Below are 288,358 nucleotides of genomic sequence, written 5' to 3' on the forward strand. Positions count from 1 at the left end.
TCAGTGTGTGTGTGTGTAGGGGGCAAGGGGGATGCAGGAGGTAGCCTATCAATGGTTCTCTCTCATCACTGATATTTCTATCTCTCTCTCCCTCTCCCTTCCTCTCTGAAATCAATAAAAATATATTTTAAAAAATGGAGATGATAAGTGTCTTACTCTAGGTTTGTTGTGAAACTAAATCGTTCAACTTATGTAAGATGCTTAGAATAGTAAGCAGTCAATAAATAATAGTTTTTATTAGTAGATATAGTATATTCCTTCTAGTTTAACAAAAAAGCATCATCATTTCCCCTTCCTCCCCTTCCCACCTCTGAACCCAATATAATTTTTGAGACTTGAGCTGTTTGGTTAATTGTATTTAATTCCTTCAATTTTTTTTTTTCTCCTAAAGGCTCTACACTTCATTGATCTCTGCAAAATCTTCATTGATTTTTAGTCTTTCCACAGAATTGATCTTGCCAGTATTACGTTGTCCATGTCAGCATTTAAATAATGAAACCTTAGGGCAGATCTCTAAGAGCCATCTCTAGACTTGTAGTACCTCCAAAATACATGATTCTTCCTCTCCGACCTGCAGCTCTGCTTGAGAATAGTTTTGCAGAGAAGGCAGAGCTGAGAGTGAGAAGAAGAGTGAGAGGGAGGAGCGGTGATGCTGTTTCCTAGCAGCGCCCACAGAAGGGATGTTGTCAAATGGTAACTAACCTGGGGGCATCTGTTGAGCTCAGTTAAGAGTCTGAGCTAATGAAGATCTGCATGTGCCTGTGTCTGTGAGGCCAGAAACTGCACTCACTGAGGCTTCTGTGCTGTTCTTGCTGTTGTAGGAACATTTCTTCCTTGAATATCTGTGCTTATTTGCTTATTACTTTAAAGATCAGCAGAACTAGAGAATAATGGTTAGAATCAATTCTAGAAGATACAAATGCTGGATTTTTCTTTGAAAGCAACCATTGCATCTTAATAAGAAATTTGCCAAGTTTTTGGTTAAATCTGACAGAACAAAGTCATGTGATATTTACAGATATTTTTGTAGTGTTTTGGGAGAGATCATAGGAATAATGGGGAGGGAGGTCCATTTAAATGAAAAAGGGTCTAAAGCAGAGGTTGCCCATGGGTAGAGGAGCGGATGGCAGAGGGGGACATTTGAAGGGGAACTTCCAATTGTTTACTCTATGTACCTCTGTATAGCTTGAATTTTACTTTACAATGCATTTATGTATTACTTGTATCATTTTAAGAAGTAAATTTAAAAATGTCAATTATTTATGGAAAGCAGTCTGGGGATTCCTCAAAAAAAATTAAGAATAGAGCTACCATATCACCCAGCAATCCCTCTCCTGAGTATATACCTGAAAAACGCGGAACCATGTAGTCACAAAGATACAGGCACCCCTATGTTCATTGCAGCACTATTCACAGTGCAAACATTGGAAACAACCAAAGTGCCCTGAGATAGAAGGCTGGGTAAAGAAGATGTGGTACATATACTAGTATACAATGGGATACTACTCAGCCATAGAAAGGATGAAATAGCACCATTTGCAACAACATGGATGGACCTTGAGAACACTATGCTACGTGAAATAAGTCAGTCAGAAAAAGCTAAGAACTATATGATTTCACTCATAGGTAGGATATAAAACTAAAACTTGGAGAAACACAAACAGCAGTGTGGTGATTGCCAGAGGGAAGGGGGTGGAGGGAGAAGGGGGTCTTAATATAAGGTGACAGGAGAAGATTTGACTTTGGGTGGTGGGCACACAGTGTAATATACAGACCTTGTAACATAGAAATACACACCTGAAACCTATGTGTTCATGTTGACCAATGTCACCCCAATCTTACTAATAAAAGCCTAGGTGGTCTTCACACCATCATGCTGTCACAAGATGGCTGCACCCACAGTGGAGGCAAGGTTCCCATAACGAGCCCTAATGAGTGATAAGCAGGGACCTGAGGCTGCGCCCCCTGCCTGGCGGGGCTTGATGGGGGACCTCAGGCCACACTCCCCACCAGGTGGGACTTGACAGGAGACCTGAGGTTGCGCACCCCACCCGGCGGGGCTTGACAGGGGACCTGAAGCTGCACCCCCTGCCCAGCGGGGCTTGTCAGGGGTGAGGCCGCCTGGGTCTCTATCTCGCCCAGTGGGGGTGGGGCTGGCCAGGTCTGGGTCTCGTGTGATTTCGAGGCACATGCAGGTGGGCGGGGACTTAACTCTGGGTCCCAGACTCTGGTAGAAGGAAGATTTTCATATACATTTTACTAATTTTCTTTCATCTCTGACACTTCTATTATAGAGAAAGGTCAAATAGCAATATTAAAATATTTCCTCTAACTAATTCCCTTTTAATGTGCACGCATTATGTGCACTGGGCCACTAAATTTAATAAATGTAAAAGAATAAAAATTTTAAAAATATCAATAATTTCATCTAAGTTAAGGATGATATTTTCTACAGCTAATTGTTCAGATTAGATTATTGTAATCATTTCAGGTGTTTATACTTGAGTTATCTGATAATTCAGGTGAATTTAGACTTTATTAAATTTAATTTTTAGGTATACAGCTAACTCTTCTTTAATGTTTGACATATTATATAATTTAGTATTTCCGAAAGGCCATCTTGCCTGTGGCTTTTTGAGTCCCCCCTTCCCCCCCTTCAACACTGTGGGTATTGGCTGTGTTTACATCTTTAGTGAATATTTTTTTCCTTTCCTTTTCTTTTTTCTTTTATTATTGTCTAAAGTGTTACATATGTCTTCTTTTTCCCCAATTGAACCCCCCGCCCCCCCCACAGCCATTCCCACCCTGGGCAAGCCCCCACTGCCCCAGTGCCTGTGTCCATTGGATATGCTAATATGCATGCATACAAGTCCTTTGGTTGCTCTCTAACCCCACACCCCTCCTCTACCATTTGTCTCTGGATCTATTCTTGTTCATCAAATTATGTTGTTTACATCTTTAGTGAATAATTTTCCTGAGAGATTTGTTCTGAGATAAAACAGCCTGTTGGATCTCCTGGATATTTATGACTCTTGGCCTTCACCACTTCCCGATGAACGAGAATCGTTTGCCTTGTGAATGGAGTTTTGCAGTCACCTCACACTCACGGTGATTAGAACTTTCTGCTGTAGTTGGATCCCACAGCTCATGAAAAGTAGAAATTTCAATCAAGATGGGCCTTTGGGGTCATCCAGCCCAAACTTTTCAGTTCATATATGGGGAGAAGTTGGCCCAGGATGCTCACAGGGATTTCCCAAGGTCCCTGTATCGCTGCCAGGGGCAGGATGGAGGCTAGAAGCCAGTTCTTCTGGCTCATTCCTCTTCTTGATACATGGAAAGCTGAGGAGTCACCCAGAAGTCAGCCTGCTCACTTTATTTGCATTCTGGACACTGGACAAATTTGAACCATGTGGGACTTGGGGAATCCAGAGGATAGGAAATGGAGTTAGCGGAATAGAATGTCATCTAAATAAACAATAAAACTCGGGTTTAAACTGAGGAATATTTTAAATCTGTGTAGCAGTTTGAAAAGACTATTATTTTTTGTTAACAAAAATGATAAATGTTCAATATCATATGTTTTTGAGTGCATAAAGAAGAAAATTAAAATTATTAATTGTATTGTCAAGAAATGATCAAGATTAATATTTTGAAATTACACACATACATAGCAATATAAATTCAATTCAGATCATATTGCATACATAATTTTTTACCCTTTTTTCACTTAATATTATGTGATGAGCACTTTCCCATGTCATTCTGAAAACATACAATTTCTAAAAGTTTAACTAATATTCTCAGGTTGTTCTTTTTGATTTTTATTGTTTTAAGTGACGAACCATTAGAACTGCATGATGTGGAATAAATGCAGAATGAAAAGAAAGGGGGTGCTAAGGTTTGATGCTGTGGTCTGAGATGTGAGCCTGGAATGAAGAGGGACAGCAGCAGCTGAGAGCTGACAGACCTCTGCAAGCAGCCACACGAGGGCCTTTAGAGGCAGGTGACAGAAAGTCAATGCAAAGACACACACTTAAGACAATGCAATCATTTCTGACTTTGTTCTCTCATCAGCATCAACTTATACTACAAAGCATTTTCCCCCACCACAGACTGGTCACTGTAGGCTGCCATGCTATAAAGGCCTCATCTTGAGTGTAGGAGAAACCAAGATGGCAGCATAGGTAAACACCTAAACTGCTACCTCGCACAACAATTTCAAAACTACAACTAAAAGACAAAACGGACATCATCCAGAACCACAGGAAGGCTGGCTGAGTGGAAATTCTACAACTAGAAGGAAAGAAAAAAGCACACTGAGACTCAGAGGAGCTGCAGTAGGCAGAGGTACTGAGATGCACGCATGGAGAGGACTGGCAACTGAGTGCGCAGCTGGCTTTCTCAAGTGGGAGGGAGACAAAAGATCCTGACTGCACTGAACTCCAGTTCCGGGTGGGACTCTGGGGACCCAGATTCATACGGGGTGAAACTGGGCTGTCAGGAAAGAGAAAAGCACACTGAGACTCAGAGGAACTGCAGAAGGCAGAGGTACTAAGGCATGTGTGTGTGTGTGTGTGTGTGTGTGTGTGTGTGTGTGTGTGTGGAGAGGGCGGGCAACTGAGTACATGGCTGGCTTTCTCAACTGGGAGGGAGACAAAAGCTCCCGACTGCACTGAACTCCAGTTCTGGGCGAGACTCTGGGGACCCAGACTCATTCGGGGAGAAACTGGACTGTCTGGCAGCGGGTGGAACTCTAGGGCGGCTTTCTCTCAGAGGTGCTTGCAGCGATTACCACGGGACACTGAGACACAGGGGCCTATTAGGGCAGGGCTGACAGGAAACCAATGCTGTCTGTTCCTCCCCGAGACTCGGCCCCATCCAAGCTGAGCACAGAGGCTTTTGCAAGTCTTGTCTCATAAGGGTGTCTCCAGCACAGAAGTTCTCCCAGCATAGACACAGGTGATCCTCACAGCCAATTGGCCTGGAGGTCAATTCCTCCCAGTGATATCAACAACAATCAAGGCTTAACTACAACAAGACTGTGCACACAGTCCACAAAAGGATGCACCAAGAGTGTCCACCTCAGGTAACTGGGTAGGCTGAGCCACTGGGCCCTATAGGACACCTAGCACACAAAGCCACTCTATCAATTCAGGGAAGCAGCCAAAATGCGGAGACAAAGAAACAGGTCACAAATGAAAGAAATGGAGGAAAGCAAACGACTGGATATAGAGTTCAAAACCACAGTTATAAGGTTTTTCAAGAATTTTCTAGAAAAGGCTGATAAATTTAGCGAGACTCTTGAGGATATGAAAAAGGACCAACTAGAAATTAAGCATACTCTGACTGAAATAAAAAATATTATACAGAGATCTAACAGCAGACTAGAGGAATGCAAGAATCAAGTCAAAGAGTTGAAATACAAAGAAGCAAAAAACACTCAACCAGAAAAGCAAAAAGCAAAAAGAATCCAAAATTATGAAGATAGTGTAAGGAGCCTCTGGGACAACTTCAAGTGTACCAATATCCGAATTATGGGGGTGCCAGAAGTAGAGAGAGCAAGATACTGAAAACCTATTTGAAGAAATAATGACAGAAAACTTCCCCCACCTGGTGAAAGAAATAGACTTACAAGTTGAGAAAGTGCACAGACCCCAAACAAAAGGAATCCAAAGAGGACCACACCAAGACACATCATAATTAAAATGCCAAGAGCAAAAGACAAAGAGAGAATATTAAAAGCAGCAAGAGAAAAACAGTTAGTTACCTACAAGGGAGCACCCATACGATTGTCAGCTGATTTCTCAACAGAAACTATGCAGGCCAGACGGGAGTGGCAAGAAATATTCAAAGTGATGAATAGCAAGAACCTACAACCAAGATTACTCTACCCAGCAAAGCTATCATTCAGAATTGAAGGTCAGATAAAAAGCTTCACAGATAAGAAAAAGCTAAAGGAGTTCATCACCGCCAAACCAGTATTATACGAAATGGTGAAAAGTATTCTTTAAGAAGAGGAGGAAGAAGAAAAAGGTAAAGATAAAAATTATGAACAACAAATACTTATCTATCAACAAGTGAATCTAAAAATCAAGTGAACAAAAAAACCTGAGGAACAGAATAAACTGGTGAATATAATAGAATCAGGGGCATAGAAAGGGAGTGGACTGACAATTCTTGGGGGGAAAGGGGCGTGGGGGGTGTGGGAAGAGACTGGACAAAAATCGTACACCTATGGATGAGGACAGTGGAGAGGGGGTAAGGGCAGAGGGTGGGGTGGGAACCGAGTGGAGGGGGGTTATGAGGGAAAAAAATAGGAACAATTGTAATAATCCGAACAATAAAGATTTATTAAATTAAATAAAAAAGGCCTCTTCTTCCAGGGGAAGTGACTCAGGTGCATAACTGACTCCAGAATTCAGGCATTGATTACCCAGCCTCCTTTGTCTCCCTTCAGCACATGGCCTTTAGACCATGTCACTGCTTATTACCTTTCCACTAGAAGCAGGGCAGTTAAAGCAGGAAGGGGTAAAATTCAAAACAGCCCACTTTGCTCCATGTTAATCAATTTTACCAAAAGGTGCAATGTGGAGAGCGGCTACAGTATTTGGACAGGTTCAAGCCTCGGACTAATGAGAGGGCACAGTCCTCTCATTGCCACGTGCAAGTCCCAGCTTGGAGGGCAGAGCCCTCCCAGCACAATTATAGCCAACAGCTATAGTTGTAAGCTTGAACCTATGGTCCGAACACGTGGTTCCACGTGTCTGAGTGATGTGGGCTTGATAGAGTTCAGGTGCATGTAATTGAGTAGGATCAAAACCCATGAGAATGTTGTAAACATCTTGACCATGCCCTTACTTTGCCTTGTGGCATCTGGTTATAAAATAAAGACACGGCTTGTAGTCTGTGGCGCTATCGCTAGCTCTCCATCAGAGAGGCTCTCCATCAGAGAGGACAGCGTCCCACCCAGACCCAGCTTTCATTCTCTTGTCTGTCTTTTCTCAATCCTTCACTGCCCCCACTCAGTTTCACCCTTGGTCGTGCTGGCGCGGCACAGTGCAATGAAGAATGAGGTAAAGTATCGGAAGTGCTTGCCTTTATTTACTTCTTGGGTCGCCTGTTGACGATGATCGGGAACTTGCAGAGTAGCAAGCACCAACATAACCTCAAAGGTGAAAGTCAAACCCAGCATCAGGGCTGGTTTATCACTTGGGGCTGGAAAGCAGCATAAACAATTAGAGAGGCCCCACTTCTGAAAAGTGCTCACTGGGAGAATGGGGCTGGGACAGATGAAATCAGCTTCTCTCTAGGGCTCTGGGCACAATGATGCCCTTCCTTTCCACTCTTCCCATTCCCGCACATTTCTAGTATATTGATCATTAAAGAAGCTAATTATACCTCTGTTCTAATGAAGTAAGCAGAATTTAGGTAGGGAGCAAAGTACTTTGGGTGAAAAGAGAGTGTATGTAATGATTCCAGAAAATGTTCCTAAGTCTGATAAATACAAGGTACGAAGAGCAATAACCACGCAGGGGTATTTTGCTTTCTTTGTGCTTTCACTGTGGGTTGGGCTGATGATGAGTCTGTTGCCAGCAGGGTATGGTTTCCTCCTGTGCAGAAATGCCAAATTTGTAGCTCTTGGTGGGGGATGAGCTAGGAATGTGATTTTTTCCTTTCTCCAATAATTTTCTGTCTGCCTGCGTGAAATGCTAATGAACATCTCACATGACAGCAATCAGATGTATCCTTATTTTACTATTTTGGGCAGATTCTGACTTTACAAAAGTCTAGGTTTTTCTGGAACAGTGTCAAGACACTTTTAGCAGGCCCTTCCCGCTCCTTCTTCAAATTTGTACCCAGGCTGTCCCTCTCTTTGTGCTGAGCTGATGTGTTGTGGCTCTGATTTGAAATAAGCTCTGTATGTATTGCTATGGCATCCCTGCACACCCTGTTTTTCCATCATGCTTCTGTGTCCAAGTCTCTGGGAAAGTCTGTCTTCAGTAAAATAAGCCTTGACTTCAATCTTAGATTAATCCTGACTTTTATTATTAGTCTTAAATGAGTAGCATTAAAGCCAGCTTTTATTTATTTATTATTTTAACAAATTAGGGGTGGGATATGTCATGAATTGGCAGTTGAACATGCTAATGGGCTACAGGTTAAATGCCTAAAGGATTTTATAATTGCATCATCAAATAAGATTACTTTATAGGAGAGACTTGAAATGAAAACAGAGTTTCTGATAATCAAATTTTGATCTAAGGACTTGGCTTATTGATGGTGCCAGTGGGGAAGGTTAAATTGGGGGCATGGCAACCTTCATTTGTGGAATTGATTGGTGGCTGTCTGATACCCTCACCTCATCTACAGGAAGGTCACCCATAGATTCTGTGAATGACAGAAGAGTTCATGAGGCTCAAGGATGGAATCTTGCTAACTGCAGAGACAAATAGAGATGGCACTTTGGGGAGAATCTTCTATCGGCCATTGACTGATGAGGAGCCCAAATATGTGAAGTTAGGGTTCATCTTGCTTTCTATTTGCAACATACGGCTATCTGTGGCAGTTGGACACTCTTTATTTTGATCATAGAAGAGCGAGAGGGATAAGAGATGGATTTTGTAATGCAGTGAAACTTAGATCCAGGGCAGAAGGAAAGATGGGCCTGGGGATGCATTCCCCAGCATGAATCCAGCTTGTTCAGGACCTCCTGGTTCTGAGGTCTCCTTTCTGTTCCAGCTCCTCCTTCGACTCTCCTCATTCATCTTCCCAGTGACCTCAGAAACCCTAGGGTTTGATATTAAGTTACTACCCAAAAGTCCCTGGCTGCAAAATATGCCAGCTAAAAGGACTTTCGATCACTAATATACCCAGGCAAAGTTGTGTTTCCTCTTTGTCCCTCTTAGTTTCTGTCATATAGGAAAGAAATAGAAAGATGCCACAATTGAATAACTTGAAAATATGCTTGGTCTGCAATAGACCGGATTTCAGAAGAGCTTAAAGTAGCAAACTTGGAATAATTATAAGTACTAAGAAAGACAGCTTGGAAAGGTTCTTAATTTTTCTGAAAGAGCTTCAATATTTCAAGAAAAAATTAATAAGTTAGCATTTGTGGTTGGAATGGCAAAGGCCAAGAAAGTTTTATTGAATGTTATGAAAGTGTGAGGAATATAGATTGGGTTAACATTCATTGGCTCAATCCAGGAATACCAGGTAGGAGGTATAAGAAGTAGACTATACTTCTCATAGAAGAATAAGGGTATGAAATATAAAAAGATTTAAAAAAGGCTTAGATAAATAACAATAATGGGTTTTAAAGAAAGTTATGGTTGCCTAGAGCAGTGGTTCTCAACCTTTCTAATGCTACAACCCTTTAATACAGTTCCTCATGTTGTGGTGACCCCTAACCATAAAATTATTTTCATTGCTACTTCATAACTGTAATTTTGCTACTGTTAATGAATCATAATGTAAATATCTGTGTTTTCTGATGGTCTTAGGCTCTATAGCAGTGGTTCTCAACCTGTGGGACACGACCCCATAGGTTGAGAACCGCTAGCAGGGTCACCTAAGACCATCGGAAAACACAGATATTTACATTATGATTCATAACAGTAGCAAGGAGACTGCACCATCTTGAAGGGGAAAGTGGATGTTATTGGAAGCCTGAGGATCTACAACTGCGGCACCCACCGAACAGCTGCGAACCCCAGAACACCGGTCCCCAATTGGCGCAAACACGCAGATTCAGAGGAGCTCTACACTCTACCAGGGAAAAGTCAGATTTCACCTGGGATAAGGAGAGAGAGAACTACTTAACCAGACATCCGGAGAAGAGAGACCATGGGGAGACAAAGAAACAGCCCGCATATGAAAGAAAAGCAGGAATCACCAGAAAAGGAAGTAAACGAAATGGAGGCAAGCAACCTGTCAGAGAAAGAATTCAGAGAAATGGTCATAAGATGGCTGAAAAGAATGGAAGTCAAATTCGACAACATAACAGTAGCAAAATTACAGTTATGAAGTAGCAACGAAAATAATTTTATGGTTGGGGGTCACCACAACATGAGGAACTGTATTAAAGGGTCACGGCATTAGAAAGGTTGAGAACCACTGGCCTAGAGGGTGCATTTTCATCTCTGGTTTTAATGTTCTAAATATTATTTTTAATTAATTAAAAACAAAATTCTTTTAATAATTTGGAAAACTTAAAATGGAAGAAGAAAATTAACTATAATCATATTTTACAGACTTTTAACATTTTGATGTGTTTCTTTTCAATTTTTCCACACTATTTTAAAATTATCTTACATAGTCGTGACTGTTTGCCATTTTGTATTCTGCTTTTATATTTTTATTTAAGTCCAAAGTGTTTCCTAAGTTACCAGGAAGTTTTTATTCTAAATGTGTTAAGATACCATTGACTTTAGGACACATTATAATTTTATTTTAGTATTTATTTATTTTTAAATATATTTTTATTGATTTCAGAGAGGAAGGAAGAGGGAGACAGAGATAGAAACATCATTGATGAGAAAGAATTCATTGATCAGCAGCCTTTTGCATGCCTCCTACTGGGGATCGAGCCCACAACCCAGGCATATGCCCTTAACTGGAATCGAACCCAGGACCCTTCAGTCCACAGGCCAACGCTCTATCCACTGAGCCAAACAGGCTAGGACACATTATAATTTTACATACTGTTATGAAAGACAAAAATGTTTCCAATTAAGCTGTGACACAAAGCCTTAATGATCACCTTACATGTCACATTTGTTGGTGACACCAGTCTTTCAATGCTTTGACATTTCTTTCATCTATCCACGGATTTGGCAATTCTTTTGCCTTTAGTTGCATTACTTGGCCACTAGAAGATGTTTCTTTTGCATATGCCCCAGAGAGCAAAATGTAACATAGCTTCATCTGCTTAGGTTACATAAAGCGCTTCCATGATTTGTTGCTTTGAAGTAGTAGTGATCATTCTCCCTATAATGAATATTTGTTGCATCAATATAGCATTTCCCAGCTGCTGCTCTGTTTACACGCCTTTTTGTATACACAATGACTTTTCATCTCTATGCCAAATCACAGTGTTACTTTTGAAGACATTTTAAATAGCAGTGAAATGAACACCAGTAATACCAACAATGTACATTAATTCAGTTGAGATAATGACAGGATGAATATCTGTGACCAAGTTCATGGGTGCCTTGCAATGACAGGTACTTTGTGCCTACTGTGTGGCTGAGGGGATAATAAGATGCCAGCTACTATGACACATTCCAATTTCAGAGATGTTAAAATGTGGGAAAATGTGAATGTTAGCATCAATGAATACACGTAAAAGTTTTTAAAAATTTTAAATTGATTTTAGAGAGAAGAAGGGAGAGAGAGAGAAACACTGATGTGAGAGAGAAACATCGATCGGTTGCCAGCTGAAAATGGGAGTGCAAATCCAATCCGCCCTTTGATTGTGGTAATACAGGCCCTCAGACCTCAAGAGGGGAGGGAGCTGCTTGCTTTCTAGCTCAGCCACGCTCTGTCAGAGACTCCGAGGGGAGACTCCAAGGGGGCCACACCAGATGACCGAGCTCTGAGTTGTGTCCCTTTCCCCTGGGAGGCTGTATCAGCACAGATGTGCCAGCAAGGTTTGGAGGAACAAAATAAGGTAGCCCCCTCCAGTCAGGGTGACACTTACCCTTGGGAGGGGAGAGAGAGCTGCTCGCCTCCTTCTATGTCTGTGGTGCTCTGCCAGAGGCCCTGTTGGGGTGCTCCGAGTAAGCCAGGTCCAATGTGCAAGCTCTGATTTGTGCTCCCTTCCCCCAGTAGATATGAGATTAGCGGGGTGGGGCCAGCACTGGGGGTGCAAATCTCATTTGCCCTTTGATTGAGGTGGTGTGGGTCTTCAGCCCTGGAGAGGAGAGGTGGCCCTCCATGTCAGAGCTCTGGAAGGGAGACTCCGAAGGGGTCGCACCAGTTTGACAGTTCTGATTTGTGACCCCTTTACCCTGTGTGACTGCACCTGCAGGACGGTGCAGGTGGGGCTTGGAGCAATAGCTCGAGGCTTCCCCCTCTGCTTGGGGTAGTGCTGGCTCTTGGGAGGAGAGAGTGCTTGTGGTGGGCCCCTTCTGTCTCTGCAGCTCACTTCTAGAGACCCTGATGTAGACCTCCAAGAGGGTGGCTCCAGATGACCCAGTTCTGACTTGCAATTCCTCCCCCATTTGGTTCTGTGCTTGGCTGGTGGCGCTGGCAGGTTTTGGTAATGCAAATCCAGGCGGCCCCTTGTTAGGGGTGGCCCAGGTCCTGGGCCTTCAAGAAGGGGGCTAGGCACTTGCCCTACAGCTCAGCGGTGCCCCACCAGAGCTATTGGAAAGAGGCTCCTAGGGGGTGGCACCAGATTTCACAGTTCTAATTTGTCACCCCTTTACCCATGAGGCTGTGCCTGCTGGACGGTGTAGGTGGGGCTTGGAATAATAGATCAAGGCTGCCCCCTCCGCTGAGGGTGGCTCCAGCTCTTGTGGGTGGGGAGAGCTTGTGCCTCTATCCCTGCAGCTCACTCACTGCCAGAGGCCCTGGTGAAGGCCTCCGAGCGGACAGCTCCAAACGTCCCAGTTCTGGCTTGCACTTCCTTCCTTCTGTGGGCCTGTGCTTGGCTGTGGTGCACAGGTTTGGGGAATGCAAATCCAGGTGGCTCCTTGTTGGGGTGGCTTTATTTTTTAACTTCTATAGTTTGTCCAGCCCTATAGTTGGTTGGAAACTCCTTATGAGCTGCCATGATATCCAGCAGAACAATATGTCACTGCTATAATTTCCCGAGACTCTGAGAGTCAAACAGGAGCTGTCTGCTTTAGGTAACCGCAGGAACCCCAAAGGTCTGTGTCTCCTCTCAGGAATAGAAATACTGTTTGTGTTAGTGTCTTCATCCTCTTTGGTACCTCTATCTGCATGTCATCCTGGTCATCTTCAGAGGTGGTGTGATATAGTGGAAAGTTAGGGGAATTCAGAAATTTGGAATGACAAGGACTGGGTTTGAATCAGGCCCTTCTGCTTCCTAGTGTGTGTGATCTTAGAAAAAATGCTTAATTTTTCTTGTTCATCACTTTTTGCATTGTTTTCACAACAAGCTTATGACATAGATAATATGAAGCCCATTTCACACATGAGCAAACAGAAGTTTATTAAGTTTATGAAAGAGACAGAGTTCAAGTATATGAAGCCTGACTTTAGCATTTGTACTTCAGGATGCCTTTATGCCAATCATCAAGAGCTGAACATTGTATTTGGTACATAGAAAACTTGCAATAAATTATAGCTATTATTATGGCTGCTATGCCTCAGAACCAAGATAAGGGAAGTATTTACGAAAGGTGGAAACAAAACCTCAATGGTGGACCTGTGCTAGAATTATTCTGAAGTAGAGAATCATTCTCTTTCTACCTCTGACCCCAACCACATGGACGGCTAACCTTGATTAGAGTGGTAAATGTCATGTATAATTGAAAGATCTAATTTTTATAATTCTATTTCTGCTGTAATGAAGAATTACACTTTTGACATTTTAAGTTAATGCTCTAAATAGCCCTGGATTGACGTATGTGATACTAGAGGCCCTCAATCTAGAGCTGAAATATAAAGATGAGTCCTTAATGAATTATGGGTCCTGTTAAAAAGTTAAAGGAAAAAAATCATAATTAGTGCTATTTTGAGGTGTTTAAAACTGTTTGTATTCTTTATGCTTAAAAATTGGTATATATATATTTTCATATATGGCAACATTATAAAAATTCTTGGTTGGCTAATAATGCACTTTAATCTCTTTGGATCTCTTTGGGTCAGCATGGAGAAATGCAGTTTAATTTTCTTACCATGTCCCTTCCTATTTTATTTGCATTTCAGGGGTTAATCCTCTGTTAACACATCTTCTCAGAGTGCTCTTATTTTTCACAAACAAGTTTAATTTTTTTAATCCACCATAGAGAGATATTGTCCTCATTTCTTATTGCATTTAGGTAGGGGATTGGTACTGTTCAAATATCAAGTCATGTTTAAGAATGTCTTCTTTCTTTCCCATTCCAACCTCCCTCCCCCACCCCCACCAAGTTTTTTTCTGTTGCATCTGAAATTGTCTCCAAGTTTCCAAGTTCCTGGAGAGGATTTAAAAAATTATTTTATGGCAAAAGTTAGAATTGTAATGATTTTTTAAATCATTATTTTTCTTCTTAGGAACAGATAATCAAACCTCTATATAATTTTGATCCAAACCATATTTTTTTGGGTAGACAAGCAGAGCAGTAACTGGTCTATGAACATATCCACCCTCAAAAGTCCCTGAGAAGCGTGAAGAATTTGTGATATGACCACAAAAATGTGTGTTCTGTCGATTTTCCACAGAACTGTGAAAATTCAATTAAAATAATATCTGATAATGGGTCCATTTAAAAATCAATTTTTAAAATCAACAACAAGTAAAGATAAATGTATTCTGGGTCTGTTGGCAACATTTAACTGTGGTTTTACAGATTTGCACCAGCATCTCGACACAATTTCAAAGCATGGAAGGACAATGAAAATATAAACCAAAGTATTTATTTTTTGAAATGTTTTTTAAAAAATTGATTTTAGAGAGAAGGAGAGGGAGGGAGGGAGAGAGAGAGAGAGAGAGAAACATTGATGTGAAAGAGCATCATCCATCAGCTGCCTCCTGCATGACCCCTGTTGGGGAATGAGCCCACAACCCTGGCATGTGCCCAAACAGGGAATCGAACCAGTGACTTTTGGGACATGAACAACACTCAACAAACTGAGCCACACCAGCCAGGGCAAAATGTTGTGTTTTTTTTTTTTTTTTTTAGGAAGAGAAGAATAAGACTCATGGCTTCATACTTACATAAACACTTATAAACATGCAAGAAAACCAATTTTGTTTGTAGAGTATATGTCACTTCTTTTGAGATGAGAAAAGTCAGACTTAAGGCTTGGGATGTAATTGGAATCATTTATTATTCATGATTTGGTTTTTTTCCCCCAGAGTTCATTACTCTTCAAGCTTAATCAACAACTATAACAAAGAACTTTTCCTTTAGTTTTATATCACTATAAATGAGAACATACTATGGATTTTGTCAAAAAGAAGTAAGTGAATTTAGAAATTTGTTGAAGACAAATCCTGCTCCTCTGGAATATGGCTGAGTTCAGCCCATCATCATCCTTGAATTTTTTTTTTCTAAATAAATTTAGACAAATGAACAAATAGGAAAAAAAAAATTTTTTTTTTGGGGGGGGGGTTCAAGAAACTTCAGAGTTGTGACTCTTACTATGTATTTGTTGACAACTGTAAGAGCCAAGAAATGGAGAGTCAATTGGGACCAAAGGATATATAATTAAATCACTCTGCTTTGTTCCGTAAAAGTGACTGAAGACTAACAGAATACAGTTTCATCTCCATTGTGACGATGCTTGTGATAGAGACAATTCATGTGATATAGAAGTTAACCTGCCTCATAGGGAAAAAGTAGTAAAGGTTTCTTTTTCTGTTTCTCAGTCACAATCCTTTCAATCTCTTTTCCCAGTTCATTTATCCCTACTAGAGAACTCTATCAGAAATTCCCTGTTATCTGTGTGGGTAGACAGGTGTCAAAATACCATGGAGTTATTAATGATGAGGGAAATGAAAGACTAACTTTTTCTTCAAAACTGAAAGGCGTCTCAGAACATGTTCTTTGATTTTATCCAGGTCTGAGGGTCTGGAAAATGTCTTATTTAAATATACAGGTGTTTTTATGGGACTCTTAAATCTTTGTCTTATACTGTAGTTTCCTCCATATGTATATTGTCAACGAACAGCTTAGAACTGATGAAGTGTGTAGAAATGTTTTGTAAAGCTGCAGTTCTTCCTTTTTGACAACTGCTTCTTTTGTTTAACTCAAAACTTCTTCTAAAAGAGAATGTAATTCATTGCACATTTTTTGTCTACCAAATATGGCCAGTAAGGGTACCTTTTATATGACATAAAAGGGGATATAAATAGATAAAATCTTTTATTGTGATGAAAATGGATGTGACACAAACATTCTTGTGCTTTGGGAAGATCACTCTGCCACAGTGAGGGAAGTGAGATAAGACTGGAGCCAGGGAGACCAGATTAAGAGTATCACAACAGTCCCTGGAGGAAATAGTAATGACCTAAATTAAGGAGCATGGAGAAGAGGAAGCAGAATTCAAGGATGTTTTATTGGGAGGGTATATTGAAGGGGAATGAGGATTATTATGACTGAAGAGTGTCTTCCTTAGATGATGGTAAATAAAATTAACTGAGAGGAAAATCAGAGAAAAGATGCTGCCGTGACATTTTGACATTAAGATGCCTTTGGTACATGCGTGTGGTTCAGTCAGGAGCTGAGTAGGAAAGAGAAATCTATACTGAGGATCATCTATATGACTGTGTTTTGAGAGGGTGTGGTTTGAGAAGAGAAGGAAGGGGATGTAAGAAAAGGAGAAAACCCAAACCCGGTATGGGCTTGAGTTTCCACACCCATCCCCCAAAAAATGGTTGGGTGAATGGGCTATGGTTGGCTCTAGGGAGAACAGATCCTTTTGAGGATGGGATAGTGTGTCTTTCAGCTTTTTTTTTAAATATTTTTTATTTAAAATTTATTTTTATTGATTTCAGAGAGGAAGGGAGAGGGAGAGTGAGATAGCAACATCAATTATGAGAGAGAATCATTGATCGGTTGCCTCCTGCACACCCCACACTGGGGATGGAGCCAATAACCCAGGTATGAAATCAAACCATGACCTCCTGGTTGATAGGTCGATGCTCATCCACTGAGCAATGCTGGCAGGGATCTTTCAGCTTTTTAAAAGAGAGACTAGAGTTAGTCTGTATTGCTCCTGAGAGCACTGAGGAACTTTGTGGAAGTCAATTCTGCTTTTGTTTATGGAATCCTTTTCAAAGGACAAAGACATACAAATAAGAAGTAGCTACCTCAATGTGTTTTGAGCTGCCTCCCCATTAAAAACAGCCTTACTGACTGTCAGTTAAGAAGTAAGTCCTGATTGGAGGGGGGCTGGGTGAACACACTAGATGATTTCTAAGTCTGAAAAGTCAGACTTTTAAGGAAAGTGTTTTGTAAAAGTTTAGTTCAGCTTCAAGGGGACCACAGCACCATGCTATAGTGACAGATCACACCTGCACAGTAAAGGAAATAGTATTTCCCCTTTATGTTCTCCCTAGATTGTGACCTTAGTCTTCCTTCCCCCATGTTGTAATATCCAGGCTTAGAAATTACATGAATGAATCATCTGAGGAAAGATCAGACAACTTTTCTTGCACTGTTATCCTATTTGCATTTGAAAATAAGGAGGTATGTTCATAGTTATATGTAGTCTGATAGTCAAATGATCAATTTTTTTTCCTAGCAAAGATATAATCTTTCACAATACAATTTGTTATTATGTTAACTCCACATCAGAACCCGAACAGATCTTAGAGAGGTTCACTCTTACTGTGGATCCATAATACTGTATCTGCTGTACCAAAGAATGAGCCAGAAGCGTCCATTGTTCTTAGGGAATTCTTGAGAATATAGTCCATGGAAGCAACCAAATGTGTTGGGCACATTTGATCCTATTATAGTCAGGCAGGTTGACAGAGTTAGGAAGGATATGACTTATTTTATAGAAAAGCACCTCTGATAGGACATACAGATTAGAACCAGGAACAGACTTGACTAGAATTTGGGTTGTTCATATAACTTCTCCTTCTCAGTTACATAGACTTTATTATACTAAATTACAATTTGCATCATTCAAATGCAAATGAATTTTCAGAAGCCCTGTGTGGGCTTCATGTAATTCATTTTGGGCAAGAGCTGCTCAGTGCTTTACATATTTGAAAGCATTCAGTGCTGCAACTCATGCCAACTAAAAAGAGTGGATTTGAAAGTGCTCTTCCTATCGGAAGGGATGTTGTAATCATGTCAAATTCACATCTGGTTTTATTTTGCTAACTGCCTCTTCTCTTGGCTTCCCTAGCACTTACGTGACCTATGAAATACGAGGTGCGTTACCTGACTTTCCCTTGTTTCTCAGTCTGAATATTTCCAGACTTATGACCCCAATTAAATATTGACTATAAACTAAGGAACGTTTGAAAAGCGAAAGAAGCTAACAATGTTATCATGGGGAATGTGGAAATTCATTCAATAGTAACACTTAATTTCTGGCTTGAATGAACCAATCTTGCAGCCAACCAAACTGCTCGTAACACAGGACACATCATAAGTCACCAAACTTCCCTTGGCAGTTTACTTTAACATCTTTGTTCCAGAAGGTAAGAAAATATTCACCCAGCCTTTAATACTCTCCAGCTGTCCATTGGTAAACAACTGGACATGAGGCTCATGGGGAGAAAATTGTACTTGGTTTAAATTCTATGGGAGACTCTGGAAAAGGCCTGACTCTCTTTAGCTCTGCTCTCAGGAAGTGTCTTCTCTCCTCAGCCCCTTGGCACTTCTACTGCTTCACCGCGTTTCAGTGGTGATTCTGTGGCCATCGGTCAGGTTCCTTAGTGACCAGTAACTGTGTGAGCTTCTCTCCTGATCTTTCCCTGACCCCGTTTTTCCAACTGGAGAATATGGTGTACAGAACATGTAAACAGGTCCCATGGAACATTGAACATGCAGCATGCTTCATGGTCAAAAGGGTGCAAGTCAGTTTGGGAAACAAATTTAGAGCTTATAATTAGAGAGAGCATGTTAAAGTGTCTGAGAAAGTCTGCAGGAAAGAATTCCTACTGCCCTGGCTGGGTGGCTCAGTTGGTTAGAGCATCCTCCTGATACGCCAAGGTTGTGTTGCGGTTTGATCAGGGCACATAGAAGAATCAACTAATGAATGCATGAATAAGTAAAACAACAAATTGATGCCTCTCTCTCTCTCTCTCTCTCTCTCTCTCTCTCTCTCTCTCTCTCCAATACAAAAAAAAAAAAATATTAAAAAAAAATCCTACTAAAGTCTGTTTAACCCAGCAGTAGAGCACAGTAACTAAGGGCATCAACTTTGAAAACAGGTAAACTTGGACTCAAAACTCAGGTTCACTATTATCTACAACAGTTAGACAAGTTACTTCCTTGTACAGTGGGAATCTCCTGTTTGCCATGTGTATGATGGGATTAATGAGTCCCACCCCCTAGGCTTTTGGTGGAGAGCAAATAATATAATGCATGAAAAACATTTGGCAGAATGTCAGGATCACAGTCAGCACTCAATTACTCACTTTTAGCAAAATATTCTAATCGCATTTGACTGCATGACTCTGGGGGCAACATAAAAGAAACTCCTCTTCTAAGGAAACCTGATGGGAAACGTGGGATCTGGTAGATTGAGACATGTATCAAAACTTTTAAAGACCTGGGCCAATACTGCGTGTGTCATTTGAATTCTCTATTGCGTTAGCTCATACTTCTCTCCCAGTGTTGTTTCATAGACAAAATGTGCAGAACTTTTGGTGAATAATGAAGTTGACTTTGAAATCTAATACACAAAAGTTGTTATAAGCAAGGCCAATTTTCTGTTTTGAATACCAAAAGCGAAGTTCCGGGATGCACATGTCCAGAAAGAAGCTCCAAGAGGGTGAGTGAGAGAGAAGGAAAATCTGTTTTCTCATGTGAAGAAGTTAATGAAGAATTTGAGCACCGATGGGAGCAGGATTGGAGCCAAGCTGTCCTTTAGAACTGAGACGAGGTGACAAGGCTGATTATCAATCAATAAGGCTCTGTAATTGGTTTTTCAGCCCAAGTGAAATGTAGGAAGGGGTTGTGTTCACTCCAATAACTAATTGCCCCTCTTAGATTTCTTTACTTCCTCTGAGGTACCTCCTATCCATTTATTTATTTACTTACTTTTTTGGGGGCGGAGGGGGGGGGAAGGGGAAGGGAAAGGCACTAGATGTGCTACGGGGAGAAAGAATCCCTCCTGTCCTTTCCATAATTCCTTCTCTCCCTAGGCACCCTGCTCAGATAAAACCTTATGGAACCCTGTGCTTAGCTAAACTTTTGAAAGGGTCTGATCATTAATTCATGGGAAAGTATAAAGCAGGGTTTCTCAGCCTCTGCACTGACAGCTTGGACTGGGTGATTTGTTACTGTGGGGGGGCTATCCTGTGCATTATAGGATGTTTAACCAAGTCTTTGGCCTCCGCCCGCTAGATGCCAATGGCACGCTTCACCCTCGGTGACAAAAAACAATGTCTCAGACATTGCCACGTGATCTCTGGAGGGTAAAATCTCTCCCTCCCTGCACTGAAAACCACAGAGGGTAGATGTTTCACAGCAGTTAAAACCTACCACTCTGTGAATTAGTGTCCCTTTTTATCACATGTAATTTCTTATTTACCCAAGACTGAACTTTGGACAGAAAATTCATTTATAAGACACACGACAGGGAAGGATGGCTTTGTACAATCACATCGAGGAGGTGAATGCCTCCTTTATTTAAACCGAAGAGGCCAAACCTGTTAGTGAGAGCAAACTCCCCCCCCCCCCGCCCCCCCCCTCTGGGAATGGCTTGCCTGTAGGTTTGAAACTTTGCATATGCATGAAGTGCCCAAGCCCATTTCCCATCCTTCCCTCCAAATATTTTTAATGGCTGAGGATTAAACAATGAAAAGGGTCTCAGAAAGTCTGACTTTTTCATAAATAAAGCAAAATAGATCGACTGCTAGCTTTTTGTCCTTGGGTAACTGAATTAGGTTTATTGTTCAACAAATCTGATGGCAGAACAGCACTTCCAACAGAGGCAAGAAATAAATTCTAAATTGATGATATTTCTGTGTCTTTAAATACACATTTGGCATTGAATACGGAAGAATAAGGGCTGAAATCCAAAGACTGCTATTTTTTCTTGAATTTGCATGTGGCTTTTGCTTTCCATCTTTTGCATGCATGCTCCCCCTTCCCTTCTTACTGCCATTCTTCTCTGTGAACTTTTGTTTAACAAAGAGGCACACGTACTGTGCAGTGAAAACATTGGCTGTAAATCATTTCAGCTATAAAATGTAGTTTTTTGGAGCCCAGTAATTAGCCCTGTGGTTCTAAAAATGAGAAGTACTGCCAACATCTGAATGTGTTGTTTAATTAGTCCACAGGGAGAGACCTGGGAGTGTCCAAGAGACCAGTTTCTGACTTTTTATTGTTCTAGTTTGTCTCCGGACGTGCAATATTCCTTTGCTAACTATTTACCACAATTAACTGTTTATTTTGTGCAGTAAAATACCATCGGGACCACAGAATTCATGGCTCTGACACTCTGACACTGGGGGAGCCTTTCCAAGGCTTGAAGGCTTGGCAGGCAAAATGTGTGCTTTGTAGATTCAGTGCAAAGTAAGTGGGAATATTTCTTTATGGCTACAGTGTGGCTTGGGACAACAGCTACAATGTTATCTGGGAAACCCAGGTTGGTAGCTATGCAAAATTCTTGCATTGGTCACAGAGCAAATAATGAACTCATTTATATCAGATATTTAAAATGTGTTCAGAATTCTCATTGCTTCATGAAATTTATAGTTTAAGAATAAGGACGCATGCTCTCTGAATGTGCAGATTAGAGGTAAAAATAGGCCAAGCACCGAGTGACCTGATATGTGTTTCAGTAATTTATTCTCTGAAAGTCCGATATTAAGGAGATAGTCTATATTCTAATGCTTGAGAAAATGAATTTCCTACAATGAGATAAGAAGAGGGTTCAGTCCTCTTTCCATTTTGCCTACTTGAGAGAATGCATTCAAATACATAGAACCCTGCACTTTTCTCTTTTAATGAATAAATGTTAATCCTGAGATCAGAAAGTGTGGCTCCAGGGATGTTGGGAGTGTCCATACCAGAAACAAAGGGGGATTCTGAGGAAGGTCAGAGTTGTGGTGAGTTGAGCCAGTGGTTGAATACCAACTCTTTCTCCTTGACAGGGTGAGAGCAGTAGTTTCTTCCTCTCTGGGTGTTAGGGCCTAACAATCCTAGCATCCAGGGCACTCGATACATGCAGGGAGAACTAGTTAACAGAAGCCATCACCGCCATAGCATTCCTTCTTGGCTGGATTTCCTCCCAGTTCCCCCTTTACAATTAAACGCCTCTGGACATAATACAACAAACAAGCATAGGAAGCCTCTGAAAGGCGAGAGAAGAATGGGCTGGGACCTTGGAAATAGGGCAGTGACATGGTGGCGAGTTCCTGGGTTAACTACGGACACCTATATATTTTCACAGTCATTGCACACGCCTCCAAACTTGAACCACCAACAGGCATAGACATAAAAACCTTCAAGAAAAAAAGTCTGTTCCCCTAGGGAAAGGACCAGAAAGCATTTGAAAACACCTACTCTAGCCAAGTGCTAACCACCAATGGAAAAATGCCTCCTTTATCCTCTACCTGGGTGGAAGCAGGCAGCATGCTCCCAGAACCCCACAGGGTGGTATCAGCAGGGCTGAGTGGGAAGCTAATCTGTCCTGTGCATGGCAGAAGCTGGCAGTGCTTCCACTCCCTCACCCCATGATGTTGGCAGGACCACATGGGCAACTGATCTGTGCCCTGCCCAGGGGAAACAGACAGTGCAATTCTTCTGCCAAGGTGGTGTCAGTAGGGCCCAGTGCTGGCCCGAGTCTCCATCTTCACCCAGCAGCAATGAGACTTAAAGAGGTGACACATTCTGGGGTAGCCAGTACCGCAACTTACCCTTGGGATCAATTTATCAAGTAGCAACAAGATAGACTTAGGTGATTGGAAGATGGCTTGTTAGCTCTCCTCCTCTCCCCCTCCTGCCCTCCCCTCTTGGCAGCACAGCCCAGTGGGGTGGGAGCTGATACCCCACGTTTACCCACAAGGCATCAATAGGGCAAACGGGGGAGCTGATTAAAACCCCTCTTTCTGTGATACGGCAATGTGAGTCAGTGCCCTGCTCCTGCCAAGGTGGTTGTGTCAGGGCCCAGAGCAGCCTTGGGCAAATTACGGCCCGCGGGCCGGATCCCCTCCGCTCCTTTATTTTGAATTTATATTAGTTCACACAAACACTCCATCCATGCTTTTGTTCTGGCCCTCCGGTACAGTTTAAGAACCCATTGTGGCCCTCGAGTCAAAAAGTTTGCCCACCCCTGGCCCAGAGGGAAGTTGGACATACACACCCACCCCACCCTTCAATATACCTCACCAGAGGGACAATCTGCTAAAATCAGAAAATTAAATAGGATCCAGAATCTCATAGTAGAATCTCCAAAATGCCCAGCCTACAATAGAAAGCCACTTGTCCTACCAAACACTGGAACCATCAGAACATGAATGAGAAAAGACAATTAACAGATGCCAACACCAAGATGAATCAGATTTTGAAATGATCTGACAACAATTTTAAAGTAGCCTCATAAAAATGTTTTACAAGTAATTATGGATTTTCTTGAAACAAATGAAAAATTAGGATATCTCAGCTAAGAAACAGAAGTTATAAAAAAGGCTCTTCGTGTAGACAGCCATGTGTTTTCATTTCTTTGTACAGTTAATTCAGTTAAATTCAATGAGCATTTATTAATCAACAACTGAGTACCAGTAAGAAATACCATTTAGGTTTCATGGTCTAGGGGAAAGGGCCTATGTTTTCAAACTCAAAAGCACTAGATTCATATCCAGAACTTTCCACCTTCTGGGTGGGTGGTTTGGACATGATTTTGAGACTCAGATTTCTCAAAATGGAGTCTATAAGATGGAGATCAAAGCAACCATCTAAAAGGGATACACAGACTGATGAATCTCAGAGGGAAGAGTGTGTGTGTGTGTGCAGTGTGGGGGGGGGGGGGGGCGGGGGCAGAAGAGATTAACCAAAGAATTTACATGCTTATATGCACAACCACTGGACACAGGCAGTAGTGCGGTTAAGGCTGGGGAGGGGAGAGGGGAGAGGGGTGGAGGGGATCTCAATGGGGGAAAAAGGGGACATCTGTAATACTTTCAACAAGAAAGAGAAGTTTAAAAAAGAAGTAGTATCTTACAATAGACGAAATAAACAGAAAGTGAATTGTAACAACAGGGTTATATTTTTTGGAAGGATTAAGTGGACATCTGGTACGCAGCAGAGGGTAAAAACGTTAGTTCCATTAATTTTAGTTTTCATCTAAGACTTTTGCCAAACTTCGTTGTTGTTGTTATTCCTCATATGAGGATATTTTTTTCATTGCTTTTTCAGAGAGAGTGGAAGGGGGGAGGGAAGGGGGAGAAACAGAGGGAGAGAGAGAAACACTGACTGGTTGCCTCCCACATGTGCTCCGAAACCCATGATGCTCTAACCACTGAGCAACACTGACCAGGGCTTGCCCAACTTTTTATTGTACATTTTAAATATACAGAAAAGTTGCAAGAATAGTGCAGAAACACTCATAAAACTTCCATTTAATGGAAGACCATTTGAGCAACTATTTTGAGCATGGCAAACTAGTAGTTTATAAGTTTAAAAGAAAGAGAAGCTAGGCTTCCTTCTTTTGACAAATTTGTACTCTAAGTGAAAAGGTTGCAGCATTGGATCACAGACTTTTAGAGCTGGTAGGGACTTTGTAGATGTACAGTTAGCAAGGAGCTAGACTATATAATTCAAAATGGTAAATGCTATTTTTAAGAGCTGAGGAGGAGACCGGTGTGAGGGGAGGCGGGGTGAAGGTTTCTTGAAGAAAATATTTAATCGGGGAAGGGAAGACCTTATGGGCAGAGCACCTAGAAATGAGGGAGACCTACTCAGGAGCTAAGAAGTGATATACTAGGATTCTCTTTGCCTTCTTTGACTAACGAGGATAAAAATAGCAGAGAGCTGATATACAGGAAAGCAGGCCTCAGCCTCCAGGGGACCATTTAGGAAATGACTTTGGCACAGAATGTGGTTCTGGCCCAAGAGGTCTCATAAGAAGAACTTGCTATGCTAATTACCCCTTCAACATTTCCACTCCTTGTCTTCTTCTAGGTTTACTGGAAGTGTTGTGCTGTCAGCAACAGTTCCTGCATATGTTCACATGTGCCCACATGCACACATGCCCTCACGCCTACACTCATACACACTTCCACACATTTCACATGTACACTTACATACACACTCACACATGTGCTTGCATAGACTTGCACACATTCACAATCCCATACATCACAGACATGTAGTCACATACTCTCACACATTCATGCACACATGACACACATACACTCATACGCACAACCACACAGGTCATGCACAGCCATAGACATAAACACTCTCATGTCATGAAGACAAATAAACACATTATACACATACAAGCAGTGACACACATACTCCTAACCATCACAATACATAGATGCAAAAACACAACATGCACCTTTTGAAATATTCCAACATTTTTATTATTATGTGACATAATAGTAATATGTAGACAATTTTTATAAATTAAGCTAAAATGGTTAGATAATCTAGTATTGGTTAAGAATGAATTTCTACCAATAATAATAAAAAGGTCATAGCCTGGCCAGTGTGGCTCAGTGGTTGAGTGTCAACCTATGAACTAGGAGGTCACGGTTCAATTCCCAGACAAGGCACATGCCTGGGTTGTGGGCTCGATCCCCGTGTGAGGCATGCAAGAGGCAGCTGATGAATGACTCTTTCTCATCATTGATGTTTCTATCTCTCCCTCTCCCTTCTTCTCTGAAATCAATAAAAATATATTTAAAAAAATAATATAAAGGCCATAGAGTGACCTTTGTAATTTCTCAAGCTTTATTTTTGTAGGAAATTGTCCAAGATTCTATAACTTCTCCTAATAAACAACAAAAAGAATAGTGTTTCTGTGTTGTTGTTTTTATTTCCTTTGGGTCACTGTCATCTCTTTTAATAATGACATACATTCTGGCAATGAACCTTCTGAAAATAAACAAGTAAAGTTTTGGAAACCATATCCTTTCTGTCTTCTCAGTATTTTAAATGTTTTTCTAGTTTCTGAAACAGTCTTTATTTTTCAGTTAGTGTTATTGGTTATTGTTTCCCCCCCCCCGCCCCTCTCAGAATCATCTTTTGGCAGTGGTGAAATTAATCTCCTAAGCCTTTGGATTTTCTGTCTTTGATCTTTGGAATCTCTGAGACTTTTTTCTTACAATCAATTACTTTCACTTGATTGTGTTCTAACTTCTACTTGCTTTTATAGAAACATCCTTTTCCTTATTTTGTATTGTCTTTAATATCATTGCACCCTGCTTCTTTGCTATGCTTCTTTGCACAGGCAGCCAGAACATTAAGACCTATGATAAGAGCCTGAGATCATTTGCACAAGGTCCCAAATATACATTTGTCATGCTGTGTACCTAATGGTTGTATCTATCACCAACGCAATAAAGGGGCATATTAAGCAGATATATTGGTGCTGAGGATGGTAGCTTAAGAGGGTATAAATAAATATAATATTTCTCAAATAGATAAACACTACCAGAGTTTCCAACTTCACAATGACAGTTGGGAGCCATAATGTTAACCAGAGATTCTGCATCTTTATGGGTTTCATGGTTTTTAGTTAGATAAAGAAGGCTCTGTAATTTAGATCAAGGTCATTGGCTCCATAATGGTCAAACAGAGACTAATAATACCAGTTAAACAAGTAATATATCTTGTCTCTGACCCAGAATAATATTATTTGGAATGAGAAAGTACTTGGGTAACTAGGTATATTTAGCTTTAAAACACACACACACACACACACACACACACACAACTGGGTCTGTTAACCTAATTAGACAATTTTACACTAGCCCAGTAGGAAAATGAGGTAAATGTGCAGTGACCCAGAAGTCAAACTGTGCTTTTCAGGAGGTTAGGAGAGGGCCAGGATCTGGTTTGCTTCAGTGCTGTTTCCAGTCACCTTACTCTGCCTCCAAGTGACATGATGCAGGATGCTGCCAATTCGAGGTGCCCGGCCTGACCAGCTGGCCTGTTCCATTGAGAGAAACAGTCCAGACTTATGTTTCAGCTCAAGTTTATTCTTCCCCTTAGGCTGGTGCCATTGAGGGTTGTGGTAGAAATTGCAGTAATACCCTTTCCTAGGGCTCCTTGCAGCATATAAGGTCTTCACATTAATCCTCTTAAGCTTGTGAGATAGCTTATATCACCCTTCCCACTTGAATAATGAGAAAATGGTCTCAGAAAATTAGATGACTTATTCAAGAACCATGCTCTTCCCACCTGTGGCAGAATATCTATGGTCTCTCCCATGTTGACTAGGGCCTTTGCGATAAGATGGATCATTTAAGCGCCAGTGTGTGACTCTGTGGTCCCTCACTCTATGGGTCTTTGTTGCCACCTTAATCTAACAGCCACAAATCAGGATGTTGGAGCCTCAAGGTGCAAGTGCACTGGGTTCCTGATTAACTGCTTGGAGGGAGCCGCCCCACAGAGCTGCCAGACTTACTGGTGATTTTGCCTGAAGTGAGAAATAAACCTGATGATTTCAGTTACTCAGCTTTTATTTATTACTTATTCTGTATCATAGCTTAGCCTATCCACTCTTGTAAAATGATCCTTATTTTTATCTAAGTATGTAGAGTTTAAAAATATGTTTATATATATCTAATTTAATCTACACAAGAACTCTGAAAGGTAAATATTATATTTATTTCTACTTGATCCATATAAATAACAATACTTATGTGTTCAAATTATTTTCTGCTCTTCTAGGACTAGCTGCCTTTCATTCATAACATTTATCCTAACTGGGATTTTATGTATATTTATGTAATTCTTTGATCAATGTCTGTCTAGAATTCAAGCTCCAAAAGGATACTTTATTTCTAAGCCTGAAATAGGCAGTTAATGCGTATCTGTTGAATTCAGTTAATAAATGAGTACTGGTATCAGCAGGTAAGTGCATCTTATTCCTGTAGAAAAGCCACAGACATTCTTAGAACCCAGAGAGATAGTGGCATGACCTGAATAATCCAGGTCATTTGCATTTGGCAAAGGGAGCTTGATTAATTCATCTTCATCGTGGGGATATATCTACCCCTGAGACAGATGGGCCAGGCCCTTGGGCCTGGATATCCACTCTTCTGGCTGTTTTGATATGTGAAATACCGACTTCAGACTTTAAGTTTTCATGTTAAAAATGATCAACATTGCTGAAAAGCTTTAATGCCTGTTTATTAAGAGAACAGATTCTGATGGCATGCTAAACTTTGTCACAACTACTCTGGGGGCAGAGCCAATGTCATTGCACTTTATGCTTCAAGACCACAGAGAAAACCATGAAAGCTTGGCTTATGGTGTTGTCATTACTTGTGTGAACATTAGACTCTGAACTTTTAACGCTGTAGATATTAATTGCAAACCTCAGGCGTTAGTACAGGTGCTGGTTTGGAGTTGTACATAAACACTGGGGGAATAGCACTCTTAAAGGAACTCTTTTATATTCAGTACAGCTGTTTACACAAGAAAAATAACCCTCTTTTTATTTGTTGTAGGATGGGTGCCTTTGCATTGTTTTATCTCTTGATGGTAGACTTATGCTGACCCAGCCACATTTTCTTAAGTTGGTGCTCTTAGTAATGTATAGTCATTTTTGAGACATTTGACTAGGGTAGTGTAGTTTGTGATCATGGAAGTGAGTGACATTAACTAGCAAATGAATAGATTAATGACTCTGGCCTTATTAAAATAATGTGCTAATCATCTGAAATGAAGAGTACTGACTTGGGAATTCTGGGAACCAAGGAAAGCTACAGGGAACAAATGAAAAAACTCAAATTTCTCTGAATTCCACCAGCAACACAAATCCTGCTCAACTATATAAGTCTGGCCACCATGGGCCTAAGGACACCCTGAATTGGGTAATCACTCAATCTAATGAAGAAAATGCAACAGCCCTCTGCTTTTTTGGACACAGTTCTTTTTATCCGTGCCTGTGAACAAGACGTGTGATAAAACATGTCAGAACAATTGCTGCACTGTTTGCAGAAGGGCAGTCTACCCCTACAATCAAGGGCATGGTGAGAGCCAGTGACAGCATAGTGGCTGCGGCTCCAGACAGAGCCATCGACTTGTCTCTGAGATGGGCCATCAACTAAACATGTCTTATTTGTGGAGCAGAAATAAGACATGTCAAAGACAGGCCAGACGTCTGGAAAGGAAAGGCGTGTAGGCACAAAAGCTGAACTCTTACTCAGACTGATGGGTTGAGGAGAGTCATAATTGGCCAGATAGAGATCCCTCAGCTCAGAGGGTGGCAGCTCCTGTCCTCAGCTTGAGGAAGCAGTGTCTGATGCTACCCTGCTTAAAAAAGCTCTTTCACCTCTGACCATGCAGGTAGTTAACCACTTAGTGGGTTTCTCTCATAATTGCCTGAACACATCCTTTCATTTGAAGCTGCAACATGTGTCTCAGTGTTTCCAGTTACTGCAGTGACTTATTGTGGACGCATGTTTAGGTATTGCTGAAGTGGCAGGGAGCAGAATTCCCTTCCTGCCTGGAAGTTCCAGAACTTTCCTCAGTGCGCACAGAGAGGCAAGAGTTAAATGTGAGCAATTTAAGACTCATGGCTTGGTCAGTAGATTCTGAATGAGGAAGAGAAACTGTCACCTGAAAAAGCAGGAGGAAACATAGAAGTTTCCATCAAGTGAGTTGAGAATTGTGAGTGGGTTGTGCAATGAGATGAGATGGCGTGCCTTAGCAGTCTCTGCTAACTCTCCACAGCAAGAGTTACGTAAGCAAAGGATGCATTTTTTAAAGCACACTGTTCTTTTTTCTTTTTTTTTCTCTTACATTTATTTTTTTAAAAGCCTAAGAATCAGCATGTAAGGGATCCAGGATAATGCAAATTTACTCTAAAATCCTCATACATGTAAAACAGCTCCCCCTTCTCCCCGTATTTGAATGAAGTGCATTTTCTTGTACTGTGGAAGCTCTTGTTCTGTGGTACTTTGTGTCCCTTTTCTAACATTAAACACGCTTCAATCAGCTAGGCCATTCCTGAAAATGAGCCCCATGACATTTCTTTAAAAAATTTCCCTCTTATACAATCTTTCTTTGTTTTGTCTCCTGGATAGAAATGTTGGTTGCACAGAAGTCTTTTGAGGAAGAAAAAAACACTACTGGAAATATCGGAGGGAACGCTTTGTAAAGTACATGATTGTCTAATCACTATGCTGCACATCTGACGCTAATACAAAATACCATTGAATGTAAACTGTAATTGAAAAAAAATGCAAAAAAACGGGGAAGAAAAACACTATATAAATAGCAATATTATTAACTCAACCCAATTCTCCATTCCAGGAGACAGAAAGCAAGCTCTCCTGAAAACCGGGGGTGGTGTTTCTAGATTGAGAGGATTTGGGGAGTGCAGATGGGAGAGAGCCCGCCTCCTCACGCCATGCCAGGGCAGTGAGCAGAGCATTTAGTAATCTTAATGATAATAATAACAGACGTTTACATAGCATGTACCTTGTGCAAGGAATCTTTCTAAGTCTCTCTTTCTGTACATAGCTTAACCAATCCTCTCCCATCCCACGAGGTAGCTATGTTTCTACCCCTTTTTGCACATGGGCAACTGGGGTACTGAGAGATGGTATGACTTGTCAGAGATCAGACAGGCAGTATGTGACAGACTGTGGCTTTAGCCAGCTCTGTTTGTAGACAAAGACAACTGCTCAGGGGGTGTGATCTGTGATCTACCAGAAAGAGATGAGATACTACCCCTACCCATTCAATACATTCCATAATGCTCTCTGAGATCCGTGTCTCAGTGTCTAGAGCCTGAAAAAGAAAAACTTAATTTGAGTTGAGTAGTAGATTTTATTAAATGTCCCAGAAAAAGAGGAATAACATTTCCTTTCCAGCATAATTGAGGGAAAGGTGTTTTGAAGGAGAGAGGAGGAGAGGTTAATTCGTGTGTGTAGCCATGCAGGCTGGGGCGAGGGTGGTGAGGGTGGGCAGCCAATGGACAGCAGCCTCCCCTCCTGCCAGGGGACTGGTACAGGAAAAGGGAGCAGAAGCCAGAAGAGGCCACGCAGATGGGCTGCCAGAGTTAGGCCAGCCTGTGTGTGAGACCCTCTCCACCATTTCCTAGGCTACTTACTTCACCTCTCTAAGCTTCAGTTTCCTCTCCTGTTATCTCTTCAGGGTGGTTTTAAACATTTAATGAGATAATGGGGGTGTCATATTTTAGCAGATGCTAGCACAAGTGAAGAGGCAAAGCGAAGAGCACAATCCGCAGAGCAACGTGGCCTGAGTTCAAACCCTCGGGCCTCATTCATTGCTGTGTGTCTTAGACATATGACTAAAACTCATAATCTGGGGCCCAGTATAGTATCTACCTCCCGGTGTTGTGTGTTTTTATAGCAAGCACTCAACGAACAGCAGTTGTTACCACGCACTGGTACCTGTCAGCCTGTAAACAAGCTCTCCTCATTGGCTTTGAGCTTTCTTATACCTGCTGTGAACTATTTGCCTATTGTCTTGGGTTAATTTCTATTTCTTACCAAGCCTAAGGTTGGTTCCAGAGCGTAACGCAGTGGGTAATTACGTGAGATGTTTTCGTTTAGGCTTTGAGAGACAGTCGTTGCAGGGTGAGGGATTCTGTCTTTGTGTTTGGGTTGACAACCAAAGGGTACATGTACTAATACACTGTACGTGGCCTTGTTCTCCAGGGCACCAGGGAATGAGTTTGCAGCTTCCTGTTTAGCTTCCCGAGCTGTGTGTTCCAATGTGACACTTTAGAACTGGGGCAGCACCAGTGGTTTGTTCTGGTGACGCAGAAATGCAAGGGCTCTGCCCTCTGAGTTCTTGACGTGCCCATTTACAAATACGTATTTGTCATGGTTTTCCAGGAACCTTTTGCTTTTGGTGCTTTGTTTGGGCCTCCACTTAAATTTGCTCTGAATGGCATTCTTCACAGGGAGTTTGCCAACAAATACAAAATGCTGGCAATTGAATTTTTCTAGTGATTGTTTCCACATCTATCCATTCATTCACTTAGAACATATTTATTGAGCATCTATTATGTGCCAGAAATTATTCCAGACACTGGGGATTCAGCAGTGAACAAAACAGACACAAGTCCCTGTCTTCAAGGTGCTTGCATACTAGCGAAGGGTGAGAGTTAAGTAGAGTATGTGGCTTGTTAGGTGGTGATAATATATTAAGGAGGAAAACAAAGCAGGGAAGGTTGGTAAGGAGGTGGGTGGCTAGCAAGCCTCACTGAGAGAGATGTTTGGATAAAGACCTAACGGAGTGTGGGACTGATCTGTGTGGGAAGGGCATCGCAAGCAGAGGCAACAGCAAATGCAACGGAGACATGAGGGTTCTTGGCACATGTAGGGCAGAGCATTGAGGCCATTGTCATAACTGGAGAGGAGTGAGTGAGGGGACAATAACTGGAAAATTAGTCAGAGAGTAGGGAAGAGCCACATTATACAGTAGGTCCTTGGGTTACGTCAGAGATCCGTTTCTACAGTGTGTATAATGTGATTTTCACCCTAAGTCGGAACCCACCTACATAAGCACCTACGTCACTCACATGGGGCACATACACAGCAGTAATGAAGTGAAACAGTAAAAAAAATGTAAAAGAAAGATAACAATTCCTGACCTTTACTTGTGGGAAATAAATAATAAAAAACATAAAGCACATATGTACATACGTCAAAATGACAGAACTTTTTTTTAATAAATAAATGGGAGATGGCGACGTAACCACGAAACGACGTACGTCAAGTCGGATGTAACCGAGGACTGCCTGTATTGGCCATAGTAAGAAGTTTGGCTTTACTCTGGGTGGCATGGGAAGCTACTGTGTGGTCTCAGACAGAGGAGTTGATTGTTATTTTACCAGGATCACTAGGAATGAAAATAGGCTGAAGGGGTAGGGAGAGGACATAGGTTGAAGTAGAGACAATAAAGGACAGCGAGTTGGATCAGCGTGCTGACCTGGTGGTGAGAAGTGGCTGGGTTCTAGAAACATTCTGGAATGTAAAATGCCATAGCCGCTTTGGAAAGTAGTTTGGAAGTTCCTAGAACAAATCTAAAACAAAAACAAACAAAAAACCTTAAACATACACTTAACCATGTGACCTAGCACTTGCACTTTTGAGCAGTTACCTCAGAGAAATGAAGAGTTATCTCCACACAGAAACCTGTGCAGGATTATTCATAAAGCAATAGTCAAAAACGAAACAGCCAAAATGTCCTCCAGTCGGTGAATGGTTAAACAGCTGAGGAATATGCATACCAGGGAATACTTACTACACAACAATAAACAAGAAACTAGTTATTGATATACAATAACTTCGATGGGCCTCAAGGGTATCATGCTGAGTGAAAGACAGCCCATCTCAGATTTCCTATGACAGCAGCCCCCCTCCTCCATCTGTGGCTTTTCTGCAATTCCCGTTACCTAAAGTCAACAGCTGTCTGAAAATATTAAATGAAAAATTCCAGAAATAAACAATTCCTAAGTTTTAAATTGCATGCCATTCTGAGTAGGGTGATGAAATCTTGGGCCATCCTGATTCATCTGGTCGGGGATGTGAATCATCTCTTTGTCCAATGTATCCACCATGTACACACTACCCCACCGTTGGTCACTTAGTAGCCATTTGGTTATCAGATTGGTTATCAGAAAGAGAAGGGGGAGAAAGACTACATTCCCATAACTTTGATTACAGTATTATTGGAATTGTTTTATTATTAGTTGCTGTTAATCTCTTACTGTGCTAATTTATATGTTAAAATTTATCGTAGATACGTGCTTATCGGAAGAAAGAGTATATAATGGGTTAGGTACTTTTCACAGTTCAAGAACATGTTGGGATTCTTGGAGTGTATTCCCCGTGGATAAGGGGGACTACTGAATATGATTAAATGGCGTGGAGCTATACACACACACAACGATAACTTCTTGGTTTTGCTATTGTGCTATAGTTATGTAAGATGTAACATCCATGGAACCTGGTGAAGGGTGCATGAGATCTCTGTACCATCTTTGTCACTTCCTGTGACTATGCTGTTATTTCCAAACGACAAGTTAAATACTATCTGTAGCTGGCTTGGGGTAGGGCGAAGCATCGGGGAGGCCGGGGATGAGCAGGCTCTGAGGGTCAGGCAGCACTGTGGCTCTTTCGTGGGGTGTTCTGGTTTCTTCGACATTCTTCATAGCATTTGCGGCTCCTTTTGAATTTCTGGAGTTGTGGGAGGCCTCGAGCCCTTTAATAATAATAGAAGATGCTGATGAAGGCAAAAATAGTCAATAGAATTTGCATGTAGAGCTGATGTGGGGTGTAAGAGGAAAAGGAGCTAAAGATGATTCCAAGAGTTTTGGCCTGAGCAACGGAATATATCGAGTTGCAATTAACTAGCAAAGGAGCTAATCTTGCGGTACGTATACCGAGAGTTCAGTTTTAGGCGTGACAAGTTGAAGATGCTTGTTGGACATCTTTGGAAGTCATCAGTATGAAAAAATGGTATTTTAAACTATAAATCTGGATGAGACTACTAAGGGAGTGAGTATAGAGAAAGAAGATAATTCAGGCTGAGCTTGGCCTGCTCCAACTTTAGAGACTTAAGAGATGAAAAGGAAGCAGAAAATATCAGGATGGAGTGTCAGATAGGAGAAAATCCAGGAGAGTGAGATATCCTCAAAGCCACTGAGGGAGGTGTTAGAAGATAGATAGCACCTGTCTCAAATGCTGCTGAAATGGCAAGGTGACAAAGACAGAGATTGGACCATGGCTTTAGCCATGTGGAGGGCATGGGGGCCTCAATGGAGTGTTAAGGGTAAAAGTATGACTGGAGTGAATTCAAGACACAACAGAAATAATCAAGTTGGAAACACTGCTCATGGGATAGCAATATTTACACCAGACAAAACAGACTTTAAAGCAAAGGCTATAACAAGAGACAGAGAAGGACACAGCAATTTCACTTCTGGGTATTTATCTGAAGAAATCCAAAACACTAAATAAAAAAGACATATATATCCATAGGTCCACTGAAGCATTATTTACTATAGCCAAGATATGGAATCAACCTAAGTGATCATTAATAGATGAATGGATAATGGAGAAGTGGTGCAATATACAATGGAATAGGACTCATTCATAAGAAAAGAATGAAATCTTGCCATCTGCAAAAACATGGATGGACCTAGAGGGTACTGTGAAATGTCAGACAGAGAAAAACAAATGACATATGATTTCACTTATATGTGGAATCAGAAAAACAAAATGAATGAACAAGCAGAACAGAAACAGACTCATAAATACAGAGAACAAACAGAGGGGGTTGGGGGGACTGGGTAAAAGGTGAAGTCACAAAATAGTCATGGGATGTAAAGTATGGCATAGGGAAAATAGTCAACAATATTGTAATAACTCTGTATAGTGTCAGATGGGTATGAAATTAATCAGGATAATCACTTAGTAAGTTATATAAATGTCTAATCACTGGGTTGTATATCTAAAATTAATATAGTATTGTAAGTCAATTGTAATTGAGAAATAAAAAAATTATATAAAAAAAGAAAATACAGCTCATGATAACTTCTGGGGACTCCTATCTAATAAAAGAGTAACATGCAGATTGACCATCACTCCAACACACAAGATGGCTGCCCCCATGTGGTCAAAGATCCTGCCCCCATGTGGACACAAGATGGCCACCACAAGATGGCCAGCAAGGGAGGGTAGTTGGGAGGGACCAGGCCTGCAAGGGAGGGCAGTTGGGGGCAATCAAGCCTGCAGGGGAGGGCAGTTAGGGGTGACCAAGCAGGCAGAGGAGGGAAGTTGGGGGTGACCAGGCCTGCAGGGAAAGGCAGTTGGGAGGGACCCAGGCCTGCAGGGGAGAGCAGTTAGGGGTGACCAGGCCTGCAGGAGAGAGCAGTTGGGGGGACCAGGCCTGCAGGGGAGGGCAGTTAGGGGTGACCAGGCCTGCAGGGGAGGGCAGTTAGGGGAAAACAGGCTGGCAGGGGAGCAGTTAGGCATCAATCAGGCTGGCAGGGGAGTGGTTAGGGGGTGATCAGGCTGGCAGGCAGAAGCGGTTAGGGGCAATCAGGAAGGCAGGCAGGAGAGCAGTTGGAAGCCAGCAGTCCTGGATTGTGAGAGGGATGTCCGACTGCCCATTTAAGCCCGATCACATCCCTCGAGGGGTCCCAGATTGGAGAGGGTGCAGGCTGGGCTGATGGACACCCCCCTCCCCCATGCATGAATTTCGTGCACTGGGCCTCTAGTCTTCCTATAAAAGAAAAGACAAAATATGGAAGTAATAGGGGAGAAGATTACTTTTTCTTTTTTAAGACAGGAGGAAAAGAGCATATTGATTCTGATGGACTATCCTATATAATAAAAGGGTAATATGCAAATTGACCCTAACCAGGAAACAACCGGTCGCTATGACACGCACTGACCACCAGGGGGGCAGACGCTCAATGCAGGAGCTGCCCCCTGGTGGTCAGTGCGCTTCCACAGGGGGAGTGCCGCTTATCCAGAAGCAGCCTCATGGCTAGCCAGTGCAGTGGCGGGAGCCTCTCCCACCTCCCTGGCAGCGCTAAAAATGTCCGACTAACGGACATTGCACCTGCCCATGCACAAATTTTCGTGCACCAGGCCTCTAGTCCAGTATAAGAAGGAAAAGTTGATGATTCAGGAGAGAGAAGAGAATAGCTGAAGAAATGTTCTAGAGGAGGCCAAAAGGGCTGGGACCTGGTGCACAGGTGGGGGAGGTAGCCTTTCACAGGAGAGAAGCACAGCCTAAGGGTGCAGATGTGGATGTGTGGGGCATGTGTGTGGAGGTGCAAACTCATGGGAATTCTCTTTGGGAGGATTCTGTCTTTCCAATGAAACAGCAGGTAACCTCACAGCAGCTGAGGGTGGGAATGAGTAGGCGGGGCTGGAGTTTAGAGGGGAAAGGCAGTAAGAGAGCTGGAAGAAGGAGTGCACCACCAGGAAACCTCGTTTGTTTCTTGGGCAGCAAAGCATCCAGCTGAGTGAGTGGTCCTGAGTGTGCAGGTGTGCTTTTCAAGTGCACCTCCACTCAGCTGTGGCAGGTGTGCCATATGTAGTGAGGCTTGGTGTATTTACCATCAGGTCGGTGTATTTATCGCAGCCAGAATTGTACTTTCTATTTAGGCAATGATTCTGCATTGTGACCTCAAGTCTCATAACTCTTTGAGTTGAGAGTTTCATTTTGAAATTATAGATTTTGGAAGAGAGAGAAAGAAGAGAGAGGATGCCTCATGAGAAGAGGTATGGAAATCAGAATCAGGAGAACAGAAAAGAAGAGCTGCTTGTTTCATCAGTTAAGAAACTTCTGAAAGGGTTTTAAGTCACTGACATGAAAACAATGACAGGTTTGCCTAAATGGAAGTTGGGACATTTTTCACTTGAGTTACATCCTATATAATAAAAGCCTAATGTGCAAATTGTCCCCTCAACAATTTGCACATTAGGAAAGGACCAGGACAGAGAGAACCCATGGGTGTGTAATGGAGAGAGGAGACAGGAAGGAAAAGGGCTTTGACCTCAGCACCTGCGTTTTATTGCTAAAGCCATGTTAGTACTGCATGTTCTTGCAAGCCTGCTGGGACTTAGGAGGGGAAGAGGAACTGACCAAGAAGGAAATGAGGAGGGGAAGGGAAAAATGTCAGCTTACTGATAGATGCAGCTGGGGTAATCCCCAGTGAGGCCCCGTGCTGAGCCCACCTTTCTCTGCCTTCTCACCCTGAATTAGACTTGTCAGTCATCCAGGGACCTGTGGGAGAGCTCTGGACTAGACATTAGGAGACTTGGGTTCTCATCTCTGATGTGAGCTCACTGTATAAGTATTTACCACTGGGCCTTACTTTCTTCATCTGTGAAACTAGGCGGTTGGGCCTGAAACTCAGATGAGTCAATCCTAAAGAATGTTCTCTTGTACTAAATATTAGATGTTAGTGACGTCAAGGATATCATCTTTCATGCCTCACTCAACGTGAGTGCTAGACTCTTTCACGCACGTGAGTTTTCTAATCAGCCTCTGGTGTAGTGCCTTTGTGACCCATCTGTCTGTCCTCTAATTCTCCTGTCACTTAGTGTCACTGGTTGCCATAGGAGACGCTTTGACAGTTTCACAGAGAGGATGATGACCTGTCACACTTATGGGTGGATGCTCTTCGGGGAAAGAGGAATGTGTGTAACAATAATGGAGATCATAACGAAGATAGTGATGATGATGATGGTGATTCTAATAGCTAATCATTATTGATCACCTGTATGTTTTAGATACATGGTCATAATTAATCTTCACGGCAAACCTTTGATGTAAGCATTACTATTTTTTGCATTTAACAGATGAGAACATTGAAGTACAGAGAGGTAAGGCAACTTTCTCTGAGTCACACAGCATTTGAATCCATGCTGTCTAATCACGGGCCTACACTTCAGCCTCACAGTAGGCCACTACTGTGTCTAGTTCTGTGTGGAGACATAGAACGCCACGTGGGGGCGTGGGTCAAGAAAGGAAAGGGGAAAGAAAGGTGACAGTGGGGAGTACATAATGCTTGCAGTTCCCTGGTAGGCTCCCAAATATCTAATATTGCCCGAGCTATCCTTTCTGTCAGATTTTGTAAAGGTTAATATGCAATGCAAGATGAAAATGGTGGCTGTATTAGCAAGAGAATAACTATCTAAAGCATAAGACTCTTCAGCTCAGTTAAATGGTAGAGGGAGGTTGGATCCTGCACCTCTTCCCTCCCCTTCATCTCCAGCTCTGGAGGGCACTTCCCTGTTACCTCAGCCTCCTCTAGTCAGACAGGGAACTCCTGGTGACAGGACATCTTTTGTCATGTGGGTCTGTTTGCAGAGAGGAAACGTGTTATTTGGAAGCAATTATAAGCTGATTCTGTAACCATTCATGTCATACAAGGTAACCTGCATTTGTGTATTACTTGCAAAGTGCTCTCACGTTATAATTGATATTTACTGAGCACCTACTATGTGCCAAGTACACTGCTGGGCAGCTTTACATGTGTTATTTCACTTAATCCTCACAACAACCCCTTTGGGTTGGTTTCATTGTTATCTCCATTTTACAAATGAGGAGATTGAGACAAAAAAGTTAAATGAGTTGTTTAAAGTCACATGGCTAGTACACCAGGGATTTGATTCGGGCCTTAAATACCCACGGTAAAGCAGGATGCAGATTTCCTATTTGTTATAAGGAAATTTCCTTTGTATGCCAAATTCAAGGTGTGGCAACAGGGCTGTTGTTAGTTTTCCATTTTACCAGGGACTAACTACAGCTTTTTCATCCCCAGAAATGAAAATCTGCTCTATTCAGCAAGAAATCTTTAATAACTTTTGGATCTTTTCTCTAGCATACTGTGAATAATTTCTGTAAATAATTATCCCTTCATTGCAAAAGTCCTTCAAAAGAGGTCAATGGGTGAAGAAAGAAAATGACACATTTCCAAAAATCTGTTTTCCTCTTTCAAGTTCTTTTCTGGCCACTTCTTTTTCCTGTTGTGTAATCAGGCAATTTTCAGTCTGATGAGGCAAGTCTGTACCCTCTTGCTATAGATTTTTGGTGGTTGATATTTGTTGACATATTGGGGCTGAAATTAGGCCAAGGGTCCCCTGGGCAGCTTTGGCCTCTGCTAAATCCTTTGTGTATCCTTGATGTTCAGTAAATGCTAATTACCAACAATGATAACAGGGCAGATAACATCAGTTGTTCATTCTGCCCAGCTTCCTTCTTAGGGGAGGGAACAGAGCAGCATAAAGCCAAAATGGTGGTCACTTCCTTATTTAACTCAAGGTTCCTTGGGTGCTGTCTGCAGCTGTCCATCACCATTTGAATAATCTGTTGTACTTAGAATAGAGGAACTAATTTAATTTCTACAGCACTACGAGGAGCTGCATAACCCATTTTATGATGCTACAGTTGCTGGCAATTGTCTTGCTACAGAATAAATCAGTATTTGGAAAATTAAATCCCTTATGGATGCTGTTGTTCCTAGTTTGTTTTTAACTCTGCTGAATGACATTCCTCTCCTTCAGCCTCCAAGCTCTTTATGAACCCTCTGTGTATAAAAGTGATGCCAACGGTAGGGAGGTGCGTGTTCTACGTGCTTTTTCTCTTGTTTTGTTCTTGGTGCCTTCTCCTTCCTGACTTGCCCTGTGGCTCTAGGGGCCCATTTCATGGGGCTCCTGAGCCTGGAATGTATCTCCTTATATCCCTGTTTTCTCAATGTTATAATTTCTGCTATCAAAAGCAGGAAAAGGGAAAGGCTTTATTTCTGAAATTAAGAGTAAGCTTAGAGAGAAAGTACACATATTTCCTGATGCCGATATGATATACTAAAAATGTTTAATTTTTCAGTAAAATGATACAAATCTAGGAATCTCTGAGTAATTCATAAATATTTAAGAATGTTTTGTTTGGATGTTCAAAAGACACAGCCTAAAAAGTCTTTGAGAGGTGACTTTTGTGACTGTTTCAATCATTCAGCTCAACCCTTCAGCTGGGGGCAGCGGTGAGGTGAGGAGTTCTGTTATGATCTATGCAAAGGCACAGAAAACAAGAACCCTGCTTTCCATCCCCAGACAGGGGGTTGTGCTCTGGAGAGGAGAGACCTGCCTCTGGGATCTGGGCTGGTTAACATGTCTCTGGGGCTTTGGGGTCCTTTGGTCCTTCAACAATGTTTGGGGTGACCATCAGAGTTGACTTTGAACTTGTGGAGGATGGAACAGCTCTCAGTCTATGTGACCTGGAGGATGGGGGATAGAGCCTGGAGTATCCTGCAGGGAGTTCAGGCTTCTTGGAACATGTGGTGGTTAAATTTATGTGGCTAGGCTGTGGCTCCCAGTTGTTTGGTCAAACATGAGTCTGTTGGAGGTGGCAGAAATGGCACCAAGGGTCTGACCAGTGGGGTCAGACCAAACCTGGGTTCAGCAACCTCAGTACTTGGGTTCTGGCTAGGAAAGAGTTCAGAGCCAAGAACCAAACTGTAAGAGAACATTTATTTGGTAAATCACAGAGGTAGGAGACGGAACTCCTAGAAGTAATTCTTAGAAGAAATGGGCTTAGGAGACAAGTTATGGAGGCAAAGGAAGGGCCCGTGGAGCTTGGGAGTGAGGAAACCTGAGGCAGGGAGGGTAAAGGGAAAGGCAGGGGCTGCTCCCAGGAGGAAGAGTGCACTGGGTCCTCCATCCTAGGGGTTTTAAGGGTGGAGATTTTAGGGGAGCTCCAGGGAAGATCAGTAGGTTATTCAGCAGCTTTCCAGGTTTGCCCTTTCAGGGTTGTGGTCTCCACTGATTGATTGGCCAGTACCAGGGCTGGGGGTCATTATTCAATGCAGCTGGTCCTGAGGTCAACCTTGGCTGGTTTTGTTGCTTATCGAGGCCTGGAGCTGAAAACAACTGAGGCCTAGAGGTTATCTCTAGGGAGGAAAGGCCATGGGATCCAAACCACATGACTAGGGATATGCTAGGGAAGGAAAGGTCATCCTGGGGGTCTCACCCTACAATTGATTGCCCATTGCTTGGCACCTGGGGCTTTCCACCCTGGTGACCTTCTATACCTGGCCATTGTCCTTGCTCTGCTCATGTCTGTCTAACTGCCTTCCACAAGTCTAAATAATGCTGTGAAAGTATTTTTTCCCCCAGATGTGATTAACATCTAAATCATTACACTTTGAGTAAAGCAGACTACCCTCTATAATGTGGGTGGGCCTCATCCAATCAGTTGAAGGTCTTCAGAGAAGAGACCAAGGTCCCCAGAAGAGGAAGGGGTTCTGTTTCTAGCCCGCCTTTGGACGCCCCACTGCAACATCAAGTTCCGCTGGAATTGCTGGCCTGCCAGTCTGACCTTTGGACTTTAGCCTTGCATCTCCTACAATCACTTGAGCCAATTACTTACATCTTTTTCTAAGTATGTACTAGAGCAGGGGTGGGCAAACTTTTTGACTTGAGGGCCACAATGGGTTCTTAAACTGGACCGGAGGGCTGGAACAAAAGCATGGATGGAGTGTTTGTGTGAACTAATATAAATTCAAAGTAAACATCATTACATAAAAGGGTACGATCTTTTTTTTAATTTCAATAGTTTTATTCATTTCAAACATTTTAACAAGAAGAATGTAAACACTAATTATTATAATTTGAAACTTCAAAAAATGGAGGAATCATAGCACAATAACGTACCTTATATTGAAGATGGCAAAGGCAAAATAAAATTGCCTAACAAAGGAAAGGTACAAAAGCCTTTCAAATTAAACTTAAATATAATAAAATAATTTAAAACTAAAACAAATAGAAAAGAACAAAATGTGTAAACATTAAATTAAACATTTTCTTTAGTGCAACTTCCAAATTATGCCCGGGACGTAGATGTAGATGGCAACGTAGACTGGGTTCAAAGGTTTTTGGTCTTTAAAACATCAACTTCAGTGGGAACAGTGTTGTTGGTCTCCTTTTTAGCTAATGCTCTGATACTGTGCTCTCCAGGGGCGTGTCTCCCTACATCACCACGATAACGTGTCTACGCATTCCTAGGGTGATGTCGGGGGACGCATGCGCAGGCATTACAAGAAGCCTCTGGAAGATTGAGAGGTTGTTCCTTCTACTGAATGGGCGGATATAAATCTGCCCACTCAGAAGAAGGAGCTGCGGCCGTGTTTCCAGACGTTGCCATGTTAACACTGCTGCTGGTGAAGGAGTGGAGGGGAGAGCAAGAGAACCCTCCGCTCTTTCGGCTCCGCGGGCCGGATAGAACAGCCGAACGGGCTGGATCCGGCCCGCGGGCCGTAGTTTGCCCACGGCTGGGCTAGAGGCTCCAATGCACGAAATTCATGCAAGAGTAGGCCTTCCTTCCCCTGGCTGCCAAAATCGACTTCCCTCTGGCACCTGGAACCCAGGCTTCCCTCTGGCCACTGGCAGTCACCTGGGATCCCAGCTTCCCTTGCAGCCCTGGCTTTGTCCGGAAGGACGTCCAGTCTAATTAGCATATTACTCTTTTATTATTCTGGATATCCTATTGGTCCTATTTCTCTGGAGAGCTCTGACTCACGCAGAACCCTACTGAATGCTCAATTGAGGCATCAGCATGTGTTGTTGGGAATGTTGTAGGAAACCCCACCTGGAGCTGAGGGCAGCCATGGGGATTCCAAGTGTAGCTGCCCTTTCAAGGGGACCTCAAGTTCCTAATTTACTCATACTGTCTTATGATTGTGAGTTGGACTTCATTGTCAGTGGATATGGTGGCTCATTCCCCTTTGGCTTCCAAGTCTCATGGGTGGCGGATGGCTGGTTTACGTTTGCAGACTGGGATTTATTAGCTTACTCTGAGTGTATGGCAATTTCTCTGCACTTCTGCTCTGTCTCTGAAGGATCACTGGCTGTTGTGACAAAGGTGGAGAGTCCATTTGGTAGGTAGTAGGTAAGATGTGGCAGGAAACATAGCAGATTTCAAGATCTAAAGCATAATTTACTTTTTGAGGGACAGAAAGGGATGGGGGGCTACTGGTGAACATAGAAAATGTGAGCTGTAATAAGTTAACTAATGAAATTAGGGCAAAGAAGGGCCAGTAAGGACAGGTGAAGACTGCAAGTCTGAAGAACTAAGCCAGGAAGAATTTGGGGAGAGCTCCAAATAATGGGCAGGAGGTGAAATAAGGCACAGAGGTCAAATAAAGGCCGGGTCTGGCACATTTTATCTGCCATAGGCACTGAGGTTTGCCCACTGGGCCTGTAGGGGCACAGCAGGTGATGGAAGTTTATCTAAATGGGATTGAATCCTTTTCATTTATATTCCCCTCAGGAGCTGTTTTCTCCTTGCCTTTTACAGTTTTTTATTTAGTCAACTTGTTTGCTGGTCTTTACGTTTACCTGACAACAACCTCCATAAATGCCAAGTTAGCCAGGTAATTTGGAGGTGCTAGGGCATGTGTGCATTGCATACTTATAACATCTCATAAACCCGGAGCTGGAAAGTGAACTTCCCACAGACATGGCAGGTGTACTTTGTGGCACCACGGGAAATTTATGTCTTGGCTTCAAGTCAGTTGACTGCAATTGCTGCCTTTAAATAGATATTGCAGTATAATTTTAAAGATTAGTTAGAATTCTTGTGCGTTTATAATATGTAAATGAGGGGCATTCCAGGTCATTTTCATTCTATTTACACTTGAATTTTTAGTCTAGCTTTCTTCACGAGAGCAAAGTTACATGGATTGTATCAAAGCTCTCATCAGTGGCATATAACAGAAGGATGGTGGGGCATCTGGGAAGTTTCTGTGGGTCCAGTAAAGATGCTGGAATAGATAAATCCATCTGCTCAAGTCTTTTTGAAAGGATGGTGTTAAGGAGCTGCCAGTGTTGATTGGTGTGGGATCTTTGCCCACTTGGGAGATGCATGGGGGCGCTGAGTAACTGGGGATGAAAAGGACTGTGCATGATGTGGTTGGTCTCTGTTGCTTCGTGAGAAGAGCAGATGCAAACGTGACAAGTCCATTTGATCTATCATGCACCACGTTTCCCAGTTATTTTGTCTTTCTTGTCTGAGCTGCATAGTGTATACTAGATGTTCTGGGATCTGAATTATACACATGACTATACACTACTGACTCTTTGGCCAGATAACAAGGTAGTGTAATCAACTACTAAGGATTTCCCAGTTTTTGCACCCAAATCACAGGGCAACTTGGTCAGTGGAAACAGAGACCTGCTGTCACCCTGAAAGGGCAGGCCATAGAGAAGCCCTGCTGTGACCATGAATTCAGCCTCAGGCTTGGACTCATTGGTTCACACAGTTAACATTGGCCCCAGGATTCAGAAGGGGCTCCGGAAGCCACATTCTCCTAGGTTACCTGGAGCCAATTGCAAATTTCATGGGAAGGCTCAGAAACACCTACTCTTTAGGTACCACGTTCTGTATCAGGAAGGATTACCTCTATCTGTATATGACAGAACACCTACACTAAAAGTTTAAATGCACGTGGTATTTTCTCTCATGTAAAAAGGTAAAAGGGCCCTGGCTGGTGTGGCTCAGTTGTTTGAATTTTATTTATAAAATAAATATATTTATAAATAAATATTTGCAGACTGGGATTTATTAGCTTACTCTGAGTGTATGGCAATTTCTCTGTACCTCTGCTCTGTCTCTGAAGGATCAGTGGCTGTTGTGACAAAGGTGGAGAGTCCATTTGGTAGGTAGTAGGTAAGATGTGGCAGGAAACATAGCAGATTTCAAGATCTAAAGCATAATTTACTTTTTGAGGGACAGAAAGGGATGGGGGGCTATTGGTGAACATAGAAAATGTGAGCTGTAATAAGTTAACTAATGAAATTAGGGCAAAGAAGGGCCAGTAAGGACAGGTGAGTTAGGAGTGCAGGAGTGTCATCCCCGGCACTGAGAGGTCCCAGTTACATTCTTGATCAGGGCACATGTGGGTGGTGGGGAGTGAGGGAAGAGGGAGTAGCGGGCTTCATCCCCAGTAGGGGGCATGCAGGAGGTAGCTGATAGCTGTCTCTTTCTCTCATGGATATTTCTCTCTCTCTCCCTCTCCTTCTCCCTTTCCCTCTAAAATAAATAAAAACATATGTTTTTTTAAAAAGTTAAAAGGGAAGAATTCCATGGCTGGTACCCTATATCCTCAAGTCATCAGGGGTCTGAATCACTCCCTGCTCTCTGCTCCAAAATTCCTTTATCCACATGGTCCCAGAGAGCTGACACTACTTCTAGTTTTAGGCAGTGGGATGAAGGAAGGTAAAGAAAGATATGCTTCCTCCTTCAGAGGACATTTCTCAAGAGACACAGCACCTCTACTTATTCCCCATTCGCCAGGACTTAATCACCTGAACACATGGAGTTGCAAGGAAGCTGGAAAATACACTCTTTCTTCCTCATGGCCAGGGGCCCAGCTAAACATCAGTGCTTAGTCACTAAGGAAGCAAGGGAGAGGAGATATTTTAGATAGCTAGCAGTCCCTTCCTCCCTTACACCACATGTCACTTGGTAATATTTAAATTTACACATTTTAAGTGTAAGAATTATTGAATATAGAGGAAAAGGAATCCTTTGCACTGTTGGTGGGAATGTAAATGGATGAAGCCACTATGGAAAACAGTATGAAGTTTCCTCAAAAAATTTAAAAATAGAACTACTATGTGACCCAGCAATTTCACTTCTGGGTATGTAGCTAAAGGAAAGGAAGTCACTATCTCCAAAAGATTCCTGCATCCCCATGTTCATTGCAGCATTATTTACAACTAGAGGCCTGGTGCACGAAATTCGTGCGGGGGGGGGGGGGTGTCCCTCAGCCCAGCCTGCACCCTCTCCAATCTGGGACCCCTCGAGGGATGTCCGACTGCGCGTTTAGGCCCGATCCCAGTGGCAGTCGGACATCCCTCTCACAATCCAGGACTGCTGGCTCCCAACTGCTCGCCTGCCTGCCTTCCTGATTGCCCCTAACCACTTCTGCCTGCCAGCCTGATCACCCCCTAACCACTCCGGTGCCAGCCTGATTGATGCCTAACTGCTCCCCTGCCAGTCTGTTTTCCCCTAACTGCCCTCCCCTGCAGGCCTGGTCACCCCTAACTGCCCTCCCCTGCAGGCCTGGTCACCCCTAACTGCCCTCCCCTACAGGCCTGGGTCCCTCCCAACTGCCTTTCCCTGCATGCCTGGTTGCCCCCAACTTCCCTCCTCTGCCAGCTTGGTCACCCCCAACTGCCTTCCCTTGCAGGCCTAGTCCCTTCCAACTGCCCTCCCCTGCTGGCCATCTTGTGTCCACATAGGGGCAGGATCTTTGACCACATGGGGGCAGCCATCTTGTGTGTTGGAGTGATGGTCAATCTGCATATTACTCTTTTATTAGATAGGATAGAGGCCTGGTGCACGGGTGGGGGCCAGCTGGTTTGCCCTGAAGGGTGTCCCGGATCATGGTGGGGGTTCCCTTGGGGTGTGGGGCGGCCTGGGCGAGGGGCCTATGGTGGTTTGCAGGCCGGCCATGCCCCCTGGCCACCCAAGCGGAGGCCCTGGTATCTGGGCTTTATTTATCTTCTACAATTGAAACTTTGTAGCCTGGAGCAGAGCCAAGCCTTCTGCTTGCTTTGTGGTGGCAGCCATTTCTATTGTGATTTATGTATCTTCTATAATTGAAACTTTGTAGCCTTAAGTGGAGGCCTGGGCCGGCCAGGGTGTGTGGAAAGCTTGGCTTCCTCCATCGCCAGGGGCAACCCTAGCCTCCTGCTCTTTCCAGCTCTGTGGCTGCCACCATTTCTGTTTGGGTTTATGTATCTTCTATCATTGAAACTTTGTAGCCTTGAGTGGAGGCCTAGGTCAGCAAGGGCAGGCAGAAAGCTTGGCTTCCTCCATTGCCAGGGAAACCCAAGCCTCCCTCCTGCTCTCTGCGGCTGTAGCCATCTTGGTTGGGTTTATTTGCATATTCACTCCTGATTGGCTTGTGGGCATGGCTTGTGGGTTTAGCGGAGTGATGGTTAATTTGCATATTACTCTTTTATTAGATAGGATAGCCAACCTATTGTAAGTAGGCTTCTAACCAATGGGAACCATCTAGATGTTCACTGACAGATGAATGGGTAATAAACATGTAAATATATATGTTCCTCTTGATAAGAAACTTGCACTGAGTGGCCAGATTATTATGATCTCTGAACGCATAATAATCTGGCCACTCAGTGTATATCCTATATGATATCCTATATAATAAAAGGCTAATATGCAAATTGTCCCCTCAACCAGGAGTTTGACCAGCAGGCAGGCCCACCAACCACCCATGTCCCCTCCCCCTGGCCTGGATGGCCGGACCCCACCCATGCAATCAGTATATATACTGAGTGGCCAGATTATTATGCACTCAGAGATCATAATGATCTGGCCACTCAGTGTATAGAACATGAGCCTGTGCGTGACCCCCCGCCTCCACAAACACACTGGACTATTATTCCACCATAAAAAAGAAGAAAACTTGACCATTTGCAACAACATGCATGGACATTGAGGGCATTATGCTAAGTCCAATAAGTCAGAAACTTAAATACTATATCATCTCATCTATATGTGGAATCTTTAAAAAACTGAACTCATGGAAACAGAGAACAGATTGGCAGTTGCCAGAGGTGAGGGGTAGGAGGTGGGTAAATGGGTGAAGGTGGTCCTAAGGTTCAAACTTATAAAAGTCCTATAGAGCATGTAATGCTCAGCATGGTGACTATAGTTAACAGTACTCTATTGTATATCTGAAAGTTACTAAGAGAGTAAATCTTAACAGTCTTAGCACAAGAAAAAAATGGTAACTATGTGAAGTGATAGATGTTCATTAAGTTTATTCTGATGATCATTTCTCAATATAAACACATATGAAATCATTATGCTGTATACCTTAAGTTAATACAATGCTATATGTTAATTATATCTCAGTAAAAACTGGGGCAGGAAAAGAATAAATGAGTGCGGAAAAGGAATTATTGCATGTCGAGTCTGTACTGGGATGTGGTCATTTCACACGAGGGAATTAAATATGACTCAGACAGGAGGCTGCACAGGGTCATAAAAAGGAAGGTGCCATAGGTTGTGAGACACGGTGTTATTTTATGTACCATTAGGTAGAAAACCACTGCCAGTTTTAACTGTAATAAACTTTTCATCATTAGATACACTAACAATTTCAGAGATGTTAAATGTGAAAAAATGCCTCTTAGAATTAATGCAATTAATGATTTCAGAGTGCATACAGTTTCTGGTGTCAGATTTTTGGAGTGGTCTAATCTCTCTAAGCCTCAGCACCCTCATCTGTAAAATGAGCATAATAATAGTTTCTAACTCATAGCATTATGAAAGGATTTAATGAGGTAATTCATAGGAAGCACATAGTTCAATTTCAAACATATAGTAAATGCTCATTAAATGCTGACTTTTAGTGATTTTAAGTAACCTTTCTGCCCTCAAAGTAGTGTAATGGGAGACCCAGCTAACATAAGAGCCAACAAAATGGGGAGATGAGTGGGAAAATTCCCCAGACCATGTGAAACTGGTGTTTGGATGTGGGTTGCTTCTCCAACTACATGGAGAGGAATGATTTGTTTAAAAAGGAAAGCTGAAAGAATCCTTTAAAATAGTTCCAGGATAACAAACGTGTGATAAATACTATGCCTATTTAAATGGTCTGAGAAAAATCTCCCTAGTAGCAGAGGAGCAATATTAACCATGAGACAACTCTATTATGTCTCTGTTTCCCTTAACTGACTAGAATGGACTCATTGGGGAAAGCTGCCTCCTGCATGGAATTTCAATCATTGGAAATACCTGGGTGTGTCTGAGGGTGTTAGAGGTTCTTCTTGATCAGAGGCTTACAGAACATATTCTTCTAGGAAGTTCTCACATGTTCACCCAAGCCCGGGCAGACAAGTTCCCAAGTAAAATTGTTTCTTGGAGTCAACCATCTCCTGCAAAGAGAGAAACTCCCATTTGTTTTCAAGGGGATGTTGACTGTTGCAAAGGAATGGAATCATTTCTCCAGAGAAAAAGCTAATCATAATAAGTTTTATGGTTCTTTGAGAAAGAATCCTTTCCTAACACTTTTTCTTTGCTCTGTTTGACTAAAGCAGAGAGTGTTTATCTCAAGTGTTTATTCCTTTTGGTTAAGTGGCGCCTCTGACATTTATGGCCTAGAACAGTGAAACCTATCTATTATGTCTTAAACAAACCAACCAAAAGTTCACCAAATTATCTCCGGAGACTCTTTGGTTTCTTAAAGTATCTCATAAGTTTAAGTATGAGACAAAAAAGTTGAAAATCCCAGATTTTAAAATATATATCTCAATATAGTGTTTTCTTATAGTCAGGGAAAATTCAGGGAAAAATAGTCTTGCTTAATAATGTCTTTATTTCTAAGTTTTATAGTGCTCAAAGACTGGCTTTGGGATATTATTACTTATAAATCACATCATATACAATATATTCATTTGTATTGAGAGAACCTGACTGTTTCTTAGATTCCACAAGCTCATGCAAATCACTGGGGTAAGGTGTCTTTCACTGTAGTCGTCCCATCATCCCATGGAGCAACAGCCACTTTTTGTGAGAGGCGGGCCCTGATTTGTCTTGGTTATTGTGTTACTCAGGGGATCCTCCAGAAGATAGCGGTGGAGAGGGGCCCTTATCATGCAGTCACTGCCTGGAGGACCTGTATCCCTGTGCTCTGGTTGCTGCTGGTGCCCTCACGGAAGCTGGTGTCAGGGCCTCTGTCCTGCCGAGTGGCTGCTGTTTCTCTGCTTGGCATACGTGACTCACACTTGACCTCTAAAGACCTGGAGTGTTTGTTCTTTGAGTTGCCATGGCCTGGAATTCTGCCCTCTGACCCACAGTGTTCATCTAACCCTTGGGTCAATAGGAAAATGCTCTCTCTTTCTAGAACCCAACTCTCTCTTGGGCATGTGCGGGTGGGAAGTGTCTCATTAACAGACTTCAAGAGATACAGCTGTTTCAGTTACATTACCAAGCTCTCCAGCACTGAAGTGGCAAAATTCACACAGCAGAGTGGCTTAGGGTCTTAGAGATACATCTTTGCACATTCAAAGTTTTTTTCCTACATATTTCTGTCCTTTTTTAGGGTGTATTGGTGGTCCTGATTCCCACATTTTTGAGGCCCAGGGGAAGAGTGAAAATGGAAGTCCATGTATAAAAGTCTAAATACTTAAGAGCATATATGAAGTGAACATACTCTTATGTAAAATATATCTTCCTATCTTGACAAATATCCCTTCATTACAACAAAATTTCTATTTTAAAAAATTAGCCTTTTTAATTTTTGACCTCTATTTTGCATTTTCTCTTTTTAAAAAAATTTCAATTTTTCAAGTACAGTTGATTAATTAGTTACAGTTAAAACTTATACAAACACAATATTATATTAGCTTCAGGTGTACAAACATAGTGATTAGATATAAAGTGATCACCCCGCTAAGTCTGGTACCCACCCGACACCATACATAGTTATTACAATATTATTGACTATACTAGAAGCCCGGTGCATGAAATTTGTGCATGGGGGGTGTGTCCCTCAGCCCAGCCTTCACCCTCTCCAATGTGCGACCCTAGAGCAGGGGTGGGCAAACTTTTTGACTCGAGGGCCACGATGGGTTCTTAAACTGGACCGGAGGGCTGGAACAAAAGCATGGATGGAGTGTTTGTGTGAACTAATATAAATTCAAAGTAAAGGAGTGGAGGGGAGAGCAAGAGAACCCTCCGCTCTTTCGGCTCAGTGGGCAGGATAGAACAGCCGAACGGGCCGGATCCAGCCCGCGGGCAGTAGTTTGCCCACGGCTGCGCTAGAGGGATGTCCGACATCCCTCTCACAATCCAGGACTGCTGGCTCCCAACTGCTCGCCTGCCTGCCTGTCTGATTGTCCCTAACCACTTCTGTCTGCCAGCCTGATCACCCCCTAACCACTCCCCTGCCAGCCTGATCGACACCTAACTGTTCCCCTGCTGGCCCGATTGCCCCTAACTGCCCTCCCCTGCTGTCCTGGTCACCTCTAACTGCCCTCCCCTGCCGGCTGGTTGCCCCTAACTGCCCTCCCCTGCTGGCCTGGTTCCCCCCCAATTTCCCTTCCCTGCAGGCCTGGTCCCCCCCAGCTTCCCTCCTCTGCAGGCCTGGGTCCCCCCCAACTGTCCTCCCCTGCAGGCCTGGTCACCCCCAACTTCCCTCCTCTGCCAGCCCGGTCCCCCCCAACTTGCCTTCCCTGCAGGCCTGGGTCCCCCCCAACTGTCCTCCCCTGCAGGTCTGATCCCTCCCAACTCTCCTCCCCTGCTGGCCTGATCCCCCACAACTGCCCTCCCCTGCTGGCCATCTTGTGGCGGCCATCTTGTGTCCACATGGGGCCGGCCATCTTTGACCACATGGGGGCAGTCATCTTCTGTGTTGGAGTGATGGTCAATTTGCATATTACTCTTTTATTAGATAAGATTCACTATGCTATACTTTATATCCTCTTGACTATTTATATTTGTTATCATGATTTTAACTTGTTTTCAACCACAATGATCTCAAGTATGAAAAAATAAAACGTAATTTTATTTACAGTATACAAAATTTGAATACATTTAAAAAATATAAATTAAAATAAACATAAACATTGAAAAATAAACCATTTTCATTTTTCTGCAATATTAAAAAAGATCTAGTGAAATTAAGAGATAAAATTCAAATTGGAATTAATGAATATTATAAATTTCAATTAGTGTTTATAACTGAACTGCCATTTATATTTTCTAAATAAGCCATTAAACTATATCTATAAAAAAATACTATCACTACTTCTAGTGTTCAGTATCCATCTAGTAGCCAATATAAAGAAATGATATTTTGCTTTATCTAATTAGGTTTAGATCTTTACATAGAGTTAAAAGTATAACCTCATATATGTATAATTTAAGGGTAACATGAATTATTAAATATTGAAGAAAGTTCTTCATCTTTCCCATGCACCTGTTGTGAATGGTGAACTAATTTGTGAGCACCTCCAGAACACCAATTTGGAACATGAAGAAAGGAAAGACAATGAGCCCTGGCCAGGTGGCTCAGTTGGTTGGAACATCATTGTGTACACTGAAAGGTTGTGGGTTCGATTCTGGTCAGGACACATACCTAGATTTCAGGTTCGACCCCTGGTCAGGGCATATATGGGAGGCAACCAATGGATGTTTCTCACATCGATGTTTCTATCTTTTTCTAAAAAAAGATAAAAAAACATCCTCAGGTGAGGATTAAAAAGAAAGACAATGGATGCTCAGTAATCACGGGAAATGATACTTCATGAAAAAATCAATTAATTCATAGCATTGGAGATTTTGGCACATGAGTTAATTTTTCCTCTCTCTCTCTTTTTTTTTTCTTATAAGAGGAATTTATCCAAATAATTCATCAGAGGGTGCCAACATTGCAGCTTCTCTTAGTGTATTTAAAATGTATAAACATTGATTCATGAGCAATTTTTTGAAACACCTATTTGTCTAGTCAATTGCATATTTTTATTGCCTTACATTTTTTTTCCTTTTTTTATTGTCTAAAATTTTACATATGTCTCCTTTTTCCCCACTGGACACCACCCCCCCCCAGCCATTCCCACCCCAATTTTTCCTCTCTTACCTAATCACTTTTAGCTGCTGGAATTCTCTCTGTACTCTGTCAGTCTCTGAGGTGGGCACTGTCATAGCCCACAAACCTTCATGATATTTAGGTACAGTTGTCATTTCTTTCAAAGACAGGGCAAGAGACATGAAGAGTTTCCCTGGGACTTGAACATTAGTAATGAGAGCAGCTATTTAGGATTACAGATTGTGCTAAAATTCTGAGTCTTGTATTCGAAAAGATAGAGATTCCCAAGTCTTTTTTTTTTTTTTTTTTAAGATTGTTTACAATAAAAGTGTACTGCGATAGAGTACTGGATAAAGAAGATGTGGTACTGGATAAAGAAGATGTAGTACATATACACAATGGAATACTACTCAGCCATAAAAAAGGATGAAATAGTGCCATTTGCAACAACATGGTTGGACCTTGAGAATATTATGCTAAGTGAAATAAGTCAGACAGAAAAAGCTAAGAACTATATGATTTCACTCATAGGTGGGATATAAAACTGAAACTTGTGATTGTCAAGGGGCAGGGGGTGGGGGAGAATGGGGTCCTAATATAAGGTGACAGGAGAAGATTTGACTTTGGGTGATGGGCACACAGTGTAATATACAGACCTTATAACATAGAAACCCACACCTGAAACCTATATGTTCATGTTGACTAATGTCACCCCAATAAATATAATAAATAAAAAAATAAAAAATAAAATATTTTTAATTGATTTTTTAGAGAGAGAAGAAGGGGCAGGGAGAGAAACATCAATGTGAGAGTGAAACATTGATCAGTTGTCTCCTATACGCCCCCTACAGGGGATCATCGGGAATCAAACTGGAACCTTTTCAGCGCACAGGACGATACCCAACCAACTGAGCCACACTGGCCAGGGCCCAAGTATTCTTTAGTAAATTCCTTTTGCTTAGGTGTAAGGGCTGAGGCACCACTGAGACTGAGTTTAAAGGGTGGGTGTCAGTGCATGCCTCCCACTGTATCTGTCAGCGAGAGCTCTCCTTTAGGATATTCAGACTACTTCTCACCACCATGCCATATTCTCCTCTATTAACAAGACTCTTCTCTGAGGGACTTGGCTATCCCTCTTTGACATCTGGCTTCTGCTCAGATTATCTCGAAGACATATTTCTAATGTACCTGTTGTCACAGTTCAAGTCCTTTCCAATGGACATGTGGCTAGAACCTTTATGTGTGTCCCTGAATATCCTTGACAGTGAAGGACACTTTTTCTTAGGGCCTTAGGGAAGATCCTAATTCTTTCAGGACTGCTGCTTAAATCCACATGCTGTTCCAACACAATCTCTATTCTAGCCTATAAATAATCTCTTCTAAATACTGGTGGTCTGAACAATGACAACATCTTCCAGGTATTTAGTTTAAGTCCTTTGAAGACAAGCACAGTATTGTTGAGAGAACTTAATTGCTCTAGTTTTTGGTTCTGCTATTGCTATCACTTCCTCATACAAGGTTGTCACCACCCAGGTGTAAAAATAGAGACCAATTCTCCTTGGTCAACACCAAGGTCACTTCCCAGCTTGTTTATAGTCATGCCTAGCAGAGCCCAAACAGATAATTTATGATAAAAGTAGAGAATTTAGGGACTCAGATTATTTATAGCTGAGACCAAGCATTTGACTTTCTAGGCACTGCCCATCCATTCTACATCTCTCCTTAGTTCTAAATTCTTTAATCCTAGTTCTTTAACCCATTTGGTTCAGAATGATAGATCAGTTGTTTTGACACCAGTCCCATCTTTTCAGTTCCTCCTTACATGCTAATTTCACACCCTCCTACAGGCCACCCTCCCTTTCATTTTCTCCACCTTCCTCATTGAGAGTTGCATGGTGGTTAAGGGCAGGTCTTAAATCCTAGCTCCACCATGGCTACATTACCCAACCTCTCTGTCAGTTTCCTCATTTGTAAAGTGGGGATTATAATACGTAACCTCACAGGATGGTAGGAAGGATTAGATAATGCAGGTAAAGTACTTGGCAGAGATCTGACATGAAAAATAACAGCAAATGGTGTCTATTATTATTAACTAGAGGCCTGGTGCACGAAATTTGTGCATGGGGGTGTGTGTCCCTCAGCCCAGCCTACAACTTCTCCAATCAGGGACCCCTCAAGGGATGTCCAGCTGCCCGTTTAAGATTACTCTTTCATGCAGTCGGACATCCCTCTCACAATCCAGGACTGCTGGCTCCCAACTGCTCACCTGCCTGCCTTCCTGATTGCCCTTAACCGCTTCTGCCTGCCAGCCTGATCACCCCCTAACACTCCCTGCCAGCCTTATTGATGCCTAACTGCTCCCCTGCCAGCCTGTTTGCCCCTAACTGCCCTCCCCTGCAGGCCTGGTCACCCCCAGCTGCTCTCCCCTGCAGGCCTGGTCACCCCTAACTGCCCTCCCCTGCAGACCTGAGTCCCTCCCAACTGCCTTTCCCTGCAGGCCTGGTCGCCCCCAACTTTCCTCCTCTGCCAGCTTGGTCACACCTAACTGCCCTCCCCTGCAGGCTTGATTGCCCCCAACTGCCCTCCCTTGCAGGCCTGGTTCCTCCTAACTGCCCTCCCCTGCTGGCCATCTTGTGGCGGCCATCTTGTGTCCCCATGGGGGCAGGATCTTTGACCACAGGGGGGCAGCCATCTTGTGTGTTGGAGTGATGGTCAATCTGCATATTACTCTTTTATTAGATATGATAGAGGCCTGGTGCATGGGTGGGGGCCAGCTGGTTTGCCATGAAGGGTGTCCCAGATCAGGGTGGGGGTTCCCTTGGGGCGTGGGGTGGCCTGGGCAAGGGGCCTATGGTGGTTTGCAGGCTGGCCACGCCCCCTGGTGACCCAAGTGGAGGCCCTGGTATCTGGAGTTTATTTATCTTCTACAATTGAAACTTTGTAGCCTAGAGCAGAGCCAAGCCTTCTGCTTGCTCAGTGGCGGCAGCCATTTCTATTGTGATTTATGTATCTCCTATAATTGAAACTTTGTAGCCTTAAGCGGAGGCCTGGTCAGGCCAGGGTGTGCAAAAAGCTTGGCTTCCTCCATCACCAGGGGCAACCCTAGCCTCCTGCTCTTTCCAGCTCCATTGCTGCCGCCATTTCTGTTTGGGTTTATGTATCTTCTATCATTGAAACTTTGTAGCCTTGAGTGAAGGCCTAGGCCGGCAAGGGCAGGCGGAAAGCTTGGCTTCCTCCATTGCCAGGGAAACCCAAGCCTCCCTCCTGCTCTCTGTGGCCATAGCCATCTTGGTTGGGTTTATTTGCATATTTGCTCCTGATTGGCTGGTGGGCGTGGCTGGTGGGCGTGGCTGGTGGGCGTGGCTTGTGGGTGTAGTGGAGTGATGGTTAATTTGCATATTACTCTTTTATTAGATAGGATCTTCCCTTTGTCCATGTAAGAAATGTCTAAACCTCAGAGAATTTTTATGAGTTTATTTGAGCCAAACTGACCACAATTGCTGGGAAGAAAAATCTCAATGGATTGAGAAAAATGTTCTGGAGAATGGCAGTTTTGCAACTTATTTTATACATTAAAATGAAAGGAGACTTGTCAGTTACATGAAATCCACTGGTGATAGGTTAGGGAGGTGGGAAAAAACAAAGCAGGAAATCCCTGTGATTGGATAGAAACCAAAATAAAGACACATGTACTTCTTTTACATTGGTGGGTGCAGGATAGTTAATAACTAACATTTACAGCACATAGGGGTGGTATTTGGGGAACAAGATAACAATGAGGGGTTATGTGGATTCTTGCTCTGGTGTGGAGGGTGTGCCCTGGGAGGTCTGGGAAAGAAAATTACTGTACATTTCAAAAGCATGTTAGTTTAGACGCAAAAAGACAATAGACAGGCTCACTTAAGGTACAGACTGACCTTTGTCAAGGGAGCTACAGGCTTAGGACCTGCTTTTAGTTAGGAATTTTACATTCAGACCATTCTGTGTGGTAGCTTACGGTTTCTGAGTTTGTAGGGCCTGCCACATAGACCACCCCTGAGCTTGCTGGGTTGAGTATGTGGCCCTCTTTCATCCGCACCTTTTATTTGTCTGCAGGTTATTTAACAGCTTTACTTGAACATAGGCTCAATTGAAGGAGGACAACTGAAGGGGAATTTCAAAGCTTAAACAGCAGAACCAACGGTTTTACAATAAGTTGCAGGATGTTATTTGAACATAGAAAAAGACTGTGCCTCCTTAGAGATATTCAGCCTTAAGAAAGAAGGGAATTCTTTCGTGGATGTTACCGAACCTTACTGAAATATTGTCCTCTCCAGGTATGAGTTTTTGTTTTGACGCTATTCCCATTTCCACCGGAGTTGAAGTTAAACAATAAACTAGAACGTTATCTGTATATAAAATATTAACAAGCAAATCCCTATCAAACCCCTAAAACAAACATACAAGAAAATCAAACCCAGTCCATCTAGCTACTCTGCTATCTTAGTTCCCGGCCCTCCAACAATTAGTTGGCTGGGCAGTGAGGGTGGGCAGGTGGTGTGAGGGCCACGTGCTGCTGACATACGTTTTCTGCAGTGAAAGAGGTCCTACTTTGGTTATGAGGAAGCACTACTTCAGGTCCTGCAATGTAGTTTACTAAGAAAAGAAAAAAAAAAAAAGGAAATTGTGCATTAAAGGAAGCAGATCTTGAGATAAATGAGGAAAAAAAAATACATTTATTCAAAGCATTTGTTGCTCTAGTGAGCAGAAAAAAATCCCCCTTCCAAGAATTAAAATAAACGGATGCTCTTTTAAACATGTTAATTGCCATCCTCTGCTTACTTCTTCTTGGGTTTCTTCGGTGTTCCTGAAAATCCTCTGTCCCCTACCGCACGCCCAGCTCCCAGGCTGGAGTCCCCTCTCTACTTCTTCAAGAATCCTAATAGTTGAAGGTCTTGCTGGCATTTCTGTTCCTCCTGAGGCCTCCCTTCCTCTGCCTGCCTCTCCATTGCTCTCTAAATCGTTTCAGTTACATTTTAAACTGTGTAGGAGCAAGGACCATGTCTTGTACTTTAAAAATGTCATGTACCTGCTTATAGTTCTGAGCACATAGTAGATGTAAATTGAATATATTTTATCTGATGGGTTGAAGACCTTCCTTTTACTTGCCCAGAAAATAAGAAAAAATTGCCAAGTCTTTTATCGCTTTCAAAACATAACTGATAAGATTTTGAGAAAAAACCTGCTTCTGTTTTAAAATTTCCCTGTTCAGAGTATTCTCATGTCAATCAAGGCAGGACAGCCTCAGATAGTGAACAGGGGAGGTAGAAAGATGTAATTGAAATTCACCTGGAAGAGTAAAATTGTCAGGAACATCAAATCAGAAAATAATTCATAAGCATCGTAGAAATGTTGTGGTTACCCTGAAGAATTATCCCAAATGTACTAGATAATGGCCTCCAGTTCCCATGGCACTAAACAGACAGAAGTTCTGGAAAATAATCACTTTTGGCTTGCCTGTTTTTCTTGATGCAACAAAGAAAATAACATGTAAATGGGTTGCAGTGTCCTGGCCAAAGGGAAAAGGAAAACCCAAACGCAGAGGGCCAGGAGTGTGTGATGACCTTTCAGTCACTTTCTCCTTTTTTATTGGCTGCTGTTTGTGATTCAGGAAGGACAGCTCTTCATGCTATCTCTGCTAAACCAGCTTTCCTCTCCATTTTTAAAAGGCTCTCAGCAGATGCGATCATCTGGAAAACAAAGCAAAACAAAACAAGACAAAAAGCACAAACCTACGGATAGTTCTCCCTCCACATACCACAGCAGGCATACTCTGAAGTCAGGAAAGAGCAATTCTTCTTTCTTTTTATTTCTCCAGGTCCAGTGAAAGCTTCGGGTGTGTGCTTATGTCTCGTAGAGTTTTCTTATTTCAGGATATTTATATTCTGTTGTTCTTTTTGTTGTTGTTGTTAATCCATATTGGATAATAGATCATTACAGTGGCTACACAAATGAAGTTGTTTATAGCTGGATTATTACAAATAAAACACTCTACTGTATTTTCTATTCTTTTGGCAGAAATAGCATTTGTATAAGAAAAGTAGGCTTGGTTTCTTCTGTTACTGATTTAATCCTTCCTCTTTCTCCTTCTTTCTCTCCTCGCCTTCCATTTCTCTTTTCCTATTCTCAGCCTGGTATGCAGTGATTCTAAAGAATAATGACGTAGTATTTGTCTACTTATATAGGCAGCAGGGCATTGGCCCGGTTTTTCTGCTTTCTTTAGTATCTACTTACAAATCTGCATTTTAGCTCATGGACACATAATAAAAAAAATTTTAAGTTTGGCTTCCATGCTTAGCTCCACTCATTATGATCCTCTTTAATGTCTGGCTCATTGTGTCACATAGATTTTCCACACATTTTCATATGCATTTCCCTACAGTCCTTTTGAGTTAAATTTCATTGCTATTTAGTTCTTGCTAATAATTCTTTCCACGAATGGTGTCACATTAAGTTTTAAAAAATACCTGGGAAGTAATTTGACATTTATAAGATATATTTTGATTTTGTAAGAAACTAGATGTAAATTATTTTTATCATTCCCTTCTCAACTACTTGAGAAAAATCAGAAAGTGGAAGTTAAATAGTGGCCAATACATGTTCCAGTGTATAATCAGGAACACAAAATAATCTTTCCTAAAGCCTTTGAAATTTGCCTACTATGATGGAGACCAGTGACAAATAATAATGTATCTGTAATATGGTATCAATAATATTATCAATAATATTAGCTGGAGTTGTAAATACCCTTGGTTTTGATACTAGCTTTGAAACCCAAGTGTAATAAGAATAGAACAGCTAAGAGAGTGAATGACCCACTGAATGTGTCCAACTGGGAATAAGGGAAGGACCCAGGACGGTTTAGCTTGCAGAAGAGATCAAAATTAAATGTGAGAGAGGGAGCAGACTCTGTCCACATTGTCCCCCAAGGCTTTCTAGAGACAGTCTCCCAGAGGTTGGGTTTGCTGACTCCTAGAAATAGTCTGGCAGAGGCTGGGTGACTAAACTTCAAACAGAATTCTATATTACAAACAGAATTCTTTCACTGGGTAAGAGTGGGCAGCACATGGTATCTATTAGAAATGGGGATAATTCCAATTTGCTTAGTTGACGAAGTTACAGGATTTTATTGGGGCAAATGTTAGAAGTCTGGCACTGAGCTTTTTCGGTGTCTTGGTGCTCTGACCCCATTTCATGTAGTGGGTGCCCCTTCTTCCTGTTTGCTGTGAATTGTGAGGTTGTGGTCCCCGTTGGTTGTCAGGGAAGTCTGCATGCCCACACCGGAAGGAAGAGTGGGCTGCAGGGAGTCTAGGAGGAGCACCCAGGCTGGGGCTCAGTAAGCCAGGGTTGCATATTTTGTTTGGTCAACTGACGAGGGGATTTGTTTATTGTTACCATGGCTACATTATTTTCCCACCAGGGTCATGAGTTTTGCTGTTTGTTAATTTTAGAGAAGTTATGAGGGTAAAAGTAAAAGTATTTGAGGAGGTTGTCAAAAAACACTCTTAGAAAGGCTACTGACCCTCTCAGTTGAGGTCCTGAGCACAGTGTGAACTAAATAGAAAACATCAGTTGAGACCTATGTGTCATCCAGGGACTTGGCTGTCATGGCGGTTTTTACTGTATTGTCACTAAGGCATCAAAGAAACAGTTTGTTTCTGTAGTGGCTTTGATATAGCAAGCTAATAGGGGGAAAAAAAAAGAAAAGACAAAGGTATGCTTGAGGCAAGGAGAGAAATGGTATGAGAAATACATGGATGTATTGAGAAGAGATGAGAAAAATAATTTTAGAATGAAAACTTGAAATAGAAAAGAAAAAATAGACATTCTTCGGGTGCTAACAGATCAAACAACTAGGAAATGAGTTTGACTTACAGAAACACAAATCCATACTGTCCAAGAAAGAGGAGAAGCAATGGAAACATTTCTATCTCATCTAAAATAGGAATCCAGCTTTCTTCTTGCTGAGCCTCATCTTTCCTGTGAAATAGGATTCTCCTTTGGTGAAAAATGTATTATCTGGCCTACCCCTGACCTCCAAGCTCTAGAAGTAGGCACTTGTAATATTTCTTGTTTCAATCTAGGACCTAGATGGATCAATCATAGTGATACATACTTAAAGTAGACTTGATTTTTTTAAAAATCAGTTAAAGATAGCTTTGCACTCAAAATTTCATGTTGGTAGAGAGCAGAAAACTTAATCAGACAAAATTTGATTTGAAACACACAAACCTAGAGAGAGTTCTAAGAACTGCTAGTGACAATAATAAAATGCCTGTGAATGTTACATTCAGGCTAAGCCAAAGACCAGTATAAGACCCAGATTCCTGTGGAAGGGGAGAGAGGAGTCATGCTTGTTGAATGCCAACTTTGATCTGGCACTGGGCTAAGCACTTTAAATCTATGACCTCATTTATTCTTCACAACCCTGAAATTAAGTATTATCATTGTTATACAAAAGAGGAAACTATGGTCCCATCACTTAGGAAAGAAAATATGGACCATAATTTCTGAACTATATCCTTCATGCATTGGGTCTCTGGGGCTGGGATTCAAACGTAAGGTTTCTATAGCTTGACTTTCAAGTCCGTGAGATTTATTTTGAGAAATTGACACCTCTTCTCTTCTGTGAGGGTATACTGAAACCTTAAATATCTTACCATTCCCACTACCTGAATACAACTCATCTCACTAAGATGGTAAGAGGTTCTGGAGACCTTCAAGCTATAATGTCCCACCATCCTGAACCTTCACCTGTAGTTCCTAATGGTGATACCTATTGAAACTTTGTTAAGCCTGAAGCTAGCCAATGGGACTGCTCACCTGACCTTCTATTGACTCATGTTAAGCAGCTCCACACTTATGATGAAGAGTCCCTGGAGAGTCCTATCTTAGGATTTTTTTTGTTTTGTTTGTTTTGGGATGTTATTATGGACTGTACTGTGTCCTCCCCCTACCCCAATTCACATGATAAATCTCCAGTGTGGCTTTATTGGAAGACAGAGCTTGTGAAGATGTAATAAGGTTAAATGAGTTCATAAAGATGGAGCTTTATTCCAATAGAACTGGGTCCTTACAACAAGAGGAAGAATATTAGAGATCATTCTCTCTGGGTGTGCACAGATAAGAGACCATGTGAGAAAATATCAAGAAGGTGGCTGTCTACAAGCCAAGAAGAGAGGCTTCATCAGAACCAACCTTCACAGCACCATGACTTTGGACATTTAGCTTCCAGAATGGTAAGAAATACATTTCTGTTGTTTAAGCTGCCTAGTTTGTGATATTTTGTTATGGCAGCCCAAGAAGATGAATACAGGTGGCTTCTCCCGAAATCTAAACCCAGGAGAAGGATTTGAGTGCAAAGAGTTTCTTTGGGATATGATCCCAGAAAACACTGTGAGATGGTGGGAAAGTGATATAAGAAAAGGAAGAACATTTTTTTAAAAATATATTTTTACTAGAGGCCTGGCACATGAAATTTGTGCATGGGGGGGAAGAGAATGGGGGGGGGGGAGTCCTTTCAGCCCAGCCTGCACCCTCTCCAATCTGGGACATCCCTTTCACAATCCAGGACTGATGGCTCCTAACTGCTCAGCTGCCTGCCTGCCTGATCGCTCCTAATTGCCCCCCTGCCAGCCTGATCACCACAACCTTCTCTGCCTGGTGGCCTGATCACCCCTAACTGACCCCCCCGCTGGCCTGGTTGCCCCTCACTGCCCCCCCTCTGCCAGCCCGGTCGCCCCTCATGGCACCCCTGCTGGCCTGGTCACTCCCACTTGCCCGCCCTGCTGGCCTAGTTGCCCCACACAGCCTGCTTGTTCAGCTGTTTGGTTGTCCCTCACTAACCCCCCTGCCGACCTGGTCGCCCCATGCAGCCTGCTGTTCAGTCGTTTGGTCATCCCTCACTAACCCCTCTGCTGGCCTGGTTGCCCCATGCAGCCTGCTGTCCAGTCGTTACTGTGAGAGCGTCCTGACCAATTTGCATATTACCCTTTTTTTTAGTATAAATTGATTTCACAGGGGAAGAGGGAGAGAGAGATAGAAACATCAATGATGAGAGAGAATCATCAATTGGCCACCTCTTGCACAGCCCCCACTGGGGATCAATCCTGCTACCTGGTCATGTGGCCTTGAACCGGGGACCTTTCAGTCCACAGGCTGATGCTCTACCCACTGAACCAAACTGGCTAGGGCAGGAAAGGAAGAAAATTGTGGTATCGAGTGGACTGCTGTTATGAGGAATTGGGACTCAGTTCTTCTGGGAAATTTCTGAGACAGTGGAAAACATCTCAGAATCCTTCTACTGCAGAGCATTTATCCACCTACTCCTACCCCTCATTCATTGAGGGTTCCTCCTGGGCAATTTCCAGCCTGCCATGTTTCTCCCACTGTCAGACTGCTGGCACAGGCAGAGAGATACAAAGAGCCATCTGAGCATGAATGGCCTATTAGTTACCTCCTGAATGGGCAGAGGGGATATGTTGGGGGCATCAATAAGGTCTTCTCAGCCCCCAATTCAGTGGTCTCTAAAAATTGCCCACTTGGCACGCTTCTTCCCACTGTTGAAGATACTTCTGTTCCCTTGCCCATGCTCCTGGCTCAGCCCACAGAGAAAAAAACAGACATGTACCTACATTTCTGCCTTCTAACACTTATTCCCACTTGGGGAAGGCTTGGGAAGGAAACTTGTTCTTTCTACTCCTTACCTAAGCTACCCCAACAGATGAAAAGGAGCTGTCATGATCGGTGGAAAGCCTGCTATCACTTGAATAGGCTGGTCCATGTGGTAAGGTCCCTGTGTTTTTGTTGTGTAGCCCTTTTCTCTGACTGCTGCACTCATTGGTAAGACAGATGGGGCATTCCTCACTTCTCTTTTCCTGTGAGGTCAGCACAGAACTGAGGACAGGTCTACAACAAATTTCTAGAAGCATACGGAGCCATTTTTCTCTTGCTCTCTCCTTCCCACCAGCATGTGATTGTGTGAGGCTAGTCTCTGTAACTGTGAGAAAATAAATTTCTGTTGTCTAAGCCATCCTTTGTTATGGCAGCCCTAGTAAATGAATATACTAAACAAAGTCATTTCTGGGAACTGTCTGGAGTGAAGCATGGTTCTTTTGCTGGGATCACTAGCTGAAAGGGTTATGTACTCCTAGAGCTGCAGGTGGCCATCCTTGCCACACTGGTGGGTAGTAGCCCCCTGGGAATGAGACCAACACAGATAGGAGAGACAGGATCTTAATAATGTCTTTACCTGCTGGGCTGCAACCATGCCTGAGGCTAGTTGTACCCTTTGAACTTCCTAGTTGTATAGCCCATCCTTTTTTTTTTTTTTTGGTCTAGCAAGTTTGAGTTGGGCTGCTTTCAATTATAGTCAAAGATTCCTGACTATTATCTTACTACTTTTGACATGCTAGCTTTCCCACAATGCATTAGAATGGGTACCTGTTATCTTGATATTATAGTTTGCTGCTGTGGACAATTTGACATTCATTCTAATTTCATGACCTTAAAAACCAGTGTTAAACTTTTATCATAAAAAGAAATCACTGTATAATGTATGTAATAGATACACTCCATCTCTATGTTATACCTTATCCTGGATCCTTATCCGAGCATGGCTTTATGCCATCCTTGCAACTCATCTTCTCCTGATTGCTCTGTATTCTGTGATTCTCCCTCCTCATGTGTAGGGTAATACATAAGGTTGGAGGAAAAATCACAATTGTCTGCATGTCAGAACCATGTAGTCAAAAATCCTCACATTGAAATAAAGAGCTTTGTTTTGTAGCAGGATGGTCTTGACAAACAAGTTGACAAGTACTGAAAAGTCTAAATTTCCCCTTTTAAAAACATTCCCACCACTGCCTGGCATTTGTACTAGAAATTCTCACTTCTAGAATCTGTCCTTTATATTAATACATTATGTCTGGGAAAAGGCTGACCAAATAAAAATTTCAAAGGGAAGAATGAACAGCAAATGTGCATATTGTTTCCCATTAGTACCTATTATCACCCATTACCAGGACAAGGGAAGTAGAGGTAGAATTGGTTGTATTCTATTGGGGGGCAGAGAGATCTAGAGCATAAGCTATAGCAGGACCCTGGGCAAATTTCACTTCCTTCCTATTTATGATTGCTGTTCTGCTGAGGATTCATCCTGAAATGAAGTTTTCCTTTAGTGAATTTCCATGGCAGTTCTTACTGGTGAAAGCATGTTGCACACTTTCTCACTCCTGCAGGCTCCCTAATGGGGATCAAGCCTACAACTCTGACATGTGCCCTGATTGGGAATCGAACCGGTGACCTTTTGGTGTATAGAATGATGCTCAATCACCTGAGCCACATTGGCCAGGGCATGTGTTCTTACTCATGTCTCCCTCCAGGACTGTAAGTATGCACTGAATCTTTCTTTCTCTTCCCACACATCCCTCTCTCCTTTTTTCCCTCCTTCTCCTGTTTTTCTTTCTCTCAGAATCTAAATCATATGAAGTATACTGACAATAACTTTTAAAATTATTCTTGCTCATCATAAAACAGCAAGCAATATTGAAAAATACAAACTTGAAATTAAGTATCTTCTTAAATTTTGCCACCCAAAATAACCAGTGTTTTTTTCCTCTACCTCCCTATGTATATTGGAAAGATCCTTATGTGGAAATATAAACACTTTTAGAAATATGGGATTCTATGTATGCTATTTGAAAATAATATGTATTGTTTTATTTTATTTTAATTTAACAAAAAAAACAGAATTAAAATGAAGTATTGCTGAACTTCAGATAAATTTCTACTCTAAGACATATAGGCTCTCAAGGAACCTTGCTAAGGAAATAGAATGTAGTCGTTTTTCAAAACTACAGATTTAAATTTTGGACAGTATTGATTGGCTCCTGGCTCTATAGATTAGAAAATTTGCACATGTCCTCCCTGCAGCTTTCACCTCTCCTTCAGTTTTTATTATTCACATTATAATTTTTCTATTGTCAAGATTTTTGAAATATATATTTTAAGCTTAGATGTGTTATATTGGCTATTTATAAAATGAGGTATAATTGACATATAACATTGTATTTGTTTTAGGTGTACAACATAATTATTTGATATATGTAGATATTGTGAAATGATTACCACAATAAGTTTAATTTATATCCATCACTGCACATTGAGGTATTGATTTAAAATAAAGAAAATTTTTCTTTGTTTTTCTTCTTCTTTGTTGCAAACCAGCTGGGCTGTGGAGGGCCTTTTCCAAGCCTAGGGCTGAACATTGCAACTACAGATAATGCACAGGAGTGTTAAGCACTCCTGCATTGCCATTTCCAGACGGAGATTAGCTTTGTTGATTCATCAGGCAAGTTAGTCTCTTCATAATTTGCTTACAGGAGACATTGGGTCTCCTTGGAGCCAGACTGGTGCTTGTCTGGGTCTTTCCCAGGCTCTTTACTTTATCTAAATAATTTTTTGTTTTAGCAAAAGAGGCTACAAATACCTTAATTTGTGTTTTGTAATCAGAAGAAGATGGCAACAAATGAATCCAATTTCATAAGACAATAGTATTTAGGAAAAAATGTCTTTCCTGAGGTTATTGTGTTTTTATTGGTCCTGTGTTAGAGTTAAAAATGATCTTTCAAGGTTGTTGGGAATAATGGATAGGCATTTTCAAGACTTATTGTAGCATCTCCTTTTCTGAGCCTTGAAAGAAAAGGTTAAATAAGGATAAATCTTGCCTGGTTCAAAATCACTACTGTCGGGAAGAATGTGAATTTTTAGACAGGTTTTTTCCTAGTCTATTATTCTATGGTAAGTTATACTAAGTTTTCCAATCTGAAACTACTACTTATAGAAAATCAAGAAAAGAAGAGGTATCTATACTAATAAAAGGGTAATATGCTAATTAGACCGGTCGACCGGACATCTTTGGTCATCTGGTCCTCCTTCCAGACAAAGCCATGGTGGCAGGGGCCAAGGCAGAGGTGGTTAGGGGTGATCAGGCCAGCAGGGGAGGGCAGCTAGGGGCAATTAGGTCAGCAGGCAGAGGGGTTAGGGGCGATCAGGCAGGAAGGCAGATGAGTGCTTAGGAGCCAGCAGTCCTGGATTGCAAGAGGGATGTCCAACTGCCAGGGGTCCTGGATTGGAGAGGGTGCAGGCCGGGCTGAGGGACCCCCCCTCTGATGCACGAAATTCGTGCACTGGGCCTCTAGTTGTAAATAACTTATTGTAATATCTTTGGTGATTCTAGACTGAATCCTTCTTTATTTTATTTAACACTTCATTTGACACACTGAGTGTTCTTTAAAAATTATTTTTCTATTAAAGACCTTTGTCTTACGTATAAGACATATGATGAACAAGCTCATAGCATCTCAGATAATTCTATCATGTCAATAAATAATTTTTCTTTTAGGTTTGGGTATTCTGGAATAAGCTGCTCTTAAGGCATCAACTTGACATAATATTTTAAGGATTGGCATATAATTGAGATGATCATGTTGCTTTATTTGATATTTTTTATTTTCTTTCCTTGGAGTGCCTTTAATTTCACTAAGTATTGTATTAATTTAACTTATAGTTTTAAGTAGCTATAGTGATGACACCTTTGAGATTTACTACTCATTTCTTCTTTCTTAAACTACTTCAATTGTCTTGTGTGTTTAGCAACTTAAACATAAAATTTTACCATGAACCTTGTTGCATAAGCCTGTAACTTGTTCCCTTGCCCTGTTCCTTGTCCTTTTTCTTTCATTCTATTCTTTTATTCCTCCTCCAAATCAACACATTTTCATTTTAGAATAGTCATATATAATTAACTAGAGGCCTGATGCATGAAATTTGTGCAAGGGAAGGCCCTTGCAGCTCTGGATTCATCCAGAAGGTCGTCCAGATGGTCGTTCTGCCGTTCGGCCGTTCGGTTGATTTGCATATTACGCTTGTATTATTATAGACTAGAGGCCTGGTGCACAAAATTTGTGCACAGGGGGGAGGTACCCTCAGCCCAGCCTGCACCCTCTCCAATCCAGGACCCCTTGGGAGATGTCTGACTGTCTTAAATGGGCAGTTGGACATCCCTCTCACAATCTTGGACTGCTGGCTCCTAATCACTCACCTGCCTGTCTGCCTGGTCACCCCTTACTGACCCCCCTGCCGGCCTGGTGGCCCCCAACTGCCCCCCTCTGCCGGCCTGGTTGCCCCTAACTGCCCCTCCCCCCACTGGCCTGGTTACCCCCAACTGCCCCCCCACCGGTCTAGTCACCCCCAACTGCTGCACCCCCACTGCTGGCCTGGTTGCCCCTAACTGTCTCCCCCCACCAGCCTGGTTGCCTCTTACTGCTCCCCCGGCAGCCTGGTTGCCTCTTACTGCCCCCTCTGCCAGCCTGGTCGCCTCCAAATGCGCCTCCCCCCACCCCCTGCCAGCCTGGTCGGCCCTCATGGCTCCCCCACCGGCCTGGTCTCCCCATGTAGCCTGCTGTTCAATCGTTTGGTCTTCCCTCACTAATTCTCCTGCTGGCCTGGTCGTCCACGCAGCCTGCTGTTCAGTTTAGTTGTCCCTCACTAACCCCCTTGCCAGCCTGGTTGTAGGCAGCCATCTTGTGAGGGTGTGAGAGTCAATTTGCATATTACCTCTTTATTATATAGGATTGCTTTTCAACTGATGAGATTGACCATATGACTCCCTAATTTTATAGTATAATGGGCTAATAATTTGATATACTCCAGACAGTGCTAGGAAACCAAGAACATTAGGTCAATACTATTGGCAAAAATTAAAGAATCACACTAGTAAAAAAAAATTGTTTGCTCTAATCATGGTATTGCTTTGAACACAGTATTTTTTTCATGGTTCTTCTTTCCCATAATTCCTTGTTAACTGACATGAATGCTTAGCCCCTCATAGGAGTTACTCTCCTTTGAGCCTTACCTCTCATTAAGCTCAATTTTCCTTCTTCTCAAGGGATGGATTATAAAAGGAGCGGATTTAAACTTCACTGCCTGGTCAAAATAAACATGTTAAAGGGAGATGTTGAGACAAAGTCACATCACATAACTGTGTTTAAAAAAGTCATCATATTGCTTCTATGGGAATTTCTCTATTAAATTTACTTTAGCAAATAATGGCATTCATAAGACAATCTACTCAAGGGCCTTAATAAAAAGGAAGAGCCAACACATAATATTTTATACCATGAAAATAGTAGCTCTGAGAAGTTAACGAGGAAGCCCAATGCTTCATGTTGACATTGAGTGTTTAGTTTTCCAGTGCTTCCCCTCAAATTCTGTGTGAGTATATATATGCACACAAGCACGCATGTACATAAAACACACAGGCTGGTTAAAATGTGGTTTATTTGAATTTGCTGATTGTTTTGTTCATCAAAGTGCTTATCCTATATAATAAAAGGGTAATATGCAAATTGACCCTAATGGCAGAACGACCAGAATGACCACTCGACCAGTCACTATGAGGCACACTGACCATCTCGGTCCCTTTCCCTGGCCGGCAGGCTCCCATCACCTGATGGCGAATGGAGAACTGGGGGTGGGTGGTGGGGAATGCTGGCGGCACCACACCAAGGCTCTCGCCTGCCAGTTGCCCCACACACAGAGAGCGACCTGCGGTGAGGGCGGGGCTGGTGAGCAGGTGGGAACGGCCGACCTCTAGGTCCCTCCCCCTGGCTGGCAGGCTCTGATCACCCGATGGCTAACAGGGCTCTGGGGGTGGGTGGCACCAGGGGCGGGGCCTGCTGTGGGCAGCTGGGGAAGATGGCTCTGAGTGCAGTCCAGGCCTCTAGTTTAAAATAAGTGAGGTTAATGGCAGTTCACTCCCCTCTCATTCTGTCCTTTCCAATCTTTACTTCCAGTGTAATAGGAACTTGTAGTTCTTCCCAAGCAGTAGGTTGCAACTGGGAATATGATTTGAGTTGCTAGGTTTTCACTGTGACTCTGAGTGAAAGACAACTGTTTGCTATAAAGTCCTTTAGAGCCATGAGAAATTACTGTTCATAGCCTTCACACTAAATAAACCCTGCTGCTCATTCCAGCTTCTTTTGAACTTTCTCTAGCAAGCTATTCTGAAGGCGGAATAGCAGACTGTTTAAGAACTGAGTTTCTGGAGTTAGATCTGTGCTTAAATTCTGATGCCACCATGTGCCAGTGAGTCAACTAACCTTCCTAAGTTTCAGTTTCCTTATCTATCAAATAGTTATTTGTGAAGACAATGTAATTGCTGTCACAGAATATAACTTCAGTAAATGCATCTCTTATTATAAACTCGTGTTTCCAAGCCATTTTATCATTTTTAAAGTATTCCACGTCCTTTGAAGAAGGCTTAAAGAGCACTGGCATGATCTACATTTAGCAATTAGGGTATTTTTTGAGCATTTATGATTAGAACAACACTGGGCTGGGCTCTTTGGTTATTACTAAACAAATAGTAAAGTAGCCATCCATTCTCTTAATGTGCTAAATATCCGGCTCAAGCTAAATGCGAAGGCTGGGGACTCAGAAGACTTCTTGGAAAGAGGAGTGCGTATTTAGAATTCTGAGAAGCAGCAAGGTTCCTCCTCCTTGCATGGACTGGACCATGACTCCAAAGACTTGCATTTAGTTCCAGCTCTGACACTAACGAGATGTCTTGCCACTTAACCTTTTGTAATCTTTGTTTCTTTGTCAGGTTTCTGCCTCAATCCTGTTGTTTCTCTGCTTACAGGCCTCTCCATGGCTGTCTCTGCCATAGTCTCCTAAGATGAGTGCTCCTGCTCCCCACCCCACTGCCAAAAACAGAGACCTCGATGCTCCGTTTCATATTCCCTCAGTGTCCCTCACCAATCAATCATTTGCCACCAGTCCTGTGAATTTTCCCTGACCTTTTATGCATTCTCTACATCCACCCTGTATTCAGTGCTTTAGGTTGGGCCTCCTTCTTATGTTGCCTAGATTACTGCACTAGCCTCCTAATGCTTTTTGCTGTGTTCGCTCCCTTTTTATTGATCTAGTCTACATTCCGCCAGCAGTGGATCTTTCTAAAATGCAGTTACAATCATGTCACTCTCCTGCATGTAACTCTTCAATGTGTTTCCATTAGTTGATGGGAAGCAACCCAAAAGCTTTTCATAGCCCACTTGGTACTGTAGTCATAGGTGCTTTTGCTTTGTCTTTCTTCTTTATTAAAATCTGCTAGAGTAGGGACTGTGTTACTCAGCTTCATATTTCCCAAAGCACCTCCCAAAGCAGCTTTCATTCTAATAGGTGTTCACCACATACCTGTTACATGATTCTATCAAAATGTACAAATATTATTGACCTCACCTTTCTCAAGATAGATGTGATGACTCATGGACGTGTTATATAGAAGAGCATTGACAAGATTAAATTGGCCCATCCTCAGCAACGTATATATACACTAGAGGCCCAGTGCGTGAAATTCGTGCGAAGCGGGGGGTGTCCTTCAGCCCAGCCTGCACCCTCTCCAATGTGGGACCCCTCAAGGGATGTCCAACTGCCCGTTTAGGCAGTCGGACATCCCTCTCACAATCCAGGACTGCTGGCTCCCAACTGCTCACCTGCCTGCCTTCCTGATCACCCCTTAACCACTTCTGCCTGCCAGCCTGATCACCCCCTAACCACTCCTCTGCCAGCTTGATTGATGTCTAACTGCTCTCCTGTCAGCCTGTTTGCCCCCAACTTCCCTCCTCTGCCAGCCTGGTAACCCCTAACTGCCCTCCCCTGCAGGCTTGATTGCCCCAACTGCCCTCCCTTGCAGGCCTGGTCTCTCCCGTCTGCCCTACCCTGCTGGCCTGATTGCCCACAACTTACCTCCCTTGCAGGCCTGGTCCCTCCCAACTGCTGCCCTCCCTTGCTGGCCATCTTGTGGTGGCCATCTTGTGTCCACATGGGGGCAGCTATCTTTGACCACATGGGGACAGCCATCTTGTGTGTTGGAGTGATGGTCAATCTGAATATTACTCTTTTATTAGATAGGATAGAGGCCTGGTGCATGGGTGGGGGCCAGCTGGTTTGCCCTGAAGCGTGTCCCAGATCAGGGTGAGGGTTCCCTTGAGGCGTGGGGCGGCCTGGGCGAGGGGCCTGTGGTGGTTTGCAGGCCGGCCACACCCCCTGGTGACTCAAGTGGAGGCCCTGGTATCTGGGATTTATTTATCTTCTACAATTGAAATTTTGTAGCCTGGAGTGGAGCCAAGCCTTCTGCTCACGCTGTGGCAGCAGCCATTTCTGTTGGGATTTATTTATCTTCTATAATTGAAACTTTGTAGCCTTAAGTGGAGGCCAAAGCAGGCCAGAGCTGCAGAAGCTTGGCTTCCTCCATCGCCAGGGGCAACCCTAGCCTCCTGCTCTCTCCAGCTCTGTGGCTGCCACCATTTTTGTTGGGATTTATTTATCTTCTATAATTGAAACTTTGTAGCCTTAAGCAGAGGCCTGGGCTGGCCAGGGTGTGTGGAAAGCTTGGCTTCCTCCATCGCCGGGGAAATCCAAGCCTCCCTCCTGCTCTCTCCGTGGCCGCAGCCATCTTGGTTGGGTTAATTTGCATACTTGCTCCTGATTGGTGGTGGGTGGGCGTAGCTTGTCAGTGTAGCAGGGTGATGGTTAATTTGCATATTACTCTTTTATTAGATAGGATATATATACATATATATATATATATATATATACGTATCCTATATAATAAAAGAGAAACATGTAAATTGACTGTACCTCCGCTATGCTCACTAGCCAATCATGAGTGAGTATGCAAATTAACCAAAGATGGAGGCTTAATTTGCATATGCAGGTGCCAAGCGGCCTGGGTCCCAGGAATATCCTCGGGACCCAGGCCGTTCCTAGCCTGTAGGCCCAAGCTTAGGCCCTGAGTGGCTGGGGTCTCAGAATGCCCCCAGCCACTCCGGGCCATGGCGATGTGGCAGATGTTCCTGCCCCATGGCTGCTTGCGCATGCACAGGCACCAAGCAGTGGTCCGGGTCCACGCCCCCAGTCGTGGGGCTGGCTGCCGGCCTCGGGGGCATGGGGAGACCCCAGCGGCTGCTGCCGCATGGCCTGGGGTCTCTGGATGCCCCCAGCCTGGCTCCCATGACACGGGGCTGGCTGCCGGCCTTGGGGGTGTGCGGAGACTCAGGCGGCTGCCGTTGTGCGTGGCCTGGGAGTCCCCGCATGCCCCCCAGCCTGGCGCCCATGATGCAGGGATGGCTGCTGGCCTCAGGGGCATGCCCCCCTGGGTGGCGGGGACATGCCCCTAGCCCAGTGGACACAGCACAGGGGGTCCTCTGCCACATGAGCTGCAGAGGAAACACCTTCTACTTTTTTAAAATATATTTTATTGATTTTTTTACAGAGAAGAGGGGAGAGGGATAGACAATTGGAAACATCAATGAGAGAGAAACATTGATCAGCTGGCTCCTGCACACTCCCCACTGGGGATGTGCCCCCAACCAAGGTACATGCCCTTAACAGGAATCAAACCTGGGACCCTTCAGTCTGCAGGCCGACGCTCTATCCACTGAGTCAAACCAGTTTGAGTGTAAACACCTTTTCTGACCGCTCATTGGCTAAGCTCCCTGTACACTGCCACTTGCAGTGTTCTTGGTAACTTGGGTAATAAGAATCCAAGAAGGTGATCTAGGGTTTTTCCAGCACGCTCCTGGAGGAAAAAACTAAGGTCCACTGCTGAAGGGGCTAAGAAATGTCATATCCTGCCCTAGCCGGTTTGGTTCAGTAGATAGAGCCTCGGCCTGCTGACCGCAGGGTCTGGGTTAGATTCTGATCAAGGGCATGTACCTAGGTTACAGGATCCTTCCTGGCCAGGGCCCAGGTCAGGGCTCATGCAGGAGGCAACCAATCGAAGTGTCCCTCTCACATTGATGTTTCTTTCTGTCTCTCCTCTCTCTTCCACAATCTCTAAAAATCAATGGAAACATATCCTCAGGTGAGGATTAAAAAAAAAAAGAAAGAAATGTCATATCCTATGAAAGACACATCTTGAAAATGCCTAAAGAAAGTTGTCATTTTTTCATGGTGAAGGGACTGGAGTCCATGTTGATGAAAACACCTTGGCAGCTGTGGTGGCTGGCAGTGGCTGCAGCAGTGGGATGATGGGGCTGGCGCCTTCCCCTGATCAGCCCGGTCGCCTCCCTCAGAGGGAGGCCAGACTGCAGCTTAGGCCTGCTCCCCTAAGCTGTCAGTAGGACATCCCCTGAGGGCTCCCAGTCTGTGAGAGGGGGCAGGCTGGGCTGAGGGAACCACCCTCTGTGCACGAATTTCGTGCACCGGTCACTAGTCCTAGCTAATAAAAGAATAATATGCAAATTAACCATCACTCCGCTACACCCACAAGCCACGCCCACAAGCCATATGCCCATCAGCCAATCAGGAGTGAATATGCAAATAAACCCAATCAAGATGACTACGGCCACAGAGAGCAGGAGGGAGGCTTGGGTTTTCCCGGCAATGGAGGAAGCCAAGCTTTCCGCCTGCCCTTGCTGGCCCAGGCCTCCACTCAAGGCTACAAAGTTTCAATGATAGAAGATACATAAACCCAAACAGAAATGGTGGCAGCCACGGAGCTAGAAATAACAGGAGGCTAGTGTTGCCCATGGCGATGGAGGAAGCCAAGCTTTCTGCACACCCTGGCTGGCCCAGGCCTCCGCTTAAGGCTACACAGTTTCAATTATAGAAGATACATAAGTCCCAATAGAAATGGCTGCCACCATGGAGCAAGCAGAAGGCTTGGCTCCACTCCAGGCTACAAAGTTTCAATTGTAGAAGATAAATAAACCACATATACCAGGGCCTCCATTTGGGTTGCCAGGGGGTGTGGCCGGCCTGCGAACCACCACAGGCCCCTTCCCCAGGCCACCCCAAGCCCCAAGGGAACCCCCACCCTGATCCGGGACACCCTTCAGAGAAAACCAGCTGGCCCCCACCCATGCACCAGGCCTCTATCCTATCTAATAAAAGAGTAATATGCAGATTGACCATCACTCCAACACACAAGATGGCTGCCCCCATGTGGTCAAAGATCCTGCCCCCATGTGGACACAAGATGGCCACCACAAGATGGCCATCAGGGGAGGGCAATTGGGAGGGACCAGGCCTGCAAGGAAGGGCAGTTGGGGGGTACCAGGCCTGCAGGGGAGGGAAGTTATGGGTGACCAGGCCTGCAGGGGAGGGTAGTTAGGGGAAAACAGGCTGGCAGGGAGCAGTTAGGGATCAATCAGGCTGGCAGGGGAGTGGTTAGGGGGTGATCAGGCTGGCAGGCAGAAGTGGTTAGGGGCAATCAGGAAGGCAGGCAGGTGAGCAGTTGGGAGCCAGCAGTCCTGGATTGTGAGAGGGGTCCCAGATTGGAGAGGGTGCAGGCTGGGCTGAGGGACACAAATCCCCGTGCACAAATTTCGTGCACCGGGCCTCTAGTATATATATATTTAAAAAAGCCTAGATTTTCACATATTCATAAGTCCATCTGAAAAATTCATTATTTCAACAGAGTACTCAACAAAAACTCATCTTCACATGATTTATGTTGGAGAGATGATGAACTGTTGCAAATCTTAAAAATAATGACATAGCTTTATGGATAGAGTTTAAAGATGGTAGAGACGGGATGCAGTTTCCAGAGCTCAGCAACAAGCAGGGCAGGAGGACTTGATGAGTCCTACAGACAGCCAAGCATTTAATGAGCACTATAGAGGGGCTTAATGTTCCATACCAATACTCAAGGACCTTTTTTTTTTTTTTGGCCCAGTTTACTTGGTAAATCCACAAAGCCAAATGGCCAGTTGCCTGAGTTAAAATATTCTTTCTCTTTTGCCAATTCTTCCCTTCCTCTCCGCGGCAAGGCGTGGAAATGATGTGAGATGGAATGGCTCTCGTCCTGCTCCACTTTAGGCACTCTTTCACCACAGAAATGAAGTCTCCACTCTTCCTCTTAAATTGATGAAAACTTTTCTGCTTAGAATTCAGTGACTCATTCCACTTGGACAAACCACATTCTTTCTAGGGTGGAAACCCTGAATTCAAGTGTAGCTGGCCAGGTTGGGGAGAAAACTTTAAGCTTTTTCTGGGAAAGAACTTTAAGTCTTCCTACTGATGATGAGAAACACATTTTGCTCTTTGCAAGGGTTGGAAGCATAAGCATGCTAGTGAATGACAATCTTGGACCTAGCCAAAGAATGCTTGGGTGGTTTGGATTACCATTAAGTTTTTTAATGAAGCATCTAAGTTCCTGAATCCTTATGATAAATTCTGGAGAAGCATCAAAGAAAGAAGTACATGCTGGAGTGAAAATCGGTGTCGGTTACCAGATATCTGTAATAGCAAATTGTCTTTTTGCTATATGTACTCTTTTGTAGCCAAAGCCAGAATGTTCAATAGTGTATGTAATTGGGGATAGCCACTATATGTGATTGCTCATTTTATGGCAGGATCTAAGCTTACTCTGCAAAATTTCATTTAACCCTCGCATAGGCCCTACACGATAGCAAACTGTAACTGCCAACTGAATTTGCATTTGCCTCAGGGACCAGTGGGTATATATTCATCACCCTGGTAGAACTATTTAGGGACTAAAATGAATCGGTGAGAGAGTGGAGGAAAGGTATGGCACTAAGAGGAATGAGGTGTTTAACAGAATCCCAGTGAGGCAAGGGGTATTGAAGGAACAGACTGATGCTCAACTCCCTTGGGTAGGTAATCGGCTCTTCTAGCTTTTATAAATCATGAAAATGTGTTACAAGTGTTTCTGGTCCGCATGCTTCCATAGTTTGCTGGGTCCTTTAGGACCACTTAGCACCATGCTCTCATCCAGGTGAAAGGGAATCCAGCAAGAATGTAATTAGCCTCATTAGCTAACCTGAAACCTTGTGCAGTGGACCTCGAAGCTCCCAGCGCCTGCTGTGGTTTAAGGTCCCACGGATGGTACTTCAGTAGCTAACCATGCATTATTTTGGGAATATCTTGCCCAAATCCCTTTAGAGCATCTATACAGCTTGGCAATTTTCAGGACAAATCCTTTTTGAGAGTTAAATAAACAGGGATTTAAAAATATTTCCTTCTGTTTCAGACAGAATTCCAGCTGTCTGCTTCTTCCTTCCCTCCAACAAAAACAAAACAAGTGGTGCGTATCCATATACAATTCACAAAGTCTAGTCCTGCTCTCCTACGGAGGGTGCTCCTTTTGCCGTATTGTCTGTGTTGGTAAGCTCTTCATTTTCTTCATGATCTCAGTGTCTCTCTGCACCTCTCTTATTCATCGACTCTGTTTGTTTAAGCCTGTATTAGTTTTGCTATTGCTATCACGTACTCAATTTTTTGTTCATTGTTCCAGCCTTACCCTTTTCCTACTGATCCACCGTGTTGCTACATTAGCTTTACAAAATATACCACAGATTTTATTGGCCTTAAACCTGGTGGTAGATCCCTACTGTTCCCTAAAGTCTACAAGAGAAAGTACCAACTCCCTGGAATTGGTAGAACTTAATTACTTACCCTTCTTCCTTTCCAGATTCTGAATTTATTGTGGGCTAGACACACAAGCCAGGTGAGATGAAATGAGGTATTCAATTTATTGCCGATCATGCCACACTGGGGCTGGGGCCAGAGGCAGGACAAAATACAGCTTCCTGCAATCCTTTCCTTGAATTTGCCATACAGTTCAGGAGGACCTGCTGGAGAACTATAGCCATCTTCTTCTGGTGCAGGTGTGGGGGCCATGGACTGCCTTAGATGTTGAGCAATGAATCATGATCCTGCTTGGAGGGCTTGTGGAGTCTCTGGGATGACACTCTCTGAAGATCTTAGAGGGAGACCAGCCTATTCAGTTTCTGGAAATCCAATGGGCTGGCAACTAAGACCAGCAATCATGCCATGGTCCTTGAAGCCCAACTGGTTTTGGAGTTTCGGTCTGTCAACAATAAGTCTTTACCTGTTGCCTCTTTGTCCCTGCCCTTGGAATAGTGGGATGGGATAATGAAGTGGGTTATCCTCATGCACATCTCTTAAAATGGGGAAATTTCTGCTTTTTTGAAGTATGCACCATATAGCCAGAAGTGTTTGATGAAGATCTGGGATATTAAGTTTCCCCAGTGCTTTAGCTCTTCCTGCATCCCAGTATTATCTCCCTGAGAATCAGGAAAACCAGTCTTTGTGCCTTCACAAGGATTTCTGGAGGAAGAAATGATCTTTCTGGTGAGGCTATGTGGACCCTTCCCTTTCTGCTCTTGGAGGGCCAGCTTGGGCTGAAGCTTTTAGGAACGTACTGAAGACCGTCAAACACGGTCAACCCATTTTAACTTTGTCACAATTGGTTCCGCAGACACAAGGAAGTGAATCAGATTGAGTTCCAGGACACAAATAGGAAAATCTGTCCAGCTGCTCTGTTACCACTTACCAGGTACCGACCTCCTCCTAGGTAAGGAGAGGCATGTCCACTTCCCAGCATCCCACCTGTTCTCAACCAACCCCACATTGTAATGTGTGCCGATTCCAACACCCCACTCTCAGGTACTGATGTCTGCATTAGGCAGGATTCTTGTGATGCATGTGAGAGAAATGCAAGTCAAACTAGATTATGGCCAGAAGTATGAGAGTTCAAGACAGTGTATTTTATAACTGCTTCTGGTACCAGAGACAGAAAGACCCTTCTTTTCCCAGAGACCTTCTCTCAAATATGATTACCCCACCGTGGGGCACATGCCTCTCATTTGACCAACTGCAGTGCCCAGAGGGATGTGTTGCTCTGAGCGACCAAGTCAGGGATATGTCATATGTCTACCTCTGGGGCACAGAGGTGTGGGGCTGGGAGAGATACCCTTATCTTAACCACCCTGGGAGGAAGGCTGGATTTCCTGAAGGACAAGAACAGAACAGACAAGAAACACATGCCCTCTCCATGGACCTCATTGCGTTGTACCATGATTGTGTCTCATGTGTCTCATTTAGCCCTTATATTAGACTCAGAACTACTGCACAGCTAAGAAGGTCACATTTGTTACTCTCACAATGTCAGCAGGAGATGGCTAAGCCTGGATTTCACTCACTTAAAAAGGGAAGAAAAGAGAATCCCCAAGCACCTCGGCCTTGTGGCCATGTGGCATTTGCTCTAAGCACCATAGCCAGCTAGGTCAACACCCTTCAGTCCCACTGAGAAAGGGTGCTGGCACAACCACTTGCCCTGCTGAGCGGGCACCTCCCTTCTGAAGCTGAGGCTCAGGGTAGCTGTGACCTGGGAGGTCTGCAGAGACCGGCCTTGGCCAAGCCACCTGCTCTGGCTCTGCAGAGCCCCACATGCTGCCAAATTTTCCCAGGCCACAGGGGTTTCTGAATATAGGACGGAGCATTCGCGTGATTCAGTTAAGGGTGCTGCACGCCAAAATGGCCTGTATTCCACATTCTTTTTTATCATGTTCCTTTAGAAATACACTTCTTATTTTTGAATTAATTTTAGTTTTACAGAGCAGTTGCAAAGACGGTATAGTTTGCATATGTGCTTTACCTAGCTTCTCATCTTGTTAACATCTTATAACCGTGATGAATTTGTCAGGACTAGGAAATTGGTATTGCTATTAACTAAAATATAGACTTTATTCAAATTTCAGCAGTTTTCTCACCTCATTTTTTTTTTTCCTTTCAGGATATTACATTGCCTTTAACCAAATTCTTTTGATTTACTCCCAGAACTAATTCTCTTATGTCAAGAGGCTGGTGGGGTAGATTAATTGCCCTAATGGCATCCATTTATCACCCTTCCCTATAAGCATGCTTCTTGCAAATGAAATTTATCACCTCCTATAAAAAGGTGGAGTTTGCAGCCGTGACTGGGTGGCTCAGTTGGTTGGAGTGTCATCCCCTACACCAAAAGGTTGAGGGTTCAATTCCCAGTAAGGGCACATACCTAAGTTGAGGGTTTGATCCCTGGTTCGGATGCGTACAGGAGGCAACCAATGGTGTATTTCTCTCTCATGTCGACGTTTCTCTCTCTCTCCCTCCCTCTCTAAAACCATTCAAAACATACTCTCAGGTGAGACTTGAAAAAAAAATGGAGTTTACAACCCCACTGTTGAATCTGAGCTGGCCATGATTTGCTTTGGCCAGCAAAATGCAGCAGATATTAAGATGTGCCCATTCTGAGTCTGGGCCCCAAGGGACCTTGGGTGCTGCGCTCTCTCTCTCTCTCTCTCTCTCTCTCTCTCTCACCCCAGCCTCCTTTATAGGAGCAATGCTGGGCTGGCTTTCTGGATTGAGGGGCTACCTGAATCAGACAGGAAATATCCCAGCTGAATACCAAGGCCACATTAGACAGCCAGGCCCAGCTGACTGCAGATCCGTGAGTGAGTCCAGCCAAGAGCAGCTAAGCCTGTCCCAGAGCAGCAGGACTACCCAGATGGCCTGTAAACTCATGAGCAAAATACATTTATGATTGTGAGCCGCGGAGGGTTGGTGTTTGTGTTTATGTAACTGCATTGTGACAATAGATGCCCTATACGGTGAGGTCAGGAGAGATTCTGAGGTCGGCCATCTGGCAGTTCAGGTTTCACTGTCACCACCTAGCTGGGTAAGAGTTGTTGAGATTTTCAAATTGTAGGTCTTCTCGGGACTGGTCTTAGACTTTTGTCACCAGTTTTAGTCGGCACTTTTTATGGGATCCACGTCTTTTGATCTGAGTGGATTTGAATAGAAAATTCATATGTGGAAAAGTATTTCTCCTGTAATCCTGGGTACTTCTGGGTACTTTTGTAACTTGTGGTGTCATTGGCTTATGCATCCTGACATTGGGGTCACCACAATATATCCCTAGATTTTTTTCCATTTAATTCCAAAGACAAAACATCTATGCATATTTATGCTAGGATTTTGCTGCTTTGGGTATTTCCCAAGTAAGTTGTCTGTGTTTGGCAGGGTTTTCTGCTGACTGCAGTGGGTACAAGTCTAGAATTTAAATTTGATGTTTTTAGCCATTGTAGATTAAAAAAAATTTTTTTCCTCTCCCAGGGTGTCCAGTGTCATTTTTCCCGTGGGGCAAAACCAGTTACAAAAGGACATTATATCATCTAGAATAATGCCCATTAAACAGCTTTACTTCTCAGTACTGGAGCTCAATCCTGGTTGCCTGAGAGAAGGCTCGGGTCCTCTCCTTTCATAGGGCTCAAGCCTTTTCTCTGCCCTTTCCACTCTCTTAGTGGTGGTTTTCCCAGGATTATAAAGATGCAGGTTGCAGTCCCAAGCTTCTTGCCATTCTCCCTCCACAGAATAGCCTATCCCTAACTCCCTTGCAGAGGGAGTTTCAGTATCTTGTGACTAGGAAAGCAATAGAGGGAGCTGCAGCCTGTTTCTGATCTCTGATCAGCAGCATCTGCCTGGGTGTGTCAGGTGAGGAAGGGGACCTAGAGGTCTAACTCCCTGTTGCAGGCTTTCATACCTTCTGTTTGCAGTGGCCTGCCCCACTTCCTGAGGCAACTGTGCTCCAGTCCTGAGACTTTACGGGTTTTGTGAGATAAAGTGACATGTTTCATGTTAGCCTCCTCCCCCGCCCCCCTACCAATCTGTTGTTCAAATTTCTTGTTGTTTTTTAAAAATTATATTTCCATCTTTCAATAATCTGTTGACACCTCTTTTTCACTGCTGTGTCTTCTTACATTCTCTTGGTCCTTGTGGGTTCATATCTTGATTTTATTCCTCCAGTTTTATTTTAGTGAGGTTTTGCAAGAAAGCAACATCTATCTTCCATCTGCCATGTTTCGCCAGAATCTTCAGACTTTTTAGTTTTTTATAAGCATACTAGAGGCCCAGTGCATGGAATTTGTACACGGGAGAAGAAGGGGCCCTCAGCCCAGCCTGCACCCTCTCCAATTTGGGACCCCTCGGGGGATGTCTGACTGCTGGTTTAAGCCCAATCCCGGGGATCAGGCTTAAACCAGCAGTCAGACATCCCTCTCACAATCCTGGACTGCTGGCTCCTAATCACTCACCTGCCTGCCTGCCTGGTCACCCCCAACTGCCCCCTCCCTGCTGGCCTGGTCGCTCCTAACTCAACCCCCCCCTGCCGGCCTAGTCAACCCCTTACTGCCACCCCCTGCTGGCCTGGTCACCCCCAACTGCTCCCCTTGCCAGCCTAGTTGCCCCTCACTGCACCCCCTGCCAGCCTAATTGCCCCCAACTGCCTTTCCTGCTGGCCTGGTCGCCCCCATCTGCCCGCCTCTGTTGGCCTGGTCACCCCCAACTGCCCCCCCTGTTGGCCTAGTTGCCCCCAACTGCCCCTCCTGCCAGCCTGGTCACCCCTCATGAACCCCCTGCTAGCCTGGTCACCCCATGCAGCCTGATATTCAGTCATTTGGTAGTCCTTCACTAACCCCACTGCTGGCCTGGTTGCCCCATCCAACCTGCTGCTCAGTCATTTGGTCGTCTCTCACTAACCCCCCTGCCGGCCTGGTTGCCCCATGCAGCCTGCTTGTTTAATTGTTTGGTTGTCCCTCACTAACCCCCTGCTGGCCTGGTCATAGGCAGCCATCTTGTGAGGGTGTGAGGGTCAATTTGCATATTACCTCTTTATTATATAGGATACACATTTGTCCTGCTATAGCTTAATAATTGTTTTCAAGAATCTTTTTTTCCCCTTTATTGATTAAGATATTACATATGTGTCCTTATTCCCCCCCCCCACCTCCCATTCATGCCCCCACGCCCCTGTTGTCTGTGTCCATTGATTAGGCTTACATGCATGCATATAAGTCCTTTGGTTGATCTCTCCCCCTTACCCCCACCCTCCCCTACCTTCCCTGAGGTTTGATGTTCTGATTGATGTTTCTCTGTCTCTGGATCTATTTTTGTTCATCAGTTTATGCTGTTCATTATATTCCACAAATGAGTGAGATCATGTGATATTTATCTTTCTCTGCCTGGCTTATTTCACTTAGCATAATGCTCTCCAGGTCCATCCATGTTGTTGCAAATGGTAGGAACTCCTTCTTTTTTACAGCAGCATAGTATTCCATTGTGTAGATGTACCACAGTTTTTTAATCCACTCATCTGCTGATGGGCACTTAGGCTGTTTCCAAATCTTAGCTATGGTGAATTGTGCTGCTATGAACATAGGGGTGCATATATCCTTTCTGATTCATGTTTCTAGTTTCTTGGGATATATTCCTAGAAGTGGGACCACTGGGTCAAATGGGAGTTCTATTTTTAGTTTTTTTGAGGAAACTCCATACTGTTCTCCACAGTGGCTGTACCAGTCTGCATTCCCACCAGCAGTGCACGAGGGTTCCTTTTTCTCGGCATCCTCGCCAGCACTTGTCATTTGTTGATTTGTTGATAATAGCCATTCTGACAGGTGTGAGATGGTACCGCATTGTTGTTTTGATTTGCATCTCTCTGATGATTAGTGACTTTGAGCAGGTTTTCATATGTCTCTTGGCCTTCCTTCTGTCTTCTTTCAAAAAGTGTCTATTTAGATCAGTTGCCCATTTTTTGATTGGGTTGTTTATCTTCTTTTTGTTAAGCTGCATGAGTTCCCTGTAAATGTTGGAGATTAAATGCTTATCGTTGACATCATTGGCAAATATGTTCTCCCATGCAGTGGGCTTTCTTGTTGTTTTATTGATGATCTCCTTTGCTGTGCAAAAGCTTTTTATTTTGATGTAGTCCCATTTGTTTATTTTCTCTTTAGTTTCCATTGCCCTAGGAGCAGTATCAGTGAAGAAATTGCTTCTGCATAAGTCTGAGATTCTTCTGCCTGTGGATTCCTCTAGTATTTTTATGGTTTCTTGTCATATGTTTAAGTCTTTGCTCCATTTTGAGTTTATTTTTGTGTATGGTGTAAGTTGGTGGTCTAGTTTCATTTTTTTGCATGTATCTGTCCAATTTTCCCAGCACCATTTATTGAAGAGACTGTCTTGACACCATTTTATGTTCATGCCTCCTTTGTCAAATATTACTTGAGCGTAGTGATTTGGGTCGATTTCTGGGTTCTCTATTCTATTCCATTGATCTATATGTCTGTTCTTGTGCCAGTACCAGGCAGTTTTGAGAGCAGTGGCTTTGTAATACAGCTTCATATCTGGTATTGAGATCCCACCTACTTTGTTCTTCTTTCTCAGGATTGCTGTGGATATTTGGGGTCTTTTTTCATTCCAGATGAATTTTTAGAGAGTTCTTTCTAGGTCTGTGAAATATGCCGTTGGTATTTTAATGGGGAGTGCATTGAATCTATAGATGGCTTTGGGTAGTATGGACATTTTAATTATGTTGATTCTCCCAATCCATGAACATGGTATGTTCTTCCATCTGTTTATGTCTTCCTCTATCTCTTTTTTCAGTGTCCTGTAGTTTTCTGCGTATAGGTCTTTTACCTCCTTAGTTATGTTTATTCCTAGGCATCTTAATTTTTTTGGTGTGATGGTAAATGGGATTGCTTTTTTAGTCTCTCTTTCTGTAAGTTCACTATTGGTGTATAGAAATGCCATAGATTTCTTGGCGTTAATTTTGTATTCACCTACATTGGCGAATTCATTTATTAAGTCTAATAATTTTTTGATGGAGTCTTTAGGGATTTCTATGTACAGTATCATGTCATCTGTGAATAAGGAAAGTTTTACTTCTTTTTTTTCCAATTTGGATGCCTTTTATTTCTTCTTCTTGTCTAATTCCAATGCCTAATACTTCCAGTACTATGTCGAACAGGAGTGGTGACAGTGGGCATCCCTGCCTTGCTCCTGTTCTTAGGGGAAATGGTTTTAGTTTTTGCCCATTGAGTATGATGTTAGCTGTGGGTTTTTCATATATAGCTTTTATTATGTTGAGGTATGATCCTTCTATTCCCACCTTGCTGAGATTTTTTATCAAGAAAGGGTGTTGGATTTTGTCAAATGGTTTGTCTGCATCAATTGATATGACTATGTGATTTTTATCTCTCAGTTTGTTTATGTGATGTATCATGTTTATTGATTTGTGGATATTGTAGCATCCTTGCATTCTTGGGATGAATTCTACTTGGTCATGGTGTATGATCTTTCTGATGTAGTGCTGGATCCGATTTGCTAGAATTTTGTTGAGGATTTTGGCATCTATGTTCATGAGGGATATTGGCCTGTAATTCTCTTTCATTGTGTTGTCTTTATCTGGTTTTGGTATTAGGGTGATGCTGGCTTCATAGAAGGAGCTTGGAAGTGTTCCTTCCTCTTGAATTTTTTGGAATAGTCTGAGGAGGATAGGTTTTAGTTCTTCCTTGAATGTTTGGTAAAACTCCCCTGTGAAGCCATCTGGCCCTGGGCTTTTGTTTGCTGGAAGCTTTTTGATGACTGCTTCAATTTCTTCCATAGTTATTGGCCTATTGAGATGTTTAGATTCTTCCTGATTGAGTTTTGGAAGGTTATATTTTTCTAGGAATATGTCCATTTCCTCCAGGTTGTCCAGTTTGTTAGAATAGAGTTGTTCATAGTATTTTTTAATAATCCTTTTTATTTCGGTGGGGTCTGTTGTTAATTTACCTCTTTAATTTCTGATTTTGTTTATTTGGGTCCTCTCTCTTTGCTTCTTGGTGAGTCTGGCTAGAGGTTCATCAATCTTGTTTATCCTTTCAAAGAACCAGCTCTTGGTTTTGTTGATCTTTTGTATTTTTTTTTTTTTTTGGTCTCATTGTCATTTATCTCCGCCCTGATCTTTATTATTTCCTTCCTTCTGCTTACACTGGGCTCTTCTTGTTGCTCTCTTTCTAACTCTTTGAGTTGTAGGGTTAGGTAATTTATTATGGTTGTTTCTTGTTTTTTGCAGCAGGCTTATAGAGCTATGAACTTCCCTCTCAAGACTGCTTTCACTGTGTCCCATAGATTTTGGATTGTTGTGTTTTCCTTGTCATTTGTTGCCATGATGTTTTTTTATTTCTTCCTTGATCTCTCTGGTAACCCAGTCATTGTTTAATGGCATGCTGTTTAGTCTCCATGTGTTTGATTTTTTTGGATTGTTTTATTGTAGTTGATTTCCAGTTTTATGCCACTGTGATCTGAGAAGATGCTTGATATGATTTCTATCTTCTTGAATTTGAGGAGACTTTGCCTATGACCCAACATATGGTCTATCTTTGAAAATGACCCATGTGCACTTGAGAAGAATGAATATTCTGTGGCTTTGGGGTCAAATGTTCTGAAGATGTCAATTAATTCCATCTGGTCTAGTGAGTCATTTAGGATTGATGTTTCTTTGCTGATTTTTTGTTTAGAGGATTTGTCCAATGGTGATAGTGGGGTATTAAAGTCTCCTACTATGATTGTATTGCTGTCAATCTCTCCTTTGATATCCTCCAGGAGTTTTTTTTATGTATTTGGGTGTTCCTGTATTGGGTGTGTATATGTTTACCAGAGTTATTTCTTCTTGTTGGATTGCTCCCTTTAGTATTATGAAGTGGCCTTCCTTATCTCTTGTTATGTCCTTCAGTTTGAGATCTAATTTATCAGATATAAGTATTGCTACCCCAGCTTTTTTTTTCATTTCCATTTGCCTGAAAAACCTTTTTCCATCCCTTCACTCAGTCTGTGTGTGTCTTTTTTTCTGAGGTGGTTTTCTTGTAGACAGCAGATATATGGGTTGTGTTTTCTTATCCAATCCATTACCCTATGTCTTTTGATTGGGGCATTTAATCCATTTACATTTAAAGTTATTATTGATAGGTACTTATTTGTCACCATTTTTATTCTTTACCCTTGTGTTCCTTCTTCATTTCTTATTTCTTTTTTCTTACAGCAGACCTTTTAGCATTTATTTCATTGCTGGTTTGATGGTAATAAATTCCCTTAGTCCTTTTTTGTCTGTGAAGCTCCTGATTTCACCTTCAATTTTGATTGATAGCCTTGCTGGGTACAGTATTCTTGGATTCAGACCCTTCCTTTGCATGACTTTGTATATTTCATTCCATCCCCTTCTGGCCTGATGAGTTTCTGTTGAGAAATCAGTTGCTAGTCTGATGGGGGTTCCTTTGTAGGTAACTTTCTGTCTCTCTCTGGCTGCTTTTAAGATTCTTACGTTGTCGATGGTGTTTGCCAATTTAATTATAATGTGTCTTGGCGTCGGTCTTTTGGGGTTCATTTTGCTTGGGACTCTGTGAGCTTCTTGGATTTGTGTGGGCTTTTTCTTCCCTATATCAGGGAAGTTTTCTGTCATTATTTCTTCAAACAAGTTTTCTATTCCTTGCTCCATTGTCTCGCCTTCTGGAACCCCTATTATGTGAATGTTGTTTTGTTTCGTGTTGTCCCAAAGTTCCCTTAGGCTCTCCTCCTGCTTTTTAATTTTTTTTTTCTAGAAGCTGCTCTACTTGGGTATTTTTTCCTACCTTGTCTTCTAGCTCACTGATGCGGCCCTCTGCTTCTTCTAGTCTACTCTTGATGCTTTCTATTGAGTTCTTTACAGCAGCAATATCATTTTTCATTTCTTCTTGGTTCTTCTTAATTTCCTCTTGGTTCTTACTGATATTGTCGAATTTGTCTTCCATTCTTTTCAGCCATCTTATGACCATTTCTCTGAATTCTTTCTCTGGCAGGTTGCTTGCCTCCATTTCGTTTACTTCCTTTTCTGGTGATGCTTGCTTTTTTTTCATATGCGGGCTGTTTCTTTGTCTCCCCATGGTCTCTCTTCTCTGTGTGTCTGGTTATGTAGTTCTCTCTCTCCTGCGTTGATTTAAACACAAAATACAACATAACCAGGTACCACACACAAGGCACTGAACAGAAATGTATTCACGATATTAATAACCCCAAATAAAGGTGACCACCAGAGAAAGGCAAATTAGGGGATAGGAGAGAAAGGAGAAAAAGAAAAAGAAAGAAAGGAGTGCCAAAATGAAATTGGGAAAAGGGAAAAAAAAAGTAAGAGAGAAAAGAAAGAGAATAAGAAAGAAAAGGGGAACAAACTATATATATGGGGGAAAAACTCCAATAGAACAGCCACTAATCCCAGAAAATGCCAGCAACAAGTACCTGGAGATGAATACAAACTACAAACAACAAGTAATATCAAGCGAGGTGAGGAAAAACAGATGCAAAAAAACAAACAAAAACAAAGCAAACAAAAAAACAAAACATAAAAAGAATAAGCAAAACAATCTCACAAACAAGCATAAAAAATCAATATAATCAACATTCAAGCAAACAACAACAAAAGGACAGAGAGAAAAACAATTTTTTAGATAGTAAAGACAGAGAAGAGAGAGGTGTGTATGAACTCGGAGTAGGGTATTGGAAATTAGATATATAAGTAGGGTGAAATTTTAACAGGGGGTAAAAAGAAAGAATGGGAAAAATCTAAAGCAGGAAAAGGGTAAGAGAAACAGGACAACAAAAGGGCAAAAGTTAGGAAGAGAGTGATGGCATAAAGATAGAGTTGAGATAGAGTAGAATGATGCTAAAGGAAAGATAAAAATAGAATGTAGAACACTAATTGCAAAGTCAAATAAAGAGAAAATAAAATGCCACTTTTTTTAAAAAAAGGTAAAAGAGTAGTAGTAATAATACTGATTGAAAATAAAAATGTAGTAATTAAAAAGGTAAAATCAAGTGAGGAAAAAAGAAAAAAAATTAGTTTCTTAAGTAAAAGATGGAAAAGAAAAAAAAAATAAAAAAAATAAAAATAAAATGTGCAGTAGTGAAGGTCATTCACTTCCTCTAGTGTTCTGTTTGGCACACCTGTTTCCCATTCAGGACACTATTGCAGTTCCCTGCATTCCACTGCTCCTCAGTGTTGTAAGCCAGTCCTGATTTTTAAGCAGGCGGTGTGTCTTACTTTCTTGTATTCCTTAATTTGTGATTACACTAGAGTCAATTTGTGATTCAGCTCCTGGGTGGCAGTATTTCTGGGTTGACTTCCGGGTCTATAGGACCTCTCTATCCTGTGCTTAGATCCTGCTTTCCCTGTGGCACTCAATACCAGTTTGTGGGAGTGGGCTGCCCCAGAGCTGGTTCTCTGATGGTCGCTCCCCGCTCTGATCCCCAGGTTCCAGAAAAACAACTTTCCCCTGCAGTCTCCTAAGGTGTCCCCAGTTGGTTGATCCGATGTATTGGGCTCAGTAATCAGAAGCAAGGATTCAAAGAGGAGAAAGTGTGAGTGTGCAAACTCCGGGTCTGCGTGTAAGCCTGCACAATCTCCCTTTCCCCCTTGTGTCCAAGCAGCCGGCACACTCCCAAAATTTTTAGGCTGTCCTTCTGCATCAAATCAAAATGGGTTGCTTTTTAGAGATCCCCTCTGTTAGCAGCTCTTAGGACCCCCTTCCACATTCACGGATCACGCCAGCTCCAACAGCCACGGATTTTTCTAGGTGCAGACTTTCTCTGGTCCTCCAGCTCCCACAGTGTGCGCATTTCTCTGTCCTGCTGGGACCAGAGACCTCACCTTATCCCAGGTGAAATCTGACCTTTCCTTGGTGGAGTGTAGAACTCCTCTGCATCTGTGTGTTTGCGCCAACTGGGGACCGGTGCTCTGGGGTTCGCAGCTGTTCGGTGGGTGCCGCATTTGTAGATTTTCAGGTTTCCAATAACATCCACTTTCCCCTTCAGGATGGCGCGGTCTCTGAGTCTGAGCCAGTGGCTCTGGGAGCGAACCCGGCAGCAGTGGGGGCTGCCCGGTCAGGGGACCCCCATCCAGCAGTCCCCCACCTTCTCCTGGAGTATAGCTGTCCCTTAACTCTCCAACAGACACTCCCTGTGCGACCCTCAGCTGTTCTTTCTATCTCTCCGGGACAAGGCTCGGGACACGTCTGCCTATTCTGCTGCCATTTTTTCCACCTCGTTTTCAAGAATCTTGTTTTGTTTTAAAAAATCAGATAATAAATTATATTAATAGAAAAAGGACTTGGAACTAGAGAGTTTAGAATTTTAAAGCAAAATTTTGGGAGCTGGAGTGAAAAAAAATGGACATTCTGAAAATTGCTTGGAAAGTATATATTGATAGTTTTTTTATCTATAGGAATTTTAAGAACTCTGTAGTTAAAAAATGGCCACAAAACCTAAGCATCACTAGGCATATCTACCACTTTATTATATACAGCTTTTGTTCAACACAATAGATTTTCCATTCTTATCACGATTAGCACTCTCATTAATACCAAGCTCTTATTCATCCCTATCATCTAATCACCCTTTTCGCCAGGAGGTGGTCACACAATGGGAGTAGTTCTAGTGTCACAGCTTCTCTCTTTGAAGCTGATGATGTGATGGCTGTAACAGCGACAGCATTATATCAAGTCTGTTCCATATCCTACCAAGGATATGACATTATATATAGTCACATCATACATAAGCTTTCACACATACAAATATTATCTTTTAAAATATAAATTGGGCCTGGCTGGAATGGTTCAGTGGTTGAGTGTCAACCTATGAACTAGGAGGTCATGGTTAGATTCCCTGTCAAGCCATATGCCCTTGATCCCCAGTGTGGGGCATGCAGGAGGCAGCCAATCAATGATTCTCTCTCATCATTGATGTTTCTATGTCTTTCTCCCTCTCCCTTTTTCTCTGAAACCAATAAAAATATATTTAAAAAATATATAGACTGTATCATAACACACCCATGTTTTGTAACTTGCTCATTTCTTTTTCTATATTGTGAGTCCTTTCTGTGTCAAAACGTAAAGAATCAATTAATTTCTTTTCCCTAAGAAATACTTCTCAGGTGGTTTTTAATTTGAAGCAATGCTGTAATAAACATGCTTTAATGTACTTTCTTGCTCATTTGTTTATGTATTTCTATAAGATATATTTCTTTGGAAGTAGAATTCTGGGTCAAAAGGCCTGTATCCTTTACATTTTCATAGATCAGGCCAACTCAGAAAACTATCAATTTATACTTTCCAAGCAATTTTCAGAATGTCCATTTTTTTCATTCCAGCTCCCAAACTGTACTTCTTTTCTCCTTGTAATCTTTGCATATCTGATAAGTGAAACGGTGCTGTCTTAGCATACAGTCTTGATTATCAGCACGACTTGCTGCCCTTTGCTCTACTTTCAGTCCTCATTAACAAGCAGACGCTTCTCTGCTATTTCTCATAAGTGGTAGAAGACTGAAGTCGCTCTAAGGTTTTCAACAAATCCAGATGCTTGTTCGTTAAAGGGTAGTTATTCTTGAGGACATGAGTGACCTGAGCAGCTTATCTTATCTACCCCTTGATTCTGTCACTTAGGTAGCATCTTAGAAATATGCCAGGCCAGGTGGTTACTGGAGGGAAGAGGGTGGGGGCAGTAAAGAGTAAAGGGGGCCAAATATATGGTAACAGAAGATGATTTGAATATGGGTGGTGGGCACACATGCAATATACAGATCATGTATCATAAATATAAATGTAAACTGCTATAATTTTATTAACCAATGTCACCCCAAGAATATTAATTTTTAAAAAAAGAAATATGCAAGGTCAGGGCTCAACTGCTCTTTCCCTGGTGCCTCTCTCCTTAGAGATCTCTGAGAAGAGTTTGGACTCTCAGTAATACTTATCTCTAGCTAGACAGAGACTACTTTCTTGAACTGGCTTTCTTGTTGTTTTAGTCCAATCTCCACTGGAGATATATTCTGATTCTTCTTTTTTAGGCTTTTGAAAGGTTTGCATTTTCTTCCCCTTTCTTCCCCCATGAGTTGTGGCCATGGGGCTCTTCCTTTTCAATTGAAGCCCAGTGGGAAGGGTTCTAAGGAAGAGAACATGCAGTAATACCTGCCTCATGCCTGAGAAAAAGAAACCAACAGCTAAATAATGACATCACAAGGATGGCCACGTTCTTATCTCTGGATCTGTAAATATGTTTTCTTACATAGTGAAAGGGAATTTTAAGATGTGATAAAGTTAAGGATTTTGAAATGGGTAGGTTATCCTCGGTTATTTGGATGGGCCAAATATAATCACAAGGGTCTTTATAAGGAGGGGGTAGTAGTGTTAGAGAGAGTAGAAGGTGTGAGGATAGAAGCAAGAGGCTGGAGTGATGTGAGAAAGGGGTCATGAGCCAAGGAATACTGGCAGCCTCTAGAATTTAACAAACAAACAAACCCTCAGAAAACAAGGGGGTGGATTGTACTTTCAGAGGCCCTCCCCAAAAGAGCTCTATAAACATTAGATTTTAGCCCATATGACTGATTACAGACTTCTGACCTCAGGACTATAAGATAATAATTTGTGTTGTTTTAAGACATAGCAATAGTAGGAAACTGATGTTTCATTCCCTCATCACTCGCCTACATACCTTGGGATCACATTCCTACATTAAGTGCTCCAACAGAAGCCGTTGTCTCAGAGCTTGCATTGGGGAGGGGTGGCATGCCAGGCTTAGGCAGGAATTAACTAGACTTATACTGACAGTTTCTATGGTGTCTTTTTCCTGAGGACCAGATCTAGAACATGTGCATGCAATTGATCCTAGATTCCATCCAAGATGCATTTTCAGGGGAAAAAAAAAGCTTCAAATGAAAGATGCTCAGGTGTCCTCAGTGACCAGGGATGGCGAGAGGCACTTCAAGTGATTAGCCAGAGTACACTCCCATGTCAGGAAAGTGAAGGTGAGGTCCCCAGTAGTGGGGGATGCATTGTGTACATGTTTGGGGTGAATCATCAGAGTCTAACTAGGAAAACAAAAACACTTGAAAGTCTTTACAGTGAGGGAAATTTATTGTAGGGAATTTTTTAAATTTTCACCTGAGGATGTGTGTGTGTGTGTGTGTGTGTGTGTGTGTGTGTGTGTTTTAATTGATTTTGAGAGAGAGAGAGAGAGAAAGAGAGAGGTGAGAGAAACATCTATCCATTGCCTCCTGCACAACCCAGACCAGGGGATCAAACCTGTTACCTAGATATGTGCCCTGACCTGGAATCAAACCCACAACCTTTTGGTGTAGGGGACCATGCTCCAACCAACTGAGCCACCTGGCCAGGGATATTAGAGGGGATTTTTTATAGAGATGACAGAAGAGCTGAGAACCAGATAGGGGATAGAGAGATAATGCAGAGAAGGGTGAAACAGGAAGTCACTGCACCTTGAGGTTAGAGGATAAAGTGAGAAGTGGTGTTGCTGGAGCCCATGGCCTGGGACCACTAGAAAAAAGGTGGAATCAGGGTGGCTCTTCAGTAGGAGCTGGGCTGCCGAGGAAGCACAGCCACTGCCGGAGAGGCCACCGGAGGTGAAGTGACACGAGGAGTACGCTGGCTTCTCCTTTTCTTCCATCTTTAATTCCCATTCAGTGCCTCCAATGGGGCAAACCCAAAGAACCAGCTCTGCTGAAATACACAGCAGGGCAAGTGTAAGGGATGGATCTGAGAGCAAACAGACGTAGGACGGGCATACAGTATGCTGCCAAGGGGCCTATGAAGAAACACCCACAGGAGAAAGGATCCATTTTAGACACCTGCCTATCTCTGTGGAAACCAGTTCCAGACTGAGTAACACTTTTTCCTGTCTTTAGCTCCTCTCCCTCTCGATGCTGTAAGTGCTAAGGGGTAAAAAGCTAAAGCCAGCATGTAGGGTGTGTTCCTGAAGGTGATGACAGATATAAAGAAGAAAGAATCAGCTATCTCCCTCTTTTTTCATTGCTGGTCTCCCACCCTCCATGGGCTAGAGGGAGGGGAGACAGAAACTTTCACTCTCAGTGAAATTTGGAGTTTTAGTTATTATAGTGGACCACACATGAATGGCTAGAACAAGTTTGTTTTTAGGTAGCTCTGACATGACTGGAGGACATTAGCTGAGAAATGTCAGATAACCTGTGGGGCTTGCCTTAGAGTCCATGTAAGGTAGTGAGAATTAATAAGTGTTCTCTCTCTATGCTGGACAGTAGTGCAAATAAAGTTATGAGAGAACGCAATTTAGTTGAACCTTTCTAATTCCAACTGTGCAGGGGAAGCTTGTGACTGCTCCACTGACGCTCTTCTCACTTGATTAGAGATGACAAGAAAGAATCCACACTCCTCCCTAGGGGCCAATATTCTCATAACCAATTTTTGTTTGTTTGCTTGTTTGTTTGTTTTCGCACTACCTCCATTACTGTGGGAAGGGAAATGTGGGAATGATTGACATCTATTATTTTGGGGCTTCAGCCACAACTCAGACTGAAACATTCCTTCTAACATTCTTTTCTGCATGAGCAGAAGATACAGAGTATATAAGATGGATTAGTTAAGCTCTACCTCTGCACATACACCTTCTGTGATTGTTGAAATTCATATCCCTTCCACATGGACACTTGTCTAGAATTCTGAAGAATCGTTGTATAAGGCACATCTGCTCTGCAAACTAATGTAATCCCAGATGAGAATTGGAACAAGTGTGCTCGAAATCAGAGCTGTGACCCTATGAGAAAAATGATGTGCAGCAAGGAAGAAAATTCTCAGAACTCCCTGCTGATTTTGGAACAAAGACTATCATAAGACCATGATTGAAAGTATATCACAGGAAGAGATGGACATGGAAAGACCCCAAATGCAGACACAGAGGGGTTGGATGTATTGAATCCCTTCTTGAAGAGGGAATGCTATATGATCTCACATGAGAAGAATGGAGGCTTATTAGGAAGATCTCTGCTTTGAAGGAAGAGATTGTATTTTATAATTAGGCAAGGAAGAGATCTTAAAGACAGGAATTAAGATGTTAAAGCAGGGAGATCTGTGGGAGGGGCTGGGGGTATGGACAAGAGAGGGTCCAGAATATGGAGCCAAAGACTACTTCTCAAACTAGTTGTCCACATCTCAGAGACTCAGTGACTTTGGGGAAGTAGATGGAAAGCCAGGAGATTGAGTTTGTGATTCACCAATACTTCTCTCTGTCTTTAGGCAAGGACAGCTTCTCACACGTATTGAACAAAAACTACCCAAAGCGTCTCCACTGTCAAGAAAAGCCATGCTTACACTGGGACCAAGCCATCTAGGTTAGATAGAGTGGGTGAGGTCAGTGATGCTGGGAGAATGGAGAGTATCCTGAAAGAACAAGTACAGATTCTCTGGTGAGCACATCACTAGGATTTGGCCCAACCTACATGCTCCTGAGTCACCTAGAACTCTGAAGACACAGATTCCAGATGTTAACTTTGTTCCCACTTGCTGGTAATGGCAGATTGTTTGGGGTGCACTATGATCCCAGCACATGTCATTTATAGGAAGGCAAAGCTTTATTAGGGGAGAAATGAAGCAGGTTCACACACACACACACACACACACACGCACATGCACACACACATACACACCAGGGAAGAAAAGGAATAAAGGGCCTCGGCAGACTAGATTAGTGTGGTCAGCATTGGTGGGTGGTGCAAGAGGAGTATGCATGAATTTTAGTACTTATGGAGGTTGGTGAGAATAGTCCTGGAGAGATGCATGAAGAAGAGCAGAGGAGCCTGGAGAATTTTTCAACTTCTGCCATGTGAGCACCATGGAAAGCATGGTGGCCAGTCATGCCTGCCATCCACATCTGTGTGAACTGTTCCTACACCCTGTGCACAAGAGCCAGAGCAGCTGTCCTAGTGAATATCTGGTGAGGACCACCATCAAGAGCTGATGTGATGGGCAAAAAGTGATTCCTGTTTAGCTCTGTCTGGACCCCTCAATATGGATCTCCCTTTGTAATGAACCAAAACACTTACAAGTTCCAATGACACTCCCAACGCCATCTACAGAATTCTGTACAAACAAAAGCAGGAATTTAGGCCCTTGACCCCTATGGGTACGCGGGACATGGGAGAACAAACCCAAACGCCTGACTGAAGAGAAACAATTTGAGATTCTTTCCCAGAGCTGAGCCTTGTGGAAACATGGCCAGGTGAACCATCTTTGTGATGTGAACAACAAATGGCATTTTCTGAGGTCATCTCCCTAGCTCATAACTCACATTGCTATCTTAATAAAACCCAATTAATTTTCCTCTTCACCTTTGATTTTAAAAGTGGGTGTCACCAAGGCTTTTATCATGTGCAATTCTCTTTGACACCGCAGTACTCATTATCTCCATAATCTTAGTATCAGCAAATGTTATCTGGACATTTATCGATCTTGCTAAAGCCATATGCTTTCCGCTCCTTCACCCTGGCTTGAAATATGGTTGGTAAATAATCTCTAAAAGATCAGATAAACTGCTTTTTGACAGATCTTGTTCCTAATTTGAAATACAAGCAGGAAAAGTCAAAGGTTATTTTGTAATTACTAGAGGCCTGTCGCAGGAAGATTCCTGCAATAGGGCTTCCTGCAGCCGTCTGCTTCCCTCCCTTCTCCCCCACCCCACCTGCTTTCCTCCCTTCTCCCCTGCCCTGCCTGCTTCCCTACCTTCTCCACCGCCCCACTTGCTTGCTTCTCCACAGCTTCACTCCCTTCTGCAGCACTTGGCTTCCTTCTACACTGTCTTCAGTCTTGGCTCTGCCCCTGGATATGCAAATTAACCGCCATATTGGTTGGGTTAATTTGCATACTTGCTCCTGATTGGCTGGTGGGCATGACTGGTGGGTGTGGCTTGTGGGCATAGCGGAGGTACGATCAATTTGCATGTTTCTCTTTTATTAGGTAGGATTATCAATGTAATTATTATCAATTTAGGAATATCTAAAAGCGTAATATGCTAATTAGACCAGACAACTGAACAACCTTCCAGATATCATTCCGGACGTCCTTCTGGATGAAGCTGCAGTGGAGGGGGCCGAGGCAGAGGCAGTTAGGGGCAATCAGGCAGGCAGGTGAGTGGTTAGGGGCGATGAGAGAGGCAGGCAGAGTGGTTAGGGGTGATCAGGCAGGCAGGCGAGAGGTTAGGGGCAATGAGAGACAGGTAGAGTGGCTAGGGGCAATCAGGCAGGCAGAGTGGTTAGGGGCAATCAGGCAGGCAGGCAGGCAGAGTGGTTAGCAGCAATTAGGCAAACAGGCAGGTGAGCAGTTAGGATCCAGTGGTTCCAGATTGTGAGAGGGTGCAGGCTGGCCTGAGGGACCCCTCTCTGCCCCTCCGTGCACGAGTTTTGTGCACTGGGCCTCTAGTTTCATATAATTCTACATTGCACATAGATTTACATTGCTGTTTTAAGAGTGTTTTCATAAGCAAGTCTAGAAATACATTTGGCCCAACTCTGGAAATTTTACACTGAAGACAGTAGAGCAGATGCCCTGCAGTTGTTGAATTAAAGTCCTGTCTTGGTCAGGGGAGAGAAAGGCCTTCCTCCATCATGAGCTAATATAGGAGGGATCTCTTCAGAGTGATTCCACGGAGGGCTCCCCCACTCTGTGCCTATGTGAGTATCTTACTGTAACCTCTTAGGCTGGAGAGAAAACATTAGGAAAATGTTGCACTTGGACAATTCTCTGTATCTAGTATCCTCTTGTTTTGTTGTGTAAGTAGAGAAAACACCTAGGCTACTATCAGAGGTAACTGGTTTTCTAATTTCAATGTGTCAAAATTAATCTCTTTGGAGTTATACAAACACACAGATGCAAACATGCCCAAAAGATTTTTAACTAATTTAAGTAATTAATTATTTTTAATGAATGTTTTAAAACTTTAAGTCCCCCAGGAGTGAATGCAAACTTGCAAATTAGTTCCTTTAAAAGAAGATTGAAAGAAAAATCTCAGTGATATCTCAAACCATAAGAGATCTTTTTTCAACCCCAATATTCACCTAGCCTTATAACATTTGAAATAACAATATCCTTTTGGGAATTTCTATATAAGATTCTATTATTTTCATGTTGCATCTTTCTTATATTTTTAGAGCTATTATGGTAGATTTGAGTGTATGAAAGGAACTAAATGTTTTTAAATTTTGCATGAAAGGTTCTCTTTTTTTTTTTTTTTTGGCGGGGTGGATTTTACTTTAAGACTGTTTACAGATTTTATTCCAATGTAGCCCTGAGATTTATAGAGAGATTCACAACTAGAAAATCAGAGAGTGAAACTCCATGAACTTTGGCTAGACTGCCTTCTACATGAAGGTCAACACCTCTCTCCACATGTTAGGGCATATTGGTTGCCAGCAACAGAGACCAGCTTTCTGATTTAAGCATATAAGGACTTTGTAGGAAGGATTCTGGATAGCTCACAGATTCCAAGGAATTACTGAATCCTCAAGTCTCTGGAAGGACAGGAGCTGGAACTGCTCCAGGGAACTGTCAGAAACTCACTGACAGTGTGTTCTCTGGACAGTGACCTTAAAAAATCTCAGCCTCAATGGTTTCCATCTGTTTTCCAGTGTTATAGATAGATGCAGCCTCCCAGGAAAGAAAGTCCAGTTGGTTTGACCTGGGTCACATGCCCCCCTTTCAATACCCTTGAGACAGCCCCTCCTGGGACTAGAAGAGCAGGAAAGGGTATGGTCCTTCAGAGAACGAGGTTGTTGCCAAGAGAAGGGGGTGGGAGACTGGGCCAGCATCCCCTGTACCATCAAATGGAGTTTTATTTCCTGCTACCCTTTGAGCCTTATCATCTGACACAAAGTCAACATGAATGCAGGTAGAAAGAACATATGTAGATTTAAAATCTACTTCTTCTGATTTGCTATTATGTTCTTTTTCTGATGCTTTTGTATGGATTCTCAGTGAAAGTTTTGACAGGAAAAGCAGTGAGCTGAAGGGAAGACATAGATTAGGAAAACTTGGATGGTCAAAGCAAGCTGACAATAATGACATCTTGTTTCTCAGAGACTGTCTCTCATTATTCAGAGAATTTAAGAAAAACCACCCAATTTACATTCTTATTTTACAGCCATATTATAATAATAGCATGCACTATAATTAATGCAGATTACCTGCAAATCTTAACAAGAATAACTAGAAACCAGTGCAATCAACATTCTATATATACTTACCTTGACACTAGGAATTACCATGCATTTAAATGTAATGACATAAACTGCTCCTATCTAATTATAGTAACATAATCAGGCATGCATTTAATTAAAAGTTAAATGTGTCAATGATGGGTATATAAGCAATGATTAAGATAACTAATGATAAATATTAACTTTACAAACAACTTTATTTTCATATATTCCAATCTTTTCTCCACTACATCCAGAGTTCTGAGGTTCCTGTCTTTTGTGAAGAGAAGTCTTAAACAATATTTGTAGTTATTTTAGGAAAAGTCCCCACAATTTGATTAACTTGCAGGCAGAGGTGGACTTACTTTGAGGAAAATGAAGCTTTAGGTTTGGTACCCATCACTTACACGAGCTCCTTCCAAGACCCTGGAGCTAACTTTGTATTTTTGTGGATTATTTCTTAATTGCATTACTTTAGGCTCCTGTAAACCTGGATCTGCTTTCTTATAGGTTTTGAGTTTGTAACTAACCCAATGTCAGTTGTCCCCTCAGCCACACCCTGATCTGTTTCAGGCTGCCTCAACCCAGATTTGGAACATTGTACATTCTGGTTTTGCCAACAGATCCAATACACACCAAGGATTTGTGTGTGTGTATATATTTTATAGCGTTTACTGAAGATATGAAAGAGGATGTGTGGGGTTGGGGGTGGGGGATTGAGTAGGAAAGGAATAGAGTACTAAGGAGCATAAGCATATATTAGACTAGGTACATATACATGTTCACTGGACTTCTTCCTTGGTCTAGCGGCTTCAGCTGCTCTTTCTTTGGTTCCCCTTCTCTGAATCCTTTTTCTTCTTCATTCTGTTTTTTAAAATTTATCTTTATTGTTGAAAATATTACTGATGTTCCCCCCCTTTTTCCCCAATTGACCCCCTCCACCCCACACCTGCCCCTCCCAGGTCTTCACCACACTATTGTGTGGGTGTCTATGGGCTATGCATATATGCATATAAGTTTCCTGGTTGATCACTCCCCCCCAATCTCCCACCCCCACCTTCCCTCTGAAATTCATCAGTCTGTTCCATGCTTCTATGTATCTGGATCTATTTTGTTCATGGTTTTATTTTGTGCATTAGATTCCACATATGAGTGAGATCATGTGCTACTTATCTTTCTCCAACTGGCTTATTTCATTCAGCATAATACTCTCCAGGTCCATCCATGCTGTTGCAAATGGTAAGAGTTCTTTCTTTTTTACAGCTGTGTAGTATTCCATTGTATAGATGTACCAAAGCTTTTTCACCCACTCATGTGCTGATGGGCACTTGGGCTGTTCCCAGATCTTAGCTGTTGTAAATTGTGCTGCTATGAACATAGAGGTGCATACATTCTCTCTGATTGGTGTTTGGGGTTTCTTAAGATATATTCCTAAAAGTGGGATCACTGGGTCAATAGGAGTTCCATTTTTAATTTTTTGAGGAAACTCCATATTGTTTTCTATGGCCTCTTTCTTATTTTGAATTTTTCCAGAGGTCTTCAAGCTCCCTTGTCCTCTACTGGGCAGTGTCACGGGCTCTCTCACTGCTACTCCTGGTGGGCTTGCTCATCTGTCCCAGGACCTAGCAAACAAAGGGCCACATTGAACTGACCTCTGATCCTTAGCAACGCTTTAATGAAAATATTTTACTTGAGTTTGTCTTCTGGTGTCTGAAATCTCACTAAAATGACTCTTCCAAGTATTTTGTTTTCCAAAATGAACCATGCTTGTACCAAGAGGAATTTTGGTAATGGATACATTCTCTATCACCAGCTTTTTACATGCATATTTTCACTTTCCAACTGTATTTAATTGAAAGAAAAAAAGGGAGGGAGGAATCACATGACCTACTGCCAGATTATAGTTTTGTCTCTTCATTTCTGTGCCCAGTAGTAACAGCACATAATAGAGGCTCAATAAACAACGGTTGAATGTTTATGAATGAAATTACCATCATTATAAGAGGTGGCATATTGGTGTCCACATTTTTAATTTGTCTTGATACAGAAGCTACAGGAAACACACAGTGACTGGGCATCCTCCCCGTCCCCGCCCGCACCCCCCCTCCCCAGCCCTGCACAGGGTTCACAGAATCTGTATGGATTGGAAGAACAAAGAAAGAAAAAGAAAAGAAAACCAAACTAAACTGAGGTATCTATTTACAAATGAAGTGGTTAATAATAGGACCATTTTGAACTAACCAACTCCTACTATTGATATATGCATGCTTTCAAAACATTTTATAAACATTGCTTTATAGGCTTAGGAATTTTCACAAAAAATACAGTCTATAGACAATTAATCCAAGTTTTATGTGGCTTTTAAATATTAGCCATAGGAAGATACAGAGAGAAAATGTGCAAAATGGTGAAGAATAGATTTTGTAATAAAGAGAAGAGCTAACAAGGGTTTTGTTCATCTCATATGTTCTGAATCCAACTGAGGATTATCATACAGGGAAAAATGATTTTCAAAATAGCAACTGAAGAAACACGTATTTTTAGTTTCCTGAATTGCCTTTCCACTTTGTAGGGTGCCTGGCCTGTAATAAATTGTAACTGGTATTTCTCTTTAATTAGTGCCAATTCTGTTTTCAAAAATGAGACATATTTTTTGTTCCACTAACCTGTCCCCTTGGTATCCTCTGTCATTGTCATCTCATTGTCTCATTGTTTTCTCATCCTTTGAGTTGACTGGGGCCAACTTTTTGATTCAGGTTAGTAAGAAAGCACTGATCAAAGATAAAGCTTCCAGCTGGCAAGCCTGGGATTCTGGCAGCCATGTCTTAGAGCAGGTTTAGTCATAGCGCCACTTGTTTGGGATGAAGAGAATGAAGGCCAAGAAGGTGTTTATCATATGCTGGAAGATGTCACCGGGTCCGCTGAATGGATGTGTAAATGGAACAACTCAGTATACAAGGTGGGGCAAAAGTAGGTTTACATACAGTTGCTTGTATGAAAAATAATACAATAGTTAATAAATAATAATACAAGAACAACTTCTATGTTTCATGTCTTCACAACTCTAAACCTACTTTTGCCCCTCCTGGTCTTAGTGGTGATCTTCCTACCAACCATTTCCTTAAATAAGCTTATGAGACTGTAGTTAAATCTACTCTGAGAGCCTGGTATCACTGTTTCTGAGAGACAACATTGACACCAGAATTTTCCATAAGAAGTCATGACTTGGGAACTTTTTTGGTTTAGCATATTTTATAAGGTGTGATATTTAATATAATAAAATAGAGACCAAAAGAAAAACTTTTCCTTTCTTTTACAGGTTCTCCTGACTATTGATTGCAGCTCCATCTCCCCTTCCTTCGCAAGAAGTTTAGTTATTGCACTTTTTCTTAGTACAGATACAAACTGAAAATCTGAACCTAAAACATTTTTAAGGACATATTGACAAGAACTGGATTTAATATTAAGAGACATTATTAGTTTGGGACAATATTTTCTTTTAAAAAGTACACATGTTTCGTGGGACTTCTGTAAGAATTTATTTTATATATTTGAAAGTAAATAAAGCAAACATAAAAAGTAAATAAAGCAAACATAGTTTTTTTCTTGTTATAATAAAAGCTTTAAAAAAATGACAGCAATCTCCATTTATCGCTTAACCTAGTGTTGTAACCACAGTGGTATCATTGATTTCCAATCTCCTTGCTGGTGGGAGCCCCAAGTCTATTCATTTATTATTGTGTGTACCCAAGGGAGGGAGATGAATCCATTGATCCAGCGGTGCACCACCTGGTTAAATATTTAATGTTTATTCCCATCACTGAAATTATTTCAAATTTGGATATTGACAGCCACGGGCACACACAGATTGGTGTGGCCTGCAGTACACAGTCTCCAGCAGGTTACAGTTCAGTTCATTTTTGTAGCTTGACTCACTTGCCAGGTCTACTTTTGCAGCATTATTCTTCAGGTGGCTGTCCTACCGTCCAGATTTGAATTTCAGTTCATCTTGATGTCCTTTGGTGGAAGGTTTTTGTAAATGACACTCAATCTCGACTCCTTGTCAATTGTACATTATTAAAACGTTAACATCCTCCAGTGTACCTGAGAATTAGTGACCTTTATAATTACCATAACAGTTGTGTCTTCTCGTGCTATTCTTACTAGGGATCCTTTGCTGCACCAAGAGAAAGATTCTGCTTTCAGATTTTTTTTCCACGATGACAAATACTTTGCTTCGTACCATACCATTATAGTTACTTACTTTTTTTTTTTTTTACATTTAAGTGTTTAAACCTTGGATTTTATTTTGAGATCCAGCCTTAGACTTTGAAGCTGTTTTCATCTTCCCAGCCATCATACACCTGCTAGCTCCTTCACGAGACCATAGATAACCAGGAGTAGCAGAGATAGTTCTCCTAGAAACCCTTTGTCTTTTGTGGCTGACTCTGATCAGCCTGCATTTTGACCTAAGGATCATTTGGCTTTTTTCCCCTTCATTGATTCCTGCCTTTTACCCTGTTTCTTGGGCTTTGAACCTCATTTTTACCGTCGTGGTTTTTGGTGACTCTCCTCCTGGCTCTGAGTATTCGTGGCCTCTACTGTTTCCATTCAGGCCTAGGCAATCCAATCCTGATCCCAACCAAATACTTGACCATTAATTAGTTGAGTTAGATCAGCAGCCCCTTCAGGAGGAAAAACATCATATGTTGTTTGACCATGTTTATGTCCTTCAGATGTTCTGTGCTATTATAGCAGTGTTTCTACTTTCATTTTTAAAATTGTGAATTAGTATTAATTATAGCTTACTCATTAAAAATCACACGTTCCACTGGCTTCTCTACAAAATGAGTTCTGTTATTTCTCTCATCTTTCAGGGAAGTTCATGAGTGTCTGACAGAAATAGGGCATCTAAACAAATTTTTGGCTGGTAACACTTGTGAAATAGACAGAAAGTTGGAGAACAGTGTAATACTCTATTATATACTTAATTCATCAGTGGATTTTTAAAGAAAGTGTATTTTTGCTTGGTTCCAGTAAGGGATTGTTAAAATACTCTGCAAAATAATGTTTTGTTAAAAAATATATGGGCCATGGAGGCAGATTGCCTGGGTTCTAATTGCAACTCTGTGTGACATGAGAAAAGCCACTAAATTTTGGGCCTTCATGTCCTCATCTCTAAATGATAACATCTATACTAGTAAAAGCCTAGGTGGCCCTCGCACATGACGTCATCACAAGATGGCCACCACAAGATGGCCGCCACAAGTTGGCCACACGCACAGTGGAGGTGGGGCTCAGCAGCCGCTTGAGGCCTGGGGGTTCTGCGGCTCCATGTGGCAGGGAGGAGGCGGGTCCTGGTGGAGGAGGCAGGTTGCAGCAGGGGAGGGCAGTTGTGGGTTATCGGGCTGGCAGGGGAGGGCAGTTGGGGGTAATCAGGCTGGCAGGGGATTAGTTAGGCATCAATCAGGCCAGCAGGGGAGCCATTAGGGGGCAATCAGGCTGGCAGGCAGGCGAGCAGTTAGGAGCCATTGTGAGAGTGATGTCCGACTGCCGGTTTAGGTCCAATCTCTGTGGGATTGGGCCTAACCCAGCAGTTGGAGATCCCTTGAGGGGCCCCAGATTGGAGAGGGTGCAGGCCAAGGCACCTCCCCCCCCCCCCCGCCCCCCGTGCATGAAGTTCGTGCACCGGACCACTAGTTTTGAGTATAAAATAAGATGTCCCGTATAAAGTGTTCAGCATGGGGTCTTATCCCTAATAAGAACTAAATAAATGTTATTTTGATATGTATATCAGTTAGAGTGCTTTTATCTAAAAGTAACAAACATCATGACTCAAACTGGCTAAGAAAATTTACTTTCTCATGTAACAGGAAGACCAGTGGTAGGACTCTGGTTACTGCCCTAAAGGGTGGTTGAGTCTGTGGCTCAGTGTGGTGTTATAGAGATTTATAGTTTTTCCATCTGTGATATGCAATTCTTAGTGTTGACTTCATGTAACATGGCCATAGGAGTTTCTTGGACATAAAAATTCCAGAATAAAGGAAACTCTTTTATTTTGCACCTCTCTTAAGCAGGATGCGTTTCCCAGAAGCTCCCAAGATGACATCTTCATACTTTTCTTTGGTCTGAGTTGAGTCACAAGCTTGTTACTGAACCAATCACTAACAAAGGAAGTGAGATCCCTCCTAGACTAAATACACCTTCTACATCTCAAAATGGGGTCAGCTTTCTCTGAGGGAAGAGGTGCAAATAATCACAATGACATAAGAACTTCAGAGTATGCTGTTAAGAGTAACAAACAGTTGTCTGTAACTTTGAAAATGTGTCCTATTGACATCACTGATGGAAAAGCACCAAGGAATAGGTCTTCCTTGCTAGCCATTAGGATGATGTTCAAAATCCTAATTTCTTCAGAATAAAGAAGTTTAATATAGAATTTTGGCACTTGTAAATTATTGATGCTTTATTATTAATTTTTAAATTAAATAATTTTATTTGCTTGAGCATTTCACATTTTTAAAAACCTGATACTTAATATACCTGTATAGTATACAAATGTCTTTATTTTCACAGTTGTAATGAGGAATAGAAAGGTAAAGTGATTATACTTAGCATTGTGCTTTTGACCCTTACTGCAAGCCTTTTCCTTATCTCTTACTATATATCTGTTCTTTTCCCAGATGTTCTGTCTCCTCAATTAGAGCACATACTCTTTAAGATAAGGGTTATATCTTCTATTTATTCTAGTGTCCAGTATTTTAGGATTTAGGATTTTTTTGTTGATTTTAAATGACCTCCTGAACTAAGGCAAAATTAAAACAAAATCTTGAGTTTGACTGTTTCCTTGAGAGTGATACACCTCTAGATAAAGTAATTAATCTCCTCCTGGGTCACTCATAGAGGGCATTTATGAAAGTAAATCCATTTGCCCCCCACAAAAAGGCAGTTTGATACTTAATTTCTTCTTCTTGAGGTTTTTGTGGCTACTTCATAGAATTTCTCACAAATTACACTGTATTTTAAAGGCATGAAGCCATTAACATACCAGAAAAACCCAAATATTATAAAGATTATAAACAGGACAGCCCAAGTCCAATCCAAACAAAACAAACAGAAAAGAAAAACAAAAACCATTCCACAGAAGCAAATAATATCACCAGCTTCAAGATTGAGCTTTCCCAGAGGAGAAGCGCACCAACAACTGGAAATGGATCAACCTCATATATGTAGTTCATGATAACCTAACAGCATCAGCATCAACAAAATCTACCATAATCTATATGTATCTCGTATATAATAAAGAGGTAATATGCAAATTGACCATCACTCCAACACACAAGATGGCCGCCCCCATGTGGTCAAAGAAGGCCACCCCCATGTGGACACAAGATGGCCACCACAAGATGGCCAGTATGGGAGGGCAGTTGTGGGCGACCAGGCCAGCAGGGGAGGGCAATTAGGGGTGACCGGGCCATCAGGGGAGGGCAGTTGGGGGGGACCCAGGTTGCCTACCGCTTCATGCACTACTTTGTGCTGTGCAGGGGAGGGCAGTTGGGGGGTACCAGGCCTGCAGAGGAGGGCAGTTTGGGGCAATCGGGCTGGCAGGGGGGGCAGTTGGGTGTCAATCAGGCTGACAGGGGCATGGTTAGGGGGTGATCAGACTGGCAGGCAGAAGCGGTTAAGGGAAATTAGGCAGGTGAGCAGTTGGGAGCCAGTAGTCCTGGACTGTGAGAGGGATGTCCCAGATTAGAGAGGGTGCAGGCTGGGCTGAGGGACACCACCCCCCCGTGCACGGATTTCATGCACCGGGCCTCTAGTATATATATAAAAGCCTAAGCAACCGTTATGTCCCATCGACCAAACGACCGGTCGACTGGTTGCTATGATATGCACTGACCACCAGGGGGCAGACGTTCAACACAGGAGCTGTCCCCTGGTGGTCAGTGTGCTCCCACAGCCAACCTCCCATGGCCAGCCAACCTCACGCGGTCCCTCCCCCTAGACTGGGCAAGACAGCCCCAATCACCGTCCAGGCTGAGGGACCCCATCCGTGCATGAATTCGCGCACCAGGCCTCTGGTTAAGTATAAGATATCTGAGACCAAACCCTTTCTGTCATAAATCAATCAAATTACATTGCTTTAATCTAAGAATAACTTTCTAAATGAATTAAGTCATACAGTGCTAAGTGTTCCTGGAGCTCCCATCTGTGACTGGTGTGCTATTGATTTCATTGGAAACACCTGTGTGAGTGCTTCTCCATCCACAGGCTTCGTTGGGAGGATTCCTCCTTGAGTATCCCAGGTTGATGAGGCAAAGGCTAGAATCTAAACCCGGATGGATAAAAATGTGGCATTGTACCAACATTTACCTGCTTAGATAACTTGAAAAGTAAGGTTTTTTTTTTTTCTATGTGCACCTTGAACTCTCATTACAAAATTGTTTTGGTTTTATCAATGTTTTGATTACACCCAAAGCCAACAAGGCCATCTGCATAGATAGTTACTGCAAAAGTGTTTATCAATATATATAAAAGCCTAAGTGACCAAATGACTGGTTGACCGGTCATTATGATGTGCACTGACCACCAGGGACAGACGCTCAATGCACAGGATCAGGCTCCCTCCTGTCTGGATCGGGCCTGCAGGGATTGGACTCCCTCCTATCTGGATTGGGCCTGCGGGGATCAGGCTGAAACCGGCTATCTGACATCCCCTGAGGAGTTCCAGATTGCAAGAGGGTGCAGGCCAGGCCAAGGGACCCCACTGGTGCACGAATCCGTGTACCAGGCCTCTACTCTATATATATATAAGCCTAAGTGACTGGGTGACCAGATGACCGGCTGACTGGTCAGTTGCTATGATGCACAGTGACCACCAGGGGGCAGATGCTTAATGCAGGAGCTGCCCCCTGGTGGTCAGTACGCTCCCACAGTGGGTGTGCTGCTCAGCTGACTGACAGGTGCCGGATGCCCGGCTCACAGCTGATGAGTGCAGCTGTGGCGGCGCGAGCCTCTCCTGTGGACACCTGTGTGCCCAAGTGATGGCAGTAGGCACAGCGGGGCCGGGATGAGCGGGAGTGGTGCCAAGCCTGGGCTCAGGGTCCTCCCTGGCTGCCTACCACTTCATGCACTACTTTGTGCTGTGCAGAATTGATGCGGACAGCGAGCTGGAGCCCAATGAGCTGGCAAGTAAGGCCAGGCTGTGGTGGTGTGGAGGTCCTCTGATCCCCGCAGGCCAGCTGAAGGATACCACTGATGCACGAATCCATGCACCAGGCCTCTACCGTAGTAATTAAATGTCTTTATTCTATGATGTGTGGTCTGCAGACATTCACAGGAAAAAAAATACTGACATAAAAATATATATTAGCATTTCAATTAGAATATGACACTTTCCATTAGTATATGAATAAAAATATAAGAATAAAAAGGTTTCTTTTAAACTACTAATTAAAATAGATTATTATTTAAGGACTTGTATGCATGCATATAAGCACAACCAACAGACACTGGGGGCAGGGGGATGAGGGCAAGTGCCGGGGGATAGGGGAGGCTGGGGGTAGGTCAGTAGGGAAAAAAAAAGACATATGTACTACTATTTGTAATACCTTAAACAATAAAATTAAAAAAATAACAATATACTCATAAAAACCCCCAAAATAAAAAAATAAATGTAGTATGATGTATATTTTTATGAATGCTATTTGTATGCAAAAAACAAAGTTTACTAGTAGTATAATTTTTTTTGTGTGAAATTTGGTGCTAGAAAGTGTATTGATTCTGTTGTAGGACATATACCACTAGTTCTAATTTATTGTAAAAAAAGCATTTTAAAATAGAAAACTGGACTATTTCTATTATGGTAAATGTTGCATTATTCATAGGTACATATTGAGTTCACAGTTTATCTATTTCCTTTATTTTTTCTCCTTTTTCTGCCTTCATTTTAGTCACTTATCTAGAGAAAATACAAATTAAAGATTTAAGAAATTGAACTAAGTGAAATTACATGGTCTGAAACACATTTTAGTCATCCAGTCTGGCCTTGTCTCCTCATTTGTTAAGGCCACTTCCAACCCTGATTTCTCCTAGAGAAATCAAATTTTAAATCATACTTAAGGTAAATGTTGGAGAGTGGGAATTTTTGAGCATGCTTACTACTACCATTCCAGAGAGGCCGTGGACTATGCCCCAGATAGAGTTGTCAGTGCTGACACCAGGCCAGGCCTTGAGATACGGTCTCATGGCCCCTTCCCAGCACGTAGGCCTTCTTTCATAGAACACTGTCAGCTTTCTGAAGAACAGGATGACCCTGTAAATAACATGGTCGTCAATGGCATGATCCTGACGTTGCTTAGGAAAAACTGTTTTGTCTTGGGTTACTTGCTCTGCAAAAACAGGATGTAGTCAATGTGCTTAAAACTGGTCCCGCACAAAGGGTCGGGGCTGCTCTCTGGACTCCCTGCGTGGGTAAAGGCAGAGCAGTTGCTGGCCAACTGGCTGGCCAGCTGGCCGGCTAATAAAGGCTCCCTAAATTTTAATTTGGTCTGGACTCCAGTGGTCGTTCACGCGCACTCGCTCCACAACATTTGGAGATGCCCCAGCGAGATGACCAGCCTTTGACTGGTCCTGTGACCGGAGCCCACCAGGGTCCCCGGACTCTCCGACGTAGGGGGAGATCTCTGAGAGACGTTCCTCAGCCCCAGGACTGGTAGAGGTCAGAGACCCCGCCTGCTAAATTTCCTGACTGACTCTGATCAGAGCCACCTCGACCTGGTTCTTACCAGTAAGAAACTTATTTCTGGTTCTGGTTCTGTTCTGTGGGTGCCCATCTGGGGTCTCTGGAAGGCTGGACGCAGCGCTACTTCCGAGACCAGATCCCAGCGCACGACGGTGCCCGGTGATCCTCAGTCGGTTGTCTTTGTCTTTTGTTATTCTGTGTTATTGTGGTCTAATTGTCTCTATCATTAGAATGGGTCAGTCTGCTTCATGTTCTTCTGTCTGTACTCCCCTGCAATGGTTTTTGAAAAATTTTCAGGAATTCAAGCGGCGAGCGGATGATTATGGAGCCTCCGTTAACGCTTTTGATTTACAGAAATTTTGTGAGCAGAACAGGAACGGGGACGTGCTGGTGCAGGAGCGCCGCCACGTAAGTAAAAAACTCAGACTGTCTGATGTATAAATGTAAGTGTGAGGGTCTGTGTGAAGTGAAAGCTACTTTGTGCCATCTGGCTGTACACATGAGAGTATTTGTTATCTCTTTCTGTTGTTTAATTTGTTTAAAGACAGTGCACCTCCCTGCTTTAGAGGGAAGACAGTAGAGAACTTTTAATTGCTTTTCCTTGATTTGTAATTTGCTGTGTTAGTTTAAAATTTTGGAATTCTTGGGTTAATTTGTGAAGGTTGCCAATCCAGAGAAGTTTAAACAAAGGTTTGTGGGGTTAAGATTAGTCATAATTAACTGCTTTGTAGGCTGCCTTTTTCAGCCCTCCTAGCAAACAGAATCATGTGGTCCCGAGAACTGGGACCTGCCTGCCTTTCCTGATAGATTTACAGTAGGTCTCTGGGGGAGGAAGAGAGCCGAAAACTGCTCCAGAGCAGGTGTGAGAAAGGGTAGAGGCGGTGGAATTCACTCGCAGCCTGCTGAGATAGAGAAGCCCTAGGCTGGGGGACAGGGGATGGTTGGAGATATCAGAAGTGGTGAAGGTTGAGATCCTCTGGGGCCTTGGAGTAAAGAAGGAAAATCTGGGAGGGAGAGCAGCTGTTCCTTAAGTGTAAAAAGCCTGGTTATACAGGATCTCAGACCGCTTGCCTTATGTCCCCTGCTAAGGACAGAGTAAATGGTTAATGCAGAAAAGGGGGGGCGTCGGCAGGGAGAGCAGGGAGAGATAGGTTTTTGTTGATTTTACTGGCTACAACCCGCTCTGCTAGCATCCTTGGTTTATTACTTATCTTAACTATTTTGGCTTTAAGGCTTTCTGCAAAACACAGTGAATCTTCCTCTGCCCCATTTTCTTCTCTTTAACCCTTCCAAAAGAAGAAAATCTCATTGTCCATAAAGAAAATCTCATTATCCATAAAGAAAATCTCATTGTCTGAGCCTGGCAGGGTGGGGTTACTGGGTACTTCTTGGGTGGTGGTAGAATATTCAGCAAAGGAATTTTAAGATATAATATCTTTAAGGCTGACAACTAGTTTAAGTTTTAAAAATCTCTGTCTCTCAAAAAGAAATATTTTTATCTGCTCTTAGTTTTATCACAGAAGATCTAAGTCATAAATGTTAATCTAAAAAATTCTGGCTGTTTCTTTTTAGGATTCATTAAAAGAATAAGGAATACTGAGTAGAAGGTCTCAGGCATGGTTATGCATTTTTAAAGGACATAGAAAGAAGGTTTAAAGGCTAATTTGGAAGTGTAAAATTTACTAAAGGTTGTGTATGTAATAAGAAGGAGAAGAGAAATATTGAAAAGGAAATCAAATAATACAGGCCAGTAAGCCAGGAAGAGTAAATAATTTGCATTTTGCCTCCATAAACAGAGGGTAAATAGCTTATGCCAAAGTATTTAGGGAGGGACTGATAAAAGAAATCTAACAGTTACTGTTTGTTCAGAAAATATTACTTTGGAAAGTCCATAAAAAGGACTGGCAAGGAAAATCCTATCTTAAAGCAGGTCAGTATATTTTTCTCCTTATACAATTCCTCCAAAATTTGGCAATACTTAATAGATAAATCATGGCAATATATTTCTTTGCATAAATTCAATAAGACCGGTTTCCAATAGTGGTTTTATTAACCAGAAACTTTGACTGGAGTATCATGTTTTAAAGAGCCCTGCCTGAACTCTGAAGACTTGAAGCCAAAAAGAGTGCCATGGAGAAAGCCTGGTATTTTGCTTGGTAGCCCTGAAAAGAGCTGGTGCTGGAGCATCAGGCCCATGCCCTACCATCACTGGCGGTTGGTCAGAGTAGAAGGGGAGCAATAAGGGCGCCTCTGCGTCCCTGCGGGACCCCCACGCACTCTGAGCTGTGACAAGTAGGAGGACTGAGATGGGCTTTGAAGCCCAGGGCATGGGCCCGGGTAGAGCCACTACAGGTGAGAACTTCACCTAACTCAGCAGATACTACAGGCAAGCCTGACGGCAGCTGGATGGCTTGGCTTCCTGGCCCTACGGGGCACATTAAGATTCAATCGTGAAATTCTGGCAAAGGTAGTCAGTTACCATTCTTGTTATGTTTATGCAAACAATCAGGCCAAATTAAATACAATAGATAAAGTAGTCTTGATTTGGCTCTTTTGATAAACATGGGGGTAATTTTGAGGAGAAAAATTCTATTTCAATAGAAGTTATTAAAACTGAAAGGTTTTCTTTCCAGACCATTTGTTACAGTTTGTCTCTGCCAGGTCACAAGCCCACCTCCTTCTGTGCCCAGGCCTCATTGTCCCTCTGACAGACAGCAAGGATCTCTTGGCTCTGAGAGAAACTTCTGACCCGCCTCAGCAGGAAGTAGCTAGAAGAGCCCACCGACGTCCATTTTCCCTAAAAGAATTCAGAGCCAGGATCCTTGAGGTAATATATTAGGCAGTTAGACAGATATGAGCTGAGCAAGGATGATGGGCCAACTAGCATTACCAGATGTAATTAAGGCTTTCCATCTCTACCTATGTGAGACAAGGGGACTCCCCGGAAGCAAGAGGGAACGAGGCTGCAGATAAAGCAGCCCGGGAGGCTGCCGTAAAATCAGTGGGGCCTCTACAGATTCTAGTGACTCTTCCAAACCCTGACCTACCCACCTCACCAGCTTACATGGAAACCCAATCTAGAAAAGCTGAAATCCATAACCAATCTTTACTCAAGTTCTTACAGGCTTTACAGTCTACCCAGAAAGCAGTCCAGAAGCCTGTCTGATCCGGTCCCTCCTTCCACCCTGGTGACTCTGTTTGGGTAAAGAAATTTGCCACACAAGGACTGACTCCTACCTGGAAAGGACCACCTCCACAACAGTCAAGGTCAACGGAATCCCAACGTGGCTTCATCACATCTGGCTTAAGACAGCCCAGGCAAAATAGAGAGTCCAGGACTCTTCGGACTCTCTAAAGATTAGTCCTGGCCATCATTCTGGGCCCTTATCTTATAAACAGGCCCACTGACTTTATTCAGCAGAGAATTAATTCAATCAAGCTTATAGTCCTCATGGGTCAATATAACTCCCTTGCCAACAATGACCCAAAAGAGTCAATGATTTGACTCATGTACATAAAACCAGTGGGGAATGTTGGAGAGTGGGAATTTTTGAGCATGCTTACTACTACCATTCCAGAGAGGCCGTGGACTATGCCCCAGATAGAGTTGTCAGTGCTGACACCAGGCCAGGCCTTGAGATACGGTCTCATGGCCCCTTCCCAGCACGTAGGCCTTCTTTCATAGAACACTCAGCTTTCTGAAGAACAGGGTGACCCTGTGAATAACATGGTCATCAATGGCATGATCCTGACATTGCTTAGGAAAAACTGTTTTGTCTTGGGTTACTTGCTCTGCAAAAACAGGATGTGGTTAATGTGCTTAAAAGTGGTCCCGCACAAAGGGTCGGGGCTGCTCTCTGGACTCCCTGCGTGGGTAAAGGCAGAGCAGTTGCCGGCCAGCTGGCCGGCTAATAAAGGCTCCCTAAATTTTAATTTGGTCTGGACTCCAGTGGTCGTTCACTCGTGCTCGCTCCACAACAGTAAAGAGAAAAGGCTTTTGAAGGTCTTGATATAATTGCTGTTTCCTTCTGGAAACCATATTAGCTGTAGTTTCAGCAATACTTTTGAATATTAACCTTATTGCTAAATTATTAAAATATTTCTTAGGAAAATGGATTAGTTCATTCAATCTGACAAATTCTATTGATTTTAAGTGGTAAGTAGATCCCTGAGCACTAGGGAGTCATTTGGTTAATGTGGTTCCTCGGTAAATATTGCCCTAAATTGTAAAGCCTGGGAGATGTTGCTGGGGGAGGCGCTGGATTCTTCTTACACCAGGGAAGGTGTGAAAGAATGCTACTTACTTGTGATGGTTTGAATGTGTCCAGGCTGCAATCAGGGAAATGAGCTAAATGATTTCAGAGATTTCTTCTAGCCCAAAGACTCAATAACCTTTTCCCATAATTACCTCTAATTGACCTGATTGTTCAGTAAGTACGGTAGTATCAGCAGTTTCAATCTCTATATTCAGACCCCTATATGCTCCATTGCTTATGTATGTTATGCAACCTAGATATGAAATAAAGCCTCTCATACTCTGCATATCTAAATATTGTTTTCTAAGACCCTTGCTAAAATCCTGGTTTTGAGTCTAAAGCTTGGCTCATGATTTTCGTTAATTTCCCGGAAGCATTTACTCATAAGGTCTTCTAGGTTTCTCTTTTAGCTCACATCAATCCCAGAGTTCAAAATTATTCTCCTGCTTTTTCAAAAGTAATTCTCACCTCCTGCCCCCTCCCCCCATGAACTTGCATAGTTACACTCATAAAGGTAGTCAGCTGAACAAAGGAGGCTTTTAAAATATTCATTTCCTTGCATAACAGTTGGGGATCACAGCATGAAAGATAAATATACACAGGAATAGAGAGAATAGAAAAGAATTGAAGGTCACTGGGCTATCAACGTTTCTCTCTTCATATTCTTTTTGTCAAAATTGATTTAAGTGATAAAAGCTGGTCAAATGTTTTTCTTGTCTAATTCAGAGAGGATTACCTCCTAAGGCAGTGGTCGGCAAACTGCGGCTCGCAAGCCACATGCGGCTCGTTTGTTGCTCTGTTGACTAATGAGTTTGCAGACCACTGCCCTGGGGTAACCAGTCACTAGACCAGGGGTGGGCAAACTTTTTGACTTGAGGGCCACAATGGGTTCTTAAACTGGACCGGAGGGCCGGAACAAAAGCATGGGTGGAGTGTTTGTGTGAACTAATATAAATTCAAAGTAAAGGAGCGGAGGGGAGAGCAAGAGAACCCTCCGCTCTTTCGGCTCTGCGGGCCAGATAGAACAGCCGAACGGGCCGAATCCGGCCCACGGGCTGTAGTTTGCCCACGGCTGCACTAGACAGTGAAAGGGAGCGGCTATAGGGTTAAGCCTCAGACTGACCTGTTGGCAAAGCCACAAACAAGTCCCAGTTTAGAGGGCACAGCCCGCTTAGCATAATTAAGCTTGACCTTATGACCTGCCCTAGATCCTTTCTGGGTAGCTAATGGGCTGTGGGAGGTGCAGCAAGTGCTGCCAAAACAAGTGAAACTCACAGGAACATTGTAACTATGTTGACCACTATCTTGTTTGCCTCTGACTATAAAATAAAGCCTCAGCTTGCAGTCTGGATCTTTCTCTGTGGCCTTAGCCAGGCACAGGAGATCGACCTAGACCCAGCTTATTCTCTTTGTCCGTCTTTTCTTCAATCCTTCGCCACCCCAATTCAGGGTCCCCGAACCCTTGGCTGTGCTGGCCCCACACAAGTGACTATGTTAGCTCGCCTGCAAACATCAGCTGCAAAATAATCCCTTCCTCTTTCCTTTTATAGCCTCTCTCCCTTTAAGATTTTCTTGAAAACCTTACTCCACCGCGCAGCGATCCATCTGGAACTGTTTAAATAGTCCCCTGCTTATTAGCAGCGTCATCTCTGGGCATAATCTCTGTAACTTCTCCACTTATGTCAGGTATGGTCTGGAAGGTGGGGCCAAAGTAAAATCCCAACATCGGGCTGCCTATTTGATGTTAATAAGTCAGCTATTTCACCTCATCTCTGTTAGGGATAAAGATTTAACTTGAGCTAAAAGGTAGCCTTTCAAGTTAAGTTAGAAATATAGATGTCAGGAATAAAAATGTTTTCCATGGCACTTTTTTTTTTTTAACACTTATAATCAAAACCTCATTGAGCCTATGAGTCAACCTGGTACTGCTGCACTGAATGATAAATTCAGAAAAGATACTGAGCGTGGACGAAAGGGATCACATGCTAACCTGACAAGCTCAGGGAAGGCCTGCATGGCAGTCTTGCAAACTCAAAGACCTAAAGGAACCACAAAGGATGGCCTGAAATTAAACTTTATAAAAGCAGTTATGATGGGTAGTTAACTTCTAGGCCTGTATCTTCCCTGACAAGGTCAACCTTTACTTTAAATGAGCTTATTGTCTTTTTGCATCTATAATAACATATCATTAAAATGTCCAGGTAACAGTAACTTCCCTTTTTTTCTGGACCTCTCAGGGCATAACCAAATGCCCTGGGAACCAGGACAGATACCAAAAATTCCTTCATTGTTATTGTTATCATGTTAATTGTTGACTGTTAACTATCCTGTACCTGCCTAAGAAAAAGAAGTATATTTCTATCATTTTACTCTTTATTCAATCCCAGAGGTTTCCCTGCTTTGCTTTCTCCTGCCTCTCTAATCTATCACCAATGGATTTTGTGTAACCCACCTACATCTCCTCCTTAGATTACAATGTATAAAAATAGATGAAAACCACAATTCTCTAGAGCAGTGGTTGGCACACTCATTAGACAACAGAGCGGCAAACCGCGGCTCGTGAGCCGCATGTGGCTCGCGAGCCGCAGTTTGCCGCTCTGTTGGCTAATGAGTTTGCCGACCACTGCTCTAGAGCATTATCCCAATTCGTTGAGATTCTGTTTCCCCAGCAATTGTCGACAGTTTGGCTCAAATAAACTCACAAAAATACTTCACAGGTTTGAATGTTTTTACATTAACATGAGAAAATTCGAATGAATGCTTTTTGAAGTTTTTAATAAAAATAAGTTTTAATACTCAAATGAAGACGTGTGTAAGATTTAAGTTTAATTGGATGCTGATCTAAATTAGAGTAAATCATAGTTGAATATTTTCTTATAACTTGAGAAATACTATTGAATGTCTTCTGATTGTTTTTCTCACCCCAGCTGAATGTAGCAATATTTTTTCCCAAAGTATTTGAGTTTGCAAAAACTTTGCTTACAATATGACTTTAGCAATTATAGATTTAAATTTAGTTAGGACTGTGAAACAATTATGTATTCAGATCCATAGAGTGAACTGCTGGTGTTTCTTTAGTTGTATGCTTCAGCAATATGGCAAGTAAACTATACATTTGTATTTCTGTTCATTAAGCTTGCATTTACCTGCATGATACACTGCCTTTTTCCCTTGGAAGGTCTCTGTTTTCATTGTATTCTGAGATTTGTTTCATCTTACTTTATTTTTTTTTCATTTAATCCAAGGATTAACTTTATTATCTTTCTTTTTTTTCTTCCCTCAGAGCTGCAACATTTTCATGAAGTTTTATATCTTATAGGATTGAATAGAATTTAAATGACATTCCAAGCAAGCAAATGCATAATCTATTATCTGGGGATGCCAGATATCAAAGAAAGCTAATCCTTTGCTTTCAGGGTTTTTACATATACGTATTATTTTCACTTAAGCATTTGAAATACCTTGTTAAGTTTTAGTGTTTTTTGAGAATCTTCTATTTTTGAATAAACCAAGATGTTGAGTTAGTAATTTCTCTCTTCCTATATTTCTGCAATTGAACTATTCCAAAGAAATGTGTCCCTTTCAGAGGAAGAACAATGTAAGTGCCTGATTTGGAGTTGCAGGATCAGCAGCAAGTTACTAGACATGAGGACTTCCAAATAATAGGACCAATCCCCTCATTTTACAGCAGAAGAGCTGAGACTCATAGAAGAAAAGTGATTTATCTAAATTAATGGTAGAGCTGTGTGATTTTTAGGGTACAACCTTCTGCCTCTCATCCAGAAATCTTTCCACATTTATTGAGCACCTACTTCAAGCCAAGATTGTATAGGGGATTTTTTTAAACTAAAATGTTTTTAGCATTATTGAGATATAATTGACATGTAACATTGAGTACAATTTTAGGTACACAATGTAATTATATGACATATATATGTCATATAATAATTATATATAATAATTATCCTATCTAATAAAGACAGAATATGCAAATTGATCACTCTGTGACAAAGATGGTGGCATCCACAGCCAATAAGGGGGAATATACAAATTGACGTGACAAAGATGGTGGTGGCCCGGCTGGGACATCACCATGGTGATGACGCAGGCATTCCACCCTTCCCTGGCCACTCTGGGCCTGTGAGCAGCGCGTGAGCACAGGCGTGGAGCGGCCGGGTGGGGCAGGATGCCTGCTATGACGGGAGAGCCGGGGGTGGAGAGAGCTACTACAGGAGTGTGACAGGGCAGGAGCAAAGGCGGAAGGCGGCTCTGGCCAGAGCGAAGGTGGAAGGTGGTGGCCAGAGTGAAGGCCCGAATCCTGGGTGCTGGAGAGAAGCCAGTGCCGGCAGCCAGGGGAAGGAAGGCCTATTCCTGCATGAGTCTTCGTGCATCGGGCCTCTAGGTAATTATTATATATACCTAGAGTCCCGATGCACGAAATTCGTACACTGGGGGGGGTGTCCCTCAGCCCAGCCTGCACCCTCTCCAATCTGGGACCCCTTGGGGGATGTCCAACTGCCTGTTTAGGCCCGATCCCATGGACATCCCTCTCACAATCTGGGACTGCTGGCTCCTAAGTGCTTGCCTACCTGCCTGACTGATTGCCCCTAACCGCTTCTGCCTGCCAGCCTGATCACCCCCTAACCACTCCCCTACCAGCCTGATTAACACCTAACTGTTCCCCTGCCAGCCTGGTTGCCCCTAACTGCCCTCCCCTGCTGGCTTGATCTCACCCCCAACTGCACTTCCCTGCTGGCCTGATCTCCCCTAACTGCCTCTGCCTGCCTGATCACCCCTAACTGCCCTCACCTGCTGGCCTGATCTCACCCCCAACTGCCCTTTTCTGCCAACCAATTTGGTTCTGATTGGTCGGTTTCTATGCCAGTCAGTGTCAAAAGCTCCGCCTCCTAGGCAGACATTGGCTCCTCACAGTTGACCCAGATTTGGTTCTGATTGGTTAGTTTCTATGCCAGTCAGTGTCTCTGGTCCTATCAATGGGGCCTGATCAGAAAGGCGGGGCTGATCAGCACCCCTGGTGGAGGCCTGGAAAAAAATGGAGGTGAGGCTGCTGGTCAGGCCGGGAGAGAAAGAGAGAGGCAAGTGCTGATCAACAGCTGCCACAGAGACTATGGATCAGACCCTGCTTCTCTCTTCAGGCCTCTCTCTGGGCCTAATTTGCAGCCCCCTCAGCAGTCTAGGGCACTGCGCCTGCAGCTGTAGCAGTCAGTACTGGGATGCCCCGCCAACCCAGCACTGACTGCAGGACTGACTTCTAGTTGGTTGAGCCTCTGGTTGGTCGTTGTGGATGTGACAGACTCAGGATTTTTATATATTAGGATAATTATATATATAATAATTATATATAATAATTATATGTATATAATTATTATATATAATTTTCTTTACCCACTCATTTGTTGATGGGCACTTAGGTGGTTTCCATGTCTTTATCATTGTGAACAGTGCTACAATGAACATAAGGGTACAGATATCTCTTTGAGATCCTGATTTCATTTCCTTTAAATATAGGGTGTCCCCCAAAATGTATACACACTTTTCAGAGTGTTAACTTGAAACACAGGCAGATAGGGCCTGGGTCCAGTGGAAAACAAAGGCAGGTGGGACATAGGCAGGGGCAGACATGGCAGTTTGAGCAGCCTAACCATAGGAACCAACCAAGAAGAAATAATAAAATGCTTCTAGACTCAAAGAAGGAGGCATGGGAAAACAAGGGAGGGCCTGCAGTAAACAAAATGTATGAACACATAGAAACAGAAAAAGTTCAGCATAGGAACAGAGGAAGAGCACATAGAAACAGGGAAAGTTCCAATCCGTTGCTGGGCAAAAACAATTGAGGGAATTAGGTGATGACACAGGTAGACATAGAGCAGGCTTGCAGCAAATATATAGCCCTGGACTACAAGGCTTCAATGGACAACCCATTCTTGGGTCCCCCTCCCCTTGCGGGGAGTCTGAATCTGCTTGTAATAAATTTTCCACACCTTTTATTAAATCTTCTGGACCGCAGAGCTCATTCTTCGGCATTGCAAGACACGACCCTGGGAAAAACACCTGGGATCACCATTCCAGTTGTCAGTTTGAATGATTATAAAGTCAGTGTTTATTAAAATACAGTTCATTTTCAAAATTTAAAAGAATCTACAGAAATGAATATTTTTTTTGTCAATGCCTGTTTCCAAACTGATGACTGTTCTGGTCCAGGCACTGCTGATAACACGAAGCGATGGAATTGCAAACAAGAATCATTTTATTCAGTATTTGTGTGACCTCAATTCATCAACTGTTGCTGGTTTTGTACATAAACTTTATCTTTTATGTATCCCCATCAAAAAGCCTAGTGGATAAATTTTCTTTGTTCAAAGCTTAGTCTGGCTTCACCCATTATTTCAAATCAGTTAAACCTGAAAAGGAGTGAAAATTAAGTGAGTTAAATTAAGCTGTTAAAGTGTGTGTGTATTTTTTGGGAGGACACCCTCTGTATACCCAAAAGTGAGACTGCTGAATTTTTAAGCATCTCCATACTATTTTCCATAAGAGCTGTACCAATGTATATTCCCCCCAACTGTGCAATAGGGTTCCCTTTTCTTCACATCCTCACCAACACTTTTCTTTTTTTATTAAAAGATTTTTAAAAATTAAATTCATTAGGGTTAATAGGATCATATAGGTTTTAAGTGTACATTTCTATGATACATGATCAGTATATTGCATTGTGTGTCCACCATCCAAAGTCAAATAACCTTCCATCACCAAATATTGACTCCCTTTACCCCCTCAACTCCCACCCCCTTCCCTGTGTAACATACTGTTCTCTGTGTCTATGAGTTTCAGTTTTATATATACAATGGGGTACTACTTAGCCACAAGAAAAGTTGAAATACTGCCATTTTTGACAACATGAATGGACCTTGAGAACATTATACTAAGTGAAATGTCTGTCAGAAAGAAAGCTAAGAACCATATGTCTCCTCTTTCTTTTAAACAAATAAACCATATATAATGTATGCACACACACACACACACACACACACACACACACACTCACACACATATACTAGAGGCCTGTTGCATGATATTCATGCAAGAATAGGCTTTCCTTCCCCTGGCTTCGCTCCCGGCCGCCCGGGAGTCTGCAAGTCCTCGCTCCCGGCCAGAGCACCACTCCTGTAGCTCCCTCCGCCGCCCCCCCCCCCCAATAGCAGGCATCCCGCCCCTCCTGGCTGCTCCGTACTTGCTTATGCAAATTAACCTGCCATCTTTGGCTGGTTAATTTGCATACTCACTCCTGATTGGCTGTGGGCGTAGCAGAGGTACGGTCAATACATATTTGTCTATTATTAGGTAAGATATATATATATATATATATATATATATATATATATATATATACACACACACACACACACACACACACACACACACTGAGTGGCCAGATTATTATGATCTCTGAATGCATAATAATCTGGCCACTCAGTGTATATCCTATACAATAAAAGGCTAATATGCAAATTGTCCCCTTGACCAGGAGTTCAACCAGCAGGCAGGCTGGCCAACCATCCATGTCCCCTCCCCCTGGCCAGGCTGGCCAGACTCCACCCATGCACGAATTCATGCACCGGGCCTCTAATATATATATATATATATATATATTGAATAGCCAGATTATTATGCATTCAGAGGTCATAATAATCTGGCCACTCAGTGTGTGTGTATGTGTGTGTGTGTGTGTGTGTATATATATTTTTTAATTTATCTTTATTGTTGGAAGTATTACAGATGCCCCCCCCCTTTACTAGTACTCCTCATTATGAATCATATGTCTTTTCTTTTTGATAATTGCTTTAGAAGGTCATTGAGAGGATCTGACTCGAGCTAAACCTGGGCACTCAGGGACTCCCCAACCCAGACCCCTGTCCTGGAATGTACATTTTGCCCATCATTCCCATACCAGGAACTGTTTCAAAGACATAGCCTTGAGAGGGCAATGTGTTGTAGAAACCTTTGGACTGAATACATGACTGGACCTCTATAAGGCTTCCGTATAAACTTTTAAGTTTCTGGCAGGCAGGTACAGAAATTCCAAGATTCAATCATCCTTTCACTGCCCAAGGCAAGCCTCCTGAGTTCCCTTGCATGTTAAACCTGCCACTTACCATTCTGGAGTGGACTGCCTTTTTTTTTTTTTTTTTGTCTCTTTCTGCCTTCTGAGTATGGGGACCATTGTGTGAACCAACAATAATGACCAAGAGGGGTTGGTGCCAGTTCATGGGCCACTTCAGGGTCCATAGTCCAGATGGAGGGAAGTCTGCATGTCCATTACCCAATGCATGGATAGGCCTGGCTCCTCTTGGCCTGTGGAGTTGGTGACAGACCCAAACCCAAATAGGGCTATAGCCAAGTCTTCAGGGATGTGGAGCTATTGCCATTTCCGTAGCTGGGACCACAGTTGGTGAGTTAGCTGCCTGGTTGGGAGCCTGTCTTCTCAAAAGGGTCTCTGTCTTGGAAAGCACCAGGGTTTTACAATTTCCTATCTGGATCTCAAAGCTCTCACAAGGCACTTTGTTTTTGGAGGGATGCCAAGTGATTGCTGTTGCAGGGGTAATATGTATGTGGAACATCTTATTTGGCCATTTTGCTTAGGACTAATATTTTTATGTGTTATATATTTCTCTTTAATCTGTGACTTTGCAAACTTCAGGGTACTTATATATGGTGAGAATCACATTGATAGTTTTGTTTAAATAATTTTTGTTCAATAAACATTGGGCCTAAGCAAACTAAACAAACAACAGTAATAATTTACCTAAAAGAAGGACACTAAAATACAAATAATAGGGTTTGTTATTTCAAGGGTAATTATTTTAGATAGACGGTGTGACACATTTTTTGTATATATCCTATATAATAAAAGCCTAATATGCAAATCGACTGAACGGCAGAATGAGCGGTGGAATGACCATCAGGGGGCAGACGCTCAATGCAGGAGTTGCCCCAGCCCGCAGGCCCCAGGCCAGCCAAGGTGGATGCCAGCAGGGGCCCCCAATTGCCTTGCCGGTTGTCCCACAGATCAGTGCTGATGGCCGGTCAGGCCTAGGGATCCTACCCATGCATGAATTTTGTGCACCGGGCCTCTAGTTTTCAGATAAGAAGCCACAACATAAAAATCAAAAGATCACAGGTTCTGATATAGGGGCCCAGGTTCAAATCCCATCTCCATCATCTACTGGTTAACTCTTGGCCAAGTTACTTTGACCTGGGAAGAGCAGCATACAAATAGAAATATGTAACATATGTAGCACGTGCTCCAATTGAGACATGTGCAGGATGCGCCAGGACAGCAAGTCTGGGGATGTTGGAAAAGTCACACCTGATCTTGAGCAACTGAGAAGCTAATATTGGGAACTGGGGTGTAATTTGTGAGGTGCAGGAAAGCTCTCTTGTTAAAAAAATGTCTCTTTCCACCATCAACCATTACTCTCAACAACATCCTGTTCAGATGCCTATGATAAGGACTTCTTTGGGATAAATCTTTCTCTACAATACCTCAATGAAATACAAAGAAATCTAAAAGGTGGGATAACATATTCAGCCTGCTCACTCCACTCTCCTGTGTTACCTGGAGGCAAGTCAGGGGTTTGGGAAAATAAACAAGGATAGAAGAATTGTAGGGATGAGGCTGGGAGAGGTCTGGTGAAAGCGTTGAGCCCCAGATGTGTGGAATGTCACTTCTGAGGAGCGAGGGGTGTGCAGTGGGTAAGGATATACTTGGCTGATTTGATTATTTTTCTGAATCCCAGCTGAGATTTTAAAGGTGGATACAAATTTTTGGGACTGTTACCATTTGTGTAGCTGGGACCACAGCTGGAGTGATTATCCTTGACACTGACAGTTGGAAATCTGAGACCGTTAAGGAAGGGTTTTCCTGTATGTACAGCTTTAGTATGCACATTTTATATTAAAAAACATGAGAGGAGAGTCAGCATATCTACAAATGTGGAAGATGCAGAATAGCAACTACTATGAAGAAATTACCTTTCACATGAATAATATTTTATATATTTGCCAAAGCAGGGTTGAATGAGAACTGGAACGTGGAGAGAAATCTTTGGGAGAAAGTATCTAACCAACCCCAAAGCTGCAGTTTCAACCACATATGTCTCGTTACACTGGCTGCTGACTGGGTGCTAGGGAATTCCGGGATTTCCATCAGAACTCCCAAGTGCAGTGAAGGGCATTTGGGCCAGCTTATTTGGCTCAAATACTAAATTAGGCTTCCATCTTAGTTCTTAAAAGGCCAAATAACTGAAGGTTTACTTTTTTCCTGGCATCTGGCATTGGTGCTTTTAACATGGTAGATTCTCACCATGTCTTATCAACATAACAAATCAGTGATATGAGCAAGATATGTCTTTCAGAATCAGTTAACAACTTCACTTTCAAATAGAGGTATGCATGGTAGTTATATCTTGGAGCAAAATAACATCCAAATGTGTTTTACATGTTGAAATTCTATCAGCTGCCTGATGTCAAATGTGCAGTAATAACAGATGATTAAGCTGTTAGTTTTATATAAAAACAGTGATAAAATTTAAAATAATTGAGAGGGGTAACAGATTGGCTATTACTAAACTATTAAGAGTGGTTTAACTGGGCATCATTAAAAAGAATAGTGCATACATTTAGATTTAGGTTTATAGAAATTTAAAGAATGCAAGACAGAATAGGAGGTAGATAATATAACTTTAAACTGTGAAATTATTTGGGATATTAGCATTCATAAATATAAATAAAATAACTTGTAAGAACTACATTTAAATTCTATTTATTTAGTTTCACTTAAGGTTCAAGTCTTTCAATAAAAAAAAAAATCCTTTTTTTCACATTTGTAAAGAAAAAAAAAAAGCAGAAAGAGTGTCATCTGTGCTTGAAGCAGAAAAATCTTCAAAATTATTGTAACATCCATGAAAATCATCTCTGACCCAGACTGAGAATACAAACAAGAAACTTTTAGATTTTGTTTGTCTGAGTAGTTATGATGATAACCAAACATTCTCTAGAAAATCGATTAGCTGCAAGGGTAGGGATTCGGTGATGATTTTTGGAATGTGCATTTGGCTGTTCAGCCTTCTCAAGGCCACAGCCAAGGCTTAAACTGATGGGGAGTTTGGGGGAAGTTTGTGGCTTAAATGAACAACTTTGCATCTCCAAATTTGCAGAAAAGAAGGGCTGCCTCATACCCCCAGAGTTAATAAAGGCAAGCCATATGATGAGTATGTGTGCCTGCCATTTAGAATGGCCTGGGACCATTCCGAAGCCAGGGGACCATCAGTGGATCTTTCATCCAGCTTAAGCATGTTAATTAAGGTCACTTGTGGGAGAGAGCACAACCAGGTCCAGGCATACAGAGGCAAAAACTCAACACACGTTGGAGAAGAGGTTACACCTGCTGCCAGAAAGGAATTACCCTGGAAAAAAAATCAGCGTCTTAGCTTCCACAATGTGATTTACCATATTCCTAATGTAAATCATTATATTATCATGTTTTCTAACGTAAATAAACATTTTCTCAAGTTTTCTTCCTTTGCCAGGTGTAATAGCCAGAATTCAGGTCATCAAAATCTAATCAGTCACTAAGCTGGAGATTCTTGCTGCCATGATCCCATTGAATCACTTGTGTAAGCTGCCCAAGTAAACTCTGCAGTTTGATATTCCCTGCTGTTATAGAATGCTCTAATTCCAGACAGTGTGATGAATATGATAGGAAAAGAGAGCTGGGTGTGGGGATTGGGATATCCACAGGACATCATGGGGTATCCATAGGCAGCAAGCAAGGTGGAAACTGACTGACAGCAGACTGTCCAGTCGTGTGTTCATTTGCAAATAGTGAGGGGTGGAGGTGGGAGGATCCAAGTATGAAGCCATTGGACAAAGATAAAGTAAAAACAATTATTCACTCAATTATATTTATTCCATCCTTATGTGAAATAGGATGTAATAGACCTAGGTTTATTTAACCTACATTACTAAACCTGCATACCTAACACATATACTTATGTGCTATCTAAGGGTACAGTGGAGGATGCAGAGCCTGAAAGAGTGTTTGTTCAGGAGAGCGTGGCCCCAGCTGTTTTGCAAAGGACATCTGAAGCCCTGGCAGAGCAGTTTGGAATTAAAAGGTTTGACTGATGGGGTAAATTCAATCTCCTTAGCATGATTTATAACACTTGACTTAGCTTTTACTTAACAATTTAGCCTCAACTATTTCCATGCCTGTTTTCAAAATGAACATTCTGGCTATAATGAACTATTTGCTCTTTTATAACCTTGCCAAATTCTTTCTTACTTCTGGAACTGTGAACATGATGTTGGCTATTTTGAATACATCTGTCCTGTCCCTTCCCTCCATTATGGTTACTTAATTTCTAGCTCACTCCTACTTATTCATGCTTTCTAGGTCAGACGTCACTTCTCTTTAGAAGTTGTTCTCAATTCCCAGGCCTCTTTAATGAGTCCACCCCATGTACTTCCGTAGAACTGTGTACTTACCACATAAAACACACTGCATTATAATTTCTGGTTTACTTTCTGTATTGCCCACAACACTGTAGCTCATTAAGAACAGGAATTCTGTAATGTTAGCAGTATTTCTCCAGACCTCAGTGCTGTGACTGAGACACAGCAGATACTCTAAAATGTTTGGGGAATGAGTTGGTGGTTGACAATATCTGAGAGAAACAATTTTCAGTGAATCAAGTGGTGGGCAGAGAAATGTATTGTCCTGAGTGATTCTCAGCTAACCAGGTAAAGTTATTTATTTATTTATTTAGCCAAACCTGGAAGCCATGAAGGATTGTTTCAGATCCATTGGCACTCTAGTCAATTGCATTTATAAAATATGGTTGCACTAGCATACATGCCATCCCATATACTCTTCAGAGAATATGACATTGACAGTATTTTTCCCCCATTAAAGCTAGATGCATGTTTTCAACTGCCTTGACCAACAGATGTACCAGAAGTGATGCTGTGTTTTTCAATTCAAAGTTATAATTAGGCAGTGTGATTCCACCTCTCTCTCTTTGTCTCTCACTCTCAGCCTGTCCACTTTTATAACACTGCTGCCATATTGTGTGGAAGCCCAGCCATGTCTATGTATCCCCAGCCAAGGGCCCTAGCTCTCAGCTAACAGCCAAATGAAATGCCAGACTTGTAAGCGAACACGTCTTTAAATGATTCCAGGTGCCGGCCTTTAAATCTTTCAGCTGAGGCCCCAGACATAATGGATTAGAGACAAGCTGCCCCATGGTGTTCTGTATGAATTCCTGATGCACAGAAATTGTGACTACTGTTATTTAAACCACTACATTTTGGGGGTGATTATTATTATTCAGCAGATAGCAATACAGCAGCAGCGTAATTGTCCCAACTCTCAAGTTTGCTGACTTTTCTCACTGTAGTCAGAATATGCCATATACATATACATACATATATATACACACACACACACACACATATATATAATATAACATATTTTTATTGATTTCAGAGAGGAAGGGAGAGGGAGAGATAGAATCATTAATGATGAGAGAGAATCATTGATTCACTGCCTCCTGCATGCCCCCTACTGGGGATTAAGCCAGCAACCTGGCCATATGCCCATGATGGGAATAGAACCTGGGACCCTTCAGTCCACAGGCCAATGCTCTATCCACTGAGCAAAACCAGCTAGGGCCAGAATATGCTTCTTTATAAACAAAGTCAATATATTAAGTTTGTATAAAAGAGAGGAAATTGAAATGGAGTTCTAAGGGTAGGGTAAAAAGTTAAGAATGGTAATTTTAAAAATGAAGTTATTGAAAATTTATAATTAATACATTAATATAAAGTCAAACTGTAAAGATTAAAAAAGTAAATGAAAATAAAATTTTTAAAAATTAAGCTAAAATAAAATTTAAAATTAGTTAAGAATAATATAAATAAAATGAATTAAAAATGTTAAAATGAGAAATCTACTCTTTGTTCAAGTGTTCCTTATCCCTATATCTTTCTTCCTCCTTCCTTTCTTTCTTCCTTCCTCCCTTTCTTGCCCCCTTTCACCAAGAACCAATTTTCAAAGAAAACCTATCCTTATAAAAAAGAATGAAACGTATGAAAAGGTAATCCATTTCTCTCACAATTAAAGACATTTAAACTAAAATTTCAATTAGATATACACTAGAGGCCCAATGCATGAAATTCATTCAAAAGTAGGCCTTCCTTCCCCCAGCTGCCGGCACCGACTTCCCTCTGAAACCCAGGACCTGGGCTTCCCTTGCATGACTCGGGATATTATTCAAAACACATCAGAGTGTGTTATATACATAAAGCATAGGGGAGTTTTGCAATGGTGAATCTACTTTTTATGATACTACTAGAGGCCCGATGCACGAAATTCATGCAAAGGGCTCAGCCCTCATAGCTCCGGCTTTGTCCAGAAGGTCATCCAGAAGGTTGCCGGGAAGGATGTCTGATCTAATTAGCATATTATGCTTTTATTATTATAGATATCTGGATGACATAGTGTTTATCAAGTGAAGTTTTATATATTTGTAATATAGTTAGATTCTTTTGTCACATACTACATTTCATTATGGGACTCCATGACCTTGTAAATTTTTTTAAATTTGCATATCATAATGCTTACTCTTTGTGCTGAAAAGCTCTATGAATTTTGACAAATGTAAAGTGTCATGTATCCACCATTATCTATAATAATAAAGTGTAATATGCTAATTAGACTGGACAGCCGAACAACCTTCTGGATGTCCTTCTGGATGACCTTCTGGATGAAGCCGGGGCTGTAAGGGCTGAGCTCTTTGCATGAATTTTGTGCATCAGGCCTCTAGTAGTATCATAAAAAGTAGATTCACCACTGCAAAACTCCCCTATGCTTTATGTATATAACACACTCTGATATGGCTTGACTAATATCTACATTTGTAACTATTTTCTATTCATTATGTTTGCTCTCTTTTCTTTCCATTCCTCGTTAGCTAAAGTATTTGATATAATTCCATTTTATCTTCTCAATGTATTAATTGTAGTTCCTTATAAAAAGCTTAGTGTTGTCCTAGAGTTGAAAATACACATATTTAACCAATTTAAATATATTTTTGAATAACTACCACATAACAAATAATGCAGGTAACTTATGACACAGTATTTCCAATCTTCCCTCCCATCCCTCTGACATTGCTCTAATTTCTTTGATTTACCCATATGCTATAATCACCCCATACATTCTTTCTATATTGTTTAACAAACAGTTAATTTTTAGATTAGTTAAGAATTAGAAAAATTAAAAAATATCTGTCAGGATTCAAACAGAAAAACAGAACCAGTAAGAGATGTATATTGAGATTTACTGCCAGAAATTGGCTTATACAATTTTGAAGCCTGAATGGGCAAGTCCAAAATCCATAGGACAGGCCGTCAGATGGGCAGGCTGAAACTTTTGGGCTGCTGGAGCTGAAGCTACTGTCCACAGATTTCTTCTTTAGGACAACTTAAGCTCTGCCCTTAAGAACTTTGAACTGTTTGAATCAAGCTAATTTATAATATCTAGGATAATCTCCCTGACTTAAAGTCAACTGATTATGGACTTTAATCACATCTACAAGATAGCATCATAGCAATAACTAGATTAGTGTTTGATTGAACAACTGAAGATTATAATTCAGCCGAACTGACAGACAAAACTGACCATCATGACCACTCATTTATTCCTTCTCTGACACTCTTCCTTTCTTTTTTTCTTTTTTTTTTAAAATATATTTTATTGATATTTCACAGAGAGGAAGGGAGAGGGACAGAGAGCTAGAAACATCGATGAGAGAGAAACATCGATCAGCTGCCTCCTGCACACCTCCCACTGGGGTTGTGCCCACAACCAAGGTACATGCCCTTGACCGGAATCGAACCCGGGACCCTTCAGTCCACAGGCCAACGCTCTATCCACTGAGCCAAACCGGTTTCGGCACTCTTCCTTTCTTAATGAACAGCCAAGTTTCTGACTTCTGGTCTCCAGAATTGTGAGAATAAATCTGTTGGTTTAGGCCACCAAATTTGTGGTACTTTGTGACAACAGTCATAGAAAACTAATACACATGCTGAAGTCCTTAAAAGAGGTCTGCATTTTCTTTGGCTTCCTAAAGAATTGAAGACCCCCACCTAAACTGAAACCCTCTCTGGGGTGGAACCCCAGGTGAATGAAGAGCCTGAAGCAGGATACTCTAGATATCTATGCTTCTCTGTTTTTTTTTTGTTTTGTTTGTTTTTGTGTTTTGTTTTTTGCCTCACGTCTAACAGCTTGCTCTCTCCTTGCCAAAGCATATATTTCAAGTGGAATCTACTTGCCAATTAACTGAAGATTATCAAGCAAAAAGAAGTGATTCATGTCTCTTTGGCTATGTACCCTTCAAAGTCTCTAAGGCTGAGCCTATTGGTACAGCCACAAAACTAAATACTCAGAAAAATTTAAATAAAATAAAACTTGTCTTAGATAAATTGGACAAAAAAAAAATCCTGAATATAAAACAAAATAAAAAAAATTTGAAAGGATGACAAAAATGTTAAAGAGGCTGAGAACCTGCTAACATATCTGAAATGCTGTTACTTTGTTGACCTCTTTTTTAGAAATAAGAAACTAAAACAGAAGTATCTTCAAGTTGGCTAAAGACATTTTTTAAGCTTTTAGTTTGTCGAAATAGAAAACTAAAGGGATAAAAAATAAAATTTCAGAAAGAATTACACTGATCTAGCATAAACCAAATAAATTTTGATAGAAATGGATTTTAGGTAACTAAGGAAATGAGTCCACATATTCCCAAATGTGTCATGAAGTAATTCCAGTGTTTAAAAGACTGTAACACATATCATCCTACTAAGGGTAGCCCACCAAAGACCTCTATTTTATTCTAATAAGTGACTAAAAGGCTTCATTAAGAATGTATTCTTGTGTATCACTTAAATTTTTGTTCTGAAACATCTATCCTTACAATCTCATATGGGCCCCAGTCACATGTAATACTGAGATTATTGTATACCATCCTCTTAATTCAACAAAGATTCACTGAATGTTTTCTACACATTAGACACTCCTGGAGTTGCTGTCCCCAAGGAACTACATGAATTTGAGGTTTTGTGGCTAGTAACTTTAATCATCACATCTAAGCAAATGGGTCAGATTGAAAAGATAAGACTGTTTTGAAAGACTGTATCTGAATTAAGCTGCTGAAAATATCTTGCCAATATATTAGGTTTCTTATCTATTCACATATTTCCTAGTGGGCAGCATTAGGAGTTTTCAATTATTTTAAAAATATATATTTTTATTAATTTTAGAGAAAGAGGAAGAAAGAGGGAGAGAGAGATAGAGAGAAACATTGATGTGAGAGAGAAACATTGATTGGGTGCCTCCCACAAACACCCTGACCAGGAATTGAATCTGCAACCTGGGCATGTGTCCTGACTGGGAATCGAACCAGCAACCTTTTAGTACATGGATGATGCTCAATCAACTGAGCTACACTGGCCAGGGCAGTAATTTTTATTCTTAAAAGTTTCCTCTGTTGTATTGAATGAAAATTTAAGGATAACATGTAAGTATAAGAACATAATGGGTCCATGTCCTCTGCTCTATATTCTGGCTTTTATATGGTACTAGAGGCCCGGTACACAAAATTCGTGCACGGGGGGGGGGGGTGTCCCTCAGCCCAGCCTGCACCCTCTCCAATCTGGGACTCCTCGAGGGATGTCCGACTGCCTGTTTAAGCCCGATACTGGTGGGATCAGGCCTAAACAGGCAGTAAGACATCCCTCTCACAATCCAGGACTGCTGGCTCCCAACTGCTCACCTGCCTGCCTTCCTGATTGCCCCTAACCGCTTCTGCCTGCCAGCCTGATCACCCCCTAACCACTCCCCTGCCAGCCTGATTGATACCTAACTGCTCCCCTGCCAGCCTGTTTTCCCCTAACTGCCCTCCCCTGCAGGCCTGGTCACCCCTAACAGCCCTCCCCTGCAGGCCTGGTCTCCCTCAACTGCTCTCCCCTGCAGGCCTGGGTCCCCCCCAACTGCCCTCCTCTGCAGGCCTGGTCACCCATAACTGCCCTCCCCTGCAGGCCTGGTCACCCATAACTGCCCTTCCCTGCAGGCCTGGTCTCCCCCAATTGCTCTCCCCTGCAGGCCTGGGTCCCTCCCAACTGCCTTTCCATGCAGGCCTGGTCCCTCCCAACTGCCTTTCCCTGCAGGCCTGGTCACCCATAACTTCCCTCCCCTGCAGGCTTGATCGCCCCCAACTGCGCTCCCTTGCAGGCCTGGTTCCTCCCAACTGCCATCCCTTGCTGGCCATCTTGTGGTGGCCATCTTGTGTCCACATGGAGGCAGGATCTTTGACCACATGGGGGCAGCCATCTTGTGTGTTGGAATGATGGTCAATCTGCATATTACTCTTTTATTTGATAAGATGTAGGCCTGGTGCATGAGTGGGGGCCAGCTGGTTTGCCCTGAAGGGTGTCCTGGATCAGGGTGGGAGTTCCCTTGGGGCATGGGGCAGCCTGGGTGAGGGGCCTGTGGTGGTTTGCAGGCTGGCCACGCTCCCTGGTGACCCAAGCGGAGGCCCTGGTATCTGGGGTTTATGTATCTTCTATAATTGAAACTTTGTAGCCTTAAGCGGAGGCCTGGGCCGGCCAGGGTGTGCAGAAAGCTTGGCTTCCTCCATCACTGGGGGCAACCCTAGCCTCCTGCTCTTTCCAGCTCCCTGGCTGCTGCCATTTCTGTTGGGCTATATTTATCTTCTATCATTGAAACTTTGTAGGCTTGAGTGGAGGCCTAGGCCAGCAAGGGCAAGCAGAAAGCTTGGCTTCCTCCATTGCCCGGGAAACCCAAGCCTCCCTCCTGTTCTCTGTGGCTGCAGCCATCTTGGTTGGGTTTATTTGCATACTCGCTCCTGATTGGCTGGTGGGCGTGGCTTGTGGGTGTAGCAGAGTGATGGTTAATTTGCATATTACTCTTTTATTAGATAGGATAAAGGATGTGTATACTTCACATCTGTGCTATTCTGTCAACACCTATTCTTTCTACTTATTAGCTTATTCATTTTTACTACATGGTTGGTTTCTGCTAAAAGTCATGAAGCTACATCAAAAATTTGTGTTACATAAGACATTTTATAATGGGGATGGTGTAGCCTCATTATGTTAATCAATTGTAATGGCATCTGATTTTATTTATTTTTTTGTCTATATAACTGAAGTTGCATGAGAAGGAAAACTATAATTCGCAGAGTGTCACAGAGTGTCAAGCTTTGTTGCCCACTGCCCCTACCAGAATTTCAGTTCCAGGAGTCAGATCATCTTTGTTCCTGTGAACATGTTAGAGACATGGCCAAGGTCCAGGCATTTCGCAAGCTCAGGTAGAACCTCAGAGTCAGACCAGCATTGCTGCTGTCCTCTCAGGACCCTGACCTAGTTCACTGGTCTTTCAGGAACCGGGCCTCAATGTTATTTTTCCATAATCCTTGTACATTCGACCATCCTGCCTAAGACCCTAATTCTCCCATGACCAAAGTGTTTTCCCTGGTTCTTGCCAATCTTCTCAGTTCTAAACTTTTATGTCTAACCCCAGGCATCAGGACTGAACTCCAGTCCTTTGGTGTTAGACCTCTGTGCCTAATTTTCTCAATCTTCACTTCCTACTTGGTACCAGAGCCACCCAAAGTCTCCTTCCTGGAACTGTGCTCCATCTTCTAAGAATTTACTCTTGGCTGGTTACAGCACTGTCTCTTTGCTGCTCTTGATTTGTCCTTATAGTGATAAGAACCTCTCCTCATTACCTACTCTCTCCACCTCATTGCTATGCCTAGAGTATGCCATCCACTGTTATTGCTATAAGTGTAAGCCAGAGTCAACCTCAAAAAAGATATTTCTTTAAATTTGGCATATTATTTTATGAAATGCATGTTTATACCAAACACATCATATAGTAAAATGCGAATAGTCCCCCCTTTTCACTCCTTGAAAAAGTGTAGAGTTAACTGTCTACCAGGAGTAGTTTTCAACCCCATTTGCATGTTATAACTATCAGAGGAGTTTTAAAAAATACTGATACCTGGTTTCCATGCAGTGGTGTGCTGCTATGTTTAAGCACCTGCTCTGTGACTGGTTCATGATCTAGCATGAAGAGGCTCCAGCATTCACTGCCTCCTCCCTCACCCCATCCCACCTCACCATAAATGAATCAGAATCTCTGAGGATCAATCCAAGGACATCTGTCTCACACAGCCCTTGTGAGGCAGTGCTTGGCTCCCCGGATTTGTAAGCTGTCTCTATCACTTAATATCTATGTAGCTTTGGGAAACTCAAATTTTCTCCAGCTATAATATGGTGACATTAATTATCACTATATCATTGGGTAATTATGAAGATTTAATGAGTGTTTATAAGGCTCTTAAATGAATGCTGGGCATGTTAGCTCTTCTTGTGAGACCTTCTTAGCCCATTTTCTCCCTCTTAATGGGGACTCTTGGACAACACTGTCCAGACTTGAATGGTTTATGTGTATTGGGCTGTCCTAAGCAGCTCTGGGGGTCTGTATAGGTATAAATTTAAGATGAGCCTAGATTAAAAATTTAGATTGAGGACAAATAGAATTTTAATGAAAATGACAACTAAAATTTATAGAACACTGCATTTTATTTTTTGCCGTAGGCTGAGGCAAAGAGGTTAGAGAATGTTTGATCAGCTTGAAACATTTCCTGTTGTCTCAGCCTCAATACTATGAACCTGGATTAAAAATGAGTGCTGCTTTGGCAGTGCACACCACAGAAAGGCACACTCCTCAAAAGAAGTTCATCTCCAAGGAGTAAGTACAGGCTTGGTCTTTGATGAATACTGAAAGCCAAAATCAGTCCCTTGAAATGAATTTCTGAAGAAGAGCTTTAGGGTTCAGATCCACTGCTCATATCATTAAAAGAGCTTGCTTTTTAAAGGAAACTCCATTCATTTTAAATCAGTGATTTTCAACTGGTCTGCCACAAGAATTTTTAAAACATGCAATATCTGACTATTTAATCAGGGGCACTGACCTCTTTTCCCTCATATTGTGAAATAAAAAATGACTACCAACCGACAATAGCCGACAATAGCCATCTGGTATGAATCAATCAAGATGATATCTACTCTCTCTCTTTTTTTTTTGTCAGATTGGCAATATATGTATATATATGCTGCAAATTTTAGTAATTAGTTTATGTATGCCATGGGATGAAAATGGTTGAAAATGACTGCTTTAAGTCATAAAAATTTAGAGCCAGAAAGCATTTTAGAGATCATTCCTTATTCACCTAACTAAGAAGAACTTGTTAACTGGGGCCGAGGTTTAATAAGCAAATTCTGAACAAGCCCCTGGCATTTTCTCATGTGTTCTTAGGTGTTTAGTTCCTCCCTCCCTCAACTGAGCCTTCTGAATGGACTTCTGCAAATGTGCTGCAAATTCCCATTAACTACACATTGCCAGGTCTCTCTCAATAAAAGGAGACTTACTAAACAAAACAATAACGGAAGATAAGAGAAGGCCATTTCTAAATAATGCTATTGGGTCATCTTGGACATATGTTCCTTTGCAGCAAATGCAGACTTTGCAATTACATGTAGGATTTCACTCCAAAGCAAGCTGTGGTCAGTGTTAAGTGATAATGAAAGATCCATTCTGTACCGATGACCCACATTCCCGCTGCTCTTTGGATAAAGAAAACTGTTTACTGTGGACGAAAGATGATACCAGTAAGACACAATTACTGTGTAGGCTGTCTAACAGAGTAGCAATTATGTTCCCAGCTTTGGACATTTTCCTCTGTGGTCTAGAAATCTGGAATTCCATCTTTTAAAAAAGTATTTTAAAATTCCACATATGATGTGAAATGTCAGGGAGGGAAAGAGAGCAAGCCTTTTTTAAAGTTCTTATTTCATACAGGGCACTGCAAGTTGTGATTTTCATGTGTTCTCATGAGACCTCATGACAGTTGTGGAAGCTAGGTTTCATAGTGTGTTAATAATTAGTACAACTGTTTTGCCCAGTTGGATCTGACTCCAAACCTCTTGGTCAGTATTATTAGACCCATGCTGCTTATCAAGGTGCAGGATGAATGTAATATTGCCAGGAGGCGTTTTAGGCTGTAGGCATATTAGGCTATTTGGTGTTTGCTTTGTCCATTTTGCTTTAAGCTCCACTGAAAGTAGAAACTGTCTTATTATACCTATCACCACACATTGTCCCCTGGGGCACAGAGGAATGCTCTAGGTCTGCAATAACTGAAAAGATTACAATATTAACATATGATTGTATAATTATAAGCTTTATCAGACTTTTAATACTTAGATTTTTGAATGTTTTGTTAATAGAAAATTAAGTAGGACTTAACATACTGTCCTATCTTAGAACTCAGTAGTTTATTTAGTAGTTGCTAAATAAACATTAGTTTTTCCCCCGTTTTTTATGCAGTCCTGGAGGTGAGATGAGAAAGGGTAGTGTGAAGAGGAAGCATGATGAATTAGGTGATGTATTCTGGATTTTTGAGTATACTTGGAGGTTTACTACAATGAAAATGGTACCATTAGCGTCAAGTGGAATCAAATGTGCTAATGAGCATCGGTACCATCATTTAAGCATCAATTATGTCATTGTCACTATGAAGAAATTAACCGAATCTTAAATAATTTACAGTAAACTTTGGGATCAAGATTAGTCTGTATTTTGTCTGAACTGCCTAGGACTCATAAGCATTTTCAGGTTATAAATACGTCGAAATTATTCAAGACAGCAAGATTTTCTGAGGAAATGCTGAATAATTTTATCTTTCCGCATTCATTATTTAGTATTCATGAAATAATATTTTCACAGCACACATTTACACAAGAAATATTATCATGGTGAATAATTACTAAATATGGTTTCAGTTGGGAGGCATATTACAAGATAATAGACCAGATGATGTTTGAAAACACTACATCTTGTGTGAGAAGTGGGTCTAGAGAACTTGCCTTTAGATAAAACCTAATTTTAAACCCTTGCTTAGAAAACATGTAGAAACTCCTTGCTCAAATATGTTTATAGTTTTATAAAAAGCGTGAGGCAAAAGTCTGACACAAGTAGGAAAGAATCAGGTTCAACCACAGAAGGAACCCAGGTTGTGTGTTTCCTGGGTCAGGCAGCAGGTTCCACCTCAGGGCTTCAGCTTCTCAGAGAAGCTGGAAAATGTGTTGAGGGGAGATTTCCACTGAAACTCCTTTGAAGCTGCTGGGATTTCTTCAAAGTATTGTGAGGGTTAAAAGCCTCTTTTTTTTCAAGTACCCACTGGAAGATTGGGACTGATTGAACCCAGATGGAACCAGAGCCTTTACCTTTTGCTCCCCACTCAATTCTCTAGACAGAATTCTTGGTGCTCTAAGTGTGGGTTGAAGTGGCTACATGTGGCATCTGGATGATGAGAAAACTATTGCTTTCCTTTTGGGTAATTAAGATGTGGGAAGAAGCTCTTAGAGGCATTCAAAACAAAGCAAAACACAACTCCAACAATAACCCCAAATCAGGAGGAAAGGAAACAGTCACCCTGCTGACCTTGGAGAACCCTGTGAAAATCTATTCAGTGAGACTTTGCCATTTTGCCCCCTCTTGACCGGCTTTGACTTTTTTACTGTCTCTTTCATCTCTATTTTTGGGCAGGTTTCATATCCCTGAGTTGGTGATCTCTTATGTTGATATCAGTTGTTAGTGAGGGGAGCAAAAGGGGTTTTGGGGGTTCCCCCAAAGCAGCAATTGATCCTCATTCCAGAAGCTAAAGGTAATTCCAGCCACCAGATGGATGTTTAGAGATGACAGTCAAGGGTTATAGCCTGTAAGAACTGGAGAAGCCCTATGGTAGGAACAGCCAGGGAAAGGGATCCTTGGGACAGGCAAAGAAGCCGGAGGCTACATTAGGTACTTGTATATGTATTTCAAGGAGCCCTCTAGGTGAGGTGGACTGAGACTAGTGGAAGGGCTAGAAGTGGGTTGAAATTAGAAACATCCAAACACCTTGGGGTGTTCAAGGAGGGACAACCTAACTCAAGAATACTCTGTTTCAATGGCCAAAGATAGCAACAATCAACGAGTCTTCTAGGCAAAGTTTTCCTCTGCAAGGTATCTTCCATCTTGGATGATAATTTCTCATTCAAACATGATTCATGTATTTTATTCCATATATTCATTTAAAGAGAAACTTAAACATTTCATCACATGATAATACCTTTATTACATAGCACTTACCACCTGGTAATTCAGTAACTAGACCATTTCTCCCATGTAGGACTGTGTGCTCCTAGAAGATGATCCATGTCCCATTTGTCTGTGATACTCCAGTGCCTGCAACAAACTGGGTCCTGAAATATTTGCTGAAATAAAATGTTGCATTGGTGTGAGGGTATAGTTGAAATTGAACTATATAACCAAGGAAACCAAGACCTTGGATAAAGATAGAAAGAAATGATAATATGCTGTGATATTTCACATATCTTCTCCAAAACATATCATAATTTCACTTGACTTCCTTTACAAATATAAAGCCTTCTTTTGAACCACAATTGAATATTCTTCTTTTATTTAAGATTAACTTGGAAATCTAATCACTGAATATTGAAATGTAGTTGGAAAAGTTTGACAAGTTCTAGAAAAGAAGGTCCCAAAGTATTTATATAATAATTTTTCAAATATAAACACCAAATGTTTAGAAACACATAGTGCCCTGTAGGTGACGAAAAAGTGTATGTGACATTATAACGTTATCTTATACTAGAGGCCCAGTGCATGAAATTTGTGCACTGGGGGGCGGGTGTGTGTCCCTCAGCCTGGCCTGCACCCTCTCGCAGTCTGGGAGCCCTCAGGGTATGTCCTACTGACAGCTTAGGCCTGCTCCCCATGAGGAGTGCCTCTAAGCCATCAGCAAGACATCCTTAGCACTGCCACGGAGGCAAAAGAGGCTCCCGCCACCGCTGCTGCGCTTGCCAGCCGTGAGCCTGGCTTCTGGATGAGCAGCGCTCCCCCTGTGGGAGGGCACTGACCACCAGTGGGCAGCTCCTGCATTAAGCGTCTGCCCCCTGGTGGTCAGTGCACATCATAGTCTTAGCATATCATTAGCATATTACACTTCGGTTGGTTGAACGGACAACCGGAGGACTGGACTCTTAGCATATTAGGCTTTCATTATATAGGATTGATGTTCTTCTCTCTCTCTCTCTCTCACTCTCTTTCCCTCCCTCCCTCCCTCCCTCCCTTCCTCCCCCGCTCTCTTTATAAAATCAATAAACATATTCTTGGGTGAGGAATAAAAAACAAAAACAGAATCATCAAAATTAGGATTCTGATTGAAATTTCATTGAATAAATAATATTGATTGAATAAACTTTTGAAAAAAATCTACTTTTTATAAATATTTCAATATTCATGTATTCATTAGAGTATATTTGTTTGCTCTCTTAAATGACTTTCTAATGCTGATTTTTCCACTACTTATTTTTTTAACAAGTAACTTTTATTATGAAAGGCATTTTAAATACAAATCATAAATACACAGGTCAGTGAATTATCACAATGCTATTATCAGCCTTTTAAATTTCTCTCATTCTGGTAGGTTGAAAGTGATCCTAATTGATGATCTTAGTTTGTATTTCCTTTATAACTATTGAGGTTGGACAGTTTTCATAATTTATTGACCATTTAGTTAGCCTTTTACTTAGTATTCTTTTTGTGAAATGCCTATTCAAGTCTATGGCATTGTCTCTTTAATGATGATTTGTAGTAGCTCTTTAGTCTGTGTATAAGTGCTTTGTTGGTTATAAGTATTACAAATGCCTTCTAATCCTGTAATTTGTTTATTTATTTATTTTTGTATTGGAATCTTTTAAAAAATTTATCTATATTGTTGAGAGTATTACAGATGTCCCCCTTTTTCCCCATTGAACACCTCTATCCCACACCTGCCCATCCCAAGCCTTCACCACATAGCTCTGTGTCCATAAGCTATGCATATATGCATATAAGTTCCCTGGTTAAACTCTCCTCCCTCCACCACTGCCTCCCCTCCAAGATTCCACAGTCTGTTCCATGCTTCTATTTCTCCGGTTCTGTTTTGTTCATCAGTTTATTTTGTTCATTAGATTCCACATATAAGTGAGATCACGTGATATTTATCTTTCTGTGATTGGCTTATTTTGCTTAGCATAATATTCTCCAGCTCCATCAATGCTGTCTCAAGGGGTAAGAGATCCTTATTTTTTTACAGCTGCATAGTATTCCATTGTGTAAATGTACCACACTTTCTTATCCACTCATCCGCTATGTGCACTTGAGCTGTTTCCAGATCTTAGCTATTGTAAATTGTGCTGTTATAAACATAGGGGTGCGTATATTCTTTCTGATTGGTGTTTTGGGTTTCTTAGGATATATTCCAAGAAGTGGGATCACTGGGTCAAATATGAGTTCCATTTGTGATTTTTTTTAGGGAATTCCATACTGTTTTCCACAGTGGTTGCACCAGTCTGCATTCCCATCAGCGGTGTATGAGGGTTCCCTTTTCTCCACGTGCTCGCCAACACATATTGTTTGTTGATTTGTTGATGATAGTCATTCTGATAGGTGTCAGGTGATACCTCTTTGTTGCTAATTAGTGACTTTGAGCATTTTTTCATATGTCTCTTGGTCATTTGTATGTCCCCTTTGGAGAAGTGTCTATTTAGGTTCTTTGTCCATTTTTTAAATTAGATTGTTTGTCTTCCTTTTGTTAAGTGTGTGAGTTCCTTATATATTTTGGACATTAACCCCTTATCAGATGTATCATTGGCAAATATGTTCTCCTATGTAGTGGGCTCTCCTTTCACTTTGTTGGTAGTTTATTTTGCTGTGCAGAAGATTTTGTATTGGAGTCTTTCAGTAGAGATTCTTAATTTCACTGCAATCTAATTTCTCAATCTCATTCCCTACCATCAGGACTTTTCATATTCAGTTGTAACGACTTCAATATCCTAAAGATATGCTAACATTTTTCTCTAGAAACTTTGTTTGATATTTAAATCTTAAACACATCTAAAATTAATTATTCTATATAATATGAAGTAGGGGTCTAGTTTCATTTGTTTCAAATTGGATATCCAATTGAAGCAGAACCATTTATTGAAAGTCTCATATTCCCCTAAGTGCTTTGCAGTGTTATCTTTATCATAAATCATGAAATATGTGTAATTTTCTTCCTGGACTCTTTAATTAGTTGTATTGGTCTACTTGTTTATCCTTGAGGCAATACCATACTGTTTTAATTACTGCAGTTATATACCTGGTTGAGTAAGTACTCCCAACTTGTTCTATATTGGTTATTCTTGATCTTTTGTGTTTTAAGATGGGGTTTATATTACCAACCTCTACCAAAGATGTAGAAATTTACACCCATAGACAAATTTTGAATTTATAAATAAATTTTGGCAGAATTGACATATTTATAACATCAAGTTTTCCAATTCATGAAAATGATTATATGCCTCTATTTATTTAGATATTATTTATCTCAGTAATATTTTATAATTTATTGATTCCTAGGTATTTAATATTGTGATGCTATCATAAATACAATTTAAAAATATTTACAATTATGTATCTATTATATAGAAATGAAATTGGTTCTTATATACTGATTTTTGTATCTAGAACTCTTGTTTTATAACATTGTGATAATTTTAATGTTCATTTAAAATGTTTACAATCATATCATTATAGAGGAAACATTTAGAAGAAAACTTGCTTCTACCTTTTCATTATCTTCTCTTTTCATTGTCCTTTAAAAATATGTTGTCACCCTAGCCAGTTTTCTCAGTGGTTAGAGCATCAGCCTGCAGACTAATGGGTCATGGGTTCTATTCTAGTTAAGGGCATGTACCTCAGTTGCAAGCTCGATCCCTGACCCTGGTTGGGGTGTAAGCAGAAGGCAACTAGTCGATGTGAGGTGTTTCTCTCACATTGATGTTTCTCTCTCTGTCCCCTTCCCTTACATTCTCTCTCTAAAAAAAAATTCAGTGGAAAAAAATCCTCTGGAGAGGATTAACTAAAAATAAATATAGATCATGTGATATACTTGACTTTATACCTTCCTTTTTTGTTATTTATTTTTCTCCATTTCCCTGCTTTTTTTGGCTTGCTAAAATTTTCTTTCTTCCCTTTTTATTTGCTTGTCAGTTTGGAAATTAGAGAATACTTTCAAGTTTTTATAAATGTATAAGCCCATGTAACCAGCACCACAATAAAAATATAGAACATTTCTACCACCCCAGAAAATTTTCTCACACATCTTTAAATTCAAATTCTTGACTCCTTGCCTCATGCAAACACTAATTTTTTCTCTCTGTCACTATAGGTTAGTTTTGCATATTCTAAAATTTTATATGAATAGACTCCTCTAGTATGTACTTTTTTGATTCTGGTTTATCATAATAATTTTCAATTCAGTTATGTTGTTACACATATTAGTAATTCATTCTGTTTTATTAGAGTAGTACCCCATTGTATGGATATGTTTGTTTATCCTTTAATCTTTTGATGGATATTTGGGTTGTTCTATCTTTTGGCTATTATGAATAAAGCTTCTAAGAATAATTATGTCAAAGATTTTTATAAACACATTTTCATTTATTTTTGGTAAATATCTAAGAGTGCAATTTGTGGGTCAAAATATTCTACAATATGATTGTACCATTTTAAACTGCCATGAGTGATGTGTAAGAGCTCCTCATGCTTCACATCCATATCAGCAGTTGGTACTATCAATCTTTTTAATGTTAACAGTTGTAGTGGGCTTATGGTAGGGTCTCATTGTTTTAATTAGTATTTCCATTATGAGTAATAATGTTGAGCATCCTTCTGTTTACTTATTAGCCATACATATGTCTTTTTTTTGATGTGTCTGTTCAAAGCATTTTTTTTCTTTTTCCCTTCTCCTCCTCTCCTTCTCCTTCTCCTTCTCCTTCTCCTTCTCCTTCTCCTTCTCCTTCTCCTTCTCCTTCTCCTTCTCCTTCTCCTTCTCCTTCTCCTTCTCCTTCTCCTTCTCCTTCTCCTTCTCCTTCTCCTTCTCCTTCTCCTTCTCCTTCTCCTTCTCCTTCTCCTTCTCCTTCTATAGAGAGGGAGGAAGAGGGGAAAGAGAGAGAGAGAAACATCCCATCAGTGTAAGAGAGATTCATTGATTCGTTGCTTACCATATGCACCCCCACTGGGGATCAAACCTGCAGTCTAGGTATGTGCCCTGACTGGGAATCAAACCCATGACGTTTCAGTGCATGGGATGATGCTCTAACCAACTGAGCCACACTGGCTTAGGGTGCTCACAATGTTTTCTAATTGGATTATACTTCTTTCTATTGAGTTGTAAGCGTTCATTATATATTATGGACATTAAGTCTTTTACCAAATGCACCATACATATTACAAATTTTTTTCTCATTTTTTGACTTGGCTTTTCCACTTTCTTAGTGGTGTTTTTTAAAAATTTATCTTTATTGTTGAGAGTGTTACAGATTTCCCCTCTATCCCCCTGCCCCCGTTGACCCCCGCACTTTAGTGGTGGTTTTCTACAGCAAACATTTAAAATTTTTCTAACATGCTATTAATTCGTTCCTTAAAAATTGTTTATTGCCATGGGTTCTCTTTTTGAAATCTGCCTCTCTCAGGGTTCCAAAGGATTGATATTCTGTATGTTTTTCTAGGAGTATCATGGTTTTAAAGTTTATATTTAGGTTGATAATCCATTTGGAGTTGATTTTTATATGCAATATAAAGTAAGGGAAAAGTTATTTTATTCTAATATCCAGTTGTTCAGTGCCATTAGATGAAAACACAAATTTCCTCTCCAAATTATCTTGGTGACTTTATTAAAAATAACAAAATCCTACCCCCCAAAAGAGTCCTCCCCTAGCCCCAAACTTAACAGATATATGTGGATCTATATTTGGATTCTCTATTTTGCATATATATATATAATATATATATAATGTTACTATCATTTTTTGACAACTGTAGCTTTATATAATGTCTTAAAATCAGATAATTTATATCTTCAAACTTTGTTCTTCAAATTCAATATTGTTTCAGATATTTTAGGTTCTTTCTATTTTCATGTAATTTTTAGGATCAATTTGTCAATTCAAAAAAGTCTCATGGGTCCTGGCAGGTGTTACTCAGTGGTTAGAATGTTGGTCTGTGCACTGAAGGGTTGTGAGTTAGATTCCCAGTCAAGGGCACATACCTGAGTTGCAGGTTCGATCCCCAGTCCCTGTTGGGGCATGTGCAGTAGGCAACCAATTGATGTGTCTTTCTCACATCGATGTTTCTCTCTCTCTCTCTCTCTCTCTCTCTCTCTCTCTCTCTCTCTCTCCCCCACTCCCTTCCACTCTTGCTAAAAATCAAAGGAAAAAATATCCTTGGGTGAGGATTAAAAAAAAAAAGTCTCATGACATTTTTATTGCAATTGCATTGAATCTATAAATCAATTAGAGGAGAATTGACATCTTAATTTTAAATCAGTCATTCCATGGACATGGTATATGTCTGCACTTATTTAGGTCTTAGTTTTCTCAGCAACATTTTGTGGTTTTCAGTGAGGAGGTCTTGTATATATGTATTTGATATTTATTCTCAGTATTTCACTTTTTAATACTATTGTAAATGGTATTTAGTTTTATAAATTTTCCAGTTTATTGGAACATCAACATTGTTGTTAGTAGTCTAGGAAAATATGGTTGATCTTTTTACATTTACTTTATATACTGTGACTGTGTTATATTCACTTATTAGTTCCCATAACTTATTTTGTAATTCTGTAGGATTTCCTATGTACAAAATTATGTCATCAATGAACAAAGGAAGTTTTATTTCTTCCTTTCTAGTTGGAATGCCTTTTCTTTTTTCTTGACTTATAGCCAGATTGGCTAGGTCTCATAAAATATATAGGAATAGAGAGAGCAGATAGCCTTGCCTTGTTCTCACTGTGTACCACTTGTAATTCATTTTTATTGTCTTTTATTTATGTATATACATTCTAATTTTTTATTGCAAGCACATTATTTCTTATCTAAGGAACCATAAAAAACACACAAAGGAAATGCTGATCTCCGACTATTAAAACTAATATTCACAGATAAAAATGTTGTTTTTCAAGATTTAAACAGATAGAATCTTATGGTTTTCTCCCCTGAGATAAAGTATGTGTATAGTTTTAAAATCTCAGATATTAGTATGGCTTAGGTTTTGTAGGCTGTGACTTTGACAGTAAAATGTATACAGATCATGGCAATGATGAAATCGGTTTTTTGGACCTCTAAGGATATATATCATTCACCCCACTATCAATTCAGCCATAGATATTCTTATTGGCTGCTAAGAGACTGAAACTTGTAGGTTGGCTTGCTCCACTGGTGGATTTGGGTGCCTGACTATACGCTCTTGTTTTTAATTGCAGCTTTTTGCTATTGGATTTTTAAATTTGGTAACTAGAATTCACATCTAAAAGTGTTTCTTAATATTTAAGTCAAACAGAATTTTTATTGTGGCGAAATTATTTATTTTACAGCTATATCCTTTAACAACACTATCCTGAAAGATGGTAATACTTGGCATGATTTTTCCTATGAACCATGTACACGTATAACAGTGTTTTTGGCAACGACACACAACCTTATTGCAAATTGCCTTGCATATAATTTCCTTTGATTTGCACAATGGATTGCTGAAATTGGATTTTGATGCTTAAATTCTCTCTGTAGAACACCTACTTCTAAAAATCACTTTTTATGCATGAACTTTTGCCTCAGTTTTCTCAAATTACTGTTGTTGCTCATTTATTTTACTTTTGTTTCACCTTCTGCTTCTTGGCATTTGTGGTTCCTTTCCAGATCTTCTAAGACATAGAGTGAAAGATTTAAGATATGTGAATATAGCTCTCATGCAATGTTAAATTTCCCAGTAAGCCAACACAAAGTAAGTGGGGGGAAAGGATTAACACACGTTAACTACTTGTTTAGTAATTTCTGCCTGTCTTCATTAGTTTGGCTTCTTAATTTTCATTAATCTCATTCTGATTTCATTAAGATTCTGACTATTTACTTACAGAGCTGCCTTATACTTTACATGAAGATGTTTTTCAGTGTACCTGTTATTTCTTAGGAAGGTATACTTCAAAGTGATTCCAGCCCACTGTTTGAACACTATTTTTGGAGTCAGGAGGTCTGGGTTTTTATCCCTATTGTGCTTCTAACTAGTTGTGTGATCCTGTATAAAATACTAACCTTTCTGGGATTCATTCTCATTTGTTGGATGAGAAGATTGGTCTAGATAAACAATTTTCAACCTTTTTCCTCTCATGGTACACATAAACTAATTATTAAAATTCTGTGGCTTACCAAAAATACATTATATCTTTTTGCTGATCTGATACACATAACAGGTATAATTTTGATTCACTCACATAGGACAGCTATTGTTATGTTGGCTGTTGTCATTTAAAATATTTTTTTTTTTGTTGATTAAGGTATTACATATGTGTCCTTATTGCCCATTGCCCCCCTATTGCCCCACTCATGCCCTCACTCCCCTGTGCATAAGAATTGTTTAAAACATGCACTACCTGACTATTTACTCAAGGGTTCGCCTTTAAATTGTGAACATATAACAGCATATAAGGCTGTTGTCATTTTTTAATTTGACAATTTAAAGGTGAACCCTTGACTAAATAGTCAGGTAATGCACCTTTTGAACAATTCTTATGGCACACCAGTTGAAAATCGCTGGTTTTGATGTTCTCTGAGATCCTTCCAGTTCCAATATCTCAGGATTGTAAATTAATTAAAGTTTCTCATTGAAAATTTCAGTCTCCAAATGGACTCTTATAATTGAAAATTATATGTGGTTATTTGGTTTCTATGTCAATTTATTTTTCTGCATGGGTACATCACACAAATTATGTCAAATGAATTATTTTAAAGAGTACAAAGTCAGTACAAGTATAGTATCAGCCAGTATGATAGATGAAAAATGATGCATATGTCATTAAAGGAGAAAGAAATTCATGCAGTTATATTAAATCATTGCCATTGTATTTTTTGTCTACCAAGAGCAAAACAAAAATGATTTTGTCACATTACTGATTCCCAGATAGGAATGTTTTGCAATGTGCACTCTGAAACTGCAGAAGATTCTGACAAATCTTTCAATAGTCTTTTCTTGATTCAAGAGATCATTTCCTTAGAGCCAATAGCCCCCACATCTACTAGAAATCCTAGTCTTGTATTTTAGGAGCAAGTTTTATAATATGCTGAGTTATTGAGCTGTCACTGCTCCTGCCAGTGTAGCAAGCAGAATTATGATAGAGAAAAAAGTGTTGATATCCTTTTAGCTTCTCACCTTTTATATAAAAAGCCTTCAAATTAAGTGTTCCTAGGGGCCTCCTGGAGTTTGGATTGCTAGGTATAGGATGCCACAACCAACAATAGTTGAAACTTCAACTCCTTTGGTAAGGTTGGCATCTATTTTCAGCCTGATCATGATTCCTTTACTACCTTTCTATTAACAGAAATCAGAGCACTTTAGCAGGCAGGGCTCACTGCATTATTTATTATTGTCTGATAATAGCTATCATCCATTCATCTCAACTAAGTTCCAGGTACTATACTATGTACTCTAGTATCCAACATCATTAAACTCTTACAACAATTAGAAGAGTATTGCCCTTGCAGGGACATGGATGCTAAAAATCAGCATGGTTGAGTAGTCTGCCCAAGACCGCATAGTCAGAGGAGGAAGATCTCAAATCTGAGACTGCAAGGCCTTGCCCTTTCATTGGTCTTAGGCGTGGTGTACAACACAGTGCTCTTTAAATATCTTCACTCTGAGTAAGAAACTTGTCCATTATACTTATTGTATTAGATTGGTTATAGATTAATATATGGATCTTCTTTCTCCACTGATATTGTATTCTATTAGAGTTATTTGCATTATGATTTTATTTCCTTCTATTAGGCCCACCTCTTGCAAATAAGGCCCACAACTTCTCTTGATAATTACATAGACATACAGGATAAGGCATTTAGGTGAATTTACTCTTATCTTCAGCTGTGGATTCTTTCCTTAAAAATTTTAGCCTATAATCCTTGGCTATAATCATAATCACAGAATCATAAAATAAGAAACCCCTTTTGAGATTATATGGTAGTAACCCTTCACTTCACAGAAGAGAAAAATAAGGCCCCCAAAATGTTGAATATTGCCCATGCTAATACTGCTTGGGAAAGTTTTTTCAGTTGTTTAAATTGCTAAAAGAAAGAAAGGACCTATGGTTAGGTCTACATAATGATATATAATCCATTAATTTAGTCAAATAGAAACTCTACCAATCTACACTTTTTTGTAGTCAACTCTTTGATTTGTCCTCTGTTTTTATGGATAGGGTGTCCCTGTGCCTATCAAGGGGTCAAATTCCTCATTTTTGTGTTTGTGCTCTGAATCATAATTTTTCTTAACTTTTAAAGGTTTTGGCTACCGTAATTTCCCCCCCTCTGACAATGGGACAAAACTAGAATAAAAGGTAAGGGTCAACCAGAAGTAGACTGAAAATGTGTTTATATTCAAATTAATAAACTAAAGACAGACAAAATAGAAGACAAAAGACTCTTCACAAAAAGGATGTCAAATAGCCTATAACATGAACAGTGTTCAACTTCATTGGCAATAAAGTAAAATCACAGAGTACCATTACTCAACCAAAAAAAGATATAATTAAGAAGACTGAAAATACCAGATGCTGGTGAGGATGTAGAGCAATTGGAACTCCCATATGTTTGGTGAGACTGCAAATTGATACAATAAACTTTGTGAAACAGTTTGGCATGATTATACAGAGTTAAAATTAAGCAACTTCAAAAGAACTGCATGGACCTCTGTGCTAAGAGACACATACAAGAATAATCAATATTATTTGTTATTTCCAATGTTTCTTCTTCTCCTTTCTCTATTTATTTGTCTTTGGTATTCTTTTCAATTATGTATACTTTGCATATTGTCCCATAGTCCCTGCATGTTCTGTTTTTTGTTTTTTTTTTAAATTATTTCTTCCCCCTTCAGATTTCAGTTGAGAAGTTTTTTTGAAGTCTCTTGAAACTCATTGATTCTTTCACTGTCTATGTCCAGTCCACTGATGGACCCAGTGAAGGGATCCTTCATTTCTGTTGTAGTGATTTTGATTTATAGCATTTCCTTTTATTCTTTTAGAGTTTCCACTCCTCTGCGTACATTACCCATTTGTTTTTGCATATTATATACTTTTTCTGTTAGAGGCCTTAACATGTAGTTATTTATATTCCCTACCTGATCATTTCCAACATCTAAGACATATCTAAGTCTGGTTCTGATTATTGCTTTCTATCTTCAGATGTATTTTTTCTTGTCTTTTTCTATGACCTGTAATTTTTTTATAGTAAGTTAGACATGTATTGGCTAATAGGACCTAATGGGTCTTAGTGTGAGAATCTATGTTAATCTGGCTCGGACTTGGGTTGTGTTTAATGTTTGCTTTAGCTATAGTTGATAGAGGCTGCAATTTCCTGTAATATCTTTGATTTTGTCTCCTCTTTTTACTTTGGGCTTCTCTAATAACTCCTTCTTAAAAAGAGTTTATGTCTTACAAATCTTTCAGCTATAATCTACCATTATCATCCCAAAGCTTTTGGTGTGGTAGTAAGATGTGGGAAAGGGGAAGTGCTTTATAATCTTCTGAATAAATCTTAGTTTTTTAGTGGACCTGTCACTTGGGGCCATGACCTTCACAAGTGTTTCTGCAGTAGTATAACTTTTTTTCCTCCTCAGCCCCCTTCTCCCTTCCCTGGCTGCAACATTCTCAACCTATGAAGCTCTGATTTATATTGACTGTTGTTGTTGTTTTTTTCTCAGTAGGATGAGACAGAAAGCTATAGGGGGCTGGAGTTTGTATGAATTCTCTTTCCCTAGCCAGGAGAAGACTCTGGTAATGTCCTTTCCCCTGGAGCGGATGCCTTTGTCACAGAGAAGGCTCTGGGCATATTTCACAAATATTGCTCTTTTCCTCCTCCCTGCCAGAGCTACCAGAGGATCTTTCTAGGATCTTCACCATGAAATGCTGGTGATGCTGGTGATATTCCAGAAGGAACATGGGGGAGGGAGGAAAAGAAGTTTGGTACTCTCAGGCTAATCCATATACTCAGTCTCCACCAACTTGTCAACATTACTACTTAAATGTTCCCCAGTTTATGGTAATAGTAGCTTCTGTTCCAGATAAGCACATGTTGGCTCTGACTTTTTTGTGTGTTCCTGTCCCTCCAGATTTTAGGGTGGTGTTTTGCTCCACAACCTCAGTCTTCTGATGGCTTCAAAAAAAGTTGTTGACTTTTGGTTTTTATTATGTAAGGATGGGAGTGACAACTTCTAAGTTCTTTACTTGTAGGATCTGAAACTAGAAACTCCCTATATTATCTGTAATAGCCAAAACACAATGAACCTTCGCAGTAGATTAATAAATACAATGAAATGACATGCAGCAATAAAAATATGCCCATAACAGATCATTCCACAATTACTATATTGAGCAAGAAAAGAAAAGAAGGAAAAAATCACAAAAGGAAAATTATGGAATAGAATTAGATTACAGGTAGCAGGTTCCATTAGGGAGAAGAGAGGAAGTAGTTATTGGGAGAGAGTATGAGGAGTGTGTTCTATTTCTTGAACTTGGTAGTGGTTATGTAGGTGTTCACTTTGTGATATTTGTTGGGGTGCAGTTTTCTGTTAATGTGCTATGTTCCAGATGAAAAAGTGTTTGAAAAAAGTGACTGCCAGAACTTTTGGTCATACACATTTTCTAAATATCTAAAGATTATTAGGAAGATAGTTTTGCTTAAACACTTTACACTGTTTCAAAGGTAACTTGACTTTTACACATAAAATCAAAGTCATGCTTCTATTAAGAGAACAAGTTATTTAATATATACATATGTCTTAAATTTAATACTTGAGTTGAGACTATGTAATAGATTTGCAGTCCATTTCAGGGTGTAAAACATGGAAGATAATAACATAAAAAATAAGTAAATGTTCCATAACCTTTGATGATGGGAATGGTTTTAAGGAAACTGCCTTTGTACTCCCATCATGTACCTCATTATTCATCATTCTTGCTACAATGATAGCTCTGCAGGCTAAGGAACATTTCTAGTTACTTATACCCTCCAAAGTGGCATGTATCACTCCCTCTTCTGGTGTCTACCACTCTGGAGTGTTAGCTTCTCTTTGTCTCTGCTTCCCATCCCCTTCTACTCTGACACTACCTTTATTCATTTGTTTTTCATTACCTGTGGCTTCTATCCACTCATGACTTCTGTGTCATGACTGTTGATTATTACTTCTTCCCTGGGTAACCCCTTCAGTTTCTGCTTCTGACTTCAGTGTGTTTTGCATTCTGAGTCCCTGGAAAGATCTGCTGAGTCCATGGTCTTGCACCAGTATGGAGTAGTTGTGTTTGGCAGGTTTCCTCTAGCTTATTGAGAAAGGCTTTCGGCCTTGAGCCCACAGTAATTTATCATCATGAATGGAAAGTGTAGCTCTCAGAGTATGATGCATTGGCCCATATTGGGAAAATGTTTAGCAAGGACTGTCACATAGAACAAAGAGAGGACAGTATTGTTAAGTACTAAGAAAGGAGCACAATTTGTGATTATATGGGAAATGACAGGACAGAGTATCTGGAGATCAAGAAGGACCTCAAAAGTCCTAGTTTTCTCAGAAAACGAAGTCCTAGTTTTCTTAGAAAAAAAAGCCTGCATTATTCACTCCAGGGACTTAAGCGGCTTCAGGGAAATAGCTCATCCTTCTTTGATAGGTAGGACAGAAGCCCAGAAGGGCTGGGAATTTGGGGGACAATGCTCAGACGTTAGTATTGTGTTCCAAACAAGTAGGGTTAATAAGAGCACATTGCTTTGACTAAAACATTGCATTTGCAAGTGCAGCAGCTGTGCACCTTGTACACCATTTAAGAGGAAGTAATTTCCTAATGCACCAGCTGTAGACATGTTACTCTTGTGTAATCCAGAAACATCATTAAAACTTTATTCGCAAAGCTACTTTGGGCACCTTGAAGCTATTTAAACTCTTCCTGGCACTGGAATTACATAGGTGCCTTTCCAATTTCTGGTGATGGCTCCTGACGAAGAATTTGGGAACCTTTTCCATATCTATAATTGGAGTTTGCTCAGAGGGAGTAAAAGCCACAGTTCAGTTGACCAAAAGGAAGTACCTTTATTTATATAGTGAGGATTGACATTATTTAATAAGTTATTGTTCCATTTACTGATTTTACATATATAATAATCCAGGTTTTAGCTTCTCTGTAAGTAAAATGGGAACCAATCCTGTAGTAAAATTCTATTTAGGTAATGATTTTGACAGAGAAATGACATTAACAAATATATGTTTAAAATATAGGAGAAACATCTGAAATATTACATATTAGTCAATTTTATCAGCTTCATTTTCATTGAGAACACAGGCATTCTTGAACTGGAAAAGTTAATATAACTTCTAGAGATTTGATAATGGGATGGAAATTTTTGTTACATTATAAATGGACTATGAGGCATTTTGACACTACTCTTACTGATGAATACTAGTATAGTACACCACAGTAATGTACATGTAAAATTTTTTCTTAATAAGTCAGTAATGTAAAACATATATTGTTATTTCCTATAGTCTGGTAATGAGTCCTATAAATTTAGTCAGAAATCTAGATTTAATTGGCATACTTCAAATTGCTGGTGTTCCTTATTAGGAAGGTTATTTTCTGGGTATGATTGATAAGATAAAAAAAGTAACAAGGTTGCCTAGCCAGCATGGCTCAATGGTTGAGCATCAACCTATGAACCAGGAAGTCATGGTTTGATTCCCAGTAAGGACACATGCCTGGGTGCAGGCTCAACCCCCGATGTGGGGCATGCAGGTGGCAGCTGATCAATATTTCTCTCTTATCATTGCTGTTTCTCTCTCTTTCCCTTCCTCTCTAAAATCAATAAAAACGTATTTTTAAAAAGTAACAAGGTTGGCATGCCTATTTATTTAAAGGAATTTGAGTATCTGTGTAAGAACTGAGTACTTTCCTGGTAAGTTATTAGTGTCTGTTCTGCATCAAAGAACAGAATTTCAATCAACAGTCTCTTTTTCCTCTTACCTTTTTAAAATGACAACTCATGTGCTATGACTAACTACAAGACACATTAAGCTATTGTTCAATATTTTTCCTGAATTTGGCAGCACACATTCAAAGTATACAGTATTTATTTGAAAGATTTCTACTGACTCATCAGTTGGGCCATAAAAGACTGAAGAGAAAATTGCAATAAGCAATAACCAAAAAGGAACAACTAGGTTCAACCCTTGTATTTGATGGGGACTAGCATATGCAAGGTGTCCCAAAAAATGTATACACACTTTAACAGCTGGTAGCTCAGTTTTGAAAATGAAATGTATTTTAATAAACACTGCCTTTATATTATTCAAAGCATGTGTATACCTTATTTGGGACACCCTATAGTTTATGAAGTGTCCTTCAAGGTCCTTGGTATGTTTAGTTTTGGAGTTAGGAGTCACAGGCTTGAGCAGTGTGGAGGAGATTCTGGATAGCCATGTCAGCGATTCAGACAACTGGTGAGCAGCAGTCAGGTTAACTACCCCTTACCTTACGATAAAACCTTATCAATGGGCAAGTATGGGCGGGGGGGAGGGGGGTTGCTGGGCAGCAGGTTTTCTTCCTACTGACACTCAATCTATGCATTTTTAAAAATTTCCTGGAATTAGCTATGTCATTTTCAAATCAATTTATCAATAGAATTAAACATCCTACAGGAAACCACAACAGTCTCTCAGAAGGGGGATGTCCCTTTCAGGTCTGGGACCCATACACACAGCCAAAATCAGGTCTGCTCCCTGGACCAGGCTATAGAGGCAGCAGCTGTGGTTACTCCTCATCAGGAAAACCGTGGGGTAGTTTTTATTGAGACCAAGCGGGGCTTGGTGTCACAGGCAGCATAATTCTGGAGAAATAAAACATAAAGCATAAACACTTTTGGAAAATCGTCTGTAGCCATACATAATGAACCATAGAAGAACAATCATTTCTTTCTAAGGAGGACATGCATTTTTAAATTTCTATTTCTTTTAGTTCAGAAATTAGGTTGCCTATATGAGAAATTTCTATTTTGGTTTACAAATTTAGTAGTTAAAAATGATGTAGAATATTAAGCTACAAATAAACTCTACTGTTCTAGATAAAAAGAAATGTATGGACTGAAAATGATCCATCTAAAGAAAGTGTTTTTTTTTAAATATGTTTTTATTGGTGTCAGAGAGGGAGAGAAAGAGATAGAAACATCAATGATGAGAGAGAATCATTGATCAACCATATCCTGCATGTCCCACACAGAGGATTGAGCCCACAACCCAGCCATGTGCCCTGACTGGGAATCGAACCATGACCTCCTGGTTCATAGGTTGATGCTCAACCACTGAGCTATGTTGGCCGGGCTAAAGGAAGTTTTATAGTTGAGCTACTTATTGGGGATCTTCTGGGACTCCTGTTTTTGATCTTCTTGGGAAGAATTGATTGCTGGTATTTTTCTCACACGTAGTTTTCTTCCCACAGGAAACTCTTCTTATCCTTGATACCTTTCCAGTGAAGTGAATGTTCACTTCTGCTCCTCATGGTTGACATTCTTTTTTTCCACTCTGATTGAACTTATGGACAGTTTCCAACACCTTAATATTTTGCTGATATTTAATCATTCCATATTTATTAGTTTTGCTTACTAAGTTAAACTTGGTGATCTTGAAAATTTTTTGAAATTTGAAAAATGTCCTTTAAAGAGAGCTCACCATGGTACTAAGTTTCTCCAATAAAATTGGTGAAATATGACATAGATAAATTGGTAAACCATGACTTACAGCAACTAGCACACCTATTGGGCCTATGTTGGTAACTATATGGTCAATTGGTAAACTGTAAAATTTTTGGTTATTTTTAACACTTTCCAAATATGACTCATTAATTGACTTGAAAATTAAAAATATTTTCCGGTTATCATAGTAGTTTCTCTTGTTTTAATAAGGAAAAAATAAACAAAACAAAAAATTCAATCAAACCTTACTTGAAAGGCTCTATGGAGCAGGCCAAAATATTCTATGATACTAAATAAAATAATTGATAACAGGTGGTCAGTTAAGGTTTACCAGCTGTGATCATAAAGACAAAGAGAACTTTCATGGTCATGGTCAGGGACTTGAACATATTTTTGATGTGAATAGCAGCTTTGTAAGGATAAAGAATAAGAATACAATAGAATACTGTATCAGCAGAATAATACCAAATGCTGGGAAAATGAAAAACTAGAGTCATTTTATTTTTTTAAATTTAAAATAGTACCTGACATTTCTTATAGTAAATCCTTACTTTATTCCCCACTTTTTTCTTATAGATGTAATAATTTACATCATTAAAGAGAACCATTTTTTTTCATAATTAGGAGATGATTGATGATCAGAGTTAAGAAAAAATTATTTGTTCTTACGGTAAAAACATGTATTGTTCATATTAGTTATTCTGTAATGTTTCTTTGGAAAGAATGAATTGCTTTATTTATAAACTTATTTTAATCCAATATTTACTTTTTGAAACCATATTTGAGACAATTAGGCTAAGGATTAAACTTGATATATACTTGATTTACCCAGTTATATAATCATAGAGTTGGCAGAAATAAAAAATGCTTTAAGCTAATCAGACAGATAAATGTTGACTCCATGTTTTAAAAATTAGGGGTGCCCATAAGGACTTTGGTGGTTTTCTAGTACAGTAACTCCTCACTTAACGTTGTTGATAGGTTCTGTGTAACGTTGTTGGTAGGTTTTGTGACTTTAAGTGAAACGACTGTAAAGAAGCCAATTTCACCATAGGCTAATTGATAAAAAGAGTTAAGTTTCTATGGCATCTCATCAATGTTATAATGAAATGGCATAATGAATGAAATGTTATAATGAATGCAAGAGTTATTTGAGGACCTGCTGTATTTGATAAAAACTTCATTTTTCAGGTTAGTGATATTTATTTTGGGACTATCCATGAATTTTATATTCTTTTCTCCTACCTATTGTTGTAGGGAAAAGTCAAAAGGAAAGGTACCTGTACGTTTTTTCACTCAAGGTAGTGCCCTATTTCTCCCTTTCCATGTATTGCCACACTTATTCAAAGAAGATTAATATATTGTGCCATATATGTATTGCTCTCTGATTCCTTGAAATCTTATAATTGAGTAATAAATAACAGCACCAAACATTCACATAGTTTGTGTCAGGCAGTGGTCTCAGCACTTTAAACATGTTTGCTCATGTGATTCTCACATCATCCTTTTAAAGTAGGTGCTATCATTATTTCCATTTTACAGACTCACATGCTGAGGCAGAGAGAGAATAAGTCACAGAGCTGGCAAAATTTCAGTTGCGATGCAGACCTAGGCAGTCCCATTCCAGAGTCAACTAGGCTGCCTCTCAAGGTTTACTTGCTTTTTAATGACCACATCTAATGTTTTCCCCTGCTGTTCCATTGCTTAGCATCTTGGTATTACTTGACATTGTTGATTCTCCCTTGGCTTCTGTGACCACAAAGTCATCTGGTTGTCCCACTTGTCTGCTTTCTTTTATTTTTCTTTGTGTGTGTGTGTGTGTGTGTGTGTGTGTGTGTGTGTGTGTGTATTTTATTTACTGCTTACATTTTTTTTGTGCCCTAATTTTATATATTTACCAAGGCACTGTCTTCATTCTTCTTATTTATTTTTTTCACCCTACTATTATTCTTTTGGAAATCTCTTCATCTGCCGTGTTTTAATAATTCTCATGTATCTATGCCATTTCCAACTTCTGCCTGAAATACTTGCTACATATTGCTCTCTTCTGAAGTGTTTCATAGGTACTTTAAAAACAATAGCCCCCCCATTTATTAGCTCTATTCCCCCCTCCCACATATTACCCTCACTCTGTGTCTGCACCTCAGTTCACTTACTGGCACTACTTTTCTTCCATTCATCTGGACTAGGCACCATCAAAGTTTTCCTCAAAAGCCCTCTTTCCCTTACTTCCTGGATATAGTCAGTCATAAGGAATTCTAGACAGAAAGAACAGTATGAGGAAAGGATAGAAATATGTATGTTTTTGGCATATTAGGGGAATGGTGAGTAGCCTAGAGGGTCAAAGGAATAAAGAGCAAAACAAAGAAAGAAGAGATTAGAAGTTGATGGAGTAGTTTGCTGACCTTTGAAGGGAAGTGTTCTTGAGGTCAAAATGTGTCTCTTCATCAATACACTTCTCTTCTTTAGAGTACCCTGGCTTTGGGGAGATATTGAAGTCAGATCTTATCTTCATTCCTGCAGCTCCACGACCTTGGCATTACCAGTACAGCAAGTCCTCACTTAACATTGTGATAGGTTCTTGGAAACTGCGACTTTAAGCAAAACAATGTGCAATAAAATCAATTTTACTGTTGGCTAATTATAGAAACAAGAGTGAAGTCCCTACAGCATATTTCTGGTCACAAAAACATCACCAAACTTCTAAATAATGACCCAAAACACTTGTAATATGAAACACTGAAATAAATGTGAACTATACATACATTTAAGAAAGATTAATGAAAACAAGTAAGATAATTATTTTCCAACCCACTTATTCAAGTTCAGTGTCATGGGTGGCTGGAGCCTATCCTGGCAGCTCAGGGCACAAGGCAGGAATCCACCCTCGTCAGGAAGTCCTTGTGAAACCAGAAACAATGGGCCCGAGGCCGCCTGCCACTACTTGAGCCAAAATTAAGCAGAGACAAGGTTGAATAATATATGAGTGTTTACCCAATAATGCGGGTGGTATGGGGAGAGCAGTCGGTTACCCTGGAAATTTTGCTCTGACCCCCTTCACCAATTGGCTGATTATATAGGCACAAGGGAGAAGATAACTACATGCAGCTGTGAGCTGCAATTGTAACAGGGAAAGGGGAGGGTCGGGTCTGCAGTCTGGCCTTCAGAAGTTCAAAGTCCAATAACAAGGTGGCTAATCTATGATGTTACAGACAGCTCAGCCTGTTCCTGGGACCAGAGCATGGTCAGTATTCCTGAGGCAAACTCCCGGAGGGGGTCAGGGTCCAGGCACAGCAACCCAATCAAAGCGTGTCCTGTCCTTGGTTTGTTCTCAAAATGTATTTCTTTTCTGAGTAGCTATCCCATTGAAGCATCTTATCATTTTACAGTCTTGTTTCACTTCCAGTTTCCCAGAGTCTGTAAGAAAACCTCTTATCTATAGTTAGTAAGGTGAATAATTATTAGACAGCTGTAGCTCTATTCTTATTATGTGCCCTTCCCCACTATCACTTCCACTGCAGGTGCACTCACACCCATCACACTCACCCACACCCACACCCACCCAGATGGTACAACGTAAACATGCCAATCCACCTTACGTGCACATCTTTGGGATGTGGGAGGAAACTGGAGTACCTGAAGAAAACCCACGCAGACACGGGAAAACATACAACTCCACAGACAGTGGCCCTGGCTGGAAATCAATTTTTTTCACAACAATTTTTTCAACAAAATGACATTATTTGAGAACTTGCTGTACTTCCTGAGACCAGGAGACTCTTAGAGATAGATTGACACCAGCCAAGGGGACTAGAAATAGAAACTAAGCTGTGAGAGGGAAGCATTCATTCCAGTGCTTATGTTCCTATTCGGGACCCCACCTCCAGTATTAAGCCACTTGGGAAGCGACTATAGGCATCAAAGTACATTGTGAGCCTGGAGAGAAACAGTGAGGGTAGAAAGTGGTCTGGAAGAGTAGGGAGGATGGATTACCCTCCATCCCTCTACCCGGAGAGTTGATGCATTACTACCTCCCACAGCAGGGTCTGGTGCCCAGCGCCCAGCTGTCTTGCACCATGCCAAGCACACCTGCCAAAGGTTTCTTCTGCAAATTAGACTCCATATCCTTATTCTGGCCATCTTCTTTCAAGCACATAGTCTTATGTAAGTTAATATCATTGGAAAGCTAGAAGAAAAGAGACAATTCCTTAGGCTAGGGGAAACACTCTAGCTCTTTTTAAATATCAAGTCTCTCCTCAATTTGGGTGGTGATGGTGAAATTTAGACAAATAAATAAAATTTTAGCAAGTCAGAATAAGCAAGTACTTTATCTTGAATAGAGAATCTGTAATCCTCAATCATGTCAGTGGCCTTGGTGGGGGGTGAGGGCTCTAGCTGATACTAGACTTAACAGAAGGGCAGCCTAGGGAGAGCTCTAAGTATCATGGGAAGTTGAAGAATGGAAAGAACCTCAAATGAAGGGTTCTTGCTTACTACCTTTGTGAGATTCTGGTTAGACATTCAGATGCCAGTGCAGGTTTGGGAGTTTCCTGGGTTTTTAAAATTCAAGATTTTTCTGCTTTCTTTTGATAGAACTGGAGTAAGAAAAAGTGTTCTTAATAACCTTTGCACTTCTTTTAGGCAGTTGGCTTATTTGTGAATTGCACAAGTATCTCTTACTCCAGCCGAACCAAACAAATACAAAGCATAGAACATGGTAGTTTTCTCACCTCTGAGTAGATATCACTCCCTTGGCGTGTCCTAGGGATTCAGAGGTTGAAAACAGATAATAATTCTGTGATGGGACATATTTTGATATATTATTTCTCTTTGCTTTATTTTTTCTTTGTGTTATGGTTTCCTCACTATGGTTACTTTACACTTAGTCTGTTTTATAAATTAAGAGTTGGCAATTTGTCAATGAAAAGAAACCATAAACTGTTAAAAACAAAAGGGCCGGGGGTGGGGGCGGGGGAGGAAGAAATAGGACTAATAAAACAGAAATCAGAACATATGGTGACCATATTTCCTGAATGAAAAATCAGTACACAAACTCTGACCAGTGTGTGTCTATTTGGGGACAATAACACCAGATATATTAGACCAGGAGTATTCCTGACAGCTTAGCTTGTATGATCTCTAGCCTTAGAGTTAGGAACCTCTTTGGGAGCTCCCACTGCCAGCTTCAGAGGGCACTGATGGATCCTGGGAGAGGATTAAACTCTTCCACTCTTGCTCTCCAGGGGGTATCTATTCCCCCATTCCCATGAAAGCAGCAGGCTCCCAATAGCAAAGTCACTCACCAAAGTTCAGATGTTTGATAGACTGATTTTTCTAATGTAAAAACTTCAGAAAGCATCCATAAGGTTATAAGAGCTTAAAACCATATACTAGTAATGTTACTCTGCATTAAAAGGATTAAAATCAGGCTTGATTCTCACTGAATCACTGTGCTTTTGCTCTCGGAAAGGGATTCATGCAGAGCTATTTATACACTTAAAAAGAGCTGGGGGATTCTCTATGAGTAGATTTCCTGTTAACTATAGGTTCTCAGCCCCATTTTGCTTTAATCTATCTGCCATTATTATTATTATTATTATTATTATTATTATTATTTACTTTCTTTTTTAACCATTTGTGCAGGGTCTATAGATGCAAGCGGCAGACCTTTTTTAATTAAATCAAAATATTGTGGCAGTTAACTGGTTAAAAAAATCTTTATTGTTGAAAGTATTACATATGTCCCCCTTTTTCCCTCATTGACCCCTTAGCCTGCACCCGCTCCCTGCCCAAGGCCTTCACCACCCTTTTGTCTATGTCCATGGGTTATGAATATATACATTCAAGTTCTTTGGTTGATCTCTTCCCACCCACCCACCCTCCCCCACTTTCCCTCTGAGATTCCATAGTCTGTTCCATGCTTCTGTCTCTGGATCTATTTTGTTCAACTGTTTATTTTGTTCATTAGATTCCATATAAGAGTAAGATCATATGACACTTGTCTTTCTCTAGCTGGCTTATTTCAATTAGCATGATACTGTCCAGGTCCCTCCTTGCTGTCTCAAATGGTAAGAAATCCTTCTTTTTTACTACTGCACAGTATTTCATCTATAAATGTACCACAGCTTTTTTATCCACTCATCTATTGATGGGCACTTGGGCTGTTTCCAGATCTTAGCTATGGTAAATTGCACTGCTATGAACATAGGGGTGCATATATTCTTTCTGTTGGTGTTTTGGGGTTCTTAGGATATATTCCTAGAAGTGGGATCACTGGATCAAATGGAAGTTGCATATTTAATTATTTTTGAGAAACTCCATACTGTTTTCTATAATTGCTGCACCAGTCTGCATTCCCAACAGCAGTGTGCTAGGGTTCCCTTTTCTCCACATCCTCGCCAGCACTTACCATTTGTTGACTTGTTGATGGTAGCCATTCTGACAGGTGTGAGGTGATACCTCATTGGTATCTGCCTTTTAAAAAAATCCTCACTGAAGCTATATTTTTATTGATGGAGAGAGAGAGAGAGAGAGAGAGAGAAAGAGAGAGAGAGAGAGAGAGAGAGAGAGAGAGAGAGAGAGAGAGAAACATTGATGTGAGAAAGAAACATTGATCGATTGCCTCCCATACCCTTTGGTGTATGGGAAGATGCTCTAACCAACTGAACCACCTGGTCAAAGCTCTGAGTGCCTTTTTGTGTTCCAGTGGTTGGAAACATTTTGTGACAACAAAAAACACCTTCATAGGACTAGTCTTGTAAAAGTGCTCTTTCTCTGTTTCAATGTGCATGACAGCTTCAACCTTCATGGGACTTCTCAGCCTCCACAACTGTGTGAGTCAATCCTTTATAACAAATCATATATATATATATATCTCCTACTGGTTCTGTTTCTCAGGGGAACCCTAACTAATCCAATTGCTAAATTTCATTGCTGGATAAGACTAGAGTGACAATGAGTAAGAACTGTTTTAGAATATATATCCTATATAATAAAAGAGTAATATGCAAATTAACCATCACTGTGCTACACCCACACGCCATGCCCACAAGCCATGCCCACCAGCCAATCAGGAGTGAATATGCAAATAAACCAAACCAAGATGGATATGGCCACAGAGAGCAGGAGGGAGGCTTGGGTTTCCCTGGCAATGGAGGAAGCCAAGCTTTCCGCCTGCCCTTGCCGTCCTAGGCCTCCACTCAAGGCTACAAAGTTTCAATGATAGAAGATACATAAATCCAAACAGAAATGGCGGCAGCCACGGAGCTGGAAAGAGCAGGAGGCTAGGGTTGCCCCCGGTGATGGAGGAAGCCAAGCTTTCCGAACACCCTGGCCGGCCCAGGCCTCCGCTTAAGGCTACAAAGGTTCAATTATAGAAGATACATAAATCCCCCCAAAAATGGCTGCCGCCACTGAGCAAGCAGAAAGCTTGGCTCCACTCCAGGCTACAAAGTTTCAATTGTAGAAGATAAATATACCCCAGATACCAGGGCCTCTGCTTGGGTCTCCAGGGGTCGTGGCCAGCCTGAAAACCACCACAGGCCCCTCGCCCAGGCTGCCTCACGCCCCAAGGGAACTCCCTCCCTGATCCGGGACACCCTTCAGGGCAAACCAGCTGGCTCCCACCCATGCACCAGACCTCTATCCTATCTAATAAAAGAGTAATATGCAGATTGACCATCACTCCAACACACAAGATGGCTGCCCCCATGTGGTCAAAGATCCCGCCCCCATGTGGACACAAGATGGCCACCACAAGATGGCCAGCAGGGGAGGGCAGTTGGGGAGGACCAGGCCTGCAGGGGAGGGCAGTTGGGGGGGACCCAGGCCTGCAGGGGAGAGCAGTTGCGGGGGACCAGGCCTGCAGGGAAAGGCAGTTGGGAGGGACCCAGGCCTGCAGGGGAGGGCAGTTAGGGGTGACCAGGCCTGCAGGGGAGGGCAGTTAGGGGCAAACAGGCTGGCAGGGGAGGAGTTAGGCATCAATCAGGCTGGCAGGGGAGTGGTTAGGGGCAATCAGGAAGGCAGGCAGGCGAACAGTTGGGAACCAGCAGTCCTGGATTGTGAGAGGGATGTCCGACTGCATAGGATCGGGCCTAAACGGGCAGTCCGACATCCCTCGAGGGGTCCCAGGTTGGAGAGGGTGCAGGCTGGGCTGAGGGACACCCCCCTCCCCCGTGCAAGAATTTCATGCACCGGGCCTCTAGTATATATATAGAATATATATATATTCACATATTTTTACTATTTATTTGAGCCATTATAAGCTGTTAAAACACATAAAAGTATAGACTACTGTGGATTTGTGAAGCTTAGATTTTGTGACTATGAACTATAACATTTCTTAATACACCTTCTCTTAAACTGTCATCTGACATTCATTCCTGGGGGACTATTTCGGCTTTGATGTTTTGATAGGTCTGGAAGTCATTTTGGAAGTACCAGCTTCGCCATTCTTCGCCTTGATTCTGGCCCCTCCTCCACAGTCATAACAGTGATGAAATGAAAAGGCAACTTCAGGCTATACAAAGACTCTTTGATTTCTGTCCTTCATTCCCCAATCCTCCTCAATAGGGTAGCTAACATTTTATCTCTGCCAGTTGAGCTTCCTATAAGGTAAAGAGGAACATTAATAATAAGCTGTATAAGTTATCCTAAGCTAAAGCCAGAAAATTAGAAAGGATATATTGGTTTCCAGGGTGAGGAATTCATTTTACTTTTAACTCATGCAGGCTCCCTGAGCACTATCATAATAAGGGATAAAAGATTCAATTCTCACACTACAAGTTGTTCCTCAACTTCCCCTGTTTTTTAGCCAAGAAAATTTCACATGGTCCCTCTCCCTCCACCCAGACCCACTTCCCCAAATTCCTGCTTCATAGAAATTCCTACTGTGGTTTAGGCTTCTAAAGTCAAATACAAACACAAGCTGCACCTGCTGCCAGAAAGCAAATTGGTAGGTTGTGGTGTCTCTGTGCCATTTATAACCAAGTGGTTGGATTAATGAGCCCTGTTTTGTTATGTATCCATGGCTGACCTTGTCTCAAAAAGGCACTCTCTACCACCTTCTAATAGCTATGATCAAAGGTAAGCAATTGTCTTTCTTATAAAGAGCTTTCAGACGCCTCACCTGTGCGTCAGCACATATTGTACTCTCTTCAGACATTCTCCATAAAAGTATTAGGACACAGAATCCCTTGGTCTTGTTTCTACTTCACCGCCCTTTGTGTTTCACCCTCCTGAAGATCCCAGTGTCTAAATGGGCCTTCTCATGGACCCGCAGAGTACACTTACACATACAAAGAGCTTTTCGGATTTTGGCTGTGATGATTAATTTTATGTGCCAACTTCACTGGCTAAGAGATAAATACAGATAGCTGGTAAAATGATTTTCAGACATTTGATCCTGCCCAAGACATCTTTTGATCTATACCAAAAAGTCCCTGATATTTAGATTCCACCCTTCTGCAATATTTGAACCCCAACCCACCTACCTAACCTCATGTGCCACGACCAGTTAGTTTACCAAGGCAAAGAGGGTTATTATTGACAATATAGCCACAGCATATTATTGGACCAATAAAACATGATGGTATTTTGTATGTATTAATCCTGTAAACCCAAAATATAAATAAACATTATGGGCTGTTTGAGTCCAGGAACATTTTCTAAGAGTCGATGTTTTTGATAAGACCAAATTTCAAGCACCATTTGGCATGGACCAAATGTCTCCATGGACATTTTGGACAGGACCAAATGTCCTGCAAGAGGTAAAACATTTCTGAATGTGTCTGTGAGGGTTTTTCAGGACTAGATTAGCATTTGAATTGGTAGACTGAGTAAAGCAGATGGCCCACACTAATGCACGTGGGCATCACTCAATGCAATGAGTTCCTGAATAGAACAAAAAAGAAGAGGAAGGGTGAATTTGCTCTCTGCTTAAGCTGGGACATTCCTCTTCACCTGCTTTTAGTCATTGGTACTTCTGGTTCTCAGGCCTCTGGGTTTGGACTGCAACTATACCACTGACTATTCTGAGCCTCTAACTTGCAGATCATGAGACTTCTCAGCCTCAACAATTGTGTGAACCAATCCTTTATAACAGATTTCTCTCTCTCTCTCTCTCTCTCTCTCTCTCTCTCTATATATATATATATATATATATATATATATATATATATATATATATCACACTAGAGGCCCAGTGCACAAAATTCATGCACGGGGGTGTGTGTCCCTCAGCCCAGCCTGCACCCTCTCCAATGTGGGACCTCTCGAGGGATGTCCGGTGGGATCAGGCCTAAACAGGCAGTCAGACATCTCTCTCAAATCCAGGACTGCTGGCTCCCAAATGCTCACCTGCCTGCCTTCCTAATTGCTCCTAACCGCTTCTGCCTGCCAACCTGATCACCTCCTAACCACTCCCTGCCAGTCTGATTGATGCCTAACTGTTCCCCTGCCAGCCTGATTGCCCCTAACTGCCCTCCCCTGCAGGCCTAGTCACCCCCTCCTCAACTGCTCTCGCCTGCAGACCTGGGTCCCCCGAACTGCCCTCCCCTGCAGGCTTGATCGCCCCCAACTGCCCTCACTTGTAGGCCTGGTCCCTCCTAACTGCCCTCCCCTGCTGGCCTGATGGCTCACAACTGCCCTCCCCTGCTGGCCTGATCCTTCCCAACTGCCCTCCCCTGCTGGCCATCTTGTGGTGGCCATCTTGTGTCCACATGGGGGCAGCCATCTTGTGTGTTGGAGTGATGGTCAATTTGCATATTGCTCTTTTTTTAAAATTTCTTTATTGATTAAGGTATTACATATGTGTCCTTATTCCCCCATTAACACCCACCTCCCATTCATGCACCCACCCCCCTGTTGTCTGTGTCCATTGATTAGGCTTATATGCATGCATATAAGTCCTTTGATTGATGTCTCCCCCTTACCCGCACCCTCCCCTAACTTCCCTGAGGTTTGATGTTCTGATTGATGTTTCTCTGTCTCTGGATCTACTTTTGTTCATCAGTTTATGTTGTTCATTATATTCCACAAATGAGTGAGATCATGTGATATTTATCTTTCTCTGCCTGGCTTATTTCACTTAGCATAATGCTCTCCATCTCCATCCATGTTGTTGCAAATGGTAAGAACTCCTTTTTTACCTCAGCATAGTATTCCATTGTGTAGATGTACCACAGTTTTTTAATCCACTCATCTGCTGATGGGCACTTAGGCTGTTTCCAAATCTTAGCTATGGTGAATTGTGCTGCTATGAACATAGGGGTGCATATAACCTTTCTGATTGGTGTTTCTAGTTTCTTGGGATATATTCCTAGAAGTGGGATCACTGGGTCAAATGGGAGTTCTATTTTTAGTTTTTTGAGGAAACTCCATACTGTTCTCCACAGTGGCTGCACCAGTCTGCATTCCCACCAGCAGTGCAAGAGGGTTCCTTTTTCTCTGCATCCTCGCCAGCACTTGTCATTTGTTGATTTGTTGATAATAGCCATTCTGACAGGTGTGAGATGGTACTGCATTGTTGTTTTGATTTGCATCTCTCTGATGATTTGAGCAGGTTTTCATATGTCTCTTGGCCTTCCTTCTGTCTTCTTTCGATAAGTGTCTATTTAGATCAGTTGCCCACTTTTTTATTGGGTTGTTATCTTCTTTTTGTTTAGCTGCATGAGTTGCCTGTAAATGTTGGAGATTAAACCCTTATCGTTGATATCATTGGCAAATATGTTCTCCCATGCAGTGGGCTTTCTTGTTGTTTTATTGATGGTCTCCTTTGATGTGCAAAAGCTTTTTATTTTGATGTAGTCCCATTTGCTTATTTTCTCTTTAGTTTCCATTGCCCTAGGAGCAGTATCAATGAAGAAATTGCTTCGGCATATGTCAGAGATTCTTCTGCCTGTGGATTCCTCTAGTATTTTTATGGTTTCTTGTCATATGTTTAAGTCCTTGATCCATTTTGAGTTTATTTTTGTGTATGGTGTAAGTTGGTGGTCTAGTTTCATTTTTTTGCATGTATCTGTCCAATTTTCCCAACACCATTTATTGAAGAGACTGTCTTGACTCCATTGTATGTTCATGCCTCCTTTGTCAAATATTAATTGAGCATAGTGATTTGGGTCGAGTTCTGGGTTCTCTATTCTATTCCATTGATCTATATATCTGTTCTTGTGCGAGTACCAGGCAGTTTTGAGAGCAGTGGCTTTGTAATACAGCTTCATATCTGGTATTGAGATCCCACCTACTTTGTTCTTCTTTCTCAGAATTGCTGTGGATATTTGGGGTCTTTTTTTTTTTTATTCCAGATGGATTTTTGGAGAGTTCTTTCTAGGTCTGTGAAATATGCCGTTGGTATTTTAATGGGGAGTGCATTGAATCTATAGATTGCTTTGGGTAGTATGGATATTTTAATGATGTTGATTCCCCCAATCCATGACCACAGTAAGTTCTTCCATCTGTTTATGTCTTCTTCTATTTCTTTTTTTCAGTGTCCTGTAGTTTTCCGCGTATAGGTCTTCTACTTCCTTAGTTAAGTATATTTCTAGGTATCTTAATTGTTTTGCTGCGATGATAAATGAAATTGCTTTTTTAGTCTCTCCTTCTGTAAGTCCACTATTGGTGTATAGATATGCCATAGATTTCTTGGCATTAATTTTGTATCCTGCTACATTGCCCAATTCATTTATTAAGTCTATTAGTTTTTTGATGGAGTCTTTCGGGTTTTTTATGTACAATATCATGTCATCTGCAAGTAAGGACAGCTTTACTTCTTCTTTTCCAATTTGGATGCCTTTTATTTCTTCTTGTTGTCTAATTGCAATGGCTAATACTTCCAGTACTATGTCAAACAGGAGTGGTGAGAGTGGGCATCCCTGTCTTGTTCCTGTTCTTAGGGGAAATGGTTTTAGTTTTTGCCCATTGAGTATGATGTTAGCTGTGGGTTTTTCATATATAGCTTTTATTATGTTGAGGTATGATCCTTCTATTCCCACCTTGTTGAGAGTTTTTATCAAGAAAGGGTGTTGGATTTTGTCAAATGGTTTGTCTGCATCAATTGATATGACTATGTGATTTTTATCTCTCAATTTGTTTATGTGATGTATCACGTTTATTGATCTGTGGATATTGTACCATCCTTGCATTCCTGGGATAAATCCTACTTGGTCATAGTGTATGATCTTTCTGATATACTGCTGGATCCTATTTGTTAGAATTTTTTTTGAGGATTTTGGTATATATGTTCATGAGAGATATTGGCCTGTAATTCTCTTTCATTGTGTTGTCTTTATCTGGTTTGGTATTAGGGTGATGCTGGCTTCATAGAACGAGCTTGGAAGTGTTCCTTCCTCTATAATTTTTTTTGGAATAGTCTGAGGAGGATAGGTTTTAGTTCTTCCTTGAATGTTTGGTAAAACTCCCCTGTGAAACCGTCTGGCCCCAGGCTTTTGTTTGCTGGAAGCTTTTTGATGACTGCTTCAATTTCTTCCATAGTTGTTGGCCTATTGAGATGTTTAGATTCTTCCTGATTGCGTTTTGGAAGGTTGTATTTTTCTAGGAATATGTCCATTTCCTCCAGGTTGTCCAGTTTGTTGGAATAGAGTTGTTCATAGTATTTTTTAACAAGCCTTTTTTATTTCGGTGGAGTCTGTTGTTATTTCACCTCTTTCATTTCTGATTTTGTTTATTTGGGTCCTCTCTCTTTGCTTCTTGGTGAGCCTGGCTAGCGGTTCATCAATCTTGTTTATCCTTTCAAAGAACCAGCTCTTGGTTTTGTTGATCTTTTGTATTGTTTCTTTGGTCTCTATGTCGTTTATCTCTGCTCTGATCTTTATTATTTCCTTCCTTCTGCTCACACTGGGCTTCTCTTGTTGCTCTCTTTCTAACTCTTTGAGTGGTAGGGTTATGTAATTTATTCCCATTGTTTCTTGTTTTTTTTGCAGTAGGCTTGTAGAGCTATGAACTTCCCTCTCAAGACTGCTTTCACTGTGTCCCACTGATTTTGGATAGTTGTGTTTTCATTGTCGTTTGTTGCCATGATGTTTTTTATTTCTTCCTGATCTCTCTGGTAACCCAGTCATTGTTTAATAGCATGCTGTTTAGTCTCCATGTGTTCGATTTTTTTGGATTGTTTTTATTGTAGTTTATTTCCAGTTTTATGCCACTGTGATCTGAGAAGATGCTTGATACGATTTCTATCTTCTTGAATTTCAAGAGACTTTGCCTATGACCCAACATATGGTCTATCTTTGAAAATGAACCATGTGCACTTGATAAGAATATATATTCTGTGGCTTTGGGGTGAAATGTTCTGAAGATGTCAATTAATTCCATCTGGTCTAGTGAGTCATTTAGGATTGTTTCTTAGCTGATTTTTTGTTTAGAGGACTTGTCCATTGGTGATAGTGGGGTATTAAAGTCTCCTATTATGATTGTATTGCTGTCAATCTCTCCTTTGATAACATCCAGGAGTTTTTTTTATATATTTGGGTGCTCCTGTATTGGGTGCATATATGTTTACCAGAGTTATTTTTTTTATTGGATTGCTCCCTTTAGTATTATGAAGTGGCCTTCCTTATTTCTTGTTATGTCCTTTACTTTGAGATCTAATTTGTCAGATATAAGTATTGCTACCCCAGCTTTTTTTCATTTCCATTTGCTTGAAAAACCTTTTTTCATCCCTTCATCCTCAGTCTGTGTGCATCTTTTTTTCTGAGGTGGGTTTCTTGTAGACAGCAGATATATGGGTCATGTTTTCTTATCCAATCCATTACCCTATGTCTTTTGATTGGGGCATTTAATCCATTTACATTTGAAGTTATTATTGATAGGTACTTATTTGTCACCATTTTTTATTCTTTACCCCTGTGTTCTTTCTTCACTTCCTATTTCTTTTCTTTCTTTTTTTTTATAGCAGAGCCTTTAGCATTTCTTGCATTGCTGGTTTGGTGGTAATAAATTCCCTTAGTCCTTTTTTGTCTGTGAAGCTCCTGATTTCACCTTCATTTTTGATTGATAGCCTTGCTGGGTATAGTATTCTTGGATTCAGACCCTTCCTTTGCATGACTTTGTCTATTTCATTCCATTCCCTTTTGGCCTGATGAGTTTCTCTTGAGAAATCAGTTGCTAGTCTGATGGGGATTCCTTTGTATGTAACTTTCTGTCTCTCTCTGGCTGCTTTTAAGATTCTTACTTTGTCGTTGGTGTTTGCCAATTTAATTATAATGTGCCTTGGCGTCAGTCTTTTGGAGTTCATTTTGCTTGGGACTCTGTGAGCTTCTCAGATTTGTGTGGGTTTTTCTTCCCTATATCAGGGAAGTTTTCTGTCATTATTTCTTCAAATAGGTTTTCTATTCCTTGCTCAGCTTCCTTTCCTTCTGGAACCCCTATTATGCGGATGTTGTTTTGTTTCGTGTTGTCCCAAAATTCCCTTAGGCTCTCCTCCTGCTTTTTAATTTTTTTTTTCTAGAAGCTGCTCTATTTGGGTATTTTTCCCTACCTTGTCTTCTAGCTCACTGATGCAGTCCTCTGATTCTTCTAGTCTACCCTTGGTGCTTTCTTTTGAGTTCTTTACAGCAGCGATGTCATTTTTCATTTCTTCTTGGTTCTTCTTCATTTCCTCTTGGTTCTTACTCATATTGTCAAATTTGTCTTCCATTCTTTTCAGCCACCTTATGACCATTTCTCTGAATTCTTTCTCTGGCAGGTTGCTTGCCTCCATTTTGTTTACTTCCTTTTCTGGTGATGCCTGCTTTTCTTTCATATGCGGGCTGTTTCTTTGTCTCCCCATGGTCTCTCTTCTTCGGGTGTCTGGTTATGTAGTTCTCTCTCTCCTGCGTTGATTTAAAGGCACAAAATACAACACAACCAGGTACAACACACAGGCACTGAATAGAAATGTATTCACAATATTAATAACCCCAAATAAAGGTGACCACCAGAGAATGGCAAATTAGGGGTTAGGAGAGAAGAAGAAGGGGGAAAAAAAAAGAAAAAAAAGAGAGGAGTGCCAAAATGAAATTGGGAAAAGGAAAAAAAAAGTAAGAGAGAAAAGAAAGAGAATAAGAAAGAAAAGGGGAATAAACTATATATATGGGGAGAAAACTCCAGTAGAATAGCCACTAATCCCAGCAAATGCCAGCAAGAAGTACCTGGAGATGAATACAAACTATTATATATATATATCTATCTCCTATATAATAGTATGGAGGTCTGGTGCATGAAATTTGTGCATGGGGGGGGTCCCCTCACCCCAGCCTGCACCCTCTTCAATCTAGGACCTCTCGGGGGATTTCTGACTGCCAGCAGTTTGACATCCCTCTTGCTATCTGGGACTGCTGGCTCCTAACTGCTCACCTGCCTGCCTACCTGAATGCCCTTAACCACCTCTGCCTGCCAGCCTGATGCCCCTAACTGCTCTCCTGCTGGCCTGATTGCCCCTAACCACCTCTGCCTGCTGATCTGATCGCCTTCTAACTGCTCCCCTGCCGGCCTGATCACCCCCAACTGCCCTCCCCTGCTGGCCTGATTGCCCCCTAACCACCTCTGCCTCAGTGCCTGCCACTGTGGCTTTGCCTAGAAGACAAAGGTAATTAGCATATTACCCTTTTATTAGTATACACACACACACACACACACACACACACACACACACACACACACACACTGAGTGGCCAGATTATTATGACCACCCCATCAGTGCTTCATTGGGCCACCTTTTGCCTTCAATACTGCAGTGATTCTTCTTGACATTGACTCCATGAGATGTTGAAAAGTGATGCGAGGAATCTGAGAGGATGCCTGATGAATAGCACTGTCCAGTTCTGTGAGATTTAATGATTGTGGAACCAGCTGCCTGATGGCTCTTTTAACTTCGTTCCACAAATGCTCAATTGGATTGAGATCTGGTGATTGTGGGGGCCACCTAAGCAAGGTAAAGTCTCCCTCATGTTCTTGAAACCACTCCTGCACAATACAAGCACTATGGCATGGCGCATTGTCTTGTTGGAAGAAGCCATCTCCATTGGGATACACCATCAACATAATAGGATGAACTTGATCAGCAATGACACTGCTATTCAGACATTGTTCCACATGAATTAAAGGGCCCAAATCATGCCAGGAAAACATGCCCCAAACCATAACACTGCCCCCACCAGCTTGAAGGGTTGTACTCATGCATGTGGGGTGCATGCTTTCATGATGTTTCCGTCAAATTCTCACCCTGCCATCTGCATGATGCAACTGGAAACGTGACTCATCGGACCACATGATTTTTTCCCAATGCTCGACTGTCCAATCCTTGTGTTCCTGTGCGAACTGGAGATGTTTTATCTTGGTAACTGCAGACAGTAAAGGTGTTCGAACAGGCCTTCGGCTTCCATATCCCATACAATGCAGTGTACAGCTAATTTGCCTACAAACGTCAGGTTGTCATAATAATCTGGCCACTCAGTGTGTGTGTGTGTGTGTGTGTGTGTGTGTGTGTGTGTATATATATATATATATATATATATATATATATATATATATATATATCATTGGTTCTGTTTCTCAGGAGAACTCTAACTAATCCATTTGCTATATGTCATAATGCAAAGTTCAAACCAGTAATGTGATTATAGAGCTGAATGAACCTGTATAGGAGAATGGTTAATGGAAGACTCAGGCTGTCAGAGTGTGAATCTTGGCTTTGCTATCCATATTACTTGTGCAACTTGGGGAAGTTATTTAACATCTCTCCATTTCAAATTTCTCAGCTGTAAACTGAGACTATGAATAGTATTTACCTGATAAGATTATTTTAAGCACCATACGAAACATGCATACAAGGTTTTTAGAATAGTCTTTGTCAAGTGTTAGCCATTATTTTAAAATTCCCATCTTCCTTGCCATCATCTCTCTGTGCCTCTTCCCCTTCCTTGATTACATAGGCTGGGTCTTCATATTCCTGAGCACATAGGTCCCATATATGCATGATAACAATGTCTCATATTCTGGACCTGCTTTTTCTCTTGTCTACAAATGAAAACCTTGTCAATTGGGTGCCCTTCATTTAGGATATAATGAAATAGTCCATCCAAAAATGTTAATGACTGAAAATAGCTATGAATGTCCTTTCTTCTTTGTATTTTAATAGGTCATAAGGTCTTAATTCAAAGTCATAAATTTCTAAAGGGCCAGCTTCAAGATGACGTATATTTCCATTAGTGGTTAGTACTAGGATATTTCTGATATCCTTCACATACATAGAAGGCAGTGATCAACTATAGTTGTTTAAAGATCTGATAATTAGCATTCTTGCCCATTTAAGATTTGTGATAATCATCATCATCATCGTCATCGTCCTTTTTTAAATAAGAACTATTTGAGCAGTTTCCTTGGCATTTTACTAGATTCTTGAATCCTAATGATCTCTACAAAGTAGGTATTACTATTCTTTTTTTTTTTTTTTTTTTTTTTACTGATAAGAGAACCCAAACTCAGTGAAATTAGTGACTTACCCAAAGGTACACATGTGATAAGTCTTTGGGATTTGAGCCTGGATTGTGCTCCATGCCAGTCTGGCTCTGAATGCAGTGCTATTATCACTATGGAACTAGAATAGATACCCACTGATTTATGTTATTCCTCCTCCTGTGAGCAGCCACAGGTCAGCAGGCTGTGTCAGCCTCTTCCTGCGATCATTCTCAGTTCCTAGCATAGTTCCTTACTCACAGGGTCCCACTACATGTTTGTGGGAAGAATAAATAGATGTTTGAATGCAAGTCTGTACCTTATATGTGACCAATGACTCTGTTGGCTGAATTTGTTAGTTATCACATAACGGCCTTAGAAGTATTAGGGAAGTAAACGATTCACTATTCACAGACCATCCTAGCAATATTAGTAAATGAGAAAAACCAGGCATCTGAATCACATTCATTTGCACCTTATGCAAACAGAACTGCCTACAATTGCAAACAATATCTGATAATTATATGATTAATTTTACCAATTTAACACCTTAGGGTTAAATGATCTCACTTAGGTGGTACTCCTTGTCCAAATTAACTGATCTCCACCAGATTCTCAACTCTTTTTGTGCCTTCTCAACCATAGATGGTGTTGCCTACTTGTTTCAGTTTTACTGTATTCTGAGTGCAGTCCTACTGGCATCAAACTCAGCATGTTGGGTAGAAATGTATTTCTCATTGCACAGTAAGGCTATTGTAAGTTGATGGTGAAACCCTATAAGTGCTTGCTGTGATGAAAATGGGTCTTATGGTATCCTGTTTTTTATTGCTCTATGAACCAAGTTACTGAGCAATAATGAAAATAACAATAACCAGAAGCTTAGATACAGTGTTACCACAAATTCCTCTGCAAAGATTAGCTTTCCATTTTTAAACAAAGGGTGGCACGTGGTACATATCTAAAATATATTTCTTTTTGATATTTTAAACTTGCTATTTTTTAAAGAACTCAAAAACATTTGATTATATTGATAATGTTCAAATACAGTTCCTAACAGAGACACTCAAAGGAGAGTGCTGCTGTGTCTTTCTTGAGTGATTTCCAACAAAAAGCCCCAACCAAAAACAAAAATCATAACCATGGACCACAACTTGAGGGAAAAAATATGAATATTTCATACCATGGCATAATTTTTTAAGTAGCCCCCAATAAAGCACATACTTGGGATTCAAATAAATTGCAAAAGGAAGACAGTAAACTAATATTTTAAAAAAATCTATTTAGAATTCAAAAATCATTTTTGTCACTCTGAATTAAAATTATACACAGAACAACTGATAATGTGTGCAATTGTTTGGAGACATGCAGAAAAACCCAAACCAAATTAAAAAAACATTAATTATGCTGTTAGGAATTTGTTTCTTAGGTTTGTTTTCTTTCGGGAACTTTGTTGTGTTCCCAATGAAGTGGTTCTAAAGTTTTTGTTTGTTTGCTTTTTTTTTTTTTTTTTAAGGCAGTGCATTCATATAACATAATATTCCTTTTGATTAAAATCAAATTGATCTACAATCAGCCAGTAAAGGTGAACACACTAAAATTGTATTTTCTTTTGTTGAGCAATTGGGAGGAAAAATGCTGTAACTTATTTTTTACTCCAAATAGTAAAAAAAAAAATAAATAAAATAAAAAATGCTTATTTTACTAGTCTCTGCTTTTGTGCACTGCTGATTGTGCTGATGCATGAATTATTTTCCATATATTGATTTTCTGTTGAAATGAGAATTACAAGGTGCTCTGAGGTTGATGGGCAGGGTCTTAATGTGTATAAAGTGGTGTGCTGGTACAGATTCAGAGAAACTTCAGTTTTCAAGTTGTGCGTGCCACTTGGAAGAAAGTTGGCTCCCACTGCAGACTGGGTGTTGATAGTGCCTGAAGTTTTAATGAACACCCTGTACAGCCACTCAGTTAACCTGGGCATTCCTGAGGCAAAGGGATGCTATCTGGGGACTATTTATCTGTTACCAGTGTGACCACTCAGGTTGTCTAGATGCTAAGTTTGGCCTATTTATAATCCAATATAGCTACAAGGTCATCATGATGCCGGAGGGCATGATGTTCATCAGCAAAGTAAAACCTAAGGCCTCTTGGGTCTAGCCTTGGAAGACAATCTCCAAAGGGGAGGAGTCAACATCCAGTGCCCTTATTTTTCTCTTTTATTTTAGAGTGCTCTCAGTATTTGTTTATTTATTTCCCATTAGAGATACACTCAATCCCTTAAAAGGATTTCGATTTTCTTATAGAACAGCAGAGATAGACTACAGCTTTCAAAGACTATTAAAAACTATATTTTTTATTGACAGTGTTACAGATGTCTCCCATTCCACCCTTTGCTTCCATCCACCCAGCTCCTGCCCCCAAAGTTATAGGCATGAAATTACAGTCAGCATATACAATATTTAGGTTTTCCCCACTGTGGCTAACCTGATCATTGCTCCTAAGAGAACAGGCTTAGCTGGATTCCTCATTTCCCAGCTTCATGATTGCATTTCAATTCTTGTGTCCAGAAAATGCCTTTTTTTCCCCCACTTGGTCCCTTTGCTACAGGGTCAAGAAAGGGTATTTTAACTGTGATTCTCTTTTGAGACCCTCTAATTCTTTCTCACTTATCCTAGGAGAATGCCTGAACACAATACATATTCAGGTGAAAACTGGCTCTCTATACAGGAAATAGCTTGGCCTCTAAAGTCACAAATATAATATTCCCTTAACTATCACCAGAGCCATATGTATCAGTTAGTTTGCTTTTGGTCACAAGTAGCAGGAACTTGATTTAACTGGCTTAAACATTAAGAAAATAAATAGTGCCCAAAAGAAAATATAAGGTCACTTAGTAGAAGCAGGGCAGGAGTCAGGATTGGTTGATCCACCAGCTCAGGGTGTCAAAAAGGATCTATGTTCTTTGCATTTCATCTCCTGTTCAGAGTATAGACTTCATATTAAATTTGGATTCCTGACAATCATAAAGGTACTGTCAGTGCAAATGAAGCTACCTGCTTTCTCAAAAATTTTGGCAGAAGAGATAAAGCATTTATACCCGTGAATCTCTCTCTGGAAATTGGCCCCTGATATCTCATTGACCTGATTTGAGTCACATGTTTATTCCTGGGAAGTGCCATGAGCTATTGGTCTAGGACTGGCTTCTTGGTTCTTGTTGTGGGTGAAGAAATTTCATTGTTATCATGCATTATTTAGTGACTGCGCTGGATAGGATCAATCCCCTAAAACTGATGATGCACAATGAGAAGTAGAATTAACACTGAACATTCAGCTAAATGTGTATCTGCCCATAAAAATTAATTATTGATGAAAGCTGATTGAAAGGCTACTCTGTATGCCTATCTTTTCCAAATACCATTCAACTTAACAACGGGATTAAGCATTTGAATAATGACCAAGATGGTATGGAAATCTCTTTGGTCTAATTACGATAGTGGAATTCTGGGACCCTCAAGGATATTTGGAAAAGAATAGAAATTCTGTTCTCTCTCAGTTTTACATTCACATTTACATGGAGAGTGGAATATCAAGGTAAATATGTTCAGTTTCAGTTAATATGTGGGGTTTCTGTTGCCCCCCTGATCACTTCACCAGATGTCATGCTCCCCATCCCCATACAGATCTGGGGCTTGTGAGTTCCTTGGCACAAGGGGTTTTTATTCAGAAGTGAGGATGACAGAGACCAAGCAGAGCCTTGGTGCTCTGATGGACATCACTCATGCTGGCTGGTCAATGCTAGCTGCTGTCAAAGGGAGGTCCTTGCTGAACCTCAATGGGGAGGATAGTGGGTATAGCTCTTTGGTGCAGACACCACTCATATGAGTGAAGACTGGGTGGCTATGGGCTCTGACTCTGAACCCGCATTGCTTCTGGGTGTTAGCAATGACCTGGACTGCTGGGGAGGCTGGGCCATCTCTATATCCTGACTTAGCTGCAATCTGCACAGTCTCTTCAGAGTGGGACCTTTTGTCCCAAGGTTTCCCAATCTCATGTTCTATTTTTGCCTCATCAACAAAACTCAATGAATCCCGTTAGACCTTGTTCATCACATGTTTCTCCAAATCTATTGTTTATTCCTTGAGTTGTTTCCTTCCTTAAAGGTTTTGCACCTTAAGAGTCAGGAAGAGCCTCCTACTTCCAACTTTCTGTTTATACATGCATATCGACTGAACTACTATTTAACCCTCTTTCACAGAATGTAGCTATTTTCTGTGCCTTTAATTTCAAGTTAGTCTCGCTATTTATTCTTCTTTGAAAATTGCATGACCTCAGAGCCCTGAGGACTGAAATATTTTTTATAAGATGAAGCAATAAATCAATCTGGTACCGTGGGTCATTTATTTTACATTAATGGCTTTGAGCCAGCTAGATGAGATGACTCTTGGAGAATCTTTTTAACTTTCCTGAGGTAAACATCTTATATAAACTTGTTTTGAATTTTAGAAGATTTTTAGAAATAAAAAAACATTCTATGTCTAATTTAAAGGAATATCCTAATATGATCACTTTATTTCTTACATGATTATCCTTATTTCTAAGACCTGGCTGGTGTGGCTCAGTTGGTTGAGCATCATCCTATACACCAAAATGTCACTGGTTCGGTTCATGGTCAGGGCACATGCCTGGGTTGTGGGCTTGATCCCAGTAGTAGGTGTGCAGGAAGCAGCAGACCCATGTTTCTTTCCTTCTAAACTCAATAAAAACCTATTATAAGAGATTTCCAATGCATTTTAAATCCATAGCACAATATTTTAAATATGTAAAACAAAAAATGACTAGTATTTAAGATATTTTTAGATATTACAAAGTGTTTTTTTAAATTTTATCTCAATTATCTTCATGCTATAGCAGGTATAATTATTATTTCTATTATATAGAAAGTTTAAGCAATATGCTCAAGGTCATGCAATGTAGCAGAGCTGCTGCTTGTACAAAGATAATCTAACGCCAAACCCACACTGCTTCCATTGGCCCAAACTACTTATACTGACCAATGAGAAAACCCTGCTACTAAAACTGAAATGTTTCCATAAGCCTCCACACATAATCTCCTCTTCTTTCTGCTTTGGAAAGAATTAACATACATTAAAAAATGTTTACATTTACTTGCATTTGAAGAAAATGAACAGTGATTTTTGTAACCCTAATGCCAAAGAAGAATGCTAAAAGGGATTTTATTGTTTTTGAAAGGATACCCAGGGAGTAATATATTTCATTTCTGTTAAAGGACAACACTGTTTCTTAACATTACAGACTAATTAGTTTCTTAGTCATCCTATATGAAAGGCAACTCTATGTCAATTACACAGTTGACATATTGCAAACTTCATTTTCCTAGACCTATATTTCATGAGAAGGACAGGGTTAAGTTGAGAAAGAAAAGCAGCCCCTGCCAGCCAGGACCTGGCCTGGCACTGTCAGCTAGGCATTGGTGTTGCTAGGAGCTGGCCTGAAACCCTCAGCAAGGCTTTAGTGTTGTCTTGTTGACCACACAAAGAACACCTTCACAGAGCACCAGCATCTGACCAGGCTGCTCTGTGACCATGATGAAGTGAGAGGCAAAACAAGACCACTCTGTAATCTTGTCTACATGCAAACAAAAGGTCAGTGTGGAAACCACAGAATGCCAAACATTCTCCTAATCTGGCTAATATGAGCGACTGCTGGGTTTTTTGGTTTTTTTTTTTTTACAATTACAGCTTTAGCCTCACTCTATAGCTCCCTCTTGTATAGGATATGATTCAAGAATTATAGAATTACTCCTACTTCCTGAAAGCATTCAGTCCATAGCAAAGCTTTGCTTCCTGAAATTTCCCCAAAGTCACCTAACCTAGGCTTGATTCCTGCAATAAATTCTCTCTAGCATCCTCTTCCTGAGACCTCCCATGGTTGTCCGTGCTGTGGGTCTCTCTTACTGCAATATCAATAAGTGTAAGTTGTTTAAATACAGGTGTGTTCCTTATGGATTTTGGCTGGAGGGCATCGACAAAGTTTAGTTATTTAACTAGAGGAAAGATTTAAGTATATCTAGTGTATTCCAGTATTAACCTCTATTGGTTATACATTGTATTGCCTGGTAGAAATCTTCTATGGATAATAGAAAGATATTTGTGGTTTTCTGTTGATAGGAATAGTTTCTGGATTATTAATATGATATCCATAAAGAGAAGTTATTGACACTTATTTAGAACTTGTGCCTTAATACAGGGTCATTAGTAAAGATTTTGGGTGTTTCTTATGTCATTTTGCAATGGGTAACTAGAGCTATGCCTTGGAACTCTTTTTAGAGTTCCAATAGTAGATCCAACATCTACTATTACTAGCTGGGTGACTTGGGAAAAATGTTTATTTGTGAAATGGGGATGATGGTAGTACTTAATTCATAGGAATCTTGTGAGGATTGAGTAAGATGATATATCAGGTTGTATGTACTCAATGCATTTTAGCGTGTATAATGATTTTTATTATTGCCTATGGGTGGTATGTTAGTTTCTCACTGTTCTGGAGACTGGAAGTCTGAGATTAGGGTGCCAACATGGTTAGATTCTGGTGCAAGCCCTCTTCCTGACTTCCTTCTCACTGTCCTCACATGGCAGGGAGGGAGGAAGAGAAAGGAGAGAGAGAGAGAGAGAGAGAGAGAGAGAGAGAGAGAGAGAGTGAGTTAATGAGCGCAAGCTCTCTCATGAGATCCCACCCTCATGGCCCCATCTAAACCTAGTTACTGCCTATCTCCAGGAATGAGGCCTTCAACAACACATGGATTTTGAAGGAACATAATTCAGTCCATCAAGAGTGGCTTTATATTTTAACTAAAAAAAAAAAAAAAGAGTTACAAATTAACATTTTAAAACCAAAATAATATTTTTTGTTGGTTAGTTTCTAATATTGAGCTGGTTTATGGTTTATCATTTGATACAGTAGATTCTATGGGATATATCAAAAGGTATATGGTTCAAGGTTATACTTTCTGAGTCTGAAATGGAGATTTTTCTATGGTCTTTCCCAACATCTTCCATCCTCTCTGGGCTGAGGCAGGGTGGCTTTCTCTTAGGACAGGAGCACTTAACAAACTTCTTGGCTTTTGTAAGAGAATGGCAATTCCACTCCCAGCTGGGCTGACTTAGAAAGCAAGTGGCTCTGCATTTAACTGAAATGGTAGAATATTGCACTCCAGGTACTTATTGGGGAGTATTATCTCAAACTCTCTGCCACTTACTGTTTATTAAAAACTCAGCTTAGAGAACTAATATTTACATATTGTGACCCATTTATTCCTTTATAGAATTCATCTTAAATTAAATCCATCCTAAATTGAAGTCAGAGCAGAAGATAACTGAATACCTGGGTTGTATTATTTTAGTCCGTGTAGGATTGACTTTACAAGTTGCGTTTTGTCATTGTGGCTTTAGCCTGCTCTGGAAGACAGTTCAGGCCTTCTGATACTTATTGCTAAATCCAGTGATGGGCAGAGTGTCTAGAAAAATAGTAAGTGCTCAGTAAGTATTTGTTGTATGAATGAATAAATGAATAAAAACACAAATGAATAAATGACTACATGGGTTCACCCTTAGAATATTTGGTATTCATTACTATTCATACACTATATTGATTAGAATGATCAGAGAAATTGATCACAGGACTAAAAATAGATATTTCACCAGTATTTTGAAAATTTTATTTTTAAGATTAACGTATAGTAAAATTTACTTGAGGGGGGGTGATACAGTCAGTAGGGTGCACAGTAGGTAGGTGGAGAGTAGAATTTTAACATATGTCAACTTTCAGGTGCCACACTATATTAGGATACAGAACAATTCATCACCCAAAACTCCCTTGTGCTTTCATTTTGTAGGCATAGCTTCCCACCACCAACCCCCAAACACTGCTCTGTGCTCAGTCATTACAGCTTTGTCTTTTTGACAGTCAGAGAAATAGAATTATATCATATACAACCCTTAAGACTGGCTGTTTTCATTTAGCATAATGCCTTTGAGATAATCCAAGTTGTTTTGTGTATCATGAATTTTTATTGATTTTTATTTTATCTATTCTTATTTCTGAATAGTATTCCATTATATAGATGTGACACTGTTTATCTCTTCACCTATTGGAGGACATGTGCTATTCATTCATCTGTTTGTGTGTGTGTACATGTTTTTGTTTCTTGTAGGAAATAACGAAGAGTGAGAATGTGAGATCATATGGTAAGTGTATGTTTAACTTTGTAATAAATTCCCAAACTGCTTTCCAGAGTAGATGTACTGTTTTATATTCCCACCAGTAATGTATGAGAATTCCAGTTGCTCTGCATCTTGCTAACCCTTAGTATTGTCAGTAATTTTTGTTTTGGACATTCTAATAGATATGTTATAGTATCTCATCATTGTTTTAATTTGCATTTTCCTAATGGCCAATGAAGTTGAATATCTTTTCAAGTGCTTATTTGCCTTCAGTATATCCTTCTTTGTGAAGTGATCAGATCTTTTGCTCATTTTTTAAAAATTGGATTGTTTATTTTCCTACTGTTGAGTTTTGAGGGGATTTTATGTATTTTGGATAAAAGTTCTTTATTGAATATGTGATTTGAAAATATGTTCTCCTAGGTGTAGCTTTCTTCTCTTCACAGTATCATTCACAGAGCAAACATTCTTAATTCTGAGTTGGTCCAATTTATTAATTTTTCTTATTATATTTAAGTTTCGCCTATTTTTTAGTTCTGCCATAAAAATGTTTGTCATAATTTATTTTCCTATTTTTGTTGGAAAGTTTATAGTTTTACACCTATATTTAGATCTGAGATCTATTTTGAGTTAATTTTTGCATAATAGGTAAATTTTAGGTTGAAGTTCTTCTTTTGGGGATTGATGACCAGTTGCTCTGTAGTATTTGTTGTTGGAAAGGCAATAATTCCTCAATTGAATAGCTTTGGCATCTGTGTCAAAAATGAGCTGGTCATATTTGTGTGGGTCTATTTCTGCACTTTCTATTCTGTTCTATTAATCTATATGGCTATTTTTTTCCCAACATTACACTGTGTTGATACTATAACTTTACAGTAAGCCTTAAAATTTGGTGGTGGGTTTACTTCCACTTTACTCTTAGTTTTAAAAATTGCATTGACTATTTTAGTTCCTTTGTTTTTTATATAAATTTTAGAATTAGCTTGTGTATATCTACCAAAAATCCAGAAAAGACTTTGATTAAAATTGTATTAAATCTATAGATCAGTTTTGGGGGAGAATTGGTATCTGAAAAATATGGTGTTTTCAAGCCCATAAATATTTATGAAGGTCTTCTTTGATATCTTTCATCAGCATTTTGTAATTTTCATAATACAAATTCTGCATGTTATTTAGATTTGTACCTAAATATTTCATCTTTCTGGAGCTGTTATAATTAGTAATTTTATTTTTTCTGGAAGTACAGCTCTTTTTAATTAAAGTATAGTTGACATACAAAATTATATTAATGTCAGGTGTACAACATAGTGATTTGACATTTATATATCTTATGAAGTGATCAACACACAAAAATCTAGAAATCATCTATCACCATATAAAGTTATTGCAATATTGATTGTACTCTTTATGCTGTACATTACATCCCTATAAATGGTATATTTAAAGATTTCAGTTTCTAAGTCTTCATTACTAATACAAGTATGCTTTATAAGTGTGTTGACTCTGTATCCCATGTTCTTGTTAAACTCACTTATTTGTCTTAGGAGATTTATTGTAGATTCTTTGGGATTTTCTCTGAAGATAAACATGCCATCTATCAACAGAGAGTTTTATTTCCCTGTTTTCAATGTTTATCATTTGGGTTCTCATTCTTGCCTTATTGTTCTAAGAATTCCAGTACAGTTTGAATAGCAGTGGTAAGATGGATTCCTGTGTTGTTCCTTGTCTTACAAGGAATGTTTTTTTTTTTTTTTTTTTTTTTTTTTTTTTGTCATTCAGTATGATGTTAGCTGTAAATTTCTTGTAGATGCCTTTTATCAGGCTGAGGAAGTTCATTTCTGTTCCTAAGTTGCTTGGAGTTTTTATCATGAAAGGATAATGAATTTTGTCAACTGTTTTCTCTGCATCTAGTGTTATGATCATGTTTGTTTTTTTTAATTTTAGAGTGTTAAAATATGGTAGGTACATTGACTGATTTTCAAATGTCAAACCAGCCTAGCATTTGTTGTGATGTGTCACACTTTTTATATATTGCTGAATTTGAGTTGATGATATTTTGTTGAAAAATTTTGCATTTGTAGTTTGATGTGTAGTTGTCTTTCTTGTTCAGTCTTTGTTTCTGGTATGAAAGTGTTTCTGGTTCAGTAAAATGACTTGAAAGTATTCCCTTGTCTTCTGTTAAGTGGAATGTATACATTGATATTATTTATTTTTTAAATGTTTGGTAGAATTCACCAGGCAACCATATAAACCTGGAGGTTATTTTTCTGGAAGACTCAATAATAAATTCTATTTTTAAAAATGTGTTAAGGACCTCACTTAGCATAATGCCCTCTAGATCCATTTATGTTGTCACAAATGTGAGGGGATGGGTGAAAAAGATGAAGGGGAATATAGTGAACAATATTGTGAGAAGTTTGCTTGGTGACAGTGATTATTAGACTTAGTGGGATGATCACATTATAAGGTATAAAATGTTCAACCACAGTATTACATACCGGAAATTAATGTAACTAATATAATATTATATAACAATTATATTTAAATTTAAAAATTGTTGAGGATTTTTAAAATGATACTGGATGTGGTCTATCTTAGTATACCTGCAGGAATCCTATCTAATAAAAGAGTAATATGCAAATTAACCATCACTCTGCTACACCCACAAGCCATGCCCACAGCCACGCCCACCAGCCAATCAGGAGCGAATATGCAAATAAACCCAACCAAGATGACTACAGCCACAGAGAGCAGGAGGGAGGCTTGGGTTTCCCCGGCAATGGAGGAAGCCAAGCTTTCCGCCTGCCCTTGCCAGCCTAGACCTCCACTCAAGGCTACAAAGACTCAATGGTAGAAGATACATAAATCCAAACAGAAATGGCAGCAGCCATGGAGCTGGAAAGAGCAGGAGGCTAGGGTTGCCCCTGGTGATGGAGGAAGCCAAGCTTTCTGCACACCCTGGCCCACCCAGGCCTCCGCTTAAGGCTACAAAGTTTCAATTATAGAAGATACATAAATTCCCCCAAAAAATGGCTGCTGCCATGGAGCAAGCAGAAGGCTTGGCTCCGCTCCAGGCTACAAAGTTTCAATTGTAGAAGATAAATAAGCCCCAGATACCAGGGCCTCTACTTGGGTCACCAGGGGGCGTGGCCAGCCTGCAAACCACCACAGGCCCCTCGCCCAGGCTGCCCCATGCCCCAAGGGAACCACCACCCTGATCTGGGACACCCTTCAGGGCAAACCAGCTGGCCCCCACCCATGTACCAGGCATCTATCCTATCTAATAAAAGAGTAATATGCAGATTGACCATCACTCCAACACACAAGATGGCTGCCCCCATGTGGTCAAAGATCCTGCCCCCATGTGGACACAAGATGGCCACCACAAGATGGCCAGCAAGGGAGGGCAGTTGGGAGGGACCAGGCCAGCAGGAGAGGCAGTTGGGAGGGACCAGGCCTGCAGGGGAGAGCCGTTGGGGGGGACCAGGCCTGCAGGGGAGGGCAGTTAGGGGTGACCAGGCCTGCAGGGGAAGGCAGTTAGGGGTGACCAGGCCTGAAGGGGAGGGCAGTTATGGGGCAAACAGGCTGGCAGGGGAGCAGTTAGGCATCAATCAGGTTGGCAGGCAGAATCGGTTAGGGGCAGTCAGGAAGGCAGGCAGGCGAGCATTTGGGAGCCAGTTCCTGGATTGTGAGAGGGATGTCTGACTGCCCGTTTAGTCTTTTGGTTGACAGCCTTCCATAATACCTCTTACATGTCAAATGCAGTCGGACATCCCTCAAGGGGTCCCAGATTGGAGAGGGTGCAGGCTGGGCTGAGGGACACCCCCCTCCCCCGTGCACAAATTTCATGCACTGGGCCTCTAGTATGAAAAGAATGTGTATTCTGCTGTTGCTGCATGGAGTGTTCTATAAATGTTGCTCCACTTTTATCTGGCCTCCGTGGTCTCTAATAAGAAATACTTAGTAATTAAAGTTATTGTTCTTGTATAAGTAATGCATATGTCTCTGGATGCTTTCAAGATATTTTTGTGTTTAGTTTTCAGGAGACTGATCATAGTATGAGGAGCAGTACATTTTATGTATTTTAACAAACGTAGGGAGATTTTATCATTGTAATTTTCAAATGTTTTGTTCTGCATGTTGCTCTTTTCTTTTATTCTAGGATTCTGATGACATAAATATTAAACCTTTTGTTATTGGTCCAGAGGTCCTTGAGATTCTGTTCATTAAAAAACAAACAAACATTTTTTCTTTGTGTTTTCAGATTGGATAAATTCTGTTTATCTATTTTCAAGTCCATTCAATCTTTCTCTGTCATTTCCATTTTGCTAGTAAGCCCATACAGTAACTTTTAATTTTTTGGTTATTGTACTTTTTCACTCCTAGGAGTTCTATTTGATTCTTTCATTTATTTTTGTCAACATTTCCTAGTTCTCCATGTGTGTGAACTGTGTTCACAATTGTTTGAACAGCAGCTATTTTGTAATAGCTGCTTTAAAGTCTTTGGTCAGATATTTTCAACATGTGTGTCACCTTGTTATTGACATCTATTTTTCTTCTTTTCCACTGGATATTTGAAAGATTATGAAACTCTACATATCATTTAAATCCAATGGAAAGTATTGATTTTTTTTAGCAGTCAGTCAGTCCAGTTGGATTCAGGCTGCACATTTTCACTAACCATAAGTTGTGTGTGGTTTCAATGTTTTCTCATCTCCAAAGCCTTTTCAGTGCTCTTCAGATCTGTCTCATATGTGCATCACCAGTGGGCAGCTCTAAAATCTGGATAGTAGTCTAAATCTTGCCTCAGTTCTCAAAGTCTTTATTATGCTATTAAGGATTAAATGCACACACATGCAGTTTGAGATGAATTTCTGTGGTCATAAACTACTTTATGGAATCAGTTTCCTGAGTTTTTCCTTTCCAGTGACCTCCCTGGCACTTTCTGGTTCCTTGGAGATACTCTCTGATCTTTTGGCCAGAAACTTCAGGACTTTACTTACCACACACTGCCATGGAACCCCATAACTGAGTCCATGTCTGGAGCCAAGAAGGGAAAGAAGTGGTAGGAGAAAGAGCAACAGAGGTTTACACATTCTCTTAGGACCAATCAGAGAAGAAATTTATCTTCCACAGAGTTCTAGGTGCCTGGTGTTGCTGCTGTTAGTGCCAATAGATTTCTTTCCCACTCCTTGAGCCTGAACTGGTGAGCTTCTTCTGTGGCTATCTCTGTCCTCATTGATGCCCCTCCTGTATTTCCTCCAAGACCTGGTTGGAGCTACTGGAGAAATACAGTGGTAAACTCACCACCAGTTTGGTAACTCTTTGGATTTTGTTCTGCTTTCCTAATACACCTACTACTTTCCAGAACCTTTAATTAGCTGCTCCTTAAATTCTAAATTTTATAGCTACATTCAGTGGGAGAGACAGGATGGTGAATACTTACTTTATTTTACCTGCAACCAAATCCATCTTCTGATTTGTTTTAATATTTTAAACGTAGTGAGTCATGTAACGGACAGTTTCTCTTTCATTTCTGTTCATCTCAGAGGTTTGAGAAAGGTCTAGCAAGTTTAGGTAAATAACATCATCTCTTAGATCGTAACTATTTCTTAGCTTTACTCTTGAATTATGGCTATATTAGTGTGTATATGTGTGTGTGTGTGTGTGTGTGTGTGTGTGTGTGTGTTTATACTCTAAAAAATCTTGTGATCTGGATAGGATGGAAAGAAGATGTTTGTAAACCAAATACAATTTATTCCTGCAGGATTATTCAGAGTTTTATGAATATATGTAATTTAATGCCTTCATGCTAATGCTCATACTATTTTTTCATCCCTTTATGACTAGAAAACTCCTATTTATCCTGCAAAGTCTTTGGAGCATGTTTTAGTCTCTTTCAATCTCTTTAATCAAGTTGCTGCAGGCAGCTGGTTGCTTTTTTTATGCTTCAAGAAAGTATCATTCACATACAATAATTTTTATGCCATGGTATGTTACATTATTGTTTCTAATCATCTGCTCCTTTCCCTGTGAGAGTAGCATACCTCCCCACTCTTGCCATGACTCCAAGTAGATGATGCTTTACTGTCCCACAGTCAGGATAGGCCATCTGACTTTCGTTGGCCAATACACTGTGGGTGGAGAGGATTTGTGTACTTTTGGACAGCAGCTTACATATGCTGTGTAATTTAGCTCAACCTTTTGCTCACTATCTGCCGTGAGAACAGGATATCTAGATAGGGGCGACCCTTTCAGCCCATGTCATGTCCCAGAACGAGAAGACACATAAAACAAAGAACAGCAGATCCAAGCTGATCTGCAGACCCATAAGTGAGAAATAAATGATTATTGCTGAGTAAGCCACTGGGATGTTCAGGGTTTTAAAAAAACTAAAATTGTTACTTTTATAAAATATGACTAATAGAATGTCTGATTCCCCAGATGAATTGCTCTATAGGGTCAGAAACTCCACAGGCAGCGTTTGACATGTAAGAGGTATTATGGAAGGCTGTCAACCAAAAGACCAAAGAAGACAATGGGACTAATGTAGATTTCATATGTAGTTGTCCCTGAGGCCTGTGGCACTTCCAGCCTGGACCTCCCAGGGCAAATTCAGATCAAATGGACAACCATTTGGTTAGGCCCAGCCTAAATATATACTTTGGAATGGGTTTCTGATTCTGATTAAGTCCAGGGTTAGCCAAGTATGACTCATAAAGGCATATATAAATACAATCCATACTTTAGTGGGATTTGATCTAGAAATCAGATGGCTTAAGTTAACTCAGATACTGTTAAGCTGGATGAACTTAAATAAATCACTAATCTCTTTCCTCATCCTTATTTTTATCATCCACAAAGAGAAAGGGGAATGAAGGTGGATAAGAGTTGGATTACCCATTTTCAAAGGTCCCTTTTTTAGTGGTATTATTTTCTGATCTTTTTTACATTTTGTTCTTTAGTTTTTTGCATGCCTATGCAGATTAGAGGAACCCATAGAATGAGCCAAGTTGTTATACAGAAAGCTCCTGCATAAACATACCATTTCAATTATTTGGCATTTTATTGAAGAACTACAGATTGCATCACTAAACAGAACCATCTACAGCTCAACTGTATTTAGTGCCTGCCAGGCTGGGAGTGTGCAGGCTTTTCTGAGCATCTCTGCATCTTGTTTGTAAGCTGCCTTCTCAGCTTCCTCTCCAGCTTTGCTTGAACCTTGAATGCCACTCACAACCCCCAAGCCTATGGTTTCTTTTCCTCATTCTGGCAAGGACAAATAGCATTTCGCCTTTTTTTGTAATACTTGCTGCTGCTTCTACTCAGAAAGAGAATGTATTTTTGGCTTCTTATGTGCCATGGATGAAAAATACAGTTGGTCCCTCACTGTTCAGGGACCTAGGAAATGTACATAGACTCACAGAAGTATTGAACTGGGATAGAGATTACTCAGTTCCATCAATTTAGAGATGAGGCACCAAAACCCAGAGGTTTGGACTTACCCTAGCAATGCTGACGAGTGGGAGGATTGGGGATAGAAATTGGGTCTGTGACATCCCCACAACATGCTAATGCACAAAAGATTGAAGCTTCAGGAATCTGAGGGGAAATAAACTACACAGTAAAATGCAAAATGATTCCTAAATTGCCACAGATTAGAAGCAGAAAAGTGATCTGATAGTTCAGATCCTGTCTCTTCAATTCAGCTCCTTCTCTGCCCTTAAAATGTAATTTTGGTCAGACTACTTGACAACAATTCATCTTCAAAAAGGCCTTTGTACATGATCATATTTTAAATAGCAACAACTGAGACACACATACACACGAAAACAAAAAAAGCACAGCCAAAAAATCACTAGGCTGTGCCCTGGCTGGTGTTGCTAAGTTGTTAGAGCGTCAGCCCACACACTGAAGGCTCACAGTTTCGATTCCCAGTCAAGGGCATGTACTGGGATTGCAGGTTTGAGTCCCGACTCCAGTCCGGGCAGGTCCAGGAGGCAATTGATGTGTCTTTCTCAGAGATGTTTTTCTCTCTCTTCCCCATTCCTCCCTTCCATTCTAAAATTCAATGGCAAAAACATTATCAGGTGAGGATTAACAAAAAATAAGAATAAAAAAATAATCGTTAGGCTGGAGATCCACGATGGCAGCGGGGTAGGTAGATGGTACACTCACCTCCGCCCAAAACCAAAGTAGAATTACAACTAAATTATGGAACAATCAACATGAATAACCAACTGAAGACTAGCTGAAGTATTATGACAGAGTATTTACAGGAGAAGCCACACTGAGACTGGTAGAAAGGCCTGAGATGTGAAAAGGCCCTCCTCCCATGTGCAGTAGCTGAGATTTAGGAGGGGTATCTCAGCTGTGGGGTGCACCTGAGAAGCATGAGGTCTCAATCCCAAGCTTGGCTCTCCAGCCCAGAGCACCAGAGCCAGGAAGAGTCACCCATATAACCTCTGGCTGTGAAAACCAGCGGGGATTCTGTCTGCCAGGGAGAGGCGGCAGTTTGCTAGAAACACAGACATTCTCTCTTTTTTTTAATTTCTTTATTGATTAAGGTATCACATATTTGTCCTCATCCCCCCATTCCCATCCCAAACCCCTCCCCACGCATGCCCCCACCCCCCTGTTGTCCGTGACCACTGGTTAGGCTTATGTGCATGCATACAAGTCCTTTGGTTGATTTCTCCCCCTTACCCCCAGCCTCTCCTACCTTCCCTCTGAGGTTTGACAGTCTGATCGATGCTTCCCTGTCTCCGGGTCTGTTTTTGTTCATCAGTTTATGTTGTTCATTTTTTTCCCCAGATGAGTGAGATCATGTGATACTAGAAATACACTTATAAGAACCGAAAATGAGACAAGCAATAATGGTTATGCTGAGAGGCAAATGAATCACTCCGTAGTGAGTTTCTTTCTGGGCCAACAGTTCTTTTGAGTCCCAATTTCAATGTCAAACAGTTCCTTATGTGTACATGTCAGCAATGATATTTCAGTTCTGGATGGTGGACAAATGGTGGTAATGCAGGTCCGACCCTCTCTGGTTTGGTCCTGGGCAACCTGCAGTGACGCACAGCTGCTGACTGCTAGTATGGCGAGGCGTCATCAGCGTCTTCAGGCTCTCCTTGACAAGGAGAGACTACCACCGCTGCAGGCACTCCCCGGACAGCGGACTCCAGCATGGAGCCCACGCCATCTTGAAGGGGAGAACAGCCTTTTTTAGGAACTCATCAATACCACCAACCAGACAGGCCTTGGAACAGACACTCTCTTAAAGGGCCAATGCACAGATCTTATTTGCAGCCACTTACCCTGTGTTCTGACGGAGGGAGGGTGGAGCAGACTAGAATCTGTGAGGACAAAGGAGTTTGTGGCTCTGGGAAGAGAGATGAAGGGGCAAGATTCCTGAGCTGAGTTTTTCTCCCTCACTGCAGAGGCGATCTCTTTTGGGTGGAGCACTCTCCTCCATGGGTCATCAGCCTGGAGAAATATAATAGTCTCACCCTTTGGACTCCCTACCTGCCCTCTGGGAAGCTTGCACCCTGCTGAGGAGTCAGCTGCCTGGGCCAGGGTGTAGAGGTTTGGGCAGATTTAGGCGGGGGGGGGGGGGGTGGTCATTAACCGAGTTGTGTGGCTTTATGGTGGGGACCATTCCGCTACTTTCCCATGAGCTGTGCCTCTCCCTCATGGTGTCTCTCCCTCATGGGAGATCCAATAGCCCCGATCTTTGGGCTCCCAGTGGCCCCACCTTTCTGACTCCTGGTGGCTCTGCCCTGCCAAGGGCTGGGCAGAATCAGGGATGGACTGAGTTGTGTGTCTCTGGGGCAGAGGCCACCCCACCCCCAACACACACACACCTTGTCCCAAGCTTGACAGGTGGCCCTGCCCTGCTGAGATTGGGCTCTGGGCAGAATCTTGGGACAGACTGAGTTGTGTGGCTCTAGGATGGGAACATTTTTCCCTTGCATGCCTGACTGGTGCAGAGCCCTCCTTTCACACAGTCAAATCTTGGTCTGTTTGGTCCTGATAAATTCTGATGACCTCACCCTGACAACTCCTTGAGACCCCATCCCCTGACAAAGACGTGTGAGCAATCAGTGGGTGGCAGCTAGATTTGGTATACCCTAGGGCATTTGCTGAGGGGCCTCAAACCCAGCACTAGAACTGAGATTGAACCTATATCAATTTGGTGAATACCATTCACTCCTACCCTGCGACTCACTGAGAACCTACCTCATGAAACTCAAGTACTGCCAGGGGCACTTTCAGTGACTGTGCCTAATAGGCAGCTGGCAGGCAGAGGCACATGTTGGGGTGCCGTGGGACTTCTGCTGACCTGTCCCTGGGCCTGATGCTGGTAAAAGTCAGCCTTGATGTACAACTTGATCATTCTCGTATATACCCAGGCCAAGCAGAGGCAGTACAAACTGTGGATTGCTTTGTAGCTTCAAACAGGTTGTCCAAGGCCAGTCACAGGCAGTGTCTTACATTGGCCTGCACCACAGTGCCTCCCAAGAAGTCCCAGAACCAACACATCCAGAGGTCAGCTTCAGACAACATCAGAGCAGGATCCAATTAGCTTCACAAATGGCATATGCAAAACACATCATAATTAAAATAGCAAGGTTAAAGACAAAGAGGGAATCTTAAAAGCAGCAAGGAAAAGACAGTTAGTTACCCACAAGGGAGCACCCACAAGACTGGCAACTTATTTTTCAATGAAAACATTTCAGGCCAGAAGGATTAGCATGAAATATTCAAAGGGATGAAAAACAAGGACCTACAACCAAGACTACTTTACTCAATGAGGTTATAATTTAAATTTTAAGGACAAATAAAGAACTTCCCAGGAAAGAAAAAGCTAATGGAGTTTGTTACCACCAAATAGGTATTACAAGTAATATTAAAAGGCCTTCTTTAAGAAGAAGAAAACAGAGGAACATAGTTAAAAGATTAAAATGGCAATAATTATGTACCTATCAATAACCACTTTAAATGTAAATGGCTTCAATCAAAGTATACAGGGTAGCTGAATGAATAAGAAAACAAGATCCATATACAGTATATGCTGTCTACAAGAGACTCACTTCAGAATGAAAGACACATACAGACTAAAAGTAAAAGAATTAAAAAAGATATTTCATTAGAATAAAAAGGAAAAACAAGCTAGTGTAGCAATAGTTATATCTGACAAAATAGACTTTAAAACAAAGGCTACAGTAAGAGACAAAGAAGGACACTACATAGTGATAAAGGGAGTGATTCAACAAGAAAATATAACTCTTGTAAACATTTATGCACCAAACATAGGAGCACTGAAATATATAAAGTAAATCTTGATAGACATAAAAGAAGAGATTGACAGTAATACAGTCATAGTATGGGATTTTAACAATGAATAGATCTTCTAGACAAAAAATCAACAAGGAAATGGTGGCCTTAAATGACACTAGATCAGATGGATTTAATTGATATCTTCAGAGCGTTTCACCCAAAATAGCAGAGTATACCTTCTTTACAAGTGCACATGGAACTTTTTTAGGATAGGCAACATGTGAAGACAGAAAACAAATCCCAAAAAATTTAAGAAGATTGAAGTCACATAAAAATTTTTTTCTTTTTTAAAATATATTTTTTATTGATTTCAAAGAGAGGAAAAGAGAGGGCAAGGGAGATAGAAACATTAATGATGAGAGAGAATCATTGATTGGCTGCCTCCTCCATGCCCCACAATGGGGATCAAGCCCACAACAAGGGTATGTGCCCTGACTGGGAATCAAACCGTGACCTCCTGGTTCATAGGTCAAAGCTCAACCACTGGCCAAGCTCAAGCATCTTTTCTGATCATACTGGTATGAAACTAGAAATAAATCACAACAAAAACTGAATAACACACAAAAACATGAAGGCTAAATAACATGTTATTAAACAATGAATGAGTTAACAATGAAATCAAGAAAGAAATAAAAAGATACCTTGAAACAAATGAATATGAGAACATAACAACTCAAAATCTATGGGACACAGCGAAGGCAGTCCTATTAAAATACCAATGACATATTTCACGGAACCAGAAACATTTATTTAAAACCACAAAAGACCCTGAATAGTCACAGAAATCTTGAAAAAGAAGTACAAAGTTGGGGAACCTAGTGAACAGAATAAACTAACAATCACAGTAGAAACAGACTCATAGATACAGGGAACATACTGACATTTGTCAGAGGAAAGGAGAGCTGGGTGTCTGGGTGCAAAAGGTGAAAGGATTAAGTTTAAAAAGAACAAAACTTATAGATGCAGAAAACAGTATGGTGATTACCAGAAAGAAAGGAGGTGGGGTGGGTGGAGGTAGAAGAGAGTAAAGGGGGAATAAATGGTGATGGAAGGAGACTTGACTTGGCATTGGGAATACACAATGCATGTACAGATAATGTATTATAGAATCATACACCTGAAACCTATATAATTTTATTAACCAACTAGAGGCCCGGTGCATGAAAATTCATGCACTGGAGTTGGGGGGTCCCTCAGCCCGGCCTGCCCCCTCTCACAGTCCGGGAACCTTCAGGGCAGGAGGTGACCTGGCGACCAGGGGAAGGTGACACCCCCATAAGCCTCTGCCGACCCTGGTTACCTGAGCCTCGGGTGGCCCTGGGCAGCTGGGCAGCCGCCATCCGAGGCTTGCCTGCGCCTTGGGCCAACCCTGGGTGGCTGAGGGGGCTAAGGGGACTAGGGAACTCCAGAGGCAGGTGCACAGAGTGGCCGGACCCGCCTTGGGGCGGGCCCAGCCATGTCAAGCGCCAACACCCCAGTGGGGCTGAGGGGACTGGGCGCTGCCATCTTGTGGCTGTGGGCGTTCCCATCTTTGTGAGGGTGTGATGGTCAATTAGCATATTTCCTCTTTATTAGATAGGATGTCACCTCAATAAATTGAATAAAAATAATAAAAATAAAGATAAAGGTGAAGTCTATAATAAAAAAGTCATTAGGCTGCTGGTTTTATGAAGATCATCAGCAAGTTGACAAATCATTCAGCCCCTTCACCTCAGCTATTATAGTTGTCAATTATGTGTTATAATTCTTGATTATAAAATCCTTTGAAATATTCAGATAAAAGGCTGAATAGACAAAGTAATTAAGATGATTAGTTACAGCAAAAAAATTTTAAATCAATTTTCTGTGTAGTGTCTTTCATATTGCAGTATTCTTAGTTCTTATCTTCCCTATTGGAGACACAGGAGATAGACTAAGAGACACAGAAAGGGTGGGACTCAGTGGGAAGTGGGGTGGGATCAAAGTCTAGTCCTTGCTCAGCATTTGCCATGTGCTCTTCATGTATTGCCTCATTTGGTAATTCTAACAAGCCTCTCTAAAGGAGAGATAAGGAAACTGAAGCTCAGAGACAATACATTTCTTAAGATCAAACAGAACCTAGACTTGAATACAGACCTCCCTAATTCCAAAATCTATGCTCTTGAGTTAGGTTGATTTCTTCCATTGCTTTGTACATGCATCTTAAAAGTAAGTGGAATGGGGGTTTGTAGTGAGGTAAGAATTGATAGGTACACAAGATTGCCTGGCTCTCAGCACACATTTATGAATTCATTTTTTTTGTGCACAGTTTGCTGACTATTCTTGAGGCACTATGAGACAGAGATAAACATGAAACAGCTCCATCTTCAAGCCATTAGTGTCTTGTAAGGGAAAACAGACACTAAAGAACTAGAGGAAAATATTCTTAGTCCTTCAATAGTTGTGTATGGAGCAGTGGTGGTTCTAAAATTACTAGACAGGAGGGGCAATTTGATTTTGTCAATAGGCTCTAAACATCCATTTTCACCTCTTTCTATGTCTTGTCTTGTGTTGCAAAGGCCTAGAAAGCAAAAGTGCAGTTTCCCCAGACTAATGTTCTCACTGTCAAGTAGGTTCCACCAAATAGACGCATTTGCATGAGACTTGGAAAGCAGAAGAGAGGCAGATGCTGTGTTTCTGACACAACTGCTGGTAAGCAAAGCTCAGAGTTGTGAATGTTGAGAGGCAGGCACCGCACCTGACATCAATCTCTGTCACCTGCACTGTGGGCGTCATAAGACAGTTGATACTGCAGCACTTTGGTTGACGGCAGAGTCTTCTTGATTCCTATGGTAGAGGGTTTTTGAATCTAGTAGTTACAAAGTCAGCCTTGGCTACGTCTTCTCAAGCCCTTCCAACAGTTTTATGAGCACGCAATCCTTATAATAAATTTATTTCTTATTTGTACATGTAGGATAGGATCTATTTCCTGCTCAAATGACTGACATATATAAAGGGGTTTAGGGAGAGAAATGGTTGGAAGGGGGAGGTAGTGAGGAAGTTATCTTGAGCTCAGTTGTCATTCGCATGGCAGGCCCCTTGTGTTTCTGTAATTGTGTGCTTATTTTGATTGGCTTAGGCAATAAATGACAGACGTGCTTCAAACAAATAACATCAACATTTTGTTCGTCTTTTTTTCTTCTTTCTGCTCTTATGTCCTGGTTTAAATCACTGTGTATCTTAACTTCTCAATTGTGTATTGACAACAATATCTGGCAAAGCAGATTAAACTATCCTGTTTATGTTTTGTTTTGTTCCTCTAATACTTAATTGGACTGATTCTCACCCACCCCAAGTCAAGAATGTCTGAGCCATGGGACTGAAGTACTAAATTAAACTTACTTTGAAACTGAAAATAATCTTTAAATAAAAAAGTATAATAGTGATTTGATATAAGATTAAAAAAAACAAAAATTTTAAGATTATAGATGGACTGTTAGTTTTGCAACAGGGTTTCTGCATTGAATGCTGAAACCCATTTAGCATGTTTTTCTTTTTTGCTGACTAAAATAAATATCTGGTGGTTTTCTAACTTCTATTTACCATATGGGTTATCTGGTTTTTAATCAATAATTATTTAGGTAACATAAAATCTATAAGTATAAAATATATTTTGTTTCTATCTGCAATGCATTTAAAACCATTTCTATAAAATATATTTTGTTTAATCAGATATGTTAATAAGTGAATTGGTTATATCATTTGTATTTGTTAGCCTACTGAATAAGAACTGAGCCTGGTACACTCCTGGCTTTTAATAATTATTCATCAGTTAAAATGTCCTATTTAAAAAAAAAGTTTGAAAGAGTATAAAATCCCTCCTAAACAATCTCTTGTACTGTCCTCCTAATTTCTACAGTTGGAGAGAACACAGTAATCTACCCTAATCTGTAGAAGTTACAATCCGAGAATCTGAGTGGATGCCTAAAACCACAGATAGTACCAAAACCTCTGAATCAATATATATATATATTATATATATGTCTATATTTACCTATCATCTCTCTCTCTCTAGATATATATCTATATCTCATATATCTATATGTATCTATATATACTTACACTTTTTTCCTATACATACATGTGTATGATAAAGTTTAATTAATAATTTTAAACAAAGTAAGGGATAAACAAGATTAACTAATAATAAAATAGAACAGTTATAACAATATCTATATATATAAAAAATCCTAATATGCAAATAGACTGGACGGTGGAACAACCCAGCAACCGAACAACCGGTCCTTATGACGTGCGCTGACTACCAGAGGCCGTGCGCGGAACACGGTGGGCACCGGCAGCAGGCAGCAGAGCTCAGAACATGGTGGGTGTTGGCCGCAGCAGGATGGTGGAACAGGTGAGTGGGAGCACCAGACCAAGGCAGGGCGCCGGTCGCTGTCATCAAGGTGAGCCACTGGAGGTTACTGAAAATTCTTTGCTCCCGCGTGCCGCGGTCCTGCCCAGCGCTTGCACCTGTTGCTGGTGCTGGCCCCACTCACACCTGCTGCCAGCACTGGAGCTGCCGCTTGCTCCCACTGATGACACTGGCCCCGCTTGCATCCGCAGCTGGCACCTGGCACCAGTCCTGATTGCTTGGCACCATCAGCGGCTAGAAGTGGTGGCTGCCAGCCCCAATCACCACTGAGAGCCTCTCTACCTCCCCCTGCTCCTGAGGTGTGATCAGGGCATCAGCTGTTGCTTGCACCCATTGATGGCGCTGGCCCCGCTTGCACCCGCTGCTGGCACCGGCCCCAATCACTCGGCACCATCAGTGGGTGCAAGCAGGGCCGGCGCTGTCAGCGCATGGAAGCGGCAGCGGTGGGAGCAAGGCTGATGGCACACAGGGGACCAGGGGCCATGGCAGGAGGGGTCAGGTGGGGGTGCAGAGGATGGGCTGAGACCCACCCCTGTGACCACTGTAGCCTCATGGCCCACAGTTCCTTTCAAGGTGCACAAATTCATGCACTGGGCCCCTAGTATTGTAATAACAGTTATGTGAATGGGTTTGGATCCATTATCTATATATATAAAAGCCTAAGTGACCCAATGACCGAAAGACCAGTCAACTGGTCGCTATGACCCGCACTGACCACCAGGGGGCAGACGCTCAATGCAGAAGCTACCCCCTGGTGGTCAGTGTGCTCCCACAGCCAACCTCCCACAGCCAGCCAACCTCCCGCAGTCCTTCCCTCTTGCCGGCTGGTGGTCAGTGTGCTCCCACAGCCAATTTCCCACAGTTGGTCAACCTCCTACAGTCCCTTTCCCTGGCTGGCCAGCCCCAATTGGCCCCGATTGCTGGCCAGGCTGAGTGACCCCACCTGTGCACAAATTCGTGCATTGGGCCTCTAATTAAGTATAATAAGGGTTACTTAAATACAAGCACTGCTAAGACAGTCAATCTGATAACTGAGGCTAACAGGCAGGGAGCATATATAGTGTAGAGACACTGAACAAAGGGTGAGACAGAGTAAAACAGTGTGATATTTCATCATGCTACTCAGAATGGTGCACAGTTTAAAACTTATGAATTGTTTATTTCTGGAGTTTTCCATTTAATATTTTTTAACTGTGGTTAACTGTGGGTAACTAAAACAATGAAAAGTTAAATCATGGATAAGGGGAGACTATTATAAAAAGGTATTGATAGTCCTCACCGGTTTGGCTCAGTGGACAGAGTGTTGGCCTGCAGACTGAAGGATTGTGGGTTCGATTCCAGTCAAGGGCACATACCTCAGTTGCAGGCTCAATCCCTGAGTGTATGTTGGAGGCAACCAGTTGATGTATCTCTCTCACATCGATGTTTCTCTATCTCTGTCTCTCCCCTCCCTTCTACTCTCTCTAAAAAGTCAATGGAAAAATATCCTTGGATGAGGATGAACAACAACAACAAAAGGTACTGATCCTATATAATAAAGAGGTAATATGCAATTAACCCTCATGCCCTCATAAGATGGCTGCTTATGACCAGGCCAGCAGGGGTGTTAGTGAGGGACAACCAAACGACTGAACGAACGGGCTGCGTGGGGCGACCAGGCTGGCAGGGGGATTAGTGGGGGATGACCAAACAACTGAACAGCAGGATGTGTGGGGCGACCAGGCTGGCCAGTGGGGGGGGGGGGGGGCAATTGGAGGCAATGAGGCTGGCAAGGGGGCAGTTAGGGGTGACCAGGCTGGCAAAGGGGGGGTCAGTTGGGGGCAACCAGGATGGTGGGGGGGCAGTAAAGGGTGACCAGGCCAGCAGCGGGGGGCAGTTAGGAGCATCCAGGCTAGCAGGGAGGGGGCAGTTGGGGCGACCAGGCCAGCAGGGGGGGGCAGTTAGGTGCAATCAGGCCAGAAGGGGTGGGCAGTTAGGGGCGACCAGGCAGGCAGGCAGGTGAGCAATTAGGAGCCAGTGGTCCAGGATTGTGAGAGGGATGTCTGACTGCCGGTTTAGGCCCAATCCCCGGAATTGGGCCTAAACTGGCAGTCAGATATCCCACAAGGGGTCCCAGATTGGAGAGGGTACAGACTGGGCTGAGAGGACCCATCCCCCATGCATGAATTTTGTGCACCGGGCCTCTAGTAAAGTAATAATAAGGCTGATCTATCAGATGTGGGTTGGGAGGAAGGGAGGCTGGTCAGGAAATATTTCAGAAAGGAGGCAACACTTGAGTTGAGTCTTGGAAGATGGCAGCCCTTTGCCCAGCAGATATGGGGAAGGGCGGGTATTCCAGAAATAGGAGTACAAGGATCAGAAGCCTGAAAGTAAAGGAAGCCATTGGAAATCCACAGAACTGCAAATTGTTCAGTTTGCCTAGGGCACAGTGGGTAGGCAGAGGGAAACCTAGAGAGCTCCTCACTGAAGTGTCAGGTCCACCTTACCATGGAGTTTGCATTGCATCCTGCAGGCAATGGGGACATTTTTATGGGTTTTAAGCCAGGAAGTGACATGATTGGTTTGACTTTTGTGAAGAACATTTTGCCTGCAGTAATTAACATGAGGGGGTCTTATAATCTGATAGATAGAGCACCTGAATTAATATAAAAAATAATCATATTATTTTAAATCTTAGAACACATATACTTTTTTGTATGTGAAGAGGGGGTTAAGGTTTTCTTAAGTTTTCTTTTTAAGGCCTGTGCTAAGCAATTGAGGAGGTCACTCAGCTGTGAATCCAGCAAGCAGAACTGATAAGCATGGTCAGACCGACCCACCAGGAGTCAAAACATCATCTCATAAACATCATTTCATTGCCTGATGACTAAGGACAATAACTGATGTCTGTGGACCTCCAGGTAGCTGCATTCTGTTTCCAGCCTCACCCTAGCCCATCCCCCTTTATAATCCTGTCCCCTGCACCTTGCTGGAAGACAAGATTTGAATGCTTGTAAGCACCCTGTCTTCTTGGTTGGCTGGTCTCAATAAATGCCTTATATGATTCAACCCTGTTTTTGTTATTGGACACAGCGACAGGCAGCCTGAGCCTAACCAGGGGTTTTCCGGTAACAGAGGCAGGAAGACGAGGAAAATTCAGTGGGAGATGTGCAATGAGAGAAGCTTAATTCCAGTGGCTGAATGATAAAAGGTTAGGTCCGTGGTCCGCAAACTGCGGCTCGCGAGCCACATGCGGCTCTTTGGCCCCTTGAGTGTGGCTCTTCCACAAAATACCACGGCCTGGGTGAGTCTATTTTGAAGAAGTGGCGTTAGAAGAAGTTTAAGTTTAAAAAATTTGGCTCTCAAAAGAAATTTCAGTCGTTGTACTGTTGATATTTGGCTCTGCTGACTAATGAGTTTGCCGACCACTGGATTAGGTCATGTTACCAGAATGCAGACTGGTCCTAAAGGAGCTTAGCTGGGAAGCAAATGGGTAGGAGTGTGGGGAGAGGAGCTAGAGAGAGTTATAGGGTCCAGTGTGCTTTGTGTTTATCCATCTATCCATTTGTTACCAGAGAATCAAATCCCCTCCTTATTCCTGGTCGTGGGGTTCTTACTATATCTTTAGAAAGTGAATTTTTAAAGATTCACATGGGAGAATGAGATGTAGTAAAAGGCTTTATTTGAATGGAGTTACATTCCCTTGGGTTGCAAAGTCCCATGCCCCTTAAGCCAGTCCTGAAAAAGGTGGACTTGGCTGCTAGCAGAGCCAAAAGCAAGGCCAGTGTCCAGAACTTTCATTCTATGTTGCAGCCGGGTCCAGTCCAGCATCAAGTTAATTAAAGTCCATTTAATTAGAAATGTTTATGTTCAGACCATCCTCTGTGGTTACTTTCAGTCTCCGAGTTGTAGGGCCCGTTTGCTGGCCTTCCCTGAGCTTGTCAGGTTTAATATGTGGTCCCTTGTTGTCCACAGATTGAAACCAGAAAACAAAAGGAAACATGGATATTCTTGATTACACAAAGTTTTTTAACTTTTTGTATTAGTTCCAAATCATAAACCTGCTGAAAGACAATTGAAAACCGAGAAAGTTTATACAAAAGGTAGTATACGAGCAGACACAAAGGATTAACAATAGTGATATATAAAGCATGCTAGCCCTTGCTGGTTTAGCTCAGTGGTTAGAGCTTCAACCTGCAGACTGAAGGGTTTTGGGTTTGATTCAGCCTAGGGCACATACCTCGGTTGCAAGCTAGATCCCTGTCCTGCACTGGGACGTGTGTGGGAGGCAACCAATTGATGTGTCTCTCTCACATAAGTGTGTCTCTCTCTGTCTCTACCCCTTTTTCCACTCTCTTTAAAAAATCAATGGAAAAAATATTCTCAGATGAAGATTAACAATAAATAAATAAATATAAAGCATACTAAAATCAGTGTAAAAGGACTATTAATGAAAAGTGAGCAAAGAGTAATAAATTGGTAGTGCCAAAAGAAATCATCCCTCCCAAACAGGCAAATATGTGTTGCTAAGAAATGCTAATTAAAACACTGAGGTAACCTTTTTCTTTCTGGACAAGTAACAATGATTTGTTAGACACCCAGTGTTGGGCAGAGCATAGGGAACAGACATTGCCATGTACTCTAGATGAGGTTATAATTTGGTAAAAGTTTTCTGGAAAGCAATTTGGCAGTTATTACTTAAACTAGAGGCCCGGTGCACGAATTTGTGCAAGGGTGGGGTCCCTCGGAGTGGCCTGCGGGGATTGGGCCTCAGCTTGCGCCCCCAGCATCGCAGCCCCACAGCCCTGTCTGGCACCCTGCTGTGGCCTGGTGTCGCCCCCTCACCTGCTCCACCATCCTGCCTGTGGGGAAATCGATTGGGGCCAGGTCCCCCGACTGGCTCCTTCAGCACCTGGGAGCTGGGCTGTGTCCCCTCCCCTCACTGTCACCACTGGTCGCCGTCTGCAGGGTGATCTGGCCTCTGCTCATACCTGCCTTGGCCTGGCACCGCCCCCTCACCTGATCCACATCCCGCTGCGGTCCTGCTCTCCTCAGGGCCCATTGGGGCTGGCAGCACCTCCAATGCCACCCTCTGCTGGTGCTGCATTGCTAACGCCTGCCATGTTCCATGCTGCCCCCTGGTGGTCAGTGCATGTCATAGTGAGCAGTCAAACTCCCGGTTGAACAATTTGCATATTAGGCTTTTATTATATAGGACTAGGGGCCCAGTACACGAATTCGTGCACCTTGAAAGTAACTGTGGGCCTCGAGGCTGCGATGGGCACAGGGGTGGGTCTCGGCCCATCCTCCACACCCCCACCAGGTCCCTCCCTGCTGTGGCCCCTGGTCCCCTGTCTGTTGGCAGCCCTGCTCCTGCCACTGCTGTTCCCATTTGCTGATGGCGCTGATCTTGCTTGCACCCACTGACCGCGCACAGTGATTGGGGCTGGTGCCAGCAGCGGGTGTGAGTGGGGCCAGCACTGTCAGCAGGTGCCACCAGCTGCTGCTACCCCTATCGCCCCTCAGGAGCAGGGGGAGGTGGAGAAGCCCTTAGGGGCGATTGGGGCTGGCAGCTGCTGCTCACACCTGCTGACAGCATCGAGTGATCGGGGCCAGCGCCAGGCACCAGCAGTGGGTGTGAGCGGCGGCTCCAGCACCAGCAGTGGTGCGAGTAGGGCTGGTGCCAGCAGCAGGTGCAAGTGCCGGGCAGGACCATGGTGCGTGGGAGCAAAGAATTTTCAGTAACCACCAGAGGCTATCCCAGATGACGGCGACCGGCACCTGTTCCACCATCCCGCCGCGGCTGACGCCTGCCACGTTTCATGCTCTGCCGCATGCTGCTGATGCCCACCATGTTCTGTGCGCAGCCCCTTGTGGTCAGCACAAGTCATAGCGACTGGTTGTTCTGCTGTCCCGTCTATCTGCATATTAGGGTTTTATATATAGAGACTAGAGGCCTGGTGCATGAGATTCGTGCATGGGTAGGTCCTGGCCAGTGATCAGGGCCGATTGGGGTCTTCCAGCTGTTGGCTGGGTCCTTCTTCTGGCTGCCAGCTGCCGGCCAGGGCCTTCCTTCATTCCGCTCTGCCCCCTGGTTGTCAGCGCACATCATAGCGAGTGATTGAACTCCCCTGGGGCACTTTGCATATTAGCCCTTTATATGTAGAGATGATAACTGTATATACCTTCTGACTTAGCAACTGTATTCCTAAGATTCTATTCTTAGAAATGTCAATTCAAGTAAACAAAGATATGTATATAAGAGTATTCATAACAGCATTGTTTGTATAAAAAATAAAAATGATCTAAAATAGGTATAATTGGGAGATTGAAAGATATTTGCTATATTCAAATAATGGATTATGGGATTGCCTTTTAAAAGACAGAGGTAGATAATAACAAATATTCATAATGCATTAATAAGTGATGAAAACTAGTTGCAAAATAATATGTATATTTTAATGCTATTACAAAAATATTTGTATGTATCTAATGTGCATTTGTATATTTATATAACATATAGTTTTATATTTGTGAATTACATAAACATGTAATCTGTATCAGTTTATGCATAGGAAATATCAGAATTTACAAACAAATTGTTAAGAAATGAAAGAATGTGATTACAGGGGCCTTATACCTTCTGCTTTATTTATGTCTCTATCATTTGTATTTTTTATAACACATGCTTTTTTATTTAGGAATAAAAACATAAACCTGTGAAAATGTATTTATGTTAGATGTTTAATGGATCTTAAGTGTCTCCTAATTGAGCATGGTGGAACATTCTTCTCTTGGTAACAAATGACCAATCTGACTGCATGTGATGGAAAGAATCTACCTCGTTATTATTCTTGCAGGGTAGACAACACATAAGTCCTTATGGAGTGAATAAATGATTAAGTAAAAATAAATTGATATGCTTTAGTAGCTAAGAAAGGAAAGGCTCTATAAATCTCCCAGAAGGAACCAACAATTATTTCTCTGATGCTACGTGAGGAAAAAAGTGTTTAAATATCTCTGGCCATTTCTTTCCCACTTCTTTCAATTCCTGAAGGTATGCTCAGTGTCTTGACATCAATTTGGAAACCTCATAAAATACAAGCTATAAATGTAACCTATTAGGGAACTCAAGCACAATGTTTCATATTGATTAAGAGTGAATTATTTCAGGCAGAAATTCCAGAGGAAATCTCTCTGGAGTCCAACATTCTGAATTATCTGAACCAAGTGGCAGCAACTAAATCAAGTAAGATTTGGAAAGGCATTTAAAACCTCTCATTTTTTAATGTGATTATGCTTAACTGCATGGCACTGCTGAAATAATATATCAACTTCGACCACTTAAAAAAGTATTTTGGCCATTAGCTACATTATAAAAGTGAATGAGGTTGAAGATTCATATAACCAAACTCAGATGTACAAATGAAAGCCAATGATTGAAGTGTGCTTGATATTTGAGAAGATTTTCAGAACATTAGGCCCTATAGTTGAAGTTTCAGAACTATTGTCTAGTCACATACCCCCAGAAAGCCCTACCCACCCCTGTCAATCTTTTTTGGCCACAGTGAACAAGGCATAGATTCCTGGTCCATTCAGTGTCTCTTTCCAGGAGAATTGGAAATGGATTCCGAGTGGGCAGTTCTCCTTAGATGTGAGTAAAATTGTAACATATAAAGTCAGGAAAAGTGGTGGGTTTATATTTCTCTATGGGGATGGACAGTAGAGAAATCCTATTGGAAGGGAAGAAGGGAGGGGTGTGGAGGAGGACGAAAAAAAACAGGAGGAGGGGGGAAGAGGAGGAGATATGTTGAATGGAGCGGAGATGAGATTGTAAGTAGGAGAGTACTTCCTGGGTTCCTGAACAGGCCCAGTTCCTTCCTAGGTCCAGGTTATATTTGTATAACCATTTCCGCCTTTTTCCTCAAGCTACTTGCGTAAAATTTCTACTGCCTGCAAGGGAAGACTCGTAAATAGCACCAGAGAGAAAATAGAGTGCCTTTTGTCCAGTATTTTTCAACTAAGTCTGGAAATCAAACTCTGTCTACGTTGCCAGAGCTTGCCTGAGCATGACAGGTCTGTGTCTCATTTCTGAACTGTGGAGCTGAGTAACTGTGGAGTCTGCCACCCCAGCCTCTGGTCATTTTGCTTATTCTCTTCCAACACTTGGGTTTCCGCTGGAAACGGGACAGTTGGCCGCTTTGGAGAAATCTCATCATTAACACATGCTCTGCCTTCTCCTTCCTTCCCTCCTGAGCACAGATGCAAACACCAGGGAACACGGGAGATGCAAGGGGCCTCAGAAATAAACTGGTGCACCGTCCTCATGTAAGAGGTAAGAAAACAGAGATGCTACGGAATGAAAAGCTTACTCAACGTTAGGCATGAATTAGTAGCAAAACAAGGACCTGAACCTTCCAACATTATACTCCTCCCTGTGTACTGCCAACTGAAGTGAGCGTCTGTGTTGGGCCACAGTTGTTGGGCCGCGGTTGGGCAGGAAATGGTGATAAACTTCATAAAAACCAGCAATTTGCATCATCTTGCATCTTCTTGGGAGGCAGGCTAGCCAGCCTGTTTCCTCTTGCAGAGCACTCAGCTGTGCTCCCACAGTCGGCCTAGCATTCAGCTTTCACAGCCCTCATTTCCAGGGTCAGGATAGCAAACAAGAGGAAAGCTCTGAGCTTAATTGCAACTTTTTTTTTTTTAAACAGAATGGAAAGTCACTTAAATGTCAAAATATTTTCCAGTAATCTGGGCAACTTACCTTTCCCTAAAGCAGTTGCCAAGTTTTTCAGCATGACATTTTCATTGTAGAAAGGCTTGCAGGGAATTAGAAATCACACCAGGCCAGGTTATCATCCTCTGCAATGATGGTAATAGGGAATTCCCACAGAGGTTTTGCAATACTTTGCTTTTGTTCCTTTCAATATTTTTGGCTTTAAACTTGGTTTCCAAGGTCTTTCATGAACCATTTTTTTTTCCTATGTAGAAACTGCTGTCATTAAATCACCTCAGAGTCCAAATTTCAACAAAATTATTAATCTTAAAGGAACCCAATGAATATCCACTTAATAAAATGAATGATCAAACTGACATCAAAGCTATATTCAGGGAGATGTTTTAATGGATGGTAACTTATGCATTATTCATTTTTAAAATTTTAATTAATGGTCATGGGTATCACTTTTAATTAATCATTTCCTATCTTGTGTATTAAAAGAGGACAGTGATTAGTAGAACTCTACTATTTCAGGCCCTGGTTATTCAGGGCTATACCAACTTGAGCTATAGAGTTTATCTTGTTTGGTAAAACAAATTTTCACAAAGTAAGTGTATAGTATATACAAAGTATCAGGGAAAACAGTTAAAATGCTTACCTAATTCTCTCATATCCTTGTCAGAGCCACCTATATGGTGAGCATTATTACCCAGTGTTACCCTCACTTTACAATTGAGATAAAAGGGACTCAGAGAGCACACAGTTACTGTCTGGCTGAGCTGGGAAGTGAATACAGATTTTTCTAACTCTGTAACCTGTGCTACACTCTCTGCCAAGATGCACCCAACAACCATTCAACATCAGCTTATTTATTTACTAACTAGAGGCCCGGTGCACGAAATTCGTGCACAGGGGTGTGTGTCCCTCAGCCCAGCCTGCACCCTCTCCAATCTGGGACCCCTCGAGAGATGTCCGACTGCCCGTTTAGGCCCGATCCCAGTGGGAAGTCGGACATCCCTCTCACAATCCAGGACTGCTGGCTCCCAACTGCTCACCTGCCTGCCTTCCTGATTGCCCCTAACTGCTTCTGCCTGCCAGCCTGATCACCCCCTAACCACTCCCCTGCCAGCCTGATTGATGCCTAACTGCTCCCCTGCCAGCCTGTTTTTCCCTTACTGCCCTCCCATGCAGGCTTGGTCACCCCTAACTGCCCTCCCCTGCAGGCCTGGTCACCCCCAACTGCTCTCCCTGCAGGCCTGGTCCCTCCCAACTGCCCGCCCCTGCTGGCCATCTTGTGGCAGCCATCTTGTGTCCACATGGGGGCAGGATCTTTGACCACATGGGGGCAGCCATCTTGTGTGTTGGAGTGATGGTCAATCTGCATATTACTCTTTTATTAGATAGGATAGAGGCCTGGTGCATGGGTGGGGGCCAGCTGGTTTGCCCTGAAGGGTGTCCCGGATCAGGGTGGGGGTTCCCTTGGGGCATGGGGTGGCCTGGGCAAGGGGCCTGTGGTGGTTTGCAGGCCGGCCACGCCCCCTGGCAACCCAAGCGGAGGCCCTGGTATCTGGGGTTTATTTATCTTCTACAATTGAAACTTTGTAGCCTGGAGCGGAGCCAAGCCTTCTGCTTGCTCTGTGGCGGCAGCCATTTTTTTTTGGATTTATGTATCTTCTATAATTGAAACTTTGTAGCCTTAAGCGAGGCCTGGGCCAGCTAGGGCATGTGGAAAGCTTGGCTTCCTCTGTGGCTGTAGCCATCTTGGTTGGGTTTATTTGCATATTCACTCCTGATTGGCTTGTGGGCGTGGCTTGTGGGTGTAGGGGAGTGATGGTTAATTTGCATATTACTCTTTTATTAGATAGGATTAACCTCCTAGTGAAACATTTATTGAGCCTCTATAATACATGGGCCAGACAGGCTCTGGTGGTATCATGATTAATAAGATCCAGACCCTACTGCCCTGGGGATGGGAAGTGGAGATGATTATACATGAAAACAGATGATCACCAAACAATGTGACCACCTCTGTCACAGAGCTAATAACATCTTACTGATTTCTTCAAGAAAGCCATATTATTAGCATTCTTTGAGTTGCTTTGTGCAATTCAAAAATAGTAGAATTAACTTTATTTCTTTAATCATTTTCAGTACTCAAGATTATAATACTTATTCACCAAATAGCCCACCATTAGTTAGATTTACCTTGTTGATTTCTGAGCTAGAGATATTATTAAGAATACAATAAGCTAGGCTGACATTTTACTCCAGGGGTGACTTAGGTTCAGAGTATGAGTGAAGAGACTTTGTCTCTTCCAGGTAGCTAAAAATCAAACCCTTGCTGCATCAGTATTTTACCATGTGTTATTCTTGCAAACATTGTTCTTTTAAATTCCTTAACTTATAACTTTGAATGAAAGTAAATATCTTCTTCAGGTATGGGCTGTTCCCCATCCCTACCCTAGAAATATTTGTTGAGCTCCTTCTAGATTTAGGTAGAAGCATTACTATGTGCAAAGGAGGAACATTTATTTGAAGGAAGTCTGTTTTCATTCATTATAACAAGTCATTTCACCATCTCTAAATTGAAAGTAAGAGCTGCTCTTCATATTTGCAGAGTTTTAAATGAGATCAAATGAGATAATATGCACAAAATTATTTTGAGAACACTATCTCATAAATACTGTAGCTCTTGTAAAAGTAAACGTATGTGCTCCAAAGTATACAGTTAATAAAATGCCAAGTATGTGAGTGGTTTAGGTGGACTAAAGGATTTTATTTTTGACACGTTCTAATTGATTACACATCTCAGTGATGTGAATGACTTCCTCTAACACATTTGTTGTATGGATTCAGGGGTTGAACTTTCTCATCGCAGGACACACTTGCCCTTCCTTTTTAAGGCACATCTATTTCAATGAACTTTTATCCTATTAATAAAAGCCTAATATGCTAAGGGTCCAACTGTTTGACCGTTCAACCAGTCACTATGATGTGCTCTGACCACCAGGGAGCAGACACTTTGACCAGAGGTTAGCTTGCCCTGGGGTCGAGCTGATCAGGACTGGGTGAGATGGGCCAGACATGCCCTGGAGCCCTTCCATGGTCCCTCCCTGGCCAGCCAACTTCCTGCAGTTCCTCCCAGGCTGGCCCCGATCGGCCCTGATTGAGACTGGGTGAGACGGGTCAGACGTGCCTTGGAGCCCTCCCACGGTCCTTCCCCGACCCCGATCATGCACTGGTGGGGTCCCTCAGCCTGGCCTGTGCCCTCTCACAATCCGGGACCCCTCGGGGGATGTTGGAGAGCTGGTTTCAGCCCGATCCCTGCAGGCCAGGCTGAGGACACAACAGGTGCATGAATCCGTGCCCCAGGCCTCTAATTTTATATAATGCTTCTGATTCAATGCAACTAGAAACCATTTTCATCATTGTATGGTTGGTTCTTCTAGAACTACAGTATATATCAAGTGACAATAAAAACCTCTAGTCTAAAAGCTTTTTAAAACCAGGAATTTAACTTCTCACAAAGAGGTACCTTTGTGAGAATAACACTGATCAACAGTGTTGTCATAGTCCCAGATCTGTCATACTGAACTTAAATGCTGTTAAAATTTGTTATCGAAAGTGCATCAGAATTAAATGATTAAGCCTGAGCTTTAGCTGCTGTGAAAGTTTCAGACAATCACATAAAAGAAGACAGGCTTGTGTTGGCAGCACCTACAGGTGCAGCATGAAAGTGCTGAAGGAGTGGGTAATTAATGATCTTGGAGAGATTGGAGAGCTGAGCACAAAATGGTTCAGGGTGGGGCTGCATATGTGGATGGAGCTGGCTGGTGTTAGTGAAAGTTACTGCTGGAGCCACGATGGCCTCTTCCTATTCTGGTTACTATTTCCAAAGCCTATACAAGTACTGTCAATTTTGTGCTGCCTGGATAAAGAAAGTAAAACACCCCATAGGCAGTTGGTATAAAATTATCACATAGAATGCATTTAAGAATGAGGGGAAAAGCAAAGAGAGAGAAAATCTATTTATTCTTCCATTTCCAGATAAATGGCAGAGTCTAGCAATGAAGCTTCATTGAAATTGGAGTGCTTTGATATACTGTTCTAAAAGAGGCTTAGAATGCCCTGGATGGATTCTTTAAACCACAGCCACCATCCAAAAGAATACATTGGGGACAGGCATTGATGGAAGGCAGGGAGAAGAATACTGGAAACTCAGGTTTGAGGATCGGCTCTGCTACTCATCCTGCAAAGGTTAAGTTGCTTCCAAACCTTTTTGTTGTTGTTGAGATTTTCCTTTTGCTATCATATTGTTTCTAAAGTACAAAGATTCTTTTCTCTGAATGTTCTTAGGTTTATAACCTTGTTTGTGTTTTTATTTTGTGGATTAAGTTTACTACCTTACCTCTCAAGGTTTCAACTATAGTTTATTCTAACTTTTTATTTGCTTACTGCTATATTTCTGTTTCTCTTGAATTATGTTTACCTTTGGATATCTTAACTTCTCTTTTTATGTTGGAGAATTTTCTCAAATGACATGATCCTTTGGCTTCTATTCATTTTTAAGAATGAAGCAATAAAATGTTGGCTGATAAGTAGATATAAATATAAAGAGTTTATCAACGGATGGCTTACTTCTTGAGGGACATGTCTTTTCTCTTGGTTTGGTCAGTTTCCTACCTAAAAAATGAAAGCTTTTCTACCAGCATTCTGGATGAAGCTAACAGAGATGTCACTGTTTATTTAATGTCCATATTTTCAATACAACATGCCCACTCTCAGTTCTGCCTAGGTATTTTAGCTCAGAATCTTTCTGGTTCACTTTTTTTAGAGAGTAAACCTCTGTCTTCTGTTGAGTTGGGTGAGACTTCTGGGGCTCTAAATGCAATTTTTTTAACAGATTTTCAATCTTTCTTCTTGTTTTTATAGCCCATTTGCATTTCCACTCTCATATAATAAACAGGGTGCCTCCAATTCTTGAGAATCAGGAGCTTTTCTGATTCGACTGCTGGTTAGTTGCATTGCTTTTCTGAGCTCTATGTCATTGATTACCTCTTACCCACCAGATTTCATTTTTGCAAATTTCTATTTGCTGTTATCTCCTTTCCTGTTCTCCCTCTCTCTCTGTCTCTCTCTCTCACTCTCTCGTGTGTGTGTGTGTGTGTGTGTGTGTGTGTGTGTGTGTGTATTTATGCCCTTTAAAAAATCTCTCTACTGTCATCTAGGGTGGTTTTGGGAAGGAAATGATAAATACAATATTTAAGTGGTCTTAGTGTTTTCCTTTTAATGTCGCTTAAAAAAAATCTGGTTGTAAAAACAATGTATGTTATTGAGATAATTTGTTAATTAAATTAAGCATAATAAAAATAATCCAGAATCCTACCTCTGTGGGTAATTAATGTTTTGGTTACTTTCTTATAATAATTTTTTTTCTAGAATTTCACATAGTTGAGACCATTTTGTAGTTATAATTTTGTATCTTATTTCTTTTATTTTCATTCAACATTATAAGAATTTTTCAAGTTATTAAATAAATTTGTAAATGTTATTTTTATAAGCTCCATTATGTTGATATTTAATATACTTTCAGTTTTATTTTCTTAAAAAACAACAATACAATTTTGGGGTAAAAATATGTATATAAAGGCTTTTCTGTGTTTTGAAATATTTTCCCAGTCTAAATTTTTGAGTCAAAAAGTATAAACATTATTATGGTTATTAACATATTAAAACAAGTATTATTTTCATATAATTTATTAGATACTAGAGTCCCGGTGCATGAAATTCCTGCATGGGGATGGGTGGGGGGGGGGGGTGTCTCTCAGCCCGGCCTGTGCCCTCTCGCAATCCAGGACCCCTGGGGTAGGGTCCCTAGGCCTGGCTAGTGATCAGGGCCTATAGGGGCTCTCCTTCCCTTGGCTGTCAGCAGCTGGCCCCGCCCCTGCTGCTGCCACTACTTGCACTGCCCCACCTCCCCTGCCACCAGTCACCTCCCCTTATGGGTGACAGGCATGGGGTGCAATCGCTTGGCTGGCGTGGGCCTCCCTTTGCAGGGAAATCGATTGCAGGCCCCCCAGATTGCTCACCCCACAGAGGGAGGCCCTGCCCACCTGCCGCAGTGCCATAGATCGGGTAGCCTGGGCCTTCCTCTTGGAGGTGATTGATCACCAGGCAGAGGGTGACCTGGGCCTCCCTCTGTGGGGTCATCATGGGGCAATAGCAGGGCCCCATGACCCCTGACCAATCACATCGCAACCACCTTGGCTGGCCTAGCGCCAGTGCATGTCATAGTGTGGTCATCTGGAATGTTGTCTGGATGGTCGTGCTGCTGCTCGGTCGTTCAGTCGATTTGCATATTATGCTTTTATTACTATAGATTAAGTCAGCAGACTAGTTCTTAGCTATTCCCAAATACATGGTGTTCTCTTGTCTCCAACGATTTTACGAAGAAGCCAAAGGGCAGATCACAGCTAAGCCTGGTTTTGCCTCAATCCCTGTCCTTAAGGCCAAGTCCACACATGTAGTGCATTGGGCCAAAGAATGAATGGAAGGTCTCAGCCCATAGGCCTCCTACCTTCACTTTTCATACCTAGCTCTGACCTAGGATACATGTGTGTAGATGTTCAAGCTTTTCATCCAAGTGAATCCATAGCTTATCTAGCCTCATCTTGGAGTTTCAACTATAGTTTATTCTAACTTTTTATTTGCTTACTGCAATATTTCTGTTCCTCCTGAATTATGGGCATCTCTCAGGGCTAGGAGTGTCTACACTGGCTAGCCCATGCAGTCCATCTTTGAGGGGAAAGACTTGGGGACTATTTGGGCAAGGAATTTCAAGGTTGCAGGTCCCCAGAATGTGGTCTAGAATGGGAGGAGTAGGGCATGAGCTCTAGGTAAGCCCTTCTGACCCAGGGACTTGGCCTTATGGGCAAAGGTGCAGCAGTAGTAAGGCCAGATGTAGGACTCATGGCAGGGTCACTAGTAGCCTGTGTCTAAGGATAATATTACTTACAGCCTATACCTAACCTGTACTCCAGAAATAGTTTCCTATAAACATGGCCCAATTTAGCAGGGCATGAAGGTGGAGAGGGGGATAATAGAGAGTGGGCAGGGTGGTAGAAGTATGGGGAAGAAAATAGATAAAGAGTAAGTCTTCTGGCCATTTTTCCAAGGAAGCAAAAATGGACTGATAATCTAACTACCACTACATGTACTTCTCCTGTATGTGAATAAAAAATAGGTTTCATCAAATATAGTACTATGATATTATACATTGATTGATGACTATCCAAAGATGTTACATTCCTATCCCTGGAATTTGTAAATGGTAACATGTGGGGAAATAGGTCTCTATAGATTCAATTAAGTTAAGCATTTGGAGATGAGGAGGTTACTCTGGATTATCTGTGTGGTTTCTAAATTCCATCACAAATACACTTATAAGAGAGAGGCAAAGGAGATAATACAAACAGAGAAGAAAGCTATGTGAAGAGAGAGTAGAGAGTGATAGGCTACAAGCCGATGAATGCTGATCAGCTACCAGAAGCTGGAAATGACAAGGAAAGGATCCTCCTCTAGAGCCTCCAGAGTGAGCTGACACCTTGATTTTGAACCTCTGTCTCCAGAACTGTGAAGAAATACATTTTTCTTGTTTTAAGCCACACAGTTTATGGTAATCTGTTATAGCAGCCATGAGAAACTAATACCAGTATTATTAATTGAAAACTATCGTTATTATCTTTCTGTCAATGCCTAATGCATGAGTTTCGAAAAACAGAAAAGATTGTGCTTTGCCTCACCAAGGATTTTTGCAGAACACCAGTTAACATTTTCATAGTCTGGAGTAGCTGTCATTTAGGACAAAAACATGCTATAATTCCTGGGATTGTTGCATATTACCAGAGATGAATCCCTCATTTCTACTCCCCTAAGCAACACAATATAGGGTAAAGACTAGAGTTTTGAAATTAGACCTTGGCTTCACTCTTAGCTTTACTATTTACTAGCTGTGTGATCTTGGACATATTACCTAACCTCTTGTCTTGCTATATAGAGATAAACTTGTCCTGATACCATCTTCAGAGAAACTTCAAAGGAACCATGTATCCCTCATGAATATCTCTCCTGATTAAGTCTAAGTTTCATATATATATATATATATATATATATATATATATATATTACTTTAATGCAGTCCTAGATCTCAAAGACTTTGGGAGTGCAAAGATTGTAGTTTGAAGAATGGAAATTTTTAACATTTTGGTTAATTTGGTTCATATTAAAATGTGATTGGTTTAATAGAGTACTTTTTAAACCAAAATAATGAATCTCTAATGGTAGAAATTTATATATTATGGCCAACTAATGAGAATGATTTTTAAGTCAAAATAGCAATTTATGTGTAAATTTCAGGAATAATCTATTGATAAATCAGCACTTATAATAATTTTATTTTTGTATTTTTAAATATATTTTTACTGATTTCAGAGAGGAAGGGGGAGGGGAGAGATAGAAACATCAATGATGAGAGAGAATCATTGATCAGCTGCCTCCTGCATGCCCCCTACTGGGGATTGAGCCTGCAACCTGGGTGTGTGCCCTGACCGGGAATTGAACTATGTGACCACCTGGTTCATAGGTTGACGCTCAACCTCTGAGCCACACCAGCCAGCAATAAATCAGCACTTTTATATCAGTATTTCTGTCTCATTAGGCACAAAAACATGGGCGGGGGCGGGGGGCGGGGGTGGAGAAAGCAAAGATAGTCAGCTATAAAAATGATGAAAAAATAGGATTCATCCTCTTATGTTATAACTAGAGGCCCGATGTATGAAAATTCGTGCACTTGGGAGGGTCCCTCAGCCTAGCATGTGCCTTCTTGCAGTCCTGGAGCCCTCAGGGAATGTCCGACCAACAGCTTAGGCCTGCCCCCTGTGGGGAGGGGGCCTAAGCTGCAGTCTGGCCTCCCTCTGTAGGAGGCGACCAGCAGGGCAATCCCCAATGGCCCCTCTGTTGCAGCGGGCTGCTGCCACCCTCTCCCCGACTTGGTGGCCCTGCCCCCCACTGACCAGTTGTTCTGCCACTCGGTTGATTTGCATATTAAGCTTTTATTATGTAGGATTGTAGTCTAGAAGGGTTTATACTTTTAACAAGGCTTATTTCCCTTTTTGTGGGAGAGAAATCAATTGAAAACCACAAGGGATAAATAATCCCTACTAGAGATCTTAAAGAGTGGAGTTGTGAACATTAAATTTTCCATGAACTGCAGCAGACCATCCCTAACTTATCAAGCTGGAATGAAGCCAACATTCACAGCTGTTCTCAACTTTGCAGAGGCAATTTGTCTGAGGAATTAGTCTTACTTTCTGTTTTTATGGTAAATGTGCTACTTTTGACTTAGTCTGGAATTAAAATTTTTATTTCTAAATATTTTCAAATGCCCACTTTTAAAAAGCATTTTTTTCTCTGCGGGTGGTAGGTTTGGCTTGGAGAACAGTCTTAGTAATAATAGGTGTTACAGCTGTAGCATTACCGTGAGCGATGGGTACTGTGATGTGTGGACCAGATGAGTTATTGGTGGGAGATATAGCAGCTGATTTCCACTGTTTCTTTGTTGTTCTGTGACAGAGGGAGGATGATAAACAGGTAATTTCCAAAATGGAAAGCAATGAGAAGTTGGAACTTGGTGATCAAGAGGTAGAATATCTGATTAAAGACTAAGGACATTTTGGTTGGTGCAGTAGGGCAGGACCAGGGTTAGTGGTATTATGGTAAATGTGTAAAACCCAGCTCTCTGGAAAAAGAAAGATCTTGATTGGTAATATTAGCCGATGCCTGTGAAGTAATACGCCCAAGATGGCTGATTTTAAGATACAGTGTGATGTCAATTGGCCCCCAAAATCTCTGACAATTTGACATTTGGCTCTGACCAGTTGGTATAAACCAGATCCAGCACATCATTGGCAGGATAGGGACTGAAATGTGCCTTCTTATTTTTGTTTTATTAGTAGTTTTGCAGGATGGAATTCTCCACTGTAAATGGAAGCTTTAGGTCTGAGATACAGTGTAATAGCACAGGGGTTTGGGGATATTCGGACATAGGGAGTTCAGGAAACTGTGTGAAATCTCTGGTCTTCCTTTGACCGCACACATGAATTGCTGAAGAAAGTAACATGCTGAGCATACATTGGTGGCTGCAAGGCCATTGTGAGTTTTGTGGACCATGTGAATGGCTCTGTGGACTGGCCAGGATGACATTATGAGTTGTGTGCCTCTGTGGCCAGTGACAGTGTATATGTTCTGTCTTTGTAGAACAGGATACCAGCTTTTGTCCTTTCTTTTGTAACACAAGGCCCTCATATAAACCCTACTGTCAGTAAGCATTTGTTCGGGGGTGACATCAGTCTGCCATTATTAACTGCTGTTTTTATGGATCTAGACACGCTTGCAGTAAGGGTCCCTCTATTTAACACACTACTTTTGTTTCCAAGGAAGACATTTCTCTGGCAATCTGTCAACAAATGGTGAAGTGGGAATGCCAGCATATGCTAACATTCTGAAGGTTTCTCCATTGTTTCCAGTGGAGCGGCAGGTCTTGACACATCTTCAAGGTGCACCAGGCTCCTGGGGTAATGCCCCCATGCCTTGCAGCTATTATCATTGACCACCTGTGTTCTCTGCATGTAATTTTCTGCAGCAAGACCCTTTTTTCTGGAGGAAAAAGGAAGGAAAGGGGCCCTTAGAGCCAGCATTCCCTCTCCCCCTGGATAGGATGTTATACACTTGCATGCTGAGTGCAAACCAAAGGAGAACCTCATCGGAAAGCACCAGGGTGCTTGCATTATCCTCTAGACCCGGGGTTGACAAACCATGGTCATCAGGTCAAATATAATCCTTCTCATATTTTTGTAAAGTTTTATCATAATAGGATCTTGCCCATTTCTTTGCATATTATTTATGGTGGCTGCTTCTGTGCTACAACTTTTGACAGAGACCATGCAAAGCCGACAACTTTGGCTGTCTGGCCCTTTACAGAACCATTCCAGGGCTGCTCCTGTTTCTCTACTCCACTGCCCACATCTTCACTTCCCTGGTTGCTGTACTTCAAGGTTGGCAACTAAATGATGTGATAGAGGTGTTAGCTAATGCCATGATGATGATCATATTGAAATAGACAAATGTATCAAACCAACACAATGTTATATGTAAATTATAGTTCAACAACAACAAAATAAAAGGGGCTGAATAAAAGACATGCCTGTTTCTTAGGTTTTATTTCAGGTTTTAGTACCTTCCATCATGCTAAGGAGAACAGAAGAATTTAAAAATGATGAATGATGGTCAATGGTAAGTATGAAATCCTTCCTGTTTTTTTTAATTCTCTTTAAAAAGTATGAGAACGCTAGTAGAGGAAAACAAAAAGACACTTTAAAAGAACTTCAATAGTTCCATTTTTAGAAGAATTAATTTTTCTGCCTTTTGAAAATTTTCCATTTCCCCAAAATTGGAAAATAAACCATACACCTCTGACAAAAAAAGAGCAGGTACCGTCTTCCATTTTTGAGAAGATTTTTACTAGCAATAGTCACCAGGTATGTCCTTTATTATTACTGTTATTATTATTTTTTGTTAATCCTCACATGGAGATATTTTTTCCATTGATTTTTAGAGAAAGTGGAAGGGGGGAGGGAGGGGAGAGGAGAAGGAGGAGGGGAGAGAGAGAAGAGCATTGATGTGAAAGAGACACATGGATTGGTTGCCTCCTGTACCCTGACGAGGGCCGGGGATCAACCTGCAACCCAGGTACATGCCCTTGAAGGGGAATTGAACGCACCACCCTTTGGTGCAAGGGCTGACACTCAATCCACTGAGCCACATTGGCCAGGGCCACCAGATATGTTCTTGACAAGAGATACGGACATTGGCTACCTATCCCCACAATAAGTGTAAAAAAGTCTTCCCACAATCTCAGCCAAAGGACAAAAGTATCATTTTTGGATATATGACGCCTTGGACAACTGACTAAAGTGACTGTATTAATTTTCCAGGACTGCTGTAATGAAGTACCAGAAAGTGAGTGGCTTAAAACAACATGAATGTCTTCTCTCACAGTTCTGGAGGCTAGAAGTCTAAAATCAAGGTGTCAACTGGGAACTTGCAAGGGAGGATCCTCTTCCAGCTCTGTTAGCTGTAGACATTCTTTTTTTTTTTTTTTTTAATATATTTTATTGATTTTTTACAGAGAGGAAGGAAGAGTGATAGTCAGAAACATCGATGAGAGAGAAACATCGACCAGCTGCCTCCTGCACACCTCCCACTGGGGATGTGCCCGCAACCAAGTTACATGCCCTTGACCGGAATCGAACCCGGGACCCTTCAGTCCGCAGGCTGACCCTCTATCCACTGAGCCAAACCGGTTTTGGCTGTAGGCATTCTTTGGCTTGTGAAAGCAAAACTCCAATCTCTGCCTCAGGCTTCACACAGCAATCTTCCCTCTGAGGCTATGTCCAAATTTCTCTCTTCCTAAAGAGCACCAGTCATAATGAATTAAAGGCCTACCCTAAAGACTTCATCTTAATTTGCTTACATCTGCCAAGATCCTATTTCCAAATAAGATCATATTCACAGGTATCAGAAGGGGTAGGACATCCACATTTTTTGGGGGTGGGGGGGTGGGACACAATTCAAGCCATTACAGTGACCCAATATTTGTGAACCATGACTGGTTGGAATGAATTGAGCCAACCACATTTTCTATCTTGGGAATATGAAATCAAGGCAACATAAGAATTGTTTTAAAGGATAAAAGAAAAATCAGGACCATGATTAGCCAAAGCCATGTATAAACTGAAATTATAAGGGAGCATAAAAATCTAAGTAGGTGGGGAAAGTAAAAGAGAGATGGTGCACATAGAGAAATAGGGGTGCGGAGAGATAGGAGGAAAGAGAAAGAATTGTTTTCGGAGCTGCTTTAATTCTTCAACTGATCATCCTTATATTAAAACACTTTCCCCCAGAGGAGATAACACAAGTAGCTTTTGTTATTTGAAAACAAAAGAACCAAACTCCAAACTCTTGGTCCATAGGATTCAGGCTGGAGGCTCAGGTTGGGAGGCAAGAAGAGGGACAGAGACAAAGGAGAAGGATGAAGTGAGGAGCAAAAGCTATCAGCTCCTTAAGATCCTACATTGTTTGTGCTTTGCTGCTGATGTTTGTTTTCTGGCATGGAATCTTATGGGCAGCATTTGTTGATAAAAATCACACTGACCTTCAAATCCAGCTGGAACAAAGGATGAGGAAAGGCTCTTGTTGATATTATATCCCTTGATTAAGTCATGCATCTCTCATTCTCCTGGGCTCAGCTGGATGATTAGAAAGATAACTAGAGTGAGTACACTCACGCACACACACATGCTCACACTCTATATGGGGAACTTTGTCTTAGGTGTACTCTAGACTTGCAATTCAGGGTAGAGAGGCCACCTGCAGGGTCCGGGTGCACTCTTCCTCAAACTGGAGTCATTCTCTCCTAAAGAATCTGCATATTGATGTTTGCAACACTCATGGGTGCAGTCCTCTGTGCACTCATAGATGTGGTGAAATAAATCGCATGCAGCCTCGGGGTTTCTTCCTGATCAATAGAAACAATCATGTGGAGGGTTTTGGTTTTGCAAGGAAACTTTAATACTCTGTTCAATAAAGTTTCCTAAAAAGAAAATCCAGAAATTCCAGGAAAATTTTCTAGAAATAATTGTAATTCTCTTTAATGCCTTTTTTTTTTTTTACCACTTTTAAACCTAGATGGGAAACATCTTTTTATTTTAAGCTTTTGTTAAAGAACAGAAAGAATTCATCCACCTGGTGCTAGCAGAGCCAGGCACTAAACACCGAGAATAGCAGGGGAGAAATATTGGCTGTTTTATTGATGAACATTGCCTTCCAGGAGAACAGGAAGCGAATGCTCAAAAGTCTGAACTCTCCAATGGTGTGTAGGTTACAGGTTTTATTGGGCAAAATCACAAGGCACCATGGGCTAGGGGTGTGGATTGTGCTAGAAGCTGATTGGTCGGAGGTGAGGTAAGGTTGATAAATCATTTCTTCAGGTCTTGAGGACAGCTCTGAGGTCTGTTTCCATGTCCTTCTGTCTGGCTTTATGGGAAAGTAGTCAGGGGGTCATTTTACCTTAGGGCTCAGAACTGAAACATGACTTAGGTCCAGATGTTATTTTCAGCCTGCCAGAGATGGGGAACCTTTGATCATTAGTCAGGTCCAGGTTACTGTCTTCTGCTGCCTCGGAGGTTGCTGATTATCCAGGGAAAGGCTAGGTCTTTCTCTCTATATAGAGGGGATGACTTTTAGAGGTAGGATTTAAGACGGAATTTAATCAAATTCATAAGAACCCTCTGTTTCACTGTCAGGATGGAAATTTTCATCTTTGCTCTTGTTTATGACTTTGATTTTGAGCCATAGAGCAAAGTTGAATTCTAAAGCATTTTTGCTACTTTTAACTTTGTCAATCAATTAATCAATTTCCATCCCAATGGCTTTATCTCCTAATCTTTAAAAGTAGCTATTTCAGGTATAAGGATTTCCCATTTTATTGAGAAGCCTTTTACCGATTGTCAGAGTTTCATTTCTGTGAACCTTGCCACACCTTACTAGCTTAGTTGTAAAATCTTTACAATCACGTCATCTCTCAGGATCTGAGAATGATGTATGGACACTGTCAAGCAGAAGATACATTTTATGGGAAAAACTATATTATGTGGTTGCCTGGCACATTTAAATCAGTAGTGCTTTGTTTTAACTCAAGGAAAATAGTTTCTGTGTTTGATACAACCAAGCTCTATTCTATATGACACACTGTGAAAAGTTCTCTCATATTCCTGAGAATTTTACTTCCATTAGATATGAATTAAATTTTTAATCAGATAAAATTGAATAGAAACATTTAATTTTTCAAATATAAAAAAATAAAATCAGACAGCATCATTAGGAAGCAGATGAATGAAACCAATAGAAAAGTAACTGTATTAATATTTGGCTTTTATTTAGGATATTTAGTTTATCCTTTATAAATTTAGATTTTGATATATTTCTTTTTTGTTATTTAGCAAAATAAAGCCCATACTTTTCTTTCACAGTGTTTCATTTAAAAGAAACAGAAATGAAGAGTAGTGTCTGACAATACCCTCTAAATGAAAGCTTACTGGTTTTTTATTTTTTGCACAGATTTGATATTGTTATGTCAACAGGGAAGGAATAATTGCTACATAATTAGATTTGCTCTCTCAGATGCCACTACCAATTTATTTTGTTTTATATTTTTAAAGTTGCAAGAAAACATACCTAGTACTTGCTTTGGAAAGACCGAACTTGAAAAATAAATTAAGTTATAAGCCAAATATTTTTTCATTGTAGATCTCACTATAACTATAAAGTTTTTGTGGTTGTTTGTTTGTTTGTTTTTTGTTATTTTAGTTTGATTTGTATCTCTATCTAAAAAATAGATGAGCTGATTCTGGCTCTGTCATTTATTAACTTTATGGCCAAGGACAAGGATAATGGCTCTTTAACCCAGTTTTCTCATGTGTAAAATGAGATAATAATGTTACCTTTCCCTTAGGGTCAGAATAGTGCCTGGCAAAAGTTGCATGATGAATAGACAACCTGTTCTGCACAGAAAACATTTGACAAGGCATGCTTAGCTGGTAAATTCATCTATCATCTGTTCTCCATAGGGCCACCATGTTGCACAACATCCTAATTAATAAAAGGCTAATATGCAAATCAACCGAATGGCAGAATGACTGGTCGCTATGACACACACTGACAACCAGAAGGCATACACTCAATGCAGGAGCTGGCCCCTGGTGGTCAGTGCACTCCCACAAGGGGACTGCCGCTCAGCCAGAAGTCGGGCTCACTGCTGGCGAGTACAGCAGCAGTGGTGGGAGCGGTGGGAGGGGGGCGGTGGGGAACAGGCGTAAGCTGGCAGGTGGACATTCCCTGAGAAATCCCCAGACTGCAAGAGGGTGCAGGCTGGGCTGAGGGACCCTCCCCTACCCCCAGTGCCTTAATGTTGTGCACTGGGCCTCTAGTCCTATATAATAAAGAGCTAATATGCTAATTAGACTGAACAGCAGAACGACTGTCCAGATGACTGTCCAGATGACCTTCCGGATGATGATGGGGCTGTGAGGGCTGAGCCCCTTGCATGAATTTCATGCATCAGGCCTCTAGTCCTATATAATAAAAGCCTAATATGCTAAGTGTTCAGTCAACTGGTCAGCCATTCAACCAATCAAAGCATAATATGCTAATGATATGCTAAGGTCGCTCAATTGCTCACTATGATGTGCACTGACCACCAGGGGCAGATGCTCCGACTGGTAGATTAGCTTGCTGCTGGGGTCTGGCCGATCGATACTGAGCAAGACGGGCTGGACATGCTCTGGAGCCCTCCCATGTTCCCTCCCCCGCTGGCCAACCTCTTGCATCTCTCTCCAGCTCTGATCATGCACTGGTGGGTTCCCTCGGCCTGGCCTACACCCTCTTGCAATCCAGGACCTTTTGGGGGATGTTGGAGAGATGGTTTCGGCCCGATCCTGCAGGCCAGGCCGAGGGACCCTACTGGTACACAAATTCATGCACCGGGCCTCTAGTCTATATATATACACAAGCCTAAGCGACCGAACAACTGAATGACCGAACGACCAATGACCAATCAATTGGTTGCTATGATGCGCACTGACCACCAGGGGCCAGACACTCAATACAGGAGCTTCCCCTTGGTGGTCAGTGCGCTCCCATAGTGGAAGCACCGCTCAGCTGACCAATGGGTGCCAGACACTGAGCACAGCTGCAGCGGCGTGAGCCTCTCCTGCCTCTGTGGCAGCACTACTGAGTGATAGCGGCAGGCACAGCAGGGCCGGGATGAGTGGGAGTGGTGTGGCACCTGGCCCAGGCTTGGGCTCCTCCCTGGCCCCCTGCCGCTTTGCACACTACTATATCCCTTGAGGGGTCCCAGATTGTGAGAGGACGCAGGCCAGGCTGAGGGACTCCACCGGTGCACACATTCATGCACTGGGCCTCTAGTAGAATATAATGTGAATGATACCTCCTGGGACACAGTATTTTGTTTTGTAAGAATGATGTCTCCTGCTTCCATTTGATACCTATCAAAGCAGACCATCAAGGATTTTGCAGGTCTTCTAAATCATATTAAGAAGATGAATTTTTCCCTGGCAAGTGTTGCTAAGAGGTTAGAGTGTTGTCCCTCACACCAAGGATCTTGATTTCAATTCCTGGTCAAGGACATGTACCTGGGTTGAGGTTTGATCCCCAGCCCTGGCTAGAGTGTGTGCAGGAGGCAACTAATAGGTATGTCTTATGTCAATGTTTCTCTCTCTCTGTTTCTTTATTTCCCTCCCTCCTTTATACCCTCTCTTAAAAAACAAAAAGATTAATTTCTTCTCTGCATTCTAGAAAAGGAGAGAAAAAAAGTCTCCCACTGTAGAAGAAAACAAATTAAGCATCATATCCATAGAGATGTGACTAAATTAGACTAAGCAATGTAGTCATTTTGATATTCTGTACTTCAGCTAAAACAGGCAGATTATTCTGGGGAGACCTCAGAGAACTGTGTGTGCTGCTCAGGCATGTAAAATTGCTCTTAGAGAATTGGTATAACCAAATGTTTTTATTCTATTATCACTGCAATGTTTCCATTGGGTGTTCCCCAATCGATGTTGCTTTCAGAAGTGTCATTTACGGTGTAAACGAGGGTAAGATATTTTGTTTCTTATTCTGTATTTAGGACTTGGAATATGTGATCCAAAGTCATGAAGCCACTCATCATATTAGCATTTCAGAGCTCACCCATGAACATTAATACTCAAGAGACATTGATATTCACTGGTACTAAATTCAAAAGAATAGTTTGAACTTTAAGGTATGGAAATATGTGTTTATTTTTTCCTGTTTCAAAATGATAACCACCTGCTGCCTTGCCAGAGTTTTGTTTCTTTCAGTCAAAATAATGTAGCTCTTAAAAATTCATTTTCTCTACTGAGGAGCAGAACATTAGGAGAAAATGTTCTTTTCTATTTCTTTAGTTTTTGTCTGTTCCCTAAGTTGATCACCAAACCCTGGGGGCAACTAAATTTAATTCAATCATCATAAATATACTATGAGGCACATTTAGGAGTCTTCTAGCTTAAAATCCAATCACATCTTCCTTTTCTGGCTAAAACGAGACTGTTGCCAACACCACAGAGAAGGCATCTGAAGTTTTCTTTTTATAAATTCACATTGATAACAACCACTTGAAAAAATAGACTGTTCAAAAAATGAAATGCTTCTTCATATTTCCTCAAAGAATTGTGAAAGTACTGTGTGCAAATGTTGAAGCTTTAATCAGCACCTTGGGATTTCACATAGAGATCTCTATGTAAATGGTGGACTGAAATTTGAAAAGTATTTTTTGAAACGCTTTGTACACACTACTTTTAATTAAGGCCTAACACTGCATCCTAATTATATGATTTCTAAAGAGTCTTGTAATTCCATATCTTAGTTTCTGCTATTCCTTTCTTTGTATAGTCTTCTTACTTCCCACCTTTCCAATTGCCTATTCTTCATCAGCTTCTCATTTTATCTCGGACTGACCATGACTTCTCCACCAGATTCTGAATTTTCTGCCTATATTTGACCACATAGTCATTCATTTCAACAACGCTTTTCTATGCCTAACTTGACTTTCCATCATATTTTCCACTTTTTATTAACTTATTTATTTAATTCTATTCTACAACCTGACGTTTTTACATTCTCTGCTCTTGGATTGCTAAGGAAAGTTACACTGATTAGGTGCTCCAAAAATTCATGGCATATAACCTTGGATGAGGGCTCAGCAAACACTATAACATAGTCCTTATAGCTGCCATTCCAAATATTTTCTTTTCTCTTCAAACCTGAAAACCCAGTCACAGCCTCTTTTATCCAAGTCCAACTCATCACCTGAAAATTAACAGCATCAGGAAAAAATCCAATTCATTCCCAAACTCATATTCTCTCAGATAATCTCCACCTTACATTTTCTTTGTATTTTTATCTGTCTTCTTATTCTTAATTCTTACAAATTCTTAATTTTTGTAATGGAGAAAGAAGATCCATTTTTCTTTTTAAAGCCAACAGTTTATTCTATGCTCATAATCCCATTCCTTTTGCAGGACTTGCCCCATTAATTATTCCCTTTACTTAGCATCTTCCAGCACTCTGTTTCCATCTTTTTCTTCCAATTAACACACTTGTATCTTCCCTTTAAACTGTTACTTTCCATATGCTTCCTTTTTAGTAGCAGCTTTTGCCCACTAGCTCCATTTTTAAATAACTTGCTGAATTCATGAACACTTATAATTTGATATCTAGTATTTCATTGGGAGAAATACTCTTTTGGAGGCACATTATCTTAATTGTAATAACTTGTCTTATATTTAAAATGAATCATATATGTTTACATGCTTATTTTCTATAGCCTTGAACAAGAATATAAACCCATTGAAGGCAGAGACTTTATCTGTCTGGTTCCTATGTATCCTATCGGGAGCAGAGTTGGCACTCAAACCACTCATTGAGTGACTAGGTAATCACCTATTAAAAGAGCCCCTTCTCATCTCTTTCCTTTTCACAGACTTCTGATAATAATTCTGAATATTAATGTTATTGAGGCAACACATTCTTTGGAGGTCATCTTCATCATCTTTCATTTCCACCATCCATTCAGCCCCCAATTTCTTGTTCTGCAAATTACCATACATACATATATTTCTGTTTTTATCCATTCGCATTTCAGAATTCTCAACTGGAGAATTTCAATATCATTTCATAGCCTCCTTCCATCCATGCCTCTTGTCCAATCCATTCTGCATTGAGCTACCAGTGTAATAATCTGACACAAAGTTCTGTCCCACAACTCTCAGCAGCTTCTGTTGCTTACATACTAGAATTGCAAGAGTTCTATGATTTGGTTCTAACTGGTCTTTATTGCCTCATCCCTTAAAAATTTCCTGCATTATCTCTATGCCCCAGTTAAACATTTTCCAAATACACTCTATAGTTTATATATATATATATATATATATATATATATATATATATATATATATATAAACAAACAAACAAACAAACAAACAAATGTTCCTAATCCAGTTCTTGAAATTCTTTCTTCTCTTAGCTATCTAACTCACCTGTTAGGACTTGATTCAAATGTTAGCTCTTTCAGTAAGGTCTGTCAGAACTCTCCAAATTAAGTGCCCTCTTCCATCTTTACATCCTCAAAACACTTTGCATTCTTTTCATCGCATTCCTTACATTATGTATTTATTAAACTTATTTTGTGTCGTTTCTTCTTGTTTACAAAATTATACATCATGTGAGTACAGAGATATTGTCTTGATATCTTTTTTATTTCCTTAGTGCTTAGCATAGTGTCCTTTCCCCCTCCAGCTTTATTAAAGCATAATTTAGATACAATAAAATCCACTTTTTAAATTTGGTAGTTATATACAGTTATCATTCCATAAGCAAAATACAAAATGTTTCTAATACTGTAAAAAGTTTCCTCATGCATCTTTGAAACCTATCCTCTTCCTTTAATCCTTAGTCTTAACTAATTATGTATCTTTCTGCAACTAGATCTTTGCCTTTTCTAGAATTTATATGAATAGAATCATACAGTGTATAGTCTTTTGTGTTTGGCCTCACTTTAGATAATGTTTCATGTTTTAATTAATTTTATGTATGAATAGTCTATTTTATTGCTGAATATGGATCTGTCACAGTTTGTTTATCTGTTCACAAACTGGTAGTCATTTTGGTTGTTTCCAGTTTCGGGGTATTGCAAATAAAGCTGCTGTGAGCATTCATGTACAAGCTTTGGTATGGACATGAGCATTCATCTCTCTTGGGTAAATATCTAGGTGTGGAATAGCTAAATCATATGATAGGTTTGTGTTTAGCATTTTAACAAGCTTTGAGAATATTTGTAGAAAAGGCTTAATAAAATATGAAGCCTATAAAGGCAAAACAGAAGTGTTATTTAACATCTATGATCAGAAGAAGGTGCAAAAGGGGAGCAGAGAGCTGAGAGCTATCAGTCTAATGATAAGTCACACCCCCTTGCTCAATTCCTGGACCTGAACCATTTTTCAGATGTGGAACCCACGGACTAAAAGTTGGCCTTGTTTCTAGGATGAAGGTCCCAGCAACTTTCTGGCAATTGCACATTGTAATGATTTCCCAATCCCTCCCCAAAAGGAGCTATGTGCTTTACTCAGATGACTGTACACTTGGGAGAGGGAAATGCTCAGACATTTCAAGGACTATTAGACACAGGTAGGAGTTGAATTTGATGCTTGGGGAACCAAAGCATCACCATGGCTCCTTTGCTAGAGTGGTGGTTTATGAAGGTCAGATAATAAATGGAGTTCTGACTAAAATCCAGTTTCCAATGGGTCCTCTGGCTCCACTGACCTACTAGGTCATTTCCTGAATGAATAGCTGTTATTGAAATACTTGCTAGTTGAAATAATCTTTTAATTTGGGTACTTGGCCTGTTAGGTAATAGATAATATAGTGAGGAAGGCCAAATAGAAACCTATGAAACTGCTGTGAAACTGGCTAACATATTATAGGGAAAGGGTGTAATCAATGTATGGCATTGATAGTGGTGTGATGGTCCCTTATTTCCTTATCTCCCTTTAATTTCCCAGTCTGCCTCTTCAGTTCCTGATAGATCCTAGAGAATGACTGTTTGCAGCTGTGGTGCCAGATGTTTCATTGTTGTTAGGGGAGATATATAAAGCCTTAGTCACATGGTACTGGGCCATTAACTTGATGAATGCATTTTATTCTGATAACAAAAGATGATCATAAATAGTTCATATTTTTATTGAATGGACAAAAATATTTATTAATAGGTTTGCCCTACCTAACTCATCTTCCTCTCATAATGAAGATCTGAAGCCCACAGAATATCACATTCGACCATTATATTAATGACATCATGTTTTGGGGGCAAGATAAACAAGAGGTGGGTAACATGCTAGAGGCTCTGGATCCTACATCTGAATCCATTCTATCCTCCTTTATTTTTGGTCTCAGTAGAGGTCTTCCCCTCCTTTCTTTAAGGCAGATTCCTTTATTTGTCTATTCAGAAATCTTGTGCTATTAATTATACTTTCATTGTCTTATATATTTTACATCTTCCTCTTAAATAAATCTTTCTTATCAATTTTGGAAGCTCTCCATTAAAGCTAACCCCAGCAATCCTTCCTTTTCCCCAATTTTTTACTGACAGGCATTCCTATCCCTTTACTCTATCCCATCCCATAATCATGTTTTTTCCAATTTAATTTTAATGTTATAATGTAATTTTAAAAATCTCTTCCTAAGATCGAGAACTGCCTCTATGTTGTTAAATCTAGATTTTTTTTTAATAAAGTAAATCTTAATTGGCTTCTTAATAGCACTGGATATTATGTTCCCACTTTGCAATCCCCTTAAGCTCCAAATTCATATAACTAACTTAAAATTTTTATTTGGGTTAATTAAAATGACCTTAAACTCAACTTATTAAGATTCAAGGTCATACTCTATCTGCCAAGTCTAGCCTTTATCTCCAGTAGTCCTTGTCTCAGTCACTGCAGAAACCCAAGAGTTAATTTGATATTCTCCTCTCTCTTATTCTCAGTATCATTATATCACAAGGAAGGTTCTTTTCTCTCCAAATGCTTTTCAGATTTGTCCTTTTTTATTCTCTGCTGATTATGGTACATAATACAATTAGGAATGAAAGAAACTGAATGAATGAAACAACAAATAGTTTATTGACATACTGCATTTTGGATGCTAGCTTCCTCTCATGTGTACTGTGCTTTGGAATTTCATGCTGCTAGGTTAAATTATTTTTTAAAAATGAGCATTGGCAGAAGTTTTTGAAATAGGTAATGGATATTTTTTGTGGCCTTCAACTTAATAAATTTGTGGTCTTAAGTAGAGAGATCAGCATCTCAGAAATGTTACAGGAAGTATTTATCTTTCATTCATGTTGAAAGTGTCATGAACAAGAAAGTTTCATGATGTTTCATTTCCTTTTCTCCAGTTAATTATGAATTCAAACTCCTTGTGAAGCTAAAGCCAAGGGATAATAAAAGAAGGTAACATCTTCCTCATTATGAAATAACACATATTCATTACATGGAATTTTAGAAATGTGGAAGATTATTAAGAGTCTACCAAGAAAAGGAAAACCAGAATTAACATTTTAGTGCAGAAATCATTTAATACTTGTATACATGTATAGATATATAAATAATGTTTAAACATGCATATGCACATGTGTGTTTATGAGTGTGTATACTTTCAAAATTAGTATGTTACTTTAAATTGGTGCTTGTTTAACTCAACCTTGTATAAGAAACATACTTAACTATTATTAAGTGTTTTTCAAAAATATGGTATTTAATGTCTGGAGAATATTCATCTTATGGATAAGCCACATTTTAACATTTTTCTTATTATTTTTAGTATTTTTCTTTAAATAATAATTTAATATTTTCTTACATATAAATCACTATCCACATCTCTGAAATTTTTCTCATGATAGAGTCCCTAAAGTGAAGAGACTAAATCTTAAATGTTCTCACCACACACAAAAAATGATAATTATGTGACATGATGGAGGCATTGGCTAATGCCATGGTGGTAATTATATTGTAATATATGAGTTATCAAATTAACATGTTGTACACTTTAACCTGACATAGTGTTACATGTCATTTATATATCAGTAAAAAAATAAAAGCATGAACTTGTTAAATTTCTTCAGACCTTTTGCTGGATTGTTTTCCAGAAAGGTTGTAGGTATCTAAACAAAAGCATACAAGGCTAATTATCCCATTATATTAATATTACTCCTGGAAACAAAGTCTTTGATGATAAAAACTTTGATGACATTCTATTAATGAGAAATGAACATCCTCATATTTTGTTAACCTGTAAAATTTGCTACAAACTGTATGGAGGGAAATTTGGAAATTTCTGCTAATATTAAAATCATGTATCTTTGGATAGCAATTTAATTAATTTCTAGGAGTTATTTCTCTAGATATATTCAAGCTTGTTCTCAAAGTTATGTGTATAGAAATATTTAGGTCCATTTTGTTTGTAACAGCAAAAGGTTGTAACTGACCCAACTAAAAGAAGTTGGCTATATAAATATGGCACAGCCAAACAGAGACTACTGGATCAATTAGAGCACTGTGTTTTGAAAATAGCAGAAATCTTAACTCAGAGTGGCTTACACTATAAGAAAATACATTGATAACTTGAAAGTCCAGAGGTAAAGTGGAAACCAGGGTGGCTTTAACTCCTTGACTTCTATCCAATGACCCAGTTTCTCTGCTCTTCTTCCCACAGCATCTGTTACAGCACAGAGCTGGTTCCACTTGTAATTGCAAGATGCCATGTGCTTCTTCATCTCATGGAGAGAGGAAGATTCCCCTTGAATCATTAATAAACATAAGCTTCATTTTTATTGGACCAAACCAAATTACATTTCATTAAGTTTTATTCCTTATTGTTCAACATGGAAACATTTAAAGCTATGTTTAAGGGCAAAATTTTTTGGCCTAAATAATTTAAAACAAACCAAGCTAATGTGCTAAACAACAGAAATAGAAATATCTTTTTAGATACACAAAAACTCAGGAATAACAGCTACTTGCTTGTCCTTGAAAATTTACTTGAAGACATATTACAGTCAACCAAAAATTATTCACAATTAAAATTTTAATAGTGAGGTAGTATTATAAAAATGAACTAATGTTATTTATTGAAACTATCTGAACAGAGATTTAAAATGACATAGTCACAGGATCTGGGAATTAGGATGTTGACGCCTTGTAGGAGGGAGGGTGTTAGTCAGTCTAGCACATCATGTTTCATTTATTCTGGTACTTTGTGTTCCAGAGGAGTGCTGAAGTTATTGTTTTTATTTTATTACATATGTGGTTACTTTTCAAAACTTTAAAGTTTACCTTCTATCTCTTATTTTTTAAGACCTTTGAAAAAATATGGTAGTGGTGAATTTAGTTGGTAAGTTGAAATTTTGGCCCCAATTCTCTCTTTCTGTGTCCAAACTCTTTGCACCTTCGCAGCCCCTGCCACCCCAGGCAGTGCACCTCCCGGCCCCTGTCTTTGGCCTTGGCCAGTTGGCTTGCTCTCCAGCCTCGTTTCATAACTCCTTACTCGAGCTGGTCCAGTGGCCACAGCCCTTCACACAAATCATTCCCTTAACTTTGACATTTAACTCCCCTCCCTTTATCTTGGGTACATTCTCTTCATCCTCCAGGTCACTTTGTCAGGGATGCCTTCTCCGATTCCTGCACAAAGCTTTACTTCTTAGCAGCCATTCTCTGCGGTTCAGTCTCATTAAGCCAATTTCTGAGACATAAGATTCCTATATTCAACTGTTCTTGTAAACATAATCCATTGGACAAAAATGTATTGTTCACCTACTAAGTACTGAGCTTGAGAGTACTCTCAATTCAAGAAAAATGTTCCATCTTCCCAAACAGCCCCTGATGACTGAGGTGGTAGAACCTGCTCAGGAGTGTGGCAGGTGCAGCTCTCTGTTTCAGCCGCGCACACATGTACTCACACATCCGGAGCATATTCCTGTAGTTCCCCCTCTCAGGATGGTACGGAGCTCATAGCAATGACTCTGCAGCTTAATTTAATGACTTTAGTTTAAGTTCTTATACATGTAAGGGTTTTTTTGGTCATGGTTTATTTACTTTAGAGCTTGTAGACTCTGACAACTGCTGAAGATAGGCCTGGGTAGATGGTGACGGTCTTGACAGGAGACAGCTTGTTTGCAGCACAGACAACTGTGATGTTCTTAAAGTATCTGACACATAAATAAAATCAAAATACTTTCTTCACCATTTGTACAAAATCTTGTTCAGAAAGCAGATTTGGTGCTGAAAGCCCCTCAGAGAACACTTTGCAGTGTACCAAGACTGACTGATGAGCCCAAGAGCCAGTGCTCATTGGCAAGAGCTGCACCTCATTTCCCAGCCTGCCAGGCAGTATGCGATGGCCTGGGTGACAGTTGACACCGTGGGGCGGTTGTGAGATTTCATTTACTTGTAACATGAGGCTGCAGAGCTTCTCATTTTGGATGTGAAAGGCACTGTTTCTAACTGTCCTGTGGGAAAGTAAGGATCCTTCAAATTGTTACCAAATTCTACTTTCAGACTCCTTACATTCTACTGATGTGCTCTCAGTGGATCAGTTTATTTGGCTGACACTAAGGACGTTGTGTGCCCATGTGTAGACTAACAACCCCTCTTCTCCAATCCTGGTAGAGAGGAGAGTGGAGACAGTATCTTTGATAGTTGAATTTCTGGAGAACATTCTTCCCAGTACTGCAACATCCTCCCAGTTTCCCTCCATTGTGATCCTATTCATTGAGACATATCTTTTCCCCCTTATCAAGACAAATGAGGAGATACAGTATGATTATATGGATGTTTGATCATCAATCTTTCTGAAAATTGCTCTCTTTTTGTGACATTGTACCAGTAACTTCTTTCCTGGCCTTTGGCCAGCCATAGGGAGCTTGTGATTTTTGTTGTGTTAAGCTGACACCTTTCTTGGCCTCAAGATGTGCTATAGCAATACTGCTTTTTCTCAAAGGTAACATAACACTTGACTGACGCTCCCTGAAGAGAGGCACTGTCTGTTTTGTTCATTGCTGTAGCCTTAGCCAACCATGTACTCCTTCAACCATGGCAGGTCTTCAGTAATGAATGAGAGAATGGTTTTTTTGGCAACCTCTCAATGTCTTCTCAGTTCTTATTTCTGATTCCTGCTTACTCTCTAATGTTTTATCTCATGGGAAGTGGAAGTGGGAAGAATAGGTTATGTGCCAGTGCTAGCAAGTCCTTGCACTGGGGTTTCTGACATTTCTCTGAAAATACTTTGTCCTGAAAGAGCTCTGGTGCCAATAAATTTGACATTTTATTTTTTACCTTTACCCATCTTCTTCAATTTTTGTCTGCATTTTACAAACATTTAAATTTTTGTTATTAGAATTCCAGTTTGAAATAAATTGAACAAAAATGTGGAAATTTGATGGCTCATATAATCCATGGGTCCAGTTGGACTCAGGGACAATGGAAGCAGGATTCAAATACTGCCAAGACTCTCTCTGTGCCTATGGTCTCTGCTTCTCCCCAGGGAAGCTTCTTCTGCTCCGCTTCTACCTAAGAGCAACTTTCTCCCCATTCTAAGTACCCATTTTGGAAAGTAGAACCTTGGCATCCTTGGGACCTCTCTGAAGTCTCTGGGTCTATGGCAAGAACCAGTGGGGAGGAATGGTCTCCAGCCAAAAATTGGAAGTAGGCCAGGTTTTCCAATGATCCTGGAGCATCAACGTCTAATTGACTCTTTTCCCTTTTCTGCCCAGAGCCTTGTGTGATCACCATCATTTATCTGTTAAAACTTATTCTTAACAAAGACTCTGATATCAGTCATTTATCTGTTATGGTGACCTTATTTTTGCTTTTATTCCATCTCTTATCTTATGCAAATTATTTTGTATAAAGACTTATTGTCTGTGAAGAATTCTGTGAAAATTCATTCATCCATTCATCCATTTATTCATCCATCCATCCATCCATCCATTTGTGTTTTTGTTCACTTACCCTACAAGTTTATCAAACACTTTGGTATGCTTAGTGCTGAGGACACAGTGGGAAATACATTTCACTGCCTGTTCACAGGGAGCTTGCAGAGAGTGATGTCATTGCCACTCTGGCCAGCTGTGGATTTGGGGTGGACAAAGGAGTTCTTCCTGAGATACCCTTTTATCTATCTGGACTATACTAAGTTCCCATTGTAAAATGTTTCTGAGGAACATATGCCCCTTCTTAGAAAAACGTTTGAGTCTGAAGGCTGCAGAGGTTCTTCTAGCTCAGAGGCTGACATTTCAAGTAACCCTTGCAAAAATTGTTTTCCACACAAGGAAGTGAGGGAAGGAATGTTAATTTTCCATATAATCAATAATCTATGCTACAGTTGATGGACAGTTCCTTTTCTCAGTAGACATGCCTTTGGCGCCTCAAAATAATAGGTTTGGAAATCCTGAAATATCTTCCCTTTTTCCCTGAATGTGAAATTTGAAGGGGAATATTTTGATGTGATTTCCTGCTAAATGGCATCTGAACATTTGCAGACACAATGTAATGAGATTATTTCTTGATGCTTATGGAATATAGGTTGTCATATCCCATATGAACTAGGGCGATTCAATGTGTCTGTGGGGGAAGGGAAAATCAATAAAAAATATGAGTGAAAATGCATAATGAACAAAGTTGTTAGCAAAGTTTTTTTTTTCTTCTCAATATAGAATTAAACATCACAAAAGAACATGGCTTTTGCTCTGAAGTTGTAAAGCCACATGTGATGGCAAGGACAGTTCTCAGAATCTAAACAGACTGTCAGAAAGGTAGGCCAGACTCTTCCTCTCTTAAGCGAATTAGACTTGTGCTAATGCTCCGTGTTTTTGTTTGCAGTTGTTTTTAAAAATAATTTGGGGCTCAAAAAAGGAAGTGCAATAGCTATAACCATTGAATTATTTGAAGATTCTGAATGGTCTTAGATTATGTAAGCATGCAATTAAAATTACTTGGGGGACATTTTTAAAATTATAAAAGTAATGCATATTTATTGTTATAAATCTTGAAAATACAGATAAGCAAAGATTGCATCTCAGCTATTAATATTTTGCCATATAGATTTTAGCCTTTTTTTCTTTATTTGCTTGTATGCATTTATCTTAATTATATAAGGAATTCAAATTAAATTCCAGTTATAAAATATAGCAAAAAGATATAATGCAAAAAAAGAAAGTACTTCTTTACTCAGATAATCACTGCCAAGAATTTTGTTGTCAAGCTCCACTTTTTCCATGCACATATATTTACCAAAAATGGGATTCTATTGTATATTCTGCTTTAGGAGCTACTGTTTGTCTAATCATATATTAATTTTATGAAATGTACTTTTACATATTCATCTCACATTTTTTATGGATTGAACTCAGTGACTTAATCCCTCATTAATCCCTTATTAATATTAGGGTGTTTTAATGCTATGATCACCCTCATAGATAAGTATTTGTTATGAAACTATAATTAGTTCCTCAGGATAAGCTTCTGGAGGAGGAATGTTGGATGAAATATTTTTTGAACTTTTCAGGTTTCTCTTGAGATGAAAAGAAAAAAAATTGTCCTCCAGGGGAGTTTTACAAATTCAGATTTCTAACAGCAGAGTATGAAAAAGCTTTTTACCTTATTGTTATCAATGCTGGGTATTATATTTTTAATCTTCTCTAATCAGATTCTAAGGATGTCCTTTTATTGTCATTTTTATTGCTTTATTGCTAGTAGGATGGGAATATGCAACTTTAATAGGATAGAAGAAACAGTAAAGTGAATGTATTTTAGGATGGCATTCAGGGCTTATCTGGGTAATCTGGATCAAGGTGACTCCAAGTGGGAAAGTTGCCATAAAATGAAGTGGGGTATGTGGCAATAACTGACTCAGAAGTCCCTTGCCAACATTTTGAGTTCAGATTTATTTCCCATAAGAAGTGGCAAGAGAATGAGATGTGCTGGGAGCAAAGCTGGAAGCAATGAAAGCCCTTTGGGGCCATGTTTTATTTTTCTGTGGGAGAGTTTCTTGGCCTTGGGTTCTATGGTGTCTCTACCTTTGACTTTCCATCAGATCTGAAAGTGAGATGATGTTTTCTAATGCTTTCCTTCTTTCTGTTAGAGATGTTGACACCAAACCATTTTGGAGTGCCAGTGTATGCACGTGGACTTCATTTTCAATAAGTATCCTCTCTTCTCTGCCTAAACTCAGTAGTTCTCAACCTCCGATCACACATTAGATAACCTGTGGAGCTGTCACAGAAATTCATACTTCCCTACCTTATCTATCTCCTCAGACCAATTAAGTCAGAATCTTGGACAGTGGGATCTGGGCATGGTGGTATTTTATCAAAAGCTCCAGACATGACACTAGTGTGCATCCAAGGTAGAGAACTGGGCTAATCTACGTCCACCCTTCAGTTGTCATAGGAACCACTGCCCTTCACACCTTCCCCTTCCCTGTACATACAGGTGTACCAGTTAATAATGGCGGATTTTGTAATAAAAGAAAACACAATAATTTCAAGAGAAACATCAAAAGTGCTTTATTCAAAGTAATGTCCATCGCTAGCTACACATTTCCCCCATCTTTCAGGTAATTTGTGAATACCATCCCAATAACACTTTTCTTGTTCTGAGGCAAACCATTCAGAGACCCAATTTTCCACTTCTTTGTATGTTTTGAAGTGCTGCTCAGAAAGTGCATGTGCCATCAATCAGAACAAGTGGCAATCTGAAGGAGCAAGGTCTGGTGAATACGGTGGGTGGGTTAATACTTCCCAGGCAAGATCTTTTAACATGTCTTTAACTGGTTTTGAAGTGTCTGATGGTGCGTCATCATGAAGCAAAATTCCTTTGCTGTGTCTTATGGCACATTCTGGTTGTTTCACAATCAAAGCATGGTTCAAATTGATTATTTGTTGTTGGTAGTGATCAGTATTAATGGTTTCACCTGGTTTTAGAAGCTCATAATACACCACACCTTCCTGATCCCACCAAATGCAGAGCATTGTCTTCTTTCTGAAGTGATTTGGCCTTGCAGTCGATATTGATGATTGACCTGGATAAACCCATGATGTTGTGCATTTGGGATTCTCAAAATAAATCCACTTTTCATTGTCAGTCACAATTCGATGCAAAAAAGATTTTTTTTTTCGTGCCGTTGAAGCAACATTTTACTGATGCCTTTTCGGTTTTCCATTTGTCTTTCGTTCAGTTGATGTGGCACCCATTTTCCTTGTTTTAAAATCTTTCCCATTGCTTGTAAAGGATCAGAAATTGTTTGCTGAGCAACGTTTAATCTTTCTGCAATTTGTTTTTGAGTTTGACATGCATATTCATCCAATAATGCTTGTAATTGTTGGTCTTCAAACTTTTTCCGTTGACCTGGACGTTCTTTGTCTTTCACATCAAAAGCATCACTTTTAAAGCATTTAAACCACCGTTCACAAGTATTTTGAGATGGAGCATGTTCACCATAAGCTTCCCAAAATATATGATAATGTTTTCTTGAAAATAAAGTAATGAATTAAAACTTCCCACAAATGCTCTTTTTTTTGGCACGAAATTCGACATTTTTAAGCGTAAAAATATCTATGATGTTAACACCTTCAGCAAATTTGACATATGAAGTTTTGAAGCCTGCTGTCAATACAACAAAATAGCATACATATCAAATCGCATATATATCAACATATGTGTAATTCCATCTATTGAAAAAAAATCCACATTATTAACTGGTACACCTAGTACATATCATTTCCTTATCAAGCTCTAGGTTAGATTTTATTTAGAAGAATCAGAACAACATTATGGGTAAACAATATACAGATTTATTACATATGCACAGGTAAACCTAGTTGTGAAAAATATCATTAGAATGCCTTTCTGTTTAATCAGCAATCTCTCCTGCAAGGGACAGTTCAGTGTGTTGTACGTATGTGGTTAATTTCATATATGTGTTGGCACCAGCAAATACATCATCCCCTTAGTTTCAAGGATTTGAGTGTAGAGGTCCAGCCAGGGGACTAGGAATGATATTGGTGTTTGCAAGCAGCCTGCAAGCCTGGAGAAACTGTCCTTTTTAGAGTCATGACCTGATCTCTGGCAATCAGGCCACAATCCCAAATCTCTCTCCTTTGTTTTCTGGCTGACACCTTGGCTATATAAATCACCCATCACATGGGCTAGCCTGATGCATCTTCCCCACTATAGCTTTATATCATTCTATCTTCATGTTAGCTCTGAGGCAAGACTTTGTAGTTTCCCTTTAGTCTCTTTGCCAGATCAAAATGTTTATCTTTCCCCCAGGTTCTGAGGAACTAGAGGAAAGAATAGCTCCAAGCCAAACAAGGAAGCTTGCTCCCCTAGTAACAATAGCCTCATTTTTCCAAGGTCTTCTTCAGTCCCCTCTTTGGAAAATTTCCCCATTCTCTAGTACACTGGGCAAGAGACAGAAGTGTACATTTGATATGCAAAGACTGTGCTTAGTATTCAAATAGTGCTATCTGAGCAGAAAAGTTTTTCTCAGCACTTTTAAATCCAGGAACTTTTTTTCTATTTAATACTGGTGGCCCTGCTTCTACTGCTGCTGTGGGAAATGGGAATACAGTGTAAAGAAAATAAAATAGTGAACAAAGATCTACAGACACTCTAGAGAATTTAGCAAGTCACATCTCTGTGAGCTTTAATGTCCTCATCTGTAGAGTCCATAATAATACCTGCCCTGCTGGTTTCAAGGGTTATTGCAAATGAGATGATTTATAGGAGGACATGATTTGAAAACTGTGAAGGAGTAAACACTTTTTTATTGATGTTTAATTTATAAACAATAAAATGTGCAAGACTCAATATGTTTTGGACAAATATTTACACTTGTAAAACCAATACCCAAAGCAAGATACACAAGCTCACCAGCACTATAGAAATCTCTCTCTTGCTCATTTATGGTTAATCCATACCACACCCTCTACTGCCACACAGGAAACCACTATTCTGATTTCTGTAACCATAGATTCATTTTCCCTGTCCTTGAATTTCAGATAAATGGAATCATACAACATGTGCTATTGTGGTTGGCTTCTTTCTCTAACATAATATTAGTGAGCTACATGTACGTTTGTGTATCATTTATTTTTATTGCTGAGGAGTATTTCATTGCATGAGTATGCCAATACTCCTGTTAATGGATACTTAAGTTATTTCCAGTTTTAGCTATTATGAATAAGACTACTGTGAACATTCTTGTACATGTTGTTTTGTGGATCTAGGATTTCATTTCCTTGGGTATGTATTCAAAGTACATCTCATATTTATTGTAGATCACTGTTCTCATGGAGTCATGGTCTTAGAATGCCAAGGGTGAAAGGAATCTTCAAAAATAAGATGGAAAGTTGTAGATTCTGGCATATTGATTTCACTAACAGACATAATTCTTCAACCTCATGTATTTTAATTCTTTGTTGTGCCCTTTCTCTGTGACTTTGTATCAGCCATGTGACTTGCATTGTTCAATGGGATATTAGAAGGTAAGACAAAGCAGAGGTTTGATGAGTGCCTGTGCATTCACATTTGCCCTTATTTGTTTCTCTATGTTCACTAGTTTCATCTCCTGGAGACACATGGCTCCATCGCCATGCTGCCAAGCCAACAGTCAGCAGACCACCAAACATGTGTGCAAGCCTGGTCAACACCAGAAGAGCTGCCCTGCAGCCCCATCTAAATTGTGAACTAGTAAACTCACAAGCTAAATAAATACTTACCGTTTTAAGTTGATGGGTTTTGGGGGTAGTTTTTTGCAAAGAATTTTTGGGCCTATAGATAATGAATGATCTTCTCTTTAATGGAGGAAGCAGGTGCATAAAGGCAGCCATAAGGGTGCCAAAGAAATAATCCTCCAATTCTCCACCACCTCCCCACATGAAACCATGGTTCCCTATGACTTTGATTAAATTTAGTTTTAAATTCTAACTCTAGAAATCATATGCCTCTTTCTCTATATATCCCTCAGATACCTAGCCTTTTCCCTGGATAATCAGCAACCCCCGAGGCAGCAGGAGACAGTAGTCCATACCTAACTTATTAATGGTCACAAGCTCTGGATCTCTGGAGGGCTAAAGGTAACATCTTGCCTAAATTATGTTTTAGCTCCTGAGCCCTAAGGTGGAATAACCCCTTGGCTCTATCCCATGAGACAAGAAATAGGAATGTTGAAAAAGAGCTCAGGACTCTCCTCGAGACCTGAAGAAATTATTTATTACCCTTACATACTTCCAACCAATCAGCTGCCAGCACAACCCCATAACCCCCCTAACTCATGGTGTCTTGTGATTTTACCTGTATAATCTATAACCTATACACCATTGGGGAGTCTTTTTTTTTGTTTTTTTTAAATATATTTTATTGATTTTTTACTGAGAGGAAGGGAGAAGTATAGAGAGTTAGAAACATTGATGAGAGAGAAACATCAATCAGCTGCCTCCTGCACACCCCCCACTGGGGATATGCCCGCAACCAAGGTACATGCCCTTGACCAGAATCGAACACAGGACCCTTTAGTCCATAGGACGATGCTCTATCCACTGAGCCAAACTGGTTAGGGCGAGGAGTCAGTTTTTTAGTGCATAAGCTCACTATCTTTGTATTGGCCCATTTGGTATTAAACTATTTTTTATTTCTCTGCTGTAAACTTCTGCTTGTGTATTTCTTTGGGCCTGTGCAGGCAGGCAGGGAGGTTCAAGGAAAGACATTGGGGTTCTGGTAACACCCATCTCCCCCAGAACTCCAGATTTTTTGTTTCTCTTCCAGGTACTGATTTAGTCTGCCTAACCTTGGTTGCTAAAACTTCATCTGGAGGCAAAAAAAAAACTATGGATTTAAATCATAGTTCTTATTACCCTCAGCAATAAGCTCTAGCTTTCAATGTCCTCAATAGTACTACTTATGGCATGTGGTTATTGTGAAAAGGGAACTGAGCATATAAATTTCCTAATCCATAGTAAATGCCCAGTAAATGGTAGATACTAAGGAAAAATGGACCAGGAAACTATAGTTTTAATAAAAAAAGTTTGTGTTAATTTTACCTCCCTATGCAAATGTTCAGTACTTGATAATTTAGAAGACAAATACAATATATTTATTACATGTTATTAAGAGCTAGGATTTTGCTGGATATCACAGCAAAGAAAAGAGATTTTGAATGCATGCATAATCTAATATTCCTATTTTACATTTCTGAGACTCAAGGCAAAAATAGATATGAGCTATTATAATATAGTACTCAATAGAATGAATTTTTAAAATAATATGAACTACAGGTAAAGGAGCAACAGAAATTGCTATCAATTTCATGTCAATTTTGAGTTATTTAACTGGCTTTGTCTCTAGTATTTTATTATCCAGTAATCTATCTCAGTTTGTGATTAATTTATTCTATAGAAATAAACTATAGTTATTTTTATTTTACCTGGTTTTATATAATTATCATTTTATTTTTGTATTTTTGAAAAACAGAGTTAGTATTCATGACAGATGTTAGTATTCAAGATAATGTATAACAGGCTTTATTTTACTAGGTTCTTTCTGTTCCAGGCAGAACATTCTATTCAGATAGTTGTCCAACTTTTATTGAGGGGACAAATAAATGACTTAAAAAATTACTTATTTTTATAAGTAATCATTTTATTCATAATACTGATTCCCTAAACTCACTATCTGAGTTTGAACTGATAAATGTCTTTAAAGGATCTTCAATCTTTTCCTAAAAGTTAATTTATATATAATATCCCATTCTTTGAAGCTATATCAACTCTACCATCTCTGTTTTCTTTAAATTGAACCACAGCTTACTTAGGTTGAAATATATAGCAACAATATTCCATTCAAGATGCTATTTGGAAAATTGTTTAACGTGGTAAGTAAGATAGACGTCTAGTGATTTTGGTCAGTGGCTGAGTAAAGCAGAATGATTAAAACGACACACATTCTGTGTTACCAGAATTGATTTTCTTGTGTGCCCCTTCTATCTTATGACCTTTATTTCTGTGTGTGTTTTTTTCAGGCTTTTAGACAATATATATTTCATGGTTTAGAAAAGACAATTACTTGTCTGTAATTCCCCAATAATAAATAAAAAAGTATTGCATTTAAAAATAGTAAAAGGGAGAAAGTGTTCTTTGTGGTTAAAATTATGGAGAGCTCTGTGTCTTGATTCTGATTCTATTGATATATACTGAAAGTGTCTGGAATAATAAAGATTAATATGAGCTAAGAGAGCTGGAAAGCAGTTTGTCTGATGTTTCATATATTATTTTCTCTCTGGGACAATTCATTTAAAACTAGGATCCTGGAGAGATCAGAAACAGAAATGGTCTATGTATGAATTGCCAGAATGCACTCAGACATTTTAAGCTAAGAAGTTGAGTAATTAAAACAGGTCTGCTGTTTGGCTTGTCTTGTGGGCATGTTCTCAAGTATGGAAAAATGAGAAAATGCTCTTGGGTTATAGGTTTGGATAGACAAAGGGAAAAAATAATGAGTTTGGACTATACAGATTGCTCACAGCAGTATATAAAGAACAATGTTCTGAGGGGGGCAAACAACAATAATAAATAATGGATTGTAAAATGCAAATCTGGAAAAAGCAGTTTCTGCCAGGCATTAATCTTAAAGAGTTCTTAAAGCCTTTAAAAAGTATCTAATTTTCTATAGTCATGAACAAGAATGACAAATTAGCCTAACTGTCAATATACCATGTACAGAAGGAAGATGGGGCATAGGAGATGAATAGGTGCAATTTAACAAGAAACCAAACAAAACTTCAAGTAGAAACAGAAACTGCAAGTAGAATCCTGTTTTATTGGCCTGAGCTAAAGCTAAATCAAACAGCAATTAATAATGGATTTTTATAAAATAAATATTGGCCTTTTATTTGGCTGATGCTAAATGTAAGGTGCTTTATTGGAGAGATGGTTATAGCATTGGCAATAGTTATAGCTCATAAAATGAAAGTTAAAATTGCATTCTCCTTTTTTCTTAACTTTTTTTTATTAAATTTTTTTTCCAAATAGTATGAGAGTATCCAAATATGAACATTTATTTGTTTTCTTTTTCTTATTTTCTATTTATGAAGCCCAAGCTTCTAAGCACCTGGCTGATTTATTATTATTATTATTTTTATAAAATTTATTATCTATGGTTTGATGACTAATCTTTTGGCAATCATTAGAATTCAGATCTCTTAAAGATTAGACATATGTAACCTATGTGACAGAAGGTGTAAAGAGGTAAATAATACAGCCTCAGGCTGCTGCAGTTAGAAATGTCTTGGCATCCTTTTTCTACCCAAAGAGAGATCCTTTGCGGACAAGACTAATGGGGGAAATTTTTTTTCTGTCCCCAAAGGTAAGAATTAAAAATAAATTCCAAACTTCAAATGCCACAGTATAGCAGCCTACATGGCACCAACCAAAGTATTCAGAAATAGAGAAAGTTTTGTTGCAGGGCAAGTGGGAAGGGAAGTCAATGCAGTGGCATTTTCCTGAATCTGTTGGAGGAAGCATTCTCCTTCGCAGTAGAGTTAATGAGGACTTTGCTCTTTGGAGTCTGAACTGGGAGCAATTACAGAGAGACTTGGAATTTTCTCTGTTTGGTTATAAGGGAAAGGAAATATGAATGTAATTGATTACGTGCAAAATAGACCGGGACAAGAGCAAGGAGGACACAGAGAGATCATCAAGTCAGACACACGGAAACATAAGGGAACATAGAGCATTAAAAATACTCCTGCAGCCCAATTAATTATTTAATGATTAGGGGTAGGAGAGGTAGTTGATGATGGAACACCACTTTGAACCACTTACAGTTTGTTGTCAATTGTATACTAAGGTGTCTACAGTTCTAGATTTCAGAATGTAAGTCATTCTCATTTCAGTTCTTGTCTTTTTAGTCATGTGTTAAAGTGACTTCGTGGATGGTGGATCTATATCTGAACCTGTTGGATCCTAACTGTCAAGATTATTTAGGTAGCTTAGCCTAAATAAACAGCTCCCATTCTACTGTGTTATGTACTAAGACTCTCTTCCTATCTGGAGTGATGCACATTATACACAAATTTTATGAGAGATAATATTTTGACTTCAGAAATGGAAGCTATTTATTATATTTCTGGTTGTAAGATATTTGTTTTTGTAATATCACAAAAAGAATTTAAATAACTTGCCTGTTTATGATGCTATATAAGTTATAAGCACTTTAATATCTATTCTCTCTATCCTTCTGAGGTAGATACAGATTTTTAAAGATGAAAAATCACAATGAGGTAACTTAAATAACTAAGTCATGCTTCTTCTAGTCAAAAGAGCTATAGCTAGAGTTTTCTTTCTTTAAATTTTACACTTCTGTCTCCTTACCATTCTTTTTAAAAATAAACTACTAGAGAATAGTTTTCAGGTTACAACTAAAGTTTTTCTTAGTAAGACTCTTTATAGACCACTTATCTGAACTTTTTTTTCTCATTACAATATTTTAACCACATTCTTATTTTAAACATTATTTAGTCACTTTTTGTTTCATAAAAGTGTTATTTTTTATTATTTATTTATTTATTATTTTTAAAATTTCTTTATTGATTAACGTATTACATATGTGTCCTTATCCCCCCATTACCCCCCTCACCACCCCACTCATGCCATAAAAGTGTTTTTATAAGGACATTATACCCTTTTCTTACTTCCAAGTTGGTTGTGGAGTAGATGGAAGCTACAATCACCTCCTCCTGCTGCCAAACTGGATTTACATCTAAATTATAGAGCAATTAACCTGAATAAACAAATGAAGCCTAGCTTTATATTATAACCATGGATTTTCATAAAAAGCCAGAGACTGGTAGGAAGGGCGGAGACACAGAAGGGCGGTGCAGCAGACAAGGGTCCAGAGGAGTATCTCAGCTACAAAAGTCCCCCCTGAGGAGCATAGAGTCTTAATCCCACACCAGGACCCCCAACCCAGGGCACTAGAGCTTGGAAGAAGAGTCCGCATAGCATCTGTCAGTGAAAATCTGTGGGTCTTCAGTCCACTTGGGAGAGAAGGGAGTCTGCCAGAAACCCAGATGCTGTCTTCCTAGAGTCTATCACCAGCTGGGGGAGTGCATTAGTCTGGTCCTCCAACTACTAGTGACATCCCTTGCTGAGCTCGAGTCCTGCTGAAAGGTCTGCTGACTATACCCAATGGGGACCTTTGGTGTATTCTTTTTCTAAAGAAGCTCTTGGAGAGACTCAGACAGTAGTTGAGCTGTGTAGTTTTAGAATGGGGTCCATCTTCTCCACCTCCCACACATGGCCAGCATATTGATTTACTTGGCCTGTTCTTCAACTCCTGGTGATCCTGTCCTGCTGATCTAGTTCTACAGGAGGATCAAAGTATTGCACAAAGCTGGACCTTCAGAAAGAGTCTCCTGGGAGGCTCTTGTCTGGGACTCAGATGGGCACTGGGTTTTAAGGCTATCCCCGATGAGACCTTAGCCTGCATCATTTTCATAACAGGAGACACATTAGACCTGTTCCTCCTCTGCTCAGAGGCCCTGCCCTACTGAGCTTGCTCCTGTGGAGGGGCCAACTGACTGCACCCAGCCTGAACCTTTCAGGCCAGAAGGGATTGGCATAAAATATTTAAAGTAATGAAAAGCAAGGACCTACGATCAATTTGGTTCATTTATAAAACAAATTGGCATAATCATTTGTTTTATGAATGGAAGAGACATAGATATTCTAGGTAACTTGTGTGAAGACAATGGTGTTTCTAGTTCAATCTCTCTAGTCAAAATTATACCACAATCATAGAATCAGGTTTATTGTCAGAACTGGACAGGAAAGGCATATGACTCTGCAAAGATCAGATAGCAATTTGAAACATCTGTGTCCAAGAAGCATTAAGTTGGGAAACTACTTAAAAAAATGTTGGGAAAAAAAATGTTGGTTCCCTCAATGAAATAATCAAAGCAAAGGGCAAAAAGGATAAATGAAATGGGAAATAGGTGCAACCAAAGGCTTCCCCTCAGACCAGGGAGGTTCTAAAAACAACAAGAGACCTGTCCCAACACTAATCTAGGAGTAGTCTGAGAAATGTGAGAGCTGGTGTAAAACAGAGTAAACACAGATAATGCTAGACTGCCCCTTTTCAATCTATATATGTATAAAAGCCCAAGCGAACGTTATGACCAAATGACCAGAATGATAAGTTACTATGATGCGCATTGACCACCAGGGGATAGATGCTCATCACAGGAGCTGCCCCCTGGTGGTCAGTGCGCTCCTACAGCCAACCTCCCGTGGCCAGTGGCCAGCCAACCTCCCGTGGTCCCTCTCCCCGGCAGGCAGACCCCCATCGCCTGGTTGGGGCCTGCTGGCCAACCTTCCCCAGTCCCTCCCCCTAGCTGGCCAACCTCCCATGGTCCCTCCCTGGGCTGACCAACCTCCTGTGGCCCCTCCCCCCAGCTGGCCCCACCAGGCTGGCCAGGCTGAGGGACCCCACCCGTGCACGAATTCTTGCACTGGGCCTCTAGTATAAAATAAGGACTTATTCTATAACTTACCTAGAACTGTACGGACAACTTGGGAATTTGAATGTCAAAACAATGGCATGGCTATTTTTCCTCTGCATCCATGCACTTCTTGATGTTTCCTGGAGCAGAGGTCTCTTAATGGTCCCTCTAGAGTTCAGTGGTCCAAGGACTACCTGTAGATCATGGAAAAACATCTATTAAAGCCCAGCAACAGAGGATGAGAAGCAAACTCTCAGATGGGTGCAATAATGGTGGGTACAGTGGCGTGTTTATACCTGTTTGCATTTTGCCTTTGCCCAAGAGCTTCAGTAAGGGGCTCAGTCTGAACACCTGTGTTATTGTCTGCACAGAGATACTTGGGTTGGAATTGCCAATTCAAGGAAACTGTGTCCTTTGACATTCTGAAGCCTGGGGTACTCTCTTTCACTAGGCTCTCCCCTGAGTGTTTCTTATGAGCAATGTTGGGTGGAAGTGGTGCCCAGTCCCTAAGAATCAGTTTCTACAGAACTAGAAAGTGCACAACAAGCATTTGCTGGATGAATAAAATATAGCACAGTTTTGTCAGATTGAAGCCTTTTATAAGCAGGTGTTATAACTCTCATCTGCATTATTTTTATACAAATTTCAGTAAGATCATGACCATTAAAACACCTAGAGATCTGTTCCTCCACTGTAGCCCGTAAATCAGTGAAATGACATCTGATAACTGATATCTGATGTTGAAGACAACATAAAATGAATTTCTTTTCAGTTTGTCAGTGTAGGTTTGCTATGTTATTGTATGAAATTTTTCATATTGGTTGAGCTAAGTAGAATAGTTGGGAAACCACTCTTGCCCGATAGGATTGGTACTGCTGTTTCATGAAGTTACTAGTTGTATCTGTGCTTTATGGGCTAGAAAGAGATATTGTCCTTGAAATCACTTTCAAAGCAATTAAAATATTTTGGACCCCTATGGTGCCAGACCCAGAGGAGGGGAAAGAAGACCAAAGACTCTAAGAGGTATAAATCCTAACTGAGGAGCAGAGACAGATACCCATCCACATGGCTCACACATTCATTTCTTGTAGGACTTGCTAAAATGTTTTATTTTCTTACCTGGACTTACTTTGTTTCATAGGATTTATCACATGTTTATTCATTATTTATCTCCTCCCTCTGGAATGCCAACCCCTGAGGATAAAAAGTATTTGTTTATTTTGTTCATTGCTGTGTTTCCAATGCCCTGGGCATTGGTTGGCACACAGTAACTCCTTTTTAAAAAATATATATATTTTATAGATTTTTTACAGAGAGGAAGGGAGAAGGATAGAGAGTTAGAAACATTGATGAGAGAGAAACATCAATCAGCTGCCTCCTGCACACCTCTTACTGGGGATGTGCCCCCAACCAAGGTACATGCCCTTGACTGGAATCAAACCTGGGATCTTTTAGTCTGCAGGCCGATGCTCTATCCACTGAGCCAAACCGGTTAGTGCCACATAGTAACTTCTTAATAAATATTTATTGCTAATTAACTATCAATATCAGCTAGCCTATAATTTCCTCATTGATTTAAAAGTAGATAATCTGTGAGTCCTTTGGGATAATAATATTTTATAGGACATATGGTCATGGACAAATGCCCGGTCAATAAATAATATATATATTAAAAGAAAAAATCTGTTCTTGAACAGTGGATTCCATCTCTTTCAAGACATCATATTTTCAGCAAAGCATATATATATATATATATATATATATTAGAGGCCCGGTGCACAAAATTCATGCATGGGTTGCAGGAGGGGGGGGTGTCCCTCAGCCCAGCCTGCACTGTCTCCAATCTGGGACCCCTCGAGGGATGCCTGACTGCCCATTTAAGCCCAATCTTGGTGGGATCGGGCCTAAATGGGCAGTTAGACATCCCTCTCAAAATCCAGGACTGCTGGCTCCCAACTGCTCACCTGCCTGTCTGCCTGATTGCCCCTAACTGCTTCTGCCTGCCAGCCTGATCACCCCCTAACCACTCCCCTGCCAGCCTGATCGACGCCTAACTGCTCGCCTGCCAGCCCAGTTGCCCCTAACTGCCCTCCCCTGTTGACCTGGTCCCACCCAACTGCCCTCCCCTGCAGGCCTTGTCCCTCCAAACTTCCCTCCCCTAATGCCCTGGTCACCCCTAACTGCTCTCCCCTGCTGGCCTGGTCCCTCTCAACTGCCCTTCCCTACAGGCCTGGTTCCCCCCAACTGCCCTCCCCTGCTGGCCTGGTCTTCCCCTGCTGGCCTAGTCTCCCCCAACTGCCTTCCCCTGCAGGCCTGGTCACCCCCCAACTGCCCTCCTCTGCAGGCCTGGTTGCCCCTAACTGCCCTCTCCTACAGACATGGTCCCCCGCAACTGCCCTCCCCTGCAGGCCTGGGTCCCCCTCAACTGCCCTCCCCTGTGGGTCTGGTCCCCCCCAACTGCCCTCCTCTGCCAGCCAGGTCACCCCTAACTGCCCTCCCCTGCAAGTCTGATTGCCCCCAATTGCCCTCCCTTGCAGGCCTGGTCCCTCCCAACGTCCCTCCCCTGCTGGCCATCTTATGGTGGCCATCTTGTGTCCACATGGGGGTGGCCATCTTGTGTGTTGGAGTGATGGTCAATTTGCATATTACCCTTTTATTAGATAGGATATATACCTATATTGATACTGATATATATATATATTTATATATATATATATGTATATATATATATATATATATATATATATATATATACACACATATATATATACATACACACACATATATATAGTTTCTGGTGTTTCTACTAGAGTCAATTTTCTTTACCACCTCTGTTGCTGAAGGGACAATTTTACTGATAGGCCTCAAAAATGTCTGATGGCATTTTGTGGTATACAGAATATTATACTCACAGATATAATCTTTTTATGGATGTTACAGTCTTTGGGGAAATAAAAGCCACAGGATCTACATTGATAACTGGAGTGGAATGAGAGAATCAATACATAACTGCTTAATGTCTCCCCAACTCTAAATTATAGGAAATTTTTTTGTTGAAGTACAGTGAATTTATATTGTGCAATTCAATCACACATTAAATCATTCAAAGTGTTTTTGCCCTAAAATCCATCTATAATAGCAATAATGTTTATAAGCAAATGCAATTTTGAAGACCAATGTAAACTGTCTATTTAAATAGCCATAATACCAACCAATGAAATTTTCTCATAGTCATTTCCATTTTTTTGGTAGACATGGTATCTTGGATAACACCTGATGATAATAGCTGTAATTCTGCAGACTTAGATTGCCTTATTTTATGCCTTAGGACTGCAGAAGCATGTAAATTAGACACAAATCATTGGAGTCCCTTGTCAATCCAAAAATATCTGTGAGAAAGGTTGGCCAAAAGTGGCTGGCTGGGGATTGTAGAATCTAATGAAATATATTTATTTCTTTAAAAATATTACTTTCTCTAATTTAACTAGGTTAGCTTTATGTAATTGATGCTTATACCAACCGAGAAATTGATAAGCAGGGGGTGATAGCTTGAGGGTCAGGCTAAATTTGAAAAAAGATAAGGAAATCACTTAAGATTGGGTAAGATGACCTTTATGTTACCTCCCAACCAGACACTCTATGACTTTAAGAAACTGTAGTCCACTAACTACTACATGCCTCCATCCAGCAATATCTTGCAGAGTAAGTAGGAAGCTAAAATATCTGATAAGAGTGAAAGACATATGAACAAATTCCTCAACCTGGATTGTCAAATAGCTTGACCAGTATTTTTCAAACTTGTTGGGCCTTAAGAGTCACCAGATAAGCTTGTTAAAAACACTTAGTCATCTCAGCTTCCTTTCCATTCCTGAGCTCTGCAGATTCTGATGGAGTGACATAATTTGATAAAAAGGGAAAACCCTTCTTATAATCCTACCTGAAATTAGATGAAAGCAGCTTTGCCTTTTCACATTAACTAAATAAAATGACTCACCCTATATTTGACCAAATCTGATTATCTACATATTTGCCTGATCCAGGGGATTAGAAATTTAGATTTTAAATGATCAGGGACAGAAGTTTTATCACATTCTAATTTGTATATATATATATATATATATATATATATATATATATATATATACACATATATATATAATTTTAAATTATATATACATATATGATGTATATTTGTATAAAATTGTGTATGTGGTTGTTTTTTTAAAACATTAAATGGAATAGAGATTGAAATTTTTCTACTCATGTATTGCAATATCAATTCTCAGGAAGAGAGTACATGTCAAAGTTTTAAAATAGTGTGCAATTACCAATTAGATGTTTTAGATTGCATTCTTAACACTCTATTTATCATGGAGAAAATGATGTGAAAAGTATGGGCACACTGATACTTATGAACAACATCATTAAAAATGAAAAAGTTTTATGGTCTCATGTGTATGAACTGAGATATCATTTAATTATAGGCTCAAATAAATGACTCTCAGGATAATTTTTGGCATATTTGTATGTGATTACTTTGGGGAAAACATATTTATTTTTGATAACTTTAAAAATTCACTCTGTATAAAATGGAACAACAACAACAACAAAAAGAAGCCCTGGGAATTAGTATGATAAAATCATTAATTAAAATATTTAACTCCCTGCTGATATTCTGTAATGGAGTTGTCAGCAGAAAAACAGAGCATGACTATTTTTTCCTGTAAGAAGACTTTGCATTCATTACACAGCATAGTCATTGAGGGATGAATGAAGACATTTGCACTCATGCAGTTATGTGGGCCAATAGACACACACTACCTGTATAACTACTTGTTCTTTATATTCATAGGTGAAGAAACCAACACTCATTACTATATATTTATAGCAAATAAGAGATGGACTTTCTTCCATGACATTTTAAAATGTTAAAACCAACATCAAACTATTTTTCAAAATTGCAGGGGAAAATCAGTATTCTTAGTTTAAGGTGAGACTGGGGAATAGAGGGATGGCTTAATAGCAAAGTTAAGGTCTGGGTGTCCTGGGGCATGTGCCTATGTGCCTTAGCTTCTTCACTGGAAAAATTTTAACACATTCTCTGAAGTTGAAGTTACATGGTGCACACATGTAAAGTGCTTGGAAAAGTGCCCAGCAAATAATGATGTGCAATAACAGTAGTTATATCATCATAGATCTTAGAGCAGGAAGCACACTCAAGAAAGCTCCTACTCCAGGCAGCCCTCTTCAGCAGCATTATCGTTGTTGCAGAAGACCAAAGAAAAATCAAGCGATACTTTTAAAGAAGAGGAGGGACACTATTTAATACACCAGCGGACTCAGGGAATAGCCTTCCAAATCTGAGTGAAGAAACATGCATGGGGCTTTCCTTTATATCTCCCTGTGGTCTTTGTCCCACAAATATGGATTATGCTTCTGGTCCTTTTCGCGGGCCTTGCAAGAAGGCCCCCAGGTGTTGGGGGTCTCCAGGCCATATCTGATGGTCTGGCCTGGAGCCAGCATTAATAACCCTCCCTCCGGGGCAGGTCACTGTTCACAGTAGCAGGTTCTGCAAGACCAGTATCTGGGAAGGAGGTAGTGACTTAATTATAGGTTATGAAGAATGTGCACTGAGCTTCCTGGCATGGATTCAGATCGCTAGCCCCAACTATCAGGGTTACATTGGAATTAGCCCTTTTTAGCCTTCTCATCATCTCACATCTAAAGATGAGGTGATGTGGATTCATAAGGAGATCTAGAACTCTTCCTCATAAGCCAATTTTTCTTAAGTATGTCCACTGAAATGCTGCCCTAGTTATCTGCTACAGAAAATAATTTTAGAACATCTTCTCTCACATAGTAGGTGTTTACCAAATATTTAATAGATAAACAATTGTATGAGCTATTTTTTCGAACCCTAGTTTGATACAGAATGCACCTGATTAAGGGTTTCAGCATAAAGACTCAGTGCTATTTAAAATCTTGGAGTGAGGTTTTATAATTTCTATTTTTTCAAAAGGTGATTTAGCTTAAGGGAGTTGAGATCCCAAGGTTATAAAGTGATATATTTTGGTACACACACACACACACACACACACACCACACACACACACATACACACACACATGAGATTAAATTAAGAAGGTGTCTCAGTTAATAAAAATAGTACTTAGTTAGTTTGTCAATTTCTTTTTGGGGATGGAATGTCCCAGTGTGAGTAGTGGTACATTTGTTTAAATTGCGAAGTTCTCGACAGCATACAGGATTTGGACCTCCATTCTCTTCCTTGTAATTAGTAACACGATCTTGTATATGTCTAAGATTGAATTTACCATTTGCTATTTTTGTTTTTTAAAGGTTTATGCAAAGTTTAGTTTCCTTCAACTGACTATAAGTCATCTTTATTTTCAGAGTGCAGTATGGTTTTACGTGCTCCTAAGTATATGTCTGCATGTGTTTTTGTATATATATGTGAAAGGTTGGCCAACCTCTGTCCAGTTCTACTACCACCACCTTAGTCAAAGTTACCATCATCTCTCACCTGGACTTTTGAAAACCTGTTTTTCTTCTTTCAATTGTGCTTCATCCGAATCATTTATCACTCAGCAGAGTAACTTTAAAAAAACACCTAAATCAGTTAAGTCATTCTGCTGCTAAAGCCCTCTTTGATTTCCATCAAACTCATGAACATCTTACTGTGACTCATGAAATCCTGAGGAACCTGGCTCCCCCATCATTCTCATTTCTCACCATATGTGACTCTCCTACACCCTATGCTAGGTTTCTCTTGATGTCTTATCATTGCTAAGTGTTTGACTCAGGCTCTTCCTGCTGCCACAAGTTTTTTGCCATTTGTAGGAGCCCTCATTACATGATCTGACTGCATCACTTTCTTTTGTAGTACTGGTCAAATTTATTTGTGTTATGTATTTATATCTTAGTTTCTTATGTGGTGGGTATATATTTCTCTCATCAAACTCACTTCTATATTTCCTTTATTTAATTAGTTAATTTATTTTTTTTGGTTAATCCTCACCTGAGGATATTTTTCCATTGATTTTTAGAGAGAGTGGAAGGGATGGGGAGAAACAGAGAGAGAGAAAAACATTGATGTGAGAGAGACACATCAATTGGTTGCCTCCCGCATGAGCCTGACCAGGGCCTGGGATTGAGCCAGCAACGGAGGTACATGCCCTTGACCAGAATCAAACCCAAGACCCTTCAGTCCATGGGCCAACACTCTATCCACTGAGCCAAACTGGCTAGGACACTTCTATATTTCCTTTAAATCAACCTAATTCTGACATACAAAGCTTGGTTTGTAGGAAATTCCATCTCTGTCATAATTAAGGTTGTGTTTTTTATTTCTCTTCTTACAGAAGCACCTATGAGACTTAAGTGAGATGGTAAGTTTCATGAAAGAAAGAACTATTGTTATGTTTACCAATATGTATCAAGCAACTAGTACAGTGTCTAGTACAAAGTAGGCATGCAAAAAATTTTGTTAAATAAATGAATAAACATAACAGGAATTAAATATTTATTGTATTCCCAGTGCTGGGCACATTATTCACATAGAGCATATATATAATAAATATTGAATAAATAAACAATAAAAGGTTAACAATGAGATGTAGCATTAAAACATTGGATGTCATTTCAAACAGCCGTGAGCCAGCTCAGTTAGTAAGATTCAACTAATTATGTTGAATGTGTGAAACTAACCTCTGATCCAATCATAGCTCAAATAACAAATGAAAATCAGCAAGAAAGCCTCCTACTCTCTATTATATGCACCTGATTCTTCTAGTTTAAGCTGATTATACTAAGTGTCTATCAACATTTTTGCCTTGACATGTTAGCAGTGGTTCTGACTTTGTACAACATTTCAATTTGAGCTGGTGATTAGAAAAGAAGTCTATGTATGGGACTGGTTAAGAGAGTAAAATTGATTGACCTAGTTAGATGAATGCTCTAAACAATGGTATGAACTCAAACAACATGGAGTATTTTTATAAAGAAGAAATGGAAAAAACCGTTGTATTGAGGAGAGTTCTTTTAGAATAAACGCACAACAGCAGAGACTATGCTTTGTTGGTAAACAAATGCATGACCTAGAAAATGTATTCTTTTAATTCCTCTCTGATTTGAGCAACAGAAAAATAAAATTAATTTTTATCTTATGGTTATCCTAGAAAAGGAACACAGATAAAAGCATTTTCTCTAGTTATAGAGTGCTCTGCAAATACCCTTATTAAAGTGCCATATTATGAAGTAACTGTTTATTCATGTACATGTAAGATAATATTTTGTCTTAATATTCTATTCACAGTTTCAAATACAGGGGCCAAAACTTCACTGAAATTATATGTATTTTTTTAGCATGGCTTAGCAAATATGCTCATCTTGTCAAATAATATTACCATCCTATTTACCTCTTCGGATTCTTTTCATTTGCTCATGTGGATTCATGTGGTATCATTTCCTTATTTCAATACAGCTTTGCTCCCACTCTCCTCCTTATTTTCAAATAAACTACATTTCCATATGTTATAGGTTTAATGACACAGTGATATACATATTGTTTTGTACAGTTACTTTTTAAATAATTTAAGAGAAGAAAGGAGAAAAGATCCTTTCTGAATAAAGGTGTGCTTTTCTAATTTAATAGTCATAATAAACACATTTAATCTTTTCAGTCATATCCCCTGAATTTTATTTGTGCTAATCAAATGCTCAGATACTTATGCTGTTCTGCTCGGTTATACTATGAACTTTAGAAAGATTGAGAGTGTTCAGTGAGTAAGCAAATACATGTCTACTAAGTGTTAGGTCACCATAAAATGAGTGTGGCTTTTATCTCTATAGACTTTATAATGCTTTCTTATTAAGTGTTCTCAATAACTATGATATCATTTCCCTCACCTGAAAATAATTAGCTACAAGTCATATCTGAACGTTATGGCAAAAGTTACAGGAGAAAACAATAAGCAGAAGCAGCCTAGTATTTAGTATAAAGTGCCACCTTGCTAGCCCTATCTACTTACTCTCACTTTTTATTTTGTCCTTGGCCATTCCTCACTTCCTATCTGTCCTCCCTCATTGTTATCAGGACCAGGATCTCAGAATCCTGCCACCCTGTGGCTCTTTTTTTTTTTATTTTTTTAGAGAAAACAGCATTCCAAGTGACTGGTACTATTAACACCTGCAGTGAATTAAAAAGGAGTTAAGTCAATTGGGGAACAAAGGGGGGAGGGGAGACATATGTACTGCTATTTGTAATACTTTAAACAATAAAAAAAGAAAAAAAAGGAGTTACGTATATGCCATCCATATTTTTCATGGATAACTAGTGTGGATTTGAGATACCAGCAGGGAAAAAGTAGATTAGTGAGAAAGAATGAAATCTTGAGTCTAATGTTACATATTTCTGGATTCATATGTAGATGACTCTTTAACTTGCAATGATTAAGAGACAATATCTAGTGTAAAACATTTACTTTTATTTGTTTTTAGTTATATTCATTGAGGTATAATTTACTTATAGTAAAATTTATGCTTTTTTAGTTTATTTGTGAACAAATACAACCACCATGACAGCCATTATAGGAACAGAGCATTTCCATCATCCCAGAATGCTTCTCCTGCCCCTTCTTTGTGCATAGCCTCTACTTCCTCCTTCTACCTTCTGTCACCACTTATCTGATATCTGCATTTATAGTGTTACCTTTTCCAGAATGCCACAGAAATCCTTGGATCATACAATATGTATCCTGTTGTGTCCAACATGCTGCACTTAATGCTTTGAGATGAATGTATGTTGTTGCAGGTATAAACAGTTTGTTTCTTTCTATTGTTGAGTAATATTCAATTGTATCATATACCATAATTTCTTTATATACTCCCCAAATTTTGGCCATTTGGGCTATTTCTAATTTTTGGAAATTATGAGTAAAGCTGATATAAACTTCCATGTGTAGGGAGTAAATACTTAGGTGTGGCATTGCTGGGTTATATGGTGAATATATGTTTGATGTTATAAGAAACTGCCTGTTTTCTAAAATATCTAGCTATGCCTTTGTTACATTCCTACCAGGAATGTATAAGAGCTCTAATTGCTTCATATCCTTGTTAGCACTTACCATTGCCATTTTAAAAATGTAGCCATGCTAGTAGGTGTCTCTCTGGTTTTAGTTTGCATTTTTCTAGTGACAAATTATGTTGACCATCTTTTTATGTGCTTAGTTAACATTCATATCTCAACTTTGTTGAAATATCTGTTTAAATTTCTTAGTCCGTTTTTGTAATTTTTTAAATTATAAATGAGGTGTAAAATTTTTAAAAATATATTTTTTGGATACATTTGTTTATCAGATATGTGTTTTGCAAATATTTTCTCCAAGTCTGTGATGTGTCTTTTCATTTTGTTAATAGCATTCTTAAAGAGCAGAAAAATTTAACATTAATGAAGCCAAATTTATCAAACGCTTTTTTTTCTATAATGGCATATGATTTTTTTAGTTCTAAAAAGTTTTTCTTAAGTCAATGTCATAAAGATTTCCACTAAAAGATGTATAATTTAAGGTTTTACTTTTAGGTCTATGGTTTATTTTGAGTTGATTTATGCTTATGGTGTAGGATGTGAGTTGAGCTTAATTTTTTTTAATATGCACCTGAGGATATTTTTCCCATTTTTTAGTATTTTTTTATAGAGTGTGGAAGGGAGAGATGGAGAGAGGTAGGGGAGAGAGAGAAAGAAAGAGACAGACAGACAGAGAGAGAAACTTCGATGTGAGAGACATATCAATTGGTTGCTTCCAGCGTGCCAGACCAGGGCCAGGGATTGAACCTAAAACCCAGGTAGGTACCCTTGACTGGAAATCAAACACAAGACCCTTCAGTGCATGGGCTGATGCTCTAACCACTGAGCAACACTGGGCCAGGGCAGCTTAATTTTTTATATGTGTGATATCCATATGCAACAGTAACATTTGTTTAAAAAACTATCCTTTGTCCATTGATTTACTGTGACATCTTTTTTGAAAAACAATTGACTGTATGTCTATGTTTAGGTCCATTTCTGGACTCTACTTATCCATATTTTACACTTACACTGTCTTTGTTTTACAGCTTTATAGTTAATATGAAATCATGTCCAGGTCTTCCAACTTCTTCTTTTTTTCAAATTTGGTTTGGCTACCTAAATTAAGAGTCAGCTTACAATTTCTAAAAAAAATAACATCTTTGAAATTTTGATTGGAATTGTGTTGAATCTATCTGTCTATGGAAAATTGATATATCAATATTAGTTATTTTAATCTATGGACTTGATATGATTCCAATTTATTTAGTTTTATTAATTTTCTCCATCATTTTATAATTTTGAGCATACAATTTTTGTAATTATTACACGTAAGAATTACATGTTTTATGGTCCTGTGTAAATGTCACTATTTTTTACAATTTTTATTTCTAATTATCCATTTTAGTATATAAAAACCTTTGATTTTTGCATATGAACTTTTATCATTTAACCTTGCTAAATTCACTTATTAGTTCTAGCTAATTTTTTAAAGATTATTTAAGAATTTCTATTTAGATGATCATGCTATCTGTGACTAAAAGTGATTTTTCCCTCCTATTTTTTAATTTATATCTTTTATTTCTTGCCTTAATTCAATGATTAGGATCTCTACTACAATATTGAATGGAAATAGTAGAAGCAGAGATACTTGCCTTTATACCTTAATAAATGTATTCAATTAAAAGTATGAAGATAATAAATAATATCAGAGTGGTGTCAAAAACTTTAAGTTTTAGTCCCAGATTTCAATGAATATCCCCAAGTGAGAAGTGTTATTTAATACCAAAAAAATCACATTTATAGTAAAAAATAGAATATCAGATTTCTTTATAATAATTTGTATTTTTATGAATGAAACAGAAAAATGCCTGACAACTGATTGAGCTTCCAGATCCATAGATAACATTTAAAGATGTATCCATATAATTATACCTATTACTCAAAATTACTTAAAAATTTAATTGTTTAGTCACATATTGTTTATACATTAAAAGTATTCAGATAATTATGAATCTAAATTTAAAAAATTATGTTTTGCTGTAAAACAATAATAGTTATCTACTTGCACAGTTTCCGTCTTTGTGGAACCTGCCTCCTAAGACTACAGTTAGTGGGTGACAAAGAATACATGTATCACATTATAAATTATAATATTAGCTTTATATTTTAAAAATTATCTTTACATGGGTTTAAAAATGTGAGAATTAATTAGGCCTGGTTGTTTTGGGGTAAATTAATACAATTAAAAATGTATTACTCTAAAGGGTTAAAAACAGCCTTTAGATTATGTGACCCTACCAGCATATACTGAATCCTCCATGGGTTTTAATAATCAATTCCTAAAACATTGGTAGTTTAGTAGGGAATTATTTTTTTTGAAATATGTTAATGTGGGTCTTTCTTTTCATACTTGCTTGAATTTGACCTCATTTCCCCCCCTTTCAGCTAGAGGTATCTATTATCTCAGGAAGATATAGATTGTAATAAATAGAAAGGTAAAAATAGTAATTTTCAACTTTTGATTGACAAAATAGTATCTTATAGCTCAGGGACAAGAAATAGTTCTGAAAGCCTTGCTATAATAGAAGAAAATACTGTCCTAAATTTTAAAAGCTTTTCTTTACATATTAAGCATAAAACTTGGTCATCTAAACCGATATTTTTTTAAGCCATGGGTAATAAGAATTCAAGATATGCCCAGATTTAAAATGAAGAGTCTTTTAAAAATTTGTTTAAATAAAACATTTTTTACTTTAATTTTTTAATTTTTTGTGAGAACTGTTAAGTTCTGTTCTTAACAAAGATTCACCATCAGTCTTTATAACTGAAGTATAGAGAAGGCAGAGACCCAGAGAAAAATGCAAATTGGATGAATTTTCTTCCCGGCCCCTCAAGAAAGCAGCAGTCTTCAGACTCAGCTTCCCCTTCTCCAGTCTTTATCCTTCAGGCCTTGCCTTGGGTGTAAGCCCTGAGAAAAAAGAAACTCCAGGTGGGGACTTAGGGATCTCAGGGAGGAGATTACCCCTCAGGGACTCTCATTCCAACATCCAACACGGAGCAGCTGAAGATCCAGGAAACTGTGTTGTGGTGTGTTTAGGCAGAAAGAAGGCCTACAATGATGTCCCTGAGTAAATCTCAACTCTCAAGTGGATTGTGTGGATTCCGCAAATTCAGCGGTAGCTGAGTGGTTATACAGGATCAGGGAGGGTAAAATTAAGCTGATAGCTGCAGAGCGGACCCATAAGACAGCTGCAGCTACACATAAGGACATCTGCAGAGCCAATGAGAAGATTGGCCAATAGTGAAGAGTGGCTGATGTCTTTGGGGATAATTAGCATGCTTTGCCCAGGCTGAGGCAGCAATTCACAATGTATATCAGTCGTGGACACGTCAGTATTAGAGGCTGTAAGCAGATTCCCAGAGACAAAAGGGACAAGACATTTTTTTAGCGGAAGAGCATTTGAACCTGTGATGATGCAATGCCATGAGAATATTAGCTTTTCTCTGTACCCAGGTACCGTCTTGGGAGGAGGCAGAGCTAAGAGGCCCTTAAGAAAGTGAAAGTCTGGGAAGATTAAACTTTGAACTGGCCTCATATTTACCCAAAAGAGAATGAGTTCCTTTAGTTAGAAAGTTTCAACAATTCCTTTAAGCCTGTCATCAGAGGGAAAAGCACTCAGAAACAAAATGAAATATGGTTTGAATGAGAAATAAACTTTTTGCACTTTGGAAGTATTATGTGTGAATTCTCATCCTATTCCACCCTTGCAGATAAAAATATCAATATTTCAGAACAGAAAGTCTGTTTCATGAGTCTGGTATGTGGTGCTGACCCTCTCAGCTATGGTACTACACCGACCGCTTGACTTCTTGGCGAAGACAAACACTGGGCCCCGCCCGCCTCGCACCTCTAGCTTACCAAATTTGGAGTTAGAAACTCTGGAAACGTTTTGAAATTGGCCTCTACTTCAGTGAAAAATGTATTTTGTGTAACATGATGAATCAATCATAATGTAAATTTTTGAATAGTAAAATATTATCTTTATAAGAAAGTAATCCATGTGTTACTGAGGGCAAATTTTAAAAGTACAGAATGGGATTTATGCAGCTTTAATTTAGATGATTGCCTGAGATGATCCAATTGTACCTGCCAACATCAGTTAAAAACAAAATACAAACATGTTTAGGGGGAATGTTCCTGAATGAATGTATTATCTGTTCAGAACAAAGCAGGACTGTTTCCTCTTGACTGTAAAGATTTTCTTACTTCCCCTTGATGCTCACAATTCATGTCAGAGGGCTATTCAGAAGTGGCTCTGCATGGATATATTCTATAGTTGGGGAGTATACTTTGCCACCTGACTTTCAGGCTTTCCTCACTACCCCTGCCAATTTCAGTTTTAATATTTCAAATAAATTAGGCAAGAGTAATTCAAATGTATTATTTATCTTTAGATATACCGTAACTATAGAGCATGAATCAGATAGATTTAGGTTTAGAATTAAGGAAGAATTTCTTGCCTCCTGACAATCATTGATTGATAGCAATGATTTTTAAATTTCTGTCACTAGGCCAGCAAGCTCCACCTGGGGACATGTTATGATAATGTATTAAAAATGGAAATTCTTGAGCTCCATTCTAGAACTACTAAATCAGAAACTCTGGGGATGGGGGCTGGTATTTTAAGAAGCCCCCAGGTGATTCTAATGCATGTTAAAGATGGACAACCACTAATCTGTAGAATATTACTGAAAAAAAAATCACTTTTCATGAAATCCCTTAAAAATAAGAAAGTTAACTACATATATAAAATGTTTCGGTAGAAATCTTTCCAAGAAGTACTTGGAACAATAATCTATTAGTATTACTAAATATTTCATTTACACGAAATTATCTTTGCTCCCAAGTCAGATTGATAGACAAGTACTTTCCCTTTGTCACCTCGACTTTACTACGCCTGTGCCCATCTTCCCCCCTGTGCGACCCCTTCCTCAATGATCTGCAGGGAACAGAGCAGTGTCTCCCTGGAGAGTGTAAATTGAAGCTTCCTGGTGAAGCTGCCCAGATGGCCATGCTTATAATACCTGGCCTTCCCTTTGCTCCTTTCCATCATTACTATTGTCTAGGTAACACGGACAATATGCTAACCAGTGTTATATACATTATTTTGTGTAAATAACTAATCTTTACAACAAATGTGAAGTATCTTTTCAAGTGTCACATTATTAGCAGGTGATAAGTCAGCTGTAAGTCTGTTCTTCAATTATAGCCTTACCTCCTGAGTTAATTTATTTAAGTGCCATTCTAGCTAGGGGATTCATTAATGATTTTAGGAAGATCTTACTTTGAAATACTAGTCTCTTAGTAATAATCAGTGTGTAGATAATGGCATGTATTTGGTAATACACTTTAGAATAAAGCCATTGAAGAGGCAGCTCATCGTTAGCAGCATTTCTATTTATGATGTGCTTAAATATCTCTTACATCACCTATCTTTGGTATTAAATTCCTCTTCATGATATGAGTACTTTAGTGCTATTACTTTTCCCCATGACTCTTTATATATCAGTCCTCATAACTAGACTAAGAGAGGAGCATGCAGCAAGAATGCCATTTAAGTCAGTAATTTGCTAGATCAAAATCTTATTACATTATTTCAGAAAGGAGCTTCCCTTAAAAATTTGAATTATGCTGCACTATGGCTATCTCAACAGAACTAAGAAAGCTGCCTCCCAAGCTTACTATGGAAAAAGGTAAGAAACAACCTGATTTACTTTTCCTAATTCCCCCCCGCCCCCCCACAAATTCAGGAAATGATAATCCAAGGTACCCATGTAAATTAGGTTCCTGAACCAAATTTCAACTTGTGAGGTGTGTGTGTGTGTGTGCGTGTGTGTGTGTGTGTGTGTGTGTGTATGTGTTGGGGTTGGGGGGCTTCCCATATCAACAAGCAACTGGGTGTCCGAGAATTCAATTCAATTCTACTAAATTCTGACACTATCTACCCAGTGATAGAGTCAGATTCCATGGGTACAGGGTTCAGTCTCACAAGATCACTCCACTTTAGATGCCAATTGAAGCCCATGTTATCTGTGCTTCTTATGAACCTGCTACAAATTGAAGGTTCTAATGACACCCTCCAAATTAGGATTCCAATCACAAGTGCTGTTACCTGTACTGCTGACCAACTAGATATAAATCAGAGGTTCCTATGACCCCTCCTTGGGTTTGATTAATCTGCTAGAATTGCTCACAAAACCATTTACGCACTAGATTACCAATATATTACAAAGGATATTAAAGAACATGTATCAATAGCCAGATGAAGAGAGACATAGGCCAAGGTTCTGAAGAAAGGAGCTTCCATATCCATAGAACTTGGGGCCTGGCATGGTGGCATGTAGGAGTGCTCTGGTTCCCAACCTCCAAGCTCTCTGAACCCCCTCTTTTTTTATGGAGGTTTCATTAAGTGCGCATGATTGCTTAAACCATCGGCTATTAGTGATTAATTCAAATTCCAATTCTTCTCCCCTCTCAGGAAATCAGAGGGTGGGACTGAAAGTTTCAACCCTGTATTTCAGATTGGTTCCCCTGGCAATCAGCCCTGGTCCTCAGGTGCTTTGCAAAAGTCAAATCATAATATAAACCCAGTTGTGGTGGAAAGGGCTTGTTATGAGTTAACAAGACACCTATTTTACCTTTATGGCTCAGAAGGATTTTTTAGGAACTGAGAACAGAGACTAAATGTTATAACAAAAGATGCTCACTGAACATTCATGAAGACCAAATATAGGAGTGTGAGGGCTGAAGGACATGTGAGTAGAGAAAGAGAAAATCAAGCATGAGGCAATAGAATAGAAACAAGTGTCATCAGACCAGCCCTGTGGGCTTCTGAATAGAAAGACATGAGGACCTTGGAGAATTTTTTTGAGTTCCTGGAATGTAGCAGCAAGTACCAAGAGACCAAGAAATTGAAGCCAGGAATGAGGAGGGCATCTCCAGAGTGCTGAACTAGCATGGACAGATCTCTTTATATTTAAAAGTAACATAAGTCAGTAGAATTTAAAGATGGGGCAAGGTAGGAAGAAAGACCAGCCTGTCAACTATAATATTACAAAAACAATTACATCTTCACAACAGGATGATTTGACAGGTCATAAAGAAGATGAAGTCATATTGGAAGAAGCTGGGTTTCCTGTAATTGTTTTCTGGTTTAGAATAAGGTTGAAGGGAGATGGGCACCCAATTGACCCTGGCTATTGAGGACTAAGGAGGTGAAGGACAATGTGATACTTGGCTAGAACCAAGGAATTACCAGTTAGTTCACTTTATAGTAAAAAAAGAATCACTGTATTCTACCTAAATGGGGACAAATGAAAGCCTTTGAAACCAAATTTTAAGTATGAAAATCCTATTAAAATTTTAATTTTTCTGGTTTGTCAGAATTCTCTAAATGATTTAGGTTTTGCTTTTAACTGCATATCACATTAGTAAAAACCCACTTTGTATTTAACTTATTTTTTGTGATATATTAATTTAATGAAATACTTTTACTTGAAAAACAATTGTTTGTCCTGCTATGTTTCTACCTCAAATTTGAGAAACAGTGACCCTAATAGTAGCTGTAAAATGAATGAATGCAAATTGTATGGTGTGTTAGTGAAAAAAGGTTAACCTATTAAGTATAATCCCCTTAATTAAAATGCCCCATTGCACTTTTATAAAATACTAGAAGCCCGATGCATGAAATTTGTGCAAGAGTAGGCCTTCACAGGTCCAGCTTCATCCAGAAGGTCGTCCGGACAGTCATTGGGTTGATTTGCATATTATGCTTTTATTATTATAGATAGATACTTTGTTCAATGGAAATACATATATCATTCTATGAGTCATAGAAATGTGTCTATTTCTAACTAAATTTATATTCTTTTAAAGGGTTTTCATTGAGGAAAATTATGAAATAATTATATTGATGACTAATTTAACAAAATAGTAAAGATAGATATCTATTTTAAATTTTCCATGACTCCTTATTTTGCTCCAATAGTCTTTCAGATTCATGAAGCCAAATAATATGTTAATTAGGGCAAAGTAAATATTTCTAATTATGTATAAAGCCTGTGTAATTAGAAGGATTAAAATAATGGAAACAAAATTTAATCCCCATATTGTAGTCTGTTTAAAATTATATATCTATCTTAGGTGTCCCAAATAAGTATTCTTGTATAATTTAAATTTGACATTACATGTGTCAAAACCAAGGAAGTTCATTTTTACTGGTAAATGTGTAAAATGATCACCTCAAATTTTGCAAAGTTGTTACATGGGGGAAAAATATCACTGTTTTGGTCATTTATTTTTTTCTTTAGAAAATAGTTCTAATGCTAACTCTTTTTGTTCACAATGTCCTATTTTCAGACTGTGTAGAATAAAAAAAAAATGAATTTAGGTCAAGGGCTATTTTGAAAATCAAATAGGGACACTAATTCCCTCATAGAATTAAAACTAGTTGTGAAGTGAACCAGTTCACCTAAATGTTGACTGGATGGCATACATTTCTTTAATTCAGGTATTACAACATTGATGGTACTTTCAGTTGCAGATTATGTACATTTCAAAAAATTTTCATTACTTCACCTCTTAATTTGATGTTGCTTTCTTTTATAACTCTCCTTTTAACTATAGAATAATTTGCATTCTTAGGAGACTAGGCTGTATACATCAGAAATTCAGACTATAATTTCTTTACAAACTATTCAGTTCAATAAAAAAATTAAACTGGTAGTTTAGTTCCAAAAGGTTTGATGAATACTTATTATATTGAAAGAATTATAATTATTGTGACAGATACAATGATACAAATATACACTCCTTTGCATATATGCAAAAACATGCATTCTAAAAAGAAAATAACTTTTCTATCAGATTTAAAAATTAGAATTGTTTACAAAAATCCTATATAATAAAGAGATAATATGCAAATTGACCATCACACCATCCCACAAGATGGCTGCCCTCATGTAGTCAAAGATGGCCACCACAAGATGGCTGGCAGGGGAGGGTAGTTGTGGGCGACCAGGCCTGCAGGGGAGGGAAGTTAAGGGCAACCAGGCTGGCAGGGGAAGGCAGTTGGGGACAACCAGGCCTGCAAGGGAGGGCAGTTGGGGGGCACCAGGCCTGCAGGGGAGGGCAGTTAGGGATGACCTGGCCAGCAGGGGAGGGCAGTTAGGGACAACCAGGCCAGCAGGGGAGGGCAGTTGGAGGGAACCAGGCCTGCAGGAGAGGGTAATTGGGGTGACCCGGCTGGCAGGGGAGGGAAGTTGGGGGCAATTGGGCCAGGGGAGCAGTTAGGCATCAATCAGGCTGGCAGGGGAGTGGTTAGGGGGTGATTAGGTTGGCAGGTAGGCAGGCGAGTGGTTGGGAGCCAGCAGTCCCAGACTGTGAGAGGAATGTCCAACAGCCAGTTTAAACAGGCTGTTGGACATCCCCTGAGGGGTCCCAGTTTAGAGAGGGCGCAGGCTGGGCTGAGGGACACCCCCCAGTGCACGAATTTCATGCACAGGGCCTCTAGTTTTTTTATAAAGATAAACTGAGGCCCAGTGCTTCTGCAGGAAGTGACCAGGCTGATCAGGGGAAGGCACCAGCCCCATCACTCTGCTGCTGCTGCCACTGCCACAGCTGCCAAGGTGTTTTCATCAACATGGACTCCAGTCTCTTCATCATGAAAAAATGACAACTTTTCTTTAGGCATTTTCAAGATATGTCTTTCATAGGATATGACATTTCTTTCTTTCTTTCTTTCTTTCTTTCTTTCTTTCTTTCTTTCTTTCTTTCTTTCTTTCTTTCTTTCTAATCCTCACCTGAGGATATGTTTCCATTGATTTTTAGAGAGCTTGGAAGAGAGAGGGAAAGACAGAGAGACACATCAATGTGAGAGGGACACTTCGATTGGTTGACTCCTGCATGAGCCCTGACCTGGGCCCAGGCCAGGGAGAAGCTTGCAACCTAGGTACATGCCCTTGATCAGAATCAAACCCACGTTCTCTCCACTGGGCTACTGTCCACTGGGCCATGTTCTGTCCGCTGGGCTGGGGGCATGCCCTGAGCCACGCGGCGGTGGGTTGGAGCACACCCCCAGCCCAGCAGCCCATGTTGTGTCCACAGCCCTCCCTCCCTCTGCGGCCTGGGCGTGGGATGCTGGCACTATGGGTGCCGTGATCTTTGTCATGGAATGATGGTTAATTTGCATATTACCCTTTTATTAGATAGGATGTTTCAAAGATATATTTGTTGTTTTAATTCCTACTTGTCAAATTCTATCTTCATCAAATACAAACACACATGTACATTTATTTTGCAAATAATGGTATGCTTCAATCCACCATCACTAAGTAGGTTCTTACATTGCTTTGGAAATGGGGATGGATTTATTCTCACCAATTTTTACACTCATTTTGGTCAGTGTTTCCCAGGTGAAATGACTGGAGTTAAGTTGGCAGCACAGGTGCAGACTAATAATTGCTAGCACTTACATAGTCCTTACTGTGTGCCAGGCACTGTGAACTTTTCTTCTCCTTTAATTTTTTAATTTTAATTTTGAAGTATAGTTGGTGATTTTAAAGCTCGTTTCACACATGAATGCAGTTTAATTTTCAGAATAACCCAAAAAGATGTGTACTATTATTGTTCTCATTTAACAGTTACCTGGCACTCTCCTCCTTTCTGGGCGTGAACACTACAGGACGAGGATAACAAGGAGGCTTCAGTGAATAGGACAGCCCCAGTGCTTGCTAAGGCTGCTTTGGAGCCCAGGCAGCTGTCCTGGAGATTCTGAGGCTTCATCCAAAGGAAAAGAGGCCGCAGTGAGTTAGCAACAGTAACCAGGATATATGCAATCCTGGTTAGAGGGTGAAATGTCTTAATTCCAATAATTATGAAGAGTCCTCAAACTTAATATGTAGCATTAATCAAATTCTCCCTTTACCTCAATTTGCCTTTCAGAAATCATGTACTGATACTATTCTGCCTCTGTAAGTTATCAGGACACAGTATGTTCCTAATTTAAAGTCTTGTAAATGAAGGTATATACTTAATAAAAGAGTAACATGCTAATTGACCATACCTTCACAATGCCCACCAGCCAATTAGGAGTGAGTATGCAAATTAACCCAACAAAGATGGTGGGTTAATTTGCATACGTGGGAGCCTAGTGGCTGGGGGTGGGGCGGGACACTTGCATCGTTTCCATGGTGATGACATAGGTGTTCTATACCACCCCAGCTGCTCCGGGCCTCTGGGCAGTGTGGCAAGGTGGAAAGGCCGCTGGAGCAGAAAGGCAGCTCTGGGTCAGAGTGAAGGCAGTGCCAGGAGCCAGGGGAAGGAAGGTCCATTCTTACATAAATCTTCATGCATTGGGCCTCTAGTCCTATATAATAAAAGTCTAAAATGCAAATCGACCAAACAGCAGAATGACCAGTGGAACAACCAGTCACTATGATGCTCAATGACCATCAGGAGGCAGACTCTCAATGCAGGAGCTTCCCCCACCTCACAGGCCCCAGACCAGCCAAGGTGGCTGCCAGTGGGGTCCCCGCTGATTGCCCCACTGGTCGCCCTGCAGAGAGAGGCAACTGGTGGGGGCAGTGGGGCAGTTGGTGGGGGGGCCGGTGAGCGGGTGGCACCAGGCCGGCCAAGGTGGGTGCCAGCGGGGGCCCCCTGATCATCTTGCTGGTCATGCCACAGATCAGCTCTGATCACCGGCCAGGCCTAGGGACCCTACCTGTGCATGAATTTCGTGCACCGGGCCTCTAGTGAAAGTATAAAACATTAAAGTTACACATTTAAGGTAGTATTGTAAACCCAGTTGTAAGAATAAACAAATGAGGAAATATACCTCAAAGGCATGATTGCTTTCTACTTGCTGTTCTGAAGAAGTTTTAGTTTTGGAGGAAATATTTCATTTCTCTCAAGAAGCATCCAATTACTTATAATGTGAGTGCTCAATGTACACATACTTGAGAAATCGCCCATTGGCAGTAAAAGCACTGAGTGAATCTCACTCTGTATGCACAACAGTCAGAGTGATCACAATTGCACATTGCTACTCCTGCTGCCACTATTTACACTCAGTTACACAGTAACTGTCCCCCAAGCAGGTTTTACAGCCACAGATTGCTTCCCAAGTGTTGGTACGAGCATAACATTAGCAATGAGTTAACTTAAAAATTATTCAGCATCTGGGCTTTAGGGTTGCCAAGAACCATGGTGTGTTTTTGACTGATGGCTGAAATTCTGGAGCTGATGACAGAGAATAAGGAAGAAAAGTCCTGTGCTGACATCAGGTGAGGCAGGTACTAAAATGACTAATGGGACAATGTCACATATAATACTTTTAACTCAGCTAACATTTCTGTTCCGTGGAGATAACGGGAAAGAGGGGAAAATCCAAGCAAATTTTAAGTCTAATCTTTAAAAGTAGGCTAGAAATTCAGAAGTTTCCTCATCTTGATACTGGTATGTGGTTGTGTGAGCATTTAGTTTATTGCACATTTATTAATAGGTAAGAGGAAGTTGTCTGGTCTGAACATAGGAACAGTCTCAAATTGCACTGGTTCTCAGAGGAAAACAGAACAGCAGGTATTTTTGCACTATTTGCACTAAGTGTTAGTGATTACTCTCTGTGGGGACAGATTTATAACTATTGCTCCCGGACCACCCATGGCTGGGAGGTGCTGGGCATCAAATAATGATTTCTGGGCACCTTTCATTAGTAAGGGATGCTGGTATTTACCATCCTCATTCAGCTCCCCAATTTCAACCTATCCTTTCATATTTCAATGTGTGCCTTTATATAGAATTTCCTTCCCTACAAATACCCATCTTTCTTTTTTAAAATTTTTAATAAAAATGTCATTAATGATTCAAAAAGAAAGACTAATATTAAAAGGCCAACTAAAATGGAGACTTTTCTCTTAAATCTGGCAATAGCCTTCACCTTCAAATCTCTCTGGGGGTGATGGTGAGGGGGCGCTCTCCTACTTTAGGGTGTCCCAAAAATGTATACATACACTTTGAATAATTATAAAGATGTTGTTTATTAAAATACATTTCATTTTCAAAATTGAACTGTCTGCTATTAAAGTGTGTATACATTTTTGGGGATACCCTATATATATAGATTAATAGTATTTGGTTAAATGTTGGTTTGGTATTTGGAAACTGATTTGCTCCAAAGAACTACAGGAAAAAAGGAGGATGTAAATAGCAGAATATTTAAAAACATATTTACTAGATATAATAAGGCCACCATTTACACGAAGATTTTTATTACCTTCTACATACAAATTGTGGTTACCTATGCTTACCACTTTTCATTAGAAAACAAAAGCTCAATTTAAAAATGGTTTGTTTTCAAATTTGATTGTTTCATGAGGCTGGAGTTTTTCTTTCTCGTTGGAGAAGGGGAGAGAAGGACATTTCCTTGTGTTCTTTTGCAGTCTGTCAGGATATAGTTCTTTTTTTCATGAAACCATCTTGGAAATATAGGCCAGAATTTCAGCTTTACATTATAAGGCATGACACACTTTTGTTAAGTATGTCCTTGCCTTGATTTCTTTCGGATAATTGTTTAGAAAATTACTTTTACTGGCATATTTCCTCTGTCACAGCACCCTTGGGAATATTGCCACAAGGAGATGGGAAGGTAAAGACCCAATGTTTTCTTACCATTGTTAGGAAATGATTTTAAAAGACGTTTAATTACAAAGAGCATCTACTCATATACAAACTAGCATTTCCTCACTTAGAGTCCAGCCATGTGCTGTCATTGTCACATGTTCATAACATTCCTGGACTTTGGGGACAACCGCAGAGCAGACGGTGTCTACTGGACTAGGAGCAGAGTCGCTGAGCCATCATCATCCTGACGGACCAGACCACGCTCCTGGGGGTTCTTCATTTTCCCACTTTTAGCAGCTGGTGATTTGCTCTCAAGTCGCAAGAAACCGCAGACAAGCAGCTTCTTTTCTCCTCCAGGCAAAGCAGTCTTCTCTCCTCTGAAATCTTTTTCTGAGCTTTTTAAAAATTTCCCAGAATATCATATTGGAAGAAACAGAGGTTGGGATTTTATATTTTACTTTACTACTTGCACAGCACATGCCCGCGTTTAACTCACATAACCTGTGGAAGAGATATCATTATCAGGCACTAAATTGGCTATAAAACTCCTCACACTGATTCTTCCAGTGGCCATGTCCTTACGAACTCCATTCCTCTCTTTGAAGAATTGCTTTCTCTTCCACTCCCTAGACAAGTGTTTCCAAATAATCATGTGGTTTTTTTTTATGATTCTGATTCTCTGGTTTAACAATTGTTAATTGTTGATTGTGTGAACCAAGCCAATCAAGGTCTTCCTGGGAGTTTTATTTTTGATATCAGGTGTGCGCATGGTGGGCAGGTCAACAAGTGGATATGAAGTAAGGCTAGAGCTGCTGACAGCCATATCTCAACCGTGTGGCATAAGGTCCTTTCAGAGATTGAAATCGGTGTGCCGAGAGAGGCTCAGGTAAACTTGGCAGAAAGAGAGGAAGACTCCACCTGAAGTTTGGGTACATGAGCCAATTAATTACCTTTTCTATGTTGAAGCCATCAGTACAACACAAGGAAATTGATACAATATTTCTTTCCAATATAAGCTTGAGATACTGAAATCGTGTAAATATTAAGTGATTTTTCCGAGATTTAAAATATGTTCTGTTTTCCTCCCCTTTAGAATTGTTTCTGTCAAACTGTTCTTTAATGTTATGCTTTTAGGGTAAACTGAAGGAAGTTACAAGAATGAAATTCTCATTATTTTGATTCAAGGCTCTTTCAACCTTTTTATTCCTAACATTGAGCATTGCTTCCACCTGTAGCTAGGGAGAGATTATTGGGAAGGTGGTTTTCTCACATGTGAAGATAAGGAAACACATGGAGCATAAGGAGAAACCAGGATTAACTAGAATAATAAATTTATCTGTATCTTGACTACATTACAGTTTTATAATGGATTTTACTTTCCTCTTTGTTTGGCTGATGGAACAAAGACATAAATCTTCAGCTTACCTTTAGCAAGTGCACAGAACTGGATAGTATCCGTTCTCTACTGTCCCTCTCACCTCTCATTTTATTAATTTTTGTGAATTTATTTCTTTTGCCTGACCAAACATATTGATTTCATTCATTTTTATATTATATGCCTTTTCTTTTTGTAAATAAACAATCAAATTCATAAATAAAACAAAACCAATGTATAATTAAATAAATGATTTGTATTGTAGTAGACTAGCTTGGTATGCTGTCTCCCAAACTTTTATGAAATACAATCAAAAGCTCATCAAGGCAGAACCAAGCAATGGTACCTTAAGTTAAAGATACAGAAAGATTGTATATGAGATCTCTTTCCTTCCATGGGCCAGAAGAATTTGCATTAATAGTACGTCCTTGCGATGCATATATTGAGATTTTTAGGTAACATGCCATGTGTTTTGCTCTCTCAATAAGAAATACGTGAATGGTCACTATTGTTATAAGAAAGGACTTTGGCCCCTCATAGTATGCTGCTACTATTGGAAATGGTGATTAGGAGAAACACTGATATGAAAAACAAATATCCACCCCCTAATTTTCTAAGCCATTATCACCAAGAGAACCTGTGTGTGCAATCTTTCTCCATCTTCCTCCCAACATATAAGATCATCAACTTTTCTCTTAACCATTCAAAGACTGAATCTACTAGTAGGTAGTATGCAGAGGTATAGTACATCTTGGGATGCTTAGATACCTAAATAAAAGTTTTATTGCCTCTGTTCTCCTTTTCAGCGTAGATTTCTTCTGGTCATTGTCCAACTAAGGATGAGTAACTCTTGGATCACAAGCTTACCCCTGGACCAATTGGCCATGTGTGGAGGAAGGACATATGGACAAGGCATCAATAAATAGCAGTAGAGCTTGTGAACAGGTAGTTTACCTCATAACAAGGTTTGGGCACAGCAGATAAAGATCACCTAGTTCATTACTTAGGCTTAGTTCATTTATTTCCTGTTTCTTCCTTTAAATTATGAAATTTTTAAGTGTAAGATTTTACCTTTATGTGAGTTTGTCTATTCCTTTATGTTTTTATATAAAGTATTCTAATTTCCTATAGGCTATATAATTATCACTTTAATTTTCTCTTTGACCCACAAGTTTTTAGGAGAAGATTTTTAAATGTTCAATTGATATGTTTTAAAATTAAACATTTGCAATTAATTTCTAGGTATTGCAATTAAGGCATAGTCTGAATACAATATTGAAATAACTTGCCTATATTGTGTTTTAGAAATAAACAAGAAAATAAATAAATCAAACAAAACCAATAAATTAGTAAATAAATGATTTGCATTGAAGTAGACTACTTGACATGCTTTCTTCTAAACTTCTGTTAAATTCAATTGAAGGCTCATAATAAAGGCAGAACCTTTATTATTTTATAATTCTTACCAATTTTGTTCCACATATCTTAATGCAATATTATGTGTTGCCTCCAAGTTTACATTTATTTTACTATTATTGTATATTATAAGCTTTATTTACATAAATTATTCTTTGTCCTATTTAATGCATTTTACATCAAAATTTACTTTGTTATTACTGCTAACTTTTTTCTACGTGTGTTTTATTCTTTTTACTTTTAAACTTCTGAGGCATATTCTTGTAGGTGCTTCTTTAGCATATAGTTGAAATATTTAGAAAAACTAATCCTAGTATACATTTTTAATAGTAAGTTTTAAAATTTATTTTTATAACTAAAGGAAATATTAATGAATATCCACTCATTCTTTGACTGGAGAAGTAATCACTAGAGAGAAAAATGATGAAAATAATTACAAAAGAAAGGACTAATATATTAGAATGCCTAGATGTTAAAATATATACTTCGTAAAAAAACAAACAAAAAAAAAAAACCAAGTTCTTTGAAAATAGAGAAACCACTGAAAAGTGTGACCAAAATAAAATGAAACTAAATACAAATATAAAGTATAATGATAAAATTTATAAAAGTAGAAAAATTTTACAACTGGAAATGTGTAGAGGAGTGAAAAGAATTAAGGATACACAGTGGATAACCTCATGGCAACAAATTTGAAATGGAGCGATACAGAATGCTCCCATGCAGTAGTGGAAAGATCTCAATAGTCCTTCAAAATGATGTGATTTTAATACAATTGCCATTGTCTCCAGTTATAAATTATTTTTAAATTTTAAATAAAAAAACAAATCAATAAAAACAATTATGAACTTTTCTATTTTTTTCCTTGCTCATCAGTGTATCTAAAGTGCAAACAACAATCTCAGTGAAACTAAGTGCACAATAATTACTAGTTACATGAATGCGTGAATAAATGTGACTTGCCCAACCTGGTATTAGAAAAATAGTGAAAAGGCACAGGAATTAAACAACATGGTGTTGGTGTTACTGAATTACCTAAATTTTAGGTATGGACATTCATTAGAATATGGAATAGGCTTATTAGAGTAAATAGAATAGAACAGAATAGGTATTTTTAAGAATAAGGCAAGTCTCTAATATTACAAGAAAGGATCTATGAATTACTGGTAAGTGACAAAGCAGTTAACATTTTATAGTGTACTAATGACAAATATTCGCACATTTTTTACCCTATATTAGGCATTTTTCTAGGTGCTTTTCTAAATTGATTTTAAAAGCAACCTTATGAAGTAGATATTATTTTCTCAATTACAGGTAAGAAAAGAGAAACTCAGAGAGGTTAAGTTACCTATAATTGACAGATGAGATTTAAACCTGGGCAAATTGTCTCTAGACAAATGGACATGCTTTTTTAAAAACCATTTAGCTATATTGTCTTGCATTTGTGTGCGTGTTTGAATAAAGATACTTGCATAAATATAGAATTAATGCAAACTTATAGTACATACAATAAATATTAATAGTTATCTCTTGCATGAGAGAGATTTTAGGGGAACACTAATTTTATTGTGTTGAATTTTGTTCAAAGATTATGTATTATAACTAAAAGCAAATCATGTACATTTATTTTGGGAGAAAAAGAGGAGCCTTTCTTTTCAATAAATGGGATTGAACAACTAAATATGCTTATGGGAGAAAATAAACTTAGAACCTTAACCTACATTATAAACAAACATGACGTTTGGACAGTAAGAAATATAGCCGAAAGTTCAAATGTCTAAAAGTATTAAAAAGAATGTCAGCCCAGAGGCCAGGTAGGGAGGAGCCAGGATATGAGCTAAGGCTGTTCCCAAGAGGCAGGTGAAAAGCATATTGACTAAGAAGGCAGGTGGTTCTGGAATGAACATGAATCTAACCATATCTGTGGGGCCTCATACAGCCACACACCTCAGTAGATGTAATATGCACCAAGTCCTACCAAACACCTCAAGTCAGCTTGAAAGGCTTAATTTCACTGTGTCCATTCACTCAATTTGTGACCCCCAAACCAATCCTGTCAATTTCATCACCTGGCTAGTGGTAAAATTGTAGTTACTGCACTTACTCAGATTATCTTTTTTAAAATATTGACCTTATCAGATCAAAGAAAACTTTCTGCAAATTAATTTAAGTTGGGTCTTCACAATATGATTATAATTCAACATAAAAATATTTCCCTACTTTCACCGTAAGTCTCTCTTCTTTCTGCACTTTCTCCAGATCTTGACAGTGTGAGATGTTTATTTGTGGATTTCAAAGGAATCATCACTGGAGCAGAAGAGATGTTTTTCTCTACCAGAGGCGGGACTCTGCACTGCTGGAAAGAGGACACCTCAGCACGATAATTTTACACTCCATGAGTAGGACACAGGGAGTCAGAAAACATCTGTAAATCTATAAATAACTGCTTAAATTTTCTACTGTTTCCTCTAGAAACCCTTCTCTTTATTAATAAATATTCATTGGCATTTATATAAAATTATAAATTGAAGCTAATAGATTTAGCTGCTGTTTAAATGAAGTCACCTCTATTCTTTTTCTGTAGGGAAAAGGGTCAGTGATTGGAACTTAAAGAACCTTGAGAACCTTATAATTTTGACTCACAATCAAGGGCTGCTAGAGATAATTGCTCTAACTCTGAGAAACATTCAAAATCCTAGAGAAGAGCTAAAGGAAGAAGTAAATGAAAGGAAGTTTAAGAGTGATAGCTCAAAAACATCACAAGAGAGGAAGAACATGGAAAGACGCATCATCAGTGGAAATCAGACAATCACTGGCATTCATTAGGTTCAGTTTCTAGAACTTGACCAGTGTCCCCATAATGAAGCATTTACTCAGCTGCTCTGTGCTGACCACGTATGATCAAGAATACATATAAATTTAAGAAATATATTTTATTGATTTTTTTACAGAGAGGAAGGGAGAGGGATAGAGAGTTAGAAACATAAATGAGAGAGAAACATTGACCAGCTGCCTCCTGCACACCCCCTACTGGGGATATGTCCACAACCAAGGTACATGCCCTTTGACCGGAATCGAACCTGGGACCCTTCAGTCCGCAGGCCGATGCTCCATCCACTAAGCCAAACTGGTTAGGGCAAGAATATATATAAATTTAAACATTTAAATTTGTATATGCATACATGTGCATGTAATTAAATGTATATTTGTAATAACAACTGAAAACAAATATATTCCTCTAGAGGCCCAGTGTATGAAATTTGTGCACGGGTGGGGGGGTGTCCTCAGCCCAGCCTGCACCCTCTCCAATCTGGGACCCCTTGAGGGATGTCTGACTGCCTGTTTAGGCCCGATCCCAGTGGGATTGGGCCTAAAAGGGCAGTCAGACATCCCTCTCACAATCCAGGACGGCTGGCTCCCAACTGCTCACCTGCCTCTGCCTGATTGCCCCTAACCACTTCTGCCTGCCAGCCTGATCACCCCCTAACCACTCCCCTGCCAGCCTGATCGACGCCTAACTGCTCCCTGTCTGGCCCGATTACCCCTAACTGCCCTTCCCTGCTGGCCTGATCGCCCACAACTGCCCTTCCCTGCTGGCCTGGCCCCCCCAACTACCCTCCCATGCAGGCCTGGGTCCCCCCCAACTGCCCTCCTTTGCCGGCCTGGTCATCCCCAACTGCCCTCCTCTGCTGGCCTGGTCACCCCTAACTGCCTACAACTGCCCTCCCCTGCTGGCCATCTTGTGGTGTCCATCTTGTGTCCACATGGGGGCAGCCATCTTGTATCTTGGAGTGATGGTCAATTTGCATATTACTCTTTTATTAGATAGGATAATTTGCCAAGGCACAGTCTACATATTTCACTTTCAGGGATATAGAAATCTTCACAAACAACCATGAAAGGTCTCCCCCATTTCCTAATCTGGAAATTGGTTCATGAGAATGAAATGCTTAAATGAGGACTGCTGGAAGAGGTGCATCACCTTCTTAAGGAATATTCGCCTGGTACTGATACTTTCTCTTACCAGAGGGTTAAAAGATGGGAGGAAAGAAAAGAACAGAGACCTTATATATAGTAATCTCAGAGAAGGAAACTTCACCTTCTTCACAATTTTGTACAGACCTGGACATGCATATTTCTAATTTATCTCAGCTCTAAGAGAGGAAAGTTTTTGAGAATGAAGACAGATTTTCTTTACCTCTTGTTTCTCTTCTAGTTCTCTTCTGAGAATCTGGCAAAAGCTGTAAATTTGTCATCAGAAAACAAAGTACGAATGCACATTTATTTAAACGTTGGGGGACAATTTCAGGGGTTCAAAGACTCTCTGAAATCTGTCCAAGATGGCAGGTTGAGGACTGGTGATCAAAAGATTGTTGTCATCACTGGAATAATAGGTGTTTGTAGGAAACCCTGAATATGATGAGTGCTTTCCTGTCAGTTGGAGAGAAAGCATGAGAAAGGTCTGGAAATAAAATCACTGAGTGATGTACTGAGCGAGTTTGTTTGTTTGAAGTGAAATGTGCAAATGGATAAAACAGAAGACAGAATAAAAAAACTTAAACCAGTACCCTGAACAAATACAATTTGTGGGATGCAATTTACAGAGCAAATTTATTTCCTTCTCTCACTGGTCTGTTAGTTCTCAGTGAACTAAATTTCCCCTGCCTGTGCATGACAAGGGGCTTCGCAGAACACAAGCCACTTTAAGTCACAAAATTGTCTCATTTTGGTACTTAAAGCACCTGGTCTCATATGTAGTGGTTAATGTGTTCAGCTTCTGTTGGGGTTGGGAGACCTGGGCTACCTCCTGCTTTGATTCTCTTTTTCAACTCTCTAATCCTATGGTCCAATGCACTGAGGCTGGGCTGTGGGAAGTGAGGGGGGTAGGGGGGTGGAAAGTTCTAGCTCTTACTAGTATAAGCCATCTTCATGCTAGGGTTCAAATCCACTTTTTGACTGAGAGATGGGACCCCTCCCATTGCTGGGGATCTTTTTCTGGCAATTCCTTAGATGTAGATAAGGAATGCTCCTCATTTTCCTGCTTCACCTTGAACTTCCCTCTAAGAGGCCTGTTTGTCAACATGCCTCCACTGTGGCTCTGTCTTACCTGTGGTCCCTGTCCTGACTATGGGAAATAGTTCTTTCCTTTGTACTGACACATTCTTTGAGCTCAACACAGCAGCCCCTTTTCTCACTTCTGTTGTTGGTGGAGCTGCCAATCCTGTCCTCTGCCTTTGCAATTTTCAGCAGGATTCAAACCCAAGTTGGTGAAATCCCTCAATGCAAGGGACACACGTGAAGCTCTCCGAGTGGTCCCTTGGAAGTTGAGGTAAGGGAGGCAGCTCACCCTATTCCTCCGCGTGGGTGGTGGTGGGTGGCTCACTGCACACCAACCACAATTTCTCTAAGATCTTTCTCACAAATTCTCTCTGGAGCTCTTACATGCACAATGGGAAGAAATATTTAATATGATCTTGAGCATCTAAATTTTTGTGTGTTCTGTTGGTTGATTTATCTCATAACCCACTTTAGACTCAGATACTATCATCATATGTTAAAAATTAGACAACTCTAAGTTCACAGAAAATAAAAAATATATATGTTTGGTTTTATAGAAATAAAAACAGAAAATTAAGCCATATGTATAATTTTAGACAAAATAGTTGTGGATTAATATATAAAATTGAACAAATTTAACAAACAGTATTGCCACTTTTCTGAGAACTTTATAAATGAATTTATTTAATCCTTATGACAAACACCTTTATGATGCACACACTCCTGTTTCATCCCCATTTTCAGAAAAGGAAACTCAGGCCCACAGTGGCTAAGCAGCCTGTCCACCGTCACACAGCTGGTAAGTGGCAGAGCCAGGATTCAAGCCTAGACAGTCTGGCTCCAGTAAGATTGGTCTTGGCTACTGTACTATACTTCCTCTCAAGATGATTGGAATCCCTAAGGAATTCTGTAAGGAGAAAGTGTACATTCTATCAATTTGTATTCCAGAGGCTATAATTTCAACCACCACTCCCAAATGCTTTGCTTCCCTATAGCTCTCTCCTCTCACTTGGCAAATCAGATCATATCAATTTCCTACTTAAAAATCTTTAGTGTTTTTTTTTTTTAATTTTTATTATTAACCACCAAGACCACATTTCTTAGTGATGTACAAAAAGCCTTTCATGGTCTAGTTTCTTTTAACCTCCCCAATCTCACGCCCTGTCATTTTACGGAACACTCCTCTTCATCACACGGTGCCATCACTACTTGTCAGTGCCCTGAACATGCTAATGAAAATGCGATTTCATTTCTGTATAGTATCCTATCCACAGGAAAAAATCTCTCTCTCGTGTATACTTTTATAGTCTTCAATCTATAACTGGATTTCTTTTTCTTTTAGGAATCCACCCTTAACCCATCCATCCATGCGTTCATGTATCCATCCATGCATTTATTATTCACCAAGTGCCACAGGTCTCAGACTGTGTTCCAGAGGCCAGATCATAATGGTGCTGAAAGCAGATACAAATCTGCATTTCCTTTCTGGTGCTCTCTTAATGTCTTGGAGTACATCCATTTCACTCCTTATCACATCATTTTGTAATAGTTTGTTTACATGTCTCCCTTGCACTATGGTCTGAGATCTTGCAGGGTCCCAAACAGGTCTTTTTAACAATATTATGTTCATTTCTCCAGGCACCTAGCAGAACTCTTAACATATATATGAGGATTAAGTGGGGGATTACTAAATCCTATCTAATAAAAGAGTAATATGCAAACTAACCATCACTCCGCTACACCCACCAGCCACGCCCACCAGCCAATCAGGAGCGAATAAGCAAATAAACCCAACCAAGATGGCTACGGCCACAGAGAGCAGGAGGGAGGCATGGGTTTCCCCGGCGATGGAGGAAGCCAAGCTTTCCTCCTGCCCTTGCTGGCCTAGGCCTCCACTCAAGGCTACAAAGTTTCAGTGATAGAAGATACATAAACCCAAACAGAAATGGCAGCAGCCACGGAGCTGGAAAGAGCAGGAGGCTAGGGTTGCGCCCGGTGATGGAGGAATCCAAGCTTTCCGCACACCCTGGCCGGCCCAGGCCTCACTTAAGGCTACAAAGTTTCAATTATAGAAGATACATAAATCCCCCCAAAAATGGCTGATGCCACGGAGCGAGTAGAAGGCTTGGCTCTGCTCCAGGCTACAAAGTTTCAATTGTAGAAGATAAATAAACCCCAGACACCAGGGCCTCCGCTCGGGTCACCCGGGGGCATGGCCAGCCTGCAAACCACCACAGGCCCCTCACCCAGGCCACCCCACACCCCAAGGGAGCCCCCACCCTGATCTAGGACACTTTCAGGGCAAACCAGCTGGCCCCCACCCGTGCACCAGGCCTCTATCCTATCTAATAAAAGAGTAATATGCAGATTGACCATCACTCCAACACACAAGATGGCTGCCCCCATGTGGTCAAAGATCCTGCCCCCATGTGGACACAAGATGGCCACCACAAGATGGCCAGCAAGGGAGGGCAGTTGGTAGGGACCAGGCCTGCAAAGGAGGGCAGTTGTGGGCGATCAGGCCAGCAAGGGAGGGTAGTTGGGAGGGACCAGGCCTGCAAGGGAGGGCAGTTGGGGGCAATCAAGCCTACAGGGGAGGGCAGTTAGGGGTGACCAAGCTGGCAGAGGAGGGAAGTTGGGGGCAACCAGGCCTGCAGGGAAAGGCAGTTGGGAGGGACCCAGGCCTGCAGGGGAGGACAGCTGGAGGGGACCCAGGCCTTCAGGGGAGAGCAGTTGGGGGTGACCAGGCCTATAGGGGAGGATCGTCAGGGGTGACCAGGCCTGCAGGGGAGGGCAGTTAGGGGTGACCAGGCCTGCAGGGGAGGGCAGTTAGGGGAAAACAGGCTGGCAGGGGAGCAGTTAGGCATCAATCAGGCTGGCAGGGGAGTGGTTAGGGGGTGATCAGGCTGGCAGGTATAAGCGGTTAGGGGCAATCAGGAAGGCAGGCAGGCGAGCAGTTGGGAGCCAGCAATCCTGGACTGTGAGAGGGATGTCCGACTGCCTACCAGGATCGGGCCTAAATGGGCAGTCAGACATCCCTCGAGGGGTCTCAGATTGGAGAGGGTGCAGGCTGGGCTGAGGGACACACACCCCGTGCACGAATTTTGTGCACCAGGCCTCTAGTTAATTAATAAATAAATATGTTAATGAGAGCTAAATGAACCTAAGAATAATGTTCTTGCTCTTACATTATTTTTGACATAGTTCACCACTAATAAGGAAGGTGTTTCAAGAGTCTAGATCCAAGAATTTAAAGTTTGGAATGGTTTCTAACAGCTGTGGAAATAAATGCAGTGGATACAGAAAAGATAGCCTCTGTTAGGAAAGGGTAAACGTAATTTTCTCTGAAGACAAGATGAGTGCACTTTTCAGCTTTAAGGTGTGCTCTGTCACCCAGAAAACTCTTGAATTGATCAATGTGGACATTTATAGCAAAGAAAGACAAAATGGCCAGTGTGGTGCAGTTGTTTGGGCATTGGCCCATGCACTGAAACGTTGCTGGCTCAATTCCTCGTCAAGCATAGGCCCAGGGTTTGGGCTCAATCCCTGGTCTGGGACAGCCCATCTTTGTTTTTCTTTCCTGTTGATGTTTCTCTCTCTCCCTGCCTCTCTCTCCAAAAATCAATAAAAACATTTTTGTTTAAAGAAAGACAACATAATGAAAGAGATTTTAAAAGTGTTCAGGAACTCATGTATTCATTATTTTTATATTATTAAAGGCTAGTTGCCTTGCTTCAATTTCAAGGGATTCCAACTGAGAGTTTTGATATTTAAAGACCAAAGAAGTAAAACAATCAACTAAGCCAAGTAATCTACAGTCTTCTTATGCACAGTGAATTGAATATTTGAAGAATTAAAGGGAAAGTATATTTAAGAAGTTCTTATTCTTAGTTAATATGAATCTCTGTTGACATGTGTGTTTAGTACTTGGCCTGGCTTTCGGCACATTTTCTTCAATTCATCATGTGGTCTTCCAGAGAATTATGAACAACTCAAAGAAGAAACCTATATTTTTGTGAGATCCTTTTATGCTTATCAAGTAAAATAAAGTGTTGGTTTCTTTGATGTAACTCTATCAAGGATTAAATTTCCTCTAAGGAAATTATTCATATCCCTTTCACAATTTGGTGAAAACAATGAGTCACCTTACCATTGACCTTCACATGTTTATGTGTACTTATCTAAACTACGCATCTGTTCTTTATTTTCCAATAAAGAGACTGTATGCCCCCTGACTCACATGTAAGAGCATGGCGTTCCAAAACAAACACACTAAAGTTAATTTAGGGGATAAAATGAACTTTGAAGAAGATTCACATCCAATGCTCTAGTTATGAAAAATAGCACAATATATTCCTAAAATTATGAGTGGCGATTCACTTTTCTTTCATGATATTGTGGTGAACAAAATGGTTTAATAAAATAAATGGTTAAGAAAGCTAAAGAGTTAGCATCCATTATAGGTGTGTTTTAAGGAAACATTTCATAAAAATGGCTTTAATAATTTTTGTCCAGGTTCATATTAAACACTTCATACCTCAGAACAAATTTTTAAAAATTTTCTCAGACTTAATATTTTACCCTTTTAAGCTAGCCAATTGCAATCTAAGAGAAATATCAACCACAGCTCTGAAAGTAATAATAACAAATTATATTTCATATTTGAAAATACTTTCAAACACTTTTACATTATTGGCTTTCATTTGCTCCTAATAACAATGTATTAAGATAAGAAGGACTATTGTTACCTAGGTTTTAATACAGGGAAACTAAAAATCAAAAAGTTTAAGTAAGCCCTAGCTAGTTTGGCTCAGTGGATAGAGCACTGGCCCATGGACCCAAGGGTTGAGGGTTCGATTCTGGTCAAGGGCACATATCTCAGTTGCAGGTTTGATCCTTGGCCCTGGTTGGGCAAGTGCAGGAGTCAACCAATTGATGTTTTTCTCTCTCTGTCTCTCCCCCTCCCTTCTATTCTCTCTTAAAAAAAAAAAAAATCAATGGAAAAAATATCCTCATGTGAGAATTAACAAAAAAGTTTAAAAAAATAGTCTGAAGTCTTAATGATAATAGAGAAGACAGAACTCCAACCCAGGTTCACTGCTAAATATGATGCTGAAAAACACAGTGATGGTTCAGAAAAGTAGAGGGTGATAGATTAAATCATATGAAGACACATTTGTTCTCAGTAAACATAAGATGTGATCTTTGAGGTATATATTCATTGATATTATCTATCTAGATATACATTTTCTTAAATTCAACCAAACCACAGCCAGAGTGCAAGAGTTAATATATCTCTTTCAAGATTTCATGGCTGAAGTTGAAAAGTATAAAAAGTACAGAGGAATTTTAATATACATTTATTGGATTCCAAACCCAAAGAATATATATTATTTTCAAATATTCATGGAAAATATATGAAAAAGCTGATCATGTATTAGAGAACTAGAAAATTTGATAATTTCACAGTAAAATATCTTATAGGTTATAATGAGAGTCCTCTGAATATAATCACTTAGAAATAAAATGTAATAAGAGCAAAGAAACTACTCTAACACTTGAATTGAAGTGGAAATAAAAATGAAATAAAAGACATTTTGAAATGAATATCAGTGAAAATGCTATATGTCAAAACCTATAAAACATTGCCAAATCTGTAACAGAAGAAAGTTCATAGTTTTAAAATTTGTATCAATGAAGAGGAAATATTTAAAAACATTGAATAGTGAGATCAATAAATTAGAAAAGTTGACAAAAGAGTTGAAAAAGGGAACAAAAGAGAAAAAGATAAAGAGAAAAGCAAAAACCACCACTACTACAACAAATCCATACAGTGCTAGCTCCCTAAAGTGAACAATGTAAAAGATAAACCTTTTAATCATGCATTACTATGTGGAAAAAGAAAAAAGAAAAATATAAACACAACATCATTAGTGAGAAATAAACTATAAAATCTATAATCACAAAACAGATAATATTTATTTTTTATAATATAAAGCTAGTAATATAAATTAGAACTGTAGATGCTGACATAAGAGATATTTTGGTTTAGATTATCTTTGCTTAATAAAAATTTACATTGAATAAATTTTAGTAGTCAGGAGAATGTACATATGTTTTGAATAAGAAAGAAAATAATCTTAATTGCTTGATCTCTTCTTTGCCTCATATACTCAAAATATATTCTCCCAGGAGGAAAAATCAATTCAAAGAAAAACCAACTCAACAATAGTGTTTATGTTTAAGAAATTCTCCATAAGAATAAAATCAAAGCATCTGTTTTCATAGCTAGAGAGTCTATACTTTTACCATTAACATATATAACTATTCTATATTTTCCAATGTTATTCAATAATTTTCATTGCCTTCTTGTATTTTGATGTTAAATAGGAATCAGGTACATGAAGAGCAGACTTTTATATAAAATCTGTAAGGATGCATACCAAATTATTAACAGTGCTTAGCTGTGAGACCTGTGGGATGAAATTTGAAATTATAAGAAGATTTTCTTCTTTATACATGCCTATAAATTTTTTTTAATCCTCACCAGAGGATATTTTTTCCATTGATTTCTAGAAAGAGTGTAAGGGAGGGAGGAAGGAAAGAGATACATCCATTAGTTGCTTCTGGCACACACACCTACTAGGGCTGGGGAACCTGCAACTGAATTAGGTGCCCTTGACCAGGAATTGACCCTGCAACCCTTTGGTCAACAGGCTGATGCTCTAACCACTGAGCACCCACCAGGGCACATGTCTATAATATTTAAACATAAAAATACATTATTAGCCCAAATTAAAAAAACAATTAATTTTACTTTTTGATATATAATTCAAAGTATAAGAATTTATTTTAAGAAAAAAATTAGAATTGATAAAAATCCTAAGTCAAAGAGTAAACTTATCACTTCACAATAGTGAAAAAATATATATACCCAAATATTCAACCATACAGTTATCTTAACTGTGGCACATTAAAACAGGAGATTATTGCCCTGGCCAGGCAGCTCACTTGGTTGGAGCTTCTTCCCACAGCCAAAAGTAGTGGGTTCGATTCCTGGTAAGGGCACATACCTAGGTTGGGGGTTAGATCCCCAGTAGGGGGTGGTACAGGAGGCAACCAATCAATGATTTTCTCTCTCTTTTCTCTCTCTCTCTCTCTGGTGCGCGTGTGCTCCCTCTATCTCTCTCTCGCTCTCTCTTTCTTTCTCCCTCTCCTTTCCTCTTTCTCTAAAATCAGTGAAAACATATTCTCTGGTGAGGATTAAAAAACAAACAGAACAACAACAACAAAAAAAACCCAGTAGATTACTCTTCAAATGAAATGATTACAGAGAATGTTTAATAGCTGAGGAAATGTGTATAATTACATTTTATATTTATCTTATACTACAAAAAATAATAAATATTAAAATTTTTATATACTTTAGAAAACTCAATGGTTATAATAAACATCTGAAAAAGTGTTGAAAAGGAGGTACATTTGCATTGAAATTATGGAGGATTTTTTTCTTCTTTTAACTTTCTGTATTTTCCAAATACCCTATAATAATAGAGATCACTTGTATAATTGGAAAAATATTATTTAAAATGTATTATACTTACTAAATAATTGAATTAACATCTATTTAATCATCTTCTTTAGAGTTTAATCATCTCCTTGAGGGCTTATTTTAGAGATTGCTTCTTAATAGTCTTGATATTTGATACTTTAATCAACTTTATTAACAGAAAAAGACTTGAGAGAAATCTATTAGAATTTTAATAACAATAGTTTTGTTACCATGAAGAATTCTTTGGTTCCTCTTCATTCTTTTTATAGTTTACAAGTTAACTGTGGTGAGCATGTTACTACAGTTTTATACAAGCTATGGTAAAACTCATTTATAAGCAAAATCTGTTTTTTTAAAATATGTTTTTATTTATTTTAGAGAGAAAGGGAGAAGGAGAGAAAGATAGAAACATCAATGATGAGAGAGAATCATCAATCAGCTGCCTCCTGCACAACCCCCACTGGGGATAGAGCCTACAACCTGGGCATGTGTCCCTGACTGGAATTGAACCTGGAACCCCACAGTCTGCAGGCCAGTGCTCTATCCACTGAGCCAAACCAGCCAGGGCAAAGTCTGGTTATTTTTAACCTTCACTCCACCTTAATCTTCCCTTGTGTTCTATGATACAGATTAAATATATACCTAGGATGATGGATGGACAGATAAGAAAAAAGGAAGGAAGGAAGGAAGGAAGGGCTCTGAAGTTTTCTATGTATATTATGATATCACTGAAGCACAGAGAGCTTAAGTTATTTGCCATCTTCCTCTCCATCCATGCATCCATGCATCCATCCATCCATCCATTATCCATCCACCTGATAAATATTGAGTTCATGCTATTTGCCTGTGATGGGCATTAGAAACAGATAGATATGCAAGAGAGACATGTCTCTGTCCTCCAAGTATAATTAAAATACTGATTCTATACTAAACTAATAAATTGCAGTTGTAAAAATACATAAAAGAAGTAATAGGTAGGGTAAGAGATAAAACAGAGGTAAGGCTTAGCAAAGCAGGAATAAGAATGTCTGAGGTTTATATAATAGAACACACTCTTCTTCTGCATCCCCTCTTCCACTTTCCATGAAATTAAAAATGAAGTGCTTGTTGAACTTGCACTGGATGCTAAAGAAGGAGTTATTTATAAAGTGTTGTGGTCTTCATAATATAGGTCAACCCCAGGAAGGAAACAGATGTTCTTAATAAGAATAATGCAGAAGTTGCTGTTTTATAAAGGGCAGGTCAAAGTCAGATTAATGGGAGAAATTTTCCTTTCCTCATATGAGACTTGAGTATATGGTCTCCAAGAAAAATTAATGCTCACTTGAGTGGGGTGTACTTATTTTCTAATGAAGAAATAATAACTGAACAGTTCAGCCATTATTGAAGTCATAGTTCAGTTTAAACTAAACTGAAACCAGAGTACCAATTCTTGTTTCCTCATAGAACTGCAGTTTAATTTTCCCCTTTAGGGATGAGTGAGGTCCATTAATATTTAGTTGAAAGCATTCATCTTGCAGAATTCAAGCACAAAACAGGGAGATGTGTTTCCCAAATGAAGATGGGGCATTTGTTTGGGGGTCTTGAGAGAGGAATCTTTAGAAAAAGGAGGAGGATTGAAGAGAGAGGGTCAACAGAGAAAGAGATCCCACATGCTCCTGCTCATGTAGATATTAGTCTCTTGTCCGATTAATAGTCAGTATGCAGAGATGGATAAATTCTGAAGGCTTTTGTTGGTTGATAATTCTGGACTTGCAAACATGAGAATCCTTCATGAACTCTGATAAATCAGTCAAATTGTGACCACCTTATAACATCCTTCCTGAGTTACTAAATGTCTTTTCTAGGTAGCATTTTTATTTTTGTCTAGCCCAGCATAATGCCGGGGTGATATCCAGCATCTAGAAGGGTTCAGAAATCTGGAGAAAGGCTGTGTGTAAATTAATAAAGAGGCTAGAGATATAATATACATTTGTAATCCATGGGGGAGCCAGAGGAAGTTTAGCTGTAGTAGCTAAATTCTCTCTATCTCTGGACCCAGGGCTCTTTTTATTCCCACATTTTGCCCTACAGCAAAATAAATATACATATCAAAGGTAAGGTTTAGTATACAGTAGGCATTGTCAGGTTGGGGGAAATGCCCTCGGCTGTTCAGCTGTTTGGCCAGCAGGAGGCAATAACATGTAAATTGAAATGCCCTCAGCTGTCTGGTGACAGGCAATAATATCTGCAGATTCAGGTTTGGGGAAATGCTTTCGGCCATTCCAATAGGCAATAATATGTATCTGTAGCTCTTGCTGAAGGCTTAAGGTCCACCAACCTTTTGATGAACTTCTTGCATTTATGACCTGCAGGAATTAGCCTCCAGCACCAGCACACTAGTTACTATATATAGCTAAGCAGTATTAGCAGTCTAATATTTCTTCCTCTATATTGTGTAAGTATCTGCCTTTTTTTCTTGAGCCTTGAGGGCTTTTTATTACCAGTTTCTATTTTAGAAATGCATTTTTTAATTTAAAATTTTTGTTTTGTGATAATTGTAAATTCATATGCCATTCAGTAAATAATGCAAAATATGCCATATAGCCTTCACCCAGTTTTCCCCAATGATAACATCTTACTTAACTTATAGTACAACATCATAAACAGGAAATTAGTGTTAATATGATTTTAATTTTTTCAAATTTCCCGTTTTACACGCACCTGTGCCTGTGCATAATTATTTCTATACAATTTTATCACATTTATAGATTTGTGTAATTTGTGTAATAGGATTGTCTTAAAGGCT

The sequence above is a fragment of the Plecotus auritus genome (genome assembly GCF_963455305.1).
Source record: "Plecotus auritus genome assembly, chromosome: 3".
NCBI classification, from domain to species: domain Eukaryota; kingdom Metazoa; phylum Chordata; class Mammalia; order Chiroptera; family Vespertilionidae; genus Plecotus; species Plecotus auritus.